The sequence below is a fragment of the Mytilus edulis genome, chromosome 8 (genome assembly GCF_963676685.1).
Source record: "Mytilus edulis chromosome 8, xbMytEdul2.2, whole genome shotgun sequence".
In the NCBI taxonomy this organism is placed as follows: Eukaryota; Metazoa; Mollusca; class Bivalvia; order Mytilida; family Mytilidae; genus Mytilus; species Mytilus edulis.
Genome location: NC_092351.1, coordinates 30754503 through 30958986, shown reverse-complemented (window position 1 = coordinate 30958986; position 204484 = coordinate 30754503). Strand labels below are relative to the sequence as shown.

At 31.9% G+C, this 204484-nt stretch overlaps 8 protein-coding genes and 2 long non-coding RNA genes across 10 annotated transcripts; 6 read left to right on the top strand and 4 right to left on the bottom strand.

Annotated features, from left to right (window-relative positions):
- Positions 1 to 12145: 12145 nt before the first annotated feature.
- LOC139485322 (uncharacterized) lies at positions 12146 to 19358 on the bottom strand. Its single transcript, XM_071269742.1, has 6 exons — positions 19135 to 19358; positions 17162 to 17366; positions 16796 to 16905; positions 15254 to 15385; positions 14084 to 14104; positions 12146 to 13640 (listed from the first exon to the last, which is right to left on the bottom strand). Exons 1-6 carry the CDS (start codon positions 19193 to 19195, stop codon positions 13255 to 13257), a joined length of 915 nt encoding a protein of 304 aa, XP_071125843.1. The 5' UTR covers positions 19196 to 19358; the 3' UTR covers positions 12146 to 13254.
- A 9694-nt stretch (positions 19359 to 29052) lies between these two features.
- Positions 29053 to 45949, top strand: LOC139484030 (uncharacterized). Its single transcript, XM_071267754.1, has 3 exons — positions 29053 to 29092; positions 44695 to 45186; positions 45624 to 45949. The coding sequence occupies exons 1-3, from the start codon at positions 29053 to 29055 to the stop codon at positions 45947 to 45949; spliced, it is 858 nt and encodes a 285-aa protein (XP_071123855.1).
- Positions 45950 to 60364: 14415 nt separating this feature from the next.
- On the top strand, positions 60365 to 63342 carry LOC139484029 (uncharacterized). Its single transcript, XM_071267753.1, has 2 exons — positions 60365 to 60880; positions 63274 to 63342. Exons 1-2 carry the CDS (start codon positions 60365 to 60367, stop codon positions 63340 to 63342), a joined length of 585 nt encoding a protein of 194 aa, XP_071123854.1.
- A 4420-nt stretch (positions 63343 to 67762) lies between these two features.
- Positions 67763 to 71941, top strand: LOC139486967 (uncharacterized). Its single transcript, XR_011655697.1, has 2 exons — positions 67763 to 67877; positions 71566 to 71941. It is a non-coding gene; the product is annotated as an uncharacterized lncRNA (long non-coding RNA).
- Positions 71942 to 76401: 4460 nt separating this feature from the next.
- Positions 76402 to 87507, bottom strand: LOC139485321 (neuronal membrane glycoprotein M6-b-like). Its single transcript, XM_071269741.1, has 8 exons — positions 87330 to 87507; positions 84943 to 85096; positions 83954 to 84113; positions 83421 to 83583; positions 82738 to 82835; positions 82130 to 82195; positions 77173 to 79139; positions 76402 to 76891 (listed from the first exon to the last, which is right to left on the bottom strand). Exons 1-7 carry the CDS (start codon positions 87331 to 87333, stop codon positions 79011 to 79013), a joined length of 774 nt encoding a protein of 257 aa, XP_071125842.1. The 5' UTR covers positions 87334 to 87507; the 3' UTR covers positions 76402 to 76891; positions 77173 to 79010.
- A 9028-nt stretch (positions 87508 to 96535) lies between these two features.
- Positions 96536 to 152767, top strand: LOC139485370 (uncharacterized). The gene is made up of 5 exons (XR_011655304.1): positions 96536 to 96655; positions 113697 to 113762; positions 114771 to 115052; positions 151671 to 152155; positions 152229 to 152767. It is a non-coding gene; the product is annotated as an uncharacterized lncRNA (long non-coding RNA).
- On the top strand, positions 108136 to 109195 carry LOC139485369 (uncharacterized protein KIAA1958-like). Its single transcript, XM_071269806.1, has one exon. The coding sequence runs from the start codon at positions 108285 to 108287 to the stop codon at positions 109143 to 109145; it is 861 nt and encodes a 286-aa protein (XP_071125907.1). The 5' UTR covers positions 108136 to 108284; the 3' UTR covers positions 109146 to 109195.
- On the bottom strand, positions 117241 to 127940 carry LOC139485368 (uncharacterized). Its single transcript, XM_071269805.1, has 7 exons — positions 126217 to 127940; positions 125633 to 125754; positions 124840 to 124972; positions 123750 to 123905; positions 122119 to 122235; positions 119023 to 119678; positions 117241 to 117952 (listed from the first exon to the last, which is right to left on the bottom strand). The coding sequence occupies exons 1-6, from the start codon at positions 126340 to 126342 to the stop codon at positions 119133 to 119135; spliced, it is 1200 nt and encodes a 399-aa protein (XP_071125906.1). The 5' UTR covers positions 126343 to 127940; the 3' UTR covers positions 117241 to 117952; positions 119023 to 119132.
- Positions 134559 to 136058, bottom strand: LOC139486966 (uncharacterized). Its single transcript, XM_071272005.1, has 2 exons — positions 135507 to 136058; positions 134559 to 134989 (listed from the first exon to the last, which is right to left on the bottom strand). The coding sequence occupies exons 1-2, from the start codon at positions 136035 to 136037 to the stop codon at positions 134663 to 134665; spliced, it is 858 nt and encodes a 285-aa protein (XP_071128106.1). The 5' UTR covers positions 136038 to 136058; the 3' UTR covers positions 134559 to 134662.
- A 25525-nt stretch (positions 152768 to 178292) lies between the features above and the next one.
- LOC139484028 (biotin-dependent acetyl-/propionyl-coenzyme A carboxylase epsilon subunit-like) lies at positions 178293 to 178736 on the top strand. Its single transcript, XM_071267752.1, has one exon. The coding sequence runs from the start codon at positions 178293 to 178295 to the stop codon at positions 178734 to 178736; it is 444 nt and encodes a 147-aa protein (XP_071123853.1).
- The last annotated feature ends 25748 nt before the right edge of the window (positions 178737 to 204484 follow it).

The following is a 204484-nucleotide window of genomic DNA, read 5'->3' as shown; positions in this document are numbered from 1 at the left end:
AGACTTATACACAATGCTTATGACCACAAAACACAACTTAAATTTGAAATTAGGTGGCATGACTTACCTTTCATGAGTTATGTACCTTTATAAACATAAACAAAATGTTGAATATTTCTGTTCTCTAACTTTAGTTTGCCTCAACCAAATACTATAAAACTTATACACAATGCTTATGACCACAAAACACAGATCAGTAGTGTGTGGCATCACCTTTACTGTTCTTTAGTTATGCCCCTTTATAAATGGAAAAATTGCTAAATCTGCCTTTTTTGTTCTCTAACTTATGTTTGTCTCAACCAAATGTTATGAAACTAGTACACAATGATCACGAACATGGTCTTAGATACATGAATCCAGCATCTGTATGTGGAAGCTGATTCCTACATCCCCATTTTTTTAACCTCTTTACCCCACATCCCAAGTGTGTCATCCCCTCTATCATGAAATGCTTGTTATTAGTGGCTAAATCTGGTTTGCTGCTTTATTTGCACTAATTGAATCTTCTGTATGCCTCAAAAGGTATGTTAACAAAACTGAGAAGATGGTATCTCTGCCAATGACATAAATCCATCAGTATCAAAAATTAGCAAAGCCCATACAATATAGTAACTTACTATAAATACGCTTTTACCTTAGACGCATTTGGAACAACTTTTTCGCTCACCTGGCCGGAAGGACTTAGTTTAACATAGGACCCTATGGGAAATGCATACAAATGACTTCTTTTAGAGAACCCCTGAATGGAATGAAACAAAACATAGCATGAATGTTCCATATGAGGTGCTGACCAAGTGTCGTTACTTTGTAGCCGACCCATCATCCAAGATGCCGCCAGCATGGGACTGAGTTTAACATAGGACCCTATGTGAAATGCATACAAATGACTTCTTTTAGAGAACCACTGAATGGAATGAAACCAAACATAGCATGAATGTTCCTTATGAGGTGCTGACCAAGTGTTGTTACTTTGTAGCTAATGCATCACCCAAGATGGCCGCCAGCGGGGGACTTAGTTCAACATAGGACACTATGGGAAATACATACAAATGCAGACTTTTAGTCCTTAAGGACATCAAAAGACCGATATGAATGTCTTCTTTTAGAGAACCACTGAACGGAATGAAATCAAACATAGCATGAATGTTCCTTATGAGATGTTGACCAAGTGTTGTTACATTGTCGTCGATCCAACATACAAGATGGCCACCAGTGGGGGACTTAGTTTAACATAGGACCCTATCGGAAATTCATACAAATTTGCTCTTTCGAAGTAAATAGACGCAGATATATTAAAGATATGAGACGACTGGATGCAAAGCAATACTAAATAAATGCTCAGTAGGAATTAAAACGAATTAAAATAAAACATTTAATTTTGGCAAATTTTAAAACTAGTACCCCGAATTTGTTTTTTGTCCATGGATTTATGAGTTTTGAACAGCGGTATACTACTGTTGCCTTTATTTATCACCACCGGACCGGAATCTCTGCTGGTGGACAATCTGTCCCCGAGGATTCTACCAGTCCGGTAGCCTAACAGCATGAAAACTAGTACACCGATTTTGTTTTTTGTCCATGGATTTATGAGTTTTGAACAGCGGTATACTACTGTTGCCTTTATTTATCACCACCGGACCGGAATCTCTGCTGGTGGACAATCTGTCCCCGAGGATTCTACCAGTCCGGTAGCCTAACAGCATAAAAACTAGTACCCCGATTTTGTTTTTTGTCCATGGATTTATGAGTTTTGAACAGCGGTATACTACTGTTGCCTTTATTTATCACCACCGGACCGGAATCTCTGCTGGTGGACAATCTGTCCCCGAGGATTCTACCAGTCCGGTAGCCTAACAGCATGAAAACTAGTACCCCGATTTTGTTTTTTGTCCATGAATTTATGAGTTTTGAACAGCGGTATACTACTGTTGCCTTTATTTATCACCACCGGACCGGAATCTCTGCTGGTGGACAATCTGTCCCCGAGGATTCTACCAGTCCGGTAGCCTAACAGCATAAAAACTAGTACCCCGATTTTGTTTTTTGTCCATGGATTTATGAGTTTTGAACAGCGGTATACTACTGTTGCCTTTATTTATCACCACCGGACCGGAGTCTCTGCTGGTGGACAATCTGTCCCCGAGGATTCTACCAGTCCGGTAGCCTAACAGCATGAAAACTAGTACCCCGATTTTGTTTTTTGTCCATGGATTTATGAGTTTTGAACAGCGGTATACTACTGTTGCCTTTATTTACAATTTCATATGAAAAAACAATAATAGACGTTAAAGTTAATCCAATCAATGTTCAGCACCACCATTCATCAACAACACTTTGACCGCACGTCTATATTCAGCGGGCAACGATAAATCTAACATCTACACCATTGTGAATTAATCCGTATCCAAATTATCGGTTATAAACTCTATTGCTCCTTTATTGTCCTTTAATCAGTCGATTATATTGTAAATTCGTATATCCACAGTAACACCGGCAAGGAACATACGCTGAAAAATAAAACTTTCACAGAAAATGAGACTGAAACTACTGATTATAAATATTTGGTGGGATAAATAATGGGAGGGTTAGTTTTCGGCTATCGACTGCAGAATGAAAAACTTAAAATTCTTTAAATCACAAGTATATAAAGGAACCAATCAGAATGCATTGTTATGTTATAAAATTCATAACAAGTTGTATCATTAGCTGTATGTAAAGAACCGAAATAATTCGAACAGTATAAAGTCTATTTCTTTTATCTCTAGTGGCCAATTATATATTTTTAATTAATCAAAAATAGCACAATTTGCTCTTTCGAAGTAAATAGACGCAGATTTATTAAAGATATGAGACGACTGGATGCAAAGCAATACTAAATAAATGCTCAGTAGGAATTAAAACGAATTAAAATAAAACATTTAATTTTGGCAAATTATTACAATTTCATATGAAAAAACTATAATAGACGTTAAAGTTAATCCAATCAATGTTCAGCACCAAAAACCCCAACAGCCAAACAGTAACTAACGCACATTGATTGATATTAAACAAAATTTAAAAGCTATTTAAGTTACAAGCAAAAATAATGAAAATACTGACATGAATGGTCAGAAATCACAAAATATCACTGACATGAATGTTCAGAAATAAAAAAATATCACTGACATGATTGTTCAGATATTTCTAACAAATACGTATAATAATACCGACATGAATGGTCAGATATCAAACAATACCACTGACATGAATGGTCAGATCTTTCTGACAAGATTGGCCAGGAAACAAAATGTTCCCTTAAGGATAAGCACAATTAGACAAAAAAGGCACAGAATAAGATTGCTCCTTCTGTTTAACAGTAACAAGATGAGACTTAACATCCTCTTGTTTAACAATGAGACAATACTTGAACAAAAAAATTTGTCAATTTTAAATTACCAAAATAATTCAAATGTAACTTACAGATGGGTGAATAAAGTTCACAAACTGGCATCCCAAACTTTAAAAAAGGTTTATAAGTAGCTACAAACTGAACACCACGTTTAAAGCATAAACCTCTTAATCTAGAATTAATAGTAGTGACAAAATAACTTGTATTCTGAAAATCAAGTAAGCGTGGAATAATTGCTGACATAACAACTATGACAGTATGTGGCTTAACTAATTTCTCAATTGTAGAGATAAGCACATTATAGCCTATATCAAAATCAGCAAAAACATTGTTGGTTCCTACATGCATCAGAATTATATCATAATTTACCTGAATTGTTCCACAATTAAGCAAATTGATCATGTCCCAAATATTTGCTCCAGGAAAGGCTTGCAAGTGACACCTTCTAATAGTTTTAACATGCTTGGCTATGGAATCGCACACCAGAGTAGACCTAAAATCTATAAAGAGCAAATTTTATTTTAAAACAAAGTCTTTAATTTGTTCCGCTACATTGATTTTATCAGACAAAGAACTGACAATATATTTAGTATAGCAATTGCTTTTCCAATCACCCATCAATTGGATAGAACTAGGAGAAACCCCTGCTTTCGGTGCCAACGTTGCTCCACCTCTTCGGAAACTATGGGAAGAAAATAAATTTGGATTTAACCCAATTTTACAAAGTAATTCTCTCAGTTTATTCTGAAACTGGTTATAAGTAATTGGTATGCATTTCCCCCTTTTTTTACAAGAAAAAGCGGCATCATCTGACGTGCAAGGATTTAAAGAACACATCCTTTTATATGCATTTACTGGGCAAAATTTAGATAGAGGATATGCAAGCAAAGGTATCCTTAAAATACGATTACCCAACTGAATTGTTTTTGTCCATTTGAATGCAACTATTATAAGAGACGGAAAGACTGTAACATCACATCTGCACAGTTGTTTATTTTTGTCAAATTTCTTGGTTGATACTGGAACTAAATTAGACTTCCTGCTTAAAAGTAATAAAGCAAAAAGAAATAAACACCAATATGTCGCATCTAGCGGCGTATTCAAATTCAAATGTTCACGAATTTTTCCTAAAATTTCTAAAGTAATAGGAAATGCCTGTTTAGGTAAATGTTTTAATTTCCTATCTAACCCTTTCATCGTCAACTTCAATTCGTAAGACGAAAAAACATCCACATGTAATCCTAACAACAGGAAAAGAACTTTAACTCCGTTTAAATAATTGCGAATAGATTGAGCTGATCTGAAACTTCTACTGAGAAACTCGGAATAAGTGCATAATAATTCAGAATCAATATCAAACGGTTCTAAATGAAAGTAATTACAAAACAATAAATAAGCTCTCCACTGCGTTTTAAAATTAACCAAAGTACCTTTCGCGAAAGCCGAAATCCTAGTCACAAACATATCTCGTCTTAGTACTTGCAAATCTACAAATACACGAATAAACAATTACCAAATATGTTCAAACTGAAACAATTCTTTAGAAATCAAATCTCTAAATAGGGACATGCCTTTTGTCCTCTCGTAAAAGTCTAACTGAAATTTATAATCTAAATCCCATCTAGACAAAAGATCTGGTAAACGATTATTGCAACCTGAAATATGTTTAGCTTTTAACTCAAAATTATTTACAGCTGCAATCCAACAAACTTCCCTCAAACACTACTGCAGGAACTCATTTCTGGTGGCGCCTGTATTCAAAACACGTACTGATACCATATTATCGCAATAAATAATCACCTTTAAATTTGTGAAATGTTTTCCCCATAATTTCAAGGCTACTACAATCGTCAACATCTCTAATAAATTTATATGCAAGTTTTGATCTAAAATAAACTCCGGAAATGAACAGTGAAAGTATCTTCCGTCCATTTATCCGCCACATCCTGTCAAACATGCATCAACAGAAAACAATTGATCAGGGTTTGAGAATTCATCAGATAAAATCATAGAAATCCCATTATAACTAGGCAAAAATTCCTGCCACCAGAATAAATCACGTTTAAAATCAGTTGGAATTACTATTTTCCCATTATCGGGAAAATCTCTTAACCAATTTAACAGCCTTGACACAAAAATTCGGCCAGAACGCACACATTGAGATACAAAATTTAATTTTCCCAGCAATGATTGTAATTCTCTCTTTGTACAATTTGTGCTACAGAGCCAATTAGAAACTAACTGCAGAATCTCTGACAATCTTTGAGTATCAATAGAAATTGTCATGTTCTCAGAATCAAATAAAATGCCAATAAACATCATTTTAGTACTATGCGGACAAGCCTTCTCAATTGATTCTTCAATGCCACAATTCTGTAAAATAAGACCCAATTTAGCATAAGCATCATCACTGCTGGAAGGAATATCACATCCAGCCAAATCATCTAAATAGTTCAAAATATCTATACCCATGTTTTGACATATAAATGCAATAGCATTTGTTGTTCGCATACATATATATGCAGCAGATCTCAACCCCATTGTTAATACACGATCGTAAAACAAGTGTCATCTCCATTTGTAACCTAAGAGATGGATGTCACCGGGGTCAACGACTAATTGTCTATAAGCCCGTTTCAGGTCCCTCTTAAACATTCTGCAACCTTGACCTTTACTCTTAATTAACATAATAAAATCATCAACCGTGGGATACGAAACTGAAATTTCATCGCCTAAATAACGATCTTTGAAAATACCAGAATTAACCGCCTCGCCCTCTGGAAAGCTCAAATCAACAATAATTCTGCGTTCTGTTGAATCCTTTTTAGGAACGGAATTTAAAGGAGACAAAGCTGACGGACAGCTGAACGGATTTGCCTTAAATGGTCCAACAATTGCTTTATAAGAACTTTCTTTTTTCAAATATTTGGCAATATCATCTGGAAAATCAGCCCCCGAATGATTACGGGAAAAAGATGACCTGAACGGGCTCCCATCGTGACCCACCGGCCATCCATACTCTAAAAAGTCACAAACTTGAGCGTCACTGTAATTCTGTAACAAACTTCTTAAAAAAAGAATATTGATTTTAGAGTAAATTGGAATTCTACAACCCTGAAAATTGTACAATCCAGATTTTTTAACAATGTTATGAATAGATACAAAATTTTGCATATCATCTATACCCAAATAACTGTTACAACAAAGACTGCATTTAAGTGAATGTCTAGAACCCCATAATGTCTTTTGAAAATCAGGTAACTGAACATGTTGATTTAGTCATTCATTATGATGAGGACATGCAGACGAACATTCAGGATGATGACTTTTAAGTTTGTCTAATCTATAACAAGTGGCACAAAAATGATTAACCTCACGTTCAACACCTCTAATCAGAATTTTATGCGGTGATGTTTTTGAACATTTATTTTTCTGAAATAACGAACAATACCATAAAGTATGTGTCTTGGTCTCTTTTTTTAGCCCCAAAAGAATGCTTCTTATCGAACTCTTGTTTGACATATTTAGATAAAAGAGGAACTTCCAAATTATCAGGAGTATCTTTCCAGGTTTTAGCACCCGTTTCAATTTGTCTCAAAAAGGCAGCATAGAAGTCAAGTAAAGATTTCCACTGATAAATGGAACTGTAATATAGAATTTTCTTCAAAAGGGACAATCTAGTAATTTTCTCGATAGCTTTAATTTTGCTTGATCCAATTATTTCTAATTCCCCTGCAACAAACAGCTTTAAATCTAAATCTTGAAATGAAACAGATTTATTTATATATTCGTACTGAAGTGTAGTATGGGGCCAAGTTTGTGGATTCTGCACGTCATCGCTTGCTTTAGCAACCATACCCGATTAACCTTTCGCTTTTTAAGTGATTTCTTTTTACAGGACGAATCTGTACCTGATGTACTTTAAGTATCATCATCAGTACTAGACTCGAATGCATCATAGTCAGAACTATCAGATGACTCTGATATTACTCTTGACTTGTGTTTTGTCACCCTGGAGCTACCCGACTTTTTAAACTTTTTGGCCTTAGCCGATTAAACCTTCGGGACATGAATATTGTCGTCCGAATCGGAATCAGAATATTGTAAAGGAACTTTTGAACTCTTCTTTTTCAAAGATTTGTTTTTACGTTTGCGTAAATGCGAAGAAAAATCATGCTCACTAGTAGAACAACCATGAGGAATTTCACTAGAATCAACTAAATCTATTAAATTATTCTTTTTTAAAATATCTGATAATTGTTTCTCTACTAATTTAGTCAACACTTTCTTTTTTCTTAATTTGTCTAAATTGATCTCACCCTTCCTTTTAACACTTTTGGAGTCGCTGGTGTCTTTTCTTTTCGCTGATTTTAGTTTTCGGATATCGACGGCAGAATAAAAAACTTAAAATTCTTTAAATCACAAGTATATAAAGGAACCAATCAGAATGCATTGTTACGTTATAAAATTCATAACAAGTTGTATCATTAGCTGTATGTAAAGAACCGAAATAATTCGAACAGTATAAAGTCTATTTCTTTAACTCTAGTCGCCAATTATATATTTTTAATTAATTAAAAATAGCACAATGACTTCTTTTAAAGAACCACTGAATGGAATAAAAACCAAACATAGCATGAATGTTCCTTATGAGGTGCTGACCAAGTGTTGTTACTTTGTAGCCGATGCATCATCCAAGATGGCTGCTAGCGGGGGACTTAGTTTAACATAGGACCCTATGGGAAATACATACACATGTCTTCTTTTAGTGAACCACTGAAAGGAATGAAACCAAACATAGCATGAATGTTCCTAATGAGATGCTGACCAAGTGTTGTAACTTTGTCGCCGATCCAATTTCCAAGAAGGCCGCAAGTGGGGGAACTTAATAGTTTAACATAGGTCCCTATGGGAAATACATACAAATTTCTTCTTTTAAAGAACCACTGAATGGAATGAAACCAAACATAGCATAAATGTTCCTTATGAGATGCTGACCAAGTGTCGATACTTTGTAGCCGATCAATCATCACAGATGGCCACTAGCGGGGAAGGGGGGGTGGGGGGGGGCTTAGTTTAATATAGGATACAAAAGTTTCCTTCTAGAGAACCACTGAATTGAATGAAATCAAACATATGAATGTTCCTTTCCTTATGAGGTGCTGGCTACGTGTTGTTACTTTGTAGCCAAATTTATCTTTTTTTATATGATTTCAAAAACCCAAGTAGTCAGGTGAGCGATACAGGCTCTTCAGAGCCTTAAGTTGGAATTTTGGGTCCTCAATGCTCTTCAACTTTGTATTTGTTTGGCTTTATAACTTTTTAGATCACCTGCCCGAAGGGCCAAGTGAGCTTTTCTCATCACTTTGGGTTCGTCGTCTGACGTCCGTCGTCCGTCGTCGTCGTCGTCAACATTTTACATTTTGAACTTCTTCTAGAGAACCACTGAATGGAATAAAATCAAACATGGCATGAAAGTTCCTTATGAGATGCTGACCAAGTGTTGTTACTTTGTAGCCGATCCATCATCCAAGATGTCTGCCATCTGGGAACTTAGTTTAACATAGGACTCTATGGGAAATGCATACAAATGACTCCTTTTAGAGAACCACTGAATGGAATGAAACCAAACATGGCATGAATGTCCCTAATGAGGTGCTGACCAAGTGTTGTTACTTTGTAGCCGATCCATGATCCAAGATGGCCGCCAGCGGGGGACTTAGTTTAACATAGGTCCCTTTGGGAAATGCATACAAATGACTTCTTTTAGAGAACCACTGAATGGAATGAAACCAAACATGGCATGAATGATCCTTATGAGGTGCTGACCAAGTGTTGTTTCTTTGTAGCCGATCCATCATCCAAGACGGCCACTAGCGGGGGACTTAGTTTAACATAGGTCCCTATGGGAAATGCAAACAAATGGTTTCTTCTAAAGAACCATTGAATGGAATAAAACCAAACATGGCATGAATGTTCCTTATGAAGTGTTGACCAAGTGTTGTTACTTTGTAGCCGATCCATCATCCAAGATGGTTGCCAGCAGGGGACTTAGTTTTACGTAGGACAATATGGGAAATACATACAAATGTCTTCTTTTAGTGAACCACTGAATGGAATGAAACAAAACATAGTATGAATGTTCCCAATGAGATGCTGACAAAGTGATGTTACTTTGTCGCCGATCCATCATCCAAGATGGTCGCCAGTTGGTGGACTTTGTTTAACATAGGACCCTAAGGGAAATACATTCAAATTGAACCACTTGATGTAATGAAATCAAACATAGCATAAATGTTTCTTATGAGATGCTGACCAAGAGTTGTTACTTTGTAGCCGATCCATCATCCAAGATGGCCGCCAGCGGGGGGTTTAGTTTAACATAGGACCCTATGGGAAATGCATACAAAAGTCTTCTTTTAGAGAACCACTGAATGGAATGGAACCCAACATAGCATTATTGTTCCTTATGAGGTGCTGACCAAGTTTTGTAACTTTGTAGCCAAATTTTATCTTTTTTTATATGATTTCAAAAACCCAAGTAGAGTCAAGTGAGCGATACAGGCTCTTGAGAGCCTCTAGTTTGATCTGAGCGTCACTGATGAGTCTTGTGTAGACGAAATGCGCTTCTAGTGTATTAAATTATAATCCTGGTACCTTTGATACATATTAAAGTCACTATATGTTTTAACTCTCAAAAAACAAACTAGCTTGTTCATACCACTTATGTCACCTTATGACCTCCTGTTTTGTTGGTTTGATCCATCAACAGATGTTCAGAAATTACTATGCATACATAAACATTAGCTGTCATAAAATAATGGCAACATTTGTATAACATCTTATGATCATAAGTAAGCTTTTGTCCAAGTTTGGTAGAAATCCAGGATAGTTTAAGAAAGTTTTTATAATTTCAAAAACTTTAACCACAGAGTGAATATTTGTGGACGCCGACCACGACGGAATTTAGGATCACTATGTCTCGCTTTTTCGACAAAAGTCGAAGGCTCGACAAAAAAGATATATTTATTCATGAAAACGGAAAATGAAAAAAATAACAGTAGTTTCAAAATGCTGCTGTCGATAATGTCTTTTTATCATAAAGAAGATTCTGCCCTTATTTCATAAAGTTCCATGAAGGTTTGTCAAAACGATACTGGATAGATATCTGAATGTTTCATTTGGATGTTCCAAGTTTTGAACATGAAACTTAGTACACATGTTCCCTATTATATGATCTTTATAATTTTAAAGCAACATTTGAGTTTTGACCCCAATTTCACGGTCCACTGAACATAGAAAATTATAGTGCTTGGAATATCCGTGTACTATGGACACATTCTTGTTGAGTTGGGTATCAATCTCTTTGATACAGACTCGCGTTTCGTCTACATAAGACTCTTCAGTGGCGCTCAGATCAATCTAGTTATAAAGCCAAACAATTACTAAGTTGAAGAGCATTGAGGACCCAAAATTCCAAAAAAATGTGCCAAATACGGCTAAGGTAATCTATTCCTGGGATAAAAAAATCCTTAGTTTTTCGAATATTTCGAAGCTTTGTAACAGAATTTTTTTTAAAATGACCATATAGTTAATATTCATGTCAACACTGAAGTGCTGACTACTGGGCTGGTGATACCCTCGGGGACGAAACGTCCAACAGCAGTGGCATCGACCCAGTGGTGTAAATAGTAATCAAAGGTACCAGGACAAACCCGAAATAATGTATACGTATAGCAAGGATGTGTAATAAGTTTATCTGAAAATGCGTCTTCTATTAAGCTCAAGACACTTCCGGATGCACATGTTACAGCACACATTGGATTGCATTAAGATCATGAATCCTCCTACTACACATGTACAAGTAAAAAATGGAATTCGGATTTATACTAATTTACTTCACTACAAATCAGAATTCAAATATCTACTTGTAACAAATGGGATATTCATATGTGTATAAGTAGTCTGGATTTATCTTATTTAAGGTAGGATCCAAGTGTTTATAACTTGAGGCTTTAAAAAGTCTGTGTCGCTCACCTACTAAAGTACATAGCTTTATGTGCATCTTCAACAATGAACACTCTACAAATAGAATATTATTCTTGATAGAATAAAATCTCTATTTTGATTTTTGTATTGCTGATAATTATTCGTGGAAGTCTTCTGAAAACCTATACTGACGGCTGCTATATCATTTAATTATGATTAAATTTGAAAATTAATCTATCGGGTTACCGCGTATTTGTGTATTTTATGAGTGAATCACTGAATAATTTGTGTTCCTGATTTCACCCAGCATACCCGTGAAGGCTTTAAAAACCTCAGGTCAAGCTGATCATTGTCTAGCTCATAGTGATGATCTTCGGTAAGCATATTTGTTATTACAAAGCAGTAATATGCAACTTTATGAAGGCATCAGCACCTCAAAAATTATCGTTCTCAAAACTATCGACACAAAAAATATTGACACAATAAATATCGACTCAAAACCTATCGTTCTCAATAACTAACGACCTTAAGATCCTTAAAATTTCTCTTTTTTTTTCTCAAAATTTCTGAGGAATTAAATTCGTTAAAAGCACTTACCATATTTAGGAATATAAGTCAGGTTACTTTTGTTTTTATATTTGTTTTATTTATGCATTGTATGGCCAATCGTTGAAAATCTAAGAAAATTTTGACGTGTGTACTTTGAGGTATATATAAACTTGTGTAACTTGTAATTGTATTATTAACAATAAAACCAAAACAAACCGATAGATGCACAACTATTTATTACTATAGCAATGAACAGAAAGAAAAAAATGCAAAATAACAAACAAGTTTATAAAAATGTGAAAATACGAATTCTTTGAAAGTTTTTTTTCTAAATCACAAGTTTTAATACCTTGGTGTACTTTCGGTCAACATATGTAGAAAGTAAAATCACAAAAAAAAATCTGAACACCGATGACAATCCAAACGGAAAGTCCCTAATCAAATGACAAAATCAAAAACTCAAACAAATCAAACAAATAAAAAATACGATAACATGTGTCATATGGCAAAAACCCAAACACATCAAACGCACCAAACAAATTGATAACAAGTATCATATTCATGACTTGATCAGAATTAGCTTTGCTTTAAAAAAACATATTGAAAATAAACACGTGTCACACACACCATACATTAAAGTTGTAGCTAGTACTATGAGTAAAATTTAACGAAGATGCTCAGGCGGAATATTTTAAAGCAACGGATACGCGAAAGGTCTGAAAGAGGGCTTATTTTTTTTTTTTTATTTTTTTTTGCGGTGGGGGTCTTCTTTTCTATTATACTTTTGGTATTTTCAATATTCTGTATTTGTTTGGCGATAATTTTCTAATCTTCACCATCATATATTTTAGCAACCCCTGATTTTCTTTTCTTCGTTTTTGCTTTTTTTCTTAATAATTTATTTGTCGGGTCCATTTATTTACGATTCTGTAATCCAGATCTTCATACAAATGAGTTAACCATATAGATGCATATTCTATACATAATAATTAGCTAGGCAATTAGCACCGAGAAATGGATTTATCAGTGGCAGACCAGAAATTTTTATAAGGCACTGACTACCATAAGAAGTGGCATGTGATGCAGTGATTCCTTAAATAGTCAACAACAAAAGGAGTTGAGCACCTTGCCCCTTAATCCGCCTCTTAAATAACGTAAGTACAATTGGTTCAATTGAGACGATTGAACCAAGATGATCTCTATTAATTTGCAATCATTTTATCGTCCAAAACTTGTGTTGTCTTTATATTTTCGTAACAGCAATATAGTTAAAGCAAAAAAAGCATGAGCTATGAAATACTAAAAAGTTGAGAGAGTGTTGTTGAAGCTTAATAATTAATGGAACCAAGAATTTCCTCGCACGCTGTAATCAATACATCGAATTCCGGACATGAACATACATTCTCTTCAGCAGAATGAGACCCAGAACCAGAACCAGATTTTGGTTTCCAATAATGTCCTTTCTTTTTTCCCTTTTTCTTTTTGTGTCTAGTCATCAGTTCTTTCAATACACGATCGCCTCGTACTGGAACTCCTCGTTTTTTTCCCACTGGTACTTCCAAATTATCCAAGAAGAACTGGCAGAATATCTCAATTGGTGTAGGTACAATTATCGGAACACACCGAGAGTCTTCATAAAAGCCAGGGCACTCTGGAGGTATTCCACACCCAACTTTAGGGACTGGAATAGGTACCTGGGGTGGGTCCGCGGGAACTGTAATACATAAACATTTTGATAAACATATCACGCAAAATGATTATTGCAAATAATATATTTGTCATAAATATTTGAAAGGAAAGTTTGAAAACAGAACCTTTATACATGTTTAAGTTATTAATATTGCGGACGAATTTCGGGAGCAGTTTATCATTGCAAGAGCTTGCGAATGCAATATGATAAGTTTCAGATATCTTTAATTTTAGATTTCCTAATTCTTTTCAATTTCTTCTTTTGCTAGTTCATACTTCTGTTTTTTTCGCTGAGGATTGTTTTGAGCAATAAGAATAACTTGCATAACAGAATCAATTCAGTTAAATTTGTTTTAAACTCTCTCCATAATTGTAAAATGTCAGGGTACCCCATTCCTCTTATGCGACTGTAAATATTTTAGGATATTCTGTACTATGCAATATTTCACTTAATTCAAATATACTTACTTTGTGCAGGGTCATCTGCATCTAAAAAAAATTCAAATGTTATACATATAATACTAATCAATTTATATTTAATTCATATAAAAAAAATATGCACTATAACTTTATTTTTTCATTTTATGTCACATTGAATGCAGTTATAAATTCTGATTCCGCCAAATAGCTGGTAAAACTACTATGACTCTGATGTGGGAAATAAACGGAACAGTATTTGTAATGCCACAGAAAAAATGTAGATAATATAAATAAATGTTTAAGCGATCAAAATTTGATTACTTTTAAGTGTATTGTTTTTGGCTTTTTCGGAGAACAGAAATATAGTCTCTCTGAAACAAAGCCTTATATTTCTGATTATGTTATTCACAGATCCTTAACGTAATCTAAATTAGTGGGTAAACTAAATTAAAGAGTTCATGGTAATTATAGATTGAACCAAAAGTTTCAAATGGACACACTTGTTTTTGAGATATTTCCTTTCACGTTTGTAGTTAACCAATTTTCTTGCCTACACATCGGTAGAGAAGAAAAAAACTAACAACTATTATAAGAAGAAAGCAATGATAGTTTGATTTTTTTTATTGTTGTCTCGTGTACATCCACCAGAAAATCATGTTTTCCAAAATTCTGCCGGACGTTTGTATATACCTTGTGCAGTGTAAATGATTGGGATAACAAACAACTAAAACAAGAATGTGTCCAAATTACTCAGATGTCCCAATCGCACTTAAATTTTCTATGTTCAGTGGACTGTGAAATTGGGTTAAAAACTCTTATTTGGCATTAAAATGAGAAGGATCATATTATAGGGAACATGTGTATCATATGTCAAGTTGATTAGACTTCAACTTCATATCATGAACTACATTGACCAAAACCTTTTACTTTTACTTGATGCGGGACAGACAGACGAACGGACGAACAGACGGATGGACGGTACCACGAACGAACGGACGCACAGACCAAAAAACATAATGCCCCTCTACTATCGTAGATGGGGCATAAAAAGACACATACGAAGATATATGCGTTGAACATATCTGGGAGATATATCTAGGAAACTGTTAAAGGTACACTGATTGGAAAAGTATCTTAGCTGCATCACTATGAAAACGTAAATGAAGAAGACAGGCAGGTCTACAGAAGGGACTAGACATTCCAAGAAATGCAACTTACGAACAATTATATGATAATCATTATCACCAGGAACTCCAGGGTGCATTTTGCATATATCACATATATCAGGGTCTTGTGATTCCGTCGTTCTGGTTGATACACTTCCTTTGGTTACACCGGCGGGCTGAGTAGCTAAATAAAAAAAATAGATGTATACATAAACTTAACCATATTATAAACATTTATTATATATATATGTGTCCCTCTAAATCAACAACAACATATAATGCTACAAATGTGCATATATATTGTTCCAAATCAGCAACAAATTCATTATGCTAACCGTGCAAGGGGTGTATAGACAGTCAAGGTCGTTAAAAACTTCCATTCTTAAATTCATTACTTGCAAGATTTAACGTGAAAGGAGCCAAAGGTCTGTTTTACAAAACTTCGTCTAACTACCTAGTTAGTATGCAGATATTTAAAAGTAAATATACGGTTGCAACATCATGGTCATCTATATTAAATCAATCATGCTATTTACAAAAAATATATAAGAATAGAACCAGCTGTTGAATTTTCATGAGCTTCTGAGTTTATCCCGTTTTTTGTGGGGATCGTATTGCTCAGTTTTTATTTAAAATTGATTTAGATATTTAAGTTATATAGACTGTTGTTTGTCTTAATTTTATTGCTATTTTTTTTTTTTTTTATTGTTAAGTGTTTGTTTTTTTTTACTTTTTAAAAGGGCCAAGTGAGCTTTTCCAATCACTTGGCGTCCGTCGTCCGGCGTCCGTCGTCCGGCGTCCGTCGTCGTTAACTTTTACAAAAATCTTCTCCTGAAACTACTGAGCTAAATTTAACCAAACTTGGCCACAATCATCACTATGGTATCTAGTTTGAAAAATGTGTCCGGTGACCCGGCCAACCAACCAAGATGGCCGCCATGGCTAAAAATAGAACATAGGGGTAAAATGTTGATTTTGGCTTATAACTCTGAAACCAAAGTATTTAGAGCAAATCTGACAGTGGTTAAATTGTTTATCAGGTCAATATCTATCTGCCCTGAAATTTCAGAAGAATCGGACAATTGGTTGTTGGGTTGCTGCCACCAATTGGTAATTTTTAAAGAAATTTTGCCGTTTTTGGTTATTATCTTGAATACTATTATAGATAGAGATAAACTGTAAACAGCAATAATTTTCAGCAAAGTAAGATCTAAGAAAAAGTCAACATCACCAAAATGGTCAGTTGACCCCTTAATGAGTTATTGTCCTTTATAGTAAATTTTTAACAATTTTCATTAATTTGGTAATATTTTGTAAATTCATACAAAATATTTTCTTCTGTATCTTAAGGGCCAAGTATATTACAGATAGAGAACATTGTAATTAGCAAGAATGTTCAGTAAAGTAGGATCTACAAACACATCACCATCACCAAAACACAATTTTGTCATGAATCCATCTGTGTCCTTTGTTTTATATGCACATAGACCAATGTGAGCGACACAGGCTCTTTAGAGCCTCTAGTTTTTAAGTCATTTTAGTTTCTTTTGTAGTTTTTTGTCCCAACTTGTAAATTAAACAGCTGTTTACTTACCCGTTTCACGAAAATAATACAAAGCATATTTCCCTGTATCAATTTGTGTTAGTTTCATGCACAGAAATATATGTTTATTTTCAATCTGATCAAGTATGGCATTCTCTGATCTACAATGAATATAAATTATGTATGTTACAAATCATCTATCAATAAAATGATTTTAGTTTTTTCTGTGTCTGGTGACGTTTCTGAAGAATCAACACGACTTCATAAATAAGAAAAAAAAATATTTGTAAAATAGCGATTAAAAGGATTATCATTTTCTCATCTTTACAATTCACTTTCGGTTACATTTGATTTTTCTGCATTATGTTTTAATTCTTTATTTTCATATTTTCTGTCTTAAACTATTTTCAAACTTACTTAAACAAATAATAATCTCCTTTATTTTGTTTGCAGTCATATCGATCAGGGCTGTCCGACAAAAACGTCGCTGGGAATAACCCATTATAGGTAACGTAGTCAGTGAAAAATTGCCCTGTAGACTCAGTAAAAGGCCAAGCAGAAACACCAGCATAACTTCGAAAGTACTGATTATGTAAGGTATCTGGTAACGAACATTGCCCTTCTGAAAATAAATGACAAATCATGATACATTAATTCATTATGACATAAAGCGGCTTTTAGTAGCCATATACATTGCCCTTCTGAAAACATTGGACAAAAAAATCATACATTTATTCAACATCACACAATACGGCTTTTAGTAGCCATAAACATTACCCTTCTGAAAACAAATGACAAATCATACATGAATTCAAAATGACCTAATGCAGCTTTACGTAACCATATGAATTGCCCTTCTGAAAACATTGTACAAAAATTCTACATTATTTCAATAAGACCCAATGCGGCTTTTCGTAACCATATACATTGCCCTTTTGAAAACATTGTACAAAAATCAGACACTAAATCAAAATGACCCAATGCGGCTTTTAGTAGCCATATACATTGCCCTTCTGAAAACATTGGACAAAAATCCTACATTATTTCAATATGACCCAATGCGGCTTTTAGTAGCCATATACATTGCCCTTCTGAAAACATTGTACAAAAAAAATCATACATTGATTCAATATCACATAATACGGCTTCAAGGTTTCAACTCCCTCAGGCCATTGTACAAAAATCATACATTAAATCAAAATGACCCAATGCGGCTTTTAGTAGCCATATATATTGCCCTTCTGAAAACATTGGACAAAAATCCTACATTATTTCAATAAGACCCAATGCGGCTTTTGGTAGCCATATACATTGCCCTTCTGAAAACATTGTACAAAAAAAATCATACATTGATTCAATATCACATAATACGGCTTCAAGGTTTCAACTCCTTTGGCCAAGTTGGCTTTAGATGAATTTGGCTATTTATTTGAGGTTTTTTTTACATATAGCTCTTCAACGATTTTCTGTACTTATCCATCTTCGGATTTCAAATGTTTGGCTTTGAGCGTTCCTGATGAAGGTAAGTCCAGAAAAGCTTCGGATGCATTAAATTATTCAACATGTTGTTTTCCATTTTTTACAAGTAGCCATATACATTGTGTTTATAGAAAGACAAATATATGCTGCAACATATATTTAAAATAGTTATCTTCATAAAAATACTTCAACATAGACTTGGCATCTTTATAAATAATACTGCCGATACAACTCGTTATTTTTAAAAAGAAATACTGCTGCATAAATCTTTATTTTAAGTAATTATTCAACTTTATCTATTTTAACCATAACTTGAAAGTGTATTAATTTTACTTTTGATACTTTTTTTTAATGCAAATTGATATCAACTTGGTCTTTCATAATGTGATGATTTATTTTTAATTTCCGCTAAGAAAAAGAAAAAAGTAAAATAGGTCCCAGCGTTTGTTGCTTTACCTTTGTACCAAACAATTTGAAAAAAGGCAGGGGGAAGAAAATTTTGGTCAATGTTTGAACATGTTCTGAAAAGGTTTCCCTGTAATTGACAAGTTCTGTTTAGCATATAATATTACAATATTGGGTTTCTTTCAAACAGTACATGCTATCATAATGCCAATACAAAAGATTATCTAACAACCTTTCAGATAGCTTTTCATATGAAACCTTGAAAAAGGTTAAACAGACCATATTAGAGTGCAGTGTCTAAGTACCAGACCATGTATTAGAGACTATATTGACAGAGTTACTGAGTAAAAATTCCGTCTTATAATTGTAACCTTAAAAAACCTCCCAGTATAATTATAATGTTTTCTTAAATTCTTAACAAAAACAAAACGAGATTGCTAATTGAAAATACTTATATGTCCTCTAAATTGAAATATCATACTTTTACCGTAATTTACATCACTTACTTGTTGGCGTAATATAACATATTGCCATACAGCATATGAATAAGACGGACGTCTTGTACATCTCTTGTCGCGTTGTTTTTTTTAAATTGGATTGCTTCGTACAAATACTGAGGAGAGGCTTTATATACAAAGCTTACTTAGCAACATGCATTGGACCGGTTTAATTCGTGGATACACATACGCAATTTTCATACTTAATATATCAAATTACCGAGAGTTGAATTAAAGAAATTGATAAAACTCCATTCAATTGATTATGCATAAATTTCACATATTGGTAGACATTCATACATTTCATTTGGATAAAATGATTCGCAAAGAAAACTTAAATGTCATATAATGTAAGGCGGGAAAACACACCCACCTATTTTCCGAAAAAAATAATTTATGTGATATGGATGAGAAAGTACTGCTGCATTGATTAACATACTATATAGTAAAAAATCATTTCTGTAGATCACCGAAAGGGGAAGTGGTCTAGAACACAGTATTATTTTATTTAGGGGGTTCACTATACACGCAATTTTTATTAGTCTTCACTTCAAGGTTAATCGAGCAAATTTTATTAAATAAGGCTTTTTACAGTTTTTTTTACTTTACTACGGGCTCATAAGGATCTTAAATCTGATTTTATTGCTGTGCCCACAATAGACACAGCAATATTATTCTACGTATTTCACCTGTATCGGTTTGGACAATTCCATGGACTATTCCATACACACACCATTATGCTTAAGGGGTTTTCATATGTCATGTAAGATGATATAGGCTATTTACCGTTGTTTGCCACCCAAAAAAATCTGGTAAAGTCACTTTTCTGAAAAACCAATATAAATATAGTTAACATATTTATATATTTAATCTAGCTGTGTTCATTGACCCGAATGTTTTAATGACAACACACACCGAAAATTCGTTTTGGTCTATTCCATGACATTTGCGCGGGAAATATTCATCACAGACTTAATTTTAATGGACGTTCATTTGGGAAAAAAATTACTATCTATTTTATGTGAACAATTGTCATATGTGTTTGTGTTTCGTACATTTAAAAGATCAACGTTATTTAAATTCCGTATATCTTCATTTGACATCAGGTTTGTACGCATTTAGTCTCTTCTCTAGTCTATAATCTAAACTGAAGGCCGCGAAGGGACACATGTCATGATGACACGTGCTGCACAATCCCACACATTTCAACGAACAAAAAAGTTACTATTGAATATACTTTATCAGCTGTTTATAGTCATCTATATGCATTTCATCCCCTAATGTCAGTCATGATAACACTGGCATTAACAGCGGAAACCGTGTATTCGCGCCTGGACGATTCCACACAACATTGTATATTAGGGGTTTACATTATGGACGATTCCGTATAACATTGTAGTTCAGGGGTTGTTTACATGTTTAGTCGTATCTGGTATCTTAATGAAAACGATGTACATTATTTCTACATATTTGTATATGTTGAAGGAAACAGCTCAATTTCATGATAATTTGGTATACAGAAACATGACATAAGTTTTTTGTACAATTCTGGTGTGTATAAATGACCTACATTACAGCCCTGAAATTCTTGGTGCATTTAATGAGGGGGGGATAGGAGGGGTTTTCTCTTTAACAGATTTACTGTACGCATGGCAGGGGTGTGGAAATGCTATGCCCGACTCGTACATTTGAACAACCGGACAAGTAATTATTTTTGTCTTGGTTGCCCGTGGACAAGTAAAAAAATACACAAGACAAAGTTCAAATCCAACAAAAGATAAAATTAATTTCAAAACGTATAGAGATGTTTAATTTATGTAAGAGAAACCAATGTTCAGCAAGTAAAAACATCAATGTTCATGACGATAAATATTACATGATACTGGAAATAGATCGATTACCAAAACAAATAAAAATAAGTATGCGAACCCGAGTCGCGTAACATTGCATTTGCTTTGTCCATTGAACCGGGATCGTCGATTAGGTTTTATCCGTCATTTGCCGGAAGTGTCATTTCTTTCAATTTTGTATTGAGATTCAGATTGATAAATACTAAATGAAAAGCTGGGCAAGCAAGACAAAAAGAGTCATGAGTCGAGTAGAAAACCTTAAATGCAAATGGAGGACACAGAGTATTTAAAAAATAAAAACGGAAGCGAGAATTTCAGACATCGTGGATATCAGATTGCCCCTGGCTATCTATGGAAATTCGGAAAATAAATTAAGTTTTTGTCTTATTTATAGATGAAACGGAAGCGAGAATTTAAGACATCGTGGATATCAGATTGCCCCTGGCTATCTATGGAAATTCGGAAAATAAATTAAGTTTTTGTCTTATTTTATAATAGATGAAAGGTCAACATTATTTGTTGTCAAAGTGGTAAAAAGAAGGGACGCTTTAATTGCCCATCAAGACAATAATGAATAATCAAGAAAAAAACAAGTGTGTCAGTTGAGAGAAACACCACAAAATCAATAGTTTTATCTATTATTTATAGTTTACTTTTCTTCAAATTATCAGTCACTCTCCTCAAATTTAGTATATGTATACTGGCTACAATTTTTATCAAAACTGCTGCAAAATTGACCTTTACATGTCATTTCATTGGTTGGTTTGCTGTTAGGTTTCTGTCCCATTGATGTTAACCCATTTCCTACTTTCCTATTTTTTTTACACATATAAACAAATGGATGATGCACAACAGTGCGAAGTAAGAATCATATATTAGCTAACGAGAAATACTTCAATATTTATTGAGATCATCAGGGCAAGTAAATATTTTTCTGGACAAGTAAAATGTTGGGTTTCACTTGCCCAGGGACAAGTGCTCACAACAAATATTTCCACACCCCTGCATGTAAATACTGGTGGAGGATATTCAGTGTATTTTTATACACCGTACTCAGCTGGGTTTGCATTGATTGGAAGAATATCTTTACAGACAGCTATAGTATTGATGAAGCAGCTGTATTTAGACTTGGCATTTACCTGGGAATTCCCAAAATACAATGCTGACATGGAATTTACCATCAATTTAGAATAAGCATGATAGCCATACTGTCATACACATCAATATTTCTTTTTTTAAACCAATATTTATTTATAAATGCAGTGGCGGATCCAGGAATTTCCATAAGTGGGGGTCCACTGACTGACATAAGAGGGGGCCCGCTCCAGTCACGCTTCAGTGATTCCCTATATAAGCAACCAAATTTTTTCCCATCCGCCTCTGAAATGCATAGAGTTTGAAATGTATAGTTTAGCAATGATTGTGTATATCCCTCCCGTAAATGTGCTTTAAATTTGGTGTATCTATTTGGTATTATTCATTTATTTAAAAACATGATTTTATCATATTTTACAGAAACGTATCCTACAATTGTCATTTTTTTGGTTTATCTGTCAGTTTTGGTGTGATAAAATGGCAGCTCATAAATTGCCATGTTCAGTCATGCAAGGGACAAGTTTACTGAAATCAGTGATTTTTAAATCACTTTTTTTAGTAGAAAATTCAATTTGCAAGGTTTAGTCACAAATTGGGATTTTGTAGTTTTTCAAAACTTAAAACAAATAGATTTAAATGACATCTTTTATTTAGTACATGTACATTTAAAAAAAAAAAAAAAACACTTTTTGCTACTTTTAAGTAGCAAGGTGTATGCCTTTGATGCTATCATTTAGCTGAAAATTCTATTTTAGTTGAAAAAATGCTATAATATTGGCTTTACATATTGAACTGATACTTTTTTAAATGATTTTTCCCAGTAATTGGAGTATTTTTCCTGTGAAGTTCAAGGTTTCATCTTTCAGATTATGTAATAAAATTCTACTGTTTAGGGGTGTTGAAATTAGGTCTTACATAGTTGATGTGTATCTGATCTGTGATTTGTATATATTTCAATGGTGCTCTCAGCCTCTCAGTAAGGCCAAAAAACTATATGTTTGTTTACGGGTACCTGACCGATCCTATTTTGAGAACCCACCCTAAGCCATTTTATTGCCGTCATAAGAAATAATCCAATTATTATAAATAGGGGAACTCTCGCCCCATGGACAACTCGGACCATGCAAGACGGACCACACAATTCAAAATCATGGCGCAAAAAAAAAAACAAAAAAAAATACCGACCTACCTACCTACCCTACATATTTTGATGATGTAACCTTAAACAGACATGTTAGTTTTCTCGTTTGAATTGTTTTACATTGTCTTATCAGGGCCTTTTATAGCTGACTCGATATGGGCTTTGCTCATTGTAACATGTACAACAATCAAACATCAACCCACACTAAACTGAATGTAATTGAAAGACATCTAGAGGTTGATATCAGAGACGGATTTAGGGGGGGCGGGCCCCTGCTATTTGAGAAAAAAATTGGTTGCTTATATAGGGAATCACTGAATCGTGACTGGAGCGAGCCCCCTCAGTCAGTCAGTCAGTGGGCCCCCACTTTAGAAAATTTCTGGATCCGCCACTGGATATACAGTATCGAACAGAAGATAAAAAAGGGAACAATATGGTGAATTTTAGAGATTAATATTATTTCATGTACATGCATTTGAAATATTTAAGATATATTGTTTCGATTTTTTTAGTTCTAGGTTCCACGGTGACCTAGCTTCCATTTTCGAAAACTGTGATTTAAATGCTAGTCTATTACAGGGATATTTCCTTTTCATTGATTGTAGATATGGAATCTTATTTTACCATGAAGTCAGATTTGAAAATGACTTTGGGAATGAAGATATCGTAAAGACTGAATGTCAGTTTTAGTCTTATATATGTACTTTATAATTTTAGTCTTGCATGTACATAATTATGTGTACATATATCACTGATTCAGTGGCAATGGTAAATAGACACTGACAAGTCTTAGATAATATTTTATAGTTTTGAATGTTTTGTCCGTTGACTAAAATTAGGTGGAGGTTTGTGTGTTCTTATTTCCAACAGAGGTAAACTCAACACATATCAATATGTGCATGAAGCAAATTGATAGTTGCTAGATACGGAATGATTGTACCACAAGAAAGTTTTAACCTGTGTATATATACTTAAAATATGATAAAAAAATCGTGTCTTTTTCAGGACTTCTGAATCCAACCATGTAGTTAAAATATGATAAAAAAAATCATGTCTTTTTCAGGACTTCTGAATCCAACCATGTAGTATGGAATGTTTTTGAGATGTGGTTTTGGTCGATGGATGTTAACGAAGGACCTGTAGTACAAAGTATATCACTGAATTTAGCTCTTTGTCTAAGTGTATTATTGAATACTTTGCTTTGAGCTCAGTTCATTGTTATGCAAATCATTCTTTGTGGAATAAAGATTTGACAGAAAACTCTCATGTACAAGGATTTGTCAAAGTAGTATCACCTCTATTTACAATGTAAGTATTAGGGAGATAAAAGCATTCTATTTTGATTTGAACCAAACATATTTAAAAAAAAAGAACAAATTTACCCGAGAATGCTACTACCACTACTAGCAATATGATGCTAGGTTGTTTTAATACATCTGTACTAGCTGCCTACTGATGACTCGGTTCTGAGTGTAAATGGTCCTTCAACTATGCAGGGAAAAATTATAAGGCATATCTAGGCTTATCAATTTCTAAAACAATATTTCATTGTACATGTTTGAAATTTTTAAACAACCACAGAAATTTTTGCAGTTGAAATACATGTAGGTATCCTGTCGTCGTCTTCCCAAGACGGATGGTTTCCAGATAATAACTTCAGTATAAGTAAAAAGGAAGCCTTAAAATTATAACATACTGTGGATTCATTTATTTTTGTGGGTACCAATTTTCGTGGATTAAAGAAAATTTGCATTTTCGTGGATATTTAATTTCGTGGTTTTGCCGAAGTCTGCATACAAGCATATATATAGAAAATTTGTTAATCATTGAACATTTAATTTCGTGGTTAGACTCTACCCACGAAAGCCTCGAAAATTGGTATTCAAAGAATAATTATGAATCCACAGTAATATTTATAATCATAAAAGGAAGCTTGGGATTGTTTTGGTGGGGGTTATATATATAGTCCCTAAGGTTTAGGAATAAGGGTTCCAAAGGTGACCAAAACAAGCATTAATCTAGTGTCCGTACAAAAAGTCGTGTATAAGTATTTCAATTGTTCTGAAATTGTACCATAATATTGAATACCATAAGTAGAAGGTTGAGGTCTATTTTGTGGGTTATGGGGCATACAGTCTAGGAATTAAGGGCCAAAAACAAACATTTTTGTAAATTCCAGACAATAAATTGGAGTTATTTCTTTGTCCAGAATGGTTGTTGAATTACCTAAAACCAATGCTTTATGAAATCTTCTTTAAAAATTGGAGTTTAGATTTCTCTGTCCAGAATAGTAGTTGAATCAACTTAAAATAATGCTATACATGTATATACAATATACAATGCAAAATTCACTTTACTACCAACTGATAAATTTAAGCAGTCTTTAATAGCCATTCAGTGATTACAAGCACTTTGATTATCATTCTAGGGAATGCCCTCTCACAAATGGAAAAATTTCTCAAGTTTGTCTCAACTAAATTTAGTGAAATATGTATATAATGCTTATTACCTCTAAACTCAGTTTAAGTTCAATTTTTGGCAGCTTCACTTTATGTACCTTTTTAACGTTATATGCTAGCGAGGGCATCATCACCATGACTGTATGACATTTATATTTTAATACTTTATGTTTTATTAAAATGAGTAGTTGAATAATTATTGTTGCATTAGAAATTTGATTTGAGATCATTTTTATACGACCGCAAAAATTGAAAACTTTTTGGTTGTACATTGGTATCACGTTGGCGTCATCGTCTTCATCCAAAGACATTTGGTTTTCGCACTCTAACTTAAGTAAAAGTCAATAGAAATATATGAAATTTAGACACAAGGTTTATGACCATGAAAGGAAGGCTGGGATTGATTTTGGGTATTTTGGTCTCAACAGTTTAGGAATAAGGGCCCAAATTAGCATTGTTCATGGTTTTTGCTCTATAACTCAAGTATTAGTAAACAGAAATCTATGATATTTTAACATAAGGTCTATGGCCACACAAGGAGGGTTGGAATAGATTTTGGTAGTTTTAGTCCCAACAGTATAGGATTTAGGAACCAAAAACAGGTCCCAAATAAGCATTTTTCTTGGTTTTTTTTAACAATACCTTTAGCATAAGTTAATAGAAATCTTTAAAGGTTTATGACCACATTAGGAAGGTTTGGATTATTTTTGGGAGTTTTGGTCCCAAGGAATAAGGGGCCAAAATTAATCTTTGTTTGCTTTCATCAAAAAAAATGAATTATTGTGTTTCTTTGATATGCCAAATCTAACCGTGTTAAGATTCTTAATTTTTGGTCCTGTTTTTAAATTGATCTACATTAAGGTCCAAAGGGTCCAAAATTAAACTTAGTTTGATTTTAACAAAAATGGAATTTTTGGGGTTCTTTGATATGGTGAGTCTTAACATGTACTTAGATTTTTGATTATGGGCCCAGTTTTCAAGTTGGTCCCAATCGGGGTCAAAAATTATTATACCAAGTATTGTGCAATAGCAAGAAATTTTCAATTGCACAGTATTCTGCAATAGCAAGAAATCTTTAATTGCACAGTATTGTTCAATAGCAAGAAATGTTCAATTGCACAGTATTGCACAATAGCATGAAATCTCCAGTTGCACAGTATTGTGCAATAGCAAGAAATTTTTAATTGCATTGTATTGCACAATAGCAAGAAATATCTAATTGCACAATATTGCGCAATAGCAAGAAATTTTCAATTGCACAGTATTGCCAATAGCCCGGAATATTCAATTGCACAGTATTGTCCTGTTTTCAAATTGGTCTACATTAAGATCCAAAGGGACAAAAATTGAACTTCGTTTCATTTCAACAAAAATATATGGGGTTCTTCAATATGCTGAATCTAACCGTGTATTTAGATTTTTAATATTTGGGCCCGGTTATCAAATTGGTCCACATGGAGGTCTAAAGGGTCTAAAATTAAACATTATTTGATTTCATCAAAAATTGAATTCTTCAGGTTCTATGATATTCTGAATTTAACCATGTATTTAGATTTTGGATATTGGACCAAAATAGGTAAATGTCCAATTTAAAATTTTTAAGTTGAAGTTCTTTATAGACCACGTTCAATCTGTGTCAGAAACCTATGTTGTGTCAACTATTTAACCACAATCCAAATTCAGAGCTGTATCCAGCTTGAATGTTGTGTCCATACTAGCCCCAACCATTCAGGTTTCCACTTCTGCAGTCGTATAAAGCTGTGGAGTATCTGTCCCATTCATTTGTTATTTCTTAATTTGTGTGAATTAACATTGTTACAGTAAATGTTAATTACTACACTTGCATACCACAACAAATACTGTATTGGTACATGTATCGCTTATATTTGTATCCATATAACAAAACAAAAAATGAAAAGGAATAATTTTGCAATACCTTTTGAGTACTAAATAGCTTTTTAGGTATTTAGACATATTAAGGCTTATTAAGTAGATGTTGATGATATCTGCTTGACATGCTTCAAATTCGATCAGATTACTTTTGGAGCAGTTATGAGTCTTTGAAGCATGCTCACAAAGGTTCTTTTGGTGAAATCATTTTTATATTGGTCAAAATTTGTCTTTGCTTCGACCAGCTTTGGAGGAGATATAAAGAATTGATATAAATCAGCACAGAGGTTTACTTCCTATCTTATTTAGCCCCAATAATCATGTCAGACATAAGCCATTGTCATTACTTAAAACCAATAAATGTATTCTAATCTGAGGAAGAAATTCAACATTTTAACAAAAAAATTTACTAATGATACTGACGATCCACCACAAAGTAATGTAAATAGAACCATACCAATAGTAAGCAAATACATATAAAAAAAGATGAGGTATGATTGCCAATGAGACAATTCTCCACAAGAGACCAAATCGACACAGAAATTAACAATTGCTCTCCCAACTACAAAATGTATCCAAAACCAAAGATGTAGAACATGTTCTATCATAATCATTTGGTAACTAATGTAATTACTGTCTCCCCATGTCTGTATTGAACATAAAAAAATATCAAATAAATAACACTCCTAATGCTCAGATCGGTTGTCACCGTGCAACACAGTTATCAACACCATATAGGAAAAACATAGAACTTTATTGTCATTAGACACTGTCAAACATCCAAACATACTATCCACACTCATCTGTGTCCACACTTGTTAATACAACGAAATATATCATTTAAAATGAACATTAATTTTAACTTGATAAATTTTGTCTTTAAATATCTTCGTAGGCAGAACATTTTATAGAAATAAAAAAATTACAGGATACAATTTGAACAAAATACAAACAGGTCCCTATAAAATAAAAGCTGTGTGTTTTTAAAACATAGCCCTTTTACATGGAGATTATTTGAGAATTCCGAGATAACAAATACAACAATAATCGCAAATATAAAAACTATTTACTGTTCTTTCTGAACTTAAGTTTATTTCTTAATTTCATTCTATAGCTTTTGTTATTCAACTAATCGAGAAAATAAAGTTAAGGCTTTGCGAACTTTAAAATTTCCTCTGCTTCATATTAACATGATTAACGTGTCTATCTTTTAACAATGAAAACCATCGCTCATGCGACTGCATACAATATCTATATAAACAAGTTGATGGATTTTCAGTGACCATTCTATAGAATGTGAAGTACTTTATAGCATTATGCATCTCCTAGTTTATAGAGTGAAAAATTGATTGTTTTTATTTGGGGATACTTTAATTTTGTTTCTTGTTTATTTTGTGGGAGGGGAGGGGATAACACATGATGTATTTAATGCAGTAGAGTATGAATTAAGGCAAAAGTAGTTTACCTAAAACAAAACAAGTTAACCTACTATATGGGTGAATCATGGACACTCCAGAAAGTAGCAGGACTTGGTACGTATACATAGTAAGCATCTCCTGCTACTGCAATTCATACCCATTGAATTAACAATAAGTCAACTAAGTGTGAACTTCAATAAAGTAACAGACACGTTTTTGACCTTCAAAGACTCAACATTTGCAAATATATTTAAAGTAATTATTTGTGCTGCCTATAAAAAAAATTTTGAATTTACAAATGAAAGTAAACTTATACACCACGTCATTCACGGAAGACGAGATGTTAAAATATTACAAACCCGTCCTTATTTCCTGTGTAGTAACTGACTAGAAGGAAGTTAAACTCAATTCTTTATATACAAACAGTACAAAACTCTGTATTAAGAACGATATATGAATGATATAAGTTTCAACGTGTTTTCAGATTCTTACTATACTTTTTTTAAGAAATAAAATATCGTGAGGAGGTATCTTCAAGCAGTGATAGTTATAGGATGAGGATTCTTCTCTATAATCTGCAATAAAATTCGGTCTAATTTTCCGGCAATATCAAAACATTTGATTTTTCTACATTTAAATTACCCCCATTCAATTGAAAGATTGAAAACATGTTCTTCTTGTACAACAGTGCTATGGCTTTCAAATTAGAGTTCGTAGTTTACAATTTCTTAAACTAGGTCGGTAAAGATATGAATTTGTTAAGAAACAAACTGAATGAAAAAACAAATACACAATAGGGATGTTTCTGTTATCGACAGCATATGCGATTTAGGGGTATTGGTATATCTTAAAACAATTGGAAACGGGTTAGAAAGCAGCATACCGTTTGAGCTATATTAAACTGCTAGTCAATTTCCCCGCCCTTGGATAATCTTGTCTGTTTGTCCTTTTCATTTTTAGCCATGGCGTTGTCAGTTTCTTTTCAGTCGATTTATGAGTTTTACTGTCCCTCTGGCATCTTTCATCCCTCCTTTATATTTGAGTGTGATCCCATATTTTCAAATAAATATGGAATACGTAATGATTAAATGCAAATATCAACTGTCACTGACAACAAGCAGTCAATATTTTAAGTGTACAAAAAGCCTTCAAAAGACGATAAAAAAAACCCTAGATGAAATGAAAAAGATGTATAACGTTATCAATTGTATGCACAAATGACTGTAACAACCATAATTTGATGAAAAACGGATCTAAGCCCATTACACACAAGTTAACAAGCATACTGACCCTTCATAATTCCAACATTTAGTTCGTAAAAGGTACCAAATAGTTGCTTGAATATTGTATAAATTCAAGGCTTATCAATTTCAACATTTAGTTCGTAAAAGGTACCAAATAGTTGCAAGAATATTGTAGTTTTTTGGGTAACTATGTTTATTCAAAACCCCTTTTTTATATACATTCCAAGCACATATGATTTTTTCCGCGAAAGGTATTTTTGGAGAGTCCAATTTAGATAAACATACAGGATAAACTTGCTTTAGCTATGAATATCAAGTCTAAAATAATAATAATGAATTCCATATAATGGAATTTAATCCGACTGTCATGCAAGTTGATAAGGTGGGACATTCCGATTTGAGTTTTAACTTTGAGTTCTGTTATTTTGTTATTTTATTTTTTAATTACTTAGTAATAATCAAAGGGTGAATTTATCAGTTTTAAGTAAACATATAAAATACATTGCAACCGAGTTGGAAATGCCGCATATCACTCTTGCTTTCCGCTTGATAAATTTTCCCGCCTCTGAATTCAATTTATATTTGAGTATGACCCCCCTTTTATAAATGACTAGATGATACTTAATGTTTATATTTAAATATCAACCATCACCAGTATCAAGCAATAAGTATGCTAAAGTACTAAACACCTTTAAAAATAGGATTAAGAGTTAAATCACGTAAAACGATGTATGACATCTTTAAAGGTATGCATAAGAGAAGTGACTGTGAAACTGAAATATTAGAGAAAATGTCAAGATATGTAAGGCCTAATTTGGTGGAAAAAAAATGAAAGCTTCTTATACACAAATGAACAAGTATACAGACAGGAAATTATTGCCGGTTTCCATGTTTTGGTTGTTGCTTATTATGTACGAATAGGTACCAGATCGTTGATGGAATATTTTATATTTTAAGGCTAACCACATGCTGACATACGTAAGATTTCTTTTGCAAATGCAATACACCAGAATGGGGAAAAAATATGTACTGAAACAACTTTCTAAATATATGCTTTCCATGTATCTGTGAAAGTAATACAATGTCACTACTTGACTACATATATGTATGAACTTTTATTTACAAAACTTTACCACATAATAGACTTCTTAGCTACAAAGATGATTGATTTTGTAAACAGATGCTTAAAACATGACACAAAATATATATCAATATCAGCCAAAGGGCCTTTAGGCCCGAGGGATGATATTGGTCGAGGGTGATACGGCATGTGATACGGATTTTGCCATGTATTATACGCTTTATCATATATTTCAACAGAAGAGTTATATTATATGAACTGTTTTCTGATCCATAACACTGAGTTACCTTCAGTTCTACTTTTGTCTCAAGTTGTTTCAACGGCCTTAAAAGAACTGATCAATTACTTGTATTTTTCATAGTTGCATTTAGTGTGCCAAAAAATATGAAAACTTGACGTTCGTGACGTTACATACAATGTAAAAACTCGACGTTCGTGACGTCACATACAATGTGGGCATACAATGTAGGGGGGTGATAAAGGGTATGCGATAAAGGGTGCGCATCAAAGTTGCGCGATATGGATTAAACAGTAGGCTATTTATCACATATGCAAAACTACTGTAATTACTACTAAACATATGATAAACAAATATAATTTAAAACTTCTTGAATTATTAAAACGCATTGTAGAAAAAAGGGAATATTGTCACATAAGTAACAATAGAGAAAAAGAGAGGGGAAATATACCAAAGGGACATCCAATTCATAAATCGAAAATAAAAATGACAACGTTCACGCCACGTCAAAAGACAAATATACAAACAACAGTACACAAACACAAAACACAACATAGAAAACTAAAGACTGAGCGTCACAAACCCCACCGAATAACTGATTGCGATTTCAGGTTCTCCGGAAGGTTACGCAGTTGTTAACACGAAGATCAGTTGTGTGGTCATTTTTATAAATTTACTATTTGCAAAAGTATTATTCATTCGAAATACTAAGGATTTTCTTCTCCCAGTATAGATAACCTAAGCCGTATTCGGCACAACTTTTGAGAAATTTGCTCCTCAATGCTAATCAACTTACATAGTTAGTTCCAATAGGAATGCCGATTGTTTGTTGAAAAAAAGCGTCCTCCCCAAGTAAAAAAAATGTTGTCCATGAATTTTTTGTTTGGATCTGAGTAATTTTTTTCTAAGTACGATTCATTCCTCATTAAAAACAGGATGCTTGTATATACGTTTGCTATTCAATTTTATGATACAAATTTCTTCCAATTTGTCTGTTAGTTTGGAATGGAGAACACTTGTGTTGAAAAGTCAAATGTTTTAAATAAATTCATCATAGATACCAGATGAACTAATGCAAGATGAAAGAGCCTTGAATTGTATGTACTCTAAAAGTTCTTCGAACATTCTTAGTTTACACATCTGACTTGGCACCCCTAGAATACATGTAGGTAGTTTACAATAACTTTGAAGCTCAGCTTTGATAGCTGATAACATTGATGTTAACAATATAGAACCTCTGTTACAGATTTCCCGACTTTAGCTTTGGATATATCTCCCTTTTAAAAACTAGGTTTTAACACTCTGTTTGAATTGCTTATAGAATCATATTCAAAACAGTGTGGCTGTGGTCATTGATTGACGACTTAAATTATCCCATTGACTGGGACATATTATGTGAATGTTTGTCTGTAACGACCGCTGCTCACTATGTACTTGTTAAAGACACTTAAACTGTGGGGTCACAAAAGGTTCTCAACACCTAAATAGTGTAATAAGAAAAACTAATCAGGAATAACACGATGTTTTGCTTTATATCAATAATATAAATCAAAACATAAAGTTATTCCTGATTAATTTTTCGAATTATTTTAATATTAAAGGCGTTAAAAAACTTTGGTGACCCAACAGTTTAAATTCTATAATAAGTATGTAGTGTGCAGTGGTCGTTACAGACAAACGTTCACCCAATCTGTCCCAGTCAATGGGATAATTTAGGTCGTCAATCAATGGCCACAGAGACACTGTTTTGAATATGATTCTATATATATTTATATATTAATACGCAGAATACCAACTTAAGTTATCAAAGGTATCCCAATAAAGGTTACATAACCAAATCAAGTGAAAAAGATGCAAGACGCTTTTAAAAGTTTACACAAGTTGCTGTGAAATTTCGATTAGAATTGAAAACAAAAAGATATAAAGGTATAATTTGATGGGGGAAAAAAGATGTAAGCTAATTACACACAAGTGAACAAGTATAAAGATACAGCTTGATTGGTGATCCCTTTTTTTTCAATTTCTTAGTTTTATATAGGTTTTTTCAGTACGAAAGGGTGCCACTTTTAAACGTTGTTCGACTACTGTATATATATTTCTTAGGTAACTAATAACATGCAAAGGTTTGATTTCTTTCGTAGGTGCATTATACCATTGTAAAAAGAGTTATGCACTAAATTAACTTTATAAATATATGATCTCCAAAAATTATATAATTTCACTACTTGACTTAATTTGTGCGTGTACTTTTAGACTAAATAATCAGTCTCATGAAACTAACTTTGTTGATTTTGAAAATGTTCACAAATCAAACAAGGATTTATAATCTGATGGAAAATATTCGAATATCAGCAGAGTATTATATAGAAATGCATTGAACAAAGAGCCAATAGACGGATGTTAATTATTTTCTTATATTCTTTTGCCTAAGCTCCCTAATATTATACTCCACGAAAAACATAAGTTTTGTAGGACATAATGTGTTTGACTAGTTCGGGTTTCCGTGCAGCTGTCAGTCTGTCCGTCAATCTGCCCGTCCGGATGTCCGTCAGTCCTGTTCATGTTATCGCAACTCTTCTAAAATAACTCAACAGAATTTCACGAAATTGTAAATAACACGGATATTCTATGTAGATGTGCATATCGTCAGGATTCAAATCTTTCTATAGAGTTTTGCACCTTTGACCAAAGCATACTACCGCAACAGTTTGTCAATTCAACTCCTCTGAATATGTAGATGTGTATATTTCTCTTTATGACTTTTATCCCAATCTAGACACACGTGTACGAAGATAGAAGTGGTTCGTTCTCTTTATGACAGGACTGTTCAACATGATTTAAATTATCGTAGTTGTTTACATTCACGTCATAGTTTTCAATACACTGAATAACAAAGATACTGTTTCTTTTTGTATTTTTCGAACACTTAAATTCCTATGACAATTGTCAGATAGCATAAAGGAAAAGCCAAAAAAAAAAAAATGCAATGCAAAGGGACGACAGACCAGATTACATCGATTTTTCTCACACGTTAAGTTATAAATCATCCCTACTTAGATGAGACGAGTATAAACGCTGATTTTAGGCATTTCACTATGTGGAGACAATGACACTTACTTAGATTTCTTTAAATAAAGTGAGAAGAGCTCAGCAACGGATTCCACAGAATTGTGCTGTACCTAACCTTTATAAAGATCAAGATTGTGACAATATACAAATCCCTTATAAATAAACTTATCATAGATACCAGGATTGAAATTTTATATTTGCGCCAGACGCGCGTTTCGCCTACAAAAGGCTCATCAGTGAAGCTCGAATATTATTTTTTTTTTATAAAAAGCCAAATTAAGTACGAAGTTGAAGAGCATTGGGGACCAAACATTCCTTAAAATGTTGCTAAATACAGCTAATGTAAGGTAGAACAGCCGTAGTTTTATTAAAAAAAAATCATAGTATTGTAAACAGCTAATTTATAATTATGAACATATTGATGATAACTCAAGTCAACATAGAAGTGCTGATTACTAAGCTGGTGATATTCTCGGGGAAATTGAACTCCACCAAAAGTAGCATCGAACCAGTGCTTGTAAATAAACTTATCATAGAGACCAGGACTGAACTTTTAAATGTGCGCCAGACGCAAGACATAGATTGTGAAAATATATAGATACTTTATGAAGACATACATTGTGACAATATATAGATACTTTATAAAGATCAGGATTGTGATAATATATTATGGTGCAGACAATTCTTTAATTCAGTAATTTGAACGCAAATTGTATACTTGCCTAAATACTACAAAATATATACTAATAGTTATCAAAGGTACCAGGATTATAATTTAGTACGCAAGACGCGCGTTTCGTCTACATAAGACTCATCAGTGACGCTCATTTCAAAATACTACTAACAATTTACATTCACAGTTCATGCCCCGCAAGTAAATATTTGGAAACACATCTTTAAATATACAATTAAATAATAGCTGTTTGTACATAAAAATTAGTGGCAGATAAGTATATCTCTAACAACTTTTACCAATCCTGATTCAGACACAATTTCTTCTTAATCATTATCTATAATACTAAAAGTAAAAATTTTCTACTGACTGTTTTGAAAAATTATATACATTGCATCTCCTTTGTGTGAATGATTTATTGACTTGTTGACAAATTTTAAGTATTTCAAATAGGTATGAAGGAAAGTGAACTAAATAAAAAATAGTTTTTGACAGATTTAATTTGTCATAAAACATTTTAACGTTCAATATATACTTTCATTTAATGGTGTCATTGCATATGTTTACATATATTTTTTTTCATGAAGTATGGCTATGTTTTATATTACTAACATGGAATGTTCAAAGAAAGACAATTTTCAGTCATGTGATGAAGACAAAATGTGTATAATGCTTCAAATATTAAAATGTTATAAGAACAAATCAAATGATGATTAGGTTGCAGAAATAACGTCATCCCTTGACTTTATAATTCAAATAAGGAGAGTCTTGCTCAACGTGAAGCGTCAATTTGGTTAATTCGGGTGTCTGATCGAGTATAGATACGCAGCAACGTCCGACTGGAATACAATAGATAAATTCTATAATCTGTTTTAAATAGATATAGGAAGATGTGGTGTGAGTGCCAATGAGACAACTCTCCATCCAAATAACAATTTATAAAACTAAACCATTGTAGGTCAATGTACGGCCTTCAACACAGAGCCTTGGCTCAAACCGAACAAGAAGCTATAAAGGGCCCCAAAATTACTAGTGTAAAACCATTCAAACGGGAAATCCAACGATCTAATGGTCCGTATACGACCTGTTGCAAAGTGAAATTTTCTGCGCCAAATTGATATTCGAAATTCCTTCATTCTCCAGTGGCAGTTTCCAAGTTTCGATCACTTGACATCGGCTTGTCAAACTTAGGTCTTGTATTTATGATAGTGTAATCATGTCCGTAATATACAGGAAACAATTGCCACTGGATAAACAATCACTTGATCATTTAATTTAAATGGTAGAAAACAAAACCTGTGAATTATGAACATTATATCTTTGGAAAGTATAACCGTTTTTTAAAAGATTTATATTAACATAAATTTTTGTTTCGTTTTCTTTTTTTGTTTAAAAGATTGTTACAGTGTAGTGTACTACTTTTGGGATCAGATAATATTAAAGGTATAGTAAGTCTACCAGCTCTATCACACAATCTAAATATTCCATGTTGTTGGGACTATAGATCAATTAGAAAGTATTAGACATACTATTTTTATTTTGTTAAACTAGATCAAATTACTTCTTTACATAAACATTCATAACCCATTTTTTTAAGCATGTAATTGCACACCATAACTTGATACTTTATGTTTAAAATATCAAGAAAAAAAGAACTTGTTTGGAATAAATTTGCAAGTTGTACACCGTTACTAAGAATCATATAAATGAAAACGAAAATCAAAGGACAATAATTGTGAACTAGAACATATACAGTCATCATGATCTCAACATGTTATCTTCTGTAATATTGGTTGCTGAACAACCACAAGTAGATAAATCTATAAAATAAGCATTTTAGATAAATCAAAAATAAAGAGGAGGAGGAGAGGAAATAAGTACCAAACCAATTTCAATCGGATATCAAAACATTGTCAAGGAAGAACGATCGAAATGCAAATTGTGAAATGAGGACAAATGGTAAATTAATAACATGCAGATATTATTCATGAAATTTCCAAACATTAAGATAATAAGATAAAGATAAACGAAGTCAATCAGAGCAGGAAGATAATAAAAGTTCAAAAAAAGTAAAGCTACAGGAATTAATGCAATGTCAATTATAGAAAACTTACATATTGCTAAATGTCAAATATTTAATGTAATTAGATTTCCTGCGTCAAGTATAAGAGACAGAGCCATTTCAAAAGAAATGTGAACTCAGCTTCAGAATGATGGATAATTCCTTCACGAGTGTAATTGTAAGGAATGATGATAATTGTACATTAAAACGGCAACGGAATAAACATACTGACAAATTCATAGAAAGTATCTAGGTATATTCATTCCCTAAAGGACAAAAAATAAAATAAAAAAGATATATAAATGCATTGGGAATCTACAAATGACATGTTTAAAAGTATTTAAAAGACATGCAATGGTATTCTTGAACCCTGCTTAAATCAATACAACATGTGTAATGGAATAAAATAAGACAGATTTTACCTCAATTTATTTAACACCAGCTTCTCTTTTCACAAAAAAAATCTTTAAAATACTCATACACGTTTCAGTATAATTTACGATCAATTTTAATTGATAAATTGGTTTGTGAAAAGAGTTGATAGGCTTATTAGAAACTTTCAATCTTTCCTAAAATTCAGTTTCACACCTTCCAATGTATACTTTTATGTTCTTACAATATTTTTGATTTCATATCACCAAATTATAAACGCTTGTTATTTTTAACAAATTTTTCGCAATTTTTTAAAACGTTAAATCAACAGTAAACTGTTGTCAATTAATGTTTAAACCTCATTAAAAGATTTGAAAGACAGATCAAAGTATTAAAACCAAAACCAAAGTTATGGTCCCAAATCAAAGTGCAAAATCAAAAGCTTAAACACATCAAACGATTGGATAACAACTGTCATATTCCTGTGTTTGTGCAGATATTTTCTTATGTAGAAAATGGTGGATTGAACCGGGTTTTATAGCTAGCAAAATCTCTCACTTGTATGACAGTTGCATCAAATTCTATTATAATGACAACGATGCGTGAACAAAACAAACAGACACCATTGTCAAAAATGTCAAAAATAGGGGTACAGCAGTTAACATTGTGTTATAATCTTGATTACTATAAAACAAGATGTGTATCTGTTGTATCTTTTATCTCAAGTTATATGAGATAGATGTATTCAACATAGTCATCAAAGTTGAATTATTTAGTGAGAGATCATAATCTTCTTATAGAGGAAAGTGATGTTAAAGTTAAAGGATACTGCTAATATCTTTTCTTTCTTCCCAAGACGTTCCTATATGAAGTCATCCTCAAAAAAATAAAAGAACAAATCAACAAAGTAGCAGTATGTTCGCTTTGGAATCTCGAAAGCTTATAAAAAAGCAGGCCTACCTCACGTAACAACTATGTTGCCAACAAAGGAATCAAGCATCTTTATAATGTTAGTTTCAGCGATTTTTTGTTAGAATCAATGTGATTTTTTTTACAAAGTAGGATGTGTCCAAATCGAAGGGAAATAGGCCCTACCTCTCTATTTCACCAATTACCCCATCAACACTGCTATCAGTTTCGTAATCTTAATCACTCTTTTATTTTTTTCATTTTTAATCAGAACAATTCAGCTTTATGAAAATATATAAAAGTAGTAGACAGCTAGAAACACATTATTAACAAAATATTAAATTGATGCACACTAATGGAAAATATGCTAACATCATTAAAATATATTCATCTGGAAGATGTTCACTTTACATATTTTAGTAAAATGAAATACTTTAAAGGGACATAAATTCATTTTCACCGATTTAAATTCTCATAATCTCATATTTGATTTATTACCTACTTAAACATATATCCAAATTTTAAACCGTCTAAAAATAAACAATTATTAATGCATGGGATCAATTATACGTATAGGCATTTAATGTCTATTTCTTTTTTTTAGATGCCATCTATTTAACCACCGAGGTGACTTCCGAAGACTACTTAGATATTTACAATTGAATAACACGTAAAAACGGGGACAAAAAGAACATAAAAATTCCGGCAAAATGCATAAAATCAAATCACATTAACCCTTAAAATTCGACTTCTCCGAAAACGCGGGACTTCCAAACAGAGAGAAAGAACCTAGATTGTCTGTTAAGAAGTTAATAAGAAATTAAAATATATAATAATATCGAAATGCAATGGAAACTTATAACGAAGGTTAATATAATGATATTTCCTTTATTTATATAGCACTAAAATAATATACAGCAGAAAAATTTGCTTCCGCAAATTTTTTGCAGATTTAACATGGTTGTGCTGATAATTAGGGTAATAATTATATAATATGTGTTTTCAGTCGTGTGTCATTTTCACTCGTCATGCAATGAATGGATCTGTCGTAGAGGTGTCACTTGTTTCGACGTATTAATATATTATTAATATATATCATCTAAAATGTGACGAACAAGGATTTTGTAACCATGGTTTTCGCATAATTATATTAAAAAATAGTTCTAGCAACATTCCAGCAGCACCTGCATACGGGGTATATATCTCCCAATTGATACGATATTCCCGTGCTTGCATTTCCTATCATGGTTTTCTTGATAGAGGGTTACTGCTCACAACGAAGCTATTAAACCAAGAGTTCCAAATGGTGAAGTTGAAATCATCCCTTACGGACGCCACCACGAGTTGGTTGACCGTTATGGAATAACCGTTTCACAAATGATATCGGATATGTTCCTTACGTCGTAACTACAATCCCCTTCCCTTTCATGAATGTGACCTACCGAATTAGACTATTTACCGGATTTGTAATCACATAAGCAACACGACGGGTGCCACATGTGGAGCAGGATCTGCTTACCCTTCCGGAGCACCTGAGATCACCCCTAGTTTTTGGTGGTGTTTGTGTTGTTTATTCTTTAGTTTTCTATGTTGTGTCATGTGTACTATTGTTTTTCTGTTTGTCTTTTTTTCATTTTTAGCCCTGGCGTTGTCAGTTTGTTTTAGATTTATGAGTTTGACTGTCCCTTTGGTATCTTTCGTCCCTCTTTCATGATGTTTTTAAAATTTTAATATTGCCTTTATCTTCTTTATTATTTTTTTTTATTATTATATTTCTTATTTTCAATTTATCGATACTTTAAATACAAACTGTAAACATCACGATATTTTACTTACGTAGATGATTTGGTATTAAAATGAAAAAGTGATGTAATACGATTGATTGTACTAGTTTTTGAAACCAGATAACATATGGTTTAAGAATACATTTCATTAAAATATTTGAACGTCATTACCGCTAAATGTAGAGATATCTCGATTGTATATTTTATATGTACTACAAAAATTAATAAAATATTTTCCCTTTCTTTTTACAAATTTATGAATAAGTAATAATCAATTATTGAATATTTCTCGAGATATTTATATTCTTAACTTGTTAGTGACGTAAGATTGATATATCGTGTAAATAAATATATTGAAAAATATAACAATACTCCCACGTCAAGTTTTACGTTTGTATCTGAATTATTTGTTTATTGTAAACAAAAACAACTAGCTTCCTTACATGTACATGACCATGCTACAATCAATGGCGAAGGGTCACAAATTGTGCCAATTTTGAAGCAGGGTTGTTGACTAATGGAACTTCCCACAACTCATATTATTGTCGAGTAAATAACCCTCTGTTCCTTGTTTTAAAGTTAAAATAATGCAATAATTCTTTTAGTTTACACTATGATTTGTATCGTTACAGATTTTTAAGAAATGAATTGATGATCAGATTATATGTTTTCGTATATCATATGAATTCGAACTATGCATGCTTGTAATTGAAAATTGTAACGTCATTTTATAGCACTCCTCTTCATCTTCAGTTGTTTGTAGCATAGGTATTTTAACTAATGTTTTCAAATAAATTGATAAGGTATTCCAGCTAGGTATTAATAATTGCACGGACACTGAGATAAATATGTTCTAATTCTTCAAGTGTCCTCTGCGTCTGCCACATAACACTTTGTCGCAATACAACAACAAAGCAGACCTGAGAGTTTTTCAACGAAAATTGCACAGGTTCTGCTACTGCACATTCAGTTGTGCACCTGATATATTTTTTTATCTGAGTGATTCTGAGTGGTTTCGCATGTTGTAGAATAAAGCAATTGACATCACCATTCAGTCCTATTTCCTAATAAATACGTTAAATAAATACGCATATTTACAAAAATGAAGACCTGTACAAGGTAAATGCAGTTTTTCATCTTTATTTTTATCTTGAAAAAAACCAAAAAAACAAAATTAAAATAATTGAAGACATTTTTTCTTTAAGCCATTGAGAAGTCACCTAAAATGAAATAAAATTGAAAATGGAAATAGGGAAATAGGGAATGTGTCAAAGAGACAACAACCCGACCAAAGAACAGACAACAGCAGAAGGTCACCAATAGGACTTCAATGCAGCGAGAAACTCCCGCACCCGGAGGCGTGCTTCAGCTGGCCCCTTAACAAAAATGAATACTAGTTCATTGATAATGGACGTCATACTAAACTCCAGATCTAGATCTAGATTATACACAAGAAACTAAAATTAAAATACAAAACTAACGAAGGCCAGAGGCTCCTGATTTGGACAGGCGCAAAATTGCGGCGGGGTTAAACATGTTTTTTTTAAAATATAGTAATGTTACAAGGAAAATTAAGACATTTTGACAAATATACTATTTTATGTGATCATGACTTTTGCCATGTCAACTTGTAAGTTTTAGATTTATGTTTATAAAGAATATATTATTGCTGTGAACTTACTTTTTTAGTTAAACAAAAAATATAACCAGGAGAGATCTGTATTAGATATGTCACTTTTGATAAAAACACGAAATAAAGATATTAAAAGGACAAAACCAGCAGAGTTAGAAATAATGAAGAAGCAGTTAACAAAATAACATTCTAAGTAGTTGATTTCACAAATTGTTATATTTACAAAACATTTAATATATGGAATTTTTAATTGTACAAAGTGACCGTGAACATTTGTTTTCTAAGTAAAATTATCAAATTCAACATTGTTTATATTAAATTAAATTAAATAAAAGCTGTGAAATAATTACAATGTATACTTAACATGACCAGTTCTATGTTTTCATTATTGACAATTATTAAATAGAACTTTACAACAATCAATATTTGCATAAAAACTTTGAACACAGAATCTTTGGCAAATATATTTATGACGAACTTATCACAGTCTTGGATTAGAGATGTCAGATTTCCAAAATTGAATTTATCTGTTGAACGGCTAAAAGTAATTAAAAGCTGACCTATTACCTTTAGCCCGCCTGCTTTCAAAAAGAGGAACAGTTCATTTGTTTTGTTATGCCTGTCTGAAGTTGAATTTTTATAAAAAAATTATAGTGATGGTGTAATCATAAAAAAAATGATCAAGGATTATATACTCTTTCTAACATTAGTTTGCTGTTTAACAGAGACTGAAGGTAGGAGCGTTATATGATATAATCAAATAGTATGGGGTACTATCAAACGTTTAACATAAAGATTTGTTCTGATTTAAATAGCGTTATATTTTTTTAACTGATATTGTGGTTTTATTTTTGGGGCGGGTTGGAAAGTATTGGGTGGATGAATGAGCGCTTATTTTTTGTTCCATACTAGAATTTCAATTCCTTAACTTAAAATTGAGAATGGAAATGGGGAATGTGTGAAAGAGACAACAACCCGCCCAAATAAAAAAACAACAGCAGAGGGTCACCAACAGGTCTTCAATGTAGCGAGAAATTCCCGCACCCGGAGACGTCCTTCAGCTGGCCCCATAACAAATATATACTAGTCCAGTGATAATGAACGCCATACTAATTTCCAAATTGTACACAAGAAACTAAAATTAAAATAATACAAGACTAACAAAGGCCAGAGGCTCCTGACTTGGGACAGGCGCAAAAATGCGGCGGGGTTAAACATGTTTGTGAGATCTCAACCCTCCCCCTATACCTCTAACCAATGTAGTAAAGTAAACGCATAACTATACGCACATTAAAATTCAGTTCAAGAGAAATCCGAGTCTGATGTCAGAAGATGTAACCAAAGAAAATAAACAAAATGACAATAATACATAAATAACAACAGACTACTAGCAGTTAACTGACATGCCAGCTCCAGACTTCAACTAAACTGACTGAAAGATTATGATTTCATCATATGAACATCAGGCACAATCCTTCCCGTTAGGGTTTTAGTATCATACCATCATAACATATATGAGAAGAACATAACCCGTGTCATGCCAACAACTGTTTTTAGAATAAATGTGTTTAGTTCCGATGCAAAGACCTTATCAGTGACTCAATATTAACGCCAAAATATGCAATCTTTAATGACTTGACAACAGTATCGTAATTATATCCCTTCTTAATAAGTCTATTCAAAGGTTTTGTAAGTTTCTGAGGTGAATACTGACACCTTTGTGCTTTATAAAGAATATTACCATAAAAAATTGGATGTGAAATACCTGAACGTATTAAAAGTCTGCATGTTGAGCTATATTTACGAATAATGTCTTTATACCGATGATAAAATTTAGTAAATGTTTTGACTAGTTTGTGATATCGAAAACCTTTTTGTAAACTTTTTTGAAAGGTTTTGATATCCTTGATCATTCATATACAAATGATAACACGCTTGTTTATGATGACTTGATACAGCTTTTATATTGTCGTCAGCTACGCTATTCCAGGTTTATGATTGATTGGTGTTTAATGCAATTTTCAACAATATATGATGGTAGTCAGTTCATATTGGTCTAGGAAGTTTGAGTACACACAATGAACTGCCGATCGTCGTCCGAAAACCGAAAATCCTAGTCAATTAAGATTGTAGAGCAAGTATTTGTGCGATGCAACCTGTATTAAAGAGTTTTAATATCTAATTAATTATCAAAGATACCAGGATTATAATTTAGTACGCCAGACGCGCGTTTCGTCTACATAAGACTCATCAGTGACGCTCATATCAAAATATTTATAAATCCAAACAAGTACAAAATTGAAGAGCATTGAGGATTCAAAATTCCAAAAAGTTGTGCCAAATACGGCTAAGGTAATCTATGCCTGGGATAAGAAAATCCTTAGTTTTTCGTAAAATTCAAAGTTTTGTAAACAGGAAATTTATAAAAATAACCACATTATTGATATTCATGTCAACATCGAACTCCCATTTCAAACAGTTATTTGTTTTGTTGTTGTTGTAATGTTAAAAACAAATGTATCATAAACTCATGATAAAATAAGATAATATTGAACTGCAAACATTTGCATTATGTCAAAGTAGATTCGTCTTATGAGGCAGTGATGGCGTTCCATATTTTTACTCTAAAGTTCATTTTTTTACTTATACAGGAGAATTAAATGTTGCTTGGGTTGATACAGTGGATGCTGGTGTGGTTGACACACTCAATATACCTTTGACATCTTTTTGGAATAACCCAACACTTTTATCTGACTATGGGTATAACTCTCTTACAGAAAATACACTGATATTTATGGTAAAGGCATGTGCTGATAGCTTTGTAGCCATGAAAACATCGACAGCATCGGCGGTATCCGACGACACGTACGAATTAGTAATAGGAAGCTACGGCGGCTCAAGAGTTGTTATGAGATTAAACGGCGATACCAAAATTAATTTAGCTAAAACTGAGCTGTTAAGCTGTTTTGCATTTCGACCATTCTGGTTATATTGGACAAATGACTCATGTTCACTAGGTAAAGGTTTAGATGTAGGCGTTGATGAACTTATCAATTGGTCGTGGAATGTCAACACCACCGTAAAAGACATCGGTATAATGACTGGATTTGGTGCAACTGGTCAATGGCTCTTCTACTATGGCGGTAATTTATTAAATAATTACAAAATATATACCACCAAGTGTTTTTCTGTATGTTTGTACATTACTTTGTTGCATCTTTTCATTTCTTTTGAAAGCATTTTGTTTAACTTCAGTATCGTTTGACATTTGTGTTTCGCTTTACAGATCAACTGAATATGCTATCAATGTGTTATATGTTCAGTTTACTACACGTACAACTTTCATACTTTATTTTCCAACCGATGGATTGTTTTGATGTTTCAGGATTTTTTTTTATTTGTTAATAGAATTTCCAGGTTGTCTTTTTGTTTATTGTTTTTATAGGTATTAACTTTTTTCGGTTTCTTTTTTTCTGTTTTTTCTGTTTTTGTGGATTGCACTGAACAGTACATATCTTGTAATTGTATGATAAACTTATTCATTGCTTTTAAGTTATAATGTTCGTCATTGTTTTTCCAGATAATAACACAGACATACGAGCTGGTCCTTTGGCTTGTTCCCAGCAACAAAGTAATGCAGGATTAACTACTACAAGTACAAACAATACGAGTGCCTCCAGTTACAACGGAAACATAGTCCGTGTAGACATTCGGATTGACAAAACATCTTTATCATCGTACAAAAGAAGTAAATCTAGTGCCCCTGATTCTAGAATTTCTGCTGTTTGTATGGGTGCTGTTGGTGTGGCCGTACTAGTATCAGTTGTAATAGCTATTGTCGTTATAGACATTCTTTCTTTAAAAATTGGTCCAACTGTTCGTAAACATAAGTCAGTTAATGATTAAGCAACAATGGTGTTTTGAAACATGTATATTTAAGTTGATATTGGGACTTAAACATATCTATATTTTTATTTATATAGGTTGTCTGCTCTCTGGTCGGGTTGTTGTCTCTTTGATATATTCCCCATTTCAATTCTGAATTCTAATTTATATTCTTAAAGCATGCAACCTGTATCTTAAACCGTGTTCGTTGTGAACCAGTTGTGAGTCGCTATATAATATTTTAAACGAAAAAGATATTGCCTCAATTGCTGTTGAGTATATTTCACACAAAATAATTTAGTATGTGATGTAGTCTCTTTTCTACATTTAAATCCAAGAGGATTTTGATATATACCAAGATTTTGACCAAGTGAGTGAAACAAATTCATCGAAAGAAGCCATGTCTGTTGGACAAAACTTATATGAAAACCTGGTTGATATTTCATATTTCATATTCCGTCACGTCTTTGACATACATATATATATATATATATATATATATATATATATATATATATATATATGTATGTCTAGCGGGACGGCTGCAGTGCAGGCGATTTGGTGTCACGATATCACAGTAGCATGGGTTCGAATCCCGGCGAGGGAAGAACCAAAAATTTGCGAAAGCAAATTTACAGATCTAACATTGTTGGGTTGATGTTTAGACGAGTTGTATATATATATACAAAAAAAGTTTCTTTTCAAGCAGTGTACAGAATTATATATTAAAAATTAAATACACAAAAAGAGTTTTAAAAGCAGCATTGTCTAGCGCTTTCATCCATCTTGGGACTTTTCAAGACTATGAACGTCGTTATGGGGAACACATTAGTATTATGACGTAACGTCATTGTTCGTAACATATTAGTAGTATGACGCGACTATTCATAAAAGTGTTTGACGCCAAGCTTAATGCTTAGTAGTTACATGAACAATAACGTCGCGTCATACTACTAATATGTTACGAACAATGACGTTACGTCATAATACTAATGTGTTCCCCATAACGACGTTCATAGTCTTGAAAAGTCCCAAGATGGATGAAAGCGCTAGACAATGCTGCTTTTAAAACTCTTTTTGTGTATTTAATTTTTAATATATATATATATATATATAATAGTCAATAATCGTTTTTAATTAGTTTTTCGTCAATAGGCTGTGTTTATTGTTTTAAGTGAAATTGAAAAAAGAAGGACGAAAAATACTAGCTGGACAGTAAAACTTATAGATTGAAAATAAACTGACAACGCCATGTTTAACAATAAAAAGACAAACAGACAAATAATATTTTAATTAACCAAATAGATACTGTGAATTAACATTATCAAGTCATTATTAAGTTTCCAAAATTGAGCAAACTTTCAACTTTTGTATAATTATAATTGGTAAGCAAACAACTACTGTATATAATTGGTTTTGACTGTATAGTAAAATCATTCAGTTTGATGCCATAATTTTTTACTTTTAAAAAATAAAAATAATCACAGAGTATTGTTATATTTTGATGAATCCGTTTGTTTTATGTCATAGTAATGAACTGATAAATGACCTTTAGTATCGTTGTCAAACTTAATTTAGGCAACATAAGCTGACCGATGTTCTTATCTCATTAATCGATTTGAAACGCCAACACAATGTAACAAACCCAAACTGAGGCAATCACAGGCATTCCTAAATAGTAAATCATAGAAATATTTATCTCCGAGGAAAATTCAAAACGGAAAGTCACCAATCAAATGGCAAAATCAAAAGCTCTAACACATGGATAACAACTGTCATATTCCTGACTTAGTATAGTCATTTTCTTATGTATGGTGGATTGAACCCGCTTTTATAGCTAGCTAAAACTCTCACTTGTATGACAGTCGCATCGAATTCCTTTATATTGACCAACGATGCGTAAACAAAAGTTAAAAATGTCAACAATAGGGATACAGCAGTCAACATTGTGTAATATTCCTAATCATAATACAAACAAACAAATATTTAACATAGAAGCACAAAAATATATATATCAAATTTAACAACCTCAGTCATTGCTTTCTTATTTTTGTATTTTATTTAGTAATTATTTATTTATTTAAGGAGCGAGAATACGTCGATAATTTAAACGCCTCTTGCTATGCATGCATCTCCCTCCATGCAAATCCATACTAAGTCGAAATTTTCGCAATCAGGAATAGACCATAATCGGTAATTTTATACGCCTTTTCTTGTACTCGAAAATTTAAAAACCGGGAAAAAATGTCGCCAATGAGATAATACTCGTCGTCTCAATAACACTGATTAGTTAATGAAGTCAGTATTGTAGATGGTAATGAAACAGATATGTACATGATCTTTCAGTCAACCTTTATACTATAAAACATTTTAGATTCGTGTTTTAAATTGCATGTAGCATTTATATAAATAGATCGAAGATGTCTTTCGAGAGCTTATCTACCTACCTTTTCTACATAGTTCGTTCAACAAATCGCTTCCTTACCCAATAAAGATATAAGAAGTTGTGGCCTGAGTGTCAATGATACAACTCTCTATTCAATAAATACTCTCGTATTCTCTTCAATAAGTTATTTTCTTTATTAACGATTTTTTAATTTTTTTCGCTGAACTTTTTAAGATTTTTCCTAAAGGTAAAGAAGATTCATGTTAACTTGCTGTTGGTATCATTAGAAAAGAGAAGAAAAAATGAATGCTTTCCTCCAAGTCTTGGTACCAGTCCTTTGCTAGTTTCCTATAATTAAGATATAATAATTGCCATTAATTTTATCAAATTTCTTATCTTCATAATAGTTTGTTATAGTATGGATGCTGTCTTTGTTCGCTTCCTTTTAGGGTCACTTTCAACATTAGTTCAAGAGACCACAAACATATAAACAATATTCGTACATTGCAGGAAAAATATAAACTCATTAGTACGAACTCTTGAAACAGAGAGAAAAAGATCCTCGCCGAGCTTTTTTCATTTTGCCTGGCGAGCACAGTTTATTTTATATGTTCCTGCAATGTACGTTCATTGTTTGATAGTGCAGTTGAACATTAACGTTTAAACCTAAATAGTTTTTTACTTACCAAATGCTCATTCTTTAAATGAAAAAGTTATTACTTAAAATAAATTAGACTGTTAACTTGAATATAACCATTTGCGCGAAACAGAAGCAAGGCACCAGCTAGAAGATCGAATAAGTATTAAAATCGATATTGCTTCATAATGTCTAACTTGGTTTTTTTTAATAGTTTTAGTTTGGCAGAGTTGTTTCAGATAGTATTGTTATAAAAAACTACTCATATCAAATAAAATCGTTTTCTTTGTATCATCTTTCAAAGATAAATTAGTTACGTGATATGCTGATACAATATTCAGTCTTCATTAAAATATATATCGAACAAATTCATAATTTGAAGCGTAATATGTAATTCGTTTTGTTTTAACGGACTGGTGTATAAATTAACTTTATGGTCTATCATATCATCCTGTTATATTAAGTGTTTTACAGTCAGGAGATGAGCGACAGCAATGGTATAGGAATCATACAATACACTCAACTGAGTTATTTATGTAACCCAGATTAAAAGTAGGCAATTCTAATGTTTACATACGGAGAAGATTCCGAAAGTTGCAATCCAAGGTTCGAACCATGTTAAGAAGTTGTGTGATTATATATTAAATGATTTGGCTTATATATTTTTACTTTCAGGGATTATTTAATTCGTGTGTTCAATCTCTTACAACGATTTATATTTCAATGTGTTCTATTTCCTTATCTGCAAAGGATTTCAAAGTGGTATATCTTTGTTTGGTTGATATATTTCTGATATGAATGTGGAGTAAGTTCCATTGTATACTGTAAACTTTGAAAACAGATGAAGAATGATAGTACTCATGCTTCTTTCTTGTATTAAACATCAATATGAATATATTTGTGTTCAAAATACACCAGAAGATCATTCAATAGTCGAATTGAAATGAGTAGTGTATCTATAACTTATAATTCGATGATTAACACAGAACATCATTGGATGTTTACTACCAGTGGGTTGGCTCCACTGTTTGTTTGGTATCACAACATGTAGTTGTCATTCGCCGCCCAGAAGCCAGTATCTCAGTATGTGCATGATTTAAATGATCGATTGATTTTGTGCTTACTATTCCTGGTTAAAAAATTAAAAATATAATTAGTTAAAAATATTTATGATTCCCGTGCACGGTTTTTATCAAAACTACTAATAACTACTGCAGATCAAAACGTCTAATAACTACTCAAGACATAGTTCTTAAAATAACAAAATAATTGAGTATGTAATTCACTACAGTGACGTCATAAATCCAATTTCATCACTTGCACGTGAAAAGCAATGCAGATTTGAACGGACAATCTATGAAAACAAAATCAGTGTCCGGTTATATAGTCCATATATGTGTTGTTTGGTTTTCTAAAATGCCATTATATGCAAAGTATAGACCAAATTATTCGTCATTTTCAGTCTTATATAATTCATCATTTTTTGAGAAACGTTTTTGCACAACTCAAAATAAGATGTTTTACCTCATTAACATACCCAATTATTAGGTGCTAGATATTTGATATTATATACAATGAAAGGTTTGTTAATTTGACAAATTCTTCTTGCTTTTTATCTACACGATATAAACTGATTCTGCAAACTATGTCTTAAAGATAAAAGATTAAGGATTAACTAGATCTAAAGAAAAGAGAAGATATTAATTCTGTATATATAAATATATTCAAGTGAAATCTGTATTTTACTTGAAGAAACAGTACAATTATCATTTGAAATTTATGAATAATGTATGTTACAATCCACCATTTTCTACATAAGAAAATGTCTGTACCATGTCAGGAATATGACAGTTGTTGTCCAATCGTTTGATAGGTCCTTTCCTTTTTGAATTTTCCTCGGATTTCAGTATGTTTGTAACTTTACTTTTTACACTTATCAGAAGTTGGCTTAAAAACCTAAGTAAAATGTCAAAACTTAGTAAACTATTATATACACTTGGAAAAAGATACCACTTCAACCGGATTTTTCACATAAATCAAAACATTATAGTTATGTGATCATTTATTGGCCCGAAAGTATAGACATTTTGCCATTTTGCTTTTTGATCAGACCATAGGCATGAAACCAATAAAGATGAAGAAAGAAAAAGAATTTAATTAAATGAATATGTTGACAAACAAGAGGATGTCCTGGGTACTAAAACTGGAAGTGTTTAACTGTATGCTAACAAATAGAAAAGTTAAATAGTATAATTTATTTTGTTTCGAAACGAGAATATGGGTCAGTTGACTACAAATACCGAGTGAAACCACCGTTCTCAAAAGTCATCGAAACTAATAGTCTTCTCCTCCCATTGATAAAAGGTTGATTTGGTTGCTGTGGTAGTTTTTTTTAATTACTGTTGCATTGCTTGAGCTAATTCTGAACAAGCGTTACTCTCTCTTCTTTCATGACGACGACAAATCATGTCCCAGATATGCTCAGTGAATGAATTATCACAGGATTTGCGCCGGAAATGAAAACAACTCATACAACATCAATATCAAAGCTCAATTCATAGAATGAAAAGACGGTTAGCATCGGTGATTCGCCAGAACGATGGTTCACTCGGGTTTTTTATTTTTGTATTTATTCTTACCACTGATACACGTTCTAGTTTTCCTGAAAAGGTAATTGTACTATTGAAATTTCTACTTTGAAGCACCCATAGTTACCCATTTTACAAATTAAAACATTTCTTCCTGTTTCACGAAATATCTTATTTAATATATACAAATTATATTCTCTACTTGTTCAACCCGTTTCTTTTATGTATGCCATTGGTTGATAACAGAATTGCATCATTTATATACATTTTCAGCTATATGTAACATCAAAAATTATAATATTTTCCTTCGTGAGAAAAATACAGGGTTATGCAATACTTTTATAATGTGTATATGTTTGTGTTTTTTTAAATTAAAAATTGATTTGTTTCTTTAAAAAAAAGTACATTTTCCATGCGTTTTTTTGCGGATAATATGTAAGTGAAAATGTAGTTATAATCAGCACACAATCTTTGAAGGTTCAGTTAAATCACAAAAATACTGAACTCTGAGGAAAATTCAAAACGGAAAGTCCCTAAACAAATGGCAAAATCAAATGCTCAAACACATCAAACGAATGGATAACTATTGTCATATTCCTAAATTTGTACTGGCATATTCTTATGTAGAAAATGGTGAAGTTATCAAGTCATTAATGCTGTTGTAAGAGAAGATACTAAACTGTAGATAATATACTTACTCTTAGAGTATTAAACAAATCTGGCTTAAATATTAATGATTCTCCACCTTTTGACATTCAAATTAAAACTTAATACCCATAGGAAGTTATGGAAATTGAAATTCATGTATGCCACCCTACAACTTAAATCTTCGGTGTTGTATAATTATTCTCGAAATCAATAACCAATCCTAAGGGGGAAAAGTAAGCTTATGCTACAATAATCTTTTCAATAGTTTTTTTTATTTAAATCTTTATTGATTGATCTCATTATTTCATACAAGGATAATTGATACCCTTTACTCAAAGGATATATATTATAGGTTTAAAAATGCCTGTTGTTTCTAAAGATGAAAAAGTAAACGGGAAACATTATGTGATTAAAATATATTTGCATTTTTGAACGAGATCAGAATGCAAATACAGGGACCCACTATCACTGACTCACATTTATATCATTGTATCCATTGAAAAACTATTTGCATATAAATGTTCTATATCTTTTTAAAGAATGGCAATACATGCAATCGTCTCCAATAGCGCAATATAAAGTGTTGTTGCACCATACGGGGCATGAATATAATTGTCAATTATTCAAGCTACTATTCCAATCTTTCTACCAGCAATTTCGAAAGCTTTTGTTCACCACGAGTACATGATAAAAGCGTTTGGAGGTTATCATATCACAACTTAAAAACAACTTTCAAATAATTTGAAGATTTTGCGTTACCAACTTTCATGGAATTTAAAGATTTTGATTTTCTATTTTAAGGTACAAATGAATTGTTTATTTCAAAACTGTAAATCCGGAGTTTCCAGCAATTTGAATATCCTGCCTAACCCATTTTCAGGCGATTTAAAGATTTTGTTCTTCTTATTTTTGGAACCGATCAATTGTAAATTTCAAAATTGAAAACTGGAGTAAAAACATTCTTTGCCCTACTTATGCATGAAAAGAGCATTCTTGGATAATCTATATCGATTATATTGAATACATACAACTCTTGTGTAACGTAACCTGCGTGTCTGATTATCGATTTGTAATATTCTGGTTCTGGATTAAGTTTCATCGTAAGTTACAGAATATTACTTTTATAAATGAGGATCATTCATTGTGCAACGGATAAACAAAACTGTTTCTAAATTATTTTGTTTTACTATCTATGGACAGAACAATTGCTTGTCATTTGAAAATATTGATGTTCAGATTAATGCTATTTTTTAAACTGTTATAAAGTTGAACCAATATAAGTAGTCAGCATCATCTACAAAACGGTGTTTCAAAAGTGAAACGAAGAACGAGTTTTTACCAGTAAAGAGTTTAGAATGTATTTGTATTATTGTATTACAATTTGTTGCTTGATGTTTTTGTCTCACACCAAATCGGCAGTAGGACTTCGTATTAGGTTTGTGGAAACGGGGAATGCTGGTAATATCGACAGTTTTAATGAACCTTTGTCGTCTTATTGGAATCATTTGACTCTTTTATCGGACTATGGATACAGTAGTGTAAAAGAAAGTACACTAAAATTTATGGTCAGGTCATGTAAGGATAGTTTTGTATCTATGAACACATCAGACGGCACATATGAAATAGTTATCGGAAGCTACGCAGGTACACAAGTTTCTTTCAGATATAACAGAACTTGGCTTTCGGACATTCCACAACCTGAGCTATTAAATTGTAATGGATTCCGACCATTTTGGATCCATTGGACAACTGAGTCATTTTCTATAGGGAAAGGTTTTAATATAAGCAGTGGTAAAATTAAAGAATTGTCATGGATTAAGTCTCACATAGTTTCAGAGGTAGGAATCATGACGGGATTTGGCTCAACAGGGGAATGGATTATATACTTTGGAGGTAAATGCTGTGATCGTTAAGATATCATATTTATTTAATAAGTATCATGTATTTCCATTTTTTATACTTACTTTCCTTTTTTTTCTCATAATTCTTGCATATTGAATTCGTTATTATTCGTTGGATACAAATTTTCGTGGATTTAGTAAAGGCGAACTGTATCTTAAGAAATAACAAAATTTGGACAAAATGCAACAACTGTTGAAACGCTTTCTAAAAGAGGGACGAACGATACCAGAGGGACAGTCAAACTCATAAATCGAAAATAAACTGACAACGCTAAAAATGAAAGAAGACAAACAGACAAATAATAGAACACATGACACAACATAGAAAATTAAAGAATAAGCAACACGAACCCCAACAGGTTGATCTCAGGTGATCCGGAAGGGTACGCACATCTTGCTCCACATGTGGCACCCTTCTTGTTGCTTATGTTATATAAAAAAAATCCAGTAAATAGTCTAATTCGGTAGTTCGCATTCATGAAAGAGAAGGAGATTGTAGTTACGACGTGAGGAATATATCCGATATCATTTGTGAAACGGTTCTTCCATAACGGTCAACCAACTCGTGATGCCGTCCGTAAAATTTACGAAGGGATTTCTAATTCTATTTTCGTTGATTTTGACAATCGACCAACATCCTTGCAGTCACATATTTGCATCATCACGATCAGCAAAATACTTTCAATAATTAGCCGATTCATTATTATTAATTTTGACAAATTGTGATATCTCTTTAAATTACCAATCTCATATAAAAGCATATTTTGTAAATGCAACTTTTACAGATGACAACACAGATATACGAGCTGTTGCTTGGTCTTGTTCCTTGAACGAAAATAGTATGGGAACTACTGTTAATCAGAAAGATGAGATAACTAGTGTTAGTAGCTACCACAGAAAAGATATTCCCCCCGATTTCAAAATTGACAAGAAATCATTGTCGTCGTACAAAAGAAGTAAAACGAGTGCTCCCGATTCCAGATTTTCTGCTTCCTGTATAGGAGGCGTGGGCGTAGCAGTGATTGTGATAGTCTTGGTGTCCGTTGTCTTTATTGACGTTTGGTCGGTGATGAAGACGTGTAGACGTAAACAAAACCAGTAAACAATGGAAATTTGTTTGAAAAGACATATTAAGGCCCATATTCGGTCTTTTCTCTTTATCTTTATCAGCCGATTTAAGCCAATCCGTAAACCTTGCGCTTTTAATGTACTATCTAGTATACATGTGCTTAATTTGTTCTTCTTATTTTTTATTAAGGTCAATGACAGTTTTTATGTAACTCAATTAACAGGGAACATACACAGCAAAGAAAATAATGAACATTTTAATGCATGTACTTGCTTAACATCTATTGAAAATCTCAAAGTTTACTTGTTCAGGTGCATTTTGATAGAAAATTTGTTCTAACAGAACATTGAAGGCGTTCAATTTTAAGCTGTGTAATGTATGTTACAGCACATGTAAATTATTTATAAGAAAACACAATTCTAATTTGATTAGAACAAGGACAAACGCACTTTGAATTTCTGAAATCTTTTTAAATTAACATCGGCGTTACCCACTGTGAGTTAAAATCCCGCTAGTGGCAAAGTTTATTCATTCATATCATAAATGCAAACAATTGGCAGTTTCGTTGTGAAAGGGTGTTAGTTCCCGTGTTTATCGACTTGCCCTTTAAATAGACAACGGCCACAAGTGCAGAAAATGATATTAAAGCCGTCAAACTAACAAACAGAGTTACCAAAAGGCCAAGAGAGTTATAGCAACAGTATTTTATCGATGTTCAAATCCTATAAATAAATTAAATGTAATAATTGAAAAATGATAGTATCGCAGGAACTCCGCAATAAGTGATAGTCAAATGGGCTACTAAGTATAAACTGATTTTCCCCCATTGATATTCAAAGTATTTCCATTGAAAGTGGAAATCCACAGTAATTTACTTTACTTATTCACAACTGTTATCGTTACCTTAAATTGCAAAGAACACTATTGTTGCTTTCATATCTTTTTGATAAAACAAATATACACAGATTGTTCAGAAAACAGGAAAATTTATAAAAAGAAAAATCACAAAAATACTGAACTCCGAGGAATGTTCAGTCCCTAATCAAATGGGAAATTAGATAACAACTGTCATATTCCTGACTTGGTACATGCATTTTTTTATGTAGAAAATGGTGGATTAACACTGGTTTTATAGCTACCTAAACCTTTCACTTGTATGACAGCCGCATAAAATTCCATTATATTTATAACGACTAGTGAACAAAACACACAGACTTCATAGGTAAAAATGTCAAAATAGGGGTAAAACAGTCAACATTGTGTAATAATCGCTATATAAAAAAACAAATATGTAACAAAGAAACACAAAAAGCCATAATAATAGCCAAAGCACAAAAGAATTTTTTTTTAAAGAAAGACAAAAATACAAAAAAAATGCAAAAAAAAAATATCATAGCACTATAACACAATAACGGCATGTACAAGTACAGTGCCACGATAAAATTGTTTTCATCTGTTTGGAACACCAGCTGCTTTTGTAAATACTGCTAAAATTATGTAATGTGAGAGCCGTTTATGGTATAAATATTGATTAAATTGTATCATTGCTTCAGTACATATTCACTAGGTATGTCAGTACTATTTGTGGAACCAACATCACCTTACAAGTGCTTCTTTGTTATCATGGACGATACAGTAGAGAACAATGCAGTTACGCAGTCAATTAACAACAGCTATGTTCTTATCTAGAATCTCCAACATTTAAATATTCCGTTTCTCTTTGTCTGCCGATTCCCCCCTTTTTATATTAAGGACAAAGGATCATTAAATTGTTAAAAAAAAACCCAACTTAAATCATTTCGAGCGTTCACGTCAGTTCATTTATTGAAAGCGCAGTCACCTACGACTTATTCTTTATTCTTACGGTTGATGTTGTAATGTGCACTTAAAATTTCATGTACTAGTCAATCATCAAAGCCATTCTTCTATCGAGAAACTCTGTCTTCCTCATAATCACTTCCTCTTTGATGTTGTTTATTCTATATTTAAAACAATGTCATTCTCTCAAATGTAATATAAATTGTAATTAAAAGAGCATTGTACTTTCCATATCCGATTGAAAAAGATTAGACGAAACTTCTCAATTAAAGGTTACTAGAACACACCCGCGAAATCGCGTGCATTCAGAGCGTAGTTTAAAGTATGTAAAGTGTTGTTTGAAGAATTTTGTAAAATATTGAATGACTGGAGAATTTCAGCAAAAGTATCATAAATCATAGGTTATTGGGGACAGGAAAATGTTTTTTTTAATCCCTCCTGCTTTTATTCAAAAATTCCCAGTTTGTGGTTTTCTGTCAATTTCAATATGAATATACATTTATTATGTTATGAACATTTAAGTAAGGAGCCTGTAATTCAGTGGTTGTCGTTTGTTTATGTGTTACATATTTGTTTTTCGTTCATTTTTTGTACATAAATAAGGCCGCTAATTTTCTCGTTTGAATTGTTTTACATTGTCATTTCGGTGCCTTTTAAAGCTTAGTATGCGTTATGGTCTTTGCTCGTTGTTGAAGGCCGTACGATGACCTATTGTTGTTAATTTCTGTGTCATTTTGGTCTCTTGTGGAGAGTTGTCAACATGACAATCATACCACATCTTCTTTTTTTTGTAATCAATGAATTTTGTAAAAGATTTAATGACTGGAGAATTTCAGAAAAGGTATCAAAAGTGCACATGAATAATTTTAGCGCTTATCTGTATCTATATATAAATAAAGTGTATTTACTTTCAATTCTAAGTTTTCTAATCGATCCATGGTGGTCATTGATATAGTATACAGACCCTCGTGGATAGTAAACTTGAAAATGATAGCAGATAAAATTCTGAAAATACACTTTATTCGTAGTATATGTATGTTCAAAGTATACAGAAAAACGCAAACCGGAAGTATAATCTGACTTAAAATTTTGTCCAATGACGGGACAATATCCGGATGCCCTTTTTCTCGTTTTTCTCCCAAAATAACTCAATCTGAATAATCATATGAATGGATGACAAATGCGACTATGCACTGTACCTATAGGACACAGAGGCGTGTTGATTAATTTATTGTGGAAAGAAGAGAAGCGACACCCAAAATGAGGTCTTCTCGTTTAATAGTATAGATGTACTGTCTACCTTTTTAAATAAAGCTTAATATGTTTGCAATTGTTTTATTTTTTTCTGCTTAAAACATTGTTTTGGCGTCATTCTATTGTTGTACCAGTTCTTTATTTCAGTGATTGGACTATCATTTACCTGTAAGAAACCATAATGTTACCTTTAGCTGTCCAGTATTTTTAAGAATAGCCCTCCTCTTTTTAAAATATTGGACAGCTGAAGGTACCATAACTGATTCATACAGGTAAATGATAGTCCAATCACGGGGAAAAAAACAATCAATTTCGCCAACTATTTTCATCATGTGAAAAGAAAAAAATACAACCAAATAACAAATGACAATTACAAAAAAAAAACATTTTATTAAAGTCACCTTCCAATTCAATAATTTTGTCATTCGTCAAAACAGTTTCTTGAGAAGAAAAAAGCATTGAGCATCAAATTGATTTTAACACTACCAAAAGATTTACTCTCGTCCATCTTTGGTTATCAAAATTGACCTCTGGTGTTGCTCTCATTCTTCATAACATCATTTTCATCTACAATTTAACAAAAACCCAATAAAGTAATTCTTCTGACGTTTGATAGATCACATCGCAATACAAGGACCATAAACAATATAAACCTCACCCTGTGTAATAGTGCAGATCTAGAACTTACTTCATGAACTATGGGACTACAATAGTTGTTATAATTTCGAGGTTTCTGCGTTGATTTTCAAGTTGTTGTTTTTTAGTCTGATATTATTGCTTGAATATGTATATACTGCAATATTTCGCTTATGAACGACGATGGATATGGGAATTTAAGCAAAATTAAGCAAATGTTACTGCATAGTATCTGTTAAACAAATCATCCGTGTGTTCGATTCGCACTTTGTTCGCAGTGATCGTTGTATGTAAGAGAGAGGGGTTTCATTTCATTCATTTTCTACTTACCACCTGAGAAATATACATACGGATATACCAGTCCAGACTTCGCAATTAAAATAAAACATCTAGATGACGGAGATACTTCCAACCGGAACTACGTCACCTACATGCTTTACTTTACCTGTACCCCAGTTTTATTTTTTGCGCCGAAGAGTTCAGACGTTAAAAAATATTTTAAAAGTTATTTAATTTATATAAGTTTAAGATAATGAGAAGTGAAGGCTCGGATGCCTATGTCGAGGAAGACACTTCTTCTGTGTTAGAGGATAATGCAATGGCCTCCGACAAAGTCACTTCCGCTCCCGGGCAGAAAGGTAAGAAACGTACTTCTTCTCGTAGCAAGAAAGACAATTTGTCAGACTTAGAAAGTCGTATGATGGCAAGAATTGAAGAACAGGACAAACAATTTGCTTCAATGAATACTAAAATGGATAAATTCGTTGATTTACTTCAAGATAAGTTAACTGACACCGGAAACGAAGTTCCAAGGTCAGAACATGAGAATTAAAATACGGTCACAGTCGAGGCATCTAGTGCTGCTCGCAGACCTCTTATCCCGTTGAATAGTGCTATTAATGAGCACCAAAATAGCGGTGATGATATTGAAACACTATCTGTTCGAATTTCGGATTCGGAACGTCATAATAGTGGCTTTTTATTCAGTGAAGAGGGCTCTGAGAATTCTAGAAATTCTGATCATGAAGATGTCAATACTTGTGACAGTAGATCAGTTTTAGTTAAATCTGGTGAACATGACAGGTTCCAGAAATATTTAGGTAACAGCTAGAAATGAGAAATCTTGTGAAACAGAGAAGCAAGATAATTCTGTGAGTCATACACTAGGTGACAAATTTGGTCTAGATGCTTACACTTCGTTAAAGACTGAGAAAACAGGTTTAGTGTTAGAACAAAACCAGATTGATGTTTTACGTGGTTCTTGGAGATCAGAGACTCCTCACAAAATCACTAGTTATAAGGAAAATTATAGACAAAGTTTCCCAATAGATGCAAGTTGTCAAGAATACTTCAATGTACCGACAATGGACAATACAGTAGAAAGTTTACTGATGAAAAGATAAGGTCCAAAAGCTGCTTTTGGCAGAGTCCCAAGTTTATTTACTAAGAACTTAAAGTTACTTGAAAGGTTAGCTTATCAGGGTCAAGTTGCGGCCCGAATGGGATTGATCACGACTTGTTATTTGCAACAAGCAAGTGGAAATTTATTGGATAATTTAACATCTGATTCGCCAAATTTAGACAGTGCAATTCAGAATGTAAAAGACATATTTGCTTTGTCAACCAAAAGTTTAGATCAGACGGCGAGAACTGGAGCTTTTCACCACATGATACGTCGTCGTGCTACCATGTATGATACAGGTCTAAATCAACTAAGAGACTATGCTAATACAATTGTGACTTTACCATTAACAGCAGATGGTATATTTGGGTCACAGTATGATACCAAGATGAAAGAGAAAACTGAAAGACATAAACAATTAGCTGATGTTTTACCTGATAATAGAAGAGTTACACTTGGTTCACAGTTGGGTAAAAGAAAACCAACAGCTACAGTTACTTCAGAGTCAACATTTGTGAAAAAGCCTAAATTTGACAGTAACTTTAAGATACCAAAGAAGAACTTTGGGGAGTTCAAGTCATCTGGTAAACAGACACAAGCTACCAAACCATGGGTAAGTTCTTTCTCTAATGTGAAGAAAAAGTATAGTTCCTGACGCCAAAAATCTAATGTTGTTGCCTCAGATACCAGTGGGAGGGAGGTTAAAACATTTTATTCAGGAATGGGAATCAATAACAGACGATCAATGGGTACTGAAAACTTTACAAGAGGGTTTGAAATTAGAATTTCAAGAAACTCCTCACTTGACAGGTATAAAACACACTTCTGTCAATGCAAGGAATCTACCTATTATTTAAGCAGAGGTAGAAGATTTAATAGAAAAAAATGCAATAGAGATTGTACCTCAAGCAGAGATACATCAAGCTTTTTACAGTACACTTTTTCTGGTTCCCAAGAAAACAAGCGATTTAAGACCTGTGATAAACTTGAAACCTCTCAACCAGTATCTGAGGAAGCAACATTTCAAAATGGACACTTTAACAAAAGTTTTGAATCTAGTAAAACCCCAAGACTGGGCGTTGTCTCTCGATCTGAAAGATGCATATCTCCATATTCCAGTTCACAAAACACACAGAAAATTTCTACGTTTTTGCATACAAGGCAAATGTTACCAATTTGTAGCTCTGTGTTTCGGTCCTTCTCAAGCACCTCGAGTGTTCACAAAAATAGTTACTGTAGTAGCAGCTCATCTGAGAATCCAAAACATACGCCTAGCAACTTATTTGGACGATTGGTTGCTAGTGAATGCTCAAGAGAAAATGCTAATTTCAGACAGAGAGAAAACACTCAATCTTCTAATAAAACTGGGATTTATAGTAAATCTTCAAAAATCTTCTCTTATCCCATCACAAGAGATCACTTACATAGGGGCATTGTTCAATTTCAAGAAGGAGATAGTTTCTCCAACTATAGAAAGAATTTTAAAGTTAGAAATGTTAGTGATAAGCTTAATGAAGGGACACAATACGGCAAGAGATTATCTAATGTTGTTGGGTTTGATAGCGTCTTGCATAGAATTGATCCCCAATGCACGCCTTTATATGAGGCCTATCCAATTACATCTACTTCATTTCTGGAAACCATCCACCAGAAATATCACTTATCAAATTCCATTTACTCAACACCTAAAAGATCATTTGAATTGGTGGTTGGACAGAGCAAACACTACCAAGGGCAAATCATTACACCAGTGGTCAGCAACCCTCACAATAACAACAGATGCTTCAAAGACAGGGTTTGGGGGTCACATGAACAATCAGATTTTTCAAGGTTTTTGGTCTGTTCAAGAACAGAAACAACACATAAATCTCTTGGAATTGGAAGCTGTAATTCGAACAGTACAACATTTCCTACCACAATTACAAAATCAAAATGTGCTACTCAAATGCGACAACGCAACAGTCGTTCAATATGTAAACAAACAGGGGGGCACCAATTCCATACACCTTTGTTACAAGACATGGTGTCTAATGAAAATGGCTATTCAGAACAATCTGACATTCAGAGCAGCTCACATAGCGGGGAAATTAAACGTTCTTGCAGATCATCTGTCTCGAAACAAAATACAACCCACAGAGTGGACACTGAACAATCAGATAGTTCAATCAGTGTTTGCAATGTGGGGAGAACCAACAATAGATTTGTTTGCCTCGGTACACAATCACAAGAGACCAGTGTTTTGTGCTTGGATACCTCATCCTAGTGCTCTAGCAGTAGATGCCCTGTCGATATCATGGGGACAAATGTGGGCATATGCATTTCCACCAATATGTCTAATTCCAAAAGTACTAAAACACATGAGTCAATTCAATTGTCGACTAATTCTGATAGCTCCAATGTGGCCAAGAAGACATTGGTACACAGAGCTTCTTCAAAAATCAGTAGCAAGTCCAATAAGACTACCAATAAGGCAAAATCTACTGTATCAACCCAAAACAAACATTTACCATCCAAATCCCGAAGTGTTCACGCTAACAGCCTGGCTGCTCTCCACCAAAAATTTCAGAAATAAGGGATTTTCAAGAGAAACTAGAAAGCTTCTCAGAGCATCATGGAGATATGGCATACAGCAAGACTATGCTTGTAAATTCAAAAGATTTCATAGTTGGTGTAGTGAACGGGAAAAAGATCCCTATGCAGCTACTTTAGCAGAATGTGCAGATTTTTTATCTCATTTGTACACTTCAGGTTTACAATACCGTACTATAGCAGGTTATAGGTCAATGTTATCTTCATTGATATCTCCAATAGATAATGTTCCAATTGGGCAACATCCCTATATTGTTGGACTACTTAGAGGGGTTTTCAATTCTAGACCTCCTAAAGTAAATTTAGTCCCAGAATGGGATTTACAAAAAGTGTTGGACATGTTGCAAAAGTCTCCTTTTGAACCTTTATTGAAAGCTGATATTAAATGCTTAACTTATAAAGTGGTTTTTCTTACAGCAATCACAACGTACAGGAGGTGCTCAGACTTACTCAGATTTGGTGGGGTTCGTGTTGTTTATTCTTTAGTTTTCTATGTTGTGTCATGTGTACTATTGTTTTTCTGTTTGTCTTTTTCATTTTTAGCCATGGCGTTGTCAGTTTGTTTTAGATTTATGAGTTTGACTGTCCCTTTGGTATCTTTCGTCCCTCTTTTACAAGCATTGAGGATAGGAGAGGGGTTTGTGAATGTTCAGAAGAAAGGACTTGTTTTCTTGAGACCAGGTTTATCAAAACAAGATAGACCAGATCATTATGGAACTAAAATTTTTGTGCCTTACTTTGAACACAATAAAAAACTGGATCCTAAAAGAGCCATTGCGATTTATTTGAAACGTACAGAAAAAACAAGGAAAGATGAAGGAAAACTTTTCTTGTCAACGGTTAAACCATTCAAACCGGTTACATCGCAAACAATTTCTAGGTGGTTAGTGAATACCATCAAAATGGCATATGAAAATACAGATTTTAAAGTAAAAGCTCACAGTACGAGAGCAATTTGACCTTCATGGGCCTTATTCAATGGGGCTAGTATGAAGAGTATTTTAGAGTCAGCTGACTGGTCTACAGATACAACTTTCATCAAGTTTTATTTGAGAAATGTAGATGTTAAGGTTTTATCCTGATGTGTATATAACAGATTGTTTTTAAAATCATCAAAAAAACTGATATATTTTTACTGTAATGTGCAGTTCGAAAAAAAAAAAAAAAAAAAGATAAAAAGACTAAAGAAAAGAAGAAAAAATAAAGACATTGTAAATATTGTATAGTGTACAGAAGAATGTTTTTAAAATGAACAAGTGGTATGAAGTAGAGATTATACCCAGGATGAAGAGACGCAGAGCCATAGAAAATTACCCTATCACCAGAGAGGTAAGGCTTTGTAATCTATCCGTATGTATATTTCTCAGGTGGTAAGTAGAAAATGAATGAAATGAAATTCTAAATTTGTTTTCAAATTCAGATTTTATAAGTTTTCCCAACCAACCTCCCCACGTAATTTTCTATAGTAGTAATAATGTTACTGAAAAATAGAAAAAACAAAACTGGGGTACAGGTAGAGTAAAGCATGTAGGTGACGTAGTTCCGGTTGGAAGTATTTCCGTCATCTAGATGTTTTATTTTAATTGCGAAGTCTGGACTGGTAAGGAAAGTAATATCCGTATGTATATTTCTCAGGTGGTAAGTAGAAAACTTCATTCATAAAATCTGAATTTGAAAACAAATTTAGATTTTTTTTGCAAAAGGAAATCGAGAGACAAAAATATTTTCCGTTAATATTAAAAATAAAGAAACACAAGGGACAAGAGGTGACACGACCATCCAGGAAAATAATCGATAAAAAAGATGGATTATCACAATTCCGATGTACAACAAAAGAATGTAAAATGATTGCACGTTGGTATCTCTTCATTAGTTCCTATAAATGATATTGTTGAAACAAAATCGACTGCGGTGCACTCAATATGGTTCAACGTGAACCTGTCGTTCTTTTTTTTTTTTTTCATTCACCTATAGTGCCTAACAAGATTTTGTGAGGTAGACGAAATTGACTTTAAAACGATCGTCTTGACTTTTGATGTGCAGAAATAGGCAGATCGGACATATTTTGACTTTAGTTACATACTTCTTAAGTTTGGGATTAATTGTAATCAACATATTCCAATGAGACTGAAAAATGCTTTTTTTTTATTATGATAAATAATAATTTTACCTGCCGTAGTCGTGCGTAAAATATATTTCGGTATTTCTCTTACGAAAATGACTTGTTTAATGGAACAAAACGTATTATTTGTAAACTTTCTCTTTACTCTTCACAATAGGCTTTTAAAAAATAACCTTTCAACTGTATATTACGAAAATTTTGTGAAAATCGAATAAGTGGCAATTCTTACCTTTCATACCTTAACTTTCATTGATAAAACATAATATTGACTCGTCCAGTGTCCAGTTTGAAGGTCATTTTAGTTACCGTACACATTCATGCACGTTCTAATTAATCAATTGTCATGTATGAAAAGCATAAACAAGTTTGAAGGTAAACAAATAACAACTTAATCCAATCAAATTGCCTACGATTCAATAACAATGACCAGTCCACATCATAAAAATGTATAGGGGTAAACTGGGTAGGGAGAAAATGTCAGATATATTAAGTTCATTATTTTGCAATAACGAGTAAAAATTTCTTAACCAATAGATTTGTTATAATTTCATAAACATGTCGTTATGTATTGGTATAGTTTTTGGATCTTTCATTAGCGTATTTAAGGCTGTAGAAAGTTTGGCCTTCAAAAGTCAACATAATCATTGACTTTATAAAGAAAATTCGCCTTTTTAAAACATTGAATGTTTCACAAATAATACGCGACAACAAAGCAAAATCATTTCTTAAAACACTGCAAAAAAAAATCTGATTGATGCAGTGGTATTGTCATAAATTGCACTGGAGTGAACAGTGGTCCATCAAACGTCGAATTCCCTCACACAATGTTGTCACACACTATAGTAAGAAATGAAACCCGAGAACAAACAAGAAACTGAAAGGAGAGGACTACATTTTGAAAGCTAATATATATAAAACTTGCCTTTATCAGCTGCTAAAACTATATCCTCTTTGTAATCCACACTTAAATCGAATATATCTAAATACACATTTGATTTAAATCAAAAGTTTGATACAGAACAATCACTAATCACCACTTTCTTCGAGTTTTGTATTAGGAATATACCTTCAACGTCTTTATCCATTTTGGAACACAAAACGCATGTAAAGGTATTCACGGAGCATATTTAGAGTAGTCCTTTCGCACGGAAAAATCCTGATACGCATACCCTAAGTCTTAATCTACATGTAGCAATACATGTTGACAATATTTACCTTCAGTTATACTTTCTTTTTTTCTTTATTGTTTACGTTGAGGCATCATGTAGGATAAATTTCAATGTAGAGAAAGTTTATTCACAAAACAATTTACACAGTTGATGAAAATAAATCTTTTTTATTTGATTGCATTTTTTCACCTTTTTGACGTGTTAAACAATGTTTCAAGTAAGATATAAGACTCTAACAGTCCATTCTGTAAAATATTGAACAGGTCCAATATTTTACAGAATGAACTGTTATCGGCTTATATCCTTTACATATAGTTACACAGTCGTAACTATTGCAGAAAGATTTTTCAATTGTAAGTTTAATTCAATATTTTTCATGGGCCTACTATTTAAATAATGATATGCATAATTAAAGTCAATATAACGTATGTATTAATCATGCAGAGATCGTCAACAACAAAAAGTTAAGGAAGCAACTTAAGTCCTACCCAGATATAAAATAATTCTTTAATTGTCATATCATTAAGACAAATTTTAGTTTATAGGCGGAAATTCGAACTTTACTTTTATGAGTTTAGTGTCAAAGAATCAAATATTCATTTGTTTTAACTTTCATTTTGGGCCTAAGGACTGATATTAATTAAAGGGAATAAATGTGACATGTTATAAAAACAGGTTTTGTCACTCTCATTATTTACTCTAAGGTGTTCGTTATGACGAACTTGGACAGACGTTTGAAAGAGTATTAATTTAAGGATTGATATTGTAATGGGTCATATATAGATTTTATGATTTGCTGATTACTTACATAACTATTAAAGTCATATAGGGGCACTAGTAACAACGAAACAGGGACATGTAATAAGAACAATACGCGCACTTGTTGGACACATACCAGGTTGTAACATCTAACTACCTTGACTACACATTGTTCGAAAATCCAGATGCCATTCAACACTTCGATATACCAACGCAAACACACACATACAAAACAAGCAAACACAAAGCCGACTAAAAAACAACCACTGTGCATAATCATGTTTTTATGATTTGTTCTTGTCCACTCCAGTCTATATTTTTAAAATTGCGTATTTGTGAATTATTATAATCTTTGATACTTTCAATACCTGAAAACAATACATTGATAACAAACGTACAAAACTTTAGATTTACAAATGATCATGATGATTGCAAAAAAAACTTAGGCCGTTTGTTTTCTCGTTTGAATTGAATTACATTCGTCATGCAGTTCGGGGCTTTTTTTTATATTTATCTACTCGGCATGGGCATTCGGCTCATTGTTGGAGGCCGTATGGTGACATATAGTTGTGAATTTTTGTGTAATTTGGTCTCTTGTGAAGAGTTGTCTCATTGGCAATCATACCACATCTTGTATTTTACATGAATCTGACATTAACAAGAAGTCGTCCTTTCAAATGCAAAACTATAATAAAATATTATTAAAACATTAAGAGCACTGACGCAATTATCCAACCTAAGACAGGTGAGAATTTATTATCTTCATATTAATCAAGTATGGTCAATATTAAGATTAAACAATGACGCCTTTAAGAGGTTACAAGGTAATGATATACGAATGAAAATTCCACCTAACTATGTCAACAATACTGCATGGGTCCTCTAATATAATTATAGCTGTGTCATATACTATATGCTTTTAAATCAGCCTTCTCTCTCTAAGGTAACAGAACTTTGCCAGAGATGAAACGGTAAGTACATTTGATTGTAAAGAAGTCTTTGAAGTACATTATTTTAAGCTTGAATAAGTGTCGCAACGATAAAAATTCTACGGTCGCCATCACGAATGGATAAGAAAATGTAAATAATGTCACATTAAGTGCATTTCCTACTTCTCAAATAGGTATCGTTATCATATTTTAGGCTAAGGTTGTGTTTTTTTTCCTTTGTTTAACAGAAGAAAAAAATATGCTTCCGATTTTTTTAAAATTTTGAAAGAGTTTAAGAAAATCTTTGAGAATTGAAAAATACATATATATCATATAACAAAGTTTATAAAACTTAGTGCATTCGTGGCGCCACGTCTTACACTTTGAATGCCAATGACAAATAAGTATAATGCAAAGAACTACATGATCAAATCGACCAGTTGACTTTTCGTCATTTTTCTGTCATAGAAAAACACGTAATACTATACGTATAGCATATATTTTTAGTAATGAATCTATTTTTACGTTTTTTGGAAAGTTTCACTCTTGCTGGCTCAATGCCAATCATGCCACACTTGCTCTTATTTTTTAATGACTATGTTAGTGTTGGCAGGTAGGAAACAATAATTTAATGATACAAGTTATCTAATCAGATAGTTTGACAATAGTCCAAATTAGCTATAGTGTCATTTTTTTGTAAAATAGACAATTATAAAAATAAAGATTTTGTTTAGCCTAAATTATGATTTCCTCCCTATTCTTAGCAGTCATATTTAAACGAGTTTTGAGGTATTAAAAAGAACTGGATTAGTACGTAAATTGGAATAAAACATAGTACACGGATTCCCTATTCGCGCTATCATTTTTTATGTTCAATGGACCGTGAAATTGGGATTAAAACTCAAATTTGGCATTACAATTAGAGAGATCATATCATAGAGAACATGTGTACTAAGTTTCAAGTTGATTTGACTTCAACTTCATCAAAAACTACTTTGACCAAAAACTTTAATCTGAAGCTGGACAGACGGACGGAAGCACATACCAAAAAACATAATGCCCATAAATGGGGCATAATATACATATATGTTTGTCCAAATAATTATGACGACTTTGAAGGCTATTTTTTATTTTTGCTATGACGCTCACCTGTCGATGTAAGGCGTCACAGAAAAAAGATAGCCTTTCAAGACGTCATAATTATTTTTTCAAATACCATTAGTCAGGTAAAATATAAGGCTCCTATTCGATGTTTTCTGGAATGCTAAACAAATTAATAGACATTTTAGAAAATAACATCACAAAAATACTGAACTCCGATGAAAATTCAAAACGGAAAGTCCCTAATCAAATGGCAAAATCAAATGATAATTATATCAAACGAATGAACAACAAATGTCATACTCCTGACTTGGTACAGGCATTTTCAAATGTAGAAAATGGTGAATTGAACCTGGTTTTATAACGCTAAATCTCCCACTTTAGTCGCATCAAATTTCATTATATTGACAACGAAGCATGAACAAAATGTCACAAATAGGGCACAACAACAAAAAACTGGGGTAGGTTTTAGATTCTGCTCCACATGTGGCACCCGTCGTGTTGTTCATGTTATTACAAAGCCGTTAAATGTAGTCTAATTTAGTAGGTCACATTCGTGTAAAGGGAACGGGTTTGTACATGCAAGGAAAAGGTTTGTATACTTTCAGTCCAAAGATACAGTATGAAATTGTTTGGTTGTGGTTTGTCATTACGTCGTCTAATCTTTTAATTACCAAACGTGACTTATTCCAGATTGTGACTATTTTGCTGAGTGTGAATTCGCCTTAATATAAGACGTGTTACGTTACTTATCTATCCCAAATTCATGTATTTAGTTCAAATGTTTAACGTTATATTTGTAATTCTCATCGGATTTTGTCAAATGTGTTGACGTTTTTTTCTATTATATTCATGTGTTATGGTAAAGAAAATTAATCACCGTCTCAATTTATTAGATTTGATTTTGTTCAACGTAATCTGTACGATGTTTTACGTTTGAAGTTAGATTCAAAACAAACCGGACATATCTATATAATATAGTTAATTGCTACCTTAGTTTGCTACTAATAAGTATTGAAATGTGCATTGTTATTAAATGTAATATCAGTATTTAGTTCAAATATACTCTTAAATCAATCTTAATTCTATCTTATTCATTCAAATGTGACGTAATTTTTCATTTTTTGATGATCTGTTTAACAAATTCAAATGTGACGTAATTTTTGGTATTTTTTTACAATTTCTAATATGACGTCACTTGGCGTTGAGGTTTTAACTTATTGGGATGTGTCTATTTTTTGTATTGCAATTTGTCGGGTTATGTAATGTATTTCGGTTGTTTCCTGTAATTAGTTAATACTTCAGTTTTATCATGTATATCTTTTGTATAGTCATTTTATAAAATTTACTGTTTGCAAAAGTATAAATTATTCTAAATAATAGGGATGTTCTGGTACCTAACAGAAAACCCCGGACGTTTTTGGCACAACTTTTTTTAACTTTTGGTCCTCGATGCTGTTCAACTTTATACTTGTTTCGGCTTTCAAACTTTTGTATATGGGCGTCACTGGCGACTAGTAAGTCTTGTGTGGACTTCTGGCGTATTAAAATTTTAAACTTGTTGCCTTTTGTTAGCTATTATTCGTGTGTTTCTTTGTCAATTGTGTTCTCCTATTTATTTATATTGTAGTCCTGTAATGTTGTGTTGTCATTTTAATGTTATATTTCACATGACTATAAAAAGAGGGAGGTTTAGCATGCCACAAAACCAGGTTCAACCCACCAGTTTGTCCTTTTAAAAAATGTCCTATACCAAGTCAGGAATATGACCATTGTTATATTATAGTTCGTTTCTGTGTGTGCTACATTTTAACGTTGTGTTTCCGTTGTGTCGTTTGTTTTCTCTTATTTTTGAGTGTGAATTCACATTACTATAAGACGTGTCACGGTACTTATCTATCCCAAATTCATGTATTTGGTTTTGATGTTATATTTGTTATTTTCATAGGATTTTGTCTAATGCTTAGTCCGTTTCTGTGTGTGTTACATTTTAATGTTGTGTCGTTGTTCTCCTATATTTAATGCGTTTCCCTCAGTTTTAGTTTGTTACCCCGATTTTGTTTTTTGTCCATGGATTTATGAGTTTTGAACAGCGGTATACTACTGTTGCCTTTATTTGGCGAGTGTGCAACAGGAAAAGTGTTGATATTGTGTCGAGCGACTGGTATTCCAATACAAATGTGTTGAATAACTGTCATCTGTTTAATAAATTTTAATGTATTCTTGATACAAAACAAATTTCTTTCAACGATTTATCAGATTTCCACCACAACATCGACTCAATTTGCTAGGTTTGTCGGATTATGTCATCATGCTTCAGTGTCTAACTTTATATCGTCGTATCAAATATTTTGCGACATAACAAAGCCCTGATACTGCATTTTTCAATATGTTTGTAAGCAGTCATTTTAATATATTAAAAATACACCGATCTATGCGCATATTTTAACCAATGTTATTATTTTTTTTACTTTCATTTCCAATCAAATTAGTTTTTAGTGTTTCATGCATGTTATGAAAAATACACCGATCTATGTACATATTTTAACCAATGTCATTGGTTTTTTTTTTACTTTAATTTCCAATCAAATTAATGTTAAGGGTTTCATACCGGTATTTTATATTTTAGATATACGTTACTGATTGTTCTGGTTTGTGTATTGCCATCCGTACTAAATGTACCAATCAGACGTGATCTTCATAGCTTACGGATGAAACAAACGCATCCAATCAAAAGCATCTTACCAGTCAGAGTTGGAATAACAACAACTAATGGAAAACAACGACAAAAACGCTCAGATTTGATTTCCATCAGCTGTATGACACAAGAATGTGTAAATCGTCTGACACAAGCTTTGGCCATCTTAAATCAGACGAACATTGATGCAGCTAGACCAAGTGGCAGATGGGGATGATACAATAGATAACCTGTCTGAAAAACGTTCGTTGAAAAGGTTAAAGACGCCGGAAAGTAATATGAAAAATAAAGAGATTTTGTGATGAAAGTCGCTTTTTCTGTATTTATTATCAATCTGCGGGTTTTTCTTTACTTAAACTATTTTTTGTGTACGGAAAACAAAATTGGAATGCATTGCAGAACTCACTAAATGTTGTTAAAACATAGTTCTCGTTTATTCAATCTTTTTGCTCAGCATATACCTACATCTTCCTATTATCTTCTTTGTATCACCCTAAGGCTTTGCTGTGAATTGACTCAGTGTCTGTATGCAAAATATATCATTTTCCCGACAGGCAACTACAACCGTTTGGTTTGAACTTGTTGAGGGAAAAAAGCCCATAAAGCTCCTTCTCTGTCGGGTGTTTTGAAATTCCACAAGGTTGTTGCTTTTTCTTATGGTGTTACGCTTGCGTTGGATGCTCTTATGGTTATGGTTTATGAGTATCTTGCTTTTGTCCATGTTGTCAATTTGTCTGTTCTGATTATTACTATGCTGGTGAAATTTTCCGTTCTTTATCATAATGTTACTTTCTTTTAAGTGTTTATAAAAGGTACATTCCCCAAAATAAAACAAAGCAAAGAGTACTACCAGTCTCCTTACTCGATTCATATCTTTTTAGATTTACCTAAAAAAAAAACGAAAATAAATGGATGACAAATAAATGAATAACACACGTTATATAAATTAATTAAACACAAACCACTACATTAACCACAGTTTAGGTGAATTGGATGTGAGCAATTATGGGCAACGCTCACACATCTATTTAGATTTAACTTTTTATCTCAAGAAATGAGGTCTCTCGTCGATCTTGGTAAACTTAATGGAAAATGTTCTCCTGCTCCTAACGTGACTCTGTAAAATTTAACTGTGCGGAGCTACCGCACAAGATACAACCATCAAATTATCTCTTAAAACGATAAAGAACTTTGCTTTTTTTTTATTATAGTTTTTCAATATGCTGTTAATAGATATTAGAAGATGTGGTTTGAGTTCCATTGAAACAACTGTCCATCCAAGTCACAATTTATAAAAGTCTGAATTTGTTTAATCTGTGTTTTCCAATGGCGCTTGGGGAATGAACCCTTAATTTTTCTCATATCATTCATTTCTTTTTAGTAAATTCGCTTTAATATTTCACTTAATTGGTACGTTCTTGCTCTTACCTATTCGAAATTACACTAACAGTAGTTTTGTATATATTGGGCATATATGTTTGTGAATGTGACAGTTGTTATCCATATATTTATATAGCCAAACAAGTACAAAATTGAAGAGCTTAGGCACTTTCCGTTTTGAATTTTCCTCGGAGTTCAGTATTTTTGTGATTTAACTTTTTGCAAGGATTAGAGTAAGAACACCGTAAAAAAAGTGAAAATATTTTTTAATCGTACTTACTAAAAATAATACAAACAAAATTTAAATAAAAAAATGGGGGTTTATTCCCCAAGTAGCTTTGGTTTGTTTTCTCGCATAACAATGTCATCTTAAAGGCTTGCAGTGAGTTTAGAATTTGGTATTCATATTTGTAAGAAATTTAACATGTTACGACTAGCTAGATATTTTTATTAGTGAAATTATTTTTTTAACAATTATGTGAAAGCACCATCACGTGTTCTTTGATCACTTTGCCCATATGTTTTGGGGGAAATTCTCGCATAACAATGTCATCTTAAAGGCTTGCAGTGAGTTTAGAATTTGGTATTCATATTTGTAAGAAATTTAACATGTTACGACTAGCTAGATATTTTTATTACTAAAATTATTTTTTTAACAATAGATGTGAAAGCACCATCATGTGTTCTTTGATCACTTTGCCCATATGTTTTGGGGGAAATTGGATATGATAATATAACCGGTCACTTCTTCACACATACACCATTTAAGATGTCACTTAATTCGTATGAACAAAAATAGATAAAGTACAGCAACTAGAGGACACAACTAGAACTACATGCAATAATAGTTACATAAGAAATATTTACCAATGATTGGCATATGATACAAATACTGACAAACTAAGACGTTCTGTCATCTAATCATTACCAAATAAACCTACAATTAAAATTAAATAATTATAGACCTTACCTTTCAAAATGTTTTACAAAAAGTCGATACCATAAACATGGAGATGCATTTTCTATCTTTTATAGATGGAGCATGATGTAGAAATAATCCGTCCGCCTTTTCAGACACGTAGGAGATTTACTCTGACCACAATTGCTTATAGAATCACTTAAAAGTTGTTTGAACTGCCTTTATAACTTTGACCTAAGTTAATCATCAGAAGAACTTCAATCGAAATCAAAAGTTAAGATGCAAAGGTGAGAGAACGTAAACAAAGCATGGTTTATTTTGAGATCCGATATCTAAATATGACACATCTCCTGTGATACGTGTTTGTCTTTTCTGGTTGCATTTAAGACTTTTTCTTTGGCCTTTCTCCTTTCTTTAATCTTAACCCATGTATCATTTGATATTCACTTTTTTAGATTATACTGCATGTGCCTTAATGTTTCTAGGATAATAAATTTTTGCCAGGTCATATATTGATCAAATTAGTTATAAAGCCTAATAAGTACAAATTGAAGAGCATTGAGGACCCAAAATTTCAAAAAGTTGTGCCAAATAGGGCTAAGGTAATCTATTCCTGGGATAAGAAAATCCTTAGTTTTTAGAAAAAATCAAAGTTTTGTAAACAGGAAATTTATGAAAATGACCATATAATTGATATTCATGAAAACACCGAAGTGCTGACTACTGGTCTGGTGATACCCTAGGGGACGAAACATCCACCAGCAGTGGCATCTACCCAGTGTAGTGGTGTAAAAAGTTATCAGAGGTACCAGGATGATAATTTAATACGCCAGCCGTGCGTTTCATCTACATAAGACTTATTAGTGACGCTCAGATCAAAATAGTTAGAAAGCCAAACAAGTACAAGTTGAAGAGCATTGAGGACCCAAAATTCCAAAAAGTTGTGCCAAATACGGCTAAGGTAATCTATTCCTGGGATAAGAAAATCCGTAGTTTTTCGAAAAATTCAGTTTGGTAAATAGGAAATTTATAAAATTTGTAAAACAATAAAAACTACCAAAAACAATTGGCCTGATTTATGTACAAAACAATAACCAAATGATGAATAATTATGACAGACAGCCACAAGCATCAACCACTGAACAACAGATCATATTTCTAATCTATTCTTACAATAAGCTGTTCTAAACAGAACTATTTTTAAAGTATTTATATGATTATTAGTTTACCTAAAATGTTCATAAGAAGAATTGTATTCAGATGATACAGCAAAAAATACTATGGATACATATAAGTATTCCTTAGATACCAATTTTCGGGAATTTAGTGAGTACATGTTAACCATGAATTCAAATTACAATTTTTTTTATTGGTGTGTATGAAAATGTCTGCAATACCACGAATTCAATATCTAGTAACATTTTCCCCAATCCTCGAAAGTTGATACCAACAAAAGTAAATGATTCCTCAGTATATATAATTATAATTGGAGGATACATTTGCCCTTTTGTTCAGAACAGACGTACTTGTTTTTGTACTACTAAACATCAGGGAACAGTGATCTCTAATATCCAATTAAAGTTTTGATGAATTTTCACCACAGTCAGGATAAGGTTAAGATTTGAACTGAAATGACTGTCACTTTATTTAAACTTAAAATTTAATGCATATCTATTCCTACTTTTTTCTTTTAATATTAATTTAATTGACTCAGACTTGAACCCAAGTCATCTAAATATATTACAAATATAAAATTTATACTGTGCATATAACATTGTTTTCTTTTTTTAATCTCATTTTTCAGTACCCCATGCTATATTGATGGACATTTTTTATAGGTGGAGGAAGCGGAGAACCATAATTTTAAAACAAATTCAGCATATTAGTCATGTGGAGTAATCTGCACACTTGTTTCTAAATAGGCGGTAATGATAACGTTTTCTTCTCTAGCTCAGTCCATATTGTAACCTCGGATATGTATGGTGGCTCGTTTCGAGGCTGAGACATGTTCATATATGTGGTTTAGTTTTTCGGGGTACAAAGTGTGATTCATTTTTCCTTTCGTGATGCAGCTCCTCATGGAAAAAAATCACTTTTTTCACACAATAATTTCTTTGAAAATTTAATACTTTGAATACATTTAATAACTCCATAGTTTTTACATATTTATTCTATGGTTCTCTACTTTCCAGATCACCACAAATGGTTAAGGTCAGTCACTTGTTAAAAAAATTGAAACATGTCCAATATCTCTACACAGGGATTTTTGGATTACACACAACTTTTGTTCCTCAATCAGAGGCACACTGGGGATATTGACCAATGTACAATCAGGGTATTTCCTATATCATTCTTGTGTTATCGTCCTGAATATGCATGCAATACTTTACACTAGTCCTTAAGCAGCCACAAATTAATCAATCTATCTACCCCCAAATATTTGTGTTGGCCAAATGATGAAAAACAAATAGTTTATTATTATTATTACATTTTTTGGTCACATATAAAATATATATTTTTTCACAACATAACAGAACATGTACATAAATGGATTTGTATATATCACAACCAATTTGAAAATGATATTATATATATATAACGAAACTGTGTAGTAAATTATAATGGAAAAATGTGGACACAGAACAATGTCAATCTGCATCTTGAAAATGACTGATAGAGTTGTACCTGAAAACTTAACCTGAAATGCACTACTGTGGATTTCTTTTATTTCATGTGTTCTATTTTTAGATTTTTAGTGGATTGAGAAAAAAACATATCTACTTGGATATTAATTTCGTGGTTTTAATAAAAATTAGTATACAAGGCTATAGAAAATTTGTACTTCATTGAATATCTTAATATGTAGTTTCCCTTCAACCACAAAGTTGTTAAAAATTGGTATCTCATGAATAATACTGAATCCACAGTATATGCTTACACAACATATATAACAAGAATGTGTCCTCAGTACACGAATGCCCCACTCACACTTTCATTTTCTATGTTCAGTGGACCGTGAAATTGGGTAACATCTCTAATTTGGCATTAAAATTAGAAAAATCATATCATAGGGAACATGTGTACCAAGTTTGAAGTCGATTGGACTTCATCTTCATCAAAAACTACCTCGACCAAAAACTTTAACCTGATGCGGGACAGACGGACGAACGAACGGACGAACGGACGCACAGACCAGAAAACATAATGCCCCTCTACTATCGTAGGTGGGGCATAAAAATGTTAATGATAGTAGAATGTAATTTAGACAATTTCAATGGGATGATTATAAGATAAATTGGATTTAGATTTCAATAGATGTCTTATATCTATAAACAGTCAATATTATAGAAGATTCTAAAAAAAAAAAAAATTTCAAGAAAAAAAATTAACAAAATTTATTGTCAATGATAACCAAGCAACTTTGTAAAAAGAAACAATTATTGTTATCTTTGCTATGGCAAAATAAACTATATTAGTACAAGTTATTCTACAGTTAAGATCGTACCTAACACTACAGGGGATAACTCTGTAATATCAGCTTTTACGTTTTAATCATGTTGTATTGTTAAGGAAATATTAAGCTTCTTAATAAAAAAATTAGTCAAACTGCTATATATCCAACCAAATTTTTCAAAGAAAGTGGTTAGTTCAAGTTTTTTGAAATTCTTATATTTTTTCAAAGGGTAAAAAAAAAATATTTTGTTAAAATTTTATGAAACTTAATTTCGGTCAACGTTTTGGGTACCACCTTAAATTTATTCTATAAGATTTAAAATAAAAGTGGAAAGAAGGATTCCTTCAAAATCAACCCTGTTTTTACCAATCACCAATATGTGTTAGCACTTTATTAGTTATTTATAAGAAATAGTACAAGATTATAGATGACAATGCTTTATGTAAACAATATTAACATTGATATTGTCCTATAGAAAATTTGTATAAATAAAAAAATTATGTTACATAGGTTAAACCTTTCAAAAATTGATAGAGACTTACAAAGATATAACTATATGATTTAAGGGAGGCTATCACATTTCAGTTGGATATGCAACTGATTGATATGTATAGTTATTAAAATATACACATAGTGTAGATATGCATTGTTTGATATGTATAATTAATGTTGAATTAATGATATTAGCATTCTTTTTGTAACATGAGATCTTGTGATTTTTTTTTCAAAAAAAAAAGGATGATTTTAAATTGATTGTAATTTTTGTTCACTTATATTCATGACTTGGGAGGGTTTTTGTTGGTAAGATTTTTATATGAAAAGATCAGCAGGTTCATTCTTTATCTATTTCTCTTACCATCACCTCACTTTTCAACCAAAACGTGAACATGTGTCCATAAAAAGATATTTTGATTCTTGTAAATATCAATAAATGTTAAATATATCTGTACAATTAGTTTTTGTTGATTAATATGCCCACCATGCTGTGTTATCATATGTAAATCTGCATAAACTCAGCTACTTAGAAAAATAAATTCTAATTAAGTATAAAACAATTAAGAGAAAGGAAAATATACAGAAAAGATGAGCAAAATTAATTTGTGCCTGGTCATTATTAAATGAAAAATATACAAAGTGAGAAAAGCTATGGAAACTTATTCCCTTTACAATATAATTTATAAGATTTTTTTGTCTGTAAAAAAAAAAAATTGGAAAAGAATGTCTTTAAAATCATACAGATGTATAGCAATTTAAATTACTCTTAAAAAAAAGTTCTAAATGTTTACCAAAATAGAAATGTTTTAAAAACAAACAATACAGCATAAAAATTGCATGGTGTATAGAAAAAAAACATTCAAAAGTAAAAGTTAATATTATATATAACAAAACTTATAAAAGGTAACATTATTCTTTTGTTGTGACAATGCAAATCATATACTTAACTTATTAAAATGGCACATAAAATACATCTGATTACATTAATATGATGATGAAAATTCACTATCAAAACATGCAAATAAATTACATAAAACTTATCAAAAGCCTAGAAAGATTCAGAAGAGACATCATGAATATTTATGAGATAGAATGTGAATTTTAATGAGCTGGGTGGGACGTTAGCTGTCATCTTGATCCTCCATCTCGACTGTTAAGTTCTAATTCTTCCATGTCCACAGCATCACGGTACTCTGTTAGTTCTTTGGAGATCTTTAATCTTGTGTAGTTTGTGGCAAGGGTTAGAAGAAAATTTGTCTGAAGAAAAAAAGAATATAAATATGCAAAGTAACAATTACATGTCATGTTCAATGATAACATTCTAATATAAAAAAGAAGATGTGGTATGATTGCCAATGAGACAACTAGCCACAAAAGACCAAAATGACACAGACATTAACAACTATAGGTCACCCTAAGGCCTTCAACAATGAGCAAAGCCAATACCCCATAGTCAGCTTTAAAAGGCCCCGATAAGACAAGTTGATTAAAATAAAATAAAACAAGGTAAATTTATTGTTTGAACAAGAATTTTCATTATGTGTTGTATGAGCCAAAATGAAAACAGACTATGACCATTTTGTTTCTTTACTCTTTTTCACTATAGCCAGGTGCTCCGCAGGGCACAGCTTTATACGACCGCAGAGGTCGAACCCTGAACAGTTGGGGCAAGTATGGACAAAACATTCAAGCGTGATACAGCTCTGAATTTGGATTGTGATCAAATTTTTGACATTACATGGTTTTTTTTTTTTACACAAAACAAATGTCAAGATTTTACAAATCAATTAAAGATTTCTTCTTCAAACTTTTTAAATCTAAAATTAAATAGTTGACACAGCATAGGTTTCTGACACAGAATGAATGTGGTCTAATGAACTTAAAAGGTTTTTTTTGCCTTTGAGCAATTCACTATGCTGTTGAATATTAATCCTCTCAAAAAAATGTTTGAAGAAATTTTCTTTTTACTTATGAAATCTGAAATGAGAAAAATTTAAACCCCCCCCTTTTTTTTCACATCCCCGTTTCCCTTTTTCCAAAACTGATATCAATTCAAATTTCTAATGGAGTTTGCAACAATAACTACTCTTTTAAATACATCATAAAATATTAAAATGTAAAATAAAGTGCTTGTTATCACTGAATGGTAAAAATTGGTTGGTAGTAAAAGTGAATATACATTGTTTATTGTATAAAACAATAAAAAAAACTTCATCAGCAACATTTTATATTGGCAAATTTCCAATGAAGTTATTTACATAAAGTTATTGGCAAATAAAAATAGAAAATGACATCATAGTCATGTCTGGCAAATGTCCAACATACATTATCTAAAAACATTTTAGATAAGATAAGGGAAAAAAGCTTCATCAGCAACATTTTATATTGGCAAATTTCCAATGAAGTTATTTACATAAAGTTATTGGCAAATAAAAATAGAAAATGACATCATAGTCATGTCTGGCAAATGTCCAACATACATTATCTAAAAACATTTTAGATAAGATAAGGAAAAAAAGCTTCATCAGCAACATTTTATATTGGCAAATTTGCAATGAAGTTATTTACATAAAGTTATTGGCAAATAAAAATAGAAAATTACATCATAGTCATATCTGGCAAATTTCCAACATATATTATCAACTACTATTCTATACAAAGAAAGATAACTCCAATTGAAAATTAATTGCTATTGCACAATATTGTGCAATTAGATATTTCTTGCTATTGTGCAATACTGTGCAATTGAAAATTTCTTGCTATTGCACAATACTTGATATGGAATCCTGATTTGGACCAACTTGAAAACTGGGCCCATAATCAAAAATCAAAGTACATATTTAGATAAAGCATATCAAATAAGCCCAAGAATTTAATTTTTGTTAAAATCAAACTTAGTTTAATTTTGGACCCTTTGGACCTTAATGTAGACCAATTTGAAAACTGGACCAAAAATTAAGAATCTACATACACAGTTAGATTTGGCATATCAAAGAACCCATTTATTCAATTTTTGATGAAATCAAACAAAGTTTAATTTTGGACCCCCATTTGGACCAACTTAAAAACTAGGCCAATAATTAAAAATCTAAGTACATTTTTAAATTCAGCATATCAAAGAACCCCAAGGATTCAATTTTTGTTAAAATCAAACTAAGTTTAATTTTGGACCCTTTGGACCTTAATGTAGACCAATTTGAAAACGGGACCAAAAATTAAGAATCTACATACATAGTTAGATTCGGCATATCAAAGAACCCCAATTATTCAATTTTTGATGAAATCACACAAAGTTCAATTTTGGACCCTTTTTCCTAAACTGTTAGGACCAAAACTCCCAAAATCAAACCCAACCTTCCTTTTATGGTCATAAACCTTGTGTTTAAATTTCATATATTTCTATTTACTTACACTAAAGTTATAGTGCAAAAACCCAAAAAAAATGATTATTTGGGCCCCTTTTTGGCCCCTAATTCATAAACTGTTGTGACCTCAACTCCAAAAATCGATCCCAACCTTCCTTTTGTGGTCATAAACCTTGTGTTAAAATTTCATTGATTTCTATTTACTTATACTAAAGTTATTGTGCGAAAACCAAGACTAATGCTTATTTGGGCCCTTTTTTGGCCCTTAATTCCTTAACTGTTGGAACCAAAACTCCCAAAATCAATCCCAACCTTCCTTTTGTGGTAATAAACCTTGTGTCAAAATTTCATAGATTTCTATTCACTTAAACTAAAGTTATAGTGCGAAAACCAAGAAAATGCTTATTTGGGCCCTTTTTGGCCCCTAATTCCTAAAATGTTGGGACCAAAACTCCCAAAATCAATCCCAACCTTCCTTTTGTGGTCATAAACCTTGTGTTAAAATTTCATTGATTTCTATTCACTTTTACTAAAGTTAGAGTGCGAAAACTAAAAGTATTCGGACGACGACAACGACTACGACGCCAACGTGATAGCAATTCAGACCAAAAAATTAAAATTTTTGTGGTCGTATAAAAATTGTAAACATGAAAGCCTATTATTCAAGTGTAAAAATTATTTTAGATATTGCTTTCAATTTCCCATTTTATTTAATAGAAGCTTAAGTAGATTTTTAAATGTATAGGTCACTTTATTAGGCCTTGTGATCATAAAACTTTTGAGCTAGATTGTCGTACTCAGAAATCAACCAATCAATAACTGAATTTGATGTTTCGAGCACAGATTCATTTTAAATAGTATTTCTTTTTGCAGATCACTTACCATTCCCATAATAATTACAATAGCTCCAGCACATGCCACACAAAACAAAGGCCCTGCTTCAGCAATCTGTGATAGTTCAAAATAGCATAGAATTAATTAGCTATCAATCCTCATATTCTCACAATAATTTTTAAATAAAAAGCAATAATTTTATTCATAATCCTCAGGACTACTGTTTAATAATCAAAGAGGAAAAACACTGTTTGGATGTCTTATAAGGGAAGTGGAGATAACTCAGAAAATGTTAGATTAGGAATAAAAATATCCTGACAGGTAAATTCATCTATTTTGTAACGAAATGAAGCAGAAAATCAAGTATGTTGATGGCATTTCTTTTTTTTTGCACCTACTCACAGAAAGTATGACCAATTAGCAGTAGTTTTAGTCACAAATGAACGCAGTGTTTTAGCAGTGTATACTTACATAGTATGTTAGTTACAGTACACTCCGCATGTACACTGAATACAAAAATAGTGACCCATAAATTTTTGATATCTTTAAAATACATTTAAATCAAAATGTAAATAACTTTTTACAAATTCTATTGTTTTCTGTTTATATACCATCCTGTCTCAAAAATAATATGAATGTAACAATGTTCAATATACCTTATCACATAACCTCCTCAAGTCATTAGGGTCACAAACACTTTCTTTTCCTGGAGGCAACTGTCCAATAGCAATGTAACTTTGATTTCTATAAATTCCTGTAAAAATATAATAATTTAATTTGTTTTGTAAAAAAGCATAGTACATGTACACTTATATGGTTGTCAAGTTGTGTTTTCAAAATAAACTCATAAATGTACGTTATTCAAATGTTATACATACACACGGTATGATACTTTTGGTCATTCTTGTTTCCTTTGTTATATATTATTACATCTTATTTTGCATATCACATCAAGTAATAAATTTAATTCCTATCAAATTGTATTGGTTATAAATAACATCACATACAGAAAACCTTTTATATAGGCTATATTTTTGTGACAGAAAAAAAACTGCCAAAAATAATTAAAGCAGATATTCATAAGTCAAGGTCATGTTTATTATTTTGGGTACAAAGTCAGTGTTCTCCACAGAATTTTAAAATCGCACCATGGAAATTAACATAGCACTGGTTTCCAAAAAATATAGCACCATGACCCCTATACATCAAATTATAAAATCTTCCAAGATAGCACCATGGTAAAAAATATAGCACCAAGGTACCATAGTGCTTTAAGGCTCTGAGGAGAACATTAAAAGTAAGTCAAAAAAAAATATTCTTATTTCAAAATATAACATACCATAGTGGTTAAGATTGATACATGTAACTTGACCAGTTTGATATTTGTTGTATACACTATTATCACACCTGGATGACACCATCAGGTACGCCACAACAGGGACGACGCCCACTCCTAACATACCAATCCATACCAGATTTAGTAGGTATGATATACACATAAACTGTCAAAAAACATGACATAGTGAAAATACAATGTTGTTAAAATATGAATACATATAAATTGTCAAAAAGATAATGTTGTTTAAATAAAAATCACTTGGAGAGTCATCTTCAAATTACTGAATAGGGCATATAAATCAGTGAGGTTTAATGTAGGTAGAAATAATGCTCGTTGTGCAAGGAGTTTTAATGCATGTATGAATTATTTAAAGGAAAACAATGTAAAACATAAAAGTTATCATTTGATAAATCATTGTGGTACAACAGGTTAAATTTTTCATTAAAATTAAAATGACCAGTGGTTATATAATATCAATGACCTCCTTATTTTTTAATATTTTTACTTTTTCACTTTTAATACTTTTAACTTACAAATCCTGCAGACACTCTTCCTCCCATAATGCATTTGTTACCAGAGTAAACATTCTTCCTGGTAGCCCCTGTAGCTAGGAAACCAAACACCAAAAGGAGAATTGCAAACAATCCCATGACAACACCTATGACAACAAAAACAATCTGTATGACTTCTAGCCTGAAATGTTAAAATAATGATTATGTATTTTATTCATACTAGAAATACTTTAAGGGTAGCTGATTCCATAAAAAAGGGTTCACTCATCAGCACGCTGCTAAAATCTCCAAATGAGTGCACATCATTTATGTATAACAATTGAAACCCCATCCAGACCCTCAATATCATAAATATGGCAGAGAACGCCACATTGCTCTATAATATACTGTTGAATACTATACATGTATGTTCCAATCAAGATATCAAATCAAAGGAGATGTTGGACATTATATCTAAATGAGACTAAAACTAAAAATAAAAAATAACCAAAAAAACATGAGTCTGTCATCTAGCGATCAAAACACAGTTTCAACAATGGAGTAATATTTTGTTTTGTTGTATCTAAGGATTGCTGTCTCATTGACAATACTATAAGTTATATGGTTTGCTACTGACCCCCTACCGATTCATAGAGGGTTAGTAAAATCCATAAGGGGTCAAGTCCCCTATCGATTTTATTCACCCTCTATGGATCAGTAGGGGATCAATAGTTAACTGTACAACGAATTTATCGCACGCTGGACTTTTTCTGCTGCGTTTTGTTGAAAAATAAACAATGAAACACAACAACATTAATAGATGATGTCACCATTAACACGTCATAAACCCCCTATGAAATTTACTAACACCCTACAGTCTCATAGGGGGTCACCACGTGACGGCATTTAACCAATCACAACGTGATAATTTACCTGTGGTGCGATAAATGTATATATTGACAACCAACATATCTTTAATTCATAATTTGTAGAAGAAAAAGTTTGGACTTTAATTTTTTATAATATTTTACCATGGTACATTAAATCCAAAGATATCCTCCAGAATCTGCGTAATAAATATCTGTAAGGCTCTGTACAGTGTTCCACAGTATACACCAACTCCAAAAAATACCAATAAGGCTGATATCAACGAGGCAAAGGCACAATTGCCAATGTTCTCACAAGCTGTAAATTACAACATAGATAGTCAATTGCAAAATCAAACAGTTTTCATGTAAAACCTCTCTCTTTTCTTGTTGTCTTTGGTACTCATTTCTTTATTTCTTCATCTTGAACATGTAAATGATTCTGATGCTTCATGCTGCATTTTGTAAAAGAAACCAAAACACTAAATTGAGTGATTTATAAAAACCAGTCCCTCTTTTTACTTTTTTTATATCTTTTAAATTCTTAGTTTTTATCTCTTATAATCTATTTTTGTTGTTCTGTATTGAATAGTTCTTTATCATCCAACTCTACAAACAAAACTTGTAATTGTTACTGACACAGCTACACTGTATACTAGGTAAACCAGTCATTATTGAATACTCATCAGTTAGTGGATTTTACCTCAATTGACCATGGTTTCATCTTTTCACAAAATGCAGAAGTCAGAATGATTGTCATAAGCATTTAAATGTCACTTATGAGTACTCATGAAAGTTTAAGATGGTATTTATTTATTCATGCATATTATGGACAAATTTAATTAGTCTCTCTCAGCATGCTCAGTATACATGTACATTGATATATTTGTATGTCAAAAAGTTAATTATTAGAGAATTGAGGTACAATTCACCAATCAATGGTTATTCATGACCTGATAAAGTGTTAAACTGTTTAACATTTTTCGAATTTTTGTCAGTGGCCGTTTCTGTACACGTAGCTTAGTCTGTAAGGTTTCATTGTTGCAGCACAGTGACCTAAAATTGCTTATATCTAATCTTGTGTTAGTAGTTGGCTCATTAACGTCACAATCATACCAAATCTAATTAATTTTATAGTGAGCATATTGAGTTCTACATATTTATGATATTAGATCACAGGGGGTTGTATTAAAGATGTTTTTTTCGGGTTGGAAAAAATATATCAGATACATGTATGAGTCCTTCTGAAAGACTGATCAGATGTACTACATTGTACTGCCAGGTATATTATAATGTGTCATTTTTCATAATCTGTAGTGTAAAAACTAAAGCTTGGTGACCTGTCATTTAAATACATTAGCTTTTCAACATATCACAATATACATGTATTATACTACATTTACTAGACAATGTATAAATTTTTTTTTATTATTTTTTTCATTTTAAGACCCATTTACACCTTCAGCTTGATAAATAAATTTTTGCTAGCTCATACATGTACATGTAAATGTATGATGAATGACTTGTACAAGCAAAGGTCTCATGTTTATCAATTAAACCAACGTATAACATGTCCATTGAAATGTCGAATAATTTAAAAAAACAACAACATGTCACCCCCATGTATGCATGCTTTAGTTGCATTAAAAGATTGTAATGTAACTAGGATTTAACAACAGCCTACATGTATGACAAGAACTCTTTTTAATATACAGCTGCTACATGTAGCTGCTTTATGGAATGATGTACCCGTAGTGATGATTTTAGAAAAATGCTTATTTCAGTCAGTTTAAAAATATTTCAAAATCCAATTTGTTATATGTTATGCTCTGCATTTTACCAGCTTTCTTAGTATGTTTAGTTTACATTTATACATGACCATGCTTAATTTAGCTTAAATACTTTATATGCTTTAACCTTTCATACTTAATATGCTTTAACCTTTCATACTTCATATGCTTTTAGCATGTTTAGTTTTTAATCATGCTAATACTTAATATGCATTAATCTTTTGATACTTAATGTATGTATGTACTGGTAAATGCCTCCGATATCCGAAGAACCCCTCAAAAGCTGCGAGGGTACAGTGGCATCCATGTACACTCCCTAACGGGATTAATGGAGATGTGTCACTAACGTATATTTATACGACAATTATTTTTACAAGGACAATCAATCCCCACCCAACACAAGGGGAGTGCTATAGGACACCGGGCAGTCTGTTATTGTGGTGGAGGAAGCCGAAGTACTCGGAGAGAACCACCAAGCCACTCGGTGAAAACAGACAAACCAGAGAGATATCAGAAGATTGATCTCCAGGTCAAAGTAAGGGGCAACTTTGACAAACCGAGGCCCCAAAAGTACCCATTCTAGTTTAAAACTCCGGTCTGGGTACCAGAGATGTGTGTGAGAGGGTGAAAATTACCCTTCTGATGTGCTCGGGTGGCACATTGATAGTAAAAAAAAAATATCAGAACAGTAAATAGAAATAGTAAATAATGCCCCCGAGGTCATATGTTATACATTGTTATAGGACTACATGTAAAACTTACCCATATTTTAACCTTTCAATTCTAACGGGTTTCTCAGTTAATCAAGGGTTGTTAATTACATTTGTAACATTAAGAAATTTCAAATTCTTCTCATTAATCATGTTTCCTGTACAGGTGTCGCTCTAGTTCCAGGTGTGTTTACATCTGTGTACATTGAAAGCTTTAAATTAAACTATATAAAATGGTGCTTCCCTTTCAAACGTTGCGATGATTCTGTTTACAGGTGCAAAATATGCAGGTGTACAAAGTTTCAGCCACATTGTTCTCGTTTGAAACTCCTTTGTAATACGACTAAACCACAAAATAAATCTAAAAAAGATGAAACCACAACGAACTTAACAGGACAGACACATGGCGGGAAAAATGCTGTCCATTTTATATATTTTTTTTTAAAGTCCAAATGGAAACTGTGATATCGGCAAATTAGAATACGGGAAGACAATGTTTCAACAGCAGTCATTTATGAAGATGTTATGACATGTATAGCATTTTTTTTAACAAGAAAGTTCACAAACACTTGTTTTCAGAGGCGGATTATGGGGGGGTGGGGGGTGGGGGGGGGGGGGGGGGCAGGCCCCCCTTTTTTGGAAAAAAATTGGTTGCTTATATAGGGAATCACTGATGCGTGACTGGAGCGCCCCCTCCCCCTTAGGTCAGTCAGTGGGCCCCCTCTTATGAAAATTTCTGGATCCGCCACTGGTTTTATAGTTAAAAAAAATTAAATTTGAAGTTTCACAATATGACCTTAATAGAGGTACATACAATTTTGGTTATGTAAATGTGTCTAATGTTTCTGATGAATTTTAATACCGTTCTAAACTGTATAATACCTCCATATTTAAAATTTAAAATATACTTAGTAGTAAATAAGATAAATTGTATGTGTAAAACAATCATTGGCACAAGCGTGCTGTATCATCCACTCGTGATGATATCGATATCTTAAGGATGTTTGCTATTCTGTTTAAAAATAACAAGCTTTTTAACAGACTGTTATAAATTGATAGTATATAAATAAAGAAACAATAAAAGCAGAAAAAAAATGGAGGGTCCGTGTGCTTGTTTTCGAGATATAAGCCATAGAAAATTTGGTGGGAAATAATTCTCTCTAGATTTTTCATACATTTAACATTGACACCTTTTTTGGTTCAAAAACTATGAAAAAAATAACAAGGATTTTATAAGGTTTTGAAATATGGCTTTTTGAACTTTATGTAACACAAATATGAATAGAAAAGTAGGGGTTAATGGGCAAAATTTTGAATGGCAATACATGGATAAAATCAGAGGATTCCGAAAATCTGGCAAAAATTCAAAAAGTAGAGGAGCAAACATCCTTCGTCATGTTACATATAAAACATCTGCTTGAGGTATATGTATATAATAAAGTGTATATGATATGGCTTTTTCAATATCACACACCATATCAACCCTCAACCAATATAATCCATCGAGCAGAGCTCTTGGGATTATCATCGGATTGGTGTCTCGGGTTGATACGGATGCGATATTGAAAAAGCCATATATATAATATTCTCTATATAAAACATATTGAAATATCTTAAAAGTTAACCTTAATATATCATAATAATATTAACCTTAATATTGTAAAACGTTAGACATAATTTATTAACATGAAAGACACAAAAATATTGAAATGTTATACACAAAATAATTAAATGATAAGCACAATATAAATAAATTATAAGCAAAATATATATAAAATAATTGATGTTTTGTTTTTAATACTGACTTTATCAGTAATAATATCAAGCGAGCCCTTTTTGATATTGACTGTATTAATATCAATAATATCAAGCGAGCCCACACGGGCGGGTTGATAAGGTCAGTATGAAAATATTAAATTGCATAATGATTATTCTTTTTATCATATTGTTTTAGCAATTGTTTTTAGGTTGAGAATATGAAATAAAATGAAATTGTCATTCAAAACTATTTTTATGCGTACAGTCGTTTTGATAAATGTTAATTTAAGAATTGAATGCTTCTTTTTGTAAATTTATTGGGGTGTAAAAGCGTTGACCGAAGTACATTTTGTATGAAGCGCGGAAGCGCTTCATTCTAAAAATGTGCGCACGGTCAACGCTTTAACAACCCTATAAAGTTACAAAAAGAAGCATTCAATACTTATAATTACATTTTTTAGCTATGATCATGAAAACACGAATTTTATATATTTTTTTACTTAATTCACCTGTGCACTTTATTGTTGGACCACGTGTCATGAATGAAAAGTTGTATTGAGCAATGTAACTGCTTACGGAATAACACGTGATGTGCAGTTAGCCAATTAGAATAAAGTATTATAATGAAACATACATCTAATGTAATTATTGTTATGTATACTATTTTAATATTAAACATTTTATTTACAAACTAAATTTGGAGGCATCGCCTATTACACATTTGCCTTGATTTTCTATAGGCATATCAATCAAATTCACATCTGTTTTTACCACAATATCAACATTTAAAAAAATCATTCACATCAAATCAGATTTTACGGCACGTCTCTGAGAAATAGAGTTTTCAGCACAAACATTTAAGGTACAAGTTGTACCAATGAAGGGAAATCAGCAACCTCAAACTGATTTCTTGTATTAAAGATCCGAGCAGGATTCCATGCTATATAGCAAGGCGATATCCTTCTTTACTCTTCATGACGAGATTATTCAAGCTGCAAATTTTCTCCTTGACAACATTAATGTACATTACGTTTCGGCAATTTTATCGAAAGGTTATCTATAGCAGAGACATATAATACATTGTATTATATGTCTCTGTCTGTAGGTATTCTTATGGGCATCATCTATGCTCCTTTAATAACAGACTTTTTTCTGTACTGTTCGTCTGTATCACAGTTTACATCCAACCCAGTAAAAAAACGTCAAATTATATTTAATCGATATATTCAACAATACTTCCGTTTATACCTTGATGACATTTCCCAGTTAAATAATTACTGTCAAAATTCACCCAAAGGAACTTACTATAATAAATCATATACTGACAGCAACAATTTTTTTTAGATATAGATATTTAAGTTTTAAATTTGAAATCCTACACTAAAAGAATTAAGACAAAAGGGACAATGTTCCCCCCTGGCCCTGTTGTTAATTTTCCCCTTTTTTGGACGGCGATGTTCCTTTGGCACCGTCTCACAGTGTTAACACCATGCGAATGGATGATGATGGAATAAGAACGAGTTTAATAAAAAATTCCATGTATGTATGTTTACCTCTACGTACAATTGTTCAATTTTGTATTCGACACAGGGATTATACCCGAAATCTGGTGAATGGCAATAATTAATTCCATTTATAAGAATAAGGGAGCTCTTAACGATCAAGACTCGTACCGAGGTATTACACTGGTATCATGTTTAGGTAAAGTATTTACAGCTATACTAAATGACAGACTAGATAGGTTTGCGCAAGAAGTAGAATTACTCTCAAAATGACAAGCGGGATTTAGGAAAGGGTACGCCACACTTGATAATATATTTAGTTTATACTGTTTGATTCAACTTTATTTACTCTCTGGAAAACGTTTATTCTGTACATTTGTAGATTTCAAGAAAGCCTTTGATACTGTATGGAGGGTAGGACTGTGGCAAAGCTTAGTTCTAGTAACATAACCGGCAAAATATTTAACTTTGTTTATAATTTTATATCCTCTATTCTAATGTCAAATCATGTGTAAGACATAACTCGAGTTGTTTAAATTTCTTTCCGTGCGAAGTTGGAGTTAGGCAAGGTGAAAACTTATCACCCTTTCTTATTTCTCTTTTCCTTAATGATCTTGAAAGCTATTTTATTCAGCATGATATAACAGGTTTAGAAAAGGTAACTGAATACTATCTAAATGAACTAGGCATTTATATTCGAATTTTCTTGTTATTATATGCTGATGATACAATATTATTGGCAGAATCAGCTAACGATTTAGGCAGCAACCATTTGATTTTCTGGGGGGGGGGGGGGGGGCGGGCTATGGTTTTTTTTGGAAAAAAAGTTTGTTTCCAGGTTTTGGTGAAAAAAATAATTTGTTTTGGACCCTGAGAAAAAAAAATTGTTTGTTTCACCCTCAGCTGCCACTATATGTAATGCTAAAATTGAAAGAAAAAAATTGTTTTCGGTTTGTCGCTAAAAAAATAGATTGTTCTTCGCCGAAGGCGAAAAAAAAAGTTTGCACAGAAAAAAAAACCATAGCCCCCCCCCCCCCCCCCCCCCCAGAAAATCAAATGGTTGCTGCCTTACAAATAAGTTTGATGAATACTGTACTGACTGGAAACTAAATGTAAACATTGATAAGACAAAAGTAATGGTGTTTGAGAAGACGAAGCGTAAAAGAAATATGAGATTCATGCTAAGGGGCGAGGAGTTACAGCTCACCGACAGTTATAATTACCTGGGATTATTAATAAGATACAATTGTAATTTTAATTTATCAAAGAAAAAACTTGTTGAACAATCACAAAAAACACTGTTTGCATTATACTATAATAAGTTAAGAAATGTAAACATCCCTTTAGATCTGCAGTTTCGACTATTTGATTGTATGGTCGCTCCAATTTTACTTTATGGGTCGGAAATCTGGGGTTATGAAAATGTTGACATGATTGAAAAGGTGCACTTGAGTTTCCTAAAAAGAATCTTGAATGTTAGATCAACAACACCAAACTTTATGGTCTATGGGGTAACTGGCAGATTTCCATTAAAAATTAATATCAAAACTAAATTACTATGCTTTTGGTCAAGGCTAGTGCAAAGCGGTAGTAACAAATTATCTGGGATCTTGTATCAGTTAATGTATAACTTATATAACTCAGGCCAATACTCATACTTCATACTGAAACAAATTTTAGATGATACAGGATTTTCTTTTGTCTGGAATGCACAGAGTGATATCAAAAGTTCGGATTTTAAAAAAATAAATAAAAAATAAAACAGAGATTGGTTGACCAATTCGGACAGAGTCTATCTGCTGATGTGACAAACTCATCTAGAGGTGTGTTTTAGGAACGACATCAAAAGATCGATGTAGGATAAAAAACTTAAATCAAATAGTTTCGGGGTTGGGGTTTGGGGGGGGGTAAAATTCTATAAGTTTTGTATATCTAAAATCGATTTTTACATATGCCTCTATTGGTAAATCAATTTTTCCCAAATTAAGTTAAGTGGGGGGGAAGGGGGGGGGGGGGGGGGGGGGGGTTCAGTGCAAAAAAAAAACTACCTGAATTAAGTTTTTTTTATCCTACATTGAACTTTTGATGTCGTCCCTTATGCTTCATACAAAACAATGGTTTGTTTAGAGCCATATTTACTCAATCTTAAAGTGGCAGATCGATACATCTACAGTAAATTTAGATGTTCAAACATCAAAATCCCTGTAGAAGTTGGTCGGTGGAAAAATACACCAAGAGAAAATCGTATATGCTGTAACTGCGATAAAAATACCATTGGGGACGAATATCATTATTTTTTTGTATGTTCCAATAAACAAATTATGTCTTTAAGAGAAAGGTATATATAAAAAATCCTTCCCAATTGAAATTTATTGGTCTATTATCACACTGTAACGTGCCAGTGCTAAGACAAGTGTGCATGTTTCTAAGACATATTGAAAAAAATATTTTCATAATTCATAGCATGTAACAATAATTTCTTATCACGTTGCAATTAAGAATTTTGCAAACAAATCAACCAAATATATTTCAGTTTTATTGTATGATATCAATTATTAATTTATTGTGTGACTTTCTTGTAAATGTATAAGTATATATGTAATTGTTAATGTATAATTGTTATCCTCTTGTAGCACCATACGTGTGTCTAAGTTGTAATAAATTGTCTTGTCTTGTCTTGTCTTGTCTTGCGTACCAAGGAATGTGTTTTTTAATTTGCCGATAGATGCTTTTTGTGATTTTTTGTATATGTTTGTTTGTCTTGAGATTGTAACACAATAATAGTGATGACTGCTGTAACCTTATTTTGACTATTTTACCGATTATATCTGTTTACGCATCGTTGTAAAAATAACGGAATTTGATATGCGACTGTCATAAAAGTGAGAGGTTTAGCGCTATAAAACCAGGTTCAATTCACCATTTTCTACATTTGAAAATGCCTGTACAAAGTCAGGAATATAACAAATGTTGTCCATTCGTTTGATGTGTTTTGTCATTTTGATTTTGTCATGTGATTAGGTACTTTCCGATTTGAATTTTCCTCGGAGTTCAGTATTATTGTGATTTTACTTTTTATTCCAATTGGTTCCCAAACTTACGGCATAGACGAGGAACAACGAATAAACAGTAGTCATTTGGATTAAATTCGTTCATATACACAAATCGGTGCTACAAAAAGATATTTGACGATCACCAGATTTTTAGGGAAATCGTTGCTTGCACTGTGCACATGCATTAAATCCTGTTACCTACACAATGTATTAAAATAACCAAAATCGCAAATATATAAGCGCACATAAGGAAATGCTGTCTGTGTATTTATATAAATTTCCATATGTGATATGTAGCATTGTACAATAAAAGTTACAAATATTTGTAAGAAAGCAATATGATGGCGGTCGAAATATTTGTCAATACAATTTTGTTAGGTAGTGGCTATTTTGCCGGCTCTCTATTTGAAATATCTTTATTCAAGCCGACGAAAGAGCCTATTTTTCATAAAAATTGCTATTTGACTGGCCATTAATACCAACAATATAGTGAAATTTTGCCGGCTCTGAAAAAATAGAACATAATAAGGTTAGAGCCATGGAGCAGGGACAGTCTATACTAAAATGAATTAAAATCAATACAGACGATTCCCCTTAGTATAGAAAGTCCCTGGTAAGAAGCAAAGTTAAAAACTATATTTTTTTTTTACATTTATATGCAAATTAAATAAATGGCTATTATTTCCAAAGCAATATTTTTGATTACGATTGACTTTGTTATAGTGTATACAATGTTTTATCAAATCTATGATGCAATGAGATTTTTTACTCTTTTTTTTATAAACATAGTACACTCAGTAACAGTTAAAAAATCTGAGATTTTATACTTATGCATATATATAGCATCAGACTGACTGATTTTAGAAATAATTTCAACTACATGTTTAGATATATGAATTAATTGCAACAAATGGATCCTCAATATTTTAGATTTATATTTCTTGTTACACATTTTTGATGGTTATTTACACTTTGACTAGTGATAAAAATAATGTTGGCAGTGCACATTTTCATAGTACTTTTCAAAAGTAAATCATTAAGTTTTACTCTGTACAAAGACTGGACCGGCAAAATAACAAGTCACTTTATTTTAAGAATTGAATGCTTCTTTTTGTAATTTCATTGGGGTGTAAAAGCGTTGACCGAATTACATTTTGTATGAAGCGCGGAAGCATGATGATATAAATTATACCGAAGAAGGCCATTTGTTGAGCCGAAATATTTGCAATTATTCTATAATTCATATCATCTGTTCAGTTTTTCCATCTTTGTGCGATGATATTCAACACTTTTTAGTGTTTTGTTTTCCATCTATTTATCGGTATTGTTACACAATCTTTTAGACTATATAAAAGCCCAGGTGGTCGCGTGGTCTAGCGGGACGGCTGCAGTGCAGGCGATTTGGTGTCACGATATCACAGTAGCATGGGTTCGAATCCCGGCGAGGGAAGAACCAAAAATTTGCGAAAGCAAATTTACAGATCTAACATTGTTGGGTTGATGTTTAGACGAGTTGTATATATATATATATTGCTGCTAGTGCCGGTCAAATAGCCATTTTTTTAGAAATATGTGCTATTTTGACGGCTTGTATTAAGATATTTAATCAGAGCCGGTCAAATAGCAAAAAAGCTACTGCCATTTTAGTTTTAAATATTTCATTTTTTCAAAAGTGCACAAAATACAATAATACAATAAAAATACTGGGATTCGGAAACAAGAAGAACTTATAAAAATCCGCTTACATGTACCTTCACTGCCGTTTTGTTACATCTTGTTCGTTATGATATATTAATCTTAATTTCGCAAGGATTTCTATTATACAGCGTATCACTAGGCTACACATGCATGTTCTTTCTTTTACTTTCTTTCTATTTTAAATCATTATTTTTTGTTCATTATAAAGCACAAATTACACCCATACGAGGGCCAATTACGATACCCATAACAATTACATGTTTTAATAGAAATATAATGATGACAAGATTTACGTTTACAGTTTACCCAAGGACTTTCTATACTAGTCTAGAGTCCCTGTTTAGAAGGATGTCGCAATCACCGGTCTTCTTCTTCTTTCGTAATTCCCTCCTTTTTAGGAGCATTCGGATAGGACCGATAAATGTTAAAGATGTATACCTCTGAGGAGCCGAACATTTCTAGAATTAAACTTTTTTTCTTAACCTGATTTTTGGGTTTATAAGACTGTAACAAAATAATCGGTGAAGAAAAAAAATCATATGGTGGTGCACTTCCTTTTTTGCTACGGCCCGTTGAAAATGCCTAATTTGATGATTTTCCCATTTTTCATCGATTTTTACCTATTTTTGGGCTATTAGCGTTGAAAAACTAACAGTTCCAAAATTAAACTTTTTTTCATACTTTCTATAAAGATGAAGTGGTCTGGACCAGTCTGAATAAATTTTACTTTAAACAAAAATATAGGTAGGTGTTAATATAAGAAAGTTTTATCATATTTTGACGCTTTTTTGTGTAAAATTTACCATCTTGTCAATTTTGTATTTTTGTGATTTTTCTCAGTTTAGAGAAAAAATGCATATTATTTCAACTTTTTTGTTATAAATGATTGAATAAATACATATCTAAGAATTTGAAAAGACCAAAATTTATAGAACAAGGTGATTATATATAGCGGTATCCCAGTCTAGTCTGAAAAATCAGATGAGGGAGGGTAGGAGGGGTCCTGATCCCGAAATCCCGGGCTTAAAAACACGACATCCCGAAATCCCGGGCTTAAAAAACACGAAATCCCGAGGTCCCTAAATTCGAAAAAAGAATTCCCGGATCCCGAAAGGGTCAATCCCGAAATCCCGAGCTTAAAAACACCCGATCCCGGAGTCCCGATAAAGGTCCTATCCCCCCTCTCAGATGAGTATCAATAGTAACCCAACGACAACGGAAAAAACCCGAATTTGTGTCAGTAAGTTAGAATTTTTGAAAGGGAAATAACTCCACTCCGGGCGGGGAATCGTGGAAATTTCATTTTGCATCGATAAAAAAATAGAGAAACTGTGACTCATTTCAGGTTGTCACTGTTTAACGAAGAGGTATTTATATAGTTTACGAATTGTTGTTGTTTTCCACATGCCGAATGTACGTTTGATTATTAAATACATTGCAATAATAGAACCCCAAAGTCAGAAGAAAAGTAAAAATTGGAAACACTTCCGTGTGTAAAGACTCTGTTGACTGTCATGTATTGACTGGTACAGTATTTTATTATTTAGTGTCATATTGCTGCTCTTAGTTTTTATTCAATTAAAGTGTAAAATCTAGTTAAAAACAGATAAAATAACAAATAAAATTGTTTGTAAAAAAATGTATTAAATGGTTGGAAACGGTAAACGGACAGAAAGTCACAGGACAAAAAGTGGTATCAGGTCCGTGAGCGCCCAATACACTTTCGCACCCTACACGTTCGCACCTCGCACGTTCGCATCCAAGGTCCGTTCGCACTCTACACGTTCACCCCAAATTATTTTAATTCAAATTCCAGTTGAATAATTGGAAAATCATGATTGTTGTTTTAAATCGCTTTGGTGTAAATACTGAATGTATTTATAGCTTGGTATGGGTAAAACATTGAAGATTTTTTGAAAATGAAAACGCACAGCTTGGTCCCTTTGATCTGAAACAATGAAACAATAAAGTATAGCAATACACTATTGATAAAATTTATTCAACATACAAAAAAAAAAAACGTAGTCAGAATTTCACCGTGCTTTATTTATAAGTCAATGAAACAAAATAATAGTTATAACATTACCCTAACCAAAGCATGATTAAGAGTCCTCGTTATTCTAATTCAACACAAAATAAAACTGACAGAATCCCACTTTATTAAGAAAAGATTATCATTTTTTTTTAACAATAAACACAGTGTCTCACTTTATTTTATGACAATGACAACAATTATAAGAATATTGCCAAAACTTGATTACAAAGTTACTAAACATAAAACCAATTAAAATTTGGCGCGAACAATATATATTTCTTGGCACCATGAACAGATGAAGCCATTTACATGATTTAAGTGCCAAGCCATTTTGACATTTTGTTTTTTTTGACAATTATTTGATCATCTTTGATATTTTTTGGATAAATTTTGTTAACAAAGTTGGTTTCTATACAATAGTTCAAGAAAAATACAAAAATATTTTTCTAGAAATAAGCAGTTTTTATCAGTCAGAGCTCTGACATAAACAAGTCAGAATAAAATGACTTCCATAGGTCAGATATAATTTGATGCAAGTGTTGTCTCCCTTCTTGCACTCAACAGAATATGACTTGTACAGGTCAGTTTATGTCAGACTTTAATTTATCATAAAATGACTTCCACAGGTCAGCTTTTGCATAAAATATTGTGACTTAATATCTTCATATTCTAATAAGATTTATGTCCCTTTTTAATACATTTTGACTTAGAGAGGTCATTTTTGTTCTGACCTGAAGCAGTCATTACTACCACTTTGTTATCAATCTCCATAAAATATAGTGATTACTAGTTTCGAATCAAAGAGTTTAAAAAGTGGGGCTCGTCATACCTTCTTCTTTCCAGAATCTTAACATAATATATTTATCTCATCAAATTCGATCATTTCAAAATTAATACAAACAAAAACCAAAGCAGAAAAATGGATCATACAATTTTCTGTCAATATCAAAAGATTTACAAAATACAATATTGGATACATTTACTAGTACCATGACAATACTTCAAATCTTCCAAGGAAAAAATAAGGGATCTATTTTCATCCACTTTTAGCTAAATTTATCAAGACCCTTATGGAAATATAAGCCCTCTGGCACATAGTTGCGGCAGCAGTATGGCTATGCTGCGGCTTTGTTGCTGCAAACTGTTGCGGCTTCGATGCAGCGATAGCATAATTATTTCGTATGCAAATTAGTTTTCTGGCACCATAATTGCGGCTATATTCTGGCACCGTTGCGGCAATAATCATGTTGCGGCACTGATGCGGCTATAGCGTATTTCGTATGCAAATTAGTTTTCTGGCATTATGATTGTGATGCTGTTGCGGCGCTAATACGGCTATATTCTTGCATCATTTTAGTGACAAAACATGCAAATAGGCCGTGCTTTGTATAAAATGTATTGTGCCAGCAAAAACAAGTTGTCAATGCATATATATGACATGCATTCATGCATTATAAATTTTTATGCACAGGCACATAAAATAAATGTCAGCGGTATCTGCATAAAAAATAATGAAAATTTTTAATGTGCCCTAAGTTTAGCATATAATATTGTGTTATTTACCAAACTAGAAGTATGCAATTGAACTGCTGCAAAAAAAAAACACAAACTTCACCGATACATGTATAGTGAACTCAGATGAGGCCATGTTATTGAAATACACAATGCAAGATTGATCTTTTCTATACATGCAATTACTTGATATGTGTTTACTTACAAGTCTTCAAATCTTCCAAAAAAAAACCCAGCTAGAACACAAAATTCTTCAATACAGTTATAATCACAAGCAACATGGTGGATTTCTAACACACTAGTACAGGGAATAGCTAAAAACGCAGGAAATGACATCATCAAATTTTCTGGCTATATTGTGGTGCTCATTAATTTTGAAAGAAATTAGTGTCGCAATGATGCCAGAACAATGCCGCTAGCAGCATCATCCGGCACTACTCCGGCAACAATCCTCTGGCAACCTGATTAGGTTGCAGCTATAAAGCCGCAACGCTGCGGCAATGCTGCAGCAACATTTTCAATTTCATAAGGGGAGCAAAACATTTATTATTTTAATATTTCATTGAGGTAAATACTGTTGTGCAAACTGACTCAAACAAGTCACACTATGTTCTGACTTGAAAGAGTCAGTCAAAACTAAACTTATTTCAACCTTTATGTCTTGTACTGTCATATTGATTTAAAAATGTATGGGAAAGCCAGATATAGGACAGAGAAAATATTAAAGGTCCCCTAAAGTCACAATGAGGACTATAAAAAAAATATTTGGTATATTCAATATTTAAATGCATTTTCTTTTAAACAGGTCAAATCATGTTTTGACTTATAACAGTCAGCCCAAAACTAAATTTATTGAAATTTTGAGAGTGGGGCACTGACATATGATATTAAATGAAAGTATGGGAACGTCAGACATAAGAAATATATGTAAGATCCCCTAAAATAAATAACCATTTGACTTAATTGTTTCTAAACATTTATCAAATAAGTTCACAAATGGCAGATTCAGAAGCAGGGCTTAAAGGAAGTACACCTAGCTTTGATTGGAAAATTTGTTCTGCAATCTGACTTGAACACTGGTCAAATCATGTTCAGACAAATTGACTTAAACAGGTCAAATGGGCATGTTCGGACAAATTGACTTAAATAGGTCAAATCATGTTCTGACTTAAAAAGAGTCTGTCAAAAACTAAATGGCTTGCAAAGTTCTGTAAAAGTCGTGCATTATCATGATTGTGATGTGATTGTTAACTTAGAATGTATGGATACAAGTAGGAAAAAAAATAGAAGAAGACCTAGTTTTGATTGGATTTAATTTTCTCTGTAAACTGACTTTAACAGGTCAAATCATGTTCTGACTTCAAAGAGTCAGTCAAAACTAAACTTATGTCAACTTTTAAGTCTAGGATTTTCATATTGATTTTAAAATGTATGACAAACCAGATAAAAGACTGATGAAATATGGTCCCCTCAAGTCACAATATTGAGGACTATAAAAAAAAATGTATTTGGTATATTTTATATTCAAATGTATTTTTTTTAACAAATTTCATCAAATTAATATCTTAAAAATTTATTTTATTTCTGTATTTTCATGACTTTTTTTCTGTAAAGTTAACATATAGAACTTTTGGTTGTAAAAAACATTATTCTAAAAACCATTTGACTGAATTGTTTCTTAAAAAAAAATTAATTATCCCAACAGTAGCAGATTCAGATAAGGAGAAAAAGGGGGAGGGGCTTAGAAGAAGAAGACCTAGTTTTGATTGGATTTAATTTTCTCTGTAAACTGACTTTAACAGGTCAAATCATGTTCTGACTTCAAAGAGTACTTATATATGTCAACTTTTAAGTCTAGGATTTTCATATTGATTTTAAAATGTATGACAAACCAGATAAAAGACTGATGAAATATGGTCCCCTCAAGTCATAATATTGAGGACTATAAAAAAAAATGTATTTGGTATATTTTATATTCAAATGTATTTTTTTTAACAAATTTCATCAAATTTGTATCTTAAAAAATTATTTTATTTCTGCATTTTCATGACTTTTTTTCTGTAAAGTTAACATATAGAACTTTTGGTTGTAAAAAACATTATTCTAAAAACCATTTGACTGAATTGTTTCTTAAAAAAAAATTAATTATCCCAACAGTAGTCGATTCAGATAAGGAGAAAAAGGGTGGGGCTAAGATGAAGAAACCTAGTTTGATCGGATTTTTTTTCTGTAAACTGACTTAAACAGGTCAAATCATGTTCTGTAAAAAAAAATTTGAGAAGAACATACTTAGAAAATCAGACTAAGTTTGGTGACTTTGTTGTCCTTCAAGAAGTGGTACATATAAATACATAATATTTTCACTACAACTATCTATTGGGTGTTTTTTAAATATATATTTTTTAGCAACATTTATAACTTTGTAATTTATGTTCAATTGTACACTTGTTATTCTTAATATATATTTTTTTGGGAACAAAATCTTGTCAGGGTTTCTTATGGTACTAGCATGACAAGAGCATTCATATTCTTAAATACTCTAAACATTAAAAACAAGTCATTATCTTCAGATCATTCTGAGTCTTTCTGGCCTTATTAAATTAAAGTCAGAACAGTCAGACTTTCATAATAAGTCAGAACATTCAGACTTTCATAAGTCAGAACATTCAGACTTTCATAAGTCAGAACATTCAGACTTTTATAGGTCAGAACATACTGACTTCCAATGTTCTTCTCACTTCTGTAGAAACAAAGACTATCTATATTTCAAATAAAAGGTTAATGCTTTATGTGGCTAAGCATCTGGGGTAAGAATTATAGATGTGTAACTTCATAGGAAAACATATATGCCATATAATTAGGGATTGACCCTGTATGTCATTCAAATCTTCTTGAAATGACGAACAGGAATATTATATGGTTTAGGGGTGGTGATCCAAACCATTTCAAAAAGGGGGATGGGGATGACCCCCATGGACTTTCCCTTTATTTCATTTGATTCGTTGTATTGTCCCATATAATAATATATAGGCTTAAGGGGTGGGATCTCAACCGTTTACAAGTTTTCAAACATGAGGGGGTGGGGTGACCCCAAGGGACTTTATCTTTATTTCATTTGATTTGTCTTGTTGTCCCTTACACTAATATATATATGGTTCAGGGGTGCGGATCTTGACCATTTACATGTTTTCACACAGTAGGGGTGAACCCCACCCCAAGGGACTTCCCCTATATTACATTGGGTTTGTTTTATTTTCCTATACAAGAATATATATAGTTTAGGGGTGGGGATCTCGACCGTTTACAAAATATAAGAACATTCGCAAATGGCAGGGGAGGGGGTAAACCCAGAGACTAGCCCGGTATATTTCATTCAAATCAATTTGACATTATAAAAAGGAATATATATGGTTTACAGGTGGGGATCTCGACCATTTTCAAGATATAAGATCATTCTCAAATAACAAGGGGTGGGGCGACCCATAGAGACTAGCCCAGGGACGGATCCAGCCATTTTAAAAATGGGGGGTTCCAACTATACACGGGGGGGTCTCAACATGGGATTTTGGGTACAGGTGTGCAGCTGGGATTTTAAAAACACCCCCCATTCATATATTGAATAATTGTGAAATCCCTACCTATACATATATTTCACAGCGAAATCATAACCCATTCATATATTTATCACCCATTGATATATCACAATCGGTCAATTACTACCTATTGATATATTTCCTCGGTAAAATTGCACCCCATTGATATATTTGACGGATCAAAAAAGGGACCCATTCCAGCGGCACATATGTATATACCTTTATATAGGAAGAGACCCCCCCGTGCAACTATATGTCCCTATTCAAATGCATTGATCGGCCAAAAAAAAGGGGGGGTTCCAACCCCCGGAACCCCCCCTCTGGATCCGCCACTGTAGCCTGGTATATTTCATTATACTTTACAGCGAGAAAAAATTGAGTTAAGGGAGCAGGGATCTCGACTGTTCAACATTGTCAAATGACAGGGGTAGGGTGATCCCTGGAGCCTTACCCTACATTTCATTTGTTTTTAATATCATATTCCATGTTCATAATTGAAAAACCCGTTTTGTGAATCATTTTATAATGTTCTCAAGTTAAAATCATTTTTAAAATAAAAATAAAAAAATATTTCGGTTCTTTAGTTAAACCCTCCCTTCCCTTTACCTTTATTAAAATTATTCCGATTTCATTTCATTTTCATTAATATCAATATTCAAAAGATCGTTTTTCTCATTGGGAGAAACGAAAAAAAAATATATTTATAAGCCGCAAACTCGGAAAGGTTAAAAAGTCAATTCATGATTGAGTTTAAAAATAGAAAAATCACGTGATGATGTTCAGCTCGAAGCAATAATTTTACTTTTAAAATTGCAGTGACTGGTTATTAATGTTAATACTGTTTAAGACAACACGAGTTGTCTCCCGAAATTAACAGTTCATTATCATAACAACATTTTCTGACCTGAACAAGTCAGAATTGTCAGACACACGGTCATCTCAAAGGCCACGCGTCCGTATTTACAGGTCACGCGCCTTCATGAAACAGCAACAAAATCACTTGCAAAGACCTTCTTCACACGCAAAAAATATTAAAATGGCCAAGAAAATACGGAGGTAATATGTATTTGCTTCTGAAAATGACCACATTGACCTAGATTTGCACTAAAAAAACGTAAATAATCACTATATTTTCAATAACTTCTCGTTCGAGAAACTCCCAAAACAACGACTCTCAAACACGTGATCTCTCGCAAAAAACCACGTGATCGTATGTGTCTTAGATCGGCGGCAAATTCAAAATATCTTCTGGTTTGACGGACTCGATGGAAAACTACGCAAAACAGAAATTGACCCGTACAGGTCAGAATTTCAAAACATTTTCTGACTTGAAGAAGTCATTTTATTCTGACTTGTTTATGTCAGAGCTCTGACTGTTTATTCAAAGAAAATAATCAGAAAAAATGAATTGGGACTTTTTGTCCTGTGACTTTTTGTCCGTGACTTTTTGTCTGTGACTTTTTGTCCTGTGACTTTCTGTCCTACATTCGTTGGAAACAACCCCTGAACTGCTGAAGGGAGATATCCCCTGAATGATAGATTGGAATCAGCTGCCACCATAAATAATGTCATGCAATACTGTGTGTCAGTGGCGGATCCAGAAATTTTCATAAGTGGGGGCCCACTGACTGACCTAAGAGGGGGCCCGCTCCAGTCACGCTTCAGTGATTCCCTATATAAGCAACCAATTTTTTTCCCAAAAAGGGGGGGCCCAGGCCCCCTCCCCCCCCCCTAAATCCGCCTCTGTGTGTACAGAGATTTAGTCAGTATGATCTCAGAATCTGCTCTCATTCCTAATTTTCTATCCCTTTACTATTATTGTTATCATGGTTATCAAATGTATACAGATTTATCTAAATGTTATTTTTCAAATGTACACACTTTTGATTTTGTTTCTTTTTTGACTGGTTACCCTGTAAATTATAAAAACAAATTATAATGGCAGACTACACGAATGAATTTTATTTTTACAGGACAGTCTGGTAAGCATCCTAGCTTTACCAGACCGAATGAAATTTTGCCAGACCAATTTTTTTACATCTAATTGTATATTATCCGACAAAAAACAACAAGCATATGACTTTATTGTGCCCTACTCCTCCCCAAAATGCACAAATTAAAACAAAATGATGTAACAAGAGGGTATACTGTTATGAAAGTTGTGCACAATTGCTTGAATGCATTTCAGTGAAGAGTAATGTCCCATTTTATTGGATTTTGACAATGTTTGTGAACTAAACATAATTTAGAGTTTCTGTATACAATATTATTTCCTGTTTCTTCTTTCTTTTTCATGTATCTTTTGGTTTTCAATTCTAGTGTTTATATTTCATAGCTAAATTTTGTGATCTGCTTGGATTTTTATTCATTTATTGTATTTAATCGCCAAACCCGGAATGATCCTTATCCGTTCCCAGAATCTTATCCGGTTTTATTTACATTTCCGGTTGTGCCAATGATGGCATCCATTGTTGTTTTTGACAGTCAGATACATTTTTACCCGGATTTACACATTACTGGTTGGTGATGTTCGGCATAAAGCTAGGGGTTGAACAAAATAAACATCGCTGTGATGAATAATAAAGATGAAAATGAATTTGAGATCGTTTGGCAATTTTGCTAGAATGTTAGAAAAATCCATGAAAAAAACACACTGGACATTCGGACTGGAATTCAACAAAATTTTACCAGACAGATCCATTATTCACCGGATTTGTCCGACGGTCCGACGTATTTCGTGTAGTCTGCAATGGACGCCTGGCGAATATCTTCAGTAAATGAAGAATGGCTAGACACTGAAAGAAGAAGAGGGAATCCTATTTTTTTTTGATAATACAGAGAAGATATAAGAACATTTATATTACAAAATTATTGGACAATATAATACCAGATAGATCATTAGATGTATAGTTCTTTTGGAAAAAGTTCTTCAAATAATAAACAAAAAATGTAAATATATGCCCTTTTATACTGAGAAATGTTTTTCAAAAAGCAACATTTTCGATCACTTGAAATCATATATATGGAAATGTACCCCTCATAAAAGGGATAGTTATATATACACATTTGAAAAATTTATTTATAAGATTTGAAATGTTTGATGTTTTCAGTTGTTTTAATTGGTTTTGTGTTAGAATTATGAAAATCATGTACAAAAAGAAAAAATGTATTGCATCATCATAGTACTTGTACAAACAAATCACAAAACTAACAGGGAGGTCAGATGTTTATCTGCAAAACAATTCAAAGTGTTCTCTTTTCCTTGGAAATCAACAACACATCTAATTGTTGCAATTTATTATCCTACATGAACATGTAACATGTATAAATCAAGCTTGTTACATGACTGATCACAAGTTTTAAGAAATTTAAGCATAAGTAATCCTTTATCTGCATACATGTTCATACATTGTCATTCAATGTCAATTTTTGTCAAGACTGCAACTTTTGTCACAGAAAGCTCAACATAGGGATAGTGATCAGACCGTTTTATATTTTAGAAGTTGGAAAATGTATATAGATGCCATCATATGTTAAAAAGTTTCCATCTGTCACATGTTCATTGTCCTTGATCAAGACCTCATTTCCATGGTTCAGTGACTATGTGAAAAAAAAGTTAAGAAGTTTTGTTGTTAATTTATCTCTCACTATGGATTCATTTATTTTGGTATGTTCCAATTCTAATTTTTTGAGGAAAACTTGCACATTCGTGAATATTTAAATTTGTGGATTTGCAAAGTCTGTTTAAATTATGTTCCTTTAGAAAAAATGCAATTCGTTGAATATATAAATTCATGGTTTCTCTGTACAGGTCTACAAAATCCACAAAAATTGGTATGCAGCGAATATTAATGAATCCACAGTATTATGAGTAATAGGATAACTATATTTGGTATACATGTGCATAACTTGCAAGGTCCTTTTGTCTGTCAGACAGTTTTCATTTGACCTTGACCTCATTTTATGGATCAGTGAACAAGGTAAAGTTTTGGTGGTCAAGTCCATATCTCAGATACTGTAAGCAATAGGTCTAGTTAATTTGGTGTATGGAAGGGTTGTAAGGTGCACATGTCCATCTGACAGGCATCATCTGACCTTGACTTCATTTTAATGGTTCATTGGTTAAAGTTTAGTTTTTGTGTTTTGGTCTTTTTTTCTAATACATACATGTTCTAAATTCAATAGGTTAACTATGTTTGGAGTGTGGAAATATTTTATTATTTATATGTTTTGGTCTGTTATACTCAAACTATAAGCAATAGGTAAACTATATTTGTTGTATAGAAGGATTATAAGCTGTACCTGTCTGCCTTGCATGGTTCATCTGACCTTTTCCTCATTATATTTTCTTGGTTAAGTCTGTTTCTTAGAAACTATAAGCATGATAAGCATTAGTATAGGTCAACTATATTTAGTGTATTGATTGATTGTAATGTGTACATGTATTTCTTGTTTGGTTTATATGACCTTGACCTCATTTTCTTGAATCATATTATTTAAGTTTAAATGTGATAGTTAGTTAGTAAAGAAGGCGAGACATCTCAGTGTGTGCACTCTTGTGTTATAAAGTAATTCAGTAATTAAATTCCTTGTCTGAACGTTCTTAAAAGGTATTGATAAGATAAAAAATTAAATAAAGATCGAAAGTCAGTTATTCTTGCACTTACAGACATGTGATTCTTCCAGCATGAGTAGTAATCTCCCAATTCTCAAGCCTTTAATTTTGTCCCTCCTATTCAAAATTCAAATCCATATTTTGAAAATTTTGATCCCCAAAAAATTACCAATCTCTGTTTTTTTTACATTCTTAAATGTAGTTTAAATGAATTTAACATTTTGTTGAACAGAAATTGCTATGGTTTTTTCAATCTGACATTTTCAAAATGGAGAAATATAAAAGGACTACTGGTAGTCAAAAGTATATTATTAATTACAGAATTAGATTTATAATATTCACCATAAAATAAGGTTTTGGTTATTCTAGAATGACTGAGATAGATTCTGCATATTCTGTAAGTTACATATATACATATGACAATGTATGATGTATGTACAGTTATGGGTAGTAAACTAACTACATTATGTGGGTTATTACCTTTAAGTCATAATATGGAAAATAACTATTGGAAACTTACAGTTTCTTCCTGCTGCATATTTAGACATAAACCGAATGAGGATATTCAACTTCAAATATAAATAGTTTTATCCACTTTTCACACATGTACTTTGTACGGGTAGATCTAACAAAAACCCTTCAACTTAAAAATTTAAACACTCATTTTTCTCATTGTAATATTATGTACCAAGTACTATATATACCATCATTGGTTCTTACGAGTTAACATATTTAAACAAACGAATCCGAAGGATGAGTTTGTTTAAATATGTTAATGAGTAAAACACATGGTATATAAAATTTGTAATATAAATAAAATGATTGACAGCTTTGAAGACCTTGAACTAACATTGGAAATTGGTCACGTTACAGTTTTATCCAATGAAAAGTAAGCTCGCGCAAGTCACTTTTGCGCCTCGTGTATAATCTGCGTATTTCATTAAGAAAACCCGCCGCACAATTTGCAGAAAGAGAAAAAAATGGCAGAACTTCCCGATTTATTAGATTTTGAGGAAAGCGAACTAATTATAATGGCAGCAGAAATGGAAGACGATGTGCATTTATCACAAATTGCAGCCTAAATAGAGGAAGATATTCAATTATCTCAAGTCGCGACCGAAATCGAAGATGATATCAAGTTGTCAGTCTGTTCTCAAGAGATTGAGGTTGACTATTTTGACGATCTGGCTATTTCTCAGGCAGCAAATATAGTGGATGTAAATTTGACAATTTCACAAGCAATGAACGTATACGATGTTGAGGGCGAAGAAAATTTTGACTTGGGAACATTTGAACTTGGTTATTTGGCCCAGGAACCAAATACCAGCGTAGTCGAAAACCCAGTGAACCCAGGGATTAATCGTTTTTCTACATGTGTTTCTGCTGACAAGATCGATAAACTTATAACTTCACAAACCAACCCGAATACACAAAAGAACACAAAGTGGGCTATAAAAGTGTTTAACGAATGGTGGGCAGCTAGAAGACAAAACGGTGTTGAAATAACAGATTTGTTGGCAATGGATGTTAAAACTATGGATTATTGGCTCCAGAGATTTGTTTTGGAGGCGCGAAAAAAAACGGGAGACGAATATCCTTCGAAGTCGTTGTATTACATCGTCTGTGGTTTAATGAGACATTGCAAGGACAACAAATTATTTCATGTTAACTTCTTTGACGAAAAAGACGGCACATTTGCACAATTTCGCAAAGTGCTTGATGCAAGAATGAAATATTTGCTGGCGAAAGGACTGGGGACTAAACAAAAAAAGGCTGACGCAATATCGGAGGAAGATGAGGAAATTTTGTGGTCATCTGGTGTTTTTGGACAATTAAATTCAACAACAGTTCAGTATACTGTTTTTTATTATGCCTGTAAAATGTTTGGCTTGAGGGGTAGGGATGAACATCGGAATTTGCAATGTTCTCAGTTTGAACTTGGAGAAGACGGAAAGGGGAAATACATTAGATTTATTGGCCGTAACAACAAAACTTTCAACGGTGGTCTGGGTCATATGAAAATTAGCAACAAGGATATAAAACATTATTCTAATGACGGTAAGTTTTGTTTTATTGTTAATTATCAAGATATCGTACAGTAAAAATAATTATTTTGCATGTTGTTCCTTTCATTAAAAAAAACTAAAACAGGTACAATTAAGAATTTCTTGGCAAACTGCTTTAACTCGTTATTTTATGAATTTGAAAATTCATTTAATTATTTAATTATTTGTCAATGGATCATATTTTTAAGGCTTATTACCAAACACTAAACAGTAAAATAGTATTTAGGGAGCGTGAGAAGTGGATAGTGATGATCCTTCTATTTAATCACTAACAAAGTCATGTTTTTTACGATTTTTTGTGTTTGCTCTCAGTTGTATCACGACTGACGAAAAACTGCATTCTTTACAAGAGTTATCTCCCATTCACCATAAGTTAAGTGAAAATGAAAAGTCAAAGCGCAAAGCCCGTTATCGTATTTAAAGTGACAAAATCAACTGAATCAAAAACTTCTGTCATATTCAATACTTGATACAGGAATTTTTGTATGTAGACAATGGTGGATTAAACCTGGTTTTATAGTTAAACTCTCAAATTGCAATATACTCATAAATAAAAGACAATGTAACTGCTTTTAATGAAGATGTATATTTTTATCACTTTCGAAATTGTGCAAATCATGGTACCCCTCCGTTATACATGTACTAAGTTTAATTACTGATTATTTCTTAAAAAGTCGCCATATATACAATATTTGTATTATTTCTAGTTTTATAATTCATTTTCAGGACCTAGGTGTATGAACAACATTTTTGAGACATATCTCAACATTCTTGGTAATGATGGATGTTTTTATCGAAAACCTTTGGCTTTGGTCGGAAATACAATCCGGTATGGAAAGCAGCCGCTTGGTGTAAATAAACTAGAAGGTTTAATGAAAGAGATGTGTCAAAAAGCGGGCTTAACTGGAAATTACACAAATCATTCTGGGAAGAGGACGTGCGCAACAGCATTGTACAAAGCAGGATTAGATGAACAAACAATAATGGATCGTACTGGACACAGGTCGTCAGCTGTAAGGGCATACAAATCAAAAACTGATGAAATAGAACAAAAAGTGTCTTCTGTGTTAAATCCACCAAGTATTGGTACAGTTTCTGTTACCCATAATAAATTGGAAGTTGAGGGGCCTCTTTCGAAGTGTACAAAACTGGAACCAGTCAACACTGAAAACTCTGCAAATTGTCGTGACATTTCTACGCGCCTAAAATGTTTGAATGATATTACTAACACAAGTGGAACTGTAAATTTTAACAACTGCAATTTTTCTTTCACTTAAAACTTGTGAAAAGCATTTTTTGTTTTAGTTTAAAACATGTTTCTTGTGATGTGTTGTGTTACAAATGTCTTATTGCTTTGTGTCAAAAATGAAAAAAATAAATGTTCATGACATTTCACTTTTTTTCTGTTTCCTAAATATTTCAGAGGCGGATATCTTTCAAAAAATGGGGTGGAGCTTCAGCCATGGAACAACATGAAAATGAATATGTTGTACCATAGCTAAGCTCCGCCTTCTTTCCTTTGGATTCTAGTTGAGCTGCATATTTAATTAGCAAAGTATGGTACAACATAAATTTGCATATAATATACCATGGTTTTCCCTAAACACACTTTTTAAGCAAATTATTGCATTAAAACATCAAAGGAAAAAAATCCAATTTATGTTACAAGTTATTTGTTAACTGGCGAAACTTTAGTTTGCCTTCAAAGCCATGTTTATTTAAGCTAGTTTATATATTAAAAAGTTGCGAGTTTACAATGTTTACCTCTTTAAAATAAGAATTGCCGAAAGGATGTTAAAAGTGTTTAAAAGTAAAATTATCAGGGCATCTAAAGTACTAATCATAATATATACATGCATTAACTGTACTTGAAGGAAGTCTTCCTAATAAAGGGATAATATATTATTGACATTGTTAGATAAATGACAGAGAACTTAGGTAAATAGTTTCCTGTATATCACTTCCTGTACAAGGGTTTGGATTGGAGAACAGACTTTGTACATGTAATCTGAGTTGTAAGTTTTATTTTCTACTTTCAAATGAATTTATGTGTATATTAGTATATTTATTTACAGTACAAGTTTAATGCTTTGTATGTTGAATCTTTTTGGTGTGTAATAAGATAGAAATTTGTATCCATTTTAAAATATTTTTCTTTTCTTATTTCGAAAAAAATGTACCTAGCCTTCAAAATTGGGCTAAACACCACATCCACAGGTTGTTTGTCAATCAAAAAGGTTACAACTATTTGATTTTCCCCTTTATTAGAGGGAATGTGAATTTAAAACTTTGTGAATGTGTTTATTTAGATTGTAATTCTCTTTATGACTAATATCTTGAGAGTGAAGGGTTGACTTGTTGTGGCTCACCTAGAATATTATAGTACATTAAGTAAGTTTTTTCAGTCTATTTATCTGTCTTGTAAGTTTGTGTGTGTCAAGTATGTGGTTAAAGTTATTGTTTGAAAGTACATCTAGTTCAATTACTACTATGTTGTGGTCACAATATTTACATGTTCATTATAGTGTGTACTTTTAAATAAAAATATATATATATATATACAAAACCAGAGTTTTGAGACTTTTGACCAAGATTTTGCAGTAACTAAGCTTGACTGGGTTGATTCTGGTGCACACCATTTGAAATAATTTTTTGGTGTACAAGGCATCTCTTATTTAGCCTCACTCTACTTGACTTTATTGTTAGGATCTCCCTCTTCTCCAAATCTTAGCACCTTTGATGGTGTTTAATGCACACATTTTTCTCTCCCAATCTTGAAACAACCAGTTTTGATTTCATCTACATAATATTGTTAAGGACTCTCAAGTAGTTAGTGAATTCTCTTCTTGTTTTTCCCAAATTTGACTTAAATACACTTATAAATGTAAAACACAGTTATATTATATTTATTTTCAAGTAATTATAAAATGATTAAGGGAAACAAATCAGTAAAGTCATGAAAGTGTTCCAACAAAAATAATTAGTGATGCACTTAGCATTAAAAGGATTTGAACAAATATAATTGGTGTTCTAGTTAAATACATGCATTGTAAAGTAGTCTTAATAGCAGAGGTCAGGAATTTAATCAATTATAAGTGCATAATGCATTTATAGATCACATTCCAGGAAATACTATCTTGTGTAAAACGAATGTACATTCTACAATAAAAGGGTATGTGATATTTTTTTGTTTCTTTAGTATCTACCTCCTGAGAAGATTACAAAGATTAAAACAATTACACAGTTTAAGCATGCTACATTGTGTGTACATATCAAAACTTGTATTCAAGAATTTATTGATAATACATTAAATAATAAAAAAAGGGGGGTGGTGACCCATTCTTCTGATATTTGTGAAAAGGGGGGAATGAAAAATTAAGATACATTCTCATGTAAAAGTTTGAAAACAAAATCTTTGTCACCCATTTTGGAATTTGATTAAAACTGGAGCAGAAGTGCTCTCATAAAAAAAAAAACGAATCCCGGAGCAAACATTTGGAAGTATTTTTTTTTAGCTCAATGGGCCCTTCCACCTGAAGTGAGCTTTTTTTTAAGTGGTTTAATCCACTATTTTCTACATTTGAAAATGCCTTTACGAAGTCAGGATTATGACAGTTCTTGTCCATTCGTTTTTGATGCGTTTTGTTATTTGATTTTGCCATGTGATTATGGACTTTCCGAATTGATTTTCCTCTAAGTTCAGTATTTTTGTGATTTTACTTTTTTCTCATGGCATGTCGTTCGTCATCTGCAAACTTATACAAAAATATTCTCCTCTGAAACCAAACTTGACCTAAGTCATGGAAGTCATCATGCATTGAGACATTAAGTTTTAAAAATGTGTCTGATGACCCCTCCTGCCAACCAAGGATGCAGACATGACCAAGATAAGAAGATAGGGGGGGGGGGGGGGTACAATGCAGTAGTCATGGACTTTTCTATTTAATATAAAAAAAGATGTGCAGGTATGATTGTCAATGAGACAACTTTTCACACAAAAATTTACAGCTATATGTGACATGTCACCATACGGGCTTCAACAATGTGCTAAGCCCATACCATTTAGTCAGCTATGAAAGGCCCTGAAATGCCAAATGTAAAACAATTCTCAACTATACATGTAAGACTGAAATGTGAATCAATGATTTGTAATTCAGCACAAAAATCTCTCAATCCTTTCCATCAGTTATTTCATTCATTTGGATTTTTGATACTGCCTATATCTAATGAACATGATGAAGTTATTTGAAATTTAAGTACAACATGTATTAAAGTAGTCTAGTAGATTATACAGAGAAACATTAAACATGTACAGGCAGAAACTGTGACAAGTGTACATAATTGATGCTCTTATAAAAACAGATAGAAATAAATATTGATTTGTTTTTAACAAATACAAAGCTAGATTACTGACATTTTAGTACATAAGCCTACATTTATAGAAACCTTTTAATTCTTACTTATTAATAACAATATAATATGATATACAATGAACACTGGACATCAACATGAGCTGTTGATCTATGTAATAAAACCTTGTCATGAACAGATGTTGTCATTATAAAGGCATATTATTTTATTTTATAGGACAAATCAAGCAGTGAATTGAACTTGAAGATTAGAAAGGAATTGTGATTCGTCCTTGCATAGAAGGTTTGTACATGCACAGATCTAAATTTTAATTGATTAAAAGAAATTTTGTTGGAATACCAGCTGCATTAATTATATTTTGTAATTGTTTAAATTCCAATAAATATTTGATCAAGCCATTCAAGGTCACCACTTGAATAATATTGTATATTTGGAAAGTAACGGAGACAAATAGACCACGTTCGAATTTGTCCATCAATGAAAAAAAACTTGTCAATTCTGTGCGCCTTTATGATGTTATTTACCAGTTAGAGGGGATCGCCTGTATCCCTGCACTATTAACATTAATCAAGCGTCTTAGTGATCGTCATTGTGCAGGATAAACTGGAAATAATATTTATTCCATAGGTACCTTATCACATTTCCCTTATGATAGCAGTGCTGAATATCAATTACCGTATAAGAATTTAATTTGCTGAATAATTCGTGCAATATAGCATTATCATTTTTTCCTCTGATCACTCAACAAGGAAACGGAAGTGATGATGCCCCTAAACGCACAAATGATGTTCACTAAAACCAAACTTTTTGACGGATTTGCATTGAACTCAAAAGTTGTCTATTAGGGCAATAAAATAATGCCTTTGTTTCTACTACATGCTGAAAAAATAAATGACTCAAGTTTTACCAAGGATCGCAAGTTCATGTACTGTTGAAGGTGTGAAAAGTAGCTAGTTTTTGAAGAAGAAAAAAATGATAAAAATTCAATAGATTCCTTATCAGTAGCTATAGACTTAAACAATAGTCCTTATTATCTTATACATGTTATATATATATATATATATATGTGAAATAAAATATCAGAGTCCAGCTATGTAAAGATTGCACATAGATTAGCACACCTGAATTTCATTCCTAATTTTAACCATGAGTTATAAGTCATGACAGTGCATTTTCTTTGTATTATACCCCTCTTGTATAATACAAAATGTACATGTTTATGTGACACATTTTATTTGGTGTATATATCTAACATATCCTATACAGATATTTTGTATTTCTATCTCACAGAAATAAACAAAATGAATGTCTATCGCCAACCAGCGCAGTGGGAAGACAAACGCACCAAAGATTTACGGAATCAAGTTACACTACTGAATACACATCTTGGTGTACAAAGGTCAAAGTTGTCATCAACGATACCAGAACTCGTGCAATACTGTGAGAAGCACGCTGTACAGGATCCTTTCCTATTTCCTATTAGAGACAATCCTTTTAAACCAATAAGACGACCGTGTTGTATTATATAGAAGATAACGGGATCAAAACATGTGTGAATGTGATAAATATGTGGTAAGTATACAATATTTAGTACACAGTTACAAGGAGAAGTCATACCCTTAGCCGGGGGGGTTCAAACATTGTTCAAACTGTTAAAGTCGAGTTCATGAGTCCAAATAACCCCCCCCCCCCCTTGAAAATTCCTGGCTATGGGCCTGGTAGTTGATTTAGATATTAGAAGATAATGAGAAAACTCTCCATCCAAGTCACAATTATTAAAAAGTAAACCGCTATAGGTCAGACTACAGCCTTGAACATAGAGGAACCTAAGCTCACACCAAACAGCAAGCTATAAACTTAAAAGAGCCCTAAAAATTACTTGTGTAAAACAATTCAAACAGGAAAACAAACAGTCTAATCTTGATAAAAAAAAAAACCAACGACAACCAATGAACAACAGGTAGAGATAGGAACATGAATCTGTCTGTTCTGTTTACAGTTTAACAGACAAAGAGAAATAACTCTGCATTATCCAACGTTACCAGTATTCAATATTTATAGCTATCTTGACCATGTTTAGCATTCAGTGCTCTCAACCACTTAGATTAATGATAGGAAAAGATATTTGATGGTTTAGATGTATCTTACTGGATCAGTAAGTTTTCAATGATATGCTCATATAAATAGTTTTGTTCTTTTTGACATTTACCTTTAACACGTTAAAAATAAAAAAGGGAAAATAAATAATTCCCATTTTGGCCCAGTTTTTATATTAACTTTTTACATGAAGAATATGTACATTAATTTGTACAACCGAGACATTAAATACAAAAATAATCATCAATTCTATAAAATTCGTCAGATTCTTCTCATTTTATTTGTAAAAGAGTTTTGATACTCAAATATAGTTACTTCAATTTGTATAAAACAGATTTTCTCCACATTATTTGGTACGTTTACTTCTATAACAGTCTTATCTAAAGAGTATTGACACTCTTTGTTGTATGCGGTTCTTTTATTTCTTGACTTCAAAAGTACGGTCTAGTACTATGAGTAACATTTATAATACCACAAAGTATTACTACTCTAGTTATAGCTCTTTTTACTAAAGAATATCAATATTGCTCTCATCTTTTAAGAGTAGCAATACTCAATAAAGCGGTACCTACCTCCAACGTTAGAAAACTCCGTTGATTTTTTTTTCTAGAACCATTTTTTAGCATCTAGACTAGAGTTTTTTTCTGACAGAGTATCGATACTCGTTGAAACTGTTTTCTACTTTTAGAGATTCGAAATTCTTCAAAACAGGTTTCTACAATGAGCATAATGATAGTATTGATACTTTTGGAAATAGGTTTCTAACTTGAGAGAATCCATATGCTTTTAAAAGTTTTTCTACCTTGAGAGTATCGCTACTCTTTTAACCAGTTATCCACCTCGAGAGTATCGATACTCTTTTAAATAAGTTTTATACCATGAGTATATTGAGAGTATCGATACTCTTTGAAATAGGTATCCACCCCGAGAGTATCGATACTCTTTTAAACAGCTTTCTACTTTTCGAGTATCAATACTCTTTTAAATAGGTTTCTACCATGAGCATATTGAGAGTATCGATACTCTTTTAACACATGTTTCTACCTTGAGTATGATGAGAGTATCGATACTCTTGTAACACATGTTTCTACCTTGTGTATGATGAGAGTATCGATACTCTTATATCTATTTTTCGTTTTAAAAAAACATGGAAAGATTTGAAAAAATAAGGACTAATATAAGACTATCTGAGGTATGTATTGCTTCCTTCGGTCCACAGATACGAATTGAGTACACTAAAAAGTCGCAAAAGTTGAACTTTGAACATTAAATCTATTAAAGCATGACAGTGTATAGCATCTTGATGGATTGAGTGAAGTTCTCAAGAAAACATGCAACCAAAATGTAATAGCCCCTGAGACGGACAACAACACATTCAAATGTATCACTTCTAAGTGGTAAAAACAAGAAAATAAATGAAGTTCATATATACTTAGTAAAATGAACCCCATCAAAAACAGGAGGTATCTCAGGTGCACCGGAAGGATACGCAGATCTATTCCGCATGTGGCACCTGTCGTGTTGCTCGGGTTAAAAGGGTCTCAATGACTATCAAAACAATAGAATATATTTTTATATTATCTCCAATCTCCATCTCATCCTCATCTCCAATTAGGAATATAATAATAAGTAGTAAGGGCCATTGACAAAAAAAGAAAGATTATACTTTCATAGAACATTTAATAAAGAAAAAGATGAATAACCTTTTATGCTTGAAAATTCAAACTTTCTCAAATGTATTTTAACTAGATCAACTATGCCACACGCTCCAATATTTAACCTATATTCTGTATGATTCCACGTTTTATGCATGCAAAATATTAGAAAAAAAAAACAAATAAATTCATTGTTTTATATAAGTACATATTTTATTGCTTGATCATTATGAACGCTATTTTGAAATAAAGATTAAATATTTATATCTTGTATTTTGTGTGTAAACATAACAATGTGTAAATCATGTTTGCTTTGATATTAATAAGTTAATCTGATAGGATTATTGTGTATAATTTAACGGAGACCAATCAAATAACATGATAAAAACAAAAACAAACAAAACGAAGAGAAGAGAAATGAAATATTATACATCGTTATACAATATTGTATCTGTTTGACAACTGCACGTTAGAAATAATTGCCGATAGTAATCGTTAAGCTCTGCCGTCAATCCAAGTACGATTGATGCCAGATTTTGATATTTTACTTTTATTTTCTGCAATGTTTTATGAATAAAAAAAAGTGTCACAACACATATGTTAGAAGATGGATAATAAAGTTCCTCAAGACTGGTTTCCATATCTGGATTAAAAGGTCCATCAATACTGATTTCTTCAGATCGTGTGTACGTGCCCTCATCATCAATTATTGACAATAATCTGAAAAAATAAATGTTATTTTTTTGACAAAATGTTATCACAATATTTGCAGATGTTGCGTTCTGCAATGACTTGCATTGTATATTACTGTCTGAGAAACTTAAGAAACCGCTTAACAGTAAAACTGTCTAAAATTGAATCTTTATCTATATATCAATTTGAATAAAAAAAAATTTAGAACGGTGCATAATTACAATGCCTTTAGGAACATGAAATTCAATAACCCGATCATATACCCGATATATATGCAACTTTTTGACCATCACAACCACTCTTTCAGAGGTCTGTTGAAAGTCAACTTTCTGGTCTATCTACTATAGTTTTCAAGAGTTGGTTTAAATTTTCCGACCTATACATGTCGTGCTTACTCATATAACATATACCTATTGTATATTTTTTTAAGATTTTCTCGTCCTCAGTATGCACGTAATAATTGCCACTGGACGTTAAGCATGCCTCACTATATATACAGATTTACGTGTTATTCTGATGGATAGTATTAATTGGTTAGCAGATCATTTTGTTTTATTTTTTGAAATTATTCTGGTAAAAACAAATAAAAATGTGCAAAATTGAGCTTGACGACATATTCAAAAGAAGAAATGATTCGTATTTTCTATCATGTCAATATTTAATTTATATTTAAATGTGATAATACAGATACGAATACACAAGCATGCACTATTTTCTTTCTTCGCCTTCTTGATTTTATTCTAAGCTTTGATGGGTATTGACTTAACTTAGATCGAGAATGGACGAAAAAGGCAATTACTACTTATTTCACCTTTTAAATAAAAACAATCAATTTCAAACAGAATACAAAGTGTGATATCATATTATTATTCATGTTATATGTCATGCATGTATACAGGCCGTTGTTTTGTTCATTTTATTTACATGTACAACCAACCCATTGAGATTGTGTATATATTTTTTATAACTTATATTGTTATTGCATTAAAATATTGACAAATATTCCCTTTTGTATTTTGTATTGATTGGATAAGAACACCTATTTTGTCATAAACGCTGTTGAATTGGTCATATGATGCAACACATAGATGACTTACCTCCGGTGTTTCCTGTTCGCCCGCTAGAAGCTGTCTTACATCGGATGGCACGGGATCAGTGCCATCCACAGAATCTTCAAGTGCATTTTTGTTATATGGCTTGAACGAATTTAGTCGCCAAATACATCCTTTCTGGAATATTGTGTCAGTTGGTATTTGTTACTCTGCATATTCTGTATAAAAGACAGTTTATTCGTCCACCATAATCTGGCTTCTTGCGTCAAATACGTTGACCAGATAGAATTGCCCTTTTTTAAAACATCCATGTCTAAAAGGTGAAAAGAGACCATCAGTACTGGTGGATTTGAATTTGGTAGCAATGGTAACCCATTTGGTCTCACTTTAAAAAATCCTCTTCGGAGAGTTTTCCATGGTTGTTCTGAATTTTTTCGATAGTATACATTCACTGACTTGTTTGCCTCATCATATCTGTATCTAAAAATATTTGACTTGGAATGGCTTTTAACTCCAGCTATACATGGGTCTAGCCAACCGCTCACATTATAGCACCCATGCAGTTCCTGTGCATTATACAAATTTTGATGTAGTTCAGGAACAGTTGTGGCATCCGTGTGCCTCAGTCTATCGGAAAATACACTAAATATTTGGTCAATGTCTTCATGGGTATGACCAACATACAGAAAGGACAACTGAATCTACAAAGTATTTTTTTACACTATTACAGTATTAATTCTTTCCATGGTTTTAATATCATAAATAAATACTAAAAAAATAAAATCGACGGTACCAATTTTGTTGCACCAGATGCGCATTTCGACAATACATGTATCTTCAGTGATGCTCGTGGCCAAAATATTTGAAATCCAAAGCTTATATAAAACATGAAGAGCTATAATCCAAAATGTCCAAAAAGAATAGCCAAATTCGTGAAAGGAATCAGAGCTTTGCATGAGGGAGATACATTCCTTAATTTATAATAATTTCTAATATTTTGTAACAGCAAATTTTAATAACACAAAAAATCCGTATTTTCATGCCAGTACCGAAGTACTGGCTAATGGGCTGGTGATACCCTCGGGGACTAATAGTCCACCAGCAGAGGCATCGACCCAGTGGTAGTAATAAAATCGACGGTACCAATTTTGTTGCACCAGATGCGCATTTCGACAATACATGTCTCTTCAGTGATGCTCGTGGCCAAAATATTTGAAATCCAAAGCTTATATAAAACATGAAGAGCTATAATCCAAAATGTCCAAAAAGAATAGCCAAATTCGTGAAAGGAATCAGAGCTTTGCATGAGGGAGATACATTCCATAATTTATAATAATTTCTAATATTTTGTAACAGCAAATTTTAATAACACAAAAAATCCGTATTTTCATGCCAGTACCGAAGTACTGGCTACTGGGCTGGTGATACCCTCGGGGACTAATAGTCCACCAGCAGAGGCATCGACCCAGTGGTAGTAATAAAATCGACGGTACCAATTTTGTTGCACCAGATGCGCATTTCGACAATACATGTCTCTTCAGTGATGCTCGTGGCCAAAATATTTGAAATCCAAAGCTTATATAAAACATGAAGAGATATAATCCAAAATGTCCAAAAAGTATAGCCAAATTCGTGAAAGGAATCAGAGCTTTGCATGAGGGAGATACATTCCTTAATTTATAATAATTTCTAATATTTTGTAACAGCAAATTTTAATAACACAAAAAATCCGTATTTTCATGCCAGTACCGAAGTACTGGCTACTGGGCTGGTGATACCCTCGGGGACTAATAGTCCACCAGCAGAGGCATCGACCCAGTGGTAGTAATAAAATCGACGGTACCAATTTTGTTGCACCAGATGCGCATTTCGACAATACATGTCTCTTCAGTGATGCTCGTGGCCAAAATATTTGAAATCCAAAGCTTATATAAAACATGAAGAGCTATAATCCAAAATGTCCAAAAAGTATAGCCAAATTCGTGAAAGGAATCAGAGCTTTGCATGAGGGAGATACATTCCTTAATTTATAATAATTTCTAATATTTTGTAACAGCAAATTTTAATAACACAAAAAATCCGTATTTTCATGCCAGTACCGAAGTACTGGCTACTGGGCTGGTGATACCCTCGGGGACTAATAGTCCACCAGCAGAGGCATCGACCCAGTGGTAGTAATAAAATCGACGGTACCAATTTTGTTGCACCAGATGCGCATTTCGACAATACATGTCTCTTCAGTGATGCTCGTGGCCAAAATATTTGAAATCCAAAGCTTATATAAAACATGAAGAGCTATAATCCAAAACGTCCAAAAAGTATAGCCAAATTCGTAAAGAGTGTATGTGCTGTTTTATGTATCAGTTATTTAATAATAATAATAATAATCTTTTATTCGTAAGCAATACAGCTTATAGAATATAAATATTACAAATATTCAATTACATCAGTGAAATATATTTACATTTAAACAATTAGACAAAAAATCATATAAGTAAGTATACCCATATAACAGTACAGCAGAGAGATTTAAGATAGAAGGAGTGGGTAGACTGGAGATTTTTTCACATTGAGATACTTATCTATGAAATTGATAAGAAGGATGCTTCTGGTAATTTTTTTAAAGTCTTGTCAGTTCTGTTCATATATATATGCATGTACGCCCGTGCTTTTCTGAAACGTGTTATTACATTTGGACAGTATGTTTGTTTGGATTGGAAAAAAAACCATTAGTTTTCGCAGCTATTTCGTCATTCAATGATTAAAAACGATTTACGTTTATATACATGTTGATTTGACAATAGAATCATGTATAAAAATTGTACAGCATTTTCAAAAATACTCAGGATTCCGCCTCAACCGCGACTTTCAAAATCTAGTCGGATCCAGGTCCTACCAAATAAACAATTATTATAAAGCGTTTACAGAATATCTTCATGAAATGAACATATGTATTTTTTTCTTTCTTTCTTTTTCTATTCACCCCGTTACAGTCTTATCAACGTATATCTTGTATCTTCTTTTAATCATATTGATGTAACGGACTTAGTACATGACGTATTCTTAAAGGCCAATATGAAACACTTTAGAATATGACTTCTAACTTTTACATTAGGGCACGCATTATTTTATTTGGCTTACCTCATAGAAAACTCGACGATGGACCAGAAGTTCTAGAAATGAAAGGATAAATTTGTTTTTGTTTTCCCTAAAGCAATTATCTGCCTGGAGGTACAATACTGGAGGTAATGGACGTCCCTAGAATCAAAATTATAATATTATAATAAACATGGAAATAAAGTAATAAATCACATCATTTTGAATCACGTTTCACTATTGATGTACTATCGGAAGTACAATGTACATGCATGTACTGTAATACTGTATTGTATTTATATTTATCTTAACAATGTACTATGACAAGCCGTGTCCTTCTTTATTCTAACTATATCTAACAAACTTAGAAATACATTTCATTTAGTTTATAAGATATTGTATATAGTTCATGGGATGACTATTACAGTTTACATGGTACTTTATTTATGGTTTATAAAATATTTCATAAAATATTTAAGATATATCATTTAATGTTGTTTATAAAATATCTTATAAACTATACATGATATCTTAACATCTAAACAAAAATATATAAGTATATCTATATATATATGTTACATAAAAAATATTTATAAGATAAAGGTACTCCCGTATTAATTATAATGCCGTACATTGACCTACATGTATAATGGTTTACTTTAATAAATTGTTATTTGGATGAAAAATTGTCTCATTGGCACTCATACCACATCTTCCTATATATCAACTTTTTATAGGATATCTTATGATACAATGTATATACGCTTATGAACTTTGTACGATATCTTATGCACTTTATATAAGTATAAATGTAATATACTTAATAATATGTATTCTAAAGTTTGTAAGATATAAAAGATAATAAAAATGAGATATCTTTTAAGTTATATAATTTAGATATGAAACCTGTCAAATTGACGTGAATCTATTTGACCCAAATGCTCATATTATTTTTTATCACGTATTCAAATGTATGTATAAATTACAAAAAGTCCAAAAGAAACCATTAGCAATGTATTAATGGTTCATCATAATGTACATGTATCGGCATTTCTTCGGTATTTTAGACAAGATGCGTACGTACGCCTATCTTAATTTCCATAGCAACTGCCGATGGTCATACTACCCGATTGACATAAATAGACAGACACGCACGTGCAAATGCATTTTTTTCTTCGTAGGGTAAAAAGATTATTTTGACAAAATTTAAAAAAATTGACTGCTACCTACGAAATTAAAATAATATTTAAACTTTTTTTTTTATATATATTTTATCGAAATCGTAGTTATGCCCCTTTAAGATAAGATTTCAAACATCGTACCCATTTGCACATTGTACCTTAGAAATATGTATAAATATAAAACAATATGTTTCATTTTTAAGAAAAGATCGTAACAAAACTAAAAACAAGTTTTCTTTACTTAACACTATCAGTTTTGCATAATCATATCAATGTCATTCATATTTGAAATGAAAATTAGTTAACTTTATTTTTTTAAGATCAACATAACACATTCATATTAGCTATTACTTTGACATGTAATACAAAAGATGTGCTATTATTTTGACCTGTTATATAAATAAAGGAGGTGTGCTCCGTATGAGGAAACTGTGTCAATTACAATCCACAAATAAACTTAGTGTATGTCAACATCTGTTACAAATTAATATTTACCTTTGAAGCCTTCCACAGTAACTTCATCAAGATGTTCAACGTCAGATTGGAATCATGTTTATACTGATAAATATCAGTGAAAACAAATTTTTGATGTGTGCCATGGTTAATGGCACCAGTTACGTGTGTTTTCATTGGAATGGTTGAAGCAAGGTCCTGCAAAATAAAAACATGTTTACATGCTTTTCTCTCTGACCTAAGACAATTAAAATTCAGCTAAATTATAAAAATACAATACATGATTGTTTTCCTTCAATCAATTTTTACCATGGCGAGTTTAAAAAAATATCTTTGTTGAAAAATCATAATAAAATAACATACAATTTTGTCTCATTTTAATATCCTGTCGTGCTTTTATAATATACATGTATACTACAATAACTATGAGTATATAAATAACACATTCAGATGATCTTCTGTTTTGTTAAAATTACTACAACTTATAATAATACGAAAAAAATACCAACACTTGTATTATTACTAGTATAAAAAGTCCATGGTTACAGAACTGACTAGTAATTTATGTCCCCAGAATAATTTTCCTAGGAATTCAAGTTCATCGTATTCCTAGATAAAAACGGCCATGTCCTTTTTTTATCATAAAAATATTTATGAATCAAATTATTTACATATGAACAATGGAACTTCAAATGTTCTATAATTATTTAAGAGATGTGCATTTTGATTTTTAATAAAACTCATATTCCCAGGCTAATTTTCCTAGGAAATCATGTCCCTGTCATTATTATTCCTAGGTAAAAATGTCCATGCCCTTTATTTTAAAAGGGTTTGAAAAATGTTGTGTTTTATCATTGTTTAAGAGTTTTGCATCAATTTATATTCCTAGGTAAAAACTCTCACGGCCTTAAAAAAAAAATTGAGGAAAAAGTTAGTAAAAAAATTTCTTACATTTAAACGTAGACGATTTTACATGTAACATTAATTTGTTTATAATATCAAACGAAAAGTCTTATCACATACAGACAGGTAATCAGAGCTTTGTATGAGGGATAAATATCCCCTTATCTAAGATATTTCCAAATTCTATAACAGCAAATATAAAAAAGAAGAGCAAACATGCTTTACTTACTTTTCCTTTTCTATCTTTAAAATGTGGTAAACTGGTCTTAGTATTGTCCATTCCATCAATTATCAAACTGAGATACCTGTCAGGCCGCCTACGAGATATCGTTCTCCGACGGTAATATGCCAGTTTCTCCATTCTTGAAGTAATGAAACAGACATTAGCTGTGCTTAGAAACATTAACAGCGAGTATGACCAAAAATGTTCTGTGTCTTTTTTTCTTTCGTTTTTGTTCTTTTTTGTGCTTTGCATCAATCTGACGAGTTAATAAGAGGAGTATAAGGCGCCAGTTTAACCACGCCACTTTCTGTATGTGCCTGTCTCAGGTCAGGAGCCTGTTCTTAAGTGGTTATCGATCATATTATTTTTTCATAGCTTTGTACATAAATCAGGCCGTTAGTTTTCTCGTTTGAGTTCTTTTACATTTGTCATTTTAGATGCATTTAATAGCTTTCTTATGGGGTATGGATTTTGCTGATTGTTGAAGGTCGTACAGTGACCTTTGCCGAGGTGTTGACTCATTGGCAATCATACCACATTTCTTAATAAAATAGCGAATGCAAGTGTTGAACAAAATGACAATCAAAAATATAAGTTTTCATTAATCTTTTTTTTTTATTTCATTGTTTGTATTGTATTATGAAATTTATTGATGCTGTAATGTTTATGCCTTTGGGCCCATTATTGGCAATCAAAATATATCCTTCTTCTTTTATATGAATTATCCAATTTCATTTAGGATTAAAAAAAAATGAACACACAGTAATAAAATATTGCCTTTAGACATACGATAACTTACATGATCCGATGAAGATGGGCTTGTTTTTCTCTGAAAATAGCTTGTCTTTTCTGCGGATTCAGTTGAAGCTGTAGTGCTCTGTCAAGTTTTACGCATGTTGTGCACTTTGTAAAAACATTTGTCTGAAATAAATATATTTTTTTTATATAAAATGCACACTGTTTAAAAATATTACAGAAACAATTAACCACTAAAAACGTTTCTATATTTATATAGATATATATTGTCTCTTAGCTAGAAATGTTTGTACTGTCGTCTTTTGGAAAAATTATACGGAGACAGAAAGTAAGGAACACACTACATAACTAAAGATTTGATTCTCGGAAGACCTTTTGCATATAAAAGCTTATTCCATCGTAGAAAAGAACAAGATTAAAATGATAAGATTTTTTTCAAAAACATGGACAGTTGAGAATAAAGATATATATAAGTACATAATTATTTATGAATTTTGTTCGTGTCATTTATTTTTTTCTCAAAAACATACGTGTACTTATAATGACTGATTGTGCTGCTTTTTAGAATTGATGAATTTTGAGAAAATGAATTAATCTCAATCAAAATGTATCATAAACAAAACTTACTGATCTGATTTTAACATGACTATAAAACTTCCTCCAAATGGCGTAAAAAGATGTTGTAGACATGAAATTATTGAAATCCATTATCTGTTCGTTTCTATATGCTATATAGATTTCTTTCTTCCGCATTCCAAAAGGCAACCAGACTTTTTGTTGATGAGGTGGCCTTTATCCACGTTGAGCAATGTATTCTCCCAACCAATGGATAGCTGCTTGCTTTTGTTCACTAAAAGACTGGCCCGCTTTCGAGTTTCTTGTTAGATTACTATTCTGCCATTTTGTTCTGTATCTGTAAAAGCTACTCTTTGTTATACCATGTCCTTGTAACCATGCTTGTTGACAAACCACATTTCCATTTATACGAAAAGTAAACCTTTGATTACATGTACTTTCAGATGATGGTTGAAAGTCTTCAAATTTTCCGGAAAACCACTGTTCTCTTTCTTCCGTGTCTAGAGTCCAATATAATGTTCTCAATTTCTTTATAACTTTTCTTTCATAGAATTTTTTAAAAGTACACATTCTTTCGCATCCACACTTTTTTCGTAGCTTTCTTTAAGGCCAAAGAACCTGCTTTTTTCATTATCATAGACGTTGTGTAATGCAACGAACCTCTACGTCCCTTTGAAACTGGTGTACTAGTCTTGAAATTAGGATGTTCATATTCCAAATGCCCAAATGGTTCCGACTGTGTGGAAGATCCACTTGTTGGCAGTGTTGAGCTAATGATGGACAAATTATCTGTACTATTAGAATCCGAATTCCGTTCAAAAAGATCTTCTTCGCACAAAACAGGTGCTCTTACGGGTGGCGGTGGTTCATCATCAATAAAATCATAAACTGCTGGAAATCCGGCTTTCAGCAATTGGCGACGGTATGTGGATGTGCCTTCTCTCCACATTATCTTGTATAAGTGATAATTCTTCAATACTGTTTTCGCAAATACTTGATGTTTCTAAGTCACTCTCCTGAAAATTTCTTCCATTAAATGAACCCACACTGTTTGCCAAAGTTTATTCACTAGATTGCACAAAGACCGATCTTTCTTCAATCGAACACTCGTGTTCAGTAACATCTAAGGTTTCACTATTTTGAAAATTATAAGACACTTCCAAACTTGAAACTTCTGTTATGCTTGAATCGTTTACAGTATTTTCCATTGTAATCTTATATATTTTAATTTTAGTTTGAGTAATAACGAACCACCATTTTGAAAGTACCTCAATGAGGAAACATAGTACCTTTAGTCACATGACCCTTGTATCATGTTCGTGTAACATTAGAAGTTACATTATACTTCACAGAACTGCTTCGTAAACTTGTCATAAGAAGTTCATCAATTTTACGTATAAAGAAAATATTATGATAAGCAACAGATTGCCTTTAATCTGATAAAATCACCAACAAACACAGTTGTTTGCACAAGAAGATTATTCAATGGACCATAATACTATTTGCATTCAAAACACTTAATTATATGCATGTATTAACGTCTATGTATTATTCACATTATTTCAAATATCATGCAGAACCCCAAATACATGTACTTGATTCTCGGGGGGGGGGGGGGGGGGGACACTTACTATGTAATGAGTGGCATGAATAAGTCACTATTTCATGTTCTGTGATACATGAAAAGGGTGAATATTTTGAATTAAAAAAAATCGTGTCATTTGACGAACTGATTTGAACCAAACTTCAAGGGCAAGGAAACAATAAATTCAGAATCTTCTTTTGGAATCATATAAGAACATAAATACAATTAAGAATACAAATTAATTAACTCTATTGCTTCCGACATTTATATTGAAAACGCCATTTCTAGTTCTCGAGATTGTGGTAATTCTTGGTATAGATACTTATTATCCATGCGGTCATGTTGTGGAGCGAGAGCTTTAAATTAGTATCTGGTACCGAGATGTCATATAAATATTTTAATGAAGGAACACACAATGTTCAAATAAGATATACAGGGTACCGTAGTGTGATTAAGAAATGAAATAACATAACACAAACTTTAACTAAACACGTAAAAGTTAATTAGGGAGCTACCATTTGATTTTTATGGGGGGGCTAGGATGAAAAATTTTGTCCTGCATTTTTTTTTTTTAGCTGTAATCTCTGTCCTGCCTTTTTATTTTTCACTCTGTTCGGTCCTGCATTTTTTTTTGTTTATCCTGACTTTTTTTTACCTAAATTGTCGTCCTGACTTTTTTTTTTTTTGCAAGTGTCTCATCCTGCCTTTTTTTTTACTCAAAACTCCTGTCCTGCCTATTTTTTTCAAATTTCATCCTAGCCCCCCCCCCCCCCCCCCCCCCCCCCCTAAAAATCAAATGGTATCTCCCTTAGATGACTTTTTTGTGTGATTTCAAAATAACGAAAGAAATGTCAACGTAAAACTGATCTGTGTTCATTTGTAATACCAAACAATTCTATATTTTATTTTTTTTATGTTTGATTATCCCAATTTTTTAAATGTTTTGAAATTTGGAAATTTTTTCCAACTTGAAATCATTAAAATGTTGAAATTCTAAAATTCTTTTAAAATTTAATAGTTCAGTTATTTGTTTTAGCTTTGAAAATGCTAAACTAAACGCGTAGCTTTGATTATTTCGCTTATTGAGAGCTTGAATTTTTTTTTGTAGTTTTTGATAAAAAACATAAAAAGACTAAAAAGATGAATTTTAATCATGATACAAGTAGCTCTTGCTTGATTTATTGCAGGCTATGAATATAAGATAAATTCAACTGAATTTTACAATTTTTTTTACATGTAGGTGTTGTGCTGTTACACCACTGTCCATTATTGAGGCGAGGGTTCATTACCTGCAAACATGTAAAATTCTGCAACATTCTGTTCAAAGTCAATGATAACTGCCATACTAAAATGTTTTTAACTTTATTAATTATACATTCTCACTTTAGGTATTATACAGTCACGTTGTTTATTTCTGTATATCATACTTGTTTTTCATTCATTGTATCGTACATGAATCTAGGTTGAATTGGTTTGCCTTTGTCATTTCGAGGCCTTTTGAAGCTGACTATGTGGTATAGGTTTTAGATCATTGTTGAAGGAAATACGGTAACCTATATTTTTACCTTTGGTGTCATTATGTCTGGTTGGCAATAGTACCACATCTTCGTATTTTTATATTTATATTCATAACAATCCAAATTGTCTTCATTAGAATATCACGAAGATTATACTAGACATATGATTGAGGTGTCCATTACATGAAATACGCATTTTAAAAAAACAAAGGGTTCGTTTCCGATTAACTCCCTTTTAAAAATACATTTGACACAAAACACGTGTCTTTTTGGTTTAGGAGAAGTGGATATATATGCTTATGTGATGAAGAGAGGCAGCGATGCATAATGATTTAAAATTAGTTTTAAAACATCTCAACAAGTTCCTATCTTATTTTGAGTTCAAGGACATATATATAAGGATTTAGTATATTGCGAGGATTTCAGTTAACATTTCCTCAAAATAGTCTCTTGCCATAGAAATCACATGTGAAATAAGTCCTTAATTTTTCACATAGTCGTAAAACGTACAGTTTAAATTACCAGGCACACGAGAAATGTAAGCGTGTGCACTTCTGTATACGATATAATTATGAATTTCATATTAAATACATTCATTTTGCATGAACCCCTCAGTTGCATGAACACCCTGAGGGGGTCATATCTATCGGTGAGTTTTGATATGAGCCATTCGGATATTCTAAGCAACACGATTCTCGGAACGTGTCGGAAATGTTTTAAGGCATATAGAAAACAAAATGTGAAGATATGAAAGATAAAATGAATGAATCCAGAGTATGAAGAAAATTGAGTGTTGAAACTTTTTTTGTGATTGATCAGAGCAAATTGTTTTTAATATGTATCAAGTTTGCCGAAACAGGGAATTGCAATATAGGATTAAGACTGTGAGTGTAAAACACAAAGACAAGTGGTGTGCATGTACATGTACACTCCCAAGTAATAGATAAAATACTCAAGCCTTGAATTAAAGGTAAATTCAAATGGTACATTAAGCTATATACATTTGTCTATGTACAACTAAAATACAAAGCAATTACATATTTTCAATAAAGATGATTTATCATTATCATTATTTTATTAACAATAAATTATTTCAAATTCAAAGCAAAATAATTTAGCAACCATTTGGTGACACATACATTATGTAAGTTGGATCAAGTTCACGTATTCAATTTCTTTTTTCTCAAAGAAAGCTTTATTTAAATATGTTCAAGTCAGAAAACCATACACAAATTCTGAAAAAAAATTATCCACAAAATGCCGAATACGGTCCGACAGACATCAGACAGTGACCAGTCAGTGAAACTACCATTCCGACCCGTATATGAATTTGTTTACTACAGCGTCAAGGTAATGATAAGTACGGAAGCGTATTAGGGACATGGAAAAAATAAAATTGGCAGTGGACTTTTTTTTTCAAAGTCGAAATTTTGACTTTTTAAATCTCAAAATTTTGACTTTAACTTGAAATTTTGACTTTTCAAATCTCGAAATTTTGACTTAAACTTGAATTTTTGACTTTTTGAAAAGTCGAAATTTTGACTTTCTTAAAACTCGAAATTTCGACTTTATACAGACTCGAAATTTTGAGTTTAGTAAAAGACGAAATTTCAACCTTCAAAACCTCGAAATTTTGAATTGAGTAAAACTCGATATTTCGAGTTTTCAAAAGTCGAAATTTCAAGTTGTTTAGAGATTATATTTAAGTATATAAAAACTGTGGTCACTTGAATGATGTCATTAGATGCTGCACGAGACGCGGGAAACGATTACAAATGAAGGAGTTTTTGAAAAGAAGGAGCGTTTCGCAAAAGATCATTGATCAAATGAGAAATGATAAGGTAAAATCAACCAAAAAAACGAATTAACTTCGAATTCGTCCCCTTTTTACAATTTTACACGATTCTCATATGAAAATTTTCAAAATTAGAATCGACGATTGCCCGCCTGCCTGCTACCTACTATTGCGTCTTTTCAGAACTACTTCTACCTATTTACTTGTCTTATTTTTAGTTTTTAACACTATTGATAATTTTCTCTTTAGTATAAGATAGAGGGTTGTGTACCAAATAAACTGTTACTAGTTCAACCCCATAGGCGGATTCAGTTGTGGAAAGGGGAGGGGGTCCGGGGGTTGGCTTTTCTCTTGGCCGATCAATGCATTTAACATATAGTTGGAACACCCACCCCCCTTTTTGTCCTGGGTTTGGACCCCCCCCCTTTTTTTTAAATGGATAGAACCGTCCCTGATTACCCTGCCAAAATATATTGCGCCTATCAAAAGTCAACCCTTTTTTTTCCAGATATGCTTTCATTCTGTCAATCACGACATATTTGTGCTCATTTTATGCCAAATTTTAACGCCCGATAGTATAGATACATGATCTGGTACAGATAAAGGTGGATCATGTAGACCGCCCATGAGATCCTGTAGAACGCATCAAAGTAGATGCACATGATGTACAGATAAAGAGGAATCGTGTGGACCGCCAATGGGATCCTACTATATATAGAAAAGAAGATGTGGTATGATTGCCAATAAGACAACTTTACACAAGAAAACAACTACAGGCCAGCGTACGGCCTTCAACAATAAGCAAAGCCTATACCGCATAGTAATCCATAACGGCGAGAAAACTAACGGCCTTATATATGTATATAAAAATGAACGGAAAACAAATATGTAACACAAACAAACGACAACCACTGAACAACTAACTTGGGACATCTTCTTTTTGGTAATATCTGACTTCTATTCTTAACATAAATAGCACGTTAAAAGGTCGAAATTCACAAGTAAAAATATTGATGAATCGAAACATAATGATTCCGTAATATTCTGGTCGCAATCCATAAAAAGCTCTTGAAGTGTCGTAACTTGCTCGTTATTTATCCGTGGAAACGCGAACCAAATCTTAGATTATTGACGCAAATACATTGTAGTATTTCGTTATAAACCGTAAATGGTCATTTATTCTTGAATTGCCCCTTTAAAAAAAATTCGTAAGGATCCGCATGCTTTAATGAATTTGTACCATACGCAAGGATCCGTAAAAAACATCCGTGTAAATACATTTGAAGAAAGGCTATCATAATATTTCATAAGTATTATCTACCGTGGACATTTAATCTCCTCAGTATTCAAAGACATATAACATTTACAACAAAACACAACATTACAGTGATATTGCTTACTTTTTTCGAAACTACCTGTACCCTTTTTATAGGGAGAATATGCGTCATTTTTATCAAATTGGGAAATTTATAATAAAACAAGAATTTGACTGGAACTTCAATTTTCAGACCCTCTTTCAAGAGGTGAACCCTCATTTGAAATATGGTCCCTTATTGTCAGTGATATTACATAAATAAACACTCAAATCTGCACATAAAGTCATTTTAAGTATTAAAAATGTGAAAGTACCTTATGACTAAGACATGTCTTATGATGGTCTTAGGACATGTCATAGTCGTAAGATATGTTTTCGAAAGTGTTCCAAGTTATGATTTGTCATAACTTTTCTAACTCATGGTTTTGTATCAGGAATATACATATTATTTGTTCCTAGTATATTTAATAGTACTATACTGACCGACTTTAGAAATGCAACACTAGATTATTGTTGTGTTTTTTTTAATAAATGTGTCCCTGTCAAAAGCGATGACTGCATGTTACAAACGCAAAAATATTTGTCAGAAAGGTCAACAAATTCTGTCTGACATGTTTTGGGTTCTGTTTTACACCTTCTGGTTTTGCATGTGTTCAACCCATTAATTGGTTTTGGCAATTATGCGGTTGGAACTTGAGGGCTTTTAAGGTTTTCCTTAAGCCGATTCTTTGGCAATTCAGTTGATGGGAAACATTTATGTCATGAAACTGTACTCAATGGCACTCGGCAATTTGATTACTGAGCAGTTGACGTTGCGGCCGTAAACATGTCTGGCAAATGGCGTTGCGTAATCAAATTCTGTTGACGTTTCATTGTCACTAAACGTTTATCTGTTCATTGATGAACAGCAACAAATCTTGTCTACTTGTATCGTTGTCGGAAGTACAGTAAGACGAGTTTCTGAATTCATACAGTATGGTGGCAGTACGCTTATGTTTTAATGTTTGCAGTATTCTAAAGGGGTTATTCAGTTTTTTTGTTTCTCAGTCTTGGCAAAATGGAGATGCAACATTTTAAAACCGGTTCAAGTGAGGCAAAGGATTGAAAGAACTGTTTCACAAAGCAAAACAAATGAAACAATCTTTCATGGGTCCAAAATTTCGCTTTAAGAAATTCGTGCGACTTCTTTTGACCCTGAATTTATATTCAATGTCGACTGACTGTTTTAATTTGCGACTTATTTCCAGCCTGTATTTCAAATACCAATGAATTCCCATAGAAAATGTCTGTCGTTCTGCATGATCTGAAATTTTCACATAGTTGACTGATTGTCAAACTTTCATTGAAGACATAAATTGCATTCATATTTTTGAAACTTCAAGACCTGCACTCACATGAAACACTTGCTTAACCCTCATCTCGTTTTCCGATATGATTAGCAGAGATATGTTTATGATAAAGCACATTGCAAGCAACACACATTTGAGAGCCAATTTTTGCTTAAGAGGCATTACCTTACCCACAATCAGGGAAAGGATTTCGGAAACACCGAGGAAATCTCATCATCTCAAGATGATCATAGGAAGGTTCATCCAATTTTTTTTTCGTTATACAATGACACTTCATTATGAACGGGTTATTAATTTCAGCCAGTTTTTTTTAGTGATGATCAACCGAAAAAATAATCGGAGGATCGTAATTTAATTGTTCATAACAGCCATTCTAGCGTTAATTGTTTCTCGCTACAAAACCCTTCATGAAAGAAGAATTCTGATCTTGAAAAAAACACTTGCTTTATAGATTGCGTTTCGATGTAAGACAAGGCTCAGCATTGAAGGCCGTTGTGTCTTGGATGGAGAGTTATCTCATTTGCAGTCATACCACATCTTCTTATTTATATTGGTCGCACAAAATTGAAAATATTAAGGAATATGAATTTTATATTTTTAGGTATACCAATTTTTATCAGTCATAAGAAATGAGATTTTTGTAATAATTTTAATAGATTGGAGATAATACGTTATCAGATCTTATTCATATAATCAATCGATCAATAGCACCGGAAGCCTTGTAAGAAAACGTATCATATATAGGGTAGAAGCAGTGAAGAAAGAAGAATGGGAATGCAGCCTTATAAATGTCCTGTCTATGTGTAGAAAGTTAACTATACGTTTAAGTAATATCATACATTTACCAAGAAAGATAATCAGAAAGCAGTATATGCATATGTGTCATTTATGTTATACATGAATGATGGAATTATTTCACATGAAATCAGTTGATATTTAAAAGTTCCTTCTAATCTCGTTTTTTAAGAATATGTAAACTTCCTTGGCAGTGAAACAGTCATGTGGTGCATCGATATTATGTTCTGCCATCAGGATGCAAGATATTTCATACACAGTTTTATCACATGGCAAGTTTCCTTTAAAAATACATTCATCTTCGCAAACTGAAACTTCTCTTGCGTCAACATCGACTGCATATTCATGGGTGTCACATAACTGAGGTAAAGAAAACATTATATTTGGCCTCCCATTCGGTGAATTCATATTCTTTGTTCCTCTTATTCGATGGGCATTCCATACTTTCACTACTTGATTTAATTCTCTCTACAATATAATCATACATAATATAAATTTCTGATAAAGAATTGTTTTAAGTTGTATTTCCTGCCATATTCCAAAAATGAATATCATTTCGTCTCGATCGATCAAACCATTGGCGACTCGGGCCATTTAAACTCTTTAAAAGAAAAACCTTATCTTCATTTATTTCAAACCTGTATGTCACCACATCTAAATGATGAAAGATTAATAGATCATCTGTGACATTTTAAGCTTGAAATTTAGCAATATAGATCATTTTTTTTTTTGGGGGGGGGGGGGTCAGATTTTCTACCTCCTCTGGTTTTATCCATTAGGATGGGGTGAAATTAATGCACTATGACCAAACTTATTTTTTTTATTAAATTTGTTCTCAAAGAAAAAAATGAGGTTAAATAAGGTCCCCCTGGCGAAAATTTTACCTTTAATGTTCTCCTTTTTCTAGTTATCAAACTGATTCCGCTTTGTTAGATTAAGGAAATTTGTGAAGACTAGAAGCTTCATGCATGAATAATAAATTTACCTGAATTATGTTCATAAAGCAGAACTGAATTAAATTTTTATCGAGAAAATCCCCTGAAAAATCACCACTGTCTCTCATAATACCAAAAAAGTTTATCCAAAACTGTGAGTTCTGTTTCCGTAGCACTGACCACCATGCTTCTATACGTTGGTTTGCCGTACTTACTCCTTTCAGGAAGCTCTTTTTAAAAGCAAATTCGTCATTGTGATTCCTGCGAAGAAACATTTGCATCTGTTCGATGTACGAATTCTCCGTACCTCTGTCAGATCGTATACGTAAAGGACATGCATTCATATTTTTTATAGCATTGGTGTAATAACCAGCTATAATTTTTGGATTGCTACTGCTCACATAAGCCTCGAGCCAAATTATCTTTCTCGAAAATCCGTCTATACACCCGTTTATACATATCCCAAATGGCTTCAGTTTATCATAAGAATCTACATGCCACAAATAGTTCGGTCCTTTGCTATAATAAGATCTTCGACGTAGTCTCTTTCTACTCCTAATTTTGCAACCTTCAGGGTCCATCACTTTAAGAAGTTCACGAACAGTTTCGTGTGTTGTAACTAGTTTGTTTTGTATACATTTCAAGTGCATCCATCTGTATCCATGTAACGAACCAGACATTTGAATTTCAGAATCAATGTAAGCAGCAACGTCTAAAACATTCGATTGGTTCTTCCGTCTAAACAAATTTTCCTTTCGAAGTATTCTTTTCAAGTGTCTTACACTTATTTGTATGAAATGTTTAAGCCTTAGACATAGAATAATTTCTTTATATGAATAGCCAAGATTGAAATAATGCCGTATCAAGTTTCGTCTAGTCTCCATCATTCTTGGTCTTTAAATGAAACAATTCCTTTGAAAGCGGGTTAAATACTTCTTCTGAAGCGAATCATTGAAATTTCGTATTGAAGTCGAATTTTTAAGTTTAAAAAAGTCAAAATTTCGAGTTCGAAATAGGTCGAAATTTTGTGTTCTAAAAATGTCAAAATTTTAAGATTTTAAAAAATCGAAATTTCGTTATTGAAGTCGAAATTTTGAGTTTAAAATAAGTCGAAATTTCGAGTTTTAAATAAGTCGAAATTTTGAGTTTAAAGTAAGTCGAAATTTCGAGTTTAAAATAAGTCGAAATTTCGAGTTTTAAAAAAGTCAAAATTTTGCCTTTAAAAATAAGTCGAAATTTCAAGATTTTAGAAAGTCAAAATTTCAAGTTTAAGTAAAAATTTCGAGATTTGAAAAGTCAAAATTTCAAGTTGAAGTCAAAATTTTGAGATTTAAAAAGTCAAAATTTCGACTTTGAAAAAAAAAGTCCACTGCCAATTTTATTTTTTCCATGTCCCTAATACGCTTCCGTAGATAAGACATTCCAGCTCATTGAGGATAATTTTAATAGTAAACTATTTTCACTTTCCGGGTCTTAGCGATGTCTGATCTTAAACAACGACACATGATAACCACACTACAATAGGACCACGATCCCGCTACGACCTCAGAAATTATGAAAATTTGGAAACCGTAGTACGATTGTGGTGGTTTTGCACATGGTAAGATCGTATTGAGGACGTACCAATTAATTCTTCATGATTGTGGGATCAACGACAAACTGTGAACATGCTCAAAACATTCGTAGTGCAGTTATGACCAACATTAGTTGTAACATAAATCGTCGCTGGCCTTCCAAAATGTCGTATATGATTTTTTTGGCTAAAAATACTTTTTGACACCAATGGTCAGGGCGGGAGGAAATCTTTGGTATTACAAAATAGCATACAGTTAGACCAATCAAAACATTTTAAATAAGACATATTACAAAATTACCAATGTCAGTTGTTTGTAAAGTTTGCTTCCAAAATGTTGTATGAAAACTTGAAAATCGTTGTATAATGGCTTTGGGAATAACATATTTGTGCATTACTTTATTTCTGTGAACATAATTTAAGTTCTCTGATAATCCAGAAATGTCAAAGTTTTTTTATTTCACTGCTAATGACAAAAATGTTCAAGTTCAAGTGGAACAGTGGAAGCATGCATTTTGTCAAAATTTTAAAGCCTGTTTGTGAGATATTTTTTTCTTGAAAAAAAATCAATTTACAACATTTTGGAACCCCAGCGACGATATGTAGGACTCTAAACCGCGATGGTAACGCTAAAGAGCGATGGTTTGAATCTGGAGTTCGTTTATGATTACGCTGAAATGCGATGGTGGCATTGTGACGGCTATAGTGTTGATAGCTACGCGGAAGTGCGATGGTAATAACGCTGAAGTGCGAAGGTCTACACAAACTACATTTTCAAAGATTTTCATGTCTATGTATATATCACTTTGTATGTAAGAAGCAATTTCTTGGTTTTAAGTTAAAAACTATATACGAGAAACTGCGAAGATTGGTGAATAGGGGAAAGTTAACCTTCCGTAGTGAACTTTTTTTCTTTCGAAATCTACAAACACTTCCTTTCTACGTACGATGGGGCGTGACATTTTCTTACTACATACGGATTCGCATACAGACAATCTGTATAATGATATTTTCGTAATCCAGGAACTTATGTGAGGAACCAAGTAAAAATAAAATTTAATGCAGAATTATGTTTACATGCATGCAGAAATAAAACGGACAATCTCTAATCTCGCAGAAAGGACGAAGTAAAGACGTATTAAGATCGGCATTGGCACAGAAGAATCGCATTAGAAACTTTGTGCAATCGGGGAAACAATTGAAAAATATTTCTCTGCGACCTAATGCCCTAGTCAAACTATAGACCACGATCGCACAATTCGCTCTTCGCGATCTAAGATAAATTCAAACCATAGCGAGGTCGCTGATGATGGGATGTTATACTAATGTTTCAGAAAAGGGAGAAGATTTGGTACCATAAAAACGTTTAATCCCGCTGCTGTTGTTTGCACCTGTCCTAGTCAGGAATCTGGTGTTCTGTGGTTGTCGTCTTTTATGTGTTTCATAACTATTCTCGTTACTCGTTTATCCTATAGATTACACAATTGGGTTTCCCATTTGAATTGTTTTACAATAGTAGTGTTTGTGATCCTTTATAGCTTACTGTTCAATGTGGGACTAGGCCCCGTGAAGACCGTACCTTGAATTATAATGATTTACTTTTATAAATTGCGACTTAAATAGAGAGTTGTCTCATTGGCACTCATACCACATCTTCCTATATCTGAGCACAACATGGAGAGCTTTTATATGTTTTATTTGACAATAACAATGAACATGTCTAGAGCTCGAAATGGTCATGGTATGGCCGTAGTCAGGTCGTAAGACCAGCGTAAAGAAGACGGCATGAACGTGCTAGAATCGTGCTATGGTCTTGAACAGCATAGTATGAACTTGGTATTGTCGTAGTAGAAGCGGTGCTTGGTTACATGGAGAACGTGATGGTCGTAGTAACGGCACTGTGAGACTAGTCTCTCCGACTATATGGATCGAACTTTCACTACCGTCTCTCGCTACGATGGTACAGCAACTTTGTGATCTAATCATGACCCCACTACGCTCTCGGCACGTTTCCACTGTACGATTGGAGTTTAGCCACTACCACACCATGATTTTTTTAACATGTTCAAAGGTCACGCTCAACATTATCATGAAGACCTTACCATGACCGTACCACGAAGAGGAAGACAATAATAGGCTGCTACTATACGCGCTTGCCGTCCCCAGTACGACCTCACTACGATTTTACTGTCTTTACTCTGATTTCGTTCAAGAAGAATCTCATATATGATAATATATACAGATACATGATGCTTGAAGTATGATTTATATATTCAAATGAGACATAGAATAAGAATAGTTGAATTTGTCAATTATGACTCCGATGATTAGCAGAATAAATAAATTGCAAATTATATTATGATATAGGCGAAAACATCTATTTTGGTCTATGAAAGGCTTTATAATTTCTCGCTACATTGAAGACCTGTTGGTGACCTTCTGCTGTTGGTTTTTTTTTCTATGGTCGGGTTGTTGTCTCTTTGACACATTCCCCATTGCCATTCTCAATTTTATTTACATCATATATGGACGAAGTACAGGAATTCCGACTGCCGCTTGAAATGAAGGTATTTTGGATAGGATCAGACAATTCCATCTGTAGAAAGGTTAACGAGTTCTTAGCGTGCATATACTGTTACACTTTACTAACATGCGGCAATATATTTAATGTCCCATTTCAGAAAGAATGAGACTTTAAACATTCACATCCAAACAAATTCCCATTTATGGCACGAGTTTCCCCATACATGAACAAGACCGTTTTTGGTTCTGATGTCTTCATGATCATCTGCACTGCCTCAAGAGAATTCCTAGCTCATACATTTGTAATAGTTGTAATCTCAATAAACATTAAAAAAAACCGAATAACGGTGCATTGACAGAGTAAAAAGTGTCTCCGGTTTTACATATTTAGCTGCATCGTACGTCAGCAGGCAGATCTTCTCCCGTTCTAGCCAAAAGTAAAACTTATGATAATGTACCTAGTATATGAATCTTTAGGGAACACATTTAAAAGAGGATGTTGACGTGTGTGTTTTAATTATTGCGAAACTCAATGTTGTCGAACGTTATGTGTTAATAGATCAGAAAAGGTAAAGAAAGAGCTTAAATATGTGTCATGAAACAGGTTTCTCCAAAATGATGTAGTGTTTAATCAGATTTCGAACAATGCGCTTATAAAAAAAATCAGGACAAATATTGTATAATAAATCTGTCAACAAATTTATATATATATGGTAAATTGCAAGTTTTAATATTCAGTAATTATCATAAATAAAACAGCTTTTTGTAAAATGCCTAGAAAAAATAGCCTTTATGTAAATAAAACATTTTATAAAATGCAAAAACTTAGAAAATGCCTTTAACATGCACATGTATATAACATTGAGGGTTCAATGTTAGTTTGACATCTGTCAACCTTCCTTAAACGCATTAGTTATAATTGTTTCTCCCTGTAAATGTGTCAGTATAGATATGATCTCTTAGATAGATAACGGAACCATTGTAGATTTAGAAGGGATTGGCACTTGCATATTCATTTCAACCACATGTCCCGCGGCTTGGACTAATACGTATTAATTGATGTCATACACTTTACCGTTATCTACCCTAAGCAACACGTGTACAGAAAAATTAATGATGAATCTGTTACTAAGGACTGATACTTTGTTACCTGAAAAAAGGGGGGATTACATTTTTGGGAATAGAAAGGGGGTATCAAATGCTCGATACATCATATGGGGTGAGGGGGATTCTATATTTCAAACATGCAAGAATACAGCTAAATTGATGAGTACTGTAAATCAGTACATGTCATATGATTATTCAGCAGAATTGTCTAACACTTGATTCAGATGTCTCATATATCATGTATATAAGTCTAAATTAAAAACTACGTTCAAACCTATGATTGCGTTGGATAAAAACCGCAACTTTTATACGTGTGCATTTAAAACAAATTTCGTTGTTGAAGGGTCTTAATACAGCACAAACAACATTTTCCAAAAGACCAAAAAAGTGAAAAAGTACATATTAAAACAAAACGCATTTGACTAACAGGTCGAACAACTGATGTTCTTTAACCCTGCTGACTGCCATTGGCGATTGCCAAATAAAATTTATCACGAGATGTAACAAAAAGGATCTTAATATGAATTTATTACTAAACAGAAAACAATAAACTTGTGGCCAAGATATTTATATATATATATAGATATATATATATCGTGGTATTTACACTAGTTATTTTTGGGCCCATGATAGATTCCGAATAGAAGACCGTACTTTGGCCTATATTGGTTTACTTTTACAAATTGTGACTTGGATGGAGAGTTGTCTTATTGGCACTCTTATCGCCTCTTCTTATATCTATTATCTATATCTATATCAAGTTCAATGAAGTCACAAACAACTCCCCTTCTCTAAGCTTTTTTTGCACTACTGTTGTTCAAATAATAGTATTAACGGAAGTTGGATGCATGTATTTTTTGTTGTGAATAATATAAAATATTGAAAAGGGTTGGGGAAAATTTATTATCAAATACTAGACTAAGTATATCTCCCTTAAGAGTGACTTTCAATAACCGTTAATAGATATAACTTTCCCCAAACTTCTCAAAGAAGGCCGTATGGTGACCTATAGTTGTTGTTAGTTTCTGTGTCATTTTGATCTTTTGTGGACAGTTGTTTCATTGGCAATCATACCACATCTTCTTTTTATAGCCATGCCACCACAATCTTCTAGAACACGTGGGCGTTGATGTAGAGGCAGAGGGAGCTCTGATAGTAACGAATTCTGTTGAAGCAGAAATTTCGGACCGACCAATCCAACCTAAATTACAACCTTTTGCTGGTTCATATAGCTCAAATGACGATATGTTAGTGAACAATAACAGAGATGACACAGATGTGTCAATAGATATAGGAAAATGTGGTATGAGTGCTAATGAGACAAACTTTCCATCCAAGTAACAATTTATAAAAGTAAACCATTATAGGCAAAGGTACGGCCTTCAACACGGAGCCATGGATCACATCGAACAGCAAGCTATAAATGGCCCAAAAAATTACTTATGTAAAACCATTCAAACGAGAAAACCAACGGTTAAATCTATATAAACGAGAAGCATGGTTGAGCTGTTAGAGAAAATGAAAGAACTGCATACAGACAAGCAAAACCTAGAGATATATAATATATTTTATGTGAAAATGACAATGAGAATAATGGCCGTAGTATGAACGTAGTCAGGTCGTAAAGAGAGCGTGATGAGGACGACAAGGTCGTGCTAGAATCGTACTATGGTCTTGAACAATGTGGTGTAAACGTGGTATAGTCGTAGTGAAAGCGTAGTTGGGTCGCGGTGAGAACGTGATGGTCGTACTGAGGTTGTAATAAATCGGTGTGAGATCGTAGTGCAGTATCTCCGAATAGAATCACGATTTCGCTACGCTGTGACTGTGATGGTACACCGACCTATGCGATCTTACTACAACATTAGTGCGCTCTCACTACGCTTCTATAAAAAGAAGATGTGGTATGATTGCCAATGAGACAACTTTCCACAAAAGACCAAAATGACACAGACATTAACAACTATAGGTTACCGTACGGCCTTCAACAATGAGCAAGGCCATACCGCATAGTCAGCTATAAAAGGCCCCGATAAGACAATGTAAAACAATTCAAACGAGAAAACTAACGGCCTTATTTATGTAAAAAAATGAACAAAAAACAAATATGTAACGCATAAACAAACCACTGAATTTACAGGCTCCTGACTTGGGACAGGCACATACATAGATAATGTGGCGGGGTTAAACATGTTAGCGGGATACCAACCCTCCCCCTAACTTTGGACATTGGTATAACAGTACAACATAAGAACGAACTATACAAATCAGTTGCAAAAGGCTTTACTCATCAGATGGACAAAAATACAAGTGGACGTGACCGGGTACTAGTCAACAAAAGAAACGATACACGACTTTAGAATAAATTTTATCCAAAAGTATTAAATATAAAACAAAATTGAGATACACTATTTTAAAAAGCTTTCATTTGCAATGCATGCACATATGCATATCGGGTTGTTGTCTCTGACACATTCCCCATTTCCATTCTCAATTTTACATATGATAATGAAAAACAAAACTTGTTGGAAAGTATTTAAATTCCGTGTAAACGATCATATTAGTTTTGCGGAAAGTTGAATAAAAAATCGACACATAATTCGTGTATCGTTTTTGTTGTTGTTGACTAGTATACTACGACTTGATTAAATCACGACCGCACCGACGTTACGCACGTTATTGCGTCAATAATGTGTATTCAACAAGTCAACCCTTATAAACAGCTTTTCCATAAAATCAGAACAGTTAAGATATATAAAACTTATATCCATAGACTAGACAGGTAAATACTATTTCGAAAAAAAGTGCAAATTGTTTTATCATACTTTACTGTAGTCTAAAATAAGGACAACATATTGACAAAATGTCAAAAATATGCGTGTCAGACGTAACAGACTATACGCATAATAACTTTTGGAGGGGTGTTTGTGTTCTTCAAAACAGTGTTATATCCACGAAAATTCGAATGAATGATATGCTTTATATATAAAGTATTACAATATTACATAAAGATCAACGCTATTTTTTTGGTAAAAACAAATAGTGGTCATTATGGTCAGATTTTGGAAAATGTTAAGTTATCAAAATTTATAGGTTTTAAAATATAAAATTATATGATATTTCGTTTGTGTAAATTATGCTCACAAAAGTACATACATAGACCATATCAGAATTATTGGCATTTTCGCTATTCATTGAAAAATTAGATTAGTTGCATGCTACATAGTGCTTTTCCGTAATTGTGCTTTAACTTTGCAAAACAGCTACATAGTTTTTAATAATTTGCGTAGTCAAAACGACTTCGTTTTCAAAGAAATGAAATGTCTTGCAAGTTTGTCCACTGGACGATTTTCATACGTTTTCAACGTTGTCTATTCGGGGTACGCTATTTATGGGCATACGATACAGTTACAGCGGAGGTAACGACGTTGCTAACGTAAAATGTTATTTTCGCGACGTCAAACTATGACATATCGGGAAAAGACGCATTTTTCGACTGATTTTTATCATTCAAACTGATTTAATTTGAAAACGAGTGCATGGACCCCTATTTTTTAAAACGGCAATTTGTTTCATTTTGCAAGGAGATTATGTGACCCAAATTTTATAAAACTGTAAATAGAGGATTTTTTTTAATTTTGATAAACATGCAGCAAAAAATGACGTTTGTTCCTCTATTCATGAACATTTGATAAATATGAGTTATTTCTGAATAATTATTGCATAATTTTAATGATACTTATAAAATACAGAAATTACCGATTATTTAACAAAAAACCATTTGTATTTATCTTTTACAACAAAAAAGTTATGTCTTTCTTTCGAAAAAGAAAATACGGACACAAATCTGAATTTTGAGCAAATATACCAAATTTCGACCTCATTTTACTCAAAAAGTAGCACATGAAAGTATATTTTTTATTACATATTTGATTTAATCAGGTAAAAAATAGCCTATATGCAAATTTTCATCAACTTGTAAATACAGGTTCAAAACTGTATCGTATGCCCTTATGGTGGATCATCTGTATATTTCCCCAGACAGAATTTTCTTGATGGTCAGATACTATCAATAAGACCACAAAGTATTAAAAAAAAATCCGATGACTGGGGTTGTTCGTTTAGATGAGGTTCTTAAGTTGAGAAAAAGTTAGTATCATGAGAGGATAAAAGAATCCACTTTTTCAAATTTTCAAATTTGGGAAGCGTAAAAATTCGATTTTTTATTTTATTTCTCTGCAATAAGATTCATATGTATAGAACTTGAAAGTAAAAATGAATTGGGCCTAAAGCGTGGCATTGGCTATATACCTCTCCGGATCCACATCATACAAAGCTTGTAAATATATGAGATGAATTATAATTAACCTTTTATTTCTGACAATCGTTTCATTTCTTAATCTAATTGTAACGCTATTAGTAAATTGAATTTTATAAGCAAGACCCGTTTTACTTGTAATTCCCGACAAACTTTTTATAGTTAAGCAAAATATATATCTTCCTCCTTTTCAGATCTAAATGGGGAAACATTGCATTTTATTACGTTTTATGTCAATTGGTCTCTGGTAGAGAGTTGTCTCATTGGCACTTATCATACCGTTTATATATTCTCATTTCATATAGATTTATGCATTACCCAAATACGATATATTTTGTTGTTTGTTGCTTACGTTACTGTCAGTGGGAAATATTTCATGCATATTCAGTACTACTAATCATTAAGAAGTATCCATAGTTGATATGCAAAACAAAAATTACAAGCGAAATAAAAAAAAACTTATCCCAAATAATCATTAATCGCCGTAAAACGTAACAATTTGAAGTTACCATTTGAGACGCAATATCGTTACTAACGACACTCGAATATGATAAAAAAATTGAGAAAGGAAATGGGGAATGTGTCAAAGCGACAACAACCCAACCATAGAGCAGACAACAGCTCTAACACAAGTAAATCTGTGACAAGGAACATAAGAAGTATAAATCCTTAATCTGAGCTTTTGACAGAAGTTGGTGACTTTATAAAGCAATCTTTACAAAAAATGAGGTCCATGTCCACCAAAGGTTACAGTACCATTTATAACTATGTTTTGTACGTTTATATTTGTAGTTTTAGAAATGTTTGTATTTGTGTTTGCTTGACATATATGGGTTTAAATTATTACTAAATACTATTACTGGCAGTAAATCATATCACTCCTTAACGCAGTCATCTGTTACTGTTCAGTATTCTCTAAACAAACTATACCATTCAACCTTTTTTCAAAGCAATTTTTACTTTGGAAATTTGACCCCCGATTAGATTTCAAAAAGTCTATTCACGTGTTTATTTCATCTCATATAATTATGTTCTCGAACTCTGCATGCATTTTGTGAGTTTAAACAGACACGTAAATTGTATAATGGTGTGCCATGTTCATGAAAAGTTGTTTGATTCATAGATGTAATACATCATGTGGTTTAAAAAATAATCTGAGACAGGCGGACTATTGCTTTTTTCATTTTAAAATTAAAGTTTAGTGTGGCGTCTATTTCGATATTCTAGTATACATTATTGTTAAGTGGCCATCTGAAGCTCGGCTCCGGGTCCGATATTGGTTTTCCTGTTTGAATGATTTACGTTAGTAATTTTTGGGGCCTTTTCTATCTTACTGTTGGGTTTGAGCCTAGGCTCCGTGTTGAAGGCCGTACCTTGACCTTTGATGGATTTCCTTTTAAAATTGTTATTCGGATGGAGAGTTGTCTCATTGGCACTCATACCACATCTTCCTATATCTATATAGGTCAATTGGGTATCAGCATGCACCTGTTAAACCTCTTTTTAGATTTTTTTGGGGGGAGGGTATCCTTATTGGTACATTTTTATATAATATATTTAACAATGGACAAATGTCAACAACAACTGAACCAAAGAGAAGATAGCCAAAGGCCACCATGCAATAAGTCTCCAACATAGCGAGAAAATCCCGTACCAGGAGAACAAATCTAGACCCTAAATAAAAAAAAAATATTTTGTTTTACTAAATTTCACTTGACTCAACTCTGTCTGCACTTTTCTGAAATATTATAAATTTGCAAGAAAAAATAGAGTAGGTGATCAACACGCAAGATGAAGATGCAGTCCCCAAGTTAGAAAAACGTGATATTAAGGCCAGCCGACTATGCACTATGGTGATATTTTTCGAAAGCTAATCCGATCCACTCGACACGATAGCAGCAGGAACAATTTACGTCATGTAGATTGTTTAATCAGATAACCAATGTCCTGCATCTGGGGTCAGTCAGTTGTATTAATAATCTTGATGCAAGAGAAGAGATTCAAAGATGATAAGAGTGAAGTACTATGAGATCCTCTAGTATCTGAATGTTTTCGTCAGTTTGTACATGAGTTGTAGTTTTCACATTGACCGCAATCACAATGTGGTCGTTTGACAGGAAGAACGGTTTAACTCTCTTAACAAGAAATGGAATGCCAGACGAAGAAATCATTGGTTTAGAAAAATCGAACAATGTTAACTGTATCAAGGTAAGTTGATTATTTCATAAATGCAAAATATGTTTTCATTGTGAAAATATTAATGTACTTAGCCATTATTGCATAGTTATTGAAATTTCGAAATTACCTCAAATTGCAACCAATTTTCTAATAAGTTATCATATGATAGGGAATGAAATGTGAAAGATCCACGAAAATTATCGGTTATTTGCTGATTTTGTGAGTTCATTGAAGATAATGGCAAATACTATTAATAGTTTTTGATTTGTATGAATATTGAATAAATATATGTTAAAAGTTTGCCAGTGGCCTATTGGCTTGGGCAAAATTAGCAAAAACTAGCTTTGCTAATTTTGCCTGTCTTATTTCAGAAATTTTAATCAGACTATTTATTGAAACTGTGTATGCACAAACGATATACTAGTATGTGGCTACATGTCAAAAACCTTTTCGACTTTTTTAGGTTGTTGAATGTTACTTTTTATTTTAAAACTAATAGGATATTTTTTCCTTTTATTAAAAGTTTTAATTAGAATGTCGGATTTTATATGGGTTTGCGCGTTTGCATAATACATGTAAAATGTATTGTATATTTTTTTTTAACAGACTGTGATAGTCTCGATAGTTGAATTATAAATTGTAAAATCCTCGCCGAGGATCGGACTTAAAAATTGACATTTCAACTATCTCGATTGGATAAATCTGATAATCCACTGGTATCAATGTAAATGAATATGTCAGAATACTAAATTGCTTGGTATAATTTTATAATTCTTCAAAAAAAAAAATATCTGCAAACTATATTTTTTATATTCTTTTTAAAAAAAATCTTGCAAACTATTACATGTTTATTTTAGGACATCAAAAGGGAAGCACAAGGCCACATCAAAAAATGCTGTAACTGAAGAAGAAACAACTGAACCCGTAAGACATCACTTATCATTTTCTTCCGTTAATATTTGAAAATATTTGAAACAACATGAACAAAATAGCAATTTGCTTTTTTATTTCATAGAAGATGTGGTATGTTTGCCAATGAGACTATTTGAAATCTCCAATGAAACAATGAATGAAAAACAATTATGTGCAGTAACAATAAAGTGTATACCTAGAATAGAAATGTTTTAATAAAGTTCAAAACACCAACTCAAAATTAAGAAATTAAAAAATTAAAACTTGCACCTCTCTTTATAAAGACATTATTTTTGATAATTGTATATTATTTTCATACAGTTAACTTTCAATTTTGCGAATTTTGATTATCTATGTAATTAAGTCATAACCACTGGAGTTTCATGAACAAAATTAAATAATAAAAAAAACTGTTGTCTAGGATGGTGAAGAAAGAATTATCACTATTACTGAAGAAGATGTGGTTAGTGAAAGTCCAAGTGATGCATCTGAAAGAGACGAGTATAAACTTCTGTACTTAAAGAATAAGGCAAGTAGTAAACAATAGTATCTCTGTACTTTTGAAGAGTGCAACCGAATACTGATTTTTTTTTATTTACAAATAATTACATTAGATGTATGTATCATTATAATACGTTATTCGGATTGGCTAACTGCACATCACGTGTTATTCCTTAAGCAGTTGTATCACACAATAAAACTTTTCATTCATGATGACACGAGGTCCCACAATAAAGTGCACAGGTAAATGAAATAAAAACTTGATAAAAGGCGTGTTTTCATGATCCTATAGGTAAAAATGTAATTATAAGTATTGAATGCTTTTTTTTTGTAACTTTATAGGGTTGTAAAAGCGTTGACCGTGCGCACATTTTTAGTATGAAGCGCTTCCAAGCGCGGAAGCGCTTCATACAAAATGTACTTCGGTCAACGCTTTTACACCCCAATAAAGTTACAAAAAAGAGCATTCAATTCTTAAATATAAAGCTAGCATATATAAGCTGTCATCAACTTAACAATGTTTAAATACCAACACATGGCTCATCCAACAACCCCGATAACATGTAGTTTAGATCAATTTTCTTTGATTCAGTAACGTTATCATAATATATACTAAAATCATAATTCTAATGTATATTTTTTTGACAGGATACTTTGTTAAATTTGTACTTGATGGAGTAGAGAGAGTTCTCAAGCAAAAGGACATAAAAAAGAAGAAGACTGGAAAAAGATGATACTTTTGCTGTCAAAATCCATATAAAATGTTAATAAAAAAAATGTGTATATATTTATTAACTTTTGTTATATGTTTGTATTCCCCTGTTCCGAATGGAGGAGAACATGTGTTTCATTTATTTCAGAAACTTCTCTCAATTAATTTTTAAAATGTGATATCAAGCCGCATTTCATCAATTTATACACTGTCATGCACTTAAAAAATTCAATGCTCCTCAACTTTTCTTACTACTGGTTAATTCTTAATAATAATGGTTCTGTAGGAATTTTTTATTGCATTCTTCCCAGAAATCACACATCAAGGTCTTCGAAATTTTTAATGGTGTTTTATGTGAGCCTTATATACATCCATCACTTATCAACTTCCTGTTAACCAAATACATAAAGCTGCCCTTTTTTTATTTTTTTAGCAGTACTTCAAAGTTCAACTGGTTAAGTTTTAAGACTCGTTAGTGTATTCCATTCTCATCTATGGATCGAAGAAAACAATTAGTAGCTCAACTTCATTAACGCTCAGATGATGTAGTATGATTGTAAATGAGACCAATCTCGCTACAAAAGACCGATTGACCCAGAAATTAACAATTATAGGCCACCATACGGTCTTCAAGAATGAACTAGGTCACAAAAAATTTCAAGGAGTATCAATACTCTCAAGGTAGAAACCTTTTTAAATGAGTATCGATACTCTCAAGATAGAAACCTGTTAAAATGAGTATCGATACTCTCAAAGTAGAAACCTGTTTAAATGAGTATCGATACTCTCCAGATAGAAAACCATTAATAAGAGTATCGATACTCTTAAGGTAGAAAACTGTTTAAAAAGGTATAAAAACACTCAAGGTAAAAAAAAAAGCTGCTTTAAGAGTATCGATATTTCCATGGAAGAAAACTGTTTTAAAAAATATTGGTACTCTCAACGTTGAAAACTGTCGATACTCTCAAAGTAGAAAACCGCTTTTAAGAGTATCGATACTCTCAACATGTTCAACACACTCAATGTAACCTGTTTAACAGAATATTGATTCTCTTGAGGTAGAAAACAGTTTCAAAGAGTATCGATACTCCGTCAAAAATAAACTTATTTGAAGTGTAGATGTTAAAAAAATGCTTCTAAAATACTGCTTCTCATGGACCATAAAACTTTTATACCGGAATATTCTAAGGCTAGAGGTAGACAATGCTTAATTGAGTATCGCTACTCTAGAAAATATATTTGCAAAATATTTTTATACTCTTTAGCAAAAAGAGCTATAACCGAAGAGTGGCGATACTCTGTGGTATTATACTTGTGACGTATAGTACTAGACAGTACTCTGGAAGTCAAGACATACAGGAACCGCATATGACAAAGAGCGTCAATACTCTTTAGATAAGACATGTATAAAGAGGAGATGTAAATTAAAGTAATCGTATTTGAGTATCACAACTCTCGTACATATAAAATGATAACTTGATAATTTTGTTTGCATTGATGATAATTTTTGTATTTAATTTTCCTGTTGGACCGTGAAATCAATACGCATTTCTAAATGAAAAAAATCTAATACACAATGTTTCAGCACTCATTGAGTTGGAAATATCATAACTTGACCAAAACGGGAATTATTTATTTTCCCTTTTTTATTTTTAACGTGTTCTTTCTAAAGCTACATGTATGCCCTTACCAAACCAACATTACAGTGCATATTGTTGTGCGTTTGTTTTTATCTACATTGGCTAGAGGTATAGGGGTCTAAGGGTTGCGATATCAAAAAACATGTTTTACCCTGCCGCATTTATGCGCCTGTCCCATGTCAGGAGCCTCTGGCCTTTGTTAGTCTTGTATGATTTTTAATTTTAGTTTCTTGAGTGTAATTCGGAGTTTAGTATAACATCCATTTTCATTGAACTAGTATACATATTTGGTTAGGGGCAAGCTGAAGGACGCCTCTGGGTGCGGGTGTTTCTCCCTGCATTGAAGCCCCATTGGTGGCCTTCGGCTGTTGCCTGCGCTTTGGCTGGATTGTTTTCTCTTTGACACATACCCCATTTCCATGATTTCCATTCTCAATTTTATGAACATTAGTGTTTTTTTCCTTTCTTCAAATTCTTGATGATTATTTAAAAAAGTTCCACTTTAACAATTCAAAAGACATTTGTAATACATTGTTTTGAAACATGAAATGTAGGTAATTTTAAATTGAGATAAAAGATATTTTTCTGCTGGCAAGAGTAAATGTGATCACTTGATTGCATACATGTTTCTAGTTTCTGTTGATGAATTCCAAAGAGGCCTTTTGTCTAATGAAATACAATATTATTATAATGAGGTAAATATTGACATGCATAAAATAAATAGTGAATAACATATTTTTTTTCTTTCAGATTCTACAAATGATAGCAGTAACTGTAATATATATATTTTCCACGAAGAAGAAATTCTGTTGTTGTAGCTGTTAAAATAGTAAATGGTCAGTGGAGCTGTTCAAGATGTTTATTGTCAGTGGCTTATATATGATGCTATTAATTGCCTTCAAAACTCTGTCAAAATTACTATAGTGCCATTGCTAAATAGAAAACCAAGAAAATCTTTTGAATTATTTTAAACTAAAATAATTATTATAAAAAAATTATATATATTCATTGCTTAAGAAATCATGCCAAACTAGATATTTGCTTGTGTGCCTTTAAGTGTGGGTGCTAATATAGACATATTCAAGATCTTTATTGTATTCCTATTGAAATTTGTGATTTGTGTGATGTTTATATTTTTTTATAATGTGATTACTGTATTTTTTATGATAAATCATCTTTTTGACTATTTGTGCCAGTAAAATTGCTTCAAATTCAAAAAGATAATTAAAAAAAATGTATTAAATCCATTATCTATTCAAATGAAAATTAAGCTGTATTCTTTGTTGATAATTAACCATAAGATTCCAGTTTATTTTTTACTTGGATACGAAAAATGTATGTAAAAAAACTGACTTGCTATTGCCAAAGATGATTTCATTTGGAAAGCTAATATGTTTTTTTTTAAACAAAGCAAATAGTAACTTCGGACAACAATTTATGTTAGTTCTGTTCTGTTAAGTAAATTTCTATTTAACTGTTTGATTGTCATTTATTAAAGTGCACAATATTAAATGATTGTTAATTTTCTGCTCAACATTCTTTTTTAGTGGGTTTTAAATTCACAATTTATTTCTAGGGGCCAAAACTGTTTGAATGATTCCCATTCCATAAAGATAAAATCTAAACCAGTGAATATTTTCACAACATTGTCTGTGAAAAAATAAGGAAATATATTCTGTTCATAAAAACTACATTTACTAGTACATTGGTATCTAGTGTTATCATGGTACCTTAGCTTAAACATTTTTTACTTCTAAGAGCTAAAAAAAAAAAAATAGAAAAAATTGTATTGTGCTAATCAATTGTTTAAATCTAATGATATATTGTAATAAAACATAGTTATATAGTCATACTTTTTAATTACAATAATTTTTTCACATAATAACAGATGGTTGTAATTTGGCATTTCAAATCTATATTTTATTTGTTCAGCAGAAACCACACATCGAATTTCTATCTGTCAGTTAAAAAAGTCTTTAATAAGTTTACATTCTTTAAACTTTAATCTTCATCATATATTTTTGTAAGTTCTCTTTTCTTTAACTTTGGCATTGGAAAATTATTGGGTAACTTAAATATTTAATTTTTAGTGAATTTAACTCAGTAAATGAAACATTTTTCTTTGTCAGTAAGTAATAAAATGATCCACATACAGCAGATGAAAATCAGATTTAGGGGGGGGGGGGGGGGAGGCAGGGGGCCTGGGCCCCCCCTTTTTGGGAAAAAATTTGGTTGCTTATATAGGGAATCACTGAAGCGTGACTGGAGCGGGCCACCTCTAAGGTCAGTCAGTGGGCCCCCACTTATGAAAATTTCTGGATCCGCCACTGAAAATTATTTCTCTTATGTATGTAATGACCTTGTACATGTACATTCATGTCCGACCCATTTATAGAATCTATATAGGAATTGATGCAGGTAAAAGTCAGAATTGCCTCTTATAGTTTCCTGAATTTAATTTTTGAGAAGTAGTGTTTATGAAACAATAACTATGAATATTTCAGCAGATTTTAATAAATATGATAGTGTGTATTATTATGCTGTTACATTTTCATTCTGTTGGGCACATTGTTATATATTTATAATTTATATGGTTTGTAAATGAAAATTAATATATATCTATATATATGTTATATGTTATTAAAATGCTTTTTTTTCATTCTCATTTTTGTTGGTATAAAAGAAGGGGAAAAGAACTTTTATATTTCCTTTTGCTACAGATTTTTTTTAACAAGTTATATATCTTAAAATTTAAGATGTTGTATTTACTTTCTGGCTTAAAAAAAATCTTCAGAATACTAGACAAAATTGTTTGTGTTAACCTTAGCTTAGGGTTCAGAGACTTTAGTGAAAGGATCCATTAGCTCACTCCATTAACAGTAGAAAACTTCAGTTTAGATAAGTGCTGAAAATGATATCATCCTCACCTGGCTCTACTACATGTAATACTATAAACACTACAGAGATTAGACCAGGATACCAGGCTAATAAAATGTAAAGTTAAACTTCACAGTCATAGTTATCTTTCTTGAATCAGATAATGTTAGGAGAGAGGATATATTTTAAATGTTTGAATAGGATATTCCATAATAACGATTTAAAAGGGTTTTTGCAGTTTCTTATAAGGGTGCATATTGAAAACTATTTTCAAGTAAGGTAATTTTCTGAAGTTAATCTGTTTTTCAAAAATGATATACATAGATGGTGAAGGGTGTTTTATGTAATGTACAAGAAATAAACATTGTTTATTTGTGTAAATTTGCAACTTGATTAACTCCATAACATATAAATACAATGTATTTGTCTTAATACAGTCATGTTTTTGTAACATATTTTATTATCATTACATGCAAATTAAAGAACCTAATGATATGAAATCAAAATATACTATAGCAAAGAGCTTTCACATGTGCAATGTTGTAATTTATATTTGTAAAGGACTACTGTGCAATGTATATTTATGTGTAAACAATTTTTCTGATACTTTTTTTGTTCAAAAGTCAAATTTTACAGGTGATCTGTTTTACTCTGATTTTCTGCAGTGTTACATTGCAATTCTTTTTACTTTTTCTACATTGTCACATTGAAAATTCAACCTGCTAAAATGATATATTGTGCATGAAGTAAAAAACCATCTGAATTGACCACATTGTATTATTTTAAAGTACACTAGAAAATGATAATATATGCACAAATGACATTGTCATAAACAAACCACAATGTCATAATGAACAAACCACAATGTCACAATGAACAAACCACAATGTCATATTTTATTTGTTGACAATAACCAGAGTATTAAAAAAGAACCAATGATTGCCTTGTTTGATTATAGTGATTAAAGTAATACTGTTTTATCTGTTGGCATGTTTTTGTTTATACTAACTGTTAAAGTTGCTTTGGTCTATTCCAGGAACCTATGCACAATTATGTTTTCTGGTTATTCCATTAAGATTGATGGGGGAGGGTGGAAAGGAATTTTTTATTTTTTGAAATGGGCCTTTGTATTAATATATGTACATTTGACGTCTTCAAAATTACAAAAAGATAGTATATTGGTATTAAGGGGAAAGGGTGGATTTTGGAAGTACCTTTCTTCCACTCTTACATCCATTTTAATGGAATAGCCTTCAAAAGGATATGCAAATTTAAGTCCAGTAAATTTATTGCTAAAATTGCAAAGGTCCACCCAGTTAGTAGGTCATACATTCCTGGAATAGTTTTTCCCTTGTTTGATTTTAAATGAAAAAGAGAAATTTGAAAATCAGGCAGGTTATAGTTTTAGTTATAGTTGACTTTTATTTCTGTGAACATTCCAATCGAATATTTGCTTAAAAAAGAATTTTATGGAATAAGTATAGAAAAAAGGCATACAAAATTTTCCATACCTTTAAAAAATTAAGCATTTTTTATACAAAATTAGAGTCAGGATAACTCTGAATCCTTTTGAATGAAAGTCAGCTGTTATTGAAAGTTTTTTTGTTACAACCACAGGTAAGTACGGTAGTCATGGGCAATATATTAGCAGTTTCGATATGCTGAGGTCTTGTTTTACATTGAATTAGAAATAGAAGAATTGATGAATAAAACTATTCAAATGAATCCTGGAGTACATGTATACATCAATCAGACAGCAACCTAACAACACTAATCAAATCAAGAACAAATTTAAGTCTATTTTGTAGACTACATGTCAAGCTCTTTTATTGAGTCAACAAATTGTGAGGCGATCAAAGATAAGTCTAAATATTTCTTTTTTAACATTTTGAATCTTTTTAAAGGGATAAGGGATAAAATATATGCATTAAAGAATTCACAATAAATATCAGTACAGAGAAACACTAAGAAAGGAACACCATAAAATGGGCATAACAGACAATGAAAATATATATACAATGAAACTTCACCTTTTTGTTCATCTGTCTTTTTGTATGACCACCCATTCTTAACCTTACAATTTAAGTTGTTCCATATTGAGAAATTATATGATATTTAAATACAAGTTTCTCAATGTGAGCGATTTTCAGTGAGACTGGGTATTCACAAGCAATTTGACGATATCTGAAAATAAATTTATACCCACTGAGGATGGAACATTTGACCATTGTCTAATATTTTAAACATGTAATAGTTAACTTTGAACACCATTGTGTTCAATATACAAATTCTTGTTTAATATAGAAATAAGAGGATGTGGATTGATTGCTACTGAGACAACTCTCCACCAGAGACAAAATGCCATGAAAGTTAGTAACTAAGATGTGAAGATATTTTCAAATCATCAAAAAACTATTTGCAGTACGGTTTAAATCTTAGGAAACTCTTCAGATTTTGACAAGGAAAACCTTTAATGAAAAAAATTAATGTGCACTTTAAATACTGGTATTGTCATTGCTCAACATGGACAATAAATTTACTCTTATGCACTTAGTAATTGTAGTTCACACTATTATCACTTCAGTTTGTGGTAGAGTGTCAGTAAAGTCTGTCTAAACATTGGAAATATTTTGGACTTGTACATTTTGTAAAATTGTTGGTTTTTTGGGCCTTCTTAATAAGGTCTTTTTGTTATGTCAGTTCATGTCATCTTAGAAAATCACTTCTTAAGCTTTAATTATGTGTGTGTTAAGATTATAAAAGATCTAGGTAAGAAGCCTTTGTATTCTTCAATAACCTCTTGGCTACCCTTTACGGATGAAGGTTACATGATCAATCCAATACGTTAATTGATTACTGGAATCAAATAAAATAAAGAAAATATTTGAATATGGAGAATAGCTAGGTTTAGTCATAATTAGATGGCTACTAGCCAATATGACACCTTAACAAACTTATAAATGTTACTGCTTTAAAGCTATAAAAGGTCCCCAATGAATTTGGAACAATATTTAATGAAGATGATGTAATTATCTCTTTACAATCAGATTCTATAAATGATCACAGGAACTTAGAGCATGAACCTCACTTTTCTATGAATAGACTACACTGTAGATTTAAGATGGTATAATTAAGAGCTAGACACATTTAAGATAATTAAGTTGAAAAAAAAATTAATACAGAAATTATTACATAGCTGATAGCAAACAAGTTATGCAGTTAGGTTAGATTTGGACAAATTTAAGAATAATTGCTGTAAACCAAAAAAAAATGGATCGAGTGAAACTTTTAAATTATTTTAGGCAAACTGTAACAAATATTTATTTCAGTATACCTATAAAAATGTTCAAAAGAGCTGTTGATAGATTACATAGTGACCAGTTACTAGAATTTGGTTATGTTACCGAGTAAAAAAGCAATAATTGGATGATGATACCAACCACTGGACTAGGACATGAAGGAGGAGGTATATTAACAATATTGTGGTGCTGACATTGTGACATGTTAAACCTTATTTGGAATGCATAGCCTCCAGTTAAAATAGACATTACAAGTTAATAAATGATAAATATTATCTGAACAATGATAAGAAACAGTTGAACTATTGTAAAATCTATCAGAAGTGTATTTGTATGTCACAACATATCAAACAGATTGCTTCGAATGTCTTTCTATCATTTCAATCTTATGTCAAAAACTTTCAAGAAACATCCCACAACCATCAATATTTAACAAATGGAAGAAAGATAAAAGATCATTATTTCCATGTTGTTTGAAGGCTAATAGGTCTGTTTTTATAATATTAATTATTTATATTATTTAGATCTTGGTGATAGCTCCTATTAACAAAGTCAATCATTCATCCAATTGTTTATGGTAGGTTTCATAATAATTGTGTCATATCAGGTCAATTATGACGAAAACTTTGGTGTTCAAGCAGCATACCAACATGTGACCGATCACATGACGTCATACAAATGAACTCCAGACCTCTTTTATCTATATTAAATCCATTGTCAATTATAGAGATATGTTCTAAATGATTGGCCAGTGTTGATGTAGGTTAGATAAACTTATATTTTTAAGTAAATACTGTAAATTCAGAAATTATTGCATGCATTTATTATTGCAATTTTGTCATTTTAAACTTAAATACGATTTTAATTTTTACGATTTTGAGAAAAATCCTGTTTAATTCATATAAAATATTTCAAAGTGCAAGTTTCAATTATTGCCTTTACAACTCTGTCACATTTTTCGCGATAAGAAAAACCTTACAATAAATTCTTAATTTACAGTAGATGGTAGATATAAGAAGATGATGTGGTATGAGTGCCAATGAGACAACTCTCCATCATAATCACAATTTGTAAAAGTTAACCATTATAGGTCAAAGTATAGCCTTCGATAAACATGAGGAGCCCAACCACAAGCTATATAAACAGCCCAAAAAATATTAATAGTCCTTGTGAATAAAAATATGAGGAAGCACAATACTGACTAAATAGCTGAAATTGATTAGATTCAGATTAAGAATGTACATATGTCATACATAAGAAAAATGATGCATTGATAATTAATTAATGGAATAATGGCAATATGGTCATGGTTGTAATTAACATTTAATGAAAAAAATTAAATAATCATGACCAAATTCACTTATTACTATTTCAGGGGACAATGACAACCTAAAAATTATGGTTGCTAACCAAAACAACTATTAATGGCTGCTGCTCCTGAAACTAAATTAAAAAGATAACAAAAGAAAAATGATATACAGTGAAAGACCGATAGTATTACAACGAAATTAAAAGTTGGTGAAAACCCTAACATTAAAATTTAATCTAAGTCAGGACTACATTTATTTAAATCCATGTAGACTAAATGATTTAACTCACCAAACTTTTTGTTACAAATCTTCACAACAAAGTCTGAAGTGTGGTCAAATTGAGATGGCAAAGGTCAGCTAGAACTTGTACATCTTCACACAATCTGCTGTACAAAATAATCACATTTATATTTTATCAAATTTATTAAGTTACAGTTTATGCTAAATTGTTGTCTTTTGCAGAGTCAAACCAACACATTATCAGAACAGACATTTTGTGATGGTCAAGCAGATATTTTTAGTATGAAATTCCTTTTGTACTTTAAATACTTTATATTGAGGTAAGATTTTAAAGATAACTGTGGATTCATCAGGCTGTAGCCAGTAATTTCCAAGGGGGGGTTATTTGGACTTATGAACTCGACTATAACAGTCACAATTTGAACAGAACGTTGACTTTAACAGTGCTTATTTGGTTTCAAGGGGGGGGTTTGTCCGAACCCCCCGAACTCCCCTGGCTATGGGTATGTTCATTAATATTAATGGGATACATGTACCAACTTTTGTGGATTTTGTGGGTTTAGGTAAACCACGAAATTCAATGCTCATCAAAGTGAATATTTTCCATAAGCTTATATGCAGACATTGACAAAAAAAACATGAAATCTAATATCCATGATAACATGGTTTTTCAATAATCGACAAACATGGTACCGACAAAGACCACTTTGCTTGGTTTATGGAATTGTAAGGTGTACTTGTCTGACAGGCATGGTTCATCTGACGGTGACCTTTTTTTCATGGATTATGTTAAGTTTATGTGATACTTGAAGTAAAACCTTCATATTACAGAATTTCAACATAAATACAACCATTATAAATTTATGCAGGCAAAAAACTTTAGCATGTAAAAAAAGAACATGTGGTTTTGAATTGACAATGACATAAACTCTCCACAAGAGAACAAATCAGTCAGGAGTCTACTTCGTCAAAATTATCTCCCCATTACGCCAGTTCATTTTCACAATCGTAGAAGTGGAAGCCATTGTAGGGATGACGCGCTACCAATATTGCTCTTGGAAACCGATAAATTTATCCACATTGCACCATTACGATCCTTATATGTCAGTTGTATTTTAAAAGACAAATGTATCAACTAGCTAATGAGCATCAGTTAATAATCTTGTCTGCATTGATTCAACTTAAAACTATTGTCTGATCGGTTGTCAGGTGGAATTTTCGAAAATTCATAAACATTTAAAAAAATTCTAATTAAATATTTCGTGGAAGGGCAGACTAGATTTTTTTAGTGTATGAAGACTATAAACCCTAGTAATCACACACAAAAAATTAGAATTTTTCGAAGATATGCATTTTCATCATCCAACTTGAAAGACTGTCGTCAATTATTTTCAGTAAAAAAATTAGCTATACGAACACACCTTCTCTGTTTTTGTGACTCATTAGATAGGTATTATACTTGACCCATATATTTCATCTTTTAGTACTGTGATTCTTTTGTGTTATAAAGTCAACCTGTAGCTTTAATATATAAAAATGATAGAATCTGAAGCGAGACGATGTATGAAATATTCTTACTTTGTACGATATCAAGACAAAATACTCAACTCAAACACGCCCTAACATAAAAAGGTGCACTCGATTTTCTCTTTTCGATACAATTATTACCCATTTTTTGGAATTTTTTCTTCAGTCACATAATGGAAGGGCAGACACGAAAATTACTGAACTAATAGATTGATATGTTTTCCGTCCGTGGTAATTTTTTCATAAAAATCGGAGGTTATGCATTTTCTTCATCCAACTTGAAAGATGCCCATGTCGTCGACTTAATATCTAATTTTTCTGCTTAACTATGTACTAGATAAATTAAAAACTTATGCAAATGGTGTTTTTAAAATAAAACACCTCGTAATTGAGAAGAAAATTGCAATTTTGTTTGTTTCTATTAACTTTTAAAAATTTTGTCACTATAGTAAACAATACAGTATACATTTATCGCCTTCTCTAACAAAGAGCTTCGATTCTTTTGTTCTATTTCAACCTGGTTTCCGACTGAAATGACTCAGAAATTACCACTATATAGGTCACACTGTATGGCTTTCTAAAATGAGCAAAGCCCATACCACATAGCTTAAAAGGTCCCCGAAATGTAAAATGTAAAACAAACAAGAAAACTAACGGCCCAATATATGGACTGAAAATGAATGAACGAAAAACAAATATGTAACACAGCAACAAACGAGACATACTGCATTCTTGTTTGATTGGTCACCTCTATTAAATAAATGCATGTCTTAGCAGGTAATCTCTCCTTATCCTACGAAAGAAAAACCAATGTAATTTGAACTGTAATTCAAGGTCACTTCTCATAGGAGGTTAATTTTCTCAAGTCCTGGTGTTGACCTTTGAATAGATGTCGGACAGTATGATTAACTGCTGTAACATATGGTCTGAGTGTATAAGAACCGCAAAGGATGAGAGGTATAGAACATTTTTAATTGTGTTGTATCATTCTCAAATTCCTCACTTTCAGCAATTCAGTTTTAAAAGTGTTACACATGCATTTATATTTCACAAATTATTTCATTGGTTCAGTACCATGCTCTCTTTGTTTTAAAACCCCTTGCAACAACTCTTCAAGGGGTCTGAGTGGCCTGTTGGAAATCAAAATTTCTGTTCCTATCCAATAAACTTTCATTTTCAAGTGGAGGTCCAAATTTTACCAGAAGTTCATCCTGTAATGTCTCTACTACACTACCTACCTCTTGTATTTATTCAATTTGTTCTTGTCCGAACATGCTTGAAATAGTTGCCACTGGACATTTAACAACCAGCATTCAATCAATCAATCATTGGTTAATTTTATATAAATTTTGCTGATGAAAACAATAAAGAAGCACTGAACTGTTATTGATCTTCTGTTTACAGTAAAATGAATTTTTTCTTATAAAACTATTTCTTAAACCTGCCTCATTAACCCTGGACATTTTTATTACTTGTCTTTTCAGATTAAAACAACTTTGATGAATACAGACATTAAAAGAAAATTGATGGATCATTTGGGAGTTTAAGAAGAATTACCAGCTTTATTGATTGAATTATATAGTTTAATAGGTATCTATAAAATTTACAGTTTGGAATAAAAGCTAATTTACCAGCTTGAGAATATACATGACTAATTTTATCATGGGAAAATTTAATTGATTGAATTTCTAGCTATTTCATTGATCTTAACTTTTACTATGCAGGTCAATTAAGCTTATATATTGCTCAAAGTACAAATATATTAAACTATTTATTAGCTATTACAAAACACGAACATTTTACTGAAAATAAGTAAAAAGTCTTAGTAATTATATAATCACTGGCAATCACATGACAAAAATATGCAAAAAAAACATAAAAACATCAAAAATAAATGTTTTATTACTGGCTTCTTACATTTGTATATGTTATGAGATCTTTGAGATACCATAAAGGGTTAACTAAAATGTTTTATCATAAATATGCTTGAAATATTTTCCACTGGACATTAAATACAAAACAGTCAATGATCAATCTTTTCATATGACACTAGACTTTTTACTCAGTGATTGGCAGATTAACCCATTTATTCATAAAATTGAAAATGGAAATGTGTCATATAGACAACAACCCGACCAAAGAGCAGAAAACAGCCGAAGGTCACCAATGAATCCTCAACACAGGAAGAAAATCCAGCATGCAAATATTTTATTACACATTGTAATAAATAAAAATGCATCTTGAAATTTACGATATATTGAATCGTAATGGAACAATAATATTAATGTGAAATTTTATTAAGTTATTTGTTCATCATGAAAGCTAGACTGTACATCAGACCATTTTCCTATTGACAATCATTAGAAGAATTAATAGAACTTAATTGAATATATTGTGATTGAAGTAATAGAATTGTTTGATGGTCTTCAGTGCCATAGGTTAGCATGGGTTCACATTTATATATATTTAGAAATCAATAAAACTGGACATACAATTTTATATAAAAGGGATATCGGTCATTAAATTCTTAATGTTTATTCTGTGTTTTCTTATTTTACTTACCGGTATTAGCACAGATTTAATGTGTTGAAGACAATGGTATAATATGACTGGATGTTTTGATTATAACAGTTTAAGTCGTGTGTAAGAATTCATTGGACAGTTTTCAAGGTATGTGTTTTTATTCCACACAATTTCAGTTAAAGCCATTAAATTTCATGATGTTTCAGGATATTTTCAAACTAGACATTTTGTTGAGGCAAACTTTTTAGCGCCTTGAATTTGAAAATTTGTAAAGAGTATTATATATATACCATATGACATCCTGAAGATAGCGTTTTGCTCCGATTTTTTCTACACTTGCGGCCATTTTTTCTTTCATTTGGGCTGATTGTGTTCAGGTAAATAACAGGTGAATACTATTTCTTATTTATAAAAAAAACCTCTTCTGTTTGTCAGTTGTACACATATTTGAATTGTCAATATGAATTGTCAATTATCACTTTCCTCCATAATGACGCCTTTAGACACCTGTGTAGTGCCTCAGTTGAAAAATCTTCCCTACGAAAAATCTGTAACAGACTTAAATATCCATGAGAATATCTGACTCGAATTTCATGGATGAAATATTCGTTTTCGCAATGCATTAATTCTTTAAACCTGATATTTTTTTTATTGAAAAATTCTTCACGAATCAAGTATGTAAAAATAATTTTCCATGGAGGAAAGGGTTAAAACATGTATCGTTGTCCCCTTCTCACCACAGAGAAGTGAAATTAGGATTTCAAGCAAGATAAGTCAATTTAAAGCAGTTAAAAGCACAACAATTAAATCCATAAAATGGATTTTCTTGATGACACCCATACAATTCTATTTTAGAGTGGTGTGAATAAAACTGTTTATGGTAATGCGAATGAAGCAAATCTGGACTTTTATTTAAGAATCATCCTCTTTCTGTTTTCAATGGGTGCAGCTGCCCAAAATAAGATGGACCAAGTGAAGTTGAGCATATATAAGTACTTAACATAGTCTAAGAATGCATTACATTTGTCATCAGAACAAGCGTTCGACATAATGTATAACGTGAAGCAGACCTTGATTTGGGGAAGGAATGGTAGCCAAATATTTTACTATTGTAACTTGATTTGTTTTTATGCCCCACCTACGATAGTAGTGTTAATTTCCCTCAGGGTGATAACTGTTTTGATGCGAATATCCCAAGCTGACACTTGTGACATGACTAATACCACGTGTCTGCAATCACAAAAACAATTCGAAATCTATGTTTTGTATTATGAAATTTCAAAGATTAAAACAATTTTTTTGTTGTTAAAAGGTTGTTTATTTGTGCAAATCTCCAAAAAATACTTTCTTTCTCTTCCGGTAAATTATGAGAGCGAGAATTTTGGTTTTGAGCTAAAATAAGTTTTATACATACTTCTTTAAAAAGTTATCATAATTGGCTTAAGTTTATGATTAATTCATTTAATGCATTAAAAGCGTTTTATTCATTCACAATCTCTAGCCAAACAATGTTTATTCTCGGACTCCTCATTTTCGTATATTTTTCTACGGCCGCCATTGCACATTTTTGTGTAAACTACGGATCGGAACCGGACCACAGATATGACAAAAATCTGCATTTTCACAATAATGACAACAGACGGACGGTAGACAGAAAAAATATACCAATAGAGAAAACTACGCATTTATAGACTATTTGTTAGATAACTTTGTTAAAAATACGTATCCTGTTGATGTAAAGGTAAGAAACAACAGAGACTAATTCATTCAGTGCCATGAAACAATGAATTTCATAAACATGATAAAAAAAAGTTTTTAAATTGATATTTTTTTTTGCTACTTTTGCTACTTTATCTTTACTTAATATAATATAAAAAAAAAGTTAATTTTGTGTACTAGATATTCAGTTTTTTATATATACAGGTTGCACTATAATGAACCATTCATTCATTTGACTTATTGTTGGGTAACTAACTGAAACCACATATTTATTTTTATTTGGCACAAGAGGAAAAAAATAATTCTGTAACTATAAATGAATAAAGAAAACATAAACTGAAACAACTGTTGTTATAGTTTAATTGTATTCTCAGTTATGAATTGAACAATATAAACTAAAACATATAAAGGAAATAGAGCAACAACGCGACGCGACAAATGACATTAAACAAAAAATACAGATATTTTTTTACGCAAAATGTGATGCTATCCAAAATTTCTGGGGAGAACACTGGGTAGTTTTTAATGAATTTGAAGTCCAGCCAACTTGAAACTTTGCACTCTTGTCTTTCTGTCCTGTTCAGATCTGATAATTTAATCTGCGATCCTTGGACCTTAATTCACTCAAATATTTGGTGACCAGTTGAAGCCGAAAAATGCGAAGACACGAAGTCGAAATCGCAAAAACACGAAAACGAGATATATCTTTTCTTTCCCATTTCATGTTTTCAACCTCGCATTTTTCAAGTTTTCAACATTGTGTTTTCGTGATTTCTAATTTACGCCATTTTGCATTTTCGCCTTTTCGCCTTTTTGCGATATACATGTTATTAAAACATGAAAATAAATTAAATATGTCACAGATATGAAATTTATATGACAATCATTTGAATGACTTATACTTTGTAGTCTTGCCTTGAAATATATTTAAAATGTTGTTATAATGTCATGTATATCACGAAAAGGTGAAAAGCGTCTTAGTGAAGGTCATTGTGCAGGATATACTAGAAATAATGTTTGTTTGGTAGGTACTTAATCACAATTACCTAATGGCTGATTGTCAATTATGAAAATTCAGTTTGCCGAATTATGAATAATTCGTGCAATATAGAATCATCGTTTTCCAGCCAATTGCTCAGCATGGGAGCAGAAGTGGCGACGCCTCTAAAAGCACAAATGATGTTCACTAAAACCAGAGTTTTTGAGGGAAATGCATCAAACTCAAAATTTGTATATTGGCCAATAATTAGTATTCAGAAAAATAATTGAATCCACAACTACTGTCCATTTGAGAAATGTATATATGGTTCAATGTCCTAGAAACAAATCTTTTTGAAAGTAAAACAAGAAATTGTTTGAAAACTTGTATGGCATTTAAATACATGACCTGTAGATGGCACTTTGAAAATGGGGTACAACCTGTACAATTTATACAATTCAGTTATTTGTTGATCAGCTTCATAATTATTTAGAAAGATATATGTAGAAATGTGTCAAATTGTTTTCTTGATTCTAATGTATGAATTGTAGACCCTTGTAAAATGTGTAATACCTTGATGCAGACAACTCTTTTAATGTAAACTTTATTTGAAAAGGATAATATTTGAAGAAGAAAAAAAAAATTAATATCTGCTATGTTATATTTTTTATTTTAGAAAAAGAAAGTAAAGTTGAAAGAACTTCATTTTATCAAAGCCAGAACAGGATTTACATCAAGCAAGAAAGCATCAGGTTTATAAAAATATGTTTCTAAAAAATACAGTTCAGTTGTAAAAAAACAACCCAATAATAGGATTCTGTGCACACAAAGACACAATTTCCTCCATTCAAATGTTTGGAAAGCCAAAAAAAAAAAGAATAGAAAGAACATGAAGAAAGAAAGAAAGTTTGATGGCTACTATAAAAAAAAAATACAGGGACTATATAAAATCCCAAGTTGAAGAAACCAACAACAGCATGGCAAAAAATGAAAAGGCTAAAAAACACAAAACACTCTATAAAGAAATCTACTGACTTCAGCAACACGGATGATTATATCTTACAGTATAAATAAATATTACTAACCAAGGACAATAGACATAAAAAAGTAGCAATTAGGCATGTTGTTGCAGTAATGTAGCATTTTAATGTTAATATTTGCATAAAAAATAAAGGCAGGACATTTATCTGTGTCAACAATTTGGTTTTCTCTCTGTATCCACAGAGAAATCTGAAAGAAGCAGCAATTTACTAATGTTTAAATAAATTTCCAATATTTTGACTTTGAACACTGATTTATAAAACAAATGTAAAAATAATGACCACATCCTAATATTTAATGACAGAATTGTCAGATTAGCAGGTCTCACAATAAAAGACGATGCAAAAGACTTTCTTAAATGTCACAAGTAGATATTGTCAATAATTAGAACACATGGGGTTATGATTTCATCTTTTATCTGATTTTTATGAGATTTCCATACATAGTTATAAGTTGCTGGTAGGCTGTTGAACTGGTGCCAAAGAGCTTGTTAGGACCAGCAAGAATACAGTCAAGGAATATGTGCGCATTATAGTAATATGGTTGTCCAGTTCTGCGAAGAATTTTGAAATGGGTAAGTGGTTTTTGTTTTCATTATGGTTTATTTCATACCTGTCAACCTCTGAAAATGAAAAGTCAGGTCATGACCTGCATTGAGAAAAAAAATCTCAGGTCATAACGCGTACGACATTTTGCGGGCTCAATTGAAGAACAAAAATATGTTTACATATAATTTATATAGTCAATATGTATATGAAACAGTTAGAACATGTATACAAGTTTATTTCAGACTATTGTTATATTCCATAGTAGCAGACTTGGCATTCTTTAAAAGAACTGCACTTGGTTTCAGTTCATAGCAATGCAAATGTGTATTCATTTTACAAGAAAGAAGAGCACACAGTGTATCCTTATTAAGATCAGCCCTACACTCTGTAGCTATTTTCTTTACTAAAGAAAATGCCCTCTCACTGTCTGCATTGCTGTTTGGCAAAACCAGTAATGTTTTAGCAAGTTTTGACAAAACAAAAAATCTTGGCTTGTTTTCAACTACCACTTTGTTATTTTCAACTGAAAGGGCCCTCTTTACTATTTGGGTGGTTTTAGTTTTTCCACAGGAATAACCTGAAGCTATTTCACAGCTCAGGTAAACAGTCCTACATTTTGACTTTTGGTTACATCGAAAAAGACCGATAAAACCGAAGGTCGCATTACTTCTAAATACCGGAAACAATTCCGGTCAGATATCCGGGTGAAACGGGTAATGTTAGAAATTCCCGGGACCCGCCGGGTAAAGAAAAACTCCCGGGTGAGAGGTGAAAATAACGGGTGTCACCCGCAAAAAACGGGTGTCACCCGCAAAAAACGGGTGAGTTGACAGGTATGGTTTATTTGTTGTACTTAAGTTTTTATGAATATAAATTTGAATGAAGAAAAATAATGATAAAACATGATACTTTGATTACTGTACAAACAGTTTTACATAATTCTGATGAAAAAATTATGAAGCTGGAATAAAAGTAAAATAACAAATAACAGCATAACAAATTTGAGGGATGTAAGAAAATATATCTGACATGCTTAAAACATTTATTCTATAGACAAAAAATACTTAATCATCAGGGATACATGTATAATTCTTCAGTGATGAGACCTGGCCTCTGGATCATAAAACTTTATCAGTACTGTACTCAAGAGTACAAAATTTGTGCTCAAATCACCAAGTTTAAGCATTTAGTATATTGATGGATTCATTTCTGAGTCTGAGTACAATAATTGTGCTTTAATGTTCTATGACCTCAACGCCTAGAGTGTTGAGTCCCAAGAAATTTTCATAGAATTAGTTTTTGATAGTTGGTCAAAGTATGATTCCTGAATGCAGTTGATGCCTTCTTATCACATTTTAAATGATTTTTCATTTTGAAAACTGTATGCCACAAGCATATTTGACAAAGGTTCATTCATTTATTAGCATTGGTTGATAAAGTAAAGAAATCTTGACATTGGTTTTGATGGATTTCTGAAGGAAAAATAGGTTATTGATTTGGGGATGTACGACAGGTGGGTAGATTGGTGGTAGGCTACCAAACAGTGTCCTTGCATTTGGTAATGTACCGTTCAATCAAAGGTTTTCATTTTGATATGTTGTGACTGATGATAAAATGGAGGTTAAGTTTAATATTGATGATTTTCACTTTCACCATTCAGGAGTTATCCATTTTCGAAAGATTGAAAAATGGCCTTTACAGTTGTGTCCATGCTTTAAATCATGAATCATTAAACCAAAGCTTATCAAATTTTAAAATGTTGTTACTGATAACAAAATGGAGGTGAAGTTCAATATTGCTGATTGCAAATTTTTCCATTCAGGAGTTATGGATCTTGAGATATTGAACATTATGCCAGGACACAAATAAATGATGAAAAAATATTGTTTTCTGTGGCTCTGACAGCCTCTTGTATTACCACTTCTTTGGTAACATTGCTGGTAGACTATCAGTACCAGAGATTGAAATCGCCTATAGTAACCAAGTCTTACTTATTGGCATGATTTTTAGATGATACACTTATTTGGAGTTAATTTCCAATTCATAAAATTATGTAAATTCAAGTTGCAACTTTCTATAACAGACAACTCTCTTTGTTTTGTAATAAATTAGGTCGTTAGTATTCTCTATTAAATTGGTTTATATTTTTCATGTCATTGTTTTTTATAGTCAACTAAACAGTCCAGGTTTTTCCTCATGAATGAAGGCTGTATGGTTGCCCATAATTGTTTACACCCACTTCATTTTTACTTTGGTTTATTGTTGTCTCATTGGCAATCATACCACATCTACATATTTCTACACAGTTGACTCTTAGCAGTTTTTGCTGTTCTTTATAAGATGTTTTAGGTTTTATTTTGTTTTAAAAGTTCTTCATATCTTTGGCATCATTTTTTGTTGTTGTGGTATATACCTGACATGCATGGTATTTCAGAAGCAAATGTTGTGTAAAAGAAAATTATATTTTTATGCTTAATTAACATTTAATTCTACAACTGCACATGTGTTAACTGTTAAAAGTATTTATCAGCAATTAGTTAAAAAAATCTTTTGATCATACCACCTATTTTTATGCAGTTAAGCTGCATTATGCGAGCACCCTAGATTTGTGTTCTACCCAATAAATGCTGAAATACTTGCCATTGTTACTATCTAGCCGAATAATATGTTATATATAACTAATTGAACACTTTTTTAAGACTTTTTATTCTGGATTACAAAAAATATGACCAGAAAAACCTTAAATGATCGTCGATTTATCCAAAAGTTTTGAAGTTACACATAGGAAGTAGTGCTTATTAAGAATCCTTGTGTAGTTCATTATGACTTGTGCTTTTAGCTAAGATGTCAAAGAACAATTGTATGAAATATTTAATCAGTGAAAATCTTTAAGACAAGTAGTTTAGATTTCCCAAATGGCAAAAGTCGTAGGGATATTGTTTAATTTGTCATCAATACGTAGTACAACTACGTCAGTAGTCTATTATATAATAAGTTCAATTGTTCATGCTGTTGGCGGCAATTTCAAATTAGAAAAAGAAATTTTCGTAGCTTTTCAATTTGGAGGCAGGTGTGCAAATTAGCGGTGGTCCGAGGTCCGCGACCTTCCACTTTTGCAAGCGGAATTTCGTCTAGGATAGTTGGTGTCTAGCTACGCCCGACGTAGTCACCTTCCACTTGAAAGAAAATAAGAAATTACTTTGCAAACCTTTTCACCATGTTCACCAAAGTCTCCAATTAAACGAGCTAAAAACTTATTTTTATCATTATTATTTATGACAGCGATGTTCATTTTGTTCAACCGCTAGCTTTATACAGAAAATCGCCGACAAATATTGTATAAATTCGAGTAATATCGTATCTGATTGACAAAAACAACATTGTAAACATATAACAATGGCGGCCGTGAAGACAAAATTTTACAATATCGGATCCGATTTCGGAAGCGGGTAAGGATAATTCCGGGTTTGACGATCAATTACTAAATAAATCAAAGCAGGTGAAAAAATAAATCTATGCATGGTAAATGAATATAAACACTAGAATTGTAATCCAAAAGATACATGTAAAAGAAAGAAAAGGCAGAAAAAGATTTTATACAGATTGAAACTCAAAATTACTATTTGACAAATTTTAATTTAAAAATCCTCCAATGCAACGTGACAGGTGGGAACAGTATATCTAACAATATACATGTTCATGGTCACAATCTAAATTTTCTTTATCAGTGATAAATGATGATAATGCATGTGAGATGCTTTTAAGGTGTAAACATACTACTGCAATTTCGAAGGGTTAATTGTTTTTCTCAATTTTGAAGGGTCAATTAAAGTAGCTGAAAGTTTCTTTCTTTATTTTCACAAATAATGCAACTATATTATATATACCTAAATGTAAGTAAATCATATGATATATAGGTTGCATTCTTTGGGCCACTCTACCCTCTCCTGTTTGATAACTTGGAAACGGTCCAGCTACCCACCCCTAAACCATATGAGGAGCAGATCCAGGATTTTAGGTTAGGAGGGGTGCAAACTTAAATTTTCGCCGAACAGAGCGAGGCTAAAAATAATTTGAGGTAAAATTATCTGAATATTCTTTATTAAGCTGAGAACAACCCATGCTTTGCAAATTTAAGGGGGGTTCAACCATATACATTCATGTTTGTGACAATATGAAAAATCAAATGAAATATAGGAAGAGTCGCCGGGGGTCACCCCACCCTTCCTGTTTTAGAATTTAAAATTGGTCCAGATCCCCACCCCTAAACAATATATATTCATGTATGGGACAATATAACAAATCAGATGAAATATAGGGGGAGTCCCTTGGGTCACCCCACCCCCTCCTGTTTGAGAATTTGAAACCCGTTGAGATCGCCACCCCTTAACCATATATTCATGTCGGGACAATATAACAATTCAAATGAAAGATAGGGGGAGTCCCTGAGGTCACTGTACAGCCTCCTGTTTGAGAACTTGGAAATGGCCAAGATCCTTACCCCTAAACCATATATACTCATGTATGGGACATTATAACAAATCAAATAAAATATAGGGGAAGTCCCTGTGGTCACCCTAACCCTCCTGTTTGAGAACTTGGAAACGGTTGAGATCCCCACGCCAAAACAATATATATTCATGTATGGGCCAAATTATAACTAATTAAATGAAATATAGGTGGAGTCCCTGGGGTCACCCTACCCCTCCTGTTTGAGAACTTGGAAACCAATGAGATCCCCAACCGGCCTAAACCATATATATTCATGTATGGGACAACATAACAAATAAAATGAAATGTAGGGGAAGTCCCTAGGGTCACCCTACCCCCAGTGGCGGATCCAGAAATTTTCAGAAGTGGGGGCCCGCTGACTGACCTAAGAGAGGGCCCGCTCCAGTCACGCTTCAGGGATTCCCTATATTTTTTCCCAAAAAGGGGGGCCGGGCCCCCAGCCCCCTAAATCCTCTGCGTACCCCTACCTGTTTGAGAACTTGAAAACCGTTGTGATCCCCACCACTAAATTATATATATTCATATGTATGGGACAAAATAACAAATCATTTACATTTACTATGGGCAGGTCAGTCAGACATCACCTTTGATCCCTGTTGTAGTGAACATTTGTCTGATTCGTGTCTTATAACTTTTGTACTATAGAACACAAACTCAGTTTTCCTTCCAGGGAAACCAGTCCATTCATACAACTACATGTTCATTCTAAGTCAACTTGAACTTCTAGCAGTCAAATAAAACCAAGGTTAACTATCAAGTAGAACAACTGCAATCATTGGTAACTTGTGCCATGGCAGACTTACCATTAAAACATATACATTGTTATATGCACTGCTTTTGAAACCTTGATAAAATATAAATTATTTACCTTAATAAATCAATCATTAAATAAACATGAATGTACTATATATGAATTGCCACAGTTTTCATAATTACGGTTGCCTTGGTTTTTGGTTAACTGCCTTCAGCGCTTACAGCGCTTTGATTTTGTAAGATCAAGGATAGAACGTGATATTCAAACAAATGAGCCTATGTAGTCATGTAATAATGCATCATCTTCACTTGTTTGATTTTCCATGAAATATGCATGCAACTTCATTCATACAAACAAAGTTTTCAAAATGTTTTGTACAGGTAAAAATGTTTTTTTTTCAATTTCTTAATGTAATTTCATATTACAACCCAAAACAAATTATTGAGACAAATTAACAACAAACTGAATAATAATAGCATTTTATATTTTGAGAGTGACATCATCAGCTCAAACATAGGAATGCCCTTTAATATTTTAAATGTTAAGAAAACAAAAACTTCGAAAATGATCTGAAAAATTTCATCAATAAATTATAATGTATATTTTTTTCAAATATTTGCCTTTTGAACTGCATGCACTTTTAGAGTTAATTTCCCACCTTGTGGAAAATAATCACCTGTAGGCCATTAAGTTCAGAAGAAAAATCAGCTATTTCCTGTTGTTTATATATAGATTTAATGCTACCAAGAACAACAGACATTTGAGTAGATAGAGAGAAAAAGATTTATTTGTCTGTAAACATTTCTGTGGGAATAAATATAGGTTGCATTAGATACTGGTCGTCTGATGGTTATTATCATCATTAAATGTTTCATACAATTATTACAGTATAAAAACTTCTAATAATTGTTAACCTGTGCAAGAGGTTACTATTGCAAAACTGATTAACTGCATACCATATCAGCAGGTAAACTATATTTACTGTATGGAATGATTGTATAGTGTTACATGGGTCATTTTCAAAAAATGTGGATATTTCAGTTGTGAAATAACACTACAAAAAAATATTCAATTTTCAACTTTAATATATGAAATTGAATAGTTTAACAACAATACAGCCTGAAATAAAAATATGCAATCTTAAATGATACTACAAAAATATTTAAAAAAATAACATAGAAACAAGTATGGGACATATGTCAACTACATAACGGATTTTGTTTCGGTCCCTAATTTTTTTTTAATAATATTTACATTTTGCTTGATATATATTTCCATAAAAATCATTACACTTTTTTCAAAACAGTTAACATGGTTAAAATAACACTTTTTAGAAACATCTTTTAAAGTGAATTTAATTCAGCATTGTCAACTACATAACGCTTTTTGTCAACTACATAACGATTCACTGCGTTATGTAGTTGACTGTTATGTAGTTGACCTATTTGTGGTTTTTGGATGTTTTTCTTGACCTTAATACTACCAGATAAATGTTTTTTATTGAATTAGAGTCAGTATTATAGACTTTGAATGATTTATATAAAAAAAAAAAATTTATGCCCAAATTTATCAATGTTTTTGCCGTTACAAAGTTGACATACAATAAAATTACGGAGTAATTTGTACTCACCAAAACTAATCTATAAGGAAATGAATCAATGATGTCATCCTGTAACTTTAAGCACGTCATCAGAGGATGAAGAGTAAGTAGATAGCACTTCCTTAGTTACAAGGGATATAATTAGTTGTTTATTGGCAACATTATTTCATTTGTGTTATGTAGTTGACATTTTTTTAAGTACGAAATGAAAAGTAAAAAAAAATGCTAATAAAATCTAATAATTCCCTGTATTTGTGTATACATACCTGCAGTGATACCTATATATTTATAATAACAAAAGAAAAATAATAATTTACGCTGGGTATTAAAACCAGCATTTAAAAAAGACTAGTTTTTCAATTTCGTACAAGCAATTTTGGGGTTTTTGGACCCTTTGAAACCCACTGGAAGCAATTTCTGTAGCTAAATTTCATATTGAATTTGCTGGAACTTGTTACACACACCAAAAACTAAATGGTGTATCTAAAAATTGGATAAAAATATTTACACTTTTTTAGAAATATTGATTGTACAAGAAAATCCACATTTTTTGAAAAAGGCCCACATGCCCTTACAGAAGGTTCAATCAGACCTTGACCTCATTTGCATGGTCCATTGGTCAATTTTTAGTTTTTTGTGTTGTAATCTGTTTCTCCGATACTACTGATAAAAGCAATAGGTCAACCAAATTAAGATATATGGAATGATTTTAAGATGTACTTATCTGTCTTACAAATATCATCTGACCTTCTGCATTAATGACCTTTGGAAAGTTACTTCCCAATAATCTTTTGACTTATCCATTGTTATCTGTGATTATATCACTCACTGTCTTATGAAATTGTATATTCAAATATTTTTATTAGTTAAACATTCTTTATCTGCTAGAATAAGATATTTTGAAATGGTAAGCTGATACAGATAAACAATTAGTAACAATAAATAGATCTGAATTATAATCAGATTGTTGATAAGAGTGCTGTTATGACACCTACACTGGCTCTACCTATTTAACTATCTGTCCTTGAAATTTTGAAAATAAATATAATATAAATTAAATCTGTCAGCTTTGAGTTTTGATAATCTCATGTGATGTGGCAAAGTAAAAAGGAAAACATCAAGACAGTGATTTCTTCTCTCTTGTTTTGTTGACAGAGGCAGATTTAGAGGTTTTTTCAGGGCCTTTTGTGAGACAAATTTGGTTGCTTATATAGGGAATCATTGAAGCATGACTGGGGTTGGCCCCCTCTATGGCAGTGAGTCAGTGGACCCCCTCTTATGAAAATTTCTGGATCAACCACTGGTTTATTCACACAGCTATTTCTATACATGTAGATGTTCAGTGGTTGTCGTTTGTTGACGTAGTTCGTAAGTGTTTCTCGTTTCTCTTTTATTCATATAGATTAGACCGTTGATTTTCCTGTTTGAATGGTTTTACACTTTATAGCTTGCTGTTTGGTGTGAGCCAATGCTTACTGTTGAAGACCATACTTTTACCTATAATGGTTTACTTTTACAAATTGTGACTTTGACAGAGAGTTGTCTCATTGGCACTCATACCACATCTACTTTTATCTATGTACTGTAGTCAATATTTTATCTAACAAATAATAATTTATTCATGAAAAAAATAATTAAAAAAATCATCGTTATAAATGATGAGCCACATGGATGATTGAGATTCTTATCAAGTGATATCTTAGCATGTGCTTTATGATATATACTTATGATCTACCTTAAAATATAGAAAACAGGATGCATTTAGTCAATAATGCTGTAATATTATTATTTTATTTTATAACAGATAACGACTATATTTCTAAAGAACATAAAAATTATAATTGTTTGAGAATTCTTTTCTTGGTCTTTTAAACATATAATTGGGTTCTGAGACATCTGTGTACTTTTAAAGATATTCTGAGTGTTTATCAATATTCAGAAGAAACAGTTGGTGTCTATACTTTGAAATGTTGGATTTCCCTTCAAATGTTATTTATAAATGTATAAAGCAACTTCAGTTACTTTTATTTAAAAAAAAAACTGCAATGAGGGCAATCAAAAACAATAAGTTGAGATAAAACAGAATACATAAAGAAAAAGGACAAAAGGACAAACAACAGTCCACAAAACGCCACAGAGAAAAGTAATGACAAACCACACCTAAATTTGGAGATGAACTCTAAGAACTTTTGTTCCATTACTTGTAGTGGCAACCCTCTAGTGTTGCTCATTTAAAGCCATCCTTCAAAAATTATGTGTTAGATGTTGCTACCCATGTCTTAGAGGGTTGGGTAGGTAGGTAGGAATGGAGTTTTTTGGCCAACAAAATAAGTTACATGTTTAAGACCAGAATTTTATTTTAAATATTTAATATAGGATTAAACACATTTTTCCTAGAGGTTATTGATGTGTAAACCGGGGCGATTAACTCACAAACTGAATAAAAGTCCGAAGGACTTTTATGTTTAGTTTGTGAGTAAGAGACCCGGTTTACACATCAATAACCTCTAGAAAAAATGTGTTTAATCCTTATAATTCTTCAGCCAAACATACGCGATTATTAATTTATATTATTTGTTTGATTACTGCTATATTTGCCATCAAAAGCACAATGGCATGTCGTAACTAAGGAGTACGCCACCATCTTAACACTTTAAAAACCATAAATGTCCAATTAATGCATCAGAATCTAAAATGAAATATAGCACCTACCTCAAAAACTTCATTTTAATTAAATATTATCAGAATTTAAAGCGTGCATGTAACGAAATAATCTTTCCCTTGAAAATTTCCACCCGTATGACATCGTGTTATGCCAAGACGTAAATTCGGCAAATCCTTCATGAAATTTCGCGGAATTTTATTTAAATTTTATTTTTATACATTTTCGAAGCTTTAGTGCATTTGTTTTATTTCTTTTTTTTTTTTTTTTTTTGGCTATATATGCATTAGAATAGAAACAACTGTTATGCAATTGTTTTATAATCGCAATTTGCTAAAAATCCCAGTATCCCTGCAAGAATGTGTATCGCGCATGAATAGATTACGAAAGTCGTTTCGGAAACATGGTTTATCGAAGTGTAAACCAAGAGAAAAATTCAAATTGACCAATCCAATTCAAGTATTTATAGATATGCAAATGATATAAGAATTATAATGATTTGTATTAGAAAATTTTCAGGTAGGTTGCTTTTTAAATGGAAAGGTAGGGATATCAAACAATGTAAATTATATTTTTAGCCCTAATCATCATATCAATGTAGAACTTCTTCATCATGTTTCAATAATTTCTTAGCTTCAGTGTCTTACAATAGAATAGGTTGGAACTTTGGTTGCTTTTGATAGCAATTTTAGCAGAGATTCTAAAATTTGTTGCAATATTACATGTTTAAGTGCAAAGTTGCATAACTCAATATAAATTTTTATGTTGTTGGCTAGTAATATTAAAATAGATTGGAGTTTGATAGAAAATAAAGAATCGTCTTTGAGTTAGCATCATTTTACTTTACCATGATTTATCAAGGATTAGTTTTGGAGTGACTATCATTACATATTTTATCAAGCTTTACTGCTGCTAGCTTTGATTGACTAATTGACAATGTTAGGCATCATCGAATGTCATTAAAATGGCCGTAAATGAGGATTAATATCTTTGATAAGGTCACTATGGGAATAGCGTAAATTGATAATCTTTTCAAAATTTAGGTAGCACTTAACCAATATTATATTGATTATATTTGAAAGCTATAAATATTATTATTTTTACATACAGAAAAATATTGCATTTGCTGAAAAGCAACATGACCTGACAATCTTTATTGACACATTTATTAGAAAAAAACAGTTTAATTTGATTAAGTGTATGGAAATTAATCTTATTTGTATTGACAAACTGTCACTTTTGTCTTCTGATGGGTTATTCCTCTAGAGACCTGGACTGGGAACCAGGAGAAGCTGTCAGAATTTGATTGGTCAGTTCACATTGAGGCTGGATTTGTAGTATCAGATGAATAGTAGAATTGGTGAAATTAATTACAGAAAGAATGTCTTAGTGAAGCAAATAAATGTATGAATTGGAAGATATTTGTATGAAACAAATGAAGGAATGAAACAATAAATATTTGTATGAGTTAATGGTAGACTGAACAAATGGAAGAATAAACCAATTGATATTTGTATGAAATGAATGAAAAAAATGAATGATAAGAAAGATATTAGTATGAAAGGAATCTCTGAAAAAATGAAATGAATAGAAGAATGAATAAAAAGAAATAGGTAGGAATTGAATGGAAGAATGAATATTGAAAGATGTTTTTAACAAATAGATAGAAAAATGAATAGAAAGATGTTAGTATGAAATAAATATAAGAATGAATAGAAAGATATCTGTATGAAATAAATAGAAAAATGAATAGAAAGATGTTAGTAGGAAATGAATAGAGAATGAATCTAAGATATCAGAAGGAAATGAATGGAAAAAATGAATCTAAGATATCAAAGAGAAATGAATGGAAGAATGAATCTAAGATATCAGAAGGAAATGAATGGAAGAATGAATCTAAGATATCAGAAGGAAATGAATGGAAGAATGAATCTAAGATATCAGAAGGAAATGAATGGAAGAATGAATCTAAGATATCAAAGAGAAATGAATGGAAGAATGAATCTAAGATATCAGAAGGAAATGAATGGAAGAATGAATCTAAGATATCAGAAGGAAATGAATGGAAGAATGAATCTAAGATATCAGAAGGAAATGAATGGAAGAATGAATCTAAGATATCAGAAGGAAATGAATGGAAGAATGAATCTAAGATATCAAAAGGAAATGAATGGAAAGTTATGATGATTTTAACAGTTATATCCCAATTAATACTTTTAAATTGAAATAAAAGTCTGTGACCAATTACAATACAAGACACTGACCGAATATTTAAGTTTCATTCATGGAAGTTGTTGATGACCTTTGAGTGCTGTTGTTGACCTTGCAGTTCTGTTGATGTGACTTTTGGTCAATAATAATGTCTAGAGGATTTCAATGTTATATCATCTTGCCTTAAGTAGTTTGAAACAAGTTTTATTAACATTACCAAATATCTATTCATCAGTGGTATATTGTAGGATTAGTTTTGAATGGTCAACAATAACTATAGATATACAGTAATACTGTAATCATAAAGTTGTAATCAATAACGATAATTGTTTGAGGTTCTACCAGTCTGACTACTTTATTTAACAAAGACAATTTATAGAGTATGATAGACTGAGAGGGTCAGTAATGTTTGGACAAGGAAATTATATCAGGATTTGTTTGGATTAGAAAATAACTTTTTGGGATAATAAATACGATAGGTATTGGCAATTTTTCATTGAATTATTGATAAAACTGAACTCAATCAATCTGACCGTCACAAATCACGGTAGTGAATGAATTTTCTTGATTTATGCAACAACATTATAAGTTCTCTTTCCTTAAGTTTGGTCCAAATATCTCAGATACTATTAGTAATTATGTCAAATGTAATGTTGTATTGACAAATTTTGTTTAAATGATGCTTATAGGAAAACCTTTATCTTTAAGACTTTCAACACAAAATCAATCATGGTCAGTTAAGTAGGGGAGACATTTCTCTGGGTGCTTTCTTGCTTACATATATGTCATTTGGTCTCTTGAGAATAGTTGTCTCATTGCCAATCATACCACATCTCCTTATTCATATAATGATGTGTATTTTGTATTCTTTACTAAATAGATAAGTTATCAAACTATTACCTAGTTCTTTTTAGCTCAACCAACCAAGATGGCTGCCATGGCTAAAAATAGAACATAGGGGTAAAATGTAGATTTTGGCTTATATCTCACAAACCAAAGTATTTAGAGAAAATCTGACAGGGGTACATTTATTAATCAGGTCAAGATTTCATCTATCTGCCCTGAAATTTTCAGATGAATCAGAGAACTCTTTATTGGGTTGCTGCCCCTAAATTGGTAATTTTAAGGAAATTTTCCTGTTTTTGGTTATTATCTTGAATATTATTATAGATAAAGATAAACTTAACACAGCAATAATGTTCAGCAAACTAAGATCTACAAATAAGTCAACATGACCAAAATGGTAAGTTGACCCTTTAAGGAGTTATTGCCCTTTGTTGTCAATTTTTAACAATTTTTTGTAAATTTTGTAATCTTTTACGAAATTCTCCTCCTCTGAAACTGCTAAGACAAATTTAACCAAAATTGTCCACAGTCCTCATAAGGTTATCAAGTTTAAAAAATGTGGCTGATGACCCGACCCCGCCCGCTAACCAAGATGGCCGACATGGCTAAAAATAGTACATATGTAAAATGCAGTTTTTTGCTCATATCTCTAAAACCAAAGCATAAAAAGCAAATCTGCTGGGATAAAATTGTGCATTTGGTCAAGATCTATCTGCTCTGAAATTTTCAGACCAATCAGGTAACTTGTTAGGTTGCGGCCCCTAAATTGGTAAGGAGTAGGTCCAGTACAAAATTGTTAAAACGTAAATTTTAATTGTTTATTGGAGTTTAGGATGCTTCTGCTACATAAATATGGGCAATACAATGTACATATATCATGTACTAACATCATAAAGTCATGCTAAATTACTGAAATCTTCAAAACTTTTGCATTTTTGTTAAATTTTAGACGGTTACCATCTGAAATGAAAGTGGCCGCATTTGTGTTCATTCTTAATATTGAAATGTAAGTTGTATTTGATGATAATACATAACATATATAAAGGTTGAGGATGAACACGGATGCAGCCACTTTCATTTTTGACACAAACCATATCTGAAAAGTGACATTTTTTTGGCAGATTTCAAGCTAAAATCGGAGCATTTTTTATGAGTGAATCAGTTAAAATCTTTCACATAAACTAATTGAATCAATTGAAATGGACAATTAAGTGTTTAAAAATGGTCCAAAATCTTTCTTCAGATGAACCTGAAATTTGAGGCCAAAATCAGCCCTTACCAGACCTACTCCTTTAAGAAAATTTGGCAGCTTTTGGTTATTATCTTGAATATTATTATAGAGATAAACTGTAAACAGCAATAATGTACAGCAAAGTAAGAGCTACAAATAAGTCAACATGATCAAAGTGGTCAAATGACCCCTTAAGGAGTTATTGCCCTTTATAGTCAATTTTGAATTTTTTTAAGTTTTTGTAAATTTTTGCAAATATTTTCCACTGTCACTTCTGGGCCAAGTTCATTATAGATAGAGATAATTGTAAGCAACAAGATTGTTCAGTAAAATAAGATCTACAAACACATCACCAACACCAAAACACAATTTTGTCATGAATCCATCTGTGTTCTTTGTTTAACATGCACCGTGATGATGATAGACCAAGGTGACCGACACAGACTCTTTTTAGCGTCTAGTTTTCAATCCAAAAGAAATGTATTATCCAGTAAATAGATTTTGTTAATTTGTATGCTGTCACGTTACTTTCTCATTGACATTTACCCCACATCTTCTTTATTAATTGCAATAGAAAGAATTAACTGTTGCAGCTGTTTAGCAACCTATACCAATCAGAATTCTATTGAACTTATGTGAGATAAAAATTTGTTTAAATTGTACTTTTTTTTAATAGAATGACTGCCTTTAGGAAATTGAGTGAGTTTATGCTTGTTTCTCTAACATACATCAACAAAGTATAACACATAAGCTGCTCATGGCAATGTGCATTTGACTCTGATCTTTATTGACCTTGGATTGCCATTGGTTCTGCTGGAGGTCATTGGTGCATTCTTGGTACACTTGTTCTTCCACAAATAAAAACTGTCTGTTTTGATATAGCCATTTGTCTGCTGAAAGTGGCATTACAAAATGTTTTGATATAGTCATTTGTTTGCTGAAAGTGGCATTACAAAATGTCTTGATATAGTAATTTGTCTGCTGAAAGTGGCATTACAAAATGTCTTGATAAAGTCATTTGTCTGCTGAAAGTGGCATTACAAAATGTCTTGATATAGTCATTTGTCTGCTGAAAGTGGCATTACAAAATGTCTTGATATAGTAATTTGTCTGCTGAAAGTGGCATTACAAAATGTTTTGATATAGTCATTTGTCTGCTGAAAGTGGCATTATAAAATGTCTTGATATAGTCATTTGTCTGCTGAAAGTGGCATCACAAAATGTCTTGATATAGTCATTTGTCTGCTGAAAGTGGCATTACAAAATGTCTTGATATAGTCATTTGTCTGCTGAAAGTGGCATTACAAAATGTCTTGATTTAGTCATTTGTCTGCTGAAAGTGGCATTAAAAAAATAAAAATCAGTGAGTCAATCAATCATAAATTATAACAATTTACTATTTAGTTTATTGGAAATTGATAAAAGTTAAGAATTTCTGAATACTGTTTAAATTGCCATACAAGAGTTTCGTATGATGTCTATTTTTACTGAACTAGTACACGTTTTTGTTTAGGGGCCAGCTGAAATCTGCCTCTTGGTGCAGGATTTTCACGCTGTGTTGAAGACCAATAAGTGGCCTCCACCTGTTTTATTTACTCTTTGGTCAGGTAGTTGTTTCTTTGACACGTTCCCCATTTCCATTCTCTATTTTATATATCTTTAATTTTAATTTTGTTTGAACAGTATTTAAAAAATTAAAGGTAGTACCTAACACTACAGGGAGAAAACTCTGTAAAATCACCTAAACGTTTTAATGCATTGTGTTTTTAAGGGAATATTAAGCTTCTCAATGATCAAAATTAGTGTTTGTCAAACTGCTATATAACCAGTGTAATTTTTCTGATAAAATGCTTGGTTCAAATTTTTTGAAATTTTTATATTTTTGTCAAAGAGTCAAAGTAAATACTTTGTAAAAAATTTGTGAAAATTAAACTAGCCAAATTAATTTAAGTGAAAGTGTTAGGTACCACCTTAATAACAATATTATAACAGTACAATTTTACATATATATGGGATTTACAAACAAGTTATGTATTTTTTTTGATAAATCCTTCTGTTGGAATAATCACTCTTATTTGAACTTAATACTGCAAGACCAGTAATTAAATTTAAAAACAATGTATCAATAAGCATTTTCATTTGTTTTCATTTCATATTATATAACAATTGTGAAAATGAAAAAAGCTTGGAAGAACTGTCGAATTACGCAAGGGCTGCTTATTCAGAAATTAAATTAGAATGGATGGTAGGAAATGCACAAACAAGTCAATAGATTTGATCAAACTTCTACAACATCTAAAAGAACAAGTTCAATTTTACATTTAGATTTTTGCATGTTAGTTCACAGTAATAGTGATATTTTATTAACTATTCTGATTGTCTATGTCCTAATGCACTCCTCGTATTGCATGTAAATGGTTATGGCATAAATTGAAATATTCTGTTAGAAAGGAAAATGCATTTATTTTACAATTAAGTCAATGTAATGTAAATTTAATTCATGAATTAAAATTGATTTAAGAACAAAGAGAGATTACATTTATCTTAACTTTAATTTGCGTTGGAGAGCAAAAGTTTGTTTACGCCACGTCAATAAACATGTGAGTTTTGACAGCTAGAATGAATGTATCTGTATCTTGCATGCCAAAACAAAAATGGCTTAATAGCAGCAAGGGGGAAATCATATGACATTTGAAGAAGGAATCATTCCCACCAGATGATCATATAGTTTTATAATGGTGTAGTTTACAAGAATTCTCATCTACATTAAAGCATGCTGAGAGAAGGTTGAGTACTAAACAATCTAGATTATTCCTTCCCAAAGATATGCTCATGTGTGTCTTACTTTACTGGAACATGGTTAGTAGTTGTCTAATTTTTTTTTTTATTGATTAGTGAACTTTGTATTGATAGCACTTATTATGAACTCACTCACTACAAGTCATGAAAAATTCAGATAAGACGAAATGCATGGTTATAGGTACAAGACAAAGGCTGCGTTTAAATCAAGCAGACCCAGTTCTGACTATTGAGAATAGTATTCTTCAAAAATCATCAATTGAAAAACTTTAAGGTGTTAGAATTGACTCTAATCTGTCCTGGACAGGCCATATTAATTACTTATGTTCATCTATATCATCTAGACTTTATTTACTCTCTAAAATCAAGAAATTTCTAAATATTGATCTAAGAAAATTATTTTATAATGGTTATATTCCCCCACTGATAGATTATTGTATTATTTGGAGTGGTTGTGCTAAAAATAAGCTAGTCAGAATAATAAAATTGCAGAAAAGGGCTGCAAGACTTATTTTAGATGCTGATCCACTTTCATTATCAGCTCCACTGTTTAAACAGCTTGGATGGATGACAGTAGAGAACAGAATCTCGTACCACAAATCTGTTTTGATGCAGAAATGCCTTAAGAATGAAGCCCCTGTATATCTCACTGAAAAATTTAAAGATATGCCAGAAAAAAACCAATATTGTTTGAGAAATGCCTCTTGCAAAAATTTACAAGTTCCAAAAGCCAAAACAGAGCTGTATAAGAAATCTTTTATATATTCAGGATCTATTTTATGGAATTACTTACCAATATCCCTGAAAAAATCAACCTCAAGTACAAGCTCATTCAAAAAAGATTAAAAAAATTACTTGTTGGAACATTAAGAATCTGTGCGATTTTATATGCATAATAGTTTTCTCACACTTACTCAAACTTATGATATTGTTGATGGCAATACTATATATGTCATATATGAATTTGTAACTTTTACCTGTTTTGAAAATTGTATATTTCATAACAATTTTTTATTGCATTATTCATGTATGTGTGTCTGTTTGATATTTTGTAATTGTTTGTTATATGTCATTGTAATTCATGAGGGCCTCAGGGAAGATTAGCTTTATAGCTAACTGTGTAACCCTCTTTAAATAAAAAATTATTATTATTATTATATTATATTATTATTATTATTATGATTAGCTCCTGACCCCTACAAATCCGTAGAGGGTCAGTAAAATCTATAGGTAATGAGGTTGGATTGACGTCATAAACCCCCTATGAAATTTACTAACCCCCTACGAATGCATAGGGGGTCACCATGTGACGGCTTTAAACCAATCAAATTGTTATGATTTACCCGCGGTGTGATAATACATTTTAAACTACTCTGTTTTGGGGTCTTTTTGAAGTGGGTTCGTAAACATTCCTGTAGTTATGCTCATAGAAACTAACTCCATGATTTTTGTCAGAAGCTTCGGTCAACCAACCAACATATTTGTTGTTATGATATAAAAAATACCATAAGAATTACAAAAATGTTTCAAAAAGGGTCAATCTCTCATTCACAGCGAATGCCATCAAATGTTGCTGACAATATTATTTAAAAATACAAAATTTGACAAAAAAATGAATGACTTGTTTTACATTTGTCATTTTGGGGCTTTTTATAGCTGACGATGCAGTATAGGCTTTGCTTAAAGTTGAAGGCCTTACGGTGAACTTTAGGTGTTAATTTCTGTGTCTTTTGTGTCTCTTGTGGAGAGTTGTCTCAACGACTATCATACCAGATCTTCTTTTTAATGTTTAGAAAATCATGTTTGTTGATCATCTTCCTAAAAATATGATTGCTAAATGGTTTTAAATGTAACACTAAGGTTCCAATTCCCTTAGGTTAAGCAATACAGAATTTTGGCTACTCTTTTGGACACCGTTTGGTAAAATAGCTCCAGGAGTATTTCAACATCCTTGGCTTTAAAATGTTTGTTTTTTGCTTGTTTCTAAAATCCACAAAAATGCAAAAGTGCTATGGACACATTAAATTTATAAAGTGTTCATAATTTTTTATTTATGAGTAATGAATAATGAAGATCAAGATTGAACCTGTCAAATTACAATGCATTATAGATACGACAGTGATTGGATTTAACATTTTATAAGTGAACTACAGAGACATGGATGTTTTCATCACATCATACTGTTTTGTTTTATTTAATAATATTAACTAATCCTATAAAATCTCAGAAACAAGTCTGTAAAATTACATTACCAAAGCAATTAATTGAAATACAAGTCTAGTCTAGCCAAGAATGAAAGCAGAATTATGAATCTTAAGTCAGGGCGACAGAATTTAATAAATATTCATTGTTATTGTAATCTGATACATGTATGTAAACGGGAGATATTTTATATGAGTTTGACATATGAGCCAAAGTTCTAGTGGTTGTGATTAGAGCATTTAACCAGAGTATGATTTGAAGATTCGTTTCATGATTTATTTCAATTGTTGGCATTAAATCGATACCATAAGCTAACTGATGATTGTTAATCTCATGGGGCATGATGCTTATGCCCCTTTTTGGGAATTTTTGTACTTATAGCATTGAAAAAAGTATTCTTCTTTCGTCTGACTAATTTGGTTAAGTGAGTTAATTGAAAGTATAAGTAGAACTTACTTTTATCACTGACAGTTGTAAATGACTTGGTTTTTATTAATTTAGAAAACAAATTTTAACTGTTATTAGTAAAGACTACGTTCAAGTCTTTAATGTATTGGTTTAAAGTGATGAACAGTTTCTATCTGTCTAGAATTGATCATATGAATGACAAGTACCTTGGTATCAAGAAAACTATTTTACTAGGTTATTATGTCCTCTAACTGTTTCAAGGTCAAGTTCACCAAAAGTGGACTATTTTGTCTTAAGATAAATGAGTGTTATGTAGGAGTTTCTTTTTAATGAATTGTGGTGAAGTATTGCCTGAAAGAACATAAAGAATTCTTTTCAATAGAGCAACTTAGACTTAAGATGGACATCTTGAATTAAGGATTTAGGCAAAGTGACAGCGTCAGATTTCCTTAGAAGCTTTTATCTTAAGCTATAATGCTTTCCGACAAAACCAAAAGGTTTTTCATTTGTATAAGAGCAACCCCATATGGAATCATATTTACTCAAAATATACTATAAGGTCAAACACTCATGACATCTCACTATTGTTGCCTCATTTTAAAGTCTAGTGATCATTGTTATTGAAAATGGCATTGTCATTTGTGCCAAGAGCATTTTGAAGAAAAAAAGGGTCCAGTTGCTGATATTGTACCAAATGGTAATTTTGGAAGAATTTGATATTTTAGTTTTTTACATTTTGCTTATATACATGTAATTGTTTGTAAATAAAGTTTTCTTTTTTCAAATGAAAGACTGGTATATACTAGTAACAAAAACGAATACTTTAACACGTCAGGAAACAATGTACCTCAGTTCTCATTAATTGCTCAAGAGGAATACATAAAATATCTATTTAGAGATTTGTTTATATCAAAAGTTTAAAGCTTTTATTGGTTTTACAACCAATTCCAAATGGACTGTTTTTAATGTTGCAAAGGCAGCCAAATAAATGTGAGATATGCTAAATTTATGATTTGAAACTTCAATATAACCCATTCTAGATATGATATTTGTTGAAGAAAACTTGTTAATGGACTTCATGATGACTGTTTATTGATTGTTATGTCTCTCACTTGTAGCTCTATAAGACTTAACATTTAAGAACAAAACCAAACAAAACATTTTTAATGATGTTTTTAATTCATATGGCATTTGCTGTCATTTTTCGCTGCATTAAAATAAAGCCAAAGATAAACATCCTTTTCTGTATAAATCTGTTGGATTATGTAGCTTTTGAGATAGCTACATCAGAAGTTGTCATTTATTGTACTACTGGGTAATCTGAAAACCAAGAAGAGGGGGATAGGACCTTTATCGAGACTCCGGGATGGGGTGTTTTTAAGTTTGGGATTTCAGGATTGACCCTTTCGGGATCTGGGATTTTTTTTTTTTAAATTTCGGGATGTTAAATTTAAATTAGAACCTCAGGATTTCATGTTTTTTTAAAAGCCCTGGATTCGGGTTCAGGACCCCTCCTACCCCCTCCAAAATGGTGGCAATATAACTTTTTCAATGAAATTTTTGATGAAATTTTGGCTTTATTTACTGATGATTTATTATTATCCATGGAGGTCTTATTTAAGTTGTCAAAGTCTTAAAAGGTTTACAAAAACTTTAAGTGTTCAACAAAATATAAATTTTCATTTTAGCTTGTATGTAATATCTTCTAAAAGGTATCCACAAAATTAATCCACAACACTGTCCCACCCGGATCCTCCCTTATTATGCTGTATATATGTCAGTTGTACCAATAACCAGTATGCTATATCTTTGGTGCCCTGACTGAATGCTGAAGGGTTACAGTGCAGATAAAGGCACCTGATTTACAGAGTTCAGTAAAGGGACCAAGAAAGGTCAACTGGTTATAGTACATATAGAGGAATAAAGTAAACAAACACAGGTTTGGGAGAAAGAATCACAGTTTAATATTTTCTTTGCATATTAATAAAGCAATAAACATATTTACAAAGAAAAGAAAACCAAGTTGAAAAACTGTGGTACTTCAAAATAATCCAAACAATTTTCATCAATCCAGGAATAGTAACTGTTGTTCTCCAAAAATAATGATTCCAAAGTATTTATTGACAGCTTTTCTAAGTTTGAAAATAGTTCTAAATATTGAAAAAAGTCTATTTCTGTAACAGAAATGATGATTTATAAACGAAACTTAACTGAACTTGTCATTATGATTTAGAACTGTAATTCAAGGTGATTGACCTGGGAGATATATTACAGTCAAACCTAAAATAAAACTTCCATGTTTACATTCACAATAGAAGAAGTAGAGATTTAATTATTGTATGACAACATTGTATTCGGAATAAAATCTTCCCTGACTTGCAAGTCTCGGTGTAATTGGATTTCTTTATCACAATACAAACATAGTCCCCTTTTATGTTAGTTGTCAGAAGGGATGATTTGAAGCTTAGTTGATCTGTTTTGTCACACAATAAGACGGCAATAATCTATTTTATTTGGTAACAAGGCAAATCAATGGATAGAATCGTTCAGATGTACTTGTAACATTCTTACACAACAAACCGATCCTGGCTAATTTTATTTGCCTTACAGAATTTACGGAGAAATTTCATCACATTCTTGTCAACTCTTTGTATAAAACAGTCAGAAACTTAGTAAAATTACAAACTTTTTTCAATGTGATGGATCCATATCCTAGACAACTGTAAATATTAATTGTAAGCCGTAAAAACAAATTTTGACAAATTAGAATAGGATTTCTCGATACAGAATTTTATTCAGTGTCATCCTAAGGATTGTTAATAATAACTATCAGATTGGAGATGCAAATGTAAAATTAATGAGAATATGAACACTATCTTGACTTTTTCCATTAGTGCAACATGAAAGATTTGAGTAATTTGTTTAAAAAATATTATTTTCTTTGAAAAATGATGAATAAAAACTATCATAGCAATTTCGACATGAAATATTTGAGATTTTTATAAGATGTTGTTTTGTCCGAAAAGAAAGATTAAAAAGTGTCATAGTTGCTTGAGTTTCAACATGAAAGATTTAGGATTTAATTGTTAAAAGTGTTCTTTTCCTTGAAAAATGAAGAGTAAAGCTAATCACAAATAAATTATTCTGAAGATTGGTGATGTGTTGTGTAAGTTCACCAGTAAAATATGTAAGAATATTGCATAAAATAGCATAATTTATTGTAGAATAATATGACATAATGTACATGTATAAGGTTGATTGATTGATTGTTATTTGGTTAATTTCCATTAGCCCATATTTCATGTATTACTATTATTAGGAAAATATTTCTTGTATGGATAGAATGCACTAAGGACAAAGATATGAACAATCACAGGTCACAATATGGCCTTCAACAATAAGCAAAAGCTTTACCACATAGTAAGGTATAAAAGGCTCAGGGGATGGGAAATTGGGAAATTGTGAAACAATTCATAAGAAAAACCATCAGCCTGATGTATACTACAATGTACAATAAACAAAAACTAATAATGTCCATTCATCTAAGCTCTCCTGTAGAGAATAGTTTTGAAAATCTGTTAGTATTTCTTTTTCATCAATGGTCAAACTTTTCGCACATGGAAAATAAACCATTATTCAGCAATATAAAACTCAGGTACTAGTAGGCTGTTTACTAAACTTTCTGACCAGAGTAGAGTACCCTTTAATAGATTATTAAAGGGGGTAAAATTTCCAGGCTATGCTTGTCCTGTCCCTTTAAGAACTAAATTAATATTAATTGATTGAATACTTTCTGTTTTACATATAGAAATTCATTGTAATATTTGCCACTGGATAATCAGATGTTGAACTCTTAAATTGTACTGTATTATGCTTCAGTATTTTGACTTGATTCATTACACTTTTGCACAACACCATCAAATGCTATAATTATTAATTTGACACTTTTGGCATTGTACATCAAGTTTGTTAGTCATTTTAAAGAATGGAATATTTTTCTTCCTTCAGTCTAGACAGAATGTTATGATGAAAGCCTGCATGCATTTATCTTTAAGTTATTACTTCTATACACTGAGAAGAGAAAGTCTGATCTTTTTTTCTGTTTCTGATTTTTACAATGTTGAATGTATATGATAGCCCTGTGTATGTGTTGTCAAGGTTTAAGGATTGTTCTGATATATTTGCATAATTTTACAGAAAAATTACAGAAATGTGATAGACATCCAAATTGTGTATCTTTTGGTCAATGATATGATGACTGCCAGTGTATCATGAACCATTGAGGTATGCAATGGGGCCATTAAGTGTTACCCTTGATTGTCCGTCCTTCCGGTTTTCTGTCTTTCTTTCTTTCTGTCTTTCTGTCTTTCCATTGTTCTGTCAATTTGCCTTTCAGTCCTTCCATCTTTTTTCCCATGTTTCCATCGATATCCATTCATCTCATTTTGGTATGATTGAAGCTTGAGCAGGGACATTCTTATCCTCAGACACATTCTCCTTTTATTTGTTGTTCCTGATGCTGTTTCTTAGATATATGCCTTACATGTATTGCTTCTTTTTATTTCTTCAAAATTGAACAAGAATTGTGGAAGTTCCATGAGATATTTCTTAATTAATAATATGCAACCAATCACATTGCTTTGAAAAAAATATTATATGAATGTTTACTTGATATTTTTACCCATATTGCATCACTACATTGAAATTGTAATGAAGCAGAATATGGGAGACGATTAGTCTCAAAAGAAAGAAATAGTAGACTTAGAGTTTGTCCTGGATTGTTGACATTGATTCCTGTACAAAGTAACGGCCAGAAAAAAGCTTTTATATAGGGGTTGATTTAAGATTACATTACAACTTTACACTCCAGTGCACTAAATTGTTTTTTTCTAAAGTTAATGGTAACATGTCCTCCAGCTCTTGTCCACATCTTATTTGTGGACAGTAAGAAAATATATCAGTTTCCTTCCGTGGAAGGTCGTACAAGAGACACAAAACTTCAATTACTCCACGTTGATTGGTATGATGGTATCTTAACATGGCTTAAATGACACTTGTGTTTACAAGTTCACTTCAAATGACAACTATCAAAGCACTTAAGCTTCCACTAATCACCTATTTTAATAGCTTCAAGCAGAATCGATAATATTACAAAAAGGAGCATGAAATGTAATATTATTTGGGTCAAAATCCTGATAATGTTTAGTTGAAAGCATGATAAGCTATAGTTTGGAAACGTCATTTTCAAATTAGTTAATAGAATGATGTAATTAACTTGAGCAAATACTGTTTTAAGTCAGGAAATTGGAAAATTTAATTTTATGGTTTATCCAAAGTGTTGTTGCTCATCAATACACAAGCTATTATTTAAATTAATTGATATTTTTAAAAAAAAAATTTGAAAGGTTAAGAGTTAGTATGAAGATCTAATCTTTTTAACTGTTATTCAATGAAGATTTAGTTCCAGATTTGGCTTGAATGATATAATTTTACAACAAAGATTTTTCTCTCACAATTTTCTAGGTAATATTCAATTTTGTTATAATTTTATCAAGATTTAATTAATTAATTTATATCAGTGGGGTCAAATTTGAATAAGTGGAGATGGAGATCAAATGTATTATTCCAATGTATGTAATATTTTTTTTATGAATATATGAATGGTAATGAGAGTATCTTATCTGACCTGAAAAAAACCCATCTAATTCTGTAAAGATGCCCATAGTGATGACCTTGAAATCATGAAATCATTGTTAATATCAAGTTGATCACAAAGTGGATTTCAGACACATATTACAGTGAGTTGACTGTTAGTGTTGCTCTCCACCAATTGCAATTCATTCAAAATTTTTACCAAATTGCAATTTGTTTTATAAAATCAAATTGTTCAACTGGTCAGAAATTATAAGAGATTATAACTTTTCTTTCAAAAAGTCTTTATTCAAAAGAATAATATTTTAGGTTATCTCCCCTGAAAACTTATCAATAGCATATTGTTATTTCACACATATTTTACTGAATATATGATGTTTTATTTAAAATGATATCTGATTCTTATAAATATAGAATACTTTTAGAAAGAAAAACTATATGAAAGCTTAGTTTGGACAATTTTATAGCAATTCAAAATAAACAGTTCCTCTTCAGCATGGAAATGGCTATAATATAACTATACAAACTGATAAACTAATTTTGTCACAACATCATTAAAGTGGAGTTAAAGTCTTATAGGACTGTAAGCATGTTTTATTTTATCACCTTGCACTTTCACATTTTGACTGAACAATTTGTTCAATATTCTGACCAGTTGAACAATTTGGTTTAATAAAACAAATTGCAATTTGGTCAAAATTTTGATTGAGTTGCAATTGGTGGAGAGCAACACTAACAGTCAACTCACTGTAATAAAAAATAAAAAATAAAAGAAATTGAAAAATTCCATGTTATAAATGATTAATGATATTCTATTTATGCCATATAATTATGATATCATGGAAATATAAGAAATTGCATGTATCTGAATATCCTATATTTATCGAAGAAGAAAGAAGTGGATTACAATATATATTTCCCTTTGGGAGATTTGAAGAGTTATCCATCCTCATATAGTCATATAAAGTCTTCTGTGGATAATTTGAGATGGATGGCAAATTTTTTATATCCTGTGTTTATTTGTTGGCAACATTCCTGATTTAAAGATTTACAAATTGTAAGGACACATGTCTATTGCTGTTGTTAATCTCTTCAAGTCTTATGGTGAGTAGTTTTGTTGCCTTCTAGATGTCTTTTGGTGAGAAGTCATGTTGCCCTCTAGAGAGAATTTTATTGTCCTCTACATGTCTTTTGGTGAGAAGTCATGTTGCCCTCTAGATGCCTTTTGATGAGTAGCAATGTTTATATCTAGATATCTCTTGTTGAGGAGTGATTTTTTTTACATTTAGATGTCTTTTAGTTAGTATTGTTGTTGCCCTCTGGTTGTCTAGTGGTGAGTAGAGTTGTTCTCCTCAGGTTGTCTTTTGGTAAATAGTGATGTTCTCCTCTGGTTGTCTAGTGGTCAGTAGAGTTGTTCTCCTCTGGTTGTCTTTTAGTTAGTAGTGTTGTTGACCTCTAGATTTTTGTTGGTTAGTAGAGTTGACCCCTAGATGTCTTTTATTAAGTTGAAATGTTGAGTTATATATGTCTTTTTGTTTGTAATGCAGTTGGGTTGCTGTCTCATTGGCCCGTTACCAAATTGTCATCTCTTTTCATTCATATTTGATTAGTCTTTTTTCACTGGTAGAAAAAAAACAGGTTTGTAGTATTTTGCCCTTTTCCTTAATGCCATTCAATTCTTGTTGGTGTTCAATATACTCATATCCCCTTTTCTGCAAAATCATGGTTGATGATAAATGGATTATTCTGTCTAAAGGAAATCAACATAAACTGTGAAACTAAAATCCTCTGACATTAAGTTGCTGTCTGTTCTATGTTCTGAATTTGAAGGCCAGCATAAAAAGACTACCACAGTTAAGAGACTTAATAGATTTTTTTTTCTAAAGTCTGCAACCTTAATATCAAAATAAAACACAGACAATTTACTAAGTGTATTGAAGCATCTTTTTTTACTTCCTGTTTTTTCAAAGTTTAACTGTCAATAATACCAAAACTATTGCATCCTCTTAAAAAATCTGATTAAATTTTCCCGTTAACCTTAATAGCAAGTCACTTCACAAAACTTAACAAAATGAAGATTTTCAAGATATATATCACAGAAAAGACTTGGATAATGGCATTTTACCATTTCCTTCAAATCAAACCATATAAATTTATATGCGAAATTACTGTTTCTGATTGATTTTCATCCACAAATCTTATAGAATGGCCTCACTTGATGTATTTTAATGCAGCTGTGCATGTTGGGTAATTTGAAAGGCTTCGACAATAGGAAATGAAGGTTGTATAGCTTTAATCAATGTGTGCCAAGTTTGAAGAATTGGTTATTGGCTAGCAGAAATGTTTATGGTTTATATTTTGAATGACAGAAGTGCTTTAGGTTTTACATGTCTTTGATGTGAGATGATAAAAATGAAATATTTTTGTCTTTTTATTCTATTCTGTTTAAATGTTTTGAACAGATTGAAATTACATAAACCAAAAAATTGAAGAATAAACTGTGATGAAGTGATATGTACTGTTGAAGATATTCTATTTTGAAATTTATTTTGTTTGAAGTAACAGTTAGGTATTAATAGTTAAATGCACTTTTAAACATGTTAGACACAGTTTGAAAATCATTCTCAATGGTATAATGCTTATGTTTTTGCTCAGAATAGTTTGGTTCCGATCTTTAATATAAGAATAAGGAGATTTTGTATGATTGGCAATCAGACAACTATCCACCAGAGACCATTGGATAAGGAAGTAAACAACCACGGGTCAATGCACAACCTTCAAACCTATACTGCACAAAAGATCCAGGAACAAAAAATGAGAAATAATTCATAAGAGAGATCAGCCTTATTCGTGCTGATGATATCCAGTGTAATTTTGGAATGTAATAAAAATTGTGAAACTCAGAAGTTTCAAGATTAGTTAAGAAAACTAGAAATGTAAGAATAATAATAAATAGACACTAGAACACACCCGCAAAATTGTGGGTATTTAGAGCTTATGGTTGAAAGTATGCAAACTGTTGTCGGATGAATTTTTGTAAAAAATTTTATGTCTGGAGAATTTCAGAAAAGGTATCAAACTGAGTCATAGACACTTGGAGACAGGGCAATTATTTTAAGCCCTCTCCCTTTTTCCAAAGTCAGTTATTTTTTTGCTTTCTTATAAATTCCATGATTTTTCGCGTTTCTGGATACAATGAACACACATATAATATAAATAAAGTGTACTTGCTATTTCAGAAACTTGTGTTCTTTATATGCGATGTCATCAGGCAAGGTCATCTTTTTTCATGACATCACGTTTGGAAAATTCAGAAGAAAACAATAAATTTTGACGTCATAATCAAATTTCGACTAATCACTAGCCGAGAACAGATATTTCACTAGTAGGGAGAAATATTTTTCTCACACCAATCAAGAAATGTGAAAATAGCACAAAAATTAGAGAAATGTATGTTATACTTATAGTCAACTGAATTCTAGTCAATTATCATTTTCATGTTCACTTCTTTTTTATACAACACCTTATCTTATTCTTTGTAATTTTGAAATGTCAAATCATTAATGTGATAAGGAATTTCTGATTTAACCAGGGGAGATAACTATTTACTACAATATTCCTAAGGGAGATATTTAATCTAAATTTTACTGCAAATCCACCAATTGTTACACTTTTTCTTTATAGATAATAATGTTTGCCTTCAAATGTCTTTTTTGTTCTGACTTTTGTTATTTGAGAATTTCTGCCTACAAATGTCTTTTTAAAAAGATTGATTTACCATTTTTAGAAAATTTAGTATTCTCTAAATCAAATAGAAATTGACAGCAAGTCAATATTCTAGGGTAAACAGAAATAAACCATGCGAAACTGAAAATTATGAATTGGAAAACATTTTTTATTTAAACTAGCTCTGTGTTACTTTTGCACAAGTATTCCCAACTTAGATTCAAGTTATGTTTTATTAGAGAGGGATACATCATGCTTTGTTAAAAAATAAAAACACTCTGCTTTTACCATTTTTTTTTTCTGAAACTGACATTATCAAGGTATTTTATTTCTTTATTGACAACATATTTGTTATGTTTGAAGTCTTTTTTCTGATTTTTCCTTTATTCATATGAGTTAAAATTCATACAGGAGCTTCTAATGATAGATTAAAGCTAGCATTATCCTTTCAATTCACACTCCCTGATAAAAATGATTTCCTCTCACTAAATAATTCAAAGTTTGGTGACTGCTGAACGCATCTATCCCATGGAACTCGATATAACGGATGCAACAAATACATTTAGATCTGCCTCATATCTCACATCTAACAATTGACAATAAGGGTCTGTTAAGAACAAAACTTCATGACATTATAGAGATGATTTCAGCTTCCCAATTGTGAACTTCTCATTTCTATGTAGCATTTATCAAGTAGTGCTGGCATATGAGAGTATATATTGAGAGTTTTCATTTTGTATCATAATTTCCTTGATAGAGGGTTGCTGCTAACAAGAAGCTGTTTGAAAATTTAAAAAATGCACAGTGATATGTTAACTTAGTGTTTGTATCAATGACAACAAGCTTTCTTGTAACACTTGAAGAGTTGAAGAACTTTAATGTTACCTTCTAGATGTTTTTTTTTTTTCTTTATCTATTAATGTTGGTAACCAATTACATACATGCACCATACCTCTCATTTTATTTTTAAGCCTACAATCAAGATAGCTTAAGGCTTAGTTTGCAAGATGTTCTAAGAAACGTTTGAAATTGTGACTTGTTTAATCTTTCAGATATGATAAAGGTATAAGAGTCACTCTACTAACTACAGTGATTTATTAAAGAAGAGATTGTAAAAATCATATTGTAAATATCAATTTTTTTGGAATGAAGATCATAGAATCAAAATTGCTCTGAAGTAATTTCGGTAAATAGAACAAAAATAAATCTTCTATTTCAATTTTAAAATGCTATTTTTAGTTCACTGAAAAATCTAGCAATTTCATTGTTAAGAAAGTATTTCCCAATAGTAAAACTTTAGTGATGAAGCAATTATAGTAGAACAAATCACCTTGAAAGGATGTTTTTTACACCTTTGATTCCTACCTGTTGACCCTAATTGTTAAAAGCTACGTTAATAGCGGAAACCAGTCATTAGAAAGTACATGTAATGTATCAGGCAGTATTTTAATACGTTAGACAAACAGAATAACTTTGGTTTAATATAAAACAGAAATAAAAATATGGTAACATATTGTCCTTTTAAATAACGATTTATTTTTAAGAATGAAGGGTCCTTTGGGACATAGTGTATACTGGTAACATTCATCATAGTCGGAAATAACCATCGAAACAGTCTTGTGAGTTAAACTTGTAATTTATTGAAGGTATCAGGAGATTTTTGCCGTAGTGGAAAATCTATTGAAGAATTTGATTTTAATGTCATTCACAGATTCACTTGTGACTGAAAAGTTGTAATGAAGCATTTCTGTTTCTGATATCATTCTAGCATTTTTGTCCGATTTTATAAAAAGAAGATGATTTTAATGTTTGAAACAGATTCTTTATTGAGTCGACTGTCTTAATGAAGCATGAATGTTTAGAATCTTATTTTAGATTTTTTATAATTGCTGTTGCATGTTTGAGATCATAGCAAATTGCAAAAATCGTTAATTCTATAATCAAATGATAAAACGATGATCTGAAAGGGATTAGCTTTTCCTGCTAAAAACCAAGTCTTCAACAGGAAATTAGTTTAACCCTAATTGAACTTTATTATAGATTTATTTATTACAGTATAAAATAAAGGAAGAATGTGAGATGATACAATATAAACATTGAATAAAGAAAAAAGTGTTTCTGGAATATGTACAACATAAGGATGCTAAAAATACTAAAAATTTGTTAATTCAAAAGATCGAACATTTGAGAACAGAAAAACCAAAAGGGGCATCATCATAACAATTATAACAATTTATTTTAATAGAATGATATTAAAATGCATTACCTAGATATTTGAAGGCAAACAGTATCATTCAAAACACACCAGTAGAGAAGCTCTAACTTGTGTATGTAATATATCCACACAATCTGAAAGGCCATCAGCAGTGGTATGGTCTCATGCAGTAGTAAAAAGTATAAAACTGTTTTAATGACAAAATAGATAAGTGTGCAATGAACAGCAAAATAAGCAATTACATAAATTTATTCAACAAATATACGACAACCATGAAGTGAAGATTGCATATAGTTCTTGGTTTTATTGTACAGCAACCACAAAGGAGTAGGTCCAGTAAGGGCCAATTTCGGCCTCAATATTCAAGTTCATCTAACGAAAGATTTTAGACACTTTCTAAACACTTAAGTGCCTATTTCAATTGATGCAATAAGTTTATGTGAAAGATTTTAACTTATTAAGTCATTAAAAACGCTCCGATTGAAGCTTAAATATGAAAAATCTATCAAATATGCCAAAAATTGTCACTTTTAAGATGTTTTTTGTAAAAAATGAAAGTGGCCGCATCTGTGTTCATCCTCAACCTTTAAATATATTATGTATTATCATCAAATACAACTTGCATTTCAATATTATGAATGAACACGAATCCGTCCACTTTCATTTAAGACGGAAACCGTCTAAAATTTAACTAAAATGCTACAATTGTGAAGATTTCAGTAATTTAGCATGACTTAATGATGCTAGTACCTGATATATGTGCATTGTATTGTCAAAAACAGCCCATATTTATGTAGCAGAAGCATTCTACTTTTCAATGAATATCTAAACGATTACATTTTCACAATTTTCTAAAACTGCTATATTTTGGGGCCAAAAAGGGGTCTCACTGAACCTACTCCTTTCATACAGAATGTAATCCAAGGTTAACATGCAATTATTATAGATTATCACTATTTTGCCTATGACCTCATTGATATGTACATTGACAATGGCATGTGTGCCCTTTTGTTTTAGCAATAATTTTTTATTTCAAGCAAATAGCATGATATAAAAAATTGTCAAAAAAAAAAGATCAAAGAAAAAAACCCTCAAAATTAGCAATGAGATATTTTGATTGCAATAAAGCTTCAAATTTAGTATATATATATGGTTTTCAATTAGACTGTTAGTTTTCCCGTTTAAATGGTTTTACACTAGTCATTTTTGGGGCCCTTTATAGCTTGCTGTTTGGTAAGAGCCAAGGCTGTGTTGAAGACCCTACTTTGACCTATAATGGTTTAGTATTACAAATTATGACTTGGATGGAGAGTTCTCATTGGCACTTATACCACATCTTCTTATATCTATTTTCAAGCTTAGATTTAAAATAAAATGTTCTATGTGGATATCATCCCTCATTGAATACAATATTACATTGACATAAGCTCATGCAAAATTAAAATTTACTTTGAAGAATATTCGCCGATATTCATACTGTTACCCTATAGCATTATGTTCTTATTCAATACTTCAAACGAACATTAAGCATTTATAAAGTAAAAACTCAACACCGTTATTTGGTTATCAGCTCGCCCAGACAGCTAAGAAAGCTTATTTTATTACAAATTATAACACAAATGTCCAATGTGCTGTCATCAACCGCTGCCATCACATATAAATATAATCTACAATAATAAAGAAAAAAATCTTTACAGTAATACATACATGTATCATATAAACTATTTACTACATAACATACTATGTACATTCCTATGAAGTCTTAAAAGGGGAGGGTGGGTGGGAAACAAAACTGTACTGTCTGATAGGCGAACCTCGAATGACAATTCTAGACTATAATACTATAATTTAGCACTAAAATTCTAGCATGAAGTTATCATGATTGATTAAACCGGTACAAATGTAATAACTTACTGTTTGTCCAATCAAATTAAACATAAACGTGTTTTGATTTGAACACACATGCTTAAAGTAAACACATACACGTGTTCCCTAGTAACCTTTATAAATACATCAGTTGTATTGTGTTGCAAATGCCATAACCAGTGTGAAGACTAAGAAGTGATCATTTGTATTAAACTTTGGTGTATGTGACGATGACAGTGACTACTCTCTCCGACAATTAAATCAATTGATAAGATGTTACAAAGTTATCTCCCCTTGGGTACATAATAATTGTCATTTTTAAATAATTTTTATGAAGATTTGACATCATTCTTTTAAATATCATCCAATATTATATTGGTTGGTTAATACACAATATTTAACAGTTTAATTAAACCAACAAGACCTTTTATAATAAATATAAACCAATGTGAAAATATTGCGTCTAAAATTGTACACCTATGAATTAGCCATTAAGAGACATCATAGATTTCTGACAGAACCTCCCTGTGGGTTTGCAGCTAATTTTGCATCATTGAATCATATTTCTGCTGATGTCAGAATAATGGAATATGTATCGGAAATAAACGAGGACTTTCAAGATAAGCTGTTGTTTCCAGTTATTTAAAGTAATTCTAGAGATTTCATATTACGTCAAACATGTTTGTTTGCTTGCGTCAAAATGATTTATCTGAAGTAATTGTGGTGGTTGACAATTCTATGTTACTGAAAATATCCATATCTGTCTAAGTATCTACTCCAATCATCTCATGAATAGAAAGTAAGAAATACCTTTGTTGAGTCGGAGGATTATTAATTTCCCTCGACCTAATTTTTTTTTCACGGAAGCTTCATCAATCTTTTCTGATGTAACCACAAAGTGATTCAAATGATATCAGAAAAGAACGTACTCATTCAGTATTTGTATTTCTCTTCCATAAATGAAGACAATAAATAAAATAAGCGATGAATTATACATCTACGAGTTAAAGGAGAATTCCCGAAACGAAACGTAATCTATATAGAAATATAACCAACTATTTTCACTGTCTGCTGGCTTTCAGAGCTATCATGATATACTCTTAATCTTGTTAAAATCAGTCAGGCTTATATTGTAAATTTGATGATATTATCATCTTTATATGTTGGAATGTCTTCAAGTCAGACAAGGTCAGATATTGATAACTTTTAACAATACATTTGTGTCCAGACGTAGTTGTAAAAAATATCCTTGTTGAGTATTTATCCCAAAAATATATAGGACGGACATTAATAGCTAGCCTAATACTAAAATTATTTAGGAAGTTAAATTTGCACTCAAATTATCTCATTTGGTTAATGTTCTCCTTGAATTTTTTTTTATCAAAATGGAAAATTTGCTTTCTTGTTTCAAAATACCTTCAATAGTAATAAATAGGTTTATTTGAAAGAAAATTTAATTATTTTGATCTTATAATTGACTTAAATGAAGATTGAATACATGGAATAATAGGTCCCTATCAAAGGATTTTTTACAGTGAACTAGACTTCAATTTTTTTTTCTGCCTTTTTTTTCAACTTTTTTTCATGATTTTTTGGGGGAGGTGAAAAGGGGTGTGTACTATACATAACTGTGTACTATACACGGCAGAATATGGTTAGTACCCTGTATTTTGATATTCAATTAATTTTGTTTTTTTGGATTTGAATACAATTATATTTTCACCATGTGAGGGAAACAATTACTGGTACTAGAAGATATTGGCTCTACCTCTTTGTATGTACTATTAATCAGAAAATTCTGTGTGTTTTTATGATTATGTTATAAGGAAATGCAATAGGATCCGATAGCATTGTGTGGTTGCATGTCTTTTTATTCATATTTACAATGCCAGGGGTTCCATTATCTTTCATGTTGACAGCTACTTTCCCTGTTTGTAGGTGGTCCTTTTCAATGTATTCCATTATTACCTTATTTAAAAATTCCTACCTTTAGTAATTGGTACTCGTTTATGTATAGCATAAGAGGGTAATAGGACTGTGCACCGCCTCCTAATGAATATCCTGCAATGCAACCTCTATAAATACCATGTCTGGACACTGCGGTCAAGAAAATTGTCATTAAGATACCTAATATCTGATAGTACACTTATAATTGGGAGACCTATGAAAGTCACATTTCTATGGGTTGGCTGTTATCTTGATTAATGAAAATATGAAGAAAAAAATGAAAAAATAACACAATCAAATCAATGCACCTGAAAAATCACACAAAAAAAGAAAAAAAAAGAAATGCACACACTAAAATGTCTCTCTTGCTTTACTCTTTCAGATCAATACACAAAATCTTAACATTGACCAATGAATCATGAAAATAAGGTCAAGGTAATATAAACCCTCTTCAAGACCAACATTCAGTACACTTTACAATATTATTAAAGTTTAAAAGTCTCCAAAACTGCTGCAAAAGCAACTAGGAAGGAGTATTAACACATTCCACATTGTAATTCAAATCATGCTTTTAAATCAAGGTATTTATAGTTTTGGATTTTTGTTTTGCATCAGCTGTCTGCGTCCTAGAAATTAAATGTTCGTATAATGGTAAATTTTGAATTTTTTGCTATGTTTTTTTAAAATGCATTGCGAAAATGCCACAGGATAAGTTTAAAAAAAAAAAGAAGAAGAGAAGTCCCATTTAAGATTTTGAAAGTTTTAGTTGAACACAGCATGTCATGAAATTGAAATGATTAATTTTATTTCAAAATTCTACATGTATATTCACAATAGTTAAAATACTGAAATTTATAAATGTATTTTATCAAATTTGAATGATATATATGGTACAAATACATTTTGCACTCTATATTTGTCCAGCCTTATTGACTATGTAATTTGAATACAAGTCCTAATGATATTTATATAAAATAAAGTGCATTTGACCCCTCAACAATGATTTAATCATTCTTGAAACAAAAAACCAAGATTTTTTTCAAAGATAGACAAATTGTATAATTCCAATATCAATTCACTACGACAAATTATAAGTGTATAAAGATGTTATATGATACATTTACAAACAAGATGTATTGATCCTCTAATGACTAGAGACAATTGTGATTCTTCTAGGGAATTCTTGATGAAAAATGATAGATAATTACTAAGACATGATTAAAACCTGTTGAGTAAATCAATATTAAACAATAAAGACTAATCTGACAGAGAACCAGGAGATTAACAAGAATCAGGGAACCAGTAGATTAACAAAAATCGTAAAAGTAGTTTTAGGACTCTTGGTTATTATGATACCAGTACTATTGTTTGTTAGATGCTTGTGAGAAAATGACCACATGGTTGTTATGATGCATATTCCGCTTATCAAATGTGAATCGTTGATTTTCAGATAATTTTGGATGTTATGAATTCTGCTGCTCTGATTTGAAGGTAATAAATATAAAATTGACTTTATTTGTTTGATAAAGTTTTAAAACTTTTTATGTCAGTTGGGTTAACTATAGATATAAAGATTATTACCATTATGAAAAATTTGATTAAAGTTGAAGTGATATAAACTTGAAAAAAGTTTTTATTATTCAACATTTGAAATGGAAAAGTTTTTTTTACCTTACCATTGAGCAATTTCATGGTAACTGTTTAGAAATTTAAGAACTCCATAAAATGATTATTTTCAGGTTCAGTTCTTTTTTTTTTAAAGTAAATTATCATTTATTATTCCTCTTATATGGCATTTTCGCATTAGCAGCGTAAACTTTTCAAAACAGCGATAACTTGAGGGGAAGCAGGCTAAGATGCATCACAGTAAATTACATAATTCTGAACGTTGATGTAACACAGAGGTGACAGTTATAACAAATTTTCTTAGAACTATTATTCATTGTATTGTTTAAAAACACCAACAGTGTAACAAGTGAACAAGAGATACTGCTATAGTGGCATGCAGTGATATTTCTCTACAATTTGTTTAGTAAAACCATAATGTTTGTCCTGCTCTAGCTGAAAAGAAAAATGTGTCCAATGATTTTACAACTCATATAATTTATGTAAATCGGGAAGAAATATAACCATTCAGTTTTGTTTACAAACTTTTTAAAAAATTCAGCCAAATTCCTCTCACCATTTTGAAAATAAAAACAGATAGAATCAAATTAACATTTTAAAATGTTCACAAAGTCTTGTCAGAGATAACCTGCAAATGATTAACATGCAGTTCATAGACCAAGTCTTCTTAAAACTTTTGAAGGGGAAGAAAAGCGGAAGAAAAAAAACCCCATAGATTTACTGGGAAAATTGAATTGAATACAGATGGTGTACCCTGAATGTACAATATTATTTGTAAAGTCAGTAACTGGATATAAATTGTATAGAATGCAATGTAAAATCAATGAAAAAGGGAGATAAGTCATTGAAATTGGAATTTTTACCCATTAAAACACCTTTCACCAACTTAAAACCAAGATTTGACCAAAAATTCTCATTTCATTTAAAATAAAATATTGCATAAAAATAAAAATATAGTTTGGATGGATTTTTAGCAAAAATGTAACAAAATATAATCATAATCTTGAAATGTGAAATAAGAAAACTGACTAATATTTCCATATCTGTATAATTTTCTCATTGACAATATCTTTATATTTTGATTATATTTCCATGCTGCAAATGCATAAACCTTCAAACAAAATATGTTATCCGTGATACATACACATGATCAATTTTTTCATGATTGTGCGTTTGGTTCCTAGGTAGTTAATACATTAGAATATGATTGTACATGATAATTTTAAAAATTAGAATTATCAGAA

What these genes read in the sequence shown, in the direction of transcription:
- LOC139485368 (XM_071269805.1), bottom strand. Translation starts at nt 126,342, where the DNA reads ATGCGGAAGAAAGAAATCTATATAGCATATAGAAACGAACAGATAATG. An exon ending in GTCATGTTAAAATCAGATCA is followed by an intron (nt 125,755 to 126,216) that starts GTAAGTTTTGTT and finishes TATTTATTTCAG; the next exon opens with ACAAATGTTTTTACAAAGTG. An exon ending in ATCGTCGAGTTTTCTATGAG is followed by an intron (nt 119,679 to 122,118) that starts GTAAGCCAAATA and finishes AATACTTTGTAG; the next exon opens with ATTCAGTTGTCCTTTCTGTA.
- LOC139484029 (XM_071267753.1), top strand. Translation starts at nt 60,365, where the DNA reads ATGGGATTGATCACGACTTGTTATTTGCAACAAGCAAGTGGAAATTTA. An exon ending in CACAAGCTACCAAACCATGG is followed by an intron (nt 60,881 to 63,273) that starts GTAAGTTCTTTC and finishes TTTTTCTTACAG; the next exon opens with CAATCACAACGTACAGGAGG.
- LOC139486966 (XM_071272005.1), bottom strand. Translation starts at nt 136,037, where the DNA reads ATGGACCCTGAAGGTTGCAAAATTAGGAGTAGAAAGAGACTACGTCGA. An exon ending in GCTTTATGAACATAATTCAG is followed by an intron (nt 134,990 to 135,506) that starts GTAAATTTATTA and finishes ATTATATTGTAG; the next exon opens with AGAGAATTAAATCAAGTAGT.
- LOC139485369 (XM_071269806.1), top strand. Translation starts at nt 108,285, where the DNA reads ATGAACGTATACGATGTTGAGGGCGAAGAAAATTTTGACTTGGGAACA.
- LOC139485322 (XM_071269742.1), bottom strand. Translation starts at nt 19,195, where the DNA reads ATGTACAAGACGTCCGTCTTATTCATATGCTGTATGGCAATATGTTAT. An exon ending in GTATTATTTTCGTGAAACGG is followed by an intron (nt 15,386 to 16,795) that starts GTAAGTAAACAG and finishes TTTTTTATTTAG; the next exon opens with CTACTCAGCCCGCCGGTGTA. An exon ending in TGCAGATGACCCTGCACAAA is followed by an intron (nt 13,641 to 14,083) that starts GTAAGTATATTT and finishes TATGTATTACAG; the next exon opens with TTCCCGCGGACCCACCCCAG.
- LOC139484030 (XM_071267754.1), top strand. Translation starts at nt 29,053, where the DNA reads ATGGGTGAATCATGGACACTCCAGAAAGTAGCAGGACTTG. An exon ending in CCAGAAAGTAGCAGGACTTG is followed by an intron (nt 29,093 to 44,694) that starts GTACGTATACAT and finishes TTACTTATACAG; the next exon opens with GAGAATTAAATGTTGCTTGG. An exon ending in ATGGCTCTTCTACTATGGCG is followed by an intron (nt 45,187 to 45,623) that starts GTAATTTATTAA and finishes TTGTTTTTCCAG; the next exon opens with ATAATAACACAGACATACGA.
- LOC139484028 (XM_071267752.1), top strand. Translation starts at nt 178,293, where the DNA reads ATGAATCTAAGATATCAGAAGGAAATGAATGGAAAAAATGAATCTAAG.
- LOC139485321 (XM_071269741.1), bottom strand. An exon ending in GAAGAGTGTCTGCAGGATTT is followed by an intron (nt 83,584 to 83,953) that starts GTAAGTTAAAAG and finishes GTTTTTTGACAG; the next exon opens with TTTATGTGTATATCATACCT. An exon ending in TGAGGAGGTTATGTGATAAG is followed by an intron (nt 82,196 to 82,737) that starts GTATATTGAACA and finishes GAACTATCACAG; the next exon opens with ATTGCTGAAGCAGGGCCTTT.